At 41.6% G+C, this 288,358-nt stretch overlaps 11 protein-coding genes and 2 long non-coding RNA genes across 26 annotated transcripts; 6 read left to right on the top strand and 7 right to left on the bottom strand.

The window, feature by feature from the left end:
- Window positions 1-16,041: 16,041 nt before the first annotated feature.
- Window positions 16,042-26,705, bottom strand: stx12 (syntaxin 12). Of its 2 annotated transcripts, none has more exons than XM_071500363.1 (10): window positions 26,567-26,705; window positions 25,687-25,827; window positions 21,782-21,851; window positions 21,317-21,416; window positions 19,096-19,233; window positions 18,903-18,946; window positions 17,833-17,938; window positions 17,621-17,693; window positions 16,982-17,064; window positions 16,042-16,901 (listed from the first exon to the last, which is right to left on the bottom strand). In XM_071500363.1, the coding sequence occupies exons 2-10, from the start codon at window positions 25,784-25,786 to the stop codon at window positions 16,809-16,811; spliced, it is 807 nt and encodes a 268-aa protein (XP_071356464.1). In that variant the 5' UTR covers window positions 25,787-25,827; window positions 26,567-26,705; the 3' UTR covers window positions 16,042-16,808. The 2 variants fall into 2 exon arrangements, with proteins under 2 accessions (XP_071356464.1, XP_071356465.1); XM_071500364.1 differs by having other exon boundaries at window positions 26,563-26,694.
- Window positions 26,706-31,445: 4,740 nt separating this feature from the next.
- LOC139634297 (putative tyrosine carboxypeptidase MATCAP2) lies at window positions 31,446-45,881 on the bottom strand. 5 transcript variants are annotated; one of them, XM_071500662.1, is made up of 7 exons: window positions 45,571-45,881; window positions 43,467-44,118; window positions 41,164-41,307; window positions 38,176-38,308; window positions 37,639-37,944; window positions 37,357-37,454; window positions 31,446-34,001 (listed from the first exon to the last, which is right to left on the bottom strand). In XM_071500662.1, exons 2-7 carry the CDS (start codon window positions 44,094-44,096, stop codon window positions 33,843-33,845), a joined length of 1,470 nt encoding a protein of 489 aa, XP_071356763.1. In that variant the 5' UTR covers window positions 44,097-44,118; window positions 45,571-45,881; the 3' UTR covers window positions 31,446-33,842. The 5 variants fall into 5 exon arrangements, with proteins under 5 accessions (XP_071356763.1, XP_071356760.1, XP_071356762.1 ...); XM_071500659.1 differs by having other exon boundaries at window positions 43,467-44,122; window positions 45,571-45,880; XM_071500661.1 differs by having other exon boundaries at window positions 43,467-44,122; window positions 45,726-45,879.
- A 1,025-nt stretch (window positions 45,882-46,906) lies between these two features.
- anln (anillin, actin binding protein) lies at window positions 46,907-61,714 on the top strand. 3 transcript variants are annotated; one of them, XM_071499444.1, is made up of 24 exons: window positions 46,907-47,072; window positions 48,810-48,960; window positions 49,052-49,483; window positions 50,639-50,973; window positions 51,692-52,049; window positions 52,297-52,499; window positions 52,613-52,717; window positions 52,824-52,935; window positions 53,905-54,200; window positions 54,289-54,437; window positions 54,544-54,685; window positions 54,809-54,944; window positions 55,557-55,739; window positions 56,088-56,214; window positions 56,478-56,526; window positions 57,036-57,089; window positions 57,533-57,565; window positions 57,660-57,678; window positions 58,326-58,438; window positions 58,681-58,734; window positions 59,050-59,136; window positions 59,245-59,352; window positions 60,061-60,233; window positions 60,345-60,606. In XM_071499444.1, exons 1-24 carry the CDS (start codon window positions 47,055-47,057, stop codon window positions 60,457-60,459), a joined length of 3,552 nt encoding a protein of 1,183 aa, XP_071355545.1. In that variant the 5' UTR covers window positions 46,907-47,054; the 3' UTR covers window positions 60,460-60,606. The 3 variants fall into 3 exon arrangements, with proteins under 3 accessions (XP_071355545.1, XP_071355544.1, XP_071355547.1); XM_071499443.1 differs by having other exon boundaries at window positions 51,689-52,049; XM_071499446.1 differs by lacking the exon at window positions 58,681-58,734 and having other exon boundaries at window positions 51,689-52,049; window positions 60,345-61,714.
- Window positions 61,715-66,921: 5,207 nt separating this feature from the next.
- asns (asparagine synthetase) lies at window positions 66,922-80,447 on the top strand. 2 transcript variants are annotated; one of them, XM_071499448.1, is made up of 13 exons: window positions 66,958-67,052; window positions 68,068-68,184; window positions 68,427-68,682; window positions 68,998-69,235; window positions 69,341-69,526; window positions 69,607-69,708; window positions 70,563-70,690; window positions 70,876-71,002; window positions 73,356-73,462; window positions 74,772-74,872; window positions 76,280-76,361; window positions 76,458-76,613; window positions 78,159-80,447. In XM_071499448.1, the coding sequence occupies exons 3-13, from the start codon at window positions 68,434-68,436 to the stop codon at window positions 78,366-78,368; spliced, it is 1,686 nt and encodes a 561-aa protein (XP_071355549.1). In that variant the 5' UTR covers window positions 66,958-67,052; window positions 68,068-68,184; window positions 68,427-68,433; the 3' UTR covers window positions 78,369-80,447. The 2 variants fall into 2 exon arrangements, with proteins under 2 accessions (XP_071355548.1, XP_071355549.1); XM_071499447.1 differs by lacking the exon at window positions 68,068-68,184 and having other exon boundaries at window positions 66,922-67,052.
- Window positions 80,448-80,570: 123 nt separating this feature from the next.
- Window positions 80,571-87,094, bottom strand: tac1 (tachykinin precursor 1). The gene is made up of 5 exons (XM_071499449.1): window positions 86,713-87,094; window positions 85,120-85,222; window positions 85,011-85,034; window positions 81,248-81,304; window positions 80,571-81,143 (listed from the first exon to the last, which is right to left on the bottom strand). Exons 1-5 carry the CDS (start codon window positions 86,827-86,829, stop codon window positions 81,097-81,099), a joined length of 348 nt encoding a protein of 115 aa, XP_071355550.1. The 5' UTR covers window positions 86,830-87,094; the 3' UTR covers window positions 80,571-81,096.
- A 56,593-nt stretch (window positions 87,095-143,687) lies between these two features.
- Window positions 143,688-160,229, bottom strand: sdhaf3 (succinate dehydrogenase complex assembly factor 3). Its single transcript, XM_071499664.1, has 2 exons — window positions 159,868-160,229; window positions 143,688-144,183 (listed from the first exon to the last, which is right to left on the bottom strand). The coding sequence occupies exons 1-2, from the start codon at window positions 160,042-160,044 to the stop codon at window positions 143,989-143,991; spliced, it is 372 nt and encodes a 123-aa protein (XP_071355765.1). The 5' UTR covers window positions 160,045-160,229; the 3' UTR covers window positions 143,688-143,988.
- Window positions 160,230-161,620: 1,391 nt separating this feature from the next.
- On the bottom strand, window positions 161,621-163,739 carry LOC139633762 (uncharacterized). Its single transcript, XR_011693816.1, has 2 exons — window positions 162,070-163,739; window positions 161,621-161,961 (listed from the first exon to the last, which is right to left on the bottom strand). It is a non-coding gene; the product is annotated as an uncharacterized lncRNA (long non-coding RNA).
- An 11-nt stretch (window positions 163,740-163,750) lies between these two features.
- On the top strand, window positions 163,751-176,704 carry c1galt1a (core 1 synthase, glycoprotein-N-acetylgalactosamine 3-beta-galactosyltransferase 1a). Its single transcript, XM_071499663.1, has 3 exons — window positions 163,751-163,889; window positions 168,445-169,109; window positions 173,887-176,704. Exons 1-3 carry the CDS (start codon window positions 163,751-163,753, stop codon window positions 174,049-174,051), a joined length of 969 nt encoding a protein of 322 aa, XP_071355764.1. The 3' UTR covers window positions 174,052-176,704.
- col28a1a (collagen, type XXVIII, alpha 1a) lies at window positions 176,663-211,549 on the bottom strand. Of its 3 annotated transcripts, XM_071499661.1 has the most exons (35): window positions 211,382-211,546; window positions 209,498-209,654; window positions 206,920-207,485; window positions 205,170-205,190; window positions 204,371-204,430; window positions 201,110-201,163; window positions 200,968-201,012; window positions 199,531-199,557; window positions 199,302-199,346; window positions 199,155-199,199; window positions 195,760-195,813; window positions 195,587-195,655; window positions 195,400-195,468; window positions 195,067-195,135; window positions 194,772-194,840; window positions 194,596-194,664; window positions 194,433-194,501; window positions 191,659-191,727; window positions 191,490-191,561; window positions 189,977-190,045; window positions 189,550-189,621; window positions 189,115-189,183; window positions 186,032-186,100; window positions 185,251-185,319; window positions 185,075-185,143; window positions 184,810-184,878; window positions 184,612-184,680; window positions 184,067-184,135; window positions 183,871-183,951; window positions 183,618-183,653; window positions 183,494-183,530; window positions 182,682-183,236; window positions 181,147-181,295; window positions 180,619-180,889; window positions 176,663-178,892 (listed from the first exon to the last, which is right to left on the bottom strand). In XM_071499661.1, the coding sequence occupies exons 2-35, from the start codon at window positions 209,625-209,627 to the stop codon at window positions 178,720-178,722; spliced, it is 3,528 nt and encodes a 1,175-aa protein (XP_071355762.1). In that variant the 5' UTR covers window positions 209,628-209,654; window positions 211,382-211,546; the 3' UTR covers window positions 176,663-178,719. The 3 variants fall into 3 exon arrangements, 2 of the variants coding, with proteins under 2 accessions (XP_071355762.1, XP_071355761.1); XM_071499660.1 differs by having other exon boundaries at window positions 184,612-184,878; window positions 211,382-211,548; XR_011693813.1 differs by lacking the exons at window positions 176,663-178,892; window positions 180,619-180,889 and adding an exon at window positions 182,203-182,334 and having other exon boundaries at window positions 181,164-181,295; window positions 184,612-184,878; window positions 211,382-211,549.
- On the top strand, window positions 190,863-192,212 carry LOC139633761 (uncharacterized). 2 transcript variants are annotated; one of them, XR_011693815.1, is made up of 4 exons: window positions 190,863-191,009; window positions 191,186-191,243; window positions 191,495-191,594; window positions 191,703-192,212. It is a non-coding gene; the product is annotated as an uncharacterized lncRNA (long non-coding RNA). The 2 variants fall into 2 exon arrangements; XR_011693814.1 differs by having other exon boundaries at window positions 191,495-192,212.
- Window positions 211,550-221,215: 9,666 nt separating the features above from the next.
- rpa3 (replication protein A3) lies at window positions 221,216-224,445 on the bottom strand. The gene is made up of 4 exons (XM_071499382.1): window positions 224,259-224,445; window positions 224,074-224,148; window positions 221,512-221,623; window positions 221,216-221,431 (listed from the first exon to the last, which is right to left on the bottom strand). The coding sequence occupies exons 1-4, from the start codon at window positions 224,355-224,357 to the stop codon at window positions 221,349-221,351; spliced, it is 369 nt and encodes a 122-aa protein (XP_071355483.1). The 5' UTR covers window positions 224,358-224,445; the 3' UTR covers window positions 221,216-221,348.
- Window positions 224,446-224,455: 10 nt separating this feature from the next.
- Window positions 224,456-237,932, top strand: umad1 (UBAP1-MVB12-associated (UMA) domain containing 1). Of its 3 annotated transcripts, XR_011693790.1 has the most exons (5): window positions 224,456-224,688; window positions 225,265-225,355; window positions 228,314-228,399; window positions 234,046-235,834; window positions 235,867-237,932. XR_011693790.1 is itself a non-coding variant. In XM_071499380.1 (4 exons), the coding sequence occupies exons 1-4, from the start codon at window positions 224,599-224,601 to the stop codon at window positions 234,319-234,321; spliced, it is 543 nt and encodes a 180-aa protein (XP_071355481.1). In that variant the 5' UTR covers window positions 224,456-224,598; the 3' UTR covers window positions 234,322-237,932. The 3 variants fall into 3 exon arrangements, 2 of the variants coding, with proteins under 2 accessions (XP_071355481.1, XP_071355482.1); XM_071499380.1 differs by having other exon boundaries at window positions 234,046-237,932; XM_071499381.1 differs by having other exon boundaries at window positions 224,683-224,932; window positions 234,046-237,932.
- A 973-nt stretch (window positions 237,933-238,905) lies between these two features.
- Window positions 238,906-267,066, top strand: glcci1a (glucocorticoid induced 1a). Its single transcript, XM_071500535.1, is given in 11 exon segments — window positions 238,906-239,930; window positions 252,357-252,487; window positions 252,490-252,507; window positions 258,708-258,794; window positions 262,677-262,819; window positions 262,936-262,954; window positions 263,091-263,138; window positions 263,357-263,509; window positions 263,655-263,865; window positions 265,529-265,649; window positions 265,741-267,066. Coding segments are annotated over 11 exon segments (1,602 nt in total). The 5' UTR covers window positions 238,906-239,575; the 3' UTR covers window positions 266,057-267,066.
- Window positions 267,067-288,358: the final 21,292 nt, after the last annotated feature.

Below are 288,358 nucleotides of genomic sequence, written 5' to 3'. Positions count from 1 at the left end.
AACCCCACTAATTCTGGGAGGGTACTTACTAAACACCAGAGACCCCTCTGAGGACATTCATGCAGGAGCGACTTCAGGAGGAAGAGGTTAAAAAGTTAAACCATGACCTCTTGTAGCTAAATTTACTAGTTCCAAGCAGAGACTGTGTGTAAACCTGGACGTAGACTCTGGGTCTGAACAGTGAGGCCAGTGCTGAAGAGCCTTAAAGCGTCATTCTATCTACTGACCCTCAGGGGGGGCTCCACTGGTTGTAAACAGAAGTCTGATTGTATTGAAGTCCATGTGAAAATGTTTCTACTTCTCACTGATTTATTACCTCAGTAAATGTTTTCCTGACGAGTTTATGGTCTCAGTCTCTGCTGTCTTGCATCTATTGAAGCCCTTTACTTTGGAACTTCAGTTTGTGAACCTTTCAAAGTAAAGGGCTGTTTGACAGCAGATGAAGTGGTGAAAATATTCGAAAGAAACTGAAACACACTTCAACTGATATAACTGTTGACTTTTTTTAAGTGGCTAAAACACATTGTTTGCTGATCACAGCAGCTCATCACTCAGTGTCTGTACCTGTGCTCCTGCTGCTTCTCTAAACTGATCTACTGCAGGTAACACACACACAACCCGAGTCAAATAACCACAACTATCACTCGAACTGAGACAGTTACAGCTTCTGTTTTACACAGCTCAGTGTCTGAACCAGAGCTTTGTGTGTGGTGCACACTGCTGAGTGTCACTGGTCAGTCTTCATGTGAGCTTTGATCGCGGTGTTCAGCCTTGAGCGTCACTCCCACCCTCTGCCACCCGTTTACCGTGGACCAGGCCTCGTTTTCTCAAGACCTGGACCAGCTCTTTGAAGTTCCACTGCAGATTTATGTCAATATTATTCACTTGATTATGAACCAAAAAGGCTGAAAAACTGGACTCGGAGAAATATGTGCAAAACTTGTCACACAGGGATTTAGGTTGTGCTGAGGTAATATAACCTCTTCCCTCTCAAGACATGGTTTCAGCACTTTATTAGATCCTGATATTTATTATTTTGTAGTCTGTAACATGGGACAGCTGGGCTGTTGACTCCCTCCACTCTCAGTCCCCTTCAGTTCTGTCTTCATCTCGTATCATACATCAAAGTCTGGGTCCGGGCACACGGCTTTGCTGCTGTTTTTGTATGATGTAATGAAATAATGAAAACAGGTGTGTCCCCAGTGAGCTGATCCTCTGCTGGGAATCTTTCTGCTGATGGTGCTGATGTAAGCATCTGTTCCCATGTCACACTGTCAGACGCACCTATAACAATTCCAGTTTATACCTTTGGTAATTGTCTGCAGCGTTTTATTCACCAGGTTTAATGCTGAAATATGGAAACACTGTGACACAGCTGGAAACAAATCTAACAAGTGACTCACACCAGCGTCTGATTTGTGATGATCAGTGGATCAAAGTTGAAGCTTGGTGAACTTTTACATGTGAATTTGCAGTGCTGACCTTGATAGACACACTATGAATATCTAAAGATTAAAAAAGGCTACAGGACTGAACCTTGGTGAGCAGCTTCCTCGTACTTCAGTGCCTCACCTACATGAAAATGGGGGTGATAGCGCCACCATGTGGTGACAAATGAGCTAACAAATATGGCAACGTAGGCTATTTTGGGGGAAATTTCAGCTAATGTGAGGCATAGAAGAAAATTTCTGGTGAGTATGGATTCAGTGGAAGATACTGACTTATATAGCCCATAACATTTCTTTCAACCATTTTGAATTTTTGCCAAACTTTTGAATCCCTGTCTTACACCTTTCACCAGCCTTGGTACAAACCCTGTTTGGACGACCCTGACTAATGTCCAGATTTCATTTGAGATGTCATGTATCAGTTTTTTTAGTTAAGTCATTTTCTTGGTGTATTTGCCTTTTTTTATGATTGTTGTGGTATGAGAGAGACAGGCAAGTCAGGGAGAGAGAGAGAGAGAGAGAGGGAGGACTACATGCAGCAAAGGGCCACAGTTTGCTGGATGCTGGACCAGAACATAATCAAAGGAATCTGACAGCAGACTGTTACAGAGTGTCTTGTCTTGCTGTATCTGTTTAGTCACCTGTTCCACCCTTTGGTTAAACTGTGTCATGTATGTGTGGGAGATGCAGAGTGGATAGAAATGAATCAAGAAATGAATGATAAAGTCTCTTTGTTACACACTAGATCGTAACTTATTCTAATAATTGTTTGATAGACTTTCTGAATTATCTATTATTATTATTGCTGGTTTGTTAAGTGAGCAACAGAACCTTTTAAACTTCTGTCAATCTATTTTCAGAATAAAAACTCTCAATTAGCTCAAAATAAAGCATTACAGCAAAGACAGAGATCTATTTGAGCCTGTCACTCACTCTCAACATGCATAAAAGTCTAACAAGCATTGTCCATGTGAGAGTAGATTCTCTGTTTGGTCTTTGTGCTGGACTGTCAGTCTGATAGCGGGAAACTATTGCAACCACAGCAGATGCAGCAATCACACATATATTTCCCAGGAAATGCAGATGTTCTTGTTCCTACTGACTTGTCTTGTTTGCCCAGCTAGAAGAACTATATCCTCTGGTTACTATACGTTCTCTAACATGAGTTAATAACTCAGTAACTCTAACATGAGTTATTTGGCTTGACAGATATATACAGTAATATTTCATTACTGAGAAATTTCCTAGTGATGTCCCACTGTTCCCAGATCTCAGCGTTTACAATGCTACCACAAGTGGAAACAAGATCCAAGTTATTACAAACTGGAATTATTTATTAAAAGTGGACAAACACACATTCGTCTCTGTGTTTTCTCTTAAATCTGTTTTTCATCTGGACAAAAAGAGCTGTCTTTATGATCTCTAACTTCTGTTATACATACCCTGGTCCCACCAAACATCAATGTGCTGTCTCATCGATGCAGGTCTGGACAGTGATTGGCTGAGGGGGCCTGGTTTTGATGGAATTATATTGGGTTTATTTTAATGCTGATTCTCTGCTGGACTGAGTAGACTTCAGTCAAATGTTCAGAAACATGATGAAAAGTGAAGCTTTTTATTATTTGACAGGTTATTATTGCAGAGCTTGCACGGTACCTCAAGAGAAATAACAAAGTATTTCAGCCACTGAGAAAAATGTGAAGAGAGGAAAAGTTTCCTGAGACCAACAGTGACTCGATGCCATTGCATAATTTGTGTTCTGCAAAGACTTAAACTGAAGAGAAATGGAGCTGAGTTTGAGTCCTGGTTCGGCCTGAAGTCTGGGACACCTGCTGGGGTTACAAAAACACCTCGTCTTTAATGAGGTGAGCTGGAGAGCTAAAAATAGCCAGAACTCCCGGACTGAACCACAGTGCTACCTTCCCTCTCTGTTCACTCAGGATGTTGTTTAAGTCTGGAACATTCCTCACACACTCAGCCAGCCTGCATATCTGCCTCCTCCCCTCTGTTTTACTCCATCCACCTTCTCGTGGCCTGAGAACACTTTGTACCAGCTGTGGCTCTGAAGCATCGCCTGATCATGTTTAGAAACAGAGCTGTCTCACACACATACACACACACACACACACACACACACACACACACACGCACACACACACACTGATTGATGTTGTGATTCTATTGAATTGTATTGTGTTTTTATTTAGTGCAGCACCACATGAGGTAAATGGGGTGGACTAAATATTAGGATGTAACAACACAATTCAGCAGCACCACAGCAACAAGACTCAGCTTTGTGTTCATCTCCAGGACGTCTACCGGACGGTGATTTGTTATAGAGCCACAAAACTTTGCAGCTAGGATTTCAAGGTGGAAGAAAGCAACTTTTCATTTCCTGTTTTCCTGTCAGCTTTGGTGTCTCTTGATGACAACAACAATCCATGTCTAACCTTAACCAATGTCCAGGTGTAGTAAGTGGGATTAGTGAGTTAAAGGATGTTAAGACTAAATCAAGGCAGGCAAAGAAGATTTGAGGCTTGTTCAGGAGCCCAACGTGTATGAAGACCAGGACACAAAGGTAAAGAATAAAGAATAAAGAATATATTGTATTTCAACAATATTTAAAAAAAAAAAAAAAAAAAGAAAACACCAAATTGAAGCCATTTCAGTTAATTTTTCCAAGTAGCCAAAGTTCATTTGAGGAAAATAATAACAGAGCAGTTCAGTGCAGCCTTTGTTTGTCATGTACTGTGGAAATCAGTTCACTGAATCCACTCCTGCCACACTGTGGAAGTGAGGTTCAGCCTAATCCAGGGTAGCTGGATTAAACGTGGTGTTTCCCCTCAAAGGGATCTTAAAATAAAACTGACCAGCTGAGTGCAGAAAGACTGACCGGCCAGCACTGAGCCAGAGGAAGACGAGAGAGGAAGTCCCCTGGCCTAACCTGGACGTTTATGAATGTGCAGCTGTGCGGGATTGGCTGGGACAGTACAAGCTGCTAACCATGGGTTACACCTGCTTTCCAGAGGATGAGGATGTATCCTGTGTTTCAGAGTGAATGGTCCTGGCAGCTGGTGAGTTGATTGCCAATGCAGCTGGGTGCCAATATTAATGGTGTTTGTGAACTTTGGTTTGTTCCTGACCTCTAATCTAGCACAGTCGCCAGGTCAGACTGACTCTGCTGGAGACTGTTGGACCTGTGTAACACCAAGCCACAATCCTCTCCTGACCCTGATCAAGTTATTTTTTGTGGAGGATCTGAACACAGACACACAGGCAGGCTGATGCTGTGTAGGAGCTGTTAAGAGGTGAAAACAGGCTCACAGTGAGAGGAGATGGCAAACAGGACTCCAGGTTCAGACAACAGGGAAATAAACACAGGTAGCAGACAAAGGCAGGTATATACAGAGTGGGAACAGGTGCATGAGTGGGAAGAGAAACTTGAAGATGAAGATGGTGCAGCAAGTTTGATGGAGATGATCACTGGAGGTTAGTTGGTCATTGATGTGTTGTTTTCTGTCCTCTGTCTTGACTTGTAGAAGGTGGAGATTTCACTGTCTCTCAACAAGAGGACTCTGTTCTGGTGGATGAGCCTGAGGAAGAGGAGGGTGATCACATGGGCCTGAGCTGTCCAGACAGCAGGAGGACGAGGAAGAGGCAAGAGAAGACCCAGCATGGGAGGGGGTGTGGAGTGGTGTGGGATCCCTAATAGCTCCTCACATGCAAACACTGTCACTAACCAAAGGAGCTGATCTGAGTTTGAGTTAATCACTTCAAGAAACTTGTGAGTATCTATAATATCATGACAACTGGGCAAGTCAACCTGCTGATGAAGCTGATGTGATACGATCAAAACCTCCAGAACAGCCACTGATTGGAGCCTGAGGAGCATTTGTTTTGTCTCTGGAGTTTTAAGTCAGCCCTGTACCTGGGACACTGGGACCAATCTGTGGTTTTACACACAGTCAGATGATCGTGCACCCAGTTCGGTTGTTTAGCCCGGCTTAAGAAAGACTGAGAGCAGACGGCTCTGCTGTGCACTCCGCTGAAAGCTCTCAGAGACACACACCACTGCACCGCATCTTGTTCCCCTTTTGCAATATTGCACTGAAACAAATGTCTGACTGTAGCTCTGTAATTACACAACAACACAGCAGCAGCTCGTCCATGTGCAAACTGAACGTCACTTCACTTTAGCTCCTCTGACAAAAACAGTGCTGGTTGAAAACACAAGGAGAAGATGAGAGGTAGAGAAGAGACGCAGAAAAATCTGCAGGACTTGAAGGAATGTTCTTTACTACAGCCGCGCTTCTTGTTCATGACAGGAAGTGCCAGTCAAACCACAGGAATGCAAATAACTACAGCAGTCCTGGTTTTCCACAGGAGAGGGAGACCTGAAGGGAGGGTCTGTGTCCATCAGGGAGCTGAGGGCGGTGAGAGAGAGTCGGTCTATATAATGACGTCATAAATGCTGCTGCACCACAGTCATTCATTTTTGCATTACTCTGAGCGGCTACAATCATTTATATTTAATATTTGTTTTAAACTAATTTTAGCATGACTAATAACTAATGCATGAGGACTGCAGGAAGAGGGAGTGAGGCAGTGTATGGATGCAGGTGAGAGATGTGAAGCATAACCAGGTTACTCTAGTTTATATTTATAATAATGAGGACAGTGAGGATACAGGAGACGAGCACACATGGATCTACTGAGGAACCTTCACCTCATGGAGGTTCAGAGACTGCTGTCACTGTTAACGTTACAACAACTCACTGCTCCACATTCAAATGTCCGAAAACAACCAGACCTGTGCTCTATATGTCGTTAGGTTGTGTTCTTACACCATCACAAATGTTTCCAAGTGTTGTGGTGCTACAGAGATGCCCCGGCCTATAAATCACATTCTCCAGATAGAACATGAAGGTTTGGTAAAAGCCACAACAAAGTTCACATCAACATCATTTTAATATTTTTTAAGTGAAGATGAAACGCAAAAATTATCATTCAAACTGAGAACGTGACTCATATCACAATATCCACCAAAATAACACCACATCGTGCAGCCATAGCTGCATCAGTGAGCTCAGGCTTTAGTTTGGTACCAGACCTGTCGGCTTCCCTGTGAGGACAAGACTCCAGGAAGCTGCACACAGTCACTGCTTTTCGTAACAATTAATAGGTCCAGCACATAACCCCCCCACCACCAAGTTATTTTTGCATTTCTCTAAAAAGGTGTTTATGGGTGTTTCTTTTTCACATTGGACAGAGCCAGGTTCCCTGTTTCCAATCCAACCTAGGCTAATCACTGATCCTAGCTCTGAGCTGAACACACACAAGACCGGTGTTCTCATCTCACTCTCACACAGCAAGCATCATTTCTGCAGTACATTTTTATGTACTGAAACCGTACTGCTTTCAAAGTGTATCAGGATAAGTTCTGTGCAGTGAAGACACAGAGGCATGGACGTGTCAGCAGAAAGGCACCTTGTCCACACCGGCTGGAGAAGAGGGCTGTTTTGTCTGCTCAGAGCTGGCAGAGGTAGACATGTCCCCTTGGATTTCAGCTGGAGCAGGTCTGAGAGGAAATACCGCTGGCACAGAACGAGGGCAGACATGCCTCACCTCTGACAGTCTGGGTAAAACATTTGAGCAGCGCTGCAGGCTGAAAGCAGATCAAGGAGAAGGCGGCGGCCGACAGCACGGAGCTGTGTGTTTCTGTAAGCTGACAGCCCTCAAGGACAGGAGAGGGGATTTCTGAGAGCAGTCCCAAAGGTTCCTTATACAGTCTGGGGTGGCATATCACATTGCCCTCCTGCCAACCCCATTCTCTGTTTCCTGAGTGCACTCATACACGCCCAGACAGGAGAGGCCCGTGAAGGCCTTTCAGCTTTAACATTTGGCCCATCTGGAAATAATTAAAAAGGGAAAAAAGGTGGACGAGTTTGTCAGACCAATTTTCCCAGAGTCCAAAAGACCCACCCTAACTCTGCACCGTTCGTACTCTAAATTCTTCCCCTACAGTCCCCCTTTAACACCATTCCTCCTGGTTTGGTTCCTCCCTCTGCAGGTAGTTCTGTCCTCACTTACATACTCAGCCGTTATTTGAGAACCAGCTGTTATTTTAGAACTTACAGCCAAAAGAAAAGCCCCTCTTCTTCATGTTCAAGATAGATAGATAGGAACTTTATTCATCTTTATTCATCCCCTAGGGGAAATTCAATCGTCCAGTGGCATGTGCAGTTTATATTGATAGTCAGATCATGATCCACTTCCTTTGTCTGAGGTGTTGAACAGTGTGATGACAGTGAACAAAGGGTTTCCTGAACCTCTCAGTCCTGCAGCAGAGAGATGAGAGGTCGGCTGCTGCTGCAGCTGCTTCTCTGGTCTGCAGGGATGACATGGAGAGAGTGGCTGGTATTGTCCAAGATGGCTGCATCATGTTCTCGTTCAAATCATATAGTCCACTACACTACCAACAAGTCATGCAGTGCTGGCTCCACGGTCAGACTGGGACAGAAATTCATCTTTGGACTGATCCACTGGGCCTGGCCGCACAAATGATGCTGATGGAGGCAACTACTTTATGGATGTTTTGACCGGCTGACCAGGATTTGAGCCAGTAGTCCCCATGTCCAGTCCTCCTGTCCTTCTTCTCTGGTCTCTTCTCTTTCTTTGTTTGAGGCCTTTTTAGCTGAAATTCTGCTGAAATTCTCTTTAATCTGAACACTACGTACTGCACTGTGGGCAGTGTCTGTGGACTCAGAGGGACTCACACCACACTCTCCACCATCCCGGCAACCAAAACAATGAACAGAAAAACTCAGATCACAGCACGCACAGAGAGGGAGGGGCTTCGTCCTCCAGTCAGGACGCCATGACTCCACCATATCTTTACATAAAAAAATAGTTGTTTGCTGCCGTGTTAATGTTTAAAATCTCATCTACAGAACCTTTAACAACAAAACAAGGTCAATGGGCTGCACTGAGGTACAGCAACTCAGGATTCTTGTTGAGCTCCTGTTTTACCTTGAAATTACTTTCCTTATGTGTCTCTTGGTTGTTTTTGTTTTGTTTTGTTTTTATTGTACACTAACACAGTTATACTATATATATACTACTATATACTACTTTAGTCTCATTCATTCCTATCTTCATCATCTCCCATGCTTCCTGATATTGTGCATTCACTGAGGCTAATAACAGAGTAAAAAACTTTTATACTGAACAGAATTATTTCATCCCTGCACTGTTACACTTCATCCAGTACAGCTGAGGACAGTATTCTGAGACTGACTATACAGAACGGACTTTAATATGATCCACCTTTTCCAACAGCTGTTTTTGAGGATAGGAAACAGTTTTCAGTGTCTCTGAGATACCATTAATCCAATGAGAATAGAGGCCTTATCACTGAAGCCTCTTCTCTTGTATAAATGTCTTGAGAGCAAGCAGCCAAGTTCTCAAACCAGAGCCTAATAGTCCATCTATTAATGATACTATCCAGCACTGCAAGAACAGCCAGGATCATCTCAACCATACCTAAGATATTCAGGATCCATCAGTAGCTCTTTTAAAAACAACATTTGCTTTTGCAGTACAAACCAGTCACTTTCCACAATGCACAGAGGATATTTTCACAGTAGTACGTACAGGGAGAGATGGGATCAAGAAATGAATGGGACACTTAAAGTCAAAGGTCACTCTGAGACATTGCATAACAGGGGACTGTTTTCATAGACAGAGCAGCTTGGAAGAAATGAAGAGGTGCGGAATGAGGACCAGAGTCAGGAAGAGGAGAACAAAAAAGGGCCCAGTTGGTTTAAGAACTACCCTCAGATTCTTCCAGGGTGCTCTTTCTTATCCTACAATGTCATCTTACAATGTCATGATGAATGAGATTTCATGGCCGCTCTGAGAACTGCTCGCTCAAGAGAAATTATGGAAGCATGAATTAATTAAAGGTCTCATATTGTATGAAGGGAGGCGTCCATGTGTTTGTGATTATAAAGCAGGTCTAGGTTCTATATTAATACTGTGAAAGTATCAAAGCCTCAGTCCACAGAGAAATGCACGCAGCCTGTATTCAGAAACTGAGCCTTAAAACCAGCCGTCAGGACTTCTGGAAATTTGTGATGTCACAACAAAGCAGTCGCTGCTCTCAGCCATGCCCCAAGCCCCGCCCACCTGGACCAACCAGGAAGCAGGCATTCTTTCAGTTTTTTTCCCCAGGGGATGCTCTGTGTGCTGGACCCATGCCAGGTGTGTTACAACTACTGTTCTTTATGGATCCAAAAACAGACACAGACAAAGAAAGATGGATATTGTTGGTGAGTTTAATGAGAATAATAATTGTAAGATGGAGGTTGATGGCCAGCTGTCCACAAGGTAGTGAAACCCCCATCTAGAATCTGCCAAACACTGAAGGCTGGGTCAATGATCCAGGGGGTCAGATGGGGATTGGCTGCAGGGCATAAGGGGCTGGACGAAACAGGCTTGAGTAGCAACACATGAAAAGTTGAGTGGATTTCCATACAGGAGGGAAGTTTCAACCTGACTGTCGTGGGGTTTAAGATGTTGTCGATCTCAAAAGGCCCATTGTAGCAGGGTGACAAATTTACGGGATTCTACCTGAAGAGGTAAGTCAAGGGAAGAGAGCCACACCGAACAGCTGGCGTCACCACTTCTTCATCCTCTGCTGGGAAAAGGAGTAGCAGAGAGCAAGTGAATTGGGGCATACCTCTGGCAGCACTGGAGAGATCCAGTGAGATCCAGGGCAGCCATGTGCTCCAGGAGGACAGTGACACAATCCAGAGCCAATTGGAGAGCTGGTGGTGGTACCCAGAGCCTGGCAGAAGGCCTTCAAGACTGAGGAGAACTGTGAACTCTCCTTTACTCACCACTCTCTCCTTTCATGTTTATTTTACACCATGTTACACTGTTTTATACATGTGTTCATTTTAGCAGGTCCTAGCACTAGAGGAAAAATCAGAGTCTCACCGAAGTCATTAGGCTACATTATCTGTGGAACATGAATGTCTGTATTCTGTTCATGACCCATCCAATACTTCAGATATTTCTTTTTGCACCAAAGTGGTGCACCAACCAACCACTGCAGGGATAAAACTGGACTTTTTGAGAAGTAAAATGAAATTGTTACTCCATGAAGAATGCACTGTTCCTCTCAGTGTCATACACTGAGGGCAGCCACAGAGGACAGGTACACAGACTGGAATGTAGTTTTCAACAAAAACATTTAGCGAGCGCATCAACAGAAGATGAAGAAACATGTTTTTAGTCATGAATGTTGGGATGTCTGCATGTCGGGGCATCATGTGACCTTGACAGCAGTTGATACGTGGATTAAAGGCCTTGGGCGTCTTTTTAGTCTTGAGCCAAGCTTGGCTTCTGCAATGATTTTAGCTGCCCAGTCTGTCTACACACACACACACAGACATCTGTAACCCATTGCACTTGTTAATTATCCAGGGTTGAACCTTATGGAAAATATTGCACAATACATAGGAATGTAAACAAAACACAATGGGAACTCTGACCTAAGAACAGACTTCATGTTGTATTGGTTCTTATCATCAGGTTAGATCTTACACAGGACAAACTTCATCCACATCACCAGTCACACAACACTTCCCGTGGTACGAAAAAGTCATTGGACTCTTTGGAGTGACCTGGTTTTCTGCATTAACTGCTCAGAAAATGTTATCTGATCTTCATGTCCAGGAGGATGATTGGACCATTCTTCTTCTAGAGCTGCTTTAGCTCAGACAGATTCAGGATGTCTGGTGTGAGGGGCTCTCTGAGTTCCTCTGTAGTGCCCATGGCTCTATTGATTCCTTTAAGCCTTCAGCTGTAACTGAGCTTCTTTGTTTCTGAGCTTCTGTGTTGAGGTGTCAGAGTCTCCCAGCTGGACTTAGTCCTCTTCTAGACCTGAATCATCTCCATCTATAGACAGTTTGTCTGACTGTGGACTGATGAAGACCTAAACCCTGTGACCCTTTCAGCTTCATCATCATCAGCTGATCTTTCTCTAAATGTCTAAGTCTAGAGTCAAAGTGTTTCTAACCCACAACCTCCGGTCTGATTTTACTGACTGACATCCTGACTCTAGTCAGCTTTTGTTGATTGATCATTAGCTGATGGCTTTACATACTTTTCCAACCTACACTCTCCATCTCCCTCTCTCTGTCTCCTTCTCTCTCTCTCTGTTTTTTTTCTTGCCACTGTCACCATGTGCAAGGCTCTGTGATCAATATTATAAAGAATAGACCTGCTCTATATGAAGTGCCCTGAGATAACCTCAGTTGTGATTTTGCAACACATAAACTAGAATTGACCACCAAAATCTAAATAGTTCATCCTTGAGTCCGAGTGCATGTTTGTGCCAAATTTGAAGAAACTCCCTTGAGCAGTTCTCAAGATATTGAGTTCATGAGGCCGAAATTGCGTTTTTTGAGGTCATCATGACCTTTACCTTTGACCTTAGACTACCAAAATCGAATCAGTACATCCTTGAGTCCAAGTGGATATTTATGCCAAATTTGAAAAAGTTTTGTCAAGGCATTACTGAGATATCATGTCCACAAGAATGGGTCAGACAGACGGACAACCAGAAAACAAAACAAAAACTGACTTGACTTGAAAAGGTTCGTCTCCATTTAACCAGCAGCAGGGAGTTTTGTTGGGAGGCCATCATAAAGGCCTTATGGGCGAAACTGTGCAGTTAATGTGCAAATGAAGTCAAACATTAAATGAATAAGCCTAGAAAATAAATGTGGGGCTAGACTGCACCACAATGAAGCCTAGTGTGTAGGGTTATGAATAAACCACCACTGCACACAAACCAATTCAAATCAGATCCAAACTGTCTATAACACTCCAGTGTTCCTAATTCACATCAAGCTGCAGTGAAACCACAAAGCAAACATGCAGGATGCCCCAGGAGCTGTTTGTAAGTTTAGCTAGCATTAGCATTAGCTGCTGTTTACTCACCAGTCTTCCTGTTTACTCATTGTGAGTTCAGCATCAAACTTCATTCCTTTACTCACCGACATCTGTCTCCAGTGGAGAGCAACGCATTAACTCTCATCTCTGTCACGCAGTTTCTTCTAGTGAAGTTAGCATGCTAACCAGCTAGCCCTGTACCATCTTGTCACTTTCCGATAGCGACTCACTGCAGCCTTCAATCTGCCCTGCAGGCGTAGCTGATCAGAGGGTGTGTCTCTCTCAGGTGTGTCTCAGTGCAGGAAGAGAGGCCCAGGTGAGCTTCTCCCCTCTTTTTACAGACCCCGTCCCCTTGCCTAGATCCTAATTCTAGACTCTTGTTTCCTTCCCTTCCACATTTTTGGCTGCATGTTACCCTTTAGTTTCAGCTTTTCCACTGCTACTGAGCCGGTGAAGCAGCTGGATTTAATTCAAGACTGGACATCAGTGGTTGTGGGGGAGTCCTGCCACCCCCTCTGCTCCGAGTCAAATATCCATATCAGTAACTCAGCCAGACAGCAAGTGGGGAATAAAACCCAGAACACCACAAACCTTGTGCCGGTCACAGTCGAGACATGTGAGCTCTCCCAAGTTGTCAAACCTTTTGAGCACCAGCGTTCTTCCTTCTCACGCACCTCTGTGCCACTGAAAGACAGACGGAGGACTGAACCTGGCAGCAGTGAGTGGTGCCAATTACCTGCTCTGCATGGAGGCCAAAAATATTAAAGACACACGAATGTGATACGATTAGAAAAGATTTAGAGCTCTTAGCCTTACATAACTACAGCTCACTGATGCTGTGCAAGAAAGAAATCAGTTTATGTGGTCAGTGCCACATTTGGTAATAAAGGGTAATACAATCAATCAATTACATACAAAAGTAAGAGAACATGGTTTCACAGTAATATAAATCAATGTCCTACAAAGAGACAACTGTACCATTGTGTGGGAGTGTCAGCGTGTAGTTTGATAAGCACTGGGTGATTCATCAAACATGAATTTATATTTCATTTATGAGATTTCGTAGAACAGTTTGTAAACTGGCTCCTGCAGCCACAAACATTTCACTCACACCCCACCACCAGTCTCTTCGGTGAGATCCTCGTGGCATCGTTATGAGCTGCCTGCTGTCTCTGAAAGCTTGCTGCTCTGTAGTTTGACCACAAGAGTGCAGCATAGACTGCAGCACATTATCATCTTCGCTCCATCTGCACTGAACCTGTGTAAGAGATATTTGCTTGAACACACATTGTGCAGCATCGCCTCTGAATATCTTAATCATCTGACATTTGTTCTGCAGGTTAACGTCCAAGACATTAAACTGTTGACATTTGTCCTCTTTATTATAAACTGAATAATTACCCAGAAGGCTCAGCTCAGATAATCATATCAGCTGTGGGAGATTTGTACATGTTTGAAGAAATGTAGAAGCCTGTGTTACAGAGTGGAGGTGTAGACTTACAAAGGCACAGATGTTTTCTGGGTTCTAATAAAAAGATACCAATTGTTGCATTGTGGGAAATGTAGGATCCAGTGTCTATGGGTTTGACTCATATTTCACTAGAGTACTCCTAGAAAGACCTGCATCACTATTGCTGCTTCGCTCTTCAGAAAGAGACACACACACACACACACACACACACACCTCTCTTCAGGAGCAAAAGTACTAAATGCTATCGTCTAATCTTGAATGAACTGAACCCTTGGAATTTGGAGAAGGAAGTTCTCCTAAGACCTGAGTGACCTGCCTGGTTGAAGCCAAAACTCAATTATATTTAGGTCAGCATCAATAATACTCACTGGTTTTCGACTATGATTTCTGTCTTGTCCCTGTTCAGATGCAGGATATTCTGTCACATCCAGAGATTAATATTCTTCCAGCAGCTGAACAGTGAATCCAATGTGTTGATGTTATCAGGAGACAGTGAGATGTACAACACACATTTTTTTGTCCAGGTGCTGAGACCATAAATGTAATTGTGATTTCTGCCTTGCAACACAACCCGACCTGGCTCCTCTTACAGTGGTTTCAGTTAGGTTTGAAACGTTTTGCTCTTACTCCCCAGGAGGGAGTGAGGTTTACTCCTGCAAATGTTCTTCTTCACTACTTCACAGTTTTGACGTGCACTTTTCTCTAGTTCACTCAAAACTCGAAAACATGAAGAAAATCCACAAATCCAGATGTGCAAACCCAAGAAGATTGGAGGCTGTGATCACTGTCTGAATACTTCTGTCACTGTGATATTTCAGGCTTCACCTCACTAATAAATCTGTAATAAAATTCAGTTTTCACTTTGACTGATGAGAGAAACATGTCACTTCGCCTAAAACTGCAACTGTGTCCTCTCTTCAACACACCTGGTAAAGAATCTTTTGACAGCCTGATCCATCCCTGCTCATATGCCCAGCATCCAGGAGAGACGTCTGATCATGTGGATGTGGTCATGAACTTTCCATCTCCATAAGGAGAATTCAAATTCAAAACTCATTGAAAGGACTTGCCTGTCTACTGTATACAGATGGTACTAAGTCACCTGAGTAGGCGCTCAGCTAAAATAGGACTCATCTGTGATTGGTCTGCTCCATGTTCTCTTATTTGTGGTAATTCACAGTGATTTGGGTTTTGAACATACAAATCCAGTTTTTAAAATAGTGTGTAAAAATGTGCAGAATGGATTGTAGGGTTAGGGTTAGTGGTGGAGTTGTGGTGGTTGAGTGGGACAGTGAAATTTGAATGCTGTAATCATCACATACATTTCGTGTCCAGCATTGAAGTGATCCACAGCTTAGTGGACACTGACTGCTGTTGTGCTGACTGAGAAACACGTTGATAAAAAAACAGCAAAATTTACGTTTTTTTAAATATGAGACTGTTTTTTAACAGTGTATTAAGGAAATAACTTCATCAGACTTATTCCTGTTCAGAATGAGAGAAGGAGCGTTGGGCCTGGAGGTTGTGTACTGCACCAACCACCTCTACAGGTTACACATTATTTTTTATAGTTCTTGTGAGGGATACGACTGATCTTAAGTCATTAAATCTCCATTGTTTCCCTTGATTTCCTGTTAAATTAAAAATATGTCCTGTATGCATCCTTTCATTTAATTAATTATGATCAGTTTTACACTGAATTATAGAGGCCCCGAAAAGCAAGTGAATGTTTTTTGGGGTTTTTTTCCCTTTTTTTGCCAGTATCATTTTTTTAAATCTGTGAAAAAAAACCCTGGGAGGCACAATTTTTTTTTTCTTGAATATATTTTTTCACTTGCCTCTCAGGAGTTGTTTTTCACAGATGATAAAGACAAAAAATTATTTCATTTTCATTTTATTTAGAAATATACAAACATCAATTAAACATATCAATATTTTCTAATATGTTATTCTTTCTAACTCTGCAGAATTGTTATCTTTCACAAGATTTGTTGGTAGTCATGCTGGAATCATTTCATTGTGAATTGCTGTGGCTAGTGTGACAGACTGATCAATTTCACTATCGTCAGTGATCATGAAAATAAAGCCCACAACAGACAAACACTGCAGCTCCGTGAGAAGACACTGAGGGAAAAACAAAACTGACGACAAGGTCCAGAGGAGTGTTAAAAGAGTTTAAAACATTTATTATGCATACTGTCAGGAGTCATAGAAATTAACTTAAGACTGGAGTTTTGTGTTTGAGATACTGTCGATAATGTTCTTAGCAGAATATAATGCAGCACTTTGTCATATTTACAGACATGGATTTGATTCATACTGATAATCTGTTCCAACTTTCATTTTACAACATCTATAGTACAACCACGTCTGCCTTCACCACCAGGAGTCAAACAGGCCTTGTGTGATGTTACTGTGAAGACCAGGAGCCTCAGCAGAGCCCGTGGTGCTCCACACACTTCACATCAGCAGGTACCACAACAACAGGTAACAAAGAATCATTTACAACCCCTAAAAACCACAGATTTATTGACTTCAACGAGCTCTGTTGTTTATTTTTATTTTGCCTAATTGGATATCATTCCCAATAACATTTGAAATACAGTGACAGCTAGTGTTAGTGCAGTGAATAAGACAGGAAATTAATGAATGAGGCAAATGAAGGAATCTCAGATCTTGAATCGCTCCCCTACACCACCTCAGTCCTACACCCTCTCCTTTATCTCACTTTTAATGTTTTTCAGCTATTTTACAGAAACAGGCTGGATCAGGTCAGCTGATCACTGACCAGCCCTCTGCAGGAGTTCACACCGCTGACCAATGATCAGCCTCTTCTAGCTGTTTTCATGATTCCAAGGCAGGTACTTGCAGGTGAGAGGGGGCGGAGTAAAATATAGTAGTGACACATTTGGTTGTGCGGAGTCAACTCACTTAGCAGCTTGCCAAATGATGATGCCAAGTATGACGAGAACGATGGAACAAACCATGGCAAGGATGCACATCTTCTTCCGGGACTTTTGCTGTGATAAAGGAGCAGAGTGGGTTACTGGCCTGGACCTCACTGACTGACAGCACTCAGGTGTGACTGCTGCACACTCACCTGGTAGTAGCTGGCTCTCTGGAGCTGCTCTGTTCCTCGTTCTACATGAACTTCAGCATTCTCCACATTTGCCTCAATGCTATCTGCAGAGTAGAACATACACAGCAAGGTGAGCTGGGAACTAATGAAGTCACAGTGAAAACTCTTCAGGTTTGCATCCACTATAAAACAAACTTGTGTCCTCCTTGCTATTTTCTCAGAATCCTTTTTGTCGACACTATTTCCATATTATATGTTTATATTTTCCTAACAAGTGAGATCATGAGCTTGTGTGAATAATGACAGTTGTGTGGAAGAAGCAAAGGCTGAAATAGGGTGCTGTGGCGATAGATCATCATCATCATCATCATCAGCCTTTATTTGGGGGGTAGCTGAGGTTTGTCTAGAAAGTCAACAGATTTGTCACTAAGTGTTTTTTTTTTTTTTGGAAAAAAGTTCCTAAAGGAGTCTGAGAATAAAAATAGTTGTGGCTCAGCTGTAAACGCCCCCTGATGACGTACTGAAAATGTTCGCACCAAATCATTTTCAAAGAGCAACAGCCAATAGGAAACGTCCAACACTTGGCCGCCCGATGACTATCACAAGTTCTACTCTATCACTCAGTCACAGAGGGTCTGCGACCGGTCCACTGCCACTCACCGATCATCTCTCCCTGATCGTGGATCATCACTGCCAGGTCCTTGAAGATCTGGTTCACATCCATGATGTCAGACTGAAACAAACAGACACAGAGCAGGTCTCAGAATTGTGTGCTCCCAGGACGTGACAGCAGGTTTCAGCAGAGGCCAATAGCCACGGTGGGGGGCTGATGGTCTTCCAGTAAGTATTAATATTAGAAAGCCGAGGCTGACCTCCAGCTGCCTGATGTTGGTCTCTCTCTCCTTGATCAGCTCCAGGTCCTCCTCTGTGATGGCCACTTCCTCTGTCTGGGTTGTCATCTGACCCCAGTCATCTTGGCTTTATGTACAGAGTAGGGATAATGTGTGTTAACTGTTACAGTATGACAGTGAACACAGCTCTGAAGTATGATGTCCATAAACTAAGGCTCATCTTCCCTCCTGTTGTGTTTACGGTACATTGTTTTTCTCTTTCTTCGAGTTGTGAGAACAAATCAAACAACTTCCAGAAACTTTACTACAGAATTGCAGAGTGAATGTCCCTAATTGTTCTTTAACACATTCACACATGTAGTCTGCAACAGTGCTGAGTTCATCTATGGCAAGAAATCTTTATATGGAAGGTTTACAATTAAGCAAAGTGACAAACACAAATACAAATACAACACTTCCCTGCTGTACTGTGGTTCCTTCTTATGTGCATGTGCTCTCATAATGTAATGACAACCAGTTGTTAAAAGCAGAATGATTTCTCTTTTTGTTTTTGATAACTGAAAGAATGGTTTTGCTACGAGCCACAGGTGAGGAGCTGTGCTGTGTTTGAGTGTCGTCCAGCAGAGGGCAGCAGAGACCTGTCATTTGTTTACATGAGGAAAAGTTAAGAGTTGAAGAGTTGTTTCCTCTTTGAGATGGAGATGTAGTGTCCATGCCAAAAAATGAAAATGAAAAATTATCAACTGTCCAATCACAGCTCTGATAATATCTCATACACAGATGACAGGTGAAAGGAAAAGCCAACGTCAAGTCTTGTTAAGTTATTGAACATCACCAGAGCAGTTCCAGAGCAGCTCAGCGTAGATTCAGGTCTCTGGACTCTACTGGAGGATCAGCACCATAAGATCCCTCCTCTCTCCTTTGGTGTTTGAATGGTGGTGGTAGATTACAGCCCCTTTATTATTAATTCTTGTCTGCATCTATTTTTTATAAAGTCTAGATTAATTTAACTCATCTCCATTCTACACCTAGCAAAGCTCCATATTCCACAAACTGCCTGATGAAACCCTGAATGACTGACAGTCACTTACTTATCGAAAGAAACAAGCTTTTCATCCCGAGAGCCGTCTTCAGTCTGAAAGAGAGGGACAAACTCACTATTATCAAAGTCCAGTCAGAAACACAGTGCATCAACACACGGCTCTCTTCAATCTGTGTTTCATCACTTCTCTCTCACGACTGCAGCTCTGCTGTGGCGTGAAGCCACCGCTGACTCCCACTTACTGACAGGCGGGATCCAGCCCTCGCTCTGGCTACTGACTCCTTTTCCCTCTCTGCTGCACGCCGCTGGACCGCCTGGAAGTTGTTGAGAGCTGCAGAGAAATCATTCATCAGCCGGTCCCTCTGGATCTTCTGCTGCCTCTGGACACCACAGGGCAGAGAGAGACATACAGTATGAGAAAGTCCATGAGGAATTCATCGAGATACAGAGGGTCACATTTCATGTCAGAGTTTTTATCACGCCAAAAAAATTAATCAAATTTACCACATTAATTAAATCAGACTAATGGAGAAGCTATGGTGGAAAGAATCGAACCACTGACATGTTTTTGTTTTTTTCCAGGACTAAAAACTTTCTGTCCATCAGCTATAACCTTGATTATGAAATTTAACAAGCAGCTGAAATAAAAATGTACTGAGGTTACAGGCAGGAATCTTTCACAATCTCACAACTAACTTCAGAATCGATTTTATACTGAACAAAAATATAAACACAACACTGTTTTTATTCCTATTTTTCATGAGTTCAAATTAAGGATCTAAGATGTTTTCTACACACAGAGGGTTTATTTCTCTTCAGTTTTCTTCACAAATGTGTTTAAATCTGTTAGTGAGCATTTCTTCTTTGCCAAGATCATCCATCCTCCTGACAGGTGTGGCACATCCAGATGCTGATTACACAGCATGATCATAGCACAGGTGGGTCATGGGCTGGTCACAAAAAAACTAAAGTGTTGCATTTATATTTTTGTTCACTATAGATTCAAATCAATTTTTCATTTGATTTTTTGACTACGTCTTTACACTGGGGTGTCTAACTTTTACAATTACATAATCCAGATGCACCTAAAAACTTTTCACCATGCTTTTTGGCCACACAAACTGGACGAGCTGTTCTTTGTGAAAGGCAGATACTTTTGTCTTTTTCTGTGATGTAGGTTCAGGCTGTGACTCAGAGTCAGATGAGGTCATCACCACCGAAGATGTTGGGTCAAGATTACACATTTTACCTAGTAACTAAGTACATTTACTCAAACACTGAGTATTTCATTTCAGAGAGACTCTGCGACATTTATTTCACAGCTTTAGTTACTAGTTACTTTTAAGATGAAGATGTTACACATAACATAATAAGATATTATACTATTGCAATCAGGTTTTTAAAAACCACAAACATGACTTGCTGAGGTAATAAAGGCAGTAAGGTGTGTCTGCTCATGAACCAACAATGACTTTAATTGCAGCCTATTAAGTCACAACCACAGAGGGACTTTGATCTTTGCTGATATGGAAATGACTTTTACTCATTTTTTGAGTTGGCGAGCCATGAGGGCAGTTTGTGGTTCTACTTCAGTGGTGAGGGTGGGTGAGCTCGTTCTAGGGTTGCATGATCTGATCCACAGTCCGATCATCGTCACATCACCCTGTGAAATTACCAATAGCTGTTGCCCTATGAACATTTCACAATTTCTCAATTACTCTGAGTGATCAATCAAAATTAGAAGGAAAAGCTGTGTTGAAATAGGTGTCTATGGCTTTAATCTCTCTCTCTCTCTTTTTGACTGTGCCAAACTTCTTTTCACAACCATGAAAAGCAGCAGCGACATGTTTTGTCTGTCTGTTTAATCACAGCACAGCACCTACACACAACAACAAGCGTGTCAGTGACAGTCAGCTGGTTGTGAGAGTGTATGTGCTTCAGTATTGCAAGCATCAGTTATATGCGGTTACATATGTTAAACTATGACAGGGCAAATAAAATGTGATATAGTTTAATACTACCAATAATAATAGGTTAATACATTCATGAGAAAACAAGCCAATCATTGTCTTGCCTTTGGCTGAGGCAGAAGCTATCAGCGATCACTCTGATGATTGTCCATCACTGAGAACATCGTCCATCGACACAACCCCAGTTTGTCCTCTACTCTTGAAGTCACATTTAAGGTCAAATGTACTTCAGTCCAGCAATTTAAATTTTTACTCCTGTGACACTATGACATCAACAATATGGCTGACAGCACAGCCAATGGGTGACTGGTGCCACCTCTCAGCTACTGGGAGGTGAAATGAACACCACTGACATTACGTTTGGAGGTGAGTTGTGTCATTATCAGTGCTGAGTACAGAGGCTGGAGTGACAGCTGAATGGCAGTCATGATCACTCCATGACACTCATCCGTGCATGCTAGTGATACATTAGCAAATGTAGACTGACACTTACTTGCTCTGAGGGTGATGAGGGAAGAGGGATTGATCCCAACTCTTTCAGGTGCTTGTTGGTTTCTTTTGCCAGCTGGTTAGTGTAGTGTTGTATCTGCTGCCTGTGGAGACACCAGCAGTTTAGAGTAACAGACTGCCAGTCCATCTGATGAGTGAGTATCTCTAGACTACCCATCACCCATCATCCTGCACAAAGAAGTACACCTCTCTGATATATGTGACGATACAGTGTTGTAGTCCATGTGTAGAGGATGGCAATGATGTGTGCTTTAAAGATATTAACCCTAATGTCAGAGGCTCAGTCTTCATAAAGGCATGTGGACAACAGAGATATTGGAGGAGAACTGTTCTGAGAAAGTTGCAACAGTTGCACAGATCAAGGTGACAAACCAAAAGTGACAGAGTGTCTGTGTTTGTGCAGAGAGAAAACAACATGGGAGTTACTGGAGATAAGCTTGATACATACAGACGGTCCTGGAGTTCACTGGTGTCCTGTCTGGTCCCCAGCTGGTTCACCATGCTCTTGATCTGAGCAGCTGCCATGAGAACAATGCACAGAGATAAGTCTCAGTCTGGTGATCACTGTTTGTGAGGGTGGTAAAAAGTAGGTTTAGATACAAGCAGACTTTAAACACGCACGCACGCACGCACGCACGCACGCACGCACGCACGCACGCACGCACGCACGCACACACACACACCTCTCTTCAGGAGCAAAAGTACTAAATGCTATCGTCTAATCTTGAATGAACTGAACCCTTGGAATTTGGAGAAGGAAGTTCTCCTAAGACCTGAGTGACCTGCCTGGTTGAAGCTAAAACTCAATTATATTTAGGTCAGCATCAATAATACTCACTGGTTTTTGACTATGATTTCTGTCTTGTCCCTGTTCAGATGTAGGATATTCTGTCACATCCAGAGATTAATATTCTTCCAGCAGCTGAACAGTGAATCCAATGTGTTGATGTTATCAGGAGACAGTGAGATGTACAAATGAGAATGACTTGAACTGCTATAACTGATTTTGTGTTTGCTGATCAAAGAGCAAAGCTGAAGTATGTACAAAAGGTCCAACAATGGATCCTTGTGAGACTCCATACAGCATGTCAAATCTGTTAGAGGTGAAATGACCAGCTCTCAAAGCTTTTCATTAAAATGTCATGGTTGACGGTATCAAAAGGTGAGCATAACAAGCAAAGAAAGATTATTTGCGTCAGTGGTAATTCTTATGTTATTAATAATCTTGACTAGAGCTGGTTCAGTAGAAGGGAAGGTGCTGAATGGTATTTGTCATAAATGTTATCAACAATAAACAACCTTCTCAACTAGAAAATGTCTGGAGAAATTTCAAGTGTGCCTGCTGCTTGGTGTGTATCAATCAGCTGTCAGATGCTGAGTATTGGTACAAGTGGATGTGAGGGAGCACTGCATGGTAGCCAGACTCTGAAAGTGACAGTAGCTGAAGGACTATGGGTGATATCTGTGGCACTGATAGTCCTACTAGCACCACAGGCAGCGAAATGGGTGCGAATGTGACCAGAAAAAGTACTGATGGCAGGAGCTGAATCATAGACACACACACACACACAGGGGTGAACAGGGGACATCATGGACTTGCTCTCCTGTCCTGCAGACTCATCTTCACTCTGACCACTGTCACTGCAGGTACAGAGGCCTTGTTAATCTCATGAGTGACACCTGTGTTGATCTGCTGCTGTCTGATATGTCCTGCTGGGAGACGACAACACGGCTGACCGTTAAAAGGCTAACAGTTAATAAGTCTAATTAGCTAATCAGAGTCAGGTTAGTCCAATTCTGCCCAGAAACTGCTGAGTCACTCGTGCTAAGACGCTGGTTGCTATGGTGACTGGAGCCCCCACAGACAGAAGGGAAATACAGACAAACCACCATGTATCCCTAGGCAGACAGCAGCTTATACACCAAAACCTCTCATGGAAAATGCCGTCATAGCTCCAATAATACAAATCCTACCAACGCATTCTCTTCACTGTGAGCGTCCCAAGGCTTCAACAAAGACAAAGATACGTGGACCTAATGTATTATATGTGGACCTACTGTTTATGGTTTAGGAGCTGCCGCTTCACAAAACTCCCGTCACCTCTGATTTGAACAAGAACCTCAGTTTAACATGGAAGTCTATGGGGGCTTTGGACGGCACTCTCTGCACTTTGGGGGAATTCTTCAAAAAACACAACTCATATCACAGAGAGAGTAACACTAGGTGAGAGAAGACACATTTCTCTACGTTTCTATATGTCAACTGTCCATGAAGCTGGAAAATTATGGGATTTAAAAGAGGATGAAAGAGTTTTTTGTTTTTTGGGGGGGGGTTCAGGGTTGTCAGTTGGAGTGTGTGTGATGTCACACACTAACTCATAACATTCCTTGCAACGCACACCGGTTATAAAATCTGTCACGCTCTAAAAATGACATAAAACTAAAATTGTGATTTTATAGCTATTACAAGTCTTGTGACCTGTTTAAAGTTTCAGCCATGTTTTTATGTTCAAGTATGTAAAAGCGGAGTGGCTCCAAAGAGGGGTGGGTTTGATCATTTTCATGACATCTTCCTATTTACTATGCAGAAGAGTAATAAGGAGTATGATGAATAACTATATGCCTTCCTCTTTGCACAGCAGACACAGTAGTACTTTACTAAGCACTGTAACGCTTCAAAGTGGTCAGTAGTTGCTTAAAATAGCAGGGTGAAAATTGTTGTACCCACTGACATAAAGCCTTAATGAATGAGGGAAATTCCATTATAGATCGAGCAGTTAGCAAGCATATCATCTGCTTTGTGTCTAGAAGTAAGCAATGGCTTCCTGCCTGCTCTACCAAACATTCCAGACTTGCGCACACTGTGCTTGACTGTGGAGATGTAGACTTTTATTCCATTTGGCTCTAAGGACTTTTGCAGGTCCGCAGCCGTTTGTTTTGGATTCTAATGTAGTTCTGCAGCAGCTCTTTCAGTTATTTTTCTTTGTTTTCCACTCCTTGGTAGAGTCTTAGTGTGTCCATGTGTTTCTTCCATTTCTGGATTATGTTGGTACTGGTATCCCTAAAGGCTTTGAAATATTTTTATATCCCTCACCAGCTTTATGAAAGTTTGCCAGTTTCCTTTTTAGATCTTCTGACAGCTGATCCCATTGTTGCTGTTGCTCTCAGCAAACTGATTGAAACTGCTCTTGGAGATCTACCCCAGTGCAAACATAAAATGCAAGCTTGATTAAAATGCCTGGTGACACTCATCAAGCACTATGTGCCAAAAATGCTTTTTAAAGGTTAGAAACCAGGTTTTAAATATTACAGTTAATTACCTAAAAGGTTTATCAAAGGGGGTGTGAACTTTTGAGCTTGCTATTTAAGATACATTTGGACTTGGACTCAGCTATTTTAACATTGAGGCAATACCATAAAAGATATATAGATAATATATAGATAAATAATTATGGAAGGCTATTTTGAAGATGAACTTCGCAATAGAGGTTTATTTTCAAATTTCACCCAGGGTGTAAGGGGGAAGCCAGCTTTTGCACTAAACTGTATGTGATCAAGTTTTTCCAAATCACACATTTTATCCTGGCACTGAGTAATTTTCTCTTTGTGTGCAACAAAGTGAATGTTTATTCTTAAATGAGACCTGCTTACTGCCCATAGGTGTGGAGTGGATCAATAGAGAAGGAAAGGGAGAGGACAAATATCACCCAAAAGGAGGATGGAGTGTAGTGGAAATCTACAGACTCTATCAAGCTTCCTAGACAAGAAAACTGTAGATAAGTTGATGAAGAATTTTACAATCAGGTTTACAATCAGGGAGATAACCTCATTAAAATATGCAATAATTAAAATCAATATAGTTAATTAAAATTAGTGTATGTGATGGAATAGTGGCATTAGAATGTGCCACCAAATTTGGGGACTGCAGCCAATCCCAGCTGACACTGGGGACAGGCAGGGTACATACTGAACAGGTCACCAGTCTACTGCAGATTGATGTGATGACTGCTGTGAAATGACAGCGCTAACCACTGCACCACTGTATCACTGTTATGCTTGACCTGAGCTAAAACCAGATAGATGTTAAAAAAGTAAATGTGGTATTGCATGGAGCAGAGTTACGGTCAACCACAATCAAACAAATACTACTGACAGCTCAGTAAAATCCTGCACTGATGATGAAAATTGCCTAAAAAACAAACTCGTTCAGCACAGTGGGGGAGACAGCAGGCTGACACAGCATTCTCCAACATCACCCCTCAATCAGTTAAGGAGTGAGTGAATTTGTCTGGCCACAGCCAGTCTGCCTCACACTGTTGCAAAAAGAGCCACTGCTATATGTGAAGCACTTACTGTTCTGTGTGATCTTCTGGATGTTGGAGCTGCATGTTTGTATGAGGGTGTTGAAGTCCCGTGGGACAGGGCGGAAACTCTCTGCTTTGCCGTATGACATGTCTGCCAAAAGGAGCTTTTACCTTTGGAGTTGAGCTTTATCTGCAGACAAAAGGTATTTTTTTAAAATTAGGAACAATTAAAATGTGTTCCTCAGCAACTGCCATGTTTGCTATAGGATGTGAAAAGGCAGACAATGGCAAAGACAGCAGGTGCACAATACTGACCACTTGTACAAAGAGCATCAGTACAGCAGATGTAAACTATCATTCTGACACAAGAAACTGGGAACAAGAGTTTGTTTTTTAACGTTCGGCTAACAAATATAATTTTACATAGTAGCAGAGTAACTCTTGCTACGTGACTTCGCCCGCCCAATGTCCCAGAACAGTGAGGATGCCATCGTATTATTGACGGAGGAGATTGACCTAAATAAGATAACTTGGTCCAATAACAACTGTTAGCTTGCTAACAATTTAGCCTGCTAACGTCGAATCCTTGAAGCTCATAGAAATTAAAGATGATGTAGAACAAATTATATCTGCTGAATCAGAATACGAACGCATTGCCAACGTGGTTTGTATACACATTTGTGGTCAACATATTAAGCGTGTTATCTTCCTCTGTTTATCTACCGAAAGTTACGGGAGGGCGTACAGAATTAATCTATGCTCAGCTGTTAGCTTTCTAGCTAACTGACGTTAACTTGCTGCTTCAAATTGTTTAGGATTAACTGGCTATCTTGAAATAGCTGAGCCTGTTTTTCGCCAACTTAGACTGAGATACAACAACAGACAGTACAACTATTGCGTTTAATTAAATAGAACAATGTAATACTTGCTTATTTGGCAGCAAATGAGCACATAGGCGTGATGTTTCTCGTTCTGCCGTCGAGATTCTGCCCTTCCTGACTTGTGACGACGTCGCGTAACGTTCGGGCCACGCCTGCGCAGAATCGCTCCAGCCGAACGCAGCCGAATACAGCGGCTCAGCAGTTTTTTAATACATTAGCAAAAAATTTCTAAAAACACGTTTATACTTGTGATGGGCAAAAATGTGAATTTCAACCGTTTAAAATTAAATCTACAACACAATTAAGTGAAGGTGTCTCAATACATCCTGAAGCCATCAAAATTAGAAATGATACAATTAATATTTTTGTATATACCGTAAATACCAAATATATATATTTTTTAAAATTGACAATTTTAATGAACAATAAAATATACATGCATAACATTTCATCACATTTTTGGAGTATAAATGTTTATATAAATGAGGTATAGACGTTGCTCCTTATATTAAGTAGACATCCATCCAGAAAAAATATGTTGTTTAGTATGTGCATGTTTTTAAAACTGCATTAGACTGGTTTCATAAATATGATTGAATAAAGATATAATAAATATAATTTAATAAAGGTAATTAGTTTTGCATACCTTAATGTTTATTTAATGTATGATTTAAATCATTCACAAACACATGGTTATCCAAACATCTTCTATAATAAGATCAAACGGGACACTGACACTTTGCATATGAGCTGCATAGTTTTAATTCATGCTATGCACATCTATATTAAGTAATGTATAGTCATATTTTATGTATTTGCAAGGTGTGAACATATTAAAATCACATACGTATATGGATCGTTGCTGTGAATTTTGGACCCAAAGTGCACAACATGAAGAGATATTTAGTAGTTTAAAGGCAGTTTTATTGAAGGCTTGTGGGGTGGCAGAGGCTGGAGCTTGTGTCTGGACTGGTGGAACAGGGCAGGCAGACAGCAGAGGAAACAGCACATTGAACTGGAATTACAAGTGTGGACTGCACTGGATGTGGCAGACAGTTGGAGAGACTGGGATGAACCTGAGGCACAGGCAGACAAAGGACTAGCTGAATTCGGGCAAACACAAGGTCAGTACAGGCAAGACCAAGGAACGTGACTGGAGCGTTTGAGGAGATTGAACAATTTGGTGAAGACTAGAGGGAAGGTTTAAATACTGTATATACTGTACAATGTGACCCATCTGCTCCCTCAGCAGAAATCCAGATTCATCATCAGAAACATTCAAACCAGTCTGTCTGAAATAAACATGTCATGGTCATCTTCATGGTTTACCCTAAGTCTATTTATGTTTGCACCAACCACCAGCATAAATTCCTTGGTAATAAAACTGATTCTGATTCTGATTCTGACATGATTGGCTGATTGGATAATTGTATGAACAAGCAGGTGCACAGGTGTTCCTAATAAAGTGCTCAGTGAGTGTATAGTGCATGCTCATATGTAACTGTGTTACCCTCAGCCCTGTCTCCAGCCCCTGCTCACCTCTCCCAGGCCACGTTCCCCCCTTCATCTTCCCAGAGCTGAACTTCTCCAGCTGTCCACCAGATGTCCTCAGACTTCCCCTCTTTCTCTCATCACCTGACCACTCCACCCATCCACACATCTGTTCCCACTCCTCATCAGTCCTGCAGTCACCTAAGCTCTCTCCACTTGCACCTCATTTTCTAATCAGCCTTGCTACCGCTTCACCTCCCCTGTTCCGGACCAGATCGTCTGCCTCATATCGTTGTGTGTTTACCTTTGTCCCTGCTACCTGTGAGTAGCAACCTGTTGTCTGTACTTCCCTGTTAATCCACCCGTCTGTAAGCCTGGTTTTTCTTCAGTTCTCCAAGTAAAGTTTCCTCACTGAACCTGCCTGTGTGTCTGTGACAGGGTCCAGAAATTAACAAGCTGAGATGAAATCAGACTTTAATTCGTGCTACAGTTCATCCATCGTGAGGTCCTGATAAAAGAATCTGAACTGATTATAGATGCTGCTGCACTTACGCAGTGGGTTCATCATTTCCTGCATGTAACTGGCAGTGATGTCACCAGTTGGACTCGCACGATTTCTCTGGATTGTTCTTGAAGTTGTGAGTCACTTCCCATCTGATCAAAATCTTTATTTTAGCACAACATTCTCCTAGCTAACACCTAAAGACTCAAGTACACTGCATTTCCATCACACTATATTTTTTTCCCATTGTCTCCATCATACCACAGCCAAGAGTGCGCGTGTATGTGTGTGCGCGTGTCTGAAACATTTGTCTGCCATGTCACTGCTTGTAGCTGTCAGTCATCACTCTGGCCCTCAGTGGTTTCCAGTTTCCCAGTGAAACCAGACACTGATGAATGGGAAGTGTGACACCTCCAGGAAGGCCAGCAGTGTGTGTTGTGACAGCTTTGGTTACTGCAGTCACTCAGATTGTGGGTCAACATGTTCAGTTCAGGAAACTCTGACACTGAGAGCCTATATTCTGTTAGCACAATATACGAAGCTTTGCAGCTCAACAATAACACCTAGCAATAGTCAAATCCATTTCTTTATCCATTTGGTATTTTGATTAGATTCAAATGTATTATGTATATTGTTTTCAGGTCCATATGGACGTCCATCCCATCCTCATGGACGTGATATCTCAGTAACGCCTTGATGGTACTTCTTCAAATTTGGCACGAACATTCATTTGGACTCAGGGATGTACTAGATTAGATTTTGGTGGTCAAAGGTCAAGGTAAGTGTGACCTCACATAACACTCTTTAGCCATTACTCAAGACTTCCCACAGCAATTTCACACAAATGGTTATTATTTTATATGACTCTGGATCCAACAGGGATGTAATCTGAAACTAGTTGGAGTGGTGGAGCGATACAACTGCAAGGTGGTGATGCTAGTTGTCAATGTGCAGAGTACAGATACAAACTGCTGCACCAGAAGTGCCCTGTTGGTGCAGCAGGAAAACTGAAGGGGGTCCAAAAAGGATTTCTGATGTTGGCCGGTGTGAACTTCTCATTAGCTTAGCACACAGACTTCAACGTTTCCCCTGTCTTTGTTTACGGTCTTGTTGCTGGACACTTCTGGTTGGGGTGAGTTGTCCATTGTATCCTTTCTAACTCTGGTGATAACACTTTTACATGCACACGACTATTCTTTTTATGTTTTACAGTACTTCCATTTTACCCACGTTGTGAATGTTATAATTGTTAATATTCAGATGTGTATGATCTGTTTCAGAGACATTTCCCATCTAAACTTCTCACATGGTTTTATTTAAAGGTCCTGTTAAGATTGTAAGGTGAAAGTTAGATCAAAAAAAAAACAAAACAGAAAAATTCTGTGGAGTGACCAGATACACAACCACCACAACAACCAGTCTTTGGTTAATTTATTTCTTTTCTTTTCTTCATCTCTAAAGCACAATCATCAGTGTAGGGTGGAATCAGCTCAAACTGTGCTCCAAGTGATGCAGGCTCTAGGCAAGTTCGGGTGTTGAAGAGGAAGAGTTTGCTCAGCTGGGGGAGGAGGATCCTTAAAGACTCTCAGTCTCCAGCTGTTCCTCCTGTCTTTGATGGTGGTCTTTCCTTAAAAGATCACTGCTCTCAGCCACGCAACAAGCCCCACCCACCTCTACCCACCATCCAACCTCGCAGGATTTAGTTTCTCTGAGTGTTTCCTGAAATCTGCTATATTTTTATTAGATCACCGAAGAGAGACTCAGATCCTCTCTTCTGATTGGCTGACTGACCTGTTGTTACTAGAGCTCCAGAGAGAAGCCTGAGAGAGGAGATGTAAAACTACACTGAGATGGTTTTTGGTTCTTAAAACCACAAATATATCTTCTGATGGAGATCAACACTTCAGATAAAACACTGAAGAAGTGTGAAATATGGGACCTTTAAATGACTGAGAGATAAAAGTATCCAATAATTCACAAAAAGATTAGAGAAAAGTCCTAAATAGATTTGTGTAGCAGAACTGACCCTTAAGTTGGGTACCAGTGGACTAAACTACCTAAAATTAGGTAAAGTTGTTAACCTGACCTGTCCTCAGGTTCTTTTCATTTCTGTTAAGCAGCCTGTACCTGGAGGGTGGAGTCTTTTTTGACCACCTTTGTTGGAAGCACCTGGGCCCAGTGCCTGGCCAGGACTCCAGCTCGGCTCCAGCACATTTGTAGTTACATTCATGCACACAAGCACCTGCACCAGTGATTCAACAGATGGCCACATCAAATGGTTTCCTTAGTTCTTTAACTGTTTATTTTCAATAAATGACTTATTTGCCTTCATCCTGCGTTTCCCTCACATTTGTCATGGCTTTAGAGCCAAATCGTGAAAAACATTGGAATCACATGTATGTGAGGCATTTAGGGCACATCTGAAAATCTTCGATGGGCTTCTTTGCATGGGGCCATAGTGCTGAAGCATTGATGGGTAACAATCTAATAATATAACATAAAACAATTTATCAGTCACAAGGGACATTTAACTACAAAACAAGATATTTGGTGATAATACATCTCTACAGTATCAGTACTTTTACTGCTGTGGAATGTAAACATCTGATCCAGGTTTCTGAACATTCTCTGCCATGCTCACAGGAGCATCATCAACTCAAGCTAAGTAGCAACATGCAGATCATTGCATCGTTCGTTGCATTACACATGTAAACATATTCATTGATGTCCATATGAAGTTTATGCTTTTGTAACATTTTTTAAGAAGTTGACTCCTGCTTCTGTTTTTGATTTGGATGGGAGAGGAAAAGAGTTTGGAAAATAATAATAAATAAAACATGGAATCAATATAGCTTCCAAGTAGCGAACAGTGTGGTACTGATAGTTCCCTGACGCACACACACACAACTAATTTGGGAGACACACGCACACAGCTTCTCTTGTGCAGGGAGTCCATTTTATTTGAAGACAAAACTGATCAAGTACAACAGTAAAACCACAAGGCATTTGGTTTGGTTTATAACACACAGATATACGAGTCTGTATGAAGGACACCAGCACAGTAACTGCACACATCAGTGCAGCTGAAAAGGTAGATCCAAAGTAAGAAAGTGCAAATTGTCTAACAGGGCTTCAAGTCAGTGCACTGAGACCACTGGGGCTTTACGTAGGATGATGAGGAACACACCTTCAAAATGTCATAAACAGCATTACCTGTGACTTTCACACCCAAGGAACATTCAGGTTCAGCTAAAATTAGCTCCCACACATCTGTTCATCGCTCCATCTGTCAGGTGAGAGGCAGCACTCTGAGCACCATCGTGCTTTCACCCTCTTCCTCTCGCACAACCACTCTCTGTTTTAATCCCTTTCATGCACTTAAACAATGGTAAACCCTCAGTGGATCTGGAGGAAACAAAGTCTTCATTATAGAGACACATTTAAACAATGCTGTAGGTAAGTACACTTAGATCATAGGTGCACTGACAGACTAAAGAATCTGTATTTTAGTATTAGGTTAATAAGGTTTTGCTAAAACTAATGGATGTTCCATATGTCTAAATATAATATACTCATGCACAAGAGTCCACAAAAACTAAAGCATTCAGGTGTTTCTGAGAGTTTCCTGGTTGTCAGGCTGAAAAAGCTTTGGGAGCAGCATTCAGGTGAAGGCCTGACTCAAACGCTGGCGTTTAGCTCATCACAGATATACTGGTGTTGCAGTTGTGACCTTTTCAAACATTAAGTTTAAACACTTTTAACCTGGCACGTGATTTATTTTGCTTGTATTGATTCAAATGCAGCCCACTTTTGAAATCCTAAAATACCTTGTGAAAATAATATTGTTGTTATTCCAAAATGCTTCCTCACATTACTTCTCACATAGTTTTGTCATGATTGACGGTGTTAGCACCACTTGCTAGCTTTCTCCATTTTGTGTTAGCAAAACAACAGTTTACTAGTGAAGCGACAGGGCACACAGTGGGTCAAACTAGAACAACACACGGCCTGTTGTGCTTTTTAGCACATTTGAGAGATGGTTTGAATTTTATATATAAAGAGAGACCGTCCTTAAAACAAGAAAAGTACAGAAATCTCAAATGTGTTTGAAGTAAATTAGAAACAGTCTTCACATCACACAGTTTGTCCACCACAAAGCTCTTCCAAGTCACACCTGCAGGATCCTAACATTTGTTCATGTGATGTGTTTATGTTAAAAAACAAATGTTGGTTTCCATGCAGTCATCAAATATCAATATAGGCCTAATGTGGGCTCCATACTGTTCCGGACCTGCTTCAGACAAGAGATTAAGACCTGAACTTTCCCTCTTCTTTCACTTTTTACTTAAGTATTTGTGTCAGTTTTACTTTGAGCGAATATGTACAACTTCACTTCACTCTTCACTCTGCCTTCCAGTGTGGCTGTTTGAAACAACTACAAACACTTTTGACTTCTGACAATGTCTTACAAACCATGTCCACACTACTTCATTTTCATTTTAAAACGCCAAACAGAAACAATCTCCAGCAGATGACCTACTCTGCAGTTGATTAGAAAATACTCTGAACGAGGAACAGCAAAGACAGTTGTAGTTAGTTAAAATACAGAATTTAACTGAACAACTGCTTTTAGCAAAGACAACAAGGTCAGTAACACTTGTAATTCATTATCCATGTTGCTTCACCACTGGTAGCTGAGGGTGATTTAGACCAAATCACACAACCCAGGAGTTTGTGTTTCTGAAAGTCTTTGTTTTAGGGGCTGAAAACTCCAGATTAGTGTGGATGAAGGAGTAAATGTAACAAAAGAGATGCGTTTTAAAACTAAATTGTAATAGTGTTGATGTGGCCTAAAAATCCCCAAAAATCTCAGTCAGGCTCTAATTTAGGTCTTCATGGGATCTTAACTTTATTTTTAAAACCATGCTCGTGAAGCTATTGAGATGCTATGAGAGAAAAAATCTTCCCAAAGCAAGCTGAGTATCAGAAACTGTCACATAAAAAAGTTGGCACCAAATGCTTATTAAATGTTGGTAAAGGTAAGGAGGAGTAAAAAGTAATATAATTATTGTACTGGCACTGGTACAGAAACTGTTGTCAAACTTCATCCAGCACCAAACAAAACACACAGAAATGATTCTCAGGTTGAATTACTGTATCAGAGGAGAAATCAAACACAAGTCTGCACTACATGCAATGCAGAGCGCTAACACAAGTCACACACACTGCTGCCATGCACACTGTTGGTGGTGGCGTTGAGGCATAAAGGTCACGGCTGGCAGCAGTGTGAGCGTTTATTCAGGCCTGATCAGGATTGTGTGTGCAGCAGGCTCAGATGATGGTCTTGAGCTCGTCGTCAGTCAGCTGGTTGACCACCATGATCTTTGTCAGCTGCTCAGTGTACCTTCCCTGGTCCTGCATGAAGTGTGGGATGCGGATGTTCTCCATCTGAGCTACAGCTTTCAGGCGGTCCACATCTTCGAATGACACCTGAGCCCACAGAAAAATGACAGCAACAAATTTAGCAACCTTTTGCACTGCAGCACAAAAGTGAAATGATAAAACTACTGTATGTATGATGAACAATTAGAACATTTTTGTGTCTTTTGTGCCTTCAAACCACTGCTGTTGTAAAACTGGGTTGGTGTCATAACAAACACATCAGTTCTTCAGTTCAGTCATGTTCAACATCTGCAGCTGGAACGTTGTTTCATCATCAGCTCCTCTGAAGCGGAAGAACATGGTCTGTTTCCTCCTCACAGAGGTTATGTAAGCTTCATCCAGCCCTGCTCTTCAGTCATTTTACTGGACTGTGTGTCTGAACTTTAATCATCCCTATCCCCCACTAGTAATCAATAGCATTCTGGTGTTACTTTGTGCTACAGTGGTGTTGTTCAAGCACTGACAGAGAGGAAATGCCATTAACATGACAACACACATGGAACAATCCAAAAACAGGGCAGCAGAGAGAGTGCCCAAAAACCAAGGAAAGTAGCTTTTAAAAGAAGCGTAACTGACAGCAGACTAATACTGTGTTCAACTTCCTACAGGGTATGGTCAGCACAACACTGAGGCCTGATATGCTGCTCTGACACACAACAAATATCATCAAAGCTGTATGTTGGAGGCAAGGGCATTCAAAAGAAAGCCGTACAACTACCAGCCACTGGTTGGTAACAAGCGGCAACCTACGGGGCTGAAAACTGAAGCGAACACATAAGTGTCAAAACCTGCAGTTCCTCTAACGACCACTTGAGTCTGGCTCCAACAGTGAGATCACCAGGGCTGTTTTGAGTGACAGGTGGGGTGGGTGCAGTCACAGTTGGCTAGCCATTCGGTGTCTAGCTGCTAGCTGTCTGCTCTGCATTACCCCAGCTAATTTCAGTCACTGAACATGACCTGTCAGTGGAGAGTATCATGGGAGCAAGTGTGCTACAAGCATTTGCCACTTTGAAGCTGTTGTGTGCAATGATGGTGGTAAATTCTCGTCCTGTCTTGTCTAAACCTTGGAAGCCTCTCTCCGCACTGCTCTCTAAATCTAAAATCATGGAATTGGTCAACTGGTCTCTCAACTCAATTGACAGGATCTTCTCGACGAGAGGCCCGGGTTCGGGGGAACCTGTCTGCCCTGGCGGAACGTACGCCGCTGGCTACATGAGGGACTCCTGGGAGCAGTGGAGGGTCGTGTGCCTGGCGATTCTTTCCGTTGAGGACATCGAAGATCTCTATATATTCGGAACTGTGATATCAGGCTTTCTGCTGATTGGATTAGGCATTGCTCTGGTGTATCGGAAAATTCGGAAGACGGTGACAGCAGTCCAAATCCCCACGCTGCCCGAGATAGTTGATGGAGTGAGTAAAGCTGTAAGCACTCAGACTGTGAACCGCAACTTGGGAACCACCTTGGAAGGAGCTGTCAACACTCTGTCTGTGGTAATAGACAGAGCTGTTAACGCTCAGACTGTGGTCATAAATCGCAACATGGGTCACATCTTGGAGAAGCTTGCAGCTTTGGAAAGGAGAATGGATGGAGATGACCAGAATGGACAAACAGAGTAAGCGTGTCTATTGAAATACGACTGCTCGCCCTATCCCAAACAATCATAATCTAATCTGCGTTCCGGCCCCCGCGATCCCCCACGAGATCGCTGCAGTGAGACGCTTCTACCCCCCCCCCCCCTTCCTCCAAGGACACCTGTAGATTGTTGACTCCGTCCGGGACCCGATCAAGGATGTCTCCATGGCAACTTGCTGTGTTATCGCGATGACACCCTGCGAACTGAGGCACTGATTGTGAACTAGACGAAGCGACTCACACGCCTATGCACACACACACATTCACGGACACTCCTAACATGTACATATGCAACTCACCCCAACCCCCAACCCCATCCCACGCCTTCGCCGCTTCCTCCCATCCAGTGCTGCGGCTGGCTGCCTGTCTGCACTGGAATCACCTCCTCCCCCCTTTCCCCCCTCCCCTGGAGCAAATTGTCTTGAGTCACTGTGTTGTAAGATGTGTTTGTTTATATATGCTTATTTTTTTTTTATGTTTTTTTTTTTCCCCGAATCCCACACTGTACCCCCCCACCCCCCCCCCAGGAGTATAGTTTGGGTTCTGTTATTTTTTTCTCCTCTCCTCTCCACTTGTCCCCCCCCCCCCTTTTTTGTGTGTTTTGGTGCGCTCTGCACCAATCACCAGAAAAAATTCCTTGTACGTGAAAACATACTTGGCAATAAACCTGATTCTGATTCTGATTCTGATTCATAAATTTTATTTCAGGAAAAATTTGAGGGGCTGCTCAGGAGTGAGGGTGAGATCAACAGAACAAGCAGTGTGGCGTCAGCAGTTCTGGAGATACTGTTTGAGGATCGTCACAGTGAAGAGGGAACTGAATTTAATCTCCAACCAGTCTATCTATACTCTGACCTGGACCTATGGTCATGAGCTGTGGGTCCTGACAGAAAGACTGACGTCGTGGATACAAGTAGCTGGAATGAGTTTCCTTTGCAGGTTGTCTGGGCTCCACTTTAGGGTCACAGTGAGGACATGTGGAAATCTACAAGGGGCTTCTAACAGAACCTCTGTTCCTTCACACTGAAAGGAGTTGAAGTAGTTCAAGCATTTGATTAGGATGCCACCTGGACACCTCCCTGTGGAGGTATTCCATGCATGTCCAACTGGACGGACTGCAAGGCCACAGACCCTGAATGCAACAAAGGTATTACTTTACATATTCCCATCATTCCATCTGGCCTGGGACCACTTGAGATCACCAGGGCAGAGGATGTGGCACGGAACAGAAGAACTTCTGGGCCACTTTGCTTAGCCTGCTGGCACTGCAACCTGAATCTGGATAATCTGGATCTGTAACAAATTCAACATCAGTTTTGGTCTCACTGGGGCTAGGTACGGGAACTTGCAATGAAGCCAGTGAAACACATGTCTCATTAGGGCAGGCAGCACCAGCTTAGCCCACCAGTCCTCAGTCCTCTGAAGTCCACACCTCTGTAGGCTACCCCATGAGGGAGGGAGGGAGTCTGGACAACACTTGCAGACAGGTAGACTTTTCATAGACTTCCAGGACACACCGTAGAATGTATCACAGAAGTCTGCAAGGACTCAGTCCACAAATCTGAAGGGGGGACATTTAGCAACTATGGAAGTAGTGGAAAGAAGGGCATCTATCTGGTGCCAGTCTGATCAGTCTGCTTGATTCGGGTTGTGAATGACACCAATCTGTCTGATAAGGAAGACTCTCTCACCTGTAGATAATCCAGGCTGCTTGGTGAGCCAGGGAAATGACTAATACCACTTCAGACAGAGATAGTTGAAGTGTCTCACCTTTCCTAGAGCCATCAGCAGTGGGAAGTTGATCTTGTCTCTGTATCTCAGAATCTTCAGGATGCCATCCAGGTAGACCTGGTCTTTGCTGAAACATCCTGCAATGTGAGTGGTCAGAGAGGAGGACCAATAAAAGTTAGACAAGTATGATTTGTAAAAAGCTAATATCAACATTTTTAAGGTTATTTGAACATATCACATGTGATTCACACCCAACATTGGATGGATATACATATATACTGCATATAAACTCTCTTAAATCCTGTCTAGTGACATAGTGACCTGGCTGTGCTGTGTTGGTCTGGCCTCTCTTGGCTCTGACACAGTAGTCCCACCGGGTGTTGGGGTCCTGGACAAAGCGTCCCAGGTTGTGGAAGAGCTGAGAGAAGGACATGTGGCTGGCCTGGTAGACGGTGTAGTAGAGGAGGGCAGCGCGCCACAGAGTGGGGTCCTTCCTGAAAAGGACGCTGTGGATGCTGGCCAGACCCTCCTCTGTGGGGTTCAGGGGCTTCAGGTTGTGTTTCTTCCTGCCTACACTGCTGCTCCACGGCTGGTGGCAGTTGTTTATACCTCGGAAATAATGTGTGCCTGGTGAAACGGTACAAAACTTCATTAGTAGCAATATCAAGTTTATCAAAATATCAATAATAGTCTTAGTAAACACTTGTTGACAGCTAATCAGACCTGTGATCAGAGATGCATCACAGTCAAATATGAATGATTTCCTATTGAGCTGGTGACCTACCAGACCCCCCCACTAAGAAGCCTTACCAACCCTTACAGGGGGGTCCCACTGTACATGACAACCACTGTACCCACCTATTTCATGCCTCAGCATGCCCTCCAGCCAGTGCTCTCGTGCAGTGGAGATGTTGATGGTAAGTGTGGGTCTGCTGTTCACGACCGTCATGGAGGCTCTGGACAGGAGGTCACCTGTCACCTGGACTACTATCTGTCAACACAGCAGCCATAGGACCACTACATTAGAAATCTAGTTTAATTAGTTACCCAGACATGTTGGCCCGGTGTACTGTATATGAGCTTGACAAAGTGTCCAACGGTAACAGATACAGCAGCTTTTGTTACTGTAAAACTCATATGGAAAAACATGACCCATGTACACAAATGCTTAGTGTTGCACTATGAGACTACAATTGTAACTGATGGGTTATACACAGTTAAACAGTGACTTGTTAGTGCACTTGTACTGTTGTTATTGTTTCTGAGTGATGGTATTTCCACCACTGCTCAGCAGAGTGCCAAGCTGCAGTCTACCGAGCCGCTCAGGTTTCCCGGCTGCTTGGGAACTGCCCCGGCGGCTCACCTGGTAGAGCACATGCCACTTAGGCTGAGGCTTTGCCCCAGCGGCCAGAGTTTGAGTCTGGTCTGTGGCCCTCTGCTGCGTGATGTCCTCTCTCTCTCTTTCCAACTTTCCCATCTCTCTCTCTCTCTCTCTGTGTCTCTCTCTCACTATGACTGTAATAAAGGCAAAAGCCTCAAAAAAAACTTAAAGAAAGAAAAATACTCTGTCTCTCCTGACTATCTTTCTGAGTGATCATTTTATATGTGAATACAGCTGCAATCACAGCACAGTCTTCGATTTTCATTTATGTGTTTGGTGATTTTGACGCACCCACCCACATACGAGGTTTAGACCTCCTCTTGTTTTTATCAGCATATGATGTCTCTTAGACTGACACCTAATTGTGTTTAAGGCGCAAAGCACTGATTATATATTGTAAGATCATGTTTATTTACACAAGCCAGTAATTGTGTAAATTGCTTTGTTCCTCTGATGATTTTGTCATGACACTGTTGAATCTGTTGTGTCACACAATAGTACCTTTCTTCAATGAGTGCTGTCATAACATTGGCCCACTGACTAAGTACCCCCCCACCCCTGTGAACCAATGAAAGTCTGTTCTCTAACTGGAGGAGGCTATTTTAAAAAAATTCAAATCATTTTCATTGTTATTGGACGGTGAAGAAGACACAGTACGTGTCGAAACATTGGTCGTTTGCACCTGTTCATTAAGCTACTAAAGTGAATCATGTGCTATAGCATTTCATTTGGGTTCAGTTTTTCTGAACTGGCCCATCAAAATCATCTTGGTGGGCTCTGTAAATCAGCACGTTTGACAGAGTGAGAACAAAACTGAGCACTGTAAGATTAGCAAAAGGTTGATTTATTGCATGACTGTTGTTTTGGTTGCATTAGCTTGTATCGCATGGTGCAGGTGTTGATGTCTGATGGACTGAAGGAACCCTGTGGAGTTTAGTCTGACTCAAACAGTGATGCTCTCCACTGTTCAGCCAATTTGAGATTGACCTCTTGTTCAGGAAATAATTGATTGTTCATACTGGTGTTGATATAACTGCACAACAAATAAACAGCAGAGCAGGAGGGATACAACATGAATGGCAGCAAATAGAGGACACAGTGAAGTATTTTTATAACATGTATTCTTTTCCACTTGTGGGATGTTGTTCCCTGTAACCTCATAGCCCACACTGTTTCCTGTTCTGCCTGCTTTTCAACACGGCATCACTTCATTTTACCTGGTTGATGCTCTTCATATATACAGTGGAGGAAATAATTATTTGATCCCTCACTCATTCTGTAAGTTTGCCCACTGACATAGAAGCGAACAGTCTATAATTTTAAAAGTAGGTTCCTTTTTACAACGAGAGACAGAATATCAAAAAGAAAATTCAGAAAACCACATTATATAAAAGATATAAATTGATTAGCATTTCATTGAGTGAAATACATATTTGATCCCCTGCCAACCATTAACAATTCTGGCTCCCACAGACTGGTTAAATGCTCCTACTCCTTAGACACACTGAAAAAAACTTGTTACCTGCAGCAAAGACACCTGTGTCAATCAGTCATCTGTATAAAAGACACCTGACCATGCAATCAATCAGACTCCAACCTCTCCACCATGGGCAAGACCAAAGAGCTGTCTAAGGACATCAGGGACAAGATTGTAGACCTGCACAAGGCTGGATTGGGCTACAAGACCATAGGCAAGAAGCTGGGTGAGAAAGAGACAACTGTTGGTGCAATTATTCGAAAATGGAAGAAACACAAAATGACCATCAATCGACCTCGTTCTGGGGCTCCACACAAGATCTCACCTCGTGGCGTATCACTGATCATGAGGAAGGTGAGAAATCAGCCAAGGACTACACGGGAGGAGCTTGCTAATGATCTCAAGGCAGCTGGGACCACAGTCACCAAGAAAACCATTGGTAACACACTACGCCGCAATTGATTAAAATCCTGCAGTGCCTGCAAGGTCCCCCTGCTCAAGAAGGCACATGTACAGGCCCATCTGAAGTTTGCCAATGATCACCTGAATGATTCAGAGAACTCTTGGGAGAAAGTGCTGTGGTCGGATGAAACCAAAATCGAGCTCTTTGGCATCAACTGTATTTTCTTTCTGCTGTTTACTATGTTTAAACCCATTAGGAATTTTCCAAGAATGGTGCCAGTATGTGGTCTGACGTGTTCAGTGGAACATTATTAACTGGGTGATGTAACATGGCTGATGGCTACATAAACCACAGAAGCAAACTGGTTTTGATGACCTCAGAAAAGCAGCGACCTTGATGCCCTCCTGTTTGCTGCTCTGTAATGATGACGTACAAATCCATCAGGACACAGGCTCCAATCCATATTATAGCCTCCTAATGACTGTGTGTTTACTGTGTGTGCAGCAGGAACTGTCAGACTGTGTTGTCTTGACAGCACATATCGCCTTCATGGTCAAAATAAGTCAGAGTCATGTGACCTCTCACCTCCCCCATGCAGCCTTCCTTTTCCATGTATTTCTTGACATTGTGCCAGATGCGACTCTTGGTGAGGAGGTTCCCTCCAGTGATCTGCTCAAACTCCTCGTAGCTGCCATATCGCTGCAGGGCGAGCCCCATGATGTGCACTGCCTGTAAGAGATGAGGAGCTCACCATGGAAAAGCTGCCTGTGACTGACAACTGTCTTTGATGTGTAGATAGTGAAGATGACTGAAAAACACATCACTAAAAAGAAGTAAAAGACCAACAATCAGAACAAACCAAAAGTTAGTCAAACTATATATTTTGAAGAGAAAACAAAAGCAAACAATGAAACTATTTTTATGGTTTAACCATTGACTGTAAAGAAGTTGGTACTAACTGGTAAATCCTCATCATCCTATGTGGTCCCCCAAGGTTCTACAGCTGGCCCTGGTCCAGTGCTTTTCTTTTATGTTCATTAAAAAGGAAAAAAACAATGTCTCTTTTCATTGTCACACTGATGTCTGTGTTGTTGGTCTGTATTATCAGTGCAGTACTGTCCTGCCCAGATATTCTGATATTACATCAGATTTTTATAATATAACTATATTATTGTATTTTATGTTTCAGGTATGAGTGATACTGCCACTCAACAGCAGTTCAAAGTTTCATTTGAACTGCTGTTTGATATTCATTCAAATATCACTTAGGGAGGGGAATATCACATTATTTAATAGTATTGATCATCGACCCAAGCCTGAATGGAGACACTGTTTCGTTCTGCACTTTCTCCAAAAAAACAACCAAAACATTAACCAATACCAGTATATCTGCAGAATGATATCAGCCCATGTTTCGGCCCAGCTCTGCTCATAATTACAATAAACTGACCTAATAACTGGCTGACTCCTTTCTCCAGCTTCATATCCATCCACCTTGATTACTGCTGCTCTTTATATATTGAGAGATTATTATTCCAAATAAAGTGGCTTTAAAAATCACAGTCAGGCGTTGGTTTGTTTATAACCTGTCTGATCATCCAACTGCTTGTACAAGTTATTGTCATAACTGATAAGTGATTACCCACAAACTATGCCTATCTTGTCAGTCTGCACTTCACGGAACAATGTCTTCTGCTGGCAGTGGTAAAATAAATAAATAAATAAAATAATGCCTTGCTTTGCACTGGTTCTTGCTGTTTTACTCCTAATTTCTGAATCATCATCTCCACTGTGTAGAGAAGAATTCTTCCCTGTAACCTGCCCTCATGCCAGATTTTCATTTGTTTCTCATGTTTAAGTTTTGGAAGTTGTGCTTCTGTATAACTCAGTTTTGCCTTACATCAAATGAATTCATACTGAATATGAATAAATGTTAGAGGAGCTGCTCCACATTTCTACAAATTATTACTCTATTGAGTATCAGTGTCTGTTTTCCCTGAAAAATGCCACAAATATCAAACTGTAATTCAAAACAAACGTGATTCAAGTGGCCGTCCACTTCCACAGTTCAGCACAAAGAAAACGTGATAAACTAGGGCAGACATCAGGGACAAAAAAACACGAGTGTGCTCCGCAGGATCATTTTACTGTATTTCCTGTTCAGCTCACTCACTTTTCACTTGTTCAACTATCTGAGCACTCGTGTCACATGAACAACAGAACACCACAAGGCTGTTTTCCTGCTCTAGCCTCTATATTTACATATATATATGGATAGGTGCAGCTTAATACATAACATCTGGTGGCAATGAGTCATTCAATGTTATTTTTTATTTTATTGTTTTAAAAGTAATCAAACTGAAGTATATCTATAAATACTGGAATCAGGCTATAAAATATTCACTATTTTCAGTTTTTAATTGTAGCCTGAAAACTTCCTCAAGCCTGGAAAAATTCTCAGAGAAGAAGACAGAGGATGGAGGACATGCAGTCACTGTCCTCAGTGGGAGCTACCACCCTGTCACACAGACATTTACTGTAGGAAAATCGCCACATTGCCTGCACTTTTCCCTTTTTGCTACTTTTCTTTTACAATAAATATCCAGTGTACAAAGAATATTTATATTTATTTGGTGTGAAACCTGTCTGTTTTCCTGGAGGTCAGTGTTAATTATTAGAAATCAGCAAGTTTTATTCAGAAACTTTGTATTCTGATGAGCTTGCTTGCTGTAGTTACTGGGACCTTTTTCGTACCTCAAATAAATCACATACGCAGCTGCTTGCTAAGGTGGACTGCCAAAAAGCCCCAATTAAGGTTATTTGTTGCAGATGGTCTTGCTCTCTCCTGGCCAAGTGAACCAAACCAATGATCTTAACTGTTCCCTTACCTGTGTCAGAAAGCGATCTGAGGCGGTATTATGCCGTGCCAAGACATGTGGAGAGACAGGGTTGCTGTACTCAAACTGCGGATTGTAGTTGAAGTCAGACTTAAAAAACTTGGCCTTCTCTTTCTCCACATTAGTCGGCTTTATGGCTGTGAGGATGCAGAGCTTCTTGGCGTTTTCCACTTCACGTTTGATTGATGCTTTGTGCAATGAGGGAAGTTTCGTGTGAGGAGAATTGACGATCTTCCTGAGCTGTGGAACTGCACGCGGGGTTAGGCCCATTGTGCTGCCTACCACTGCGATGTTCTGTGCTGGTTTAGGGAAACTGGAGTTTGTGTCTGTAAAACTTGTCTGTGCAGGCTTACTGCCACCTTCTTGTGCATGCACCTTTTTAAAAGCCATGCCTGGCTGGTTTCTTTTACCAAGTGTTGCACCACATTTCCCTGATGTTTTTGGCCCCAGAGACTGCTTTGGGGTCTCCCACTCTTCCTCCTCAGCCTGCAGCAGTATGTTGTAGCTGCTGGAGCCAGCACTGAAGAGGTCCTTGAGGACACTGGAAGAAATCTTCTCCAGGTATACTTGGCTTGGGCTCACTGCCTTGTCAGCAGAGTTTAAGATGTACTTTTTGGACATTTCTACTTCTGGCCAGTGAAGTCTTTCTGAAATAAGTAATATGAGACACCATTAAGGGAGGATAGTGAATGTGACTGCTGATTACTTCAGAATCACCTTCACATGCAGACCTTTTATAGACAGCTAGATAGACTAATCCTCTTATCACGCCAGGATAAAATTAGATCTATCCGAGTGCCAAGTTTATAAAAAAAAATACAAGGTAATAAATATAGTTTATTACTATATTATACTACTTGCAATCAGTGTGATGAACAGTGTTTTTACATCTCTGGAAGTAAACAAACAACAACTTTTGTCCTTACTACAATCACAATAACGTGATCTGACTCAAACAGATCTAAGTTGACTTGTCCTGGACGACTGTTATGTCAGCAATCTGTGGCTATGCACCAAACAGTTTCATGAGTCAGTATCCTGCTCGCACAGAGGAAATTATTCTCATCATGTCTCCAGAGACTGGCAGTACAGCACAGGAGTCAGAGTGCGGGGCTGTGCGATTTCTAGTGAGACAACCTGGAGCATCATCATCCTAGGAGCATACTCCCTGTTCGGACAGGAGCACTGAGTCGGAAGCCGTGCAGCCACAGACAGCACAAACTAATGACCTCAGCAGCACAGTAATGACTGGGAGAGGGAAAAGCACAAATTGGAGCTTCATTGGCTTGCTATGTGCTTAGCAATCGAATCAAATACTATTACCTAATACATCAGCTTGGTACCTCATCATTCAGTTTTATCTGATGAGACAGGCTACTATCACATCATACTGTAGGCAAATAAGTAATCATATCTAGTAAATACATGGATGTGTGAAAGTTTTACAAAGTTCACACTTATGTCTTAATTTTAAGACATTTCCAAGCCGGTTAGTTTATATGGCATTTTATTTATGACAGTAAATACAGCCCTGAACCTGGAGCTACTTCAACTGCAAATAAAATGAATCACTGCTCAAACATCTCCATCTCATCCATCACCATTAATCTAAATATCAAAGCACTATTAATAATTTAAAGCATATGGTTAGCTGTAATCAGCATGATTCAGCACTGAAAAGCCAAACAGAAATCAGCTTTTCACACAGCTGTGAGTCTTTATTACACAAATGGGATACAGTGAGCATTGCAAAATACAATGGAGATAGACTAGGTTATATATAAGACAATATAAACGGAGAATATTGAATAAAATACCGTTTTCTTAAAATATTAAAACGTTTTGTTTAGGTTCATTACTTCTTTATGTCTCCCTAGTAATTATACATTGATTAATAGCTAGCTGGAGCTCATATTCTAACTTACCTCCCTTTAACTAAGCTGCCACTTGGTATAAGTGATGCTACATCAGAAGTTGAAACAAACTATGATTACAATATTACATGTAGTAATTGCTGTTAACGTTCCTGATCTGTTAATGTCAAGCTCCAAACTACAGTCACAGGAAAATAAGAGAAGGACAAATTCATCATTACCTGTTACTTTTATTGACTCCAGCATCCTCTGTAGAGGTATCTAGCTAAAACTAAAATACCACAGAGCTGTTCGAGCAATACCAGCGTTACTTAACCTAGCTAAATTAGCTGGCTAATGTTGTCCAAATAGAAACTCAACAATAAGAGCGAGTTACCTGTCGTGACTGCGTATTTCGACACGTAGAAATAACTGTTTAAAACATTTTAGTGGCTATCAACTGAGCTGACATCGACCAACCCGCCTACACCGAATCCCTGCCAGAATGACAGCAAGGGCGAGCTGTCTCCGCATTTACTGAGCTGTTTCCATGGTTTCGTTGTAGCTACGCAACACGCGGACACTATAGATTGCTGGGAAATGAAGTCTCTCTGAAAATAGGTTTAGACAAAATATCAGTATTTGGTCTGAAATGGCCGGAGGTACGTGCATTCTTTAGAATTCAGTCTTATCTATTTTCTGTGTTTTAAATTTAATGTGATTATTAATCAAACTCGGACGTGTGTTGCTACGTTAGACGCCACGATTGTAGTTTCCTGTGAGATGGTTGCTCCTCGCCCACTCGTAAACATTAAAGAAACAATTCAGTATAATTTTAACATTAAACTAAAAATCTGGCCAGTGGCTTTATCCTCCCGGCATTTGTATAAAGTACTTGTGTTAATCCAAATCACTCACTTTATTTATTTGAATGTAATGTATGTAAAAATTGAATGTAGCATCAAACAATGGGAATTATTGTTTTAGAACAAAGAAATGGGTATCACAGGTTGATGAATGTCATAGGAAAAGTGGGCTAATGAGATCTTTGCCACAACTAACTGACAAAACAACAATGACTCCTTAAAAAATCTATAATAAAAGGCTATTATATCTCATAGTTTACACTGCTGGGTCGAGCAAAGGACTAAATTCATTCTTACATTCAATGTAGGTGACAATTTAAATGGGAAATCTCCTAGCCTGACTTAATTACCCACTATCCATTTTTAAATAGAAAATAAGTTTTTTATCTGACCACCATTCAGAATTAAGAATAAAAAAAAATATATTGCATGTTTATATATTTATATAATGATAATAATCATCTGTTTATTACATCAATCGAAATTTAATCTGTGTATTTAGTCAGCATACAACCTAAATGTTGGTTTCTGCATTTGATTCCAAAGTGCTTGACAAACGGTGACATCTTTTTTTCCACCCAGGCTGTGATTGGCTGACAAGTACAGCTCGCCTCGTTCATTCTGATTGGTCCTCAAGCGATTCGTTCAACGGTTGGAGTCTGCGCAGTAGGCGCAGCGCTGAAATTCAAATTTGAACAGAAGTTGTTTTGTGCGAGAAAGAGAAGAGGAACTGAGAGGAGAGAAGAGAAGCTGGGTGTCGCTTAGCTCGCCTCGCTTTGTATGTGTACACATAGTGGTGTACAAGACTTTTGAAATACCCAGTAATTGAAATATCGCTCGAGTAGGATAAATCGCCCAAAATGGATCCATTTACTGAGGTGAGTCAAGAGTTATCTGAAGTAATCGTAGATGTCTAGCTAACACAACGTTGATATAGCTGCGTTTATGTTACCGGCTAATGCCAATATTTCCTATTTTTTTACACTCTTATTAGATACAAGTTAGTTACGGTAAGACACCAACTTCTTAATTTCGATAGCTCATAAACGTAAGCCAACGTTACCATACAAAAAGAGATGGTAATACGTGGACAGAATGGCAATGAAAACATGTCACGTGTTGATTCTTTGTCTTGTCTATGTGGCCAAGTGCTGCTGAATATGTAGCTCTGTAGAAGTCAGGCGGCTGATCGACTGATTTCTGATATAGCATTGTAATATGACATCCATATCCATATACTCATTAGTTCACTCAACCAAAAGCATACCACAGTCATCGTTACTCAAATGAAATGAGTCTGTCTCCATGTAAGGCGATGGAATGTGTCACGCTGGAAACCACCCAACACTTGGCCCTCTTTGCTCGATTTTCTGTTTTTGTCTGATGCAAGCTAAAACTAGAAATTAGTCAGGAGTGACTATCTGCTAACAACTGTTGCTACTCGGGTGTCCTGGCCAGTAGAGTTTGAAATTTCAAATCTAGGAAGCAGGAGTGGCTCATTCCTGAGGAATGCTGCAAAATGTGACTTCAGCTTTTCCACAGTGCCTGGAGAAAGTGTATAGGCGGTGCAGCTACAAGAATGTGTTGAGGCTTGCACAGTTAAGGTACAGCACAGTAAATCAGACTGTGACAGACTCTGTATGAGGCCAAGGGAAAGGAATGTCATATGAACAACGAGGGCACGCAAACAGAGGCCTTTTTATCTCTGGTGGAGAAGGACTGTTTTGTGTGAAATGCTGCTTGTTAAAGTAGCCCATCTGGCTCCAGCTCTTTACTTAAGGGGGATTTATGGTTGTGCATGAAGATTACAGCGAATGAAAGGCGCCTGTATGGGACTAGTCTTCTATTCTGTCATTACTTGGATTTAACTCCAATTCTGAAAGTGTCAACATGACCTGTGTACTACAATATGATTTGTAGGCTGTGGTGTCTCTGTAGCATCACAACACTTATGGTGCTAAGAATGCACTACAATGTTCAGATACATTTTAACTTAATCAAAAAAAAAATTGCAGCTCCTGCGATTTGGCTATTGCACTTGACCATATTGTGATTTCGATTATATTTCAATTAATTGTGCAGTTCTAGTTATGATATAATTAGGAATCCATACTTGAGTCAAGTGTTGCAGAAGATATTGGTGTGTATGACTGCCGTTAACCATTTGCATTAAGTATAAATCCAGCTTTAACATATACACGAGACTGGTGTTGACCTTGTAAATGAATAATCATATTTAACAAAATGCTGAACTATCATTCAAGGACACGCAGAGCAACTAAATTTATGAACACTTACAAGTTGTTGCTTTGAACCTCGAAGTTTCAGTAACACCCATGGAACAATATAAAGCAAACCAATACAATAACCCAGCTATAGATAATATCTTTGTAAAAGTTATAATGGAACATGTTAAGACAATCTGTAAATTCTGTGGTAATTTTTGAGGCTGTAGCTTGTGGTGGTGATGATGTTGTATTGTACTTATAAAATACAATAAATAAAACACTGAACAAGTGGTGGTTCTTTCCATCCTCTGAGTATAAAGTGGCTGTGGGAGTAAAAAATGTTTTTGTTTTTTCTTGTTGTTGTTGTTGTTGTTGTTGTCCAAACAGAAACTGTTGGAGCGGACCAGGGCTCGCAGAGAAAACCTGCAGAAGAAAATGGCTGAGAGACCAAATGCAACAAACAGACAGATGGTCAAAAGACCCAGAGAGCCACTGGCTGACACCAATAGTGTGATTAGTGAGCCAGTTGTTGATAAAGGTATGACCATGTATGTTGTATTGCACTGCTCTGAGACTTGTCCTTTTAGTTTGAGTATCTTTGCTTATATTTCTCCACCACTTCCTTCCAGTGCCACAAGTGTCCTCCAAGCCTTCTCCCTCAAAGCGCCGCTGCTCAGGGGAAAACGTCCAGCTTGCAGTTGGTGAGGAGAACCAAGAGCCGACACGCCCTGTGGCCCCTGTGCCTTCGGATCCTCCAACAGACAAGAAGCCTCCAATGGGGCCAGGCAGCAGACATTCCTCCTCCCTGGAGAAGACTGCTGCCCGCTCTGCTGTCCAGTCTCAGCCAGGGCAGCTGAAAACTGAACAGCCAGAGCCAGAGAAGATGGCTGTCACCCCTGCTCCTGATAATCTGAGCAGCACAGAAGCAGAGATGGCACCTGCCAGTGCAGCTCTCCAGAGGACCAAGGAGGACCTGGTGGAAGATCCAGCTCCATGTGCTGCTGGCATGAAGTCACGTCTACACAGGCTAGCTGAACAAAGAAAATGTTGGGATGGCGATGGTAAGAATATGTTATGAGCTTTTTTAGATAATTTATATTGATTTCATTTAGCTTTGATAAAATTATTTTATTTTAATGAAACAGTCAGTATTTAAAGATAGAATCCAAGATCAAGGTGTGAATAAACCAAAACTAGAGACCATCTTCTCACAGATCAAACCAGCTGTGATGTCCATCAGTGTGTTGACATGTGTACTCAATGGTCATTACATTATCACATTAGTACTGTTCTTCATGTTCAATTCGTTTACAAAGTCACTTTCTTCACATTTCGCTATGTTGCAGCAATTTTCCCCTCATCAAGCCTCACTCAGTTCCCTGTAATGACAGAGCAAGAACATTTTGCAAATTTTTAAAAAAGGAGAAACTCAAATATCACATTGACATAAGTATTCAATTTTCTATTACACTAAATGTAGCTCAGGTTCCTCTCATTTCTCTGGGTCATCTTTGAGATGTTTCTGCAGCTTGATAGGAGTCCACCTGTGGTAAACTCAGCTGATTGGACATGATGTGGAAAGGCATGAGTTTGTCTATATAAGATCTCAAAGCTGACGATGCAGATCAGAGCAGAAACCATGAGGAGGAAGGAGCTGCTGCAGACCTCAGAGGCAGGATTCTGTTGAGGATCAGATCTGGGGAAGGATACAAAAAAATCCTGCTGCATTGAAGATTCTCAACAGCACAGTGGCCTGCATCAGTCTTACATGGAAGAAGTTTTGAACAACCAGGACTCTTCCTCGAGCTGAACGACCGGACTAACTGAGCATCTGAGAGAGGGTCTTGGTAAGAAAGATGACAAAGAACGTGATGGTCCTGAGTGGAGATGTGGAAGCTCAACTCGAGGAAGAGTCCTGATTGTTCCAAACTTCTTCCATTTAAGAGTTATGGGGGGGCACTGTGCTCTTGTGAATCTCACACCTGCCAGTTTTCAGTTGGGCCATTACTGTTAAGAGAGCCAGTAAACATCAGGTGGGTAGGAAGAAAAGGCCACAGTGTCAAGAGAAAAATGCTCCACCTCTGATTTTTCAGTTGTTTTTTTTTTTTAGCACAAAAGGTTTGTGATTTCACCACATTTGAGGGTTTGCAAATGCTAATTGTCAACAGTCATATAATTTGTCCCCTCCCAAATTAATCATATTACTACATTTTCAGACACTTCTGATGCAGCTCCTCACTGTACCCCCCTGTCCCTGTTGAAGAGGCAAGTTGAGGTCCCACCAGCTGCCGTCCCCTCCGTGTCCTCAGAAACACCACTGGGGAGGAGAGGCAGGTTGGCCAATCTCGCTGCCACCATTGGATCCTGGGAAGACGACCTGAGCCACGCTAATATCCCCAGAGAGGATGTAAAAGAGAAGCCTGTTAAAGCTGTTCCCAAGTTAGCCGTCAGAAATGCCACTGTGGCTGCCAGCACTAAGCCAAGTGCTGCTGAAGGCCACGTGGTGGCCAGTTCAACAACAAGCAGCAAGCCCACCTCCATCTCTAATCAGGTGGGTGCACCTGCTGGCATTGTCTCATTCTTTAGTTATGTCTGCCTGCTCTATGAGCCGCCTGCTTCAGTGAATTTGGCTGCTTTTTAAATTTTTATGAGTATAGTAAATTTAATTAGTATAAGACTCTGTGACTCTGCCAGATCTGCTCTGAAGACCCTGAACAGCAGTGATGGTGCTTCATTCATTTGCTCAAAAGAACACACAATGCTTCTGACTGCATTATGTGAATATGGTAGATACTCATTCTGAGAATGTCTGTGAATATTTGTATTTATGACACTTACTTTTCTTATCCTTACTTTTTTTAAATAGTAAAATATTTCTTTAAGAATTAAATCTCATTCTTCCTGTTGCCCACCGAGGACACAGCAGTGGCCCCAGTGCAGAAGGCTCTGGTAAATGTAGTGTCATCTGACAACACTGCATCTGCCAATCAGACACATGCAAATGTGTATTCTTTTCAGATTAATCAGTATGGTGAATAGTGTTACTGTTATGTTTTACTCGATAAGGGATAAAGTGGATGATTCCAGAGTTGATCCTTATTTTATTATAAACCACTGGGCAATGTTGATAAGCATCAAATTTACAAATGTGTTATTCAGACTGTACTTCCTGGATTGTATTCCACTGCACGTGAACCACTAGGCCACCAGGATGATGTTTTGGAATATGACTTCTAGAGACCTGACCTGACTGGTTTTATTTTCAGCAGGCTGTGTATTCCCCTGTCAAGTCCAGCCAAGCTGTTCTCCCAAGCCCTCAGAAGACTGATACCCCAGCACCCAGACCAGCACTTCAGTCAGTAACCAGTCCTCAGAAGAGATCCAACCAGGGCACAACGTTCACCTGTAGTCCTCAGAAGAGCATCAGCCATGGAAAGGTGCTCCCATCCAGTCCCCAGAAGGCTGGCCCCTCCTCCTCAACATCTGTGCCTCAAAGCCCCATGAAGAATCAGGTCCTCTCCAGGGGTCTTAACCCCACAGCCAGCCCCCAGAAGCCAGAGCTCTGTGCCAAGCCTGCCATTGTTGCCCCCTCTGTCCACCAGGAAAAGGCAAATGCTGGAGGTCCTGGTGAGTCATTTTGCAATTCATGTGAACAGTAACAAAACAAACTCCAGCTGCATTTTTATCAGTTTCTTAAATTATCTTTTGATCATGTTCTGGCTGCCACCTAATGGATTAGGAAAAACTTGCAGACCTCTATCTTATATTTATCTAAGTCCTTATATTTTTTAAATCATTTACACAAATGTTTAACAGATAGATTGTAGTTTCCTCCACTTGTTTGAGAGAAAATGCTGCTTTCCTTCTCCAACAGGTGTAAAGTCTTTCCTGGAGCGCTTTGGAGAGAGGTGCCAGGAGCGTACCACCCACAGTCCTCCAGTAGGGGGCGCGATCCAGGCGAAGACTTCCACTGTAACCCCAGCAGTCACACCAAACACCAGACTGGTACAGGAGAGACTCAGAGCTGCCCAGGCTGCAAACACAACCACTGCTGATCTCGCCCAAAGACAGAAGATGGTAGGTTAATGCTCCAGATACTATAGTATATCTTCTTATTGTTGTGATCATTTTGTTTGACATTATCATAACAAAATGAGACGATGATAATTAAAAAACCTTCTGCACTTCAGGAGCGTGAGTCTGAGCTGGCTCAGATTCGCTCTCGCTTCCAGAAGGGGAACAACATGTGGAAGAAAGAAGAAGCAACTGAAACCAAGAAAAGCTCAGACATCAAGGTTGACTGACAAACATTTATCTGACAGACAAGTATCACTCAGAACAGTTTTCTGTTCACAATGGGGCTCAGAAAACATGATATTTAACAGATACCATGCTTCTCAGGAACAGCTAGTCCAGCCTGTGGAGAGTGGAGTTGCCCCATGTGAACCACAGGATGAACCTACAGCACAGCTGACTAAGAAAACAGACACGCCCACCATGGTCACTCCTCCAGGTACTCTGTGATGTTTCAGACTGGTGACTGAACACTTGTATTTGATATTGTCCAGATGTTTGAGGGGTCATGTCTTAGAATTGGCTATTGTTCTTTTATCCATGAAGCTTGTTGTCACCGGGGCAAAATTCAGTCAAACTGGAAAAAGTTTGGGCTTCTCAAAGCCAAGCCTCGTTGTTATGCTTTCAAGTTGTCTGTCTGTCCGTCTACCTCATTCCTGTCAACACAATATCTCAGTAACAAGTTTGAACTGATCAAAGGTCACTGTGACCTCACAAAACACGTTTTTGGCCATAACTCACAAAGCATTCACTAATTATGACTCAATTTAACTCGAATATCTGTCAGGATAAAATGAAGTGATGACATTTCATATCCAAAAGATCAAAGGTCAACTTCACTGTGACATCATAATGTTTTGCAAAAACACATCTGGATATTATTCAATGCTATAACTCAGGAAGGAGAGATGTGACCATAGTTCATGTAACTTGGCTGGTTGGTGGAGGAAACAACCACACAGCAGTGGTTCTAGTTCATCATACAGTCATTATATCAATTCCAAAAGTGTACTGCCTTCTGCATTATTTGAATTGCAGAATAATATGCATTTTACTAGTGGAGTGATTGTGATAGTAGAGTCTGATGCAAAACCATTATTAAGAATACAATGTTGACCACCACACTACCACTTAAGGCAAAAAAACAATGCAGCATTTATCAAATATACCTTTATCAAACTGCACTTGGCCACACTGCGATTTCAATATTTTCACTCAGATCTCTCTCACTCTTGCTCTCTCGCTCTCTTCATCTCTGACATTTGGCAGTAATTTTCCCAATACTGTGTTTGCAGTACATCCATTTAGCTTGAAGCAAAAAGATGGTTTTGAATGACACAGCAGGATTGAGAATCAACAAGTGTAAGAGTTGAGATCTGTTTGTAACATAGATTATGTTAAATACCAGGTCATGGGTTGGTGGTCTCGCCTCCAGCACCGACATCCAGTCCCCCGAGGGAGGCTGTCCATACTGATGAGAGACCAGAAGACGAGGAGGTGGTCACTGAGAGAGAGATGAACGTGGACCAGTCCATCAACTCAGCAGTTATCAACGAGCTGTTTGATGGAGTCCTGGAGCAGAGTGACGATGAGGAGGGGGAGGATGAGGAGGAAGATGCTTTGAATATCTCTTCCATGTCCCTCCTCGCTCCACTGGCAGAGACTGTGGCTGCTGTTGTGAAGAGTCCAGAGAGGAGGATGATGGTAGGCACCAACATCACCAGTGTTACTACATCAGAGAACAGTTAAAGAGCTTCACAATAAACAGCATGTTCTTCATGTCTTTGTGCAGACATCAACTCCAGCCAGTTCATTCATTGTGAAGAACAAGACTCCAGACAGTGTTTCCAGTCCCAGCAAGTTCCAGAGGACTGAGATGATACGGACCGCCTCCTCAGACAGCATCGATGCCTCAGATGAAGACCACAAACTGCTGTACAGGTGAATTCTCCCATGTAGCACTCAGGCAGATGTTTGTTTAAGTTTCCTGTCCTAACTGTTACAGTAAATATGAATCTCATATATACATATGTTTTGTGTGTGTTAGCATTGATGCATACAGGTCCACCAGAGTGAAGGAGACTGAGAGACCCAGTGTGAAGCAGGTTATTGTGAGAAAAGAGGATGTTTCTCACAGAGCAGAGGAGCCCAGAGGATCCAGCCTCTTCAGCATCAAACAGAAGACGAAGGTTTGGAACCAAGACTTTATAAATGAAGAAGAGAAAAGGCTCAACTGTGGCAGTAGAATGTGTCAGAAACAAGTTTCACTTTCCCTCTGTGGGATGGACGATAACTCTGTTTTGTTTCCGTAGATTCTGACCAATGAGATGAACCTGCAGCAGACAGTTATCCATCAGGCCAGTCAGGCTCTCAACTGCTGCACTGATGAGGAGCATGGAAAAGGATCCCAGGTGGAGGCTGAAGCAGAGAGGCTGCTGCTAGTGGCAAGTGAGTTCATCCAGACACCAGACGAGCACATGACTTATTCTGTGCACATTTGCACAGCTCTCACACATCATGGAAAATTTTGGAACGCTGAATTTGGCAGTGTAGAATCACTTACTCTACCTCTACTAGATACTGAATAAATATGAAGCAGATTTCAGATAAACATTTCAAATTCTACAGTGTGGGCTGTGGTGGGGGCGTGGCTGAGAGCAGTGACTGCTTTGTTGTGACAACTATATCTGAATACAGGCTATGTGCATTTCTCTGGACTGAGGCTTTGATACCTTCACAGTATTAATATAGAACCTAGACCTGCTTTGTGACCAAAACACACATGGACATCTACCTTTAGACTGTATGGAGCTTTAATCACTCAGCTCACTTTGAGGTCTTACGCTTCACTAACCTGTATGACCAACAAGCTGCATTTGGAATCAGAAGAACAACAAATGCTAATACACTCAATTAGCTGCCTTGTATAAATAATGAAGTCACACTTCCACAGCGCCACCATAACAGTCAGTCAGTATATGTTATACATACCCAATGTGTACCCTTTGGTGACACCTAGTGGTAGTCTCAAAGCTTGACTTTGTTTTCTTTTTGACCCAGTGGAGAGGAGGGAGGCACTGAAGGCAGAGCTGGACCAGCTGAGAGGAGGACCAGCAGGACAGAAAAAGACCCCTGCGGCCCCAGAACCCACCAGCATGTTGGCCTCCAAGGGCTCTATCACCCTGCAGGAGTTACGCCTGCCTCTGAAGGCAGACTTTGTTTGCTCCACTGCCAACAAGCCAGGTAGATCCAAGACGCGTGTTTACCTCAGTTCTGTAATTTAAAGTAAGACTCTCCTGTTGTTCAACATTTGCTCCTGGCTTCAGCTGTCTCTGACTAATGCTCAGTATTGTACGTCACCATCTCTGTGTGTGGCTGTGTCTTAATGGTCGGCTGTAATAGACTGATTCTGATCTTCATGTTAGAAACTACTACTTTCTCTTGATTCATGGTCACACCTTCAGTATGGTTAGTTTTAAAGTTTCTTCTAGTCCTAGTCCTGAGGTTGATCTTTCATGGGAGCTTTATCTGGGTTTAGTCTCTGTTTGTACTGATGGTTATCAGCATTATTCTTTCTTTTCATTATTTCAGACTCGACCAAACATTCCTTCTTCATCATGCTCCGGGCCGGAGCAGAGAACACTGTGGCCACGCCGCTGGCCAGCACACACCGTGGCCTCAGTGGAGACACCCTCACCTTCCCCACCAAGTTCACCATGTAAGTCAAACACTCCTGCTCATAGAGAAGAATACACACCATGTGATTTGATAATGACTGATTATTATTGGTGTTGTGACAATTAGTTTGGTTGTTTGGCTAAATTGAATGTGTTAAAGAAGAAGTTAGTAATTATCAGAATCAACACTCTGATCTGTTCCTGTTCAATGCTGATTGATAAACATTTTAACTTTATGCTTTTGCACATTGAATATGGTTGTGTTGATCATGATTGTTGAATATTGCACCCCCTTCACTTTCAGATCTGATGTCTCCAGTGACTTTGTGATTGATATTGAGGTCTATGGGCTGGTGAGTGTCTCCACCATTGTTATGCTCTGATCACATATGTTCTGTATTTTCTAGTTTCATTTGGAGTCTTTTATTTTGTAAACACGACCCATAAACCTCTTTTTAACACAGCTTTGACATTCATCTCCTTTGTTTGCCACATCTAAGAATTTCATAGCAAATCTGTCGGTCTCAGGATTTTTGAATAAAGGCATTTGCAGAAGTGTAATGCAACAAATCATCAACCAGTGGAATTTGGCTGCCTCAGTACAAATGTTTCAATTTCAATACAGATGCTGCATCAAGGAGTGTCTGCAAATACTGACACATATCTGTTTTTCCCCTTTGTGTCTGCTTGTTTGTTCATGTGCACTTGAAAAGATATTTCAACGGTGAAAAACATAAATCTGATTTCAATGCACTGTTAACAGTGGAGGGTCTTAGCGGCAATATAGCAGAATCTCTGTTTAAAAGGGGCAACTGATTTCTGACACATGACCATCATGTGCTTTGACCAATGACACCTTCAGGTGCAGAAACGTGAGGTCTGCAGTGACAAGAAGAAGAAACCCAGCAAATCAAAGGTAAATCCCCTCTGTTGTGTTTTACCAGATGGAAACACACTGACAGATGAATGGAACAACCTCAAAAGAGTGTGTGTGTGTGTGTGTGTGTGTGTGTGTGTGTGTGTGTGTGTGTGTGTGTGTGTGTGTGTGTGTGTGTGTGTGTGTGTGTGTGTGTGTGTGTGTGTGTGTGTGTGTGTGTGTGTGTGTGTGAGTGAGAGAGATCTGGAGACAGGTTCATGAAGCACATGATTTGTGTATGTCGGTATGAATAGTTTCTGTATTATACCCCTTACTTGTTGGTGGGTGAGCACTCTGTGTTAAAATGTCACTTTCCCTGCACTCTGCTCTCTGTAGTTGTTTAATTCAGTGGAAAATAATATAAACAAGACGCGCATCCTCTGTCAGATCATATACTGTCACATTTGAAGAAACCATTTTTTGCTTTACTTTTCTCTCCATAGGCTATCACTCCAAAGAGATTCCTCGGCATCACTGTAAGATTTTCAAACCTATTTTCTGCTGCAGCTTGTTTCCCTCAAGAATTTCAAAATTGAATTAATTTGTTCCTTTGTCTCTTTTGTCTTGCAGAAAAGTGGACAGACACCAGGTGCGTCTCTAAGTGTAAAATCAGACGAAACAAAAGTTTGTACTAACAAGTCAAATGTAATAAATAATTTTGCATCTTAGGATGAGGGTAGGTAGAAGCCACGAGGTGTGGGCACGTGTTAACGCTGGGAGACTTGGAGAGCTGTATATAAAATGAGAAGTGTCAAAAAAAGTAGCAGAAGCAGACTCTTAATTTTTATGCCTCCACACCAGCAACTGCCAGCACTGGAGGCAGATTGTTTTTGGGTTGTCTGTCTTTACATTACTGTCCCATTCTCGTGGACACAATAACACAATGACCTGACAAACATCTCCAAGTCCCCAAGAGAAACCCTTCAAGTTCAGCACAAATGTCCACTTGGACTCAGCATAAAATTCTAGTTATTTCCTAGTATGGGTCAAGCACCTTGATCCTACACTTCCCATAATGCATAACTCGGTAACATCTTAGTCAGGCCCTCCCTCCCTGGTAAACAGCCTTGTATTTGTAACATTAGGCACATGCACATAAGGAAGGCTTACTCATGAATTTGTAGTTAAGTTCTCAGACAAAGAAGATGCTCCACAGCTGTTATCTGTTTTACTCCTGAGAACACACTAATCCTCATGGTGTTGGCTTCATATGTGGTTATCCCTCTGCTCCTGTAGTTGTGGCCAGTCCAGGAGGCCCCAATGCTGTTCGCACCAGTAACTTCGTCCTGGTTGGATCACACAAGCTCACTCTGTCCTCTATTGGGAAAAACAAATTCGCTCTGGAGAAGGTACAGAAGATGTTAATGTCTCTTTCAGATTCTCTCTGTGTCTTTCCATATTCACACTCTCAGAGCACTTTAGTTTTCTTCTTATTCTGCATTTTTCATATGTGGCTGGTCTAATATCCACACCAACAAATGGCTCACTTGGATTCTAGTCCTACGTCTGTGTACAGGCTTTACAGAGACTGTCAGAGGGCGGTATGTCGTGCCTGTGCAATCATTCACCTGCCTTGATATCTTTCTTTTAGATCAAATATGAAGGATGTGAAAGGGAACTACTCAGTGGCATGTTTCATACCAAGGTTACTATCAGCCCTTTGTCTGTTGTTTCTTCTGTTGTGCTTGTGTGGGGAAGGGTGGACGCACTATAACAAGGGACACTCTGAGCTGCATGATATCATCCTAACATTATCAACCTCATCTGCTCTCACTGGGGGATGTAAACAGCTGCTCACCTGTCTGTGGTCATCAGGTGCTTGTAAACAACCCAGGTTAACCATCTCAGAATAAGACCTGCATTTGAATCTTTGTTTAACCACATCATGTTTCTTAAACATTTCTAAATTGTGACCATGATGTGGAATCTTTTCATCAAGTGTCTCTACTGTAAATTCAAGGTGCCGTTCTTGTGCCCCCTGGAGGGCCACATCTACCTCAAGATGCAGTGTGAAGTTGGCTCAAAGGTGGAAGAGAGGGGCTTCCTGGTGAGTGGGAGCGGGTCAACTCATCACCACACATGGACTAATGCTGAGGTGTTGGTTTACTGATGTGTTGCAATTGTAATCCTTTTTTTTTTTTTTTTTTTAAACCAGACGATGTTTGAGGATGTAAGTGGATTTGGAGCCTGGCACAGGAGGTGGTGTGTCCTGTCAGGGTACTACATCTCCTACTGGACCTACCCAGACGATGAGAAGCGCAAGGTAACTTCCATTAAACAGCATCTTTGTTTTATTAATCATGGAGCAGCTGTTCCTGCCTTTTGTATGGATACTTTTTTTTTTAAATACTCAACACTAGATGAAACTCTCTCTACCTTTGTTGTTAGAGATTCAGAGAAACAACATGAGAGTGAGCTCTAGCTTAAATGAACATGATTTTTACATGAACCTGAGGTCTGTACTACAAAGCAGGATGTGAGGTCATCAAGGCACCTTCAAGGTTAACTCTGGGTTTTCAGTCCTACAACTGGTTCACTTGTTAACATCATACCAATCATTGGAAACTATTTCTAGTGTTTCCTTTTACTTCTGCTTTGTTTACACTTCACCTTGTTGAATATCACTATACCTGAATTTACCTAACACATTAATACTTTATTCATGGTTCTGATGTTGCTTATATTAACAACGGCACCACTTTCATATGAACACATAGCTAACAGGGCCAGTTGATAACCAGCTTTGTAGTACATGTGATCAGCACAGACAATGTTGGGCTCAGTGAAGCCAGACAATGAAAAGATATCCTGGACCTGTTGAACCTGTGTCGCAGCACAGACCACTGTCAATGTTTTTTTTCTGAGTTTGGCCCAAAGTAAATTCAGGAAGTAGCCTGGAGCAGCGAGCCTGATACAGGCACACCCTGTGTTTCTGCACTGACCCTGTTTTTTCTGCTGCTTCCTCTGGCAGAATCCCATCGGTCGCATCAACCTGGCTAACTGCACAAGTCAGAAAGTGGAACCAGCCAACAGAGAGTTTTGTGCCAGACCAAACACATTTGAGCTCATCACAGTCAGACCACAAAGAGATGATGACAAAGAGACACTAGTCAGTCAGTGCATGAATACCATGTGTGTCACCAAGTAAGTACCTGTTGTTAATGCACACAGACCCGAACATGTCACTTTGAATGAGTTTGTCTGTAGATCACAGTGACGTTGCCGTTGCTGAGCACTGATTGTTTTTCTGTGCAGGAACTGGCTCAGTGCTGACACCAAGGACGAGAGGAATCTGTGGATGAAGAAACTGAACCAGATTCTGGTGGATCTGCGTATGTGGCAGCCAGATGCTTGTTACAGGCCACTGTAATCACTGCACTTTGTCACAACCCCTTTATCTTTTGGACTGTCAATATCTGTGACACATGCAATTACTAAGTGCAATACAGTATGAGAATTGTTTTAAATATTTTTACTTATATTGATATTTTACAGGAGACAAGTAAAGAAACACAGACGTTGTAGCTCAGAGGAAAGTGGACAAAGCCATAGATATGAAACATTTCAGTACAGTATTTTGTGCAGGAGTCTGGGTTGCTACTATATTGTATACATTTCCACACTGATTTGATACTTTGGTTTTAGGTGTTGTTGAGCTGCCACCTCTTTATGTTAATGCCAGCACTCGGTGTGCTTGATGCATGGTGTATGACTTTAACTTATTTGGTTTCATTGCTGAGATCAATATATAAATGGTGCTGAAGATGCAGATGAATATTAATTGAAGCACCACAGTTTTATCACTGAATGAATACTCTATATTTTATCCTGCATGGCAGCACAGAACATTGCTGATGCTTTTGATAAGGTTTCACTTTATATATTAGCTTTTATAACTTGTGGCAGCACATGCAGATGTTTTTTTTTTTTCATTGCCATGCAGATTTTTGATACCTTTTATACTCAGCTTTCATTCTATTTGCACTGTTTCATTAATGTTAATGTAATGTTGCAGTGTGGAAGTTGAACTTTTGGATAAGTGGGGGTAAGGTCTGTTACATACTCTTCACCACAGCCCTACCAACACTAATTTAAGGCTAAAACCAATACTGATATTTGACAGTTTCAAAAATCTGATATATATTGGTCGATATAATTTTTTATTCCTTAAATTTGTATATTAGAGATGTACCCTCACGGTTTACTACTTGTCGGCTATATTTGTTATTGGACTTTGTCATGTCTAATGTAAAAAAAAAAAAAAAATGTAAATGCAACAGCAAATGATGCTGTCAGACATTCTCAACTCCAGGTTTTGCTTGTGTTGCTTATGCAGAGTATGTAACAGACTTTACAGCGAGCCTGCAGCTGTGTGGCAATGTGTTATCCTTGTTTAGGTAAAAGATGATGCTTTATCAGCATGCTGATAATGAATACAGATCTACATAACTACACTGCTTTGTTTCTTTATACCTTGTACAAACATTTTCATCATGAAGAACATGAATGAGCAGGAAATGAGAGCTTTCATTATTTACTTTAAGTTGCTCCTTTATCTCAAGTCTTTAATTGACCAGGTTTATGTGGATCAGTGAGACTTCAATAAATTCCTGCTCCGACTAAAATGGATCCTGTTACTAAAGGTTCTTTCTGAAAATCTAATTTTATTGATGAACAATATTAAATGGAATCTTTAACTGTTAATTTTGCTTTTGAAATATTTTAATGTCATGTTGTCGTTCATGCACAAGAACAAGAAAATGATTTTTGTGAGCTGGTGAAAGCTCTAAAGACACTGAGGCTGCTGCAGCAGGAGGCAGCTGTCTTCACTGAAAAGGTTCTGATAAACCCACTGTAGACTAAAGACACGGCACCAACACACAAAGTGAAGTTAAAACAGTGGAGCGCTAAGCAGCTAAAACAAAATTGGTGGAGACCAAAGTGGAGTTAAAATTAGTGGACACACAAGTCCAAATCAATGCTGATTTTCTCTGCTGGATGTGGAAGTAGACCATCGTTTGCGAACATGTTCTCCACAACAACTGTATAAGGTGATGGTTTGACAGCTTGCTCTACTTGCCTGAAGCAGCCAAAAAATGCAGCTTTAATTTACTCTTGAGAGCTTGTAAATGGCCAGAAGAGTCAGCATGATGATAAATCTTTGAGTTTAGTTTAATTATAAAGTTGGTCCTGAATATTGTTTGACCATTCATGGACCATTTCGAAGTCCAAACAGGATTTAAAACATTTAATGGATTATATCAGTCCATGTCCAAGTCTCTTGGTCTCTTATGGACAGATGAACACAGTTCTTCCTAAAGACAATGCCCTTTTTCAGTAACTAGCAGTGTAAGGGATTATAATTTCACTTTCTAAATATAAATGAAGGATTTTTTTTTTTGTAATTCACTTTTCTTGAGAACTGTTCATCTGCCAACTTTAAACTTGGTGGATGTATTGCTGAGGACCTGAGGGAGAGCAGTGGTGACTGTGATGTGTTTTTTTTTTTAAATAAGCGGCTCTCAAGAAAGCTTCAAAGTGCTGCAGGAATGAGTCCTAAAACCTAAAAATACAGCAAGTAGTTTTGAACCTCTGGCTCACATGTCCCAAAATCAACAGGTTTAAATGGATTTTTGATTAGATGCCTGAAACGTGGTCTGTGGTTATCACAAGCTCAAACTATTTCACCTTTTACTCTACAACGTAGTTTTCTGTTTCTGGGCTAAAATCATGAGCATTTCCCAACTGTCCCAACAATGTTGGCTATAATTTGATTAGTTCATCCGCTACAGGCATAATATGTGGCAAGTGGCAGCATGTGTGGTGTGATGAATGTGAACCTTGCACTTACTCAGGTGAGTTTGCTTGAGTTTTTTTTCTCCAACTTACCACTTTAATCTTGAAAATTCTGTATTTCATCTTAGAATATCACCCCGCTCTCCTGGCTCTGTATTTTATTTTTTTTTAATCAATAATGGCCTTAATACACCATCATAGTAAATACCCAAGTGTGGTGTTTTAAGCTGTTATTAGTATTCCTAACAGTAGTCCTAACAAGTCGCTACATGATACTGCAGAGGTTGTTAAATGTAACAGACACACAAAACCCGATCTACTCACCAGTCTACCTTTACAGCCTCATTGTGTTAATACTTGCACCCTTGCAAACTATTACTGACTTTATAAGAGGAAGGGCTTTTGTAGAAGAGGTATGAGCTACACATTTACTCATAGAACTGGAGTTATATCCAACAATAATTTTGTACATGCTCCGCCCTCTAACAGGCTTTGCTGTTAGTTAACATAGAGGGCAAATGCCATTAGGGATTCAGACAGTGCCCCAAGCACCAATCAGCAGTCATGTCTCTGAAGTATGAATGCACAAGAAGTGGACGACCAAGTTGCAGAAAAGCAGATATCCTCCACTGACTGGGGATGTCACGAGAACTGATACTGTGGTACCAAAATTCTTAAAATGTGATGGTGAGGGTTTCTACAATACCCACGGTACAAAAGATACCGTAGGTGTCCTAGATTGCCCACTGGAGATGTGATGATGAGGGCAGCATAATAACCTAGTCTCACATCAAAAGTGATGGAAAGAAGAAGAGGAAGGAAGGCAGATGGTAAACAATAGCACCAACATGTGGAACAGCAGCAGCAAGTATGGGTGCAGCAACAGGTCCTCTGTGTCTTGTGGGAAAAAAACAATGTCAAGAGTCGTTTATTGAACATAGACTGTGTATAAAAGAGGACATAGACTCTGAAAAGTGAAGCCAGTGCTGAAGAGCCTTAAAGCTGCATTCTATCTACTGACCATCAGGGGCCGACTCCACTGGTTGTAAACAGAAGTCTGATTGTATTGATGTCCATGTGAAAACGTCTCTACTTCTCACTGATTTATTACCTCAGTAAACGTTTTCCTGATTAGTTCATGGTCTCAGTCTCTAGTTTCAAGTCTTCTTCAATACAACATGATGTTCAGTTTTTACATTATGGTCCATTTAGAGGAAAATAGACCATAAAGCAGGGGCTGCATTAGGGCGGGGCTACCATGTGATTGACAGACTGTACTACACATTTTGACAGGTGGCATCTGTTGTAGCAATTCTCCACACACAATGTCCACAAATGCTAATGTTATGTTGTTTAGGCTAACATAGCGACAGCTCACATCGGGAGCTGGGTACCCACAACTTTAGTTGGCTCCCCCCAGTATCATTTAGTCTGTCAAACATAATGCTGACTTTTTAATGAATATTTTTCATACCATTGGTCTATCACTCTGTTCTCTTCTTACCATGATGTTCCCGTGACAAGGCTGTGGGGGGAACCTCATTTCTTAGTTCCTTCCTAAGGAACTAAGAAATATGGGGAGAAAAACCTTTCGGCATCTCTAACAGGGGAACTGTCATGATAGCTCCCTTCCTCTGGAGTGAGGCTATTCCCTCCTCCAACGCAGCTGCTCTGACACCTTCCTCTGTCTCCAGGTGGTCAGTCGTCACTTGCAGGTGAGGTGCACAGAGCCTGCAGCACTGTCTGCAAGATCTCCTCCACCAACGGCTCAGTGCACTGGTGAGTGAGCTAATCAAGAGAGCCACCATGAAAAGCCATGATGCTACCCAGTGCCACCATCTGAGCAGCGCTGGAGTAGCAGTGCTCAAACATGGCTGCTGTGGTTCTGTCCCTCTCAGATGGAAACAAGGGCTGAGGGAAGAAGGCAGACCTTGACTGCGTACTCAATGGAGGGAACACCCTTGTTCCACTCTAAGATGGCAATAGTGCAGTACAGCCCGTATGTTACTGCTGGTGGCTCGGCTAACACAAGTGTCTTCCATTCCCGCCTGGCATAATCCACGATGGCTGCCATATGGGACAGGAAACCCTCGGTCTCTCCCGGTGCGCTGCTGGGCGACAAGGCCAGTGGTGAAGCCCTCTTGCAGAGGCTTTGGTGGTAGTGGTGGTGGGGGGTTGCTGATACAAAGAGGCCACAGAGGTCATCGATAGGGCAGCAGTGGGTCCCCCGCCTTATACACATAGCAGTCGTCCTCCTTGCCATACTCATCCCATGACTTGGACCTGTGTTTGGCGGGAGCTGGGCCGGTGTGGAGGGAGCGGGCAAACTCAGCAAATAGTCAGTGCTGTTCATGCTTCTCCCGGGTGGAGAAGGAGACAATCAGAGCAGGAATTGTCTCACTACAAGTTTCCTACCAACTGTCCATATCCATACCCTTCAGGGCAAAGCAGAGGCTACAGACTGTGGGAATCTAGCGGGACAACAGGTTTACTGTGGAACACCTGATTAAATTACTTGATTTTATATACAGAGCTAAATTATGTTTCTCTTCACCTCCACTAAAGACCATCTTTATGTTTATAACAGTGCACTTTGCTTCACCAGAGAGGATCATTTCCTCACTCACCATTAGATCTTACATGGAAAGGTATTACAGTTTTTCTGGTACACCGATCTATTCTGAAACAACATATTGATCTTAGTGGGACTTCCTGATTAAATAAAGTATTAACTTACTAAGATATTACCATGGCAACATTAATTCTTTAATTATTTTGGTAGTAAAAAACAAGCACTTCACAAATTTTATGTAAAGACCCTTCACCACAAACTTATTCCCACTTTGCCATTAACAGGATTGGCACTGTTCTGTGGATGTAGAAATATGGCGAGCAGTATCCTGACACATTATACCAACTGTATATGTAATCCAACACCAGAAAAATACCATTCAACTAAAGTCTGTTGCCAATGTTCAGTTGACACCAGCACATTACTTTTACATGAACCTGCAGGGTTTAGACCAGACCATGTAAAACTGCTGTCAGACCAAATGTACTGTGAGGTTTTGTTTCAAACATCTGCCTGAATTATTTCTGAATCTGTAGTAAAATAGTAGTAAAATATGATTAAAGCTGTGTTTTCCATATGTCTTTCCTAATATGCATATACATTTCCTTTCCATTTCCATGCCAACCTCTATGTGACAATGTACATTATCTCTGTTCAGCTTATGGTGTTAAGGATGTTTATTTCAACCACAATGCAACCTTGTAGGTGGGGGCTGCAGGGTCAAGTTGGCAGGGAATGAGGCACCCTCCAAAATTAGTGGAGTAAACATGTAATAAATAGTTTAATGCAGTTTTGTAGAAAATGAAAAGAAAATAGCTCTTCAATTGATCACATCCACAGACTTTCAATGTAGTTTTAAGGCACCTGCTGATATATTTGGCTGAGACAAAAGTCTCCAGGCACACAGCTCTCACTGGTAAATGGTTGTACTATTGCTGCAGCTATTTCTACATCAAACTCAAGTGTATTGTGTGACGCCACCACAGACCATAGATTGTTGCATCATATATGATGCAACGGGACGCACTGTTACAGGCAGACATGAGGCCGCACTGTCTAGTTGGCAAAATTAAGGTCGCTACCTATACAGCCTTCAAAATAAAATATTGTTAATCAAATGATATCAAGCTTTTTGGAATTAAAATAAAATGTGAAGCTTCATAAATATTCATGTAAATGTGTATATAGTCATAGCAGGCTTTGCGACATGTTCTCATTGTTTTTGTAAACATGCGTAGCACATTTAGCTGAAATTATCACAAAATTCAACAAACTACCACTACCATCATTACCGGTACCATTACTATTACAACTACTAACACTACTGTATGCCTCTCAAGCAGGCTATGTGTTTAACAGCTGTAGGTTTAACATGATCTATAGATTTTCTGACGAATTTGAATGTAAATTTTAGCTTTAACCGAATTTTAGCTCCTTTATTGTCGTTTGCAGGTGGGCTCTTATTTTGAAGATACAGTCACCGGTTCCGGTTACATGTGGACGGACTCACCTCACGACAGCGCATCAGAGCCAGCTCCCAGCACACCGTGGGGTGACGGCTCCAGCAGCAGGCCGACGGCGCGGACACGAGCAAGGTGAGTGGCTCGGCTCGGCTCGGCTCGGCTCGGCTCGGACTGAATGCGATGTGAACCCGCCTGCATTCCCGCGGAGCGGACCGCAGCGGTGACTTTCATATGAATGGGTTTATAGCAGAACTCCCTCTGATCGCTTACCGTGAAGACGTACACGCACGCGTTGAGCATGCCTGTGGACGCACTGTGGGGCTGGAAACTCGTCCTGCGCGTCGTCCACCAGCAGGACGTTTCATTCAGTCCGCCGGGAAACACCGCCAAGAGGAGGGGGGCGGGAATAAAGGATGAGCTCCAATATTATATCATAATAAGTGATGATCAGTCGAAGAATATAACGATAATGTAATGAATTTATGAGAGCCTCGCAACGATGCGTTGTTAGCTGTCTAGGTTTTCCCAGAGCGAAGCACACTAAATTTGTACTATTTTAAATGGAGATTGGCGTACTTCGGTAAAGTTGGAAAGATATTCACAGATCCGAACTTCCCGATTCAGTAACTCAGAACTAACGCGTTAGGGTTAGGGTTAGGGTTGTCGTGGTGAGGTAGACATAAGCTGCAAACCGGGTTCAATGAGAACGAGGTGGGGAAAGAGCGAGGCTGGCCTGCAGGCGGCGGTGAGCCGGGGGCAGCTCGGAGCAGCGAGGCTTCCCTGAAGTCTGCCTTAAGCTGCTGAAGCAGAAGCTTCTTCCTAAACGGCTCTTTTAAGCTACTATATGTAACTTTTCCACATTAAAGTGTCTAAAAACATCTAGAACTATGTTATATATTTTGTTAAATTGTGTTTTGATATTATCCCAAAATATTTCCATCACTTTTCAAACGTTGAGAAATGTGATTTTGTCTGACAGTTTGCACCACACTTTCACAATACACTTTTTTAGATCTTGAGGTCTGAAAATTGCTGGAAACATTTCGTAAAGTAAGTAGACCAGTTGACAAAAAATATAACAAAAGCCTAATTGTTTTTAGACGTTTTAATGTGGAAAATATTCTATCTTTAATCCTATGACTTGAAGGCTGATTGTGGTGGTGGGAAATAAATCCTGCAGCAGTCTGCCTGAGGACAGGGCGTCTGCAGAACGGCGTGGTTCAGTGTGTAACTGATCCTCTGTTATTCGCCAGCTGTAGAACAGGTAACACAGCCTCTCTACTGAACACTTTACAACAGCTCTTTGGTGTAAGTGTCTCTGGAATGTCTTAATATTCTGATTTGATTTACAGCAGATTTGAGAAAACCTTAATAATCACATATATTCTTTACAAACTTAGTTTCGTTTGTGTGCCAGTTGAACATTACATGTCAGATTATTACTCTGTTGCTGTATGTGAATAAACTGCATGTCTGCCTCTCTTCTCTTTGATCCCTCTCCCACAGCTGTGAAATGTGTGGTATCTGGGCTTTGTTTGGCAGCGATGAGTGCCTGTCGGCTCAGTGCACTAGTGCCATGAAGATCGCTCACAGGGGCCCTGACGCCTTCCGCTTTGAGAATGTCAACGGCTACACCAACTGCTGCTTTGGCTTCCACCGGCTGGCCATTGTGGACCAGCTGTATGGCATGCAGCCCTTACGCATCAAGAAGTTTCCTTTCCTGTGGCTCTGCTACAATGGAGAAATTTACAACCACCACACGGTAAGGACGCTGGCTGCTTCCCTGGAGACATTTGTTGGTGGTAGTTCCAGAAACTCCACCATGGTTAACCCTGACTTTTTCTCTGGTGATGTCATCAGGTTAAAATTTGAATTTTCCCTGGGCTTGAAACTAAAGATGTTCCCAGTTTAATGTTGATTAGCAAATGTTAGCGTGCCAACACACTAAAGTCAGAGGGTGAAGCTGGTAAACCTGCCAAGCGTCAGTGTAATTACATTTGGAGTGGGACTTTCATGTGAAGACACTAGATGACCTAAATTAACCCCTGTGTGTGCTGTCTCTCCACCGTTCACTCAGCTGAGGAAGCAGTTTGAGTTTGATCACCAGACCAGGGTGGACGGTGAGATTTTGCTCCACCTGTACAACCGCTTCGGCATCCAGAAGATGGCTTCTCTCCTGGATGGGGTGTTTGCTTTCGTTCTGCTGGACACTGCCAACAGAAAGGTCTTCTTGGGAAGGGATACGTACGGTGTCCGGCCTTTGTTCAAACTCCTGACAAACAATGGCTTCCTTGCAGTCTGCTCAGAGGCTAAAGGTAACGGGATAGTTTATCATCTTTCTTGAGTCTGGCTCTTTTATACTCCTCTGAGAAGTGTTTTGTGCCTTTTCAGCACTGCTGAACTTGTTATTCTGATCACAGGGCTGACAGACATTACCCACGCGATGGCCACCCCAGCCAACATTGTCCCTTTTCTCCCTGGGCACTTTGAGGTCTTTGATTTGAAGCAGAATGGCAAAGTTCAGTCCATTCAGATGGAGCAGTTTCACTGCTGCACACAAGAGCCTGCTCATGCCATCTATGACACTTTGGAGAGACTACCCACACGTATGTAGCTGTTCACTGTTAACTAACATTTAGTTCTCTGACTTCTTGTTTAGCCTTTTTAAAATCTGACGTCTCCACAGAGTTTGATGAGGAATCGGTGAAAAGCAACATCAGGACCCTGTTTGAGAACGCTGTAAGGAAACGTCTGATGGCTCAGAGGAGGATCGGTTGTCTTCTCTCAGGTAATTTACGATTCTGCCATCTATGTACTGAAACAGCTTTGTGGCTGCTTGATACATGAAACAAAGGATGATGTAGAAGTAAACTACTTAGATAGAAATATAAAAGTATCACCTGCAAACTGGACGCCCCCTCCATGCTTGGCACGCACACAAATACCTCAAATGAAGAGTTTTCCTTAGTTTTGTCACTGAAAAGATGCCGTGACAAATTTACTTGGTCTGCTCTGCCGGTGGCAGAACCACAAACAACCCAGAGTTCCCTCCTTCCGACTGCTTGGCAGTGGGTACACTCGTTCTGCGGCTCTGGTCAAGCTCGTGAAGGTGGATCAGGTCTGTCGTGTTCTTGTTCAGGATTGGACTCTGGCTTGAACTGATGAGGCAGAACTGAAGCCACTGTGAGAGCCACAAGCGTTTGTTTACTTCTGTGTGAGAAAGTAAGACATGAGCAGAACCAGAGCCATGGCTCAGGGCAGAGCGTGTAGTTGCCAGCAGCATGCTGACCAATCAGGGCACACTGGGCTCTGTGTTACCTGTAGTTGGTCTGGCTGTACGACACTGACCCCCCTGTTGTTGCTAGAGCTCCAGAGAGAAGCCTGAGAGAGGAGATCACCATCAAGAGGTTTGCCAATGGTGCAAATTCACGAGTCAGAGTTCACATACACTGAACTCATGTGAAAAGTCGTCCAGAATTGACTTTGGCTCCCCAAGCAAATCCACTGATTGTAGCATTTCCATTGAAACAAATGTGTTTTGGACCAAAGTTTCACATGTGAAAATGCTGGTGGGACCAGACCTAGTGGTCTGTGGTTTGTGGTTTGTGTCAATGATCCACCTTCATGTTGTCTGTTCTTCAGGGGGTCTGGACTCCAGCTTGGTTGCTGCTACACTGGTGAAACTGGCCAAAGAGGAGAAGCTGCAGTATCCCATCCAGACATTTTCCATCGGCTCAGAGGACAGTCCAGACATCATCGCTGCTCGCAAGGTCGGTTCCTCAGATAGAAGACCCTCAGACCCCAGAACATCCCCCGGCAGCAGTGTTAGAGCTCCGTACTGTGAACTCCATGTTAGCTTCTTTACACAGTGAAAGAGCCAAACACTTGCGTGTGGTTAGTGGTGTTTGTGGTTGGAGTCTGGAGTCTGATGTGTTAGTTGTTTTGTGTTGGTCAGGTTGCAGCTCACATCAGCAGTGAGCACCACGAGGTGAACTTCACTGTAGAGGAAGGCATCCAGGCAGTAGAGGACGTCATCTTCCACCTGGAGACCTATGACATCACCACCATCCGTGCCTCTGTTGGTGAGTGCAACATGAAGCGAAACAGAACGAGCTACTTTATGTGTGAGACTGTAATGTGTCTGTGGTGCAGTGTTTTTTTTTTTTTCTTTGATGTTGTGCAGTTGTGTTTTCTTATATTTGGGTGCAGTGGAAAACAGGGCCCCAGCTGCAGCCTTATAAATATCAGTGTATTGTTTACTCTTATTTAAATTAAATAAGAAGAATCAAAGAAGAAGAATCAGAGAAAATGAAAATGATTCAGTATTATTCAGTGTAATATAATACAACCAGCAATGGCCTTTCTGATAAAGTCAACAAAAACTGAGCAGGATGCAAGATGCAGACCAGTGGTTCCCAACCTTTCCCGCCTCATATCCCACTTGAAAATCTCAACAATGTTGGCGGTCCACATACGAGCCCGTAACACTACGGAGGCCAAGTAACATCTTCTCAAAGCATTTTTTAAAAACATTATTTAAATTTCTATTTTTATATTATATAATTACATCTTTTCACCACGATTGTACTGTTTGTCTACCCACTTGCAATACCTTCACGGCCCAGCAGTGGGTCCCAGGCCACAGGTTGGGAACCACTGATGTCGGCTGCTGCAGATCTGTTATATTGGACTAATAAACACTGAACAGGTTTTGGGTGGTGAGTGTAGGACATAAACCTCATCATCTGAGCGCTGGAGTCGACCTTCTCCTGCATATTAAAGAATGTTACACTGGTGGTTTATGTATTTCAGACCTTTTAGCACTTTACTGTATGTTGCAGAAATAATCCACATTATTCACACTGAACTCCAGGAGGATTCACAGAAGGTCAGCCCTGTTTCTGTCAGAACAGGAGCAGGCCAGTGATCAGTACATATGAAACAGCACACAGCAGTCTCTTTGTGAGATAATCAGTGATGTTTGTACGTTTCTGCCCTGAAATCATTATGTGGGTTGGACCGCCACCTTTCAGCTGATCACAGTGCTCACTGATGCTGAATCACTGCATTCCTTTTCCTCCTGATTTCCCTCAGTGAATCACAGTGGGATCCAGTGGGATTAGTTCAGTGGGGGGCAATGTACGCAGTGTTTCCCATACTTCATTTATTTGTGGCAGTTAGCTACAATATCAACACTGGCCGCCTCATATTGATTTCCTTTTCTTTTTTTTTTCTAATTTAGATGGATAAAAGCTTATAGTTGATTTACTCAGCCGCCCCTTGCCTCTCTCTCTCTCTCTCTCTCTCTCTCTCTCTCTCTCTCTCAAACACATTAACAACAGACCCTAGTCACTGCATCCGCGGGCAGTTCAAAAATCCATAAAGTTTTAAAATATTTTTTCGTTATTTAATCAGGACATCACGTTGATCTGATTTAAAGATGTGATTTGACCCTGTCTGTCTGCTCCTCTGTGCAGTGTGTGTGAGCTGTGACTAGGCTCACTGCTGCCCCCCCCCCCCCCCCCCAAATGTGCCACAACCCACTGATCACATGTAATAATGAGTACAATCTACATATAAAAATGACCCACAATGCACCTCTGATATGACCCCACCCTGACCGAGAACAGGAGGCAGTAATTTAAGGTGTGGGTGCATCATTAAAACCAAAATGACCCAAACAAAAAAAACAAATGACACCATCTAACTATGAAACAACAACACACAACATGCATCGTATCCAAACTGGACTCAGACAGCATCTGCAAAACAAAGTGTAATTTATTACCTGTGTATCAATTATGTGATTCTTACTTTGGTTTTATTATTTGATCAGTTCATCAAAATATTATCAAAATCACAATATGACCCAGTGCAGCATCCAAACCACAGGAACCGCTGCTATTAGAGGCAAAGTGGGTCCCATCAGACTGTAAATGAAACGCTGAGGTGCTACACAGACGCCTGGCCTGTTATTTCATACGGTCGTTGTTGATTAGAAAATTTGAAGTTGGTATCACTGCATTATGTTATTGATTGTTGAATTTTGGCACAGAAAAAAAAATCTTGAAAAATTGTAATATATTTATATTATTGTATTTTATGTTTCAGGTGTTTTTAGAATTACATGATCGTATGTGATGTTTCATGTTTTGATGCTGCCACTGAACAGCAGTTCAAAGTTTTATTTAGCACGTGCCAAGGTACAGCGTACACTAAGAAAAGCAGTGAAGTGATGGTCGGACTCGGCAGCAGAGCAAAAAACAAAAAAAAACAAACAAAAAAAATATCACGTGCATTCCTGCATAGTATAGACTACTGGCCTTTTTCGGGGCTTAGCTTTGTGTTGTGTCAACGTTCTTCATTCACTCATACGAGCAGCGTTGTAATGGGGTCAGTGAGTGTAACGCAGCACCTCTGTCTGTTCCTCTGCAGGGATGTACTTGGTCTCAAAGCACATCAGGGAGAAGACCGACAGTGTGGTGATCTTCTCTGGAGAGGGTTCGGATGAACTGACTCAGGGATACATCTACTTCCACAAGGCAAGTCCTCCAGTAACCAATCACAGCAGCCGGGTCAGACAAACTAAGGTTTGACTCGTGATTTTTAAAGAGAAAGATAAAAAATACTTTATTGATCCCTCTATATCCAAATTCTCCATTAGCTTATTTGTGTATTTAGTAAAGATTGAGTCTGTGTCATGATCCACTGTCTCTGTCTGAGGCGTTGAACAGTGTGATGACAGTGAACAGAGGATTTCCAGAACCTTTCAGTCCTGCAGCAGAGGGATGAGACGTTGGCTGCTGCTGTGGCCTGTGGTTGTTTTGCAAGAAAATGATTCTGTTTTAATTATCAGGCCTCAGAATCAGAGGGAGTCAAATGTACAATGAAGAGACGCAGATCAGTTCACCTGTGTTTAGGCTCAGGAGACAGAAGCAGGATAAACAGGAGGTGAAGTCGGGGGAGGGTGGTGGCTGGCAACAGACAAAAAAAAGTGGCAGAGAGACAGTGGAGATGATCTGCTGGTATATACCAGGAAGGGGAGAACTCAGGGCTGGAAGGCGGGAAAGACTGGGGTTACTGCAGGGATATCGGCATAGTGCCACATTATAAAAATCAACAGCTTCCATCCTTTCAGAGTCAAGTGACAGAATCACAAGAGTCAAGTTCAGTTCTGTGGCACAGACACATGTTTGATTTCCACTGTGCAGCGCAGCAATTCAGATAAAGAACCCCTGCTTCAGTTCAGCAGAGGGGTCGCCATACAGCAGGAGGAGGAACTGAACCATGTGACCAACTGAAGTATGCTGAAGCCCTGGATAACAGCCGACTTATGGAAGGTGGTTGACACTCACCTCCTGAGACATCAGTCTCATCATTTAACACAGTGTGAGAGCAGATTCTTTTATAATTGTACAATATCCAACAGTGCACAGGCTCAACGAGGTCGTGCAGGAAGATCTTGGCTGTATATACAACTGAAAACTTAGAAGACAGGATGAGTGTTGTCAGACAATGTGACGCCAGTCTGACCTCATACGAGCAGAGTCTCCTCAACATAAACTGGCTCTCTCAGTGTTTCACAGTTTGTTCAACTGACTGTATTATTTTCTTTGTTGATAGTAGATGATGATGTTTGAAGTTGTACATTTCACGCTGTGATCTTAGAGGGTGGAAAAAGATGCTGTGGTCTTTACGTGACCCTGACTGCAGTCACTTCAGACTGGTACTGTGTAAGATCTGCTGTCATCACTGTTTGGTCAATTCAGAGAGGACGATGTGGTTCAGTTTCCGTCACATGAACATGAAGGGCTGAATGTCTGAACTAAGTGTGTGTTCCTGCTCCTCCAGGCTCCGAATCCCAAAGCAGCAGCAGAGGACAGCGTTCGACTGATGAAGGAGCTCTACCTGTTTGATGTTCTCCGTGCTGATCGCACCACTGCTGCACATGGGTAGCACCTTTCACTTCATCTCCCAGCACTGCCATCGCTAGAGAACTAAGGCTAGGAGCACTCCTTAAAGGTCCACACAGTCTAAAGGGAGATGTCCATGTGTTTTTTGAAAAATATAAAAATCTAGCAGATTTCAGGTAAACACTGAGAGAAACCAAATCCTGAAGGTTGGATGGAGGGTCCAGGTGGGCGGGGCTTGGGGCATGGCTGAGGGCTGTGACTGCTTTGTTGTGACATCACAAAGTTCCAGAAGTCCTGACGGCTGGTTTTAAGGCTCAGTATCTGAATACAGGCTGTGTGCATTTCTCTGTGGACTGAGGCTTTGATACTTTCACAGTATTAATATAGAACCTAGACCTGCTTTATAATCACAAACACATGGACATCTGCCTTTAGACTGTATGGAACCTTTCAAAAAAAAGCAACTGAAACATAAAATACAACAACTCCCCATGATAATATCATGTATCGTGATATTTGGGCTGCACTGTATCGAGATATTACATTTTGGATATAGGCCAAGCCTAATGGCACAGTGGTGTCATTCACAGAATTTACAAACAGTCTAAAACCCAGAGATATTTAGTTTACAATGTTCCACAGTAAAGAAAAGTAAATATCAAACAGCAATTTAGCATTTTTTCATGATTAAACAACTTAAACCATTCATTGATTATCACAGTATTACAGCCTGTTCATTTTCTGTCAATCTCCTAATTGATGTACAAATTATTTCAGCCCCGTTGAACTGTGGGATACTCTCTGTGTATGAATGCTGGTGGCAGCTCTTAAAACATTTAATTCACTTTGTGTTGTTTCAATGAAAAATATAATTAGTCATCCCTGTATGAAGCATCAGTGCAATTTCAGTTTTTTGGTGCTTTTATTCAGGAAGTCATTTATGAATTGGGCAGAAAAACAGACTTTATGGATTGATGTCAGACATTGTGCTAATTAATATTGTGCAGCAGCTTTTAGGAGCGTTAATGTTCAGTTCTGTGATGGTTTTAATGATCTTGCTTTCAATTTAACCACAAAAAGGTAAATCCTCCATGGACGGAAACAGCAGCAGCATGATTGAGGCACATCACCAGTAAAATTAATCATGCATTGTAATTACAGCAAAATGTGATTCATTAAACCTCAATAATAAGCCACAGGATCCAAATCCATCATGATCAATAAGGTAAAAAAATTTTGAGTCATGAAAATGAATAAAAAATGATGACCACTGATAAATGATAGTGATCAACCATTTTCTACCAGCTGAGGTTGAAGGTTTGAGGGAATCACTTGTGTGCAACACTCATCCTTGTGCTCAGAGGTCATATAATGAATCACTGACTTTTCAAATGTTTTTTTTATTTTTTATGTCTCAACTCACCGGTTGAACTTGTTACTTCTCAGTCTGGAGCTCAGAGTGCCTTTCCTGGACCACAGATTCACGGCGTACTACCTCTCCCTGCCCGAGGAGATGAGGATTCCTAAGGTCAGTCGATCTTCGCAGTCAAACCAGATGTCTGACGGCGAAAACAGGAACCGAGGCAGTGACACCTGTGTTATGTTGTGTGTCCTGTGCAAGCAGAATGGAGTGGAGAAGCACCTTCTGAGGGAATCTTTCAAGGGTATCAACTTGATCCCTGATGAGATCCTGTGGAGGCGCAAAGAAGCCTTCAGCGACGGTATGATGTCTGTGAAGAAGTCATGGTACACCTGCCTGCAGGAACATCTGGAGTCGATGGTACGTGCTGCTGTAGGACCGACCAATCACGCGGTGACTGATACCATGATCAAGCTGATCAGTTTGATCAGTTTCATGTCCAAAGAAGAAGGAACAATGAAATGTAGATCAGTCCAGTGAGAGAGTATTAATGGCCTCCATGATGAAGAAATATTTTATGCAAAGCCGTTTTTGATGGTAAAAATAACAAAACTCATTTAAAACAGGTCCCACAGGGAGTCACTGGTCCCACTTCCTGTGGCTGATGCTGTGGCTGAAGGCAAAGAGCAGATTAAGGTTGATGCACAGTTAAACTACTGAAGTCAAGTATTATGAGTAGTGGTCAGTTATGATTGTTCCTCTCTTTACATGGTCTTATCCATGCTGATGTGGGTAACAGGTAGCCTGAGGGAAGTCTAGACTCCAGAGCTCTGCAGAAGCAGCACCTGAGGCTCCTGAGGCCTCCGAGGCCCCCTGTAGACTCAATGTATGGACCCCTTTCCCAGCAGACATTTTGACTTGACAAGGCAGGAAAAGCACATGAGTAAATAATACTTGAAGGATGGCCGCAGTCCATTTACAGTAGGTGAGGCAAATCCAGGGTCCTGACACGCCAGATTATTTTGATAATTTGATAATCTGATTTTTTAGATCTTACAATATCGAACTGAGTCTCACATTAAGATGTAGCTAATGTTGAAACAGAGCCCCCCACCTGAAGATGCTTATTATACTGTCATAGCAGTAACAGTTCCCCACAGAATCACTTCTTCTTCTGTCAACAAAATAAAAGCACAAGAATGTTCCTGCAATTCTATAGTTCAAACAAGCTTTTAGCTTTTATAATGAAAAGTTCTGACAGAAGGTTCCAAAGGTTCTGTCACTTGCTTTACAGCAGCTATATGATGTGATATGAAAAAACCATTTCAATGAATCAGCCAAACAATGAAGTAAATTTAAGTTGCGTATTTATTCATCAGTTTCTTAAAATTAGCCTTTGATTATGTTCTGGCCCAACATGTAATGGGTTAGAAAAAATTTGCCGAGGCCAAACTTACTTGCCGACCCCGACCTACATGCTTGAACTGTGCAGGAAATCAGGATGATGATGACATTTAGCTCAGTTTATTTATCTTTGGACAAAACAATCAGACTTAATGGTGCAACTGTTCTGGAGCTTTCAGTCATATCACATGATCTTCAGTGGCTGGAGTTGTCATTGAGTTGTCTAAATTTCCATATGTGGGTCACATTAAGACTTCAATCCTGACTTGGAAACAGTATCAACTTACAGGTTCACAGAGGAGCTGTTCTGGAGTTTTTGATCACATCACAGGGTCTTCATCAGCAGATGAGGTTTTACAGAATTTCATTTTTTTTGTCACAGTGTTTACAGGGGTGAATCTTAAAGGAAACAGCACTGAAGCTGAGAAAACAGTCAGACTGTATCATTTTCAGTTCGAAATGGGAACACGTGCTTGCAGTCAATAGTGTGTGCAGATTTGATCATGTGTAAATGATGGAGCCCCTTCCCCCATGTCTGAGCGGCTCTCTGTCCTCTCTCAGGTGAACGACGACCAGATGGAGAAGGCTCGCAAGACGTTCCCTCACAACCCCCCGTACACCAAAGAGGCCTACTACTTCAGGCAGGTGTTTGAGAAGCACTACCCCGGCCGCGCCGAGTGGCTCTCCCATTACTGGATGCCGCGCTGGATCAACGCCTCTGACCCATCAGCCCGGACCCTGTCCATCTACAAACCTGATAAAGACCAGTGATTGGCTGGAGCAGCTGCGTGCCTGTGTCCGTCACTCAGTTATATGTTAGTCCTCTCTGTAAACTCTGCTGTGCTATACTGAGCTTTACCTTGCTGATCAAATTTAACGCACTAGGAATTAGTCTGTTACACTGTACATGACGTGTGTCACACTGGGATGTGCTTTAGTCTTTTGGGGCTCAGATCCAGCCGTATGTTTCTCAGACCTCCTGTTCAGGCAGTCCCACTTATTCATAAACTGACGGGACTCAGCTTTGAGACCGTGTGAAAGCAGCAGGGCTGATGTGTGTGCTCCAGCATCCTGTCATCCACTGTGCGCACTTAGCACAACCTGCTACAGACTCTTTCAAAAGAAGTTTGTGAAGGTCTCCTGTGTTTCCCGTGCATCACAGAAATCACACCTTGAAGATCAGCAGCGTCAGCCCTCAGCCGCCGCTCTGAGCAGCCTCAGCGCTGCTGTGCAGACGCCATGTGCTGCAGGAACACAAGTGAATTATGAGCTGTTAAAGGCCCTGTGTTAGTAGATGTACTGATTAAAATTCAAATGAATCTGTTTAGTTAGATGCCCATGAAATAGAAGATGGGAGAAGAGAGACATGTCACAGCTTGTCAGACATTGACAGACGGTGCACAAAATAACAGATGTTGAAGCACGTCCAAAGTCATTTCTGAGGCTGCAGTTTGTCTCGTTGATAAACATCCCTTTAATGCACCATTAATGTACAGCGCACTCAAGTGTTACGTATTAGAAGATGCTGAAATGCATCTGGCCACACACACATCAAACACTGTCAGCTGGCTGCGCTGTGCCATCTGCCTGCGCGGGAACCAGAAGAATTCATCCCAGCCGAAAACCTTAGGGGCTGCATGTCTTTGTTTTACTGAGTGACAAAGTCCAGCCAAGAGTTGGACCTGATTAATTCAATCTAATTAGCAAATATAAGTGCTGTGCTTATGAGACGTGCATTTTATTAGTTAAATATTCATTAGAAGTTGTCGTGCTTCAGTTTTCTAACAGTTGTTGCTCCTCTTTAGATCCGAGCTGTAGAAGCACAGGTGCGTTCAGCGCCTCTTGCCATGTGCTGACGCGTGTTCTGTGCATGTGGTTTGTGGTAGAACTCCTAAGAGTCAGTCATTCTTTAACAGGTAGATCTGACCAACTCTGTCAGAGTCCAAGTTAATCCTCCAGTCGCTGGATGTTGAGATGTCTGAGATGAAAAGGACCCTGCAGAGACATAATGAGGCTGAACAGGTGATGACTCCCAGCGAACACTGGTCGTCTGCAGCTGCAGTCTGTGAGGTCTGCTGACCCAACTACAACATTCTGAGTCTGAGCTTCAGCTGTGATCAGGGTTCATGAACGCAACATCAGTCTCATCCTGATTACATGAGAAAACATTTTACACAGCTCGCCTACTGAAAGGTTACTTTGAGAGAGCCTCATAAATCACATTTGACATAATAGTAAATGTATTTTAATAACTTCAGACTGTTGCTTGACCTCACGTTGATCATTAGAAGGACCTCAGTTGTTTCTAAGATGTATATGTTGGTTTTGGCTTTAACCTCACATGAATTATGCAGAGCTGCTAACACTGCTGCTGCAGCTCGTTGATTGGTTCTGTGTATATGCAACGTGTCAGTTATGTACAGGTGAGTCATGACTTCTCACACTGGTTGATGACGAGTCTCCGGTTTGAGGTGACTATGCAGACGTGTGTTTCAGACTAGTGTGTGTTACTTTATGTTCGTGATAGAAATGTGTCAACCCATGTGATGTGACATGAGTGCCATGATTTGTCAGGTTTCATTAGATTTGCTTATATCATGATAAAAAAATACATGTACCACAGTATCACTTGTTTGATGGTTGAGAAGTGAACTGATGACTGTAAACTTCAGGCAGTGGACAAAATACAGCCTGCTATGACCTCCAGTTTGAACATTAGTTTATTGCACCATGTTGTCACTTGTATACTTTTGTCCACTCCCTGACGTATTCATTACCAGCATCTTTTTTCCTAGTAATTGTTTCTGTGTCATTCTGACTGCTACTAAAATAAATTCCTCTGGCTCTGCAGTGTGATGAGTTTGTGTGCAGCACCTCCTTCCCCCACCAGAGTGTCCCCTTATCCCACTCAACCAGCAGGGTTCATCACAGTCAGTTATGCATCACAAGGAGTTCACAACTTGCAAGCTGACGTTGAACCAGTAAAGAAAATAATTTTAATATTTGTCAGATCACTATAACACACAGGTATCCTGTCACATCGGACAGTCCAGCCAGAACACAACGGCTCCTCTGAAGTCAGTTGAAGCCAAAATGAGAACCTGTCCCAGTGTGTTGTATTTATAGAACAATCAGTTGCAATTAAACAGTTATGAGGCACTATACAGTGACTTTGGCAGTGCAATTTTCAGCATACCCTGGGGTACAGCTTTGCTCTGATGGTCCACAACAACATTTAGTCTTTGTGATATGGCAGATAGTGGAAAATGCTCACAGAAAGCACAAACATTAACAATGATGCCCCCCCCCCCCTCCAATCTACCTTCTGCTGGGACAAATTAAACTGGCACAGGTACAGCACTGCTACTTCACTACAATGTGGAAACAGAATCATTTTATTTGACTAACAGCTATACACAGTGAGGAGAAACTGAGGCATCCCGCCTCCCACGGATGAGGAACGGCTCGATGAGAAGCAGGCGGCTGCAGAGACGACCCTTTAGCGGCGCTTGTTGTACGTCTGTATTGTGCTCCACTCGTAGGACTCTGCAGAGGGAGAGAGCTCGTTAGCGTCACACTTCACTGTCTCTGGTCCTTCAATCACTTCGTAACATAAAGTCAGAGCTGAAGGAGGACTGAACTGAACTCACCTGGCTCCTCTTGGCTTCTTTTCCCCATCAGTCCAACAAAAGAGTTGACTTTATGCCCTTCACAGAAAAAGATATTTCAGTTTGAAACACTTCATGTAGATCAGTGTGTGACCAACTTAACACCACAACTGCAGCCAGGGCCATGACCAAGACTTTAGAAATACTGAAGTTCCCCCAGCACAACCCCACCCACAACAGCTACAGGAAAAATCTGATCGTTTAGATTTTATTTTATAGATAGACATTTCATTATGTAGCTTAATGTTTCTCTATTTATTCATTAAGTTAAATCTTTCATTATATTTTCTGTGACATCTGTCTTCCTGGATGTCACAAGGTACTTCTGTACCAAGTTGAAGCCAAAACACTTCTTCTACAGAACTCCAGGTACAGAAGCTGTAGATGTCGAAGGGACTGGAGACAGAATAATAAACTAGTGTCCTTGTCTGACTGTTTATGTAAAGGGAGGAAGAGGAAAGAAAGCACAGTTAATAACAACATGTCTAATGGCAGCAGCCTCAATGATTTGTGGGGAAAAAAAACATGTTAAGAATCGTACATGGAGATAGTTAGGAGACAGTAAGAGACAAGTTAGACCAAAGGCCAGAAAATGGTGTCACAGAGCTCTTAGAACAAAAACACCTCAAACTGATCCGAGCAGCTCAAAGCCAGTCTTCCAGGACATGTCCTCAACATGTTCATGTCCTGAAATGTTACCATTGTGTCTGAATCAAATTTGGTATCGAGAACTGTGGAATTTAATAGTTTTTGTTCATCAGCTGTTCATCAGCAGTAGCCGTATTTCCGTTGCAGTTTGTGCAAAACAGAAGTGATTTTAGAAAAGTTTAGAAACCTCAGTTGTGAGTGGTTTGAGTTTCCACTGTGTGATGTTATGTGAATAAAGCTGTTTTCTCCTCTTGTGATATCACTCAAATTACACATGATGGCAGATTTCCAGCATCTGCCTCGGCCTGAAACAACACACACCATGACTTGAATGTGAGATAAGTGTTTCCATTTTACTTCTGCGAAACATTGGTTTGTCCAATAGTCTGAAGAACAACCTCATATGAAAAATTAATTTCAAGATGTTTAGTCAGTTGTTCCAAACTGTTCTGTCAGGTTCTGTTGGGTTCTGTCAGGTTCTGTCTGTTGGGTTCTGTTGAGTTCTGTCTGTCAGGTTCTGTCTGACAGGTTGTGTTGAGTTCTGTCAGGTTCTATAGGGTTCTGTCAGGTTCTGGCTGTCATGTTATGTCTGTTGGGTTCTGTTGGGATCTGTCAGTCAGGTTCTGTCGCGTTCAGTTAGGTTCTGTCTGTCAGGTTCTGTCTGTCAAGTTCTGCCTGTTGGGTTCTAAAAGGTTCTGTCTGTCAGGTTCTGTTGAGTTCTGTTATTTTCTGTCTGTCTGGTTCTATAAGGATCTGTCTTTCAGGTTCTGTTAGGTTCTATAGGGTTCTGTCTGTCAGGTTCTGTTGAGTTCTGTCAGGTTCTGTCTGTCAGGTTCTGTCGGGTTCTGTCTGTCAGGTTCTGTGACGGACAGCTGCAGACTGACTGTGGCTCCAGTCAGTCACAGTAATGGGCTGTAAACTGAGGATGAGGATGAGGGGGGTGGTGCAGAGCCCTGAGGGAATATCCTACATTACAAACATCAATATTTGCATTACACTGATGAGAGTCGACTGTGAACGTATAAAATATGCCTCTCACTGAACACTGAACCCTGAACGTACTGGAGACATAATATGGTGCTGCCTTGTATTAGTGTGTGAGTCTGATATTTTGTGTAAGAAAACAGTGTAGGTACATCAGGGTAGAAAGCATCCTGGGTATAAGTGAAGGGTAAAATGCACAGCTCCTTCCATCCATCACAAGCGTAAACAATCCAATTTAACTCTCAGATGTCCTTGAGGCATTGATCCCAGAACCCCATCCCCACCCCCTAATGATGAGTGACTTATAGTCCAGCCTGCATCAGAGGAATAAATTAAATGTATACTTATTTATGCTGTGCTGGGTTGCATCACTGAGTGGGTGACTAATTTAGACAAAAACCCCTCACAGAGAGAAGAGGAAAATCCCCTCCTCCTCATTCCCTTTTTCCTCTGTGTCTTTATCTCTCTCCTCTGTCCCACACAGACGTCTGCTCTGTGCTGCCATATTCATGACGCACCGACGTTCAAAACAACAGCCATGGTGCAACAATCTGTGGCGGCTATCAGTTAATTAAATCCTGTGAAATTGTTTGCTCCCTCCAATTTATGCACTCTTTCTTAACCAGGGACACAAATATAAATATTCTACTCAATTAGTGATGTTTGCAAAATCTGGGAGGATTCAGTTATTCAATAGGTTGATTTTATTTTAACACTGATGCCACGTTCTGTATGATGGAAAACAAATATAGTAATACACAATGATTTACTACAGGACTTTTTTTTTTACAGTATTTTTACTGTGCAGTAGTTTGCCAGCAGAACCCACATCACTAAATCTGAGTGACCTGAACCTGAACCTGAGTTTCTGAACGACAGTGCAGATGATGTTCTGTCCATTTCAGATTGAATTTAAGAACACACCCAGAACAGTCAGCTGGCTAATAGTTACTTTTCATCATTAACTCATGTTGATATAATTTAATTAACTCTGCGTGTGGGCTCCAGGCTGCTCGCACACAAAACACACTTGGACCAACGACAGCTGAACTACATGGTTTGATGGACTTTCACGAGATTTTTCGACAAATCGCGCGTGTTTCTGGACTCACATGAAAAACACTTCGCCACACTTTGAACATTTAGTTCTCTCCTTTGTCACTAAGAGGAGGGTCTCTGTGTTCGTGTGTGCGCTGCACAGTGCGAGAGAGAGAGAGAGAGAGAGAGAGAGAGAGAGAGAGAGAGAGAGAGAGAGAGAGAGAGAGAGAGAGAGAGAGAGAGAGAGAGAGAGAGAGAGAGAGATGTCTCTCTTCTGTGTTGGGAACAGTGAAAATAAAACAGAGTTGGTGAGATGAGAAATGAAGTTAATTCTTATGGCAATAATAAACAAGAAATCTTTTTTCTTCATTTCTCCAGTACCAAGAGCAGAACCGTTAAAATTGGAGCTTATTGATACTATGGTCTTTCAAATTTAGCCCTGAGCCGTGTTTAATTCAACGTTTCAGTACCCATCCCTACTGGTGGGAGTTTTTATTGCTTGTTTATATCATACACATTATATTTAGGCTGATTTTTATAGACTTAATCTGTTTAAATGTACTTACTTTTAGGCCAAGAATAGCATGAATGAAGTGTGGAGAAGGCTTTGAGACAGCATTTAAAACATGTTGGGAAATAAAACTTGCAGAGACTGATAACTGAATCAGTGAAATATGAAAGATCCAAATAAAATATTTTTTTGAGTTTCTTTTTGGTGGGGGGGGGACATAACCACAGTACATCTAAAATCCTGACTATGACCCTGCACAGCATCATTTCTCCAACCTATTAAATCCTTCAGGTTATTAGAAAACACTCAAAAATCACCTCATATGGAGACAGGTGTTTTTAACAGACACGACCATATGACCAGAACTGAGGGAATGAGGACAGATGTTTCCAGCAGACACTAATAAATGATCACACTGAGTCATCAGCTGGAGCTCCACTAAATCTTACTGATTTCATCCTGACTGTGCAAGATCAGATGGACATGCAGCACAGAACTGACATAACATAGATTCTAAATTATATAATAACAAGTGAGTGAATGTGATTTGTGTGTAGTACTTACTTTTGCGGGTGATCTGTGCATTTGCTGTGTGAGGAGAGACAGGACAAAGTTTAGAGACAGGTCTACAGAAGCAAACAAAAACTGCACAGTGCTGAGAAGCAGCTCTCACCCATGGAGCGCTTCCCCATCAGACCGATGAACTGATGTGGCCGCGGCTTTCTCGTCATCCTCAGGAGGATTTCTCTGAATGGGTTGCTGGAAAGCCAGCCATCCTGAGGAGGGAAAATCTCAATGAGTGTGACATGGAGACATAGTGTCACTGTGCTGTTCCTATGTGTTGAAACCTCTGTGTGAAGACAAAAGACTTTGGGGACAAATGAAGCCATAACTGCGAACTGAAACGTAGGAAGGAATGATATGCAAAGAATATTATACCGCGATAATTTTTGGCAGAAATTTGCAATTACGACATGATTTCTGCATTTCATGACAAAAATTTGAAAATGCTATATGGAGAATATGATTTGGAGGCTCTGTAGCACCACAATACTTCATTTATGTTGTAACACATTTCACCTTTATCAAAAAAATTTGTAGCTCTGGAAAATTAGATATTGCACTTAACCATAATGCAATTTCAATAATATTTCTAGTAATTGATCAACGCTACTGAAAAGGTATTTTATCTTTATTTTATCTGGTATTTGCACATTTTTTCTCTTAATTACTACTCTTCTGCTGATGAATTTAAAAAAAAGCCAAATACCTGACTTGGACATTTGATTATCATTATCTTGAAAAATTTTATCTGACCCACCCACCCCCACTCGCACCACACCCCTCCCACACCACCACCTCCACCACATAATCCACATAAGCCTTGAATTGTGCACTTTCATTAAGTGTTTCTATTTCTATCTTAGGATATATTTCAGAAGCATACATTAGTCTGCTGAGATGTGGTCCTGGGAGCCACTAATGTCCAGTTTTAGTGATTTATTGTGGGGCTCATTGGTCTGCAGAATGCCCAACAGTTTAAGGAATTAGCTGAGGAGCTTGGCTCGTGTCCAGCTCGCAATGTCAAACACAGGATGTGTTTCACATCAGTGGAGATCTTCTGGGTTTCGGCTGTGCACTTAGGGCTTTATTTAATTTCCCATTGGCTGGCTGTTCTTCAACAATCCTCATCTTCATCTTTCTGAGGCTGTTCAACATATTTATGGTGCAAAATCAAAATTCTTATTTCAAAATTCATTATTTTATCTTCTGATGCATTCATTTGCTGTATCCTGTGCTTCTCCAAATATTGACAGTATTTGGGAAAATTCATAAATTAACTTAATTAAACTGGACCTAGAAAAGACAGATTTGTGGTCTACTGGCAGCAGATATGTTTCTAGTTTTAGTAGTTTCCACACTGTGCATGTCTGCATCTACTCTTAAGTCTAATAAGTTAGAAATAATCAGTCAGCTCAAAATTATGGCTGATGGAGACCAAAGAGTGAGTAAAACATCAGACCTCATTATAAAACATCTGGATCAGTGTAGCTAATATTATCACCTACAGGTATTATCAAAAAAGGTTTTTGTAGCAAATACCCTCCTGCGTGATTGGATGCTGGTTAACTGACCTTCCTGAGTAAAACAAGCTGAACATCCAGTTTGATCTCACTGGCTCACCTTCTGTCACATTTTTACAGTAGACACAGGTTCCTCAAAGCAAATGAGAAACAAGTGTCATTTACGTGTAAGTGGAAACTACCTGTATCTGGTTGCTGCTCGCCCAGTAGTCCGCCTCTTCCTTTGCCTCGTTTTCCTCGCAAAAAACTTGGACGACGGCGAAAAAAGCCATTAAAACCGGTAAAAGCAACAACTTCATGGCGCCAAACCTCTTTTCTTTCCGCGACGCAATAAAATTCAGTCAGATTTACTGTGAAAAATATTACGAAAATAACCCGTTGACAACAAGTACAAAACAAAACAAAACTAAAGTAGAGAGGCGTTCAGGCAGGAGCAGCGGCTCAGCTGTGCGCACCGTGTCTTCCCTCAGAGATCAGTAGTCCATCGCGCATGCGTGCGTCGAAGCGCCGTCCCGCCGCTGTCTCCGAAGCTCGTGCACTCGGTCTCGTGCGTCCTGCACCTGTGCGGAGCCGCTTTCCCGCGCGCCTTTATAGCAGCCAGGGCACCGTTGCCTAGAAACGCCGCCACAGCCGTGAGAGAGTTCCGATACTTTTTTAGTTGAGTTACCGGTCGCAGGACTTCAGTCGTCAGCGGCTGTACATGCTGTGCGTCACCGGGCAGTTCCCCGCCTCACACCGCTTTTATTATCAACATCCAGTAATTGATCGTAACACAGCTGCGATCACTCACACTGATAAGAAAGTTTGTCCAATAACGGTGTAGTAATTTCTCACATTCAGGAAGGCGCCGGCAGCAGCCTCGCGGTGGACGGGCTTCACATTTCACAGCACAGTGAAAGTTGCAGCTCTAAACGTGTAACAAATCATGATTGTAAACAGCATTTTCTGCTTCTGTTGACATCTTAAAAGCTAATATGACCCGTATATGAAGTGAAAACTTGTATCTACATTTATACAATAACGTAACACACACGGAAGTCTGTGATGACGCACTTGGCCTTACACAGCTATTACGCTTAACTTCATTAAAGTCTGTACATTTAGCCTATATTTGAAGACCATATTATCCAACTGTAATTGTACCGTTTTTATCTTGAATTTTTTAATCTTTTTATCTTTTCTATACATATATATTTATGCATTTATGTTTTGGTCACATACGTCCTCCTCCTGCAGCTCAGAGAAAACACGGTGCTAACCTCTCATATCAAAGCCTGAATGGGAAGGAGAAGGGCGTGTGACCCGAGGGTGCCACTGATTTCCATTAGAAAAGCTGTTTTTTTAAAGTGTGGGATGTTCGGGATGAATAGAGAACTGCACTGCCACACCAAGTTCAGTGTTCATGCACCTCAACAAGTGCTTGATTTGCCAAGTGCCTTTATTCTATTAACAATAAGTTGATCTTATTTACCCATGTGCTATTGGCGAATGCAAATATTTCCCCTGCACTGGGAATGGACTTCAGTCTGTCTTCTATAGCAAGTGTTATTCATCTGTTTGTTTCATTAATCCAAGGTGCAGCACAAATTTACATAAGCAGAAGTATTTTTGAGGGATGCTGTATTTGACCTTGATATTGTTTATATTTTGTTATTATAGCTTCTGAGAGCCAGCGGCATCAAATCCAAACTCTGAACATGAGCATATTTCCTTTTCTAAACCTGTCATCATGCCTGGTTGTTGGACTTGAAGTGAACAAGTCCTGCTGAACTTTGTGTGCAGGTGAGGAGACTGTGGATAGGTCTACACTAACATTCATTACTTATCCTTACTAGGCGGGGCTCCACGGTCACAGAGCCACTCTGGACTGGAATTTAATCATCCTCACAACTGTGACAGCTCATCCGATTAACAGATGAAAGGGGGGAGGTGAGGAGAGAGGGAGGTGACGGAGCTGTTGGAACTCTGAGAGGGAGTCACCACAAAGGAGGAGGACTGAGGAGGAAGACATAGGAGGTAAAGTGAGCAGGGCGGCGTGTTAAGTTGGGCCACAGAGATAAACAGATATGCAGATGAAGGGACATCGGTCCACTGAGGCCGAGAGGCGTGTGCAGTCGTCACCACTGTGTGGGTAATACAATCAGCTGGATTGCGCAGTTGGTCACAGTGGACGCTCTAACTTTGATAAGGCATCCAGCAGCAAATGGGACTCCGACATGCTGATATAATGCATGAATACATTAGAGCAGAAGTCGATTATGTGCATGGAATGAATCCAAAGCAGATCATTTGTTGGAAGAGAAGGCTGAGTCAAAGCAACGCCGTGCCAACAGTTAATGCATGTGCTTGAATTAGAAAAACCTTGGGGGGGGGGGTTGAACAGAGATCCCACCAAACATTCAATTTATATTTCAATTCAAGCAGCACAGGAGATGCTAAATAAAAGCAGAGATGTTAAAATATTAATTATTAGTTAAACTGCAATACTTTACCATGTTCTGTATGTAACATAATATACGACACTGCCAAATCAGAGGGGAAGGTAATTAATTTCACTGTAATTACACTGTCTGGCTATTAATGTGGAAATAATTTATTGATGTTCAAATGTGGTATCGTCACCATCTCTGTGAGCCCTGATAAAAAAGTACACCATAATGTTTTCATGCCTTCAAATTAAAGATGCTGTGATAATTCACCATGTTAATTTTCTCTGTGGGTGTAACCTGCTCACCAGATATTACACTACAGGAGCTCATGCAGTTCATTTTCCAGCTCAAGAACCTGATGGCAGCGATCGATATGAACTGAAACCAGACCTGCTGGATAAAAACTAAAACACTCGAACACATCAAACAGACTGAACCAACCAGGTGGTTGGTCATCACCTCCCAGAACAACCCAACTGAGCTTTTACATATCTGGCCCCGCTGCCTCTGGATCATCAGAGCCTTCCAAACTGCATCAGACCAGAACAGCAATGAGTCACATGATGGGCTTCTGATCTGATCTGCCTCCTCTGTGGTTCAGGTTTAGTTTAGTAAAAAACTATGTGGGTTAAAGTTAGGGAAACATCAGTCACCTGAAACCAGCGGTGGAAAGTAACTAAGTACATTTACTTAATTTACTCAGGTACTGTACTTTACTTTAGTATTTCTATTTTGTGCTATATCTGCAGTTTAGATTGAATTATTTTATTTCTCTTTACTCCATTTCTTGGTTTCTACTGCACTACATTTGTTCAACAGCAGTACTTCACTGCTGCTTCACCAACAGACAGTTCAAGTCAAGTCATATTTTATTTGCCCAATATCAGTCAGGGGGCTGAAAGGTCTCGTATTTTACACTTCACCTGTGTTCTATCTGAAGTGTTGATCTCCATCAGAAGATATATTTGTGGTTTTAAGAACCAAAAACCATCTCTGTGTAGCTTCTCTCTGGAGCTCTAGTAACAACAGGTCGGTGAGCCAATCAGAAGAGAGGATCTGAGCTCTGAGACTGTCTTCTGTAAACATCTGGGAATTGTCGAGCAACTTCCTGGTGCCACTCGACCTTCTCTCCACCATGAAGACCTGGACCACACAAACACCCAAGAGACCAAAACCAAACACATCATTCACACAACCAGGAGAGAGAGAGAGAGAGACATAGGCGCCTTTGCAAATAGCCCCGGATGTAAAAGATTTCTTGATTTATTATTATTATTTCATTTTTTGGCATGTGTTGGCATGAGCACAATTCAGCGCAAGAGAGAGAGCGGGAGAGAGAGCATTAGCACAAAGCAGTTAGAGGGCTGTTGTTGGCACCTGGTGGTGCACTTGCATCCAGTAATGGTGTAACTTTCTGACTTAATAATAATTGAATAAATTATATGTATTTAAGATCCTAACAATGCCTTTGGAGAAAGATGAGAAATAGGAAAACAATGATACATAGTCGTGAAGTGTGGGGTCCATTAGCCAGCTGAAACCTGTAGCGAAGCAGAGCTCCCAGTCTGGGTCCAGGATCAGAGCCTTCAGCTGTCAGGCTCCTCTCCTGTGGACCCAGCTCCCAGTCTGGGTTCAGGAGGCAGACCTCCTCTCTACCTTTAAGATCAGGCTTAAAACTCTGCTCTCTGATAAAGCTTATAGTTAGGGGCCAGGTACGTCCTGAACCCAGTGTGATGTGGCTGTGCTGAATGTTATCGAGCTGATTTATTGCTCACTAAAACTACCTTCAAGCCTCACGTGGCTCCATAAAGGCCAAAATATTATTGTCACATATTTAATAAGTTTGCTGAGCACACAGGCTGTGCTCCAACATCATCATCTTTATTTTACATTCATAAAATGTGTATGTCCACGTTTTGCTGTCTGTCTCCTGCTGGCGGCCACTCACTACTTTGATTAAAATAAGTGAAGTCAACAATATTTTTACAGCACCGGAGGACAGAGAACATAGCACAATGCAAGTTCTACAAAGAGATGCATAAATAACTATAATAGTAATAATAATCATAATTATTATTATGATTATTATGATCATTGTAACAGTGGGTGTTGAGCCTGAAGTGAACTTCTTTAGTCCTGTGGTTCACACACTGGTGTCCAGGGGTCGCCAGGCCATTAATAAATGTCCCAGCAAAAGACTAATTAAATCTCTGCAATTTAATTCCCTAGATGTTTGATTAAATTACATCCAGAGGGACCAAATATCAGATAAATGCCAGATAAGACCCGGTTCAGGAGCACAAAGTGAGAACGAGTATGATTCAGTGGGTTGGACTGATTGAATTTGGGCCCCGCTGCTGGTGTGGCCTCTCAACTCTCTCCGGTCCAGATATCTGGTCCAGCTACTGGCCAGTCTGTCATGAGATTTGCTGTGGATATTAATGGTCCTCAGTGGATGATTCACTATGTTTCTGGTGAGACCCTAAGCCCAGATGGCTGTGAAGCCCTACAATGTCTGTACCAAGAAAATCTGCACAACCTTCATCTACTTCCAAGGTGCATGGAGAAGGGAAAAAAGTCAAAGTGTGCTCACATAATAAAGATTTCAATATATTTAGAATACATTTAAAATATAAATTCTGTATTTCACTTTTCTCAACAACCACTCATCTGATGTACTTCAGACTTACATCATTTCTTTGTGAGTCTGTAAATAGAGCCCATCGGCTCATACAGACACATTTTGAACGGGCACTTAATTGTGATTAGTGGGAGTAAATGAAGATGATCCTTATGCTGCAGATATTTAATATTCTGCTGTGGGGTTTGGTTGCAAATAGACAGGAATTTGTGGAGGTTTTTAAAGATTAACCAGGGGTATTGTGTGTCCAGGAAACTGGTGCCAGGGTTGGAAAGTATCAGACAAGATCAAAATGAGAAAGCACGAGGAGGCTGTGCAACATGTGTAACACCTCATGTGCTGTATCAGAAGGTGAAACTTGCATCTCTGCTTGAGTATGTGGTAATAATTCAATTCAGTTCAATTTAATTCAATTTTATTTGTATAGCGCCAAATCATAATATACATTATCTCAAGGCACTTTACAGGGTAAGGTCAAGACCTTACTTTGTTACAGAGAAAAACCCAACAGTTCCCACAAAGAGCAAGCGCTTGGTGACAGGGGGGAGGAAAAACTCCCTTTTAACAGGAAGAAACCTAATAATAAATAAATGAACATCAAGGAGCTGGAGGAGGTTATGGAGCGAAGAGGAGCACCATTTATTTGGGTAGGTGACTTTAATGCATACACACCCTTTAGGGCAGTACAATAAATGATAATAAGGGAGTCACTGTGGAGGAAGTTGGGTCAGTATGTCTGAATGGCAGAGAACCAGCAAGGTTTGATATTAGAGCAGGTACAGTTTCATGCATAAACTTAGCTTTAGCATCCAGTGAACTGGCAAGGAACTGAGCATTCAGGGCAGTGAGAATGTGGCCAACAGTGAAGCCAGAGAAGTGATTAAGTTTACAAAGAAAGAGAGCTGCAGAAAATACTGTTGAAAACTAGGTGTGATTAGGTGTGGAGATATGAGTTGGAGAAATATGGTCAGTAGTTCACCACCTGTCACAAGTGTCAAGAGAAGGTGTCAGAGAAAGAGGGAGCTTTAGAGAAGGCAAAAGTAAGTTTAAGGCTGTTCGCAGTGGAGCGAACCTTGGTGAGACGTGGAGGCAACACGTATGAAGTCGATAACGATAAATGAAGATAATGATGCCCTTAACCCGAATTGTTTATTGGAAAAATTGTGCCGTGCCGTGAAAAAGACGGGAGAACAGCTCCTGGACAAGATGGAGCTAGCTATGAGATCTTTAAGAGATTAGATGAATGTGTGTTGCATTAATTACTTGCTCTTATAAACAGTACATGGAAAGAAGGAACTCTGTCCACCTCATGGAAGCAAGCAGTGAGGGGTCCTGAACCTGGAGACAGATGCACGCTCATACAGACTTGTCCTACTGACAGTGCTGTTGTGTAAAAAAAATGGAAAGAATGGTCACTGACAGGCTGGTGATTGGTTTGTTCCAGTGCAAACTGGATTTCACAGATGGAGGAGCACCATGGATTCTGTGCTCGCCTTTGATCCTGAAATAAAGGAGGTTATAGCAAAGAAAGAGGGGCTAGTGCTGGTATGACATAAAGCTGGGGTTAGGAGGTGCCTCTGTCATAGGTTGCCTGCCTAGTTCTCAAATATGTTTTTCATTTCTCTTGTTTTTTGCGTTTTTTGGGTAAATAAACCCATTTCTTCATCTAAACTCCTGTTTCTTCATTGCCTCTCTGCTTGGTCCCTAACGAGTAATTTGAAATGGCATTATAGTTTTGAAACAACACAAAAACTGTGCTGTATCACCAGCTATGATGCTGGTTCAGAAATGCTGCAATAATTCAGGAAGTTCCCAGTTGTACTTTTGAAAAACAGGCTGCAATCAAGTTTGGATTCTCACCAAAACCTGCTCTTTTCATTTGTGGCTGAATTGCTCCCTATGCCGAGAGTTTGGTTGCACGAACAATGCTGTGACCTTCTGATGGAGTTGGCCCCCTGGGCTCCATCTAGATAATGGATACTCACTCGTGGGTGAATTGCTGATGTGAAAGGAATATTGATATCTGACTGTCTAAGGTACAGAGGAAACAAGCTTCACCACAGACACTGACATTGGTGCACAGGACACGTATCAGGTAACCCGCTTTGTTAGAACGTGACTTCAAGATGCCTTGTGGTATTTTAAGATGGGAAGTGACAAGGTGAAGATAGGTTAAAGAGGTTTCTGCTCACTTGGTACACGTGGTACACCCTCACTCCAACCATGGCTCATCAACATTTGTAACAAAAGAATTTGGTCCAAATTGTTGTGGGATAGTGCAGCCCGAAGGAAGTGTTTACAAGGAAGTCTTTGCTCAGAGGGCAGAGAGCTCCCACTCTCATTTACACATCCTGTAGATCCCAAGAAGCAGTAGTCGAACTGCTTTTGCAGGAAGCATGAGGCATTCTTGCGGTTGAACTGAAGAGTAGTCTATTTCCAGCTGCTGGAACCACTTAGTATGTCCAATTACTTTTGCAAATCTCATTTAAATCCAAACATTTTCCACCACTTACCCTGGTGTGGGTAACAGTGGCAGCAGACTAAGTCAGGTAGACATGCCTCTCCCCAGCCATGTCCTTCAAGCTCTTCCTTAGGGATCCCAATGCTTTCCCAGGCCAGATAATGTGTAATGCCTCAAGTGTGTTTGGGTCTGACTCTAGGTCTCCTCCCAGATGGACAAGCCTGGAAATCCTCCAGAGGAGGGACAGGTGGGCTTCCTGGTCAGGAAATACAAACCTCTTGAATGTCTGAACTCCTTACCCTGTCTCTAAGGGTGAGAGAAACTCATTCCAGCTACTTGACTTCGCAATCACATTCTTTCAGTTAGTAGTCAGTACTTAGGGCTGGAACATACAACACCAATTGAGGGCTTCACCCTCCGACTCAGCTCTCTCTGCACCATGACAGTCCAGCACTAGAGCTACATTTCTGCTGACACTGCACCAATTCACTTGTCTTTATTTGCCTTTTAATTGTAGCAGAGGGGTCTGCATGTCCCTGTGGCCCTGTATCAGCAAAGGCAAGACAAACGGAACTCACACATTATGCTTCAAATAAAATGCTTGTCTTTGAACAGTATCTGAAACCCTACCCCGTCATGATTCTGATGTTGGGATTAGGAGATCTGTGTCCAACAATTTTCATAATGGTAGAGAATTTACAATTCAATAGGCATGCCCATGTTATGAAGTAATCGTCCAGGTGTGTGGAGGTGAGAAGTATTCACTAAAAATGACGGAAGTATGGGTCAATATAACACTGATGAACAACTGGGCCTGAAAGTGTCAGCCATTAGCTGTATGTGTGCAGTCATATCTTGCCCTTCTCTATGACACCAGCTTTTTTCCCTGACTTCAAGTCGTACAACCTGGTTTCTTTTGAGCATCTAAACCCTTCACAGTGATTCAGGAACCTCTGTAAATCTGGATTGCTGAGCCAGGCCTGGGAGGAGACCTTGATGTCAAGTGGAAACTGGATGGCAGGCTTGCTAATTCCTGGCTGCAAAAACATGTGTTTTGAACCTTCAACTGACTTAAAAATGTGCACCCACAGATTTAGATTCAGCTTCACAACTCTCCACAGACACTTGCAGATGATTTAACCACAATTGAATATTGTTCCTCAAAAACCCCCAAAACTCCCACAAGTCATCACTGTTGTTTCAGTTAAGTGAAGCAAATTGAAGTGGCTGTGTTTGGCCATCAAGCACCTGGAGCGCTAGGAGTGGGGTTTGCCTCCAGTGTGAGAGGAGTCTGAACAAATCGATGAGCAGTTGTCATCTGCACTTGAAAACATCAACTTCAGTTTGCTATTGTTATTTGCTAAATGTCAAGTACTAGAAGCAGTGGGATGAATCCAGTGGGGGAATGACATTGTGTGGGTCCCACTGGAGTGGATAAATAATAGCAGTTTTTAGTTAATGTTTGAAGGTTGTGTGGACAACTATGGCAGTTTATGGTCACGTTACCACGGCAATGAATTGTTACCACCATGATTCAAATTGTTTGGTCAGTTTCTAATTATAATGTCAAAAGAATATTATTATATTTCTTTTTTAAAACACATTTTATTATAATTTATTTATTCAATATTAAACATATGGAATTTTCTGACTGATCTTTCCATAAGTACAAAACTATACTGGACACATTTTTCATCGTCATGGTAGCAATAATATGACCTGAAGGACTGTACCAACAGCAGGTGGCCGGATCTTCGTCGTCATGGTTACAATAATGTGTATGTAGGAATGTAGGTTAGAGGACCTTTGTCATGGTTACAACAATAAACACAGGGTTGGTTGTTGAAAGGTCATAGACAAAAGACACAATATCAGAATTAGTACGACCACTAAACAACAACAATAAGCTCAACAATAAAACCTAACTTTGACATTTTTTACAGGAGGACATTTCTAAATTTCTTTCTTCTTGTGTTGTTTTGTAGTTCATTTTAAAAGCCTGTTATGCTGATTTGTACCTTACTTTTCAGTACATTAAACTTGTAATGCAAGTACTGTTATCTTTTTTATCACTAGTGGTAATATTAAAGAACATGCACAGCATGGCAGGTGGAGGAGACTGCTTCTGCCTCAGGTCCCAGGAGGCCTTGGACTTTGCCCTGACAGTACAGGTGTGTTATTAGTAAGCTCAAAAGTATTGTGGTGGAGCTCCTCCAATTAACTATGTATTTAGCAGCAGATTCACTTGGAAGACTGTAAGCAATTGTAGGCTTTTTTAAAATGATAATAATAGTATTAAAAATAATGTGTATTGATTCTTTTTTGAAAACTTCCCAAATGTGAAGAAAACATGTAAAAGTGGTTTATATCCTTCGAATCAGAGAAAGACATGAATACATTACCAATATCTGATGATGTATAAAATCCAGAAGTTGACCAGATATTTTGACCAGATGTATCAGCATAATTCTTGTATAAATCAACATTACACATCAAGTTAACATGACTCAGAGTCTTCCTTTCATTTTCCAGCCAGTTTGAATGACTGCACCTTTGATGAAAACACTCTTGTTTCAGAGCAATGACGAAGAGGACAAAGCCCAGACACTATCAATCACACTCAGACAGGGAAACACGCAGGAGCTCCCCTGGCACTACTACCACTACAGTGAGGAGACAGAGGGTGTGGTCCTCATTCAGCACTTTGCTGCCGCAGTCTTTAACTCAATTGACAAAAACTCTCCTGCGTCAGAATATCGAAGTGTTCCTGTAGCAGCATTTGACAACCACTGTCTGTATTTTGGTTCTTTACACTTCACGGAAGCCAGAGAATACTGTTTTACCTCGGGGCACTTTCGCAGTATTGAACCCTGTCACGTCAGGATGAAACACAGACTGCATACCAACAACACTGTGTCCAATCTGGATAATGAATTCAGTACTGCTGCTGTTGGCTACAGGCCTACTCAAGATGAATGGCCTTCCTCAGCGATGCCAGTGCATTTTCTAATATTGTCATGTAGGATTTGAATGGGCTTGTTCATTCAGTAAGTCATCATTTTTAGTGCAGCCGCTCCCTAGTGGCGGTTAAGAGTCATGGCAGACAGAATATGCAATGTTCCCGCATCAATGACTCATCCTCTCATCAATACTCATAAACCTGAGATGCTGTGTGTCTGTAAAACTTAAGATGATATACAGGTACTATCATAAGACCCAAACCAAATCCATGAAGTAAAAGTGATGCTTTTAATATTAATTCATGTCCCGATTCAAATCTACCAAAGCATAAAGATGTATCTTGTGTCATTGTATTGGATTACATCAACAACACAGGGGCTTATTTTGTCCACCTCATTTTAAGGATAATGTGCACTAACCCTAATTGTTATTTATCATTTCAATCTTTTAAAACTCCCTTTGTCAATAACACTAAATATAAAAAACTAAATAAGCATAAATCAAAGTTAAAAAGTCAGTCTGCTTAGACGCAGCTTTGAGCTGAATCCATATTCAGCATGCTAATATGTATAATGTTTACCATGTTCACCATGTTAGGCTAGTGTGTTAGTGCATTTGACACAAACACACAAGTACAGCCGAGGGTGATGGGAGCTTACATTTTGACCCAGTGATGGCGATGATGGTATTCCTTCCAGCTGATGTTGAGCTGTGGTTAAAGTCATAACCATACAGTGTGTGGGAACCACGTCTGTCCCAGATTCTGTGTCAGTCCAATAGTTGGCTATTTCACAGGAGAAGTGAGGACTTGAACCATGAATGTTCATTAAAAAATTTCAATCCATCTAAGAGTTCAGAAAATTCAGTCTGGATCAAAGTGGTGGACAGACCAACACTGCTAATCCTATAGCCACATCATTAACATGGTTGAAAACATCTTTAATTATTATTTAATTATCACTGGCACAAACCCAGCTAATCTCCTTCACCAGGACTCTGAGGGTTTGGTGCTGATTGGTCCAAGGAAGTACATGACATCAGTTTTCCCCCACTGAGCTCCACCCACTTCAAACTAGTGAGAAGAACTTCCAATAAAATACAAATACAGAAAAATGTTGGACAGGTGGTCTCACTGAAAACAGCTGCATGTTGCTGCTGGGAACGTTGCAGGTGAGAATCATGAAACTGAACCAGAACAGTAAAACTGTCAAGTCCTTGTTCACGAGTGGGGGTAAAGTCTAAGTGTACCATGTCACATTCTTGATGTGAAAGAGGTGGACATTGAGGACTCTTTTCAGGTTCCACATGTTGTTGGATTTATAAGATTCTATCTGTGTTCTGAGTGGTTTTGAAATATTGATGCTTTAAAGTAGTTGCCTTCAAAATAACAAATCTAGAACCTTTTTGTTTTCTACATACAGGAGTTCAAAAATACATTCAACTTAATAAACTAGACTGCCTCGTGTGCGTCTGCCACTCAGACTAGTGTTAGATTACATTTTAAATTTGCCTATTTATCCAGAGTCAGATTACAAAATTTCACACAAATTTTGTCATAATTGCTACATGAAGACACTAAAAAGTGTTTGTGTAGCCACACTGACCTTTGACCTTTGAACACCAAAATCTAATCATTTTTTTCTCTGAGTCCAAGTAAATTAAATTTGAAGAAATTGCTTCAAGGTTTTACTGAGATATAACATTCATGAGAATGGGATGGACGTATGTACATTATATACAGATTAATATTGTGCAACATAAAGTGAGAAACAGAGAAAACAAAAAGACAGAGGACATTGCGACCATAGAACATAACAGACATAAGTGTACAAGTGTACATAATATAAGATTTAGGTAAATGTGTGTGTGTGTGTGTGTCTGTCTGTGTGTGTGTGTGTGTGTGTGTGTGTGTGTGTGTGTGTGGTAGAATAGTGGAAGTTAGATGTGTATCCTAATAATAGTAATTACAATAATAATGATAGCCGTATTATAATAGTTTTACATCTCCTCTCTCAGGCTTCTCTCTGGAGCTCTAGTAACAACAGGTCAGTCAGCCAATCAGAGGAGAGGATCTGAGCCTCTCTTCTGATTGGCTGACTGTTTTCTGAGTGATCAAATAAAAATATAGCAGATTTCAGGTAAACACTCAGAGAAACCAAATCGTGCAAGGTTGGATGGTGGTCCAGGTGGGCGGGGTTGAGGCGGTGACTGCTTTGTTGTGACATCACAGAACAGATTCTGTTATAATTATACAATATCTAAGTGCACAGGCTCTGAATGACAGGAGGTTCAACGGAGACTCATTTGATTCTTAGTTTCAGTTAACACTTGAAATAGTGAATGTATATGATGAGGTTGTGCAGGAAGATCTTGGCTGTATATACAACTGAAAACTTAGAAGACAGGATGAGTGTTGTCAGACAATGTGACGCCAGTCTGACCTCATACGAGCAGAGTCTCCTCAACATAAACTGGCTCTCTCAGTGTTTCACAGTTTGTTCAACTGACTGTATTATTTTCTTTGTTGATAGTAGATGATGATGTTTGAAGTTGTACATTTCACGCTGTGATCTTAGAGGGTGGAAAAAGATGCTGTGGTCTTTACGTGACCCTGACTGCAGTCACTTCAGACTGGTACTGTGTAAGATCTGCTGTCATCACTGTTTGGTCAATTCAGAGAGGACGATGTGGTTCAGTTTCCGTCACATGAACATGAAGGGCTGAATGTCTGAACTAAGTGTGTGTTCCTGCTCCTCCAGGCTCCGAATCCCAAAGCAGCAGCAGAGGACAGCGTTCGACTGATGAAGGAGCTCTACCTGTTTGATGTTCTCCGTGCTGATCGCACCACTGCTGCACATGGGTAGCACCTTTCACTTCATCTCCCAGCACTGCCATCGCTAGAGAACTAAGGCTAGGAGCACTCCTTAAAGGTCCACACAGTCTAAAGGGAGATGTCCATGTGTTTTTTGAAAAATATAAAAATCTAGCAGATTTCAGGTAAACACTGAGAGAAACCAAATCCTGAAGGTTGGATGGAGGGTCCAGGTGGGCGGGGCTTTGGGCGTGGCTGAGGGCAGTGACTGCTTTGTTGTGACATCACAAAGTTCCAGAAGTCCTGACGGCTGGTTTTAAGGCTCAGTATCTGAATACAGGCTGTGTGCATTTCTCTGTGGACTGAGGCTTTGATACTTTCACAGTATTAATATAGAACCTAGACCTGCTTTATAATCACAAACACATGGACATCTGCCTTTAGACTGGATGGCGCTTTAAATGTGAGCAGCTAAATTAATGCGTCTAAAACAGGATCTTTAGATTGTCACAGGGAACTCAGCCATGTCTTTACAGTCTCTGGATGGCAGGTGACAAACAAGTATCCTGTTCCCCCATTTCTGTCTGTATTCGGTTAAGATTCATATTTTGCCAGAATTTAAACTCTCTGTCTTTATGATTTATAATAAATATTGATCACTCCTGTTTGAAACATCTGTTATGATTTCTCTTGTTTACCCTCAGATTTGCTGTTTTGCTGCTTCTGACAGAGTCAGTGAGTTTTCAGGTTTAAGATAAATGGGCATGAATAAAATGATTTAACGAATATGTAGATGACACAATTAAAGGAACTAAGACATTTTGGGAAATATGCCTGTTACATTCATGCTCAGAGTCAGATCAGGAGGTTGATATCAGTTTCATTTCACTGTGTCCAGTAGCTGCAGATGTCCAGGCAAAGTATAGACAGAAAGGAAAGGAATGAAATGGTGAGACGATGAGTGAGGCAATGCTTTCATTTCTGCTTTTTTTGTTCATTTATGTTGGAAATTTGTTTTGGTTTACAAGATAAACCAATAAGAAATAACTAAACACATCAGTTCACTCAAATAACTTTTAGTGGCTTTGTGTTGTAGACATTAGTGGAATTAAGTGCCACACAGAACACAGCACATTTGTGCAGCACAGAGCTTAACAAAATACAGCAGAAAGCTTTGGCAAATGATAAAACACATAATAAGACCAAATACACAGGTAACCATTGCCTCACAAAAATCACCTGGCTCAGCAGGTAGAACAGGTTGTCCACTAATCAGAAGGTTGGTGGTTCAGTTCTGACTCTTCCTTTCTGCATATTAAAGTGTCCTTGGGCAATATGCTGCACCCCTCATCACTGTATCATTGGTGTGTGTTTGTGTGTGTGTGTGTGTGTGTCGCTGTGGAATCGCTCAAGCTTGAGAGATCCATGTGGAGCGATGAGGAGACTGTTCCTCAGATTAATACATCAAACAAACACCAATGCCATAGTTCATCATGGTTTCTACATTGTTTTCTATTGTAAGAGGTTTGATGGGAGCGCTTTTAATTGCATCACCTTGTTGCACCTTCTTCTTCTGCAGTGGCACCTGCCTGGAGAAGTCTCTCCACCATCTGTTATTTGCAGAGCAGTAGGGGATGGAAAGACACATTAATAAACATTTCATTTTCAATCGCCAATTTATTTTGGAAATGTGAATAAAATCTGCCCTACATTTGGAAACATGGCTAATGAAATAAAGTCCAAACCAACCAGCCCTCCAACCTGAGCAACCACACAGGTCTTTTTCCTCCACCCTCTGACACAATCCAGAGGAGTGTCTCCTGAAAAAAAGTGACCCTATGGCAGCAGGCGTACTGGGCCTTGGTTGTCATGGTTGCAGTAATAAACATGCAGCCTGTACCGTGAGTGGCATAGTGGGATTGTCTGCCATGGTTATAGTAACGGTCATGGCTTGGTTAAGTTTAGGGCAAGATGGTGATTTGGGTTAAAATAAGTTCTTCCTCAACATTAAACGATCTTTGTTGTCATGGTTACAATAATAACAACAACGGTCATGGATAATAGAAACAGCATAAACTGCTACTTTCACATGGGAATCGAACACCACTCTCCTGTGTCATATTCATCCATCCACCCCAACCTCCTCCTGACGTGGACTTTGTCGCTCTATAAACTATGTCACTGCACTTTTCCCTTTGCTCCTGTCATCATTACTACGACCACTAGGTGTTGCCTAGCAACAAAACCTAACTATGGCTCATAATAACCTGCTGACAGATGACCTGTGGGCTCGTTCATCCTATGAGTCCAGTATCAGATGTGTAATTGGGAGGTCTTCTAGGACACCAGAACACTGCATGATGTCGTAATGTTATCAGGGATTCTACATTTCCAGGTTAACAATAGAAATATGATGTTCATGTTACAAGTTAACCGCTAGGAGTGGCTGCTGGCTTGCTTGGTCACCACAGCTGGACAGGCTCCATTCAGATGACTAAAGTCAGTCTGAACGCAGCTTTAAAGCTTCCTGATGTTAGAGTTCAGTTTTTATTTACAGGATGAAGTGGATTAGCTGCATGTGTCCAGCTCTCTGTACGTTTGCAATCAATGAAAGGAGAGTTTCTGGAGAGTTCTCGTATTACCTATAACAATTAAGTCTTTGGTAAGGTGACCTCAAGGCTTCAGCTATTCTACAGTATCAATAGGAAATGGGTTTTCAGTAGGTAAAGTGATTGTCGTGGGTGAGTGGAATAAAGAGTGGCACTTCAGTGGAAGCCCCAGACACACAGTCTGATCTGCTGTTGGCTCCAGGGGTATTTCCTCCTGTATGTTGACATAGGAAACTTCATTTCCTGGTTGGATGATGAATCGGAGCAGAAGGCAGCAGCACAGGTCTGCTAAACAAATAAAGCTACCTGAGTTTATATTTAGTCTGGAACCTGCAGAGTGACTTCTAAAGGAGATGACAGGAGGCATGGGGAGTAAAGTAGACTTATGACCATGATGAGGACTTCTATTACCCATAAAAGTTTATCTCTTCACAACGGAAATTACTGTCCTTGTTCAATTATGTAACTATCATTTGGTGGGTCATTGCGATGGCCATTAGATCTTAGATTTACCATCCACCTGGTCTGTGTGACGTTGTGTTCCATCTCCTTACAAATAAACCTACCTGTTTAGGTAGCAATCACAATAAAAAGCAACACTTCCACTCTTTTCTTCAAATATCAAAATACGTATTATTTATAATCAGCCCCTGCATCTCTTTAAAATGCAGGATCAATACCACTGGCTGCACCACACTGATCATGATTGATGATCACAATCAAACCAAGAAAAGAAAAAAGCAGTAAAAGCTGCTGGTGTGGTCGTCTTGTTTTCATTAAAGACATCTACAATGTATTTACCATCTGCAGTCATAGAAGTGGTGTCAGGAAAAGAATTTACAACGTCAAGTAAAGTGCTCATGCTTCCATTTAGCAAACCAGTGAGCTTCGATTCAGCACATGAAATATTGGCCAGTAATTGACTCTGTGCATGTAAAAATAAAAGACAAGAGTGAGATAAAAAAGTGGCTGACAGCCAGTGAAATGGCACCTCTGGTAATCTCACTGATCTTTGAGAGGTCTAAATCAGTCACATTGCATGAATATTCATGGTATCAGCAGGTTAGTATCGTGTCACACAAATGCTGCTGATCCTGATCTTGATGTGGCCTCTTCTGTTTCACTAATGAAAGGCCTCAGTGTCAGTCTGATGGAGACTATAATATGGAAAGTTCCCTCTAAAATAACACTTTTCTAAAGGACTGCGTGTGTCGTGCGGATGTAGTTTTATAGTCTCAATCTGGTTTGCAGACAAATGTGAACTAAGAGTAGATACTGCATACAGGAGGAGAAAGGTCATGCTGTCATGCCTATTGTTCGTGACAACACAACAATAAGCTATCAGCATGTTGGATTAACCCAACGGGGACCCCAAGATTCCTATTGCCCCCCATTCCTCCCATTTTCATAGGCAGTATACAGACAGAGGTATGGATGTGGATTTAAAAGTAGATTTTGACACAAGACTTTAATGTTTTATGGTAATCAAATAACCATAAACCATGAATATTAATGGTTGTTCAACACATCATTGGCACGATTCTTGCTCGAAGGTTGACCCAAGGCTAATTAATGCTGACTAATTAGCTAGTTAACGAGCTAAGCTAACAAGCCAGAAATGGTGAGGGCACACACTGATATCTGCTAATTAGTGCTCACATATAAATAAAATAATACTAGAATTTCACTCACCTCTGAAAACAGGAGCACAGACTTCCTCATGTTCTGTTAGTCAAACAACAAGTCAAATTATCTGTCTGATACCTGCATGAAAAATCCTCCAAAAGGCTCCAACACCACAAACATGGCTGAGAGGTCACGTTCAGTGACTTGCCAAGCAGACAGCTTGTCAACTGTGATTGCACCCACCTGTCACTCAAAGCAGCCACACCCTCAATTATACAGAACTTTAGCTCTTAATAAAATGTAAACAGGTGAGTTCAATAAAGATTCACCTCGTATAGTTGTCAGGAAGGAGGAGACCAAAAAGGTTTTGGTACCAGGCTGTAAACTGTTTATTTCTGCTGTAAAGTTGGACATTTGAACATGGGAGTCTATGGGGACTGACTCACTGTTGGAGCCAGACTCTGGTGATCGTTAGAGAAACTGCAGGTTTTGGTACATCTCAACCCAAAAGGGTAAACCTCATCCAAACAAAACTCCACTGACAGATATAACCTAAACTTTATTTTTAAAGAAAAGCCAATTTCAAGAAAGGTGTTTTCACGCTGAAGTGGCTTTTCACTGCTGTAGCAGCACTGTGATGTGCAACTTTCCGTAAAAGTAGTCAACAGACGACAGCTCTGTCAGTCTCAAGGTGTGTGCGTGCTTTTCAAAATACATCATGCATGTGTGCATTGTAGTGGCTACTCCCTCCAGATTCACACCAGCCTGTAACACAGACGTCGCTCTACAATGAAAATATGGCAGAATGTAGCCTATATATCCGTTTTTTGTAACAAAAAAACATATGTATGTATGTATGTATGTATCTACAGTATGTAGAATCAGTGTTGATCTGGTTTGAAACTTTGCTTCAAAAAAACATCTTCACTTGCAGTTTTCAAGTCAAACAGTTTTGGAGGCAAGTTAAATGGAAATAAGATAGAATGGTTGTTAAGTTAACCTGCATAAGGGACAGTCACTCCATGATTAAGGGGAAATATGAGGTTAAAGCTGTTGGACACCACTGGCCTATTGGCTGGTTACATGTATACCAAGAACAATTTTTCAACAAATATTGTTGAAGATATTGTAGATACAAATATGTATCTATCTAGCTATCTATCCTATTTTGTTCTATTCTATTCTATTCTATTCTATTCTATTCTATTCTATTCTACCTGAGCCTAATTCAGTTTATGGCCCTTTTACCTTAAATCCACATCCCTCTGTCCTCTGAAAACATTTAACCCTCCACATTATGTCAGAGATGAATGCTGACCATGTTAATCATGACTGCCATGTAGGATCCCATAATCTCAGCCATTTGAGAATTCATCACTTAATGCTGTACACACCTCTGCACACCAGCCGGTGACCCAGTGGTCTTTGTAGCGCACCTCAGTCTCTGTTGTAATTTCTAGTAAAGAGGTTGCTTTTATGCAACCCATCATGCTCTTCTTTCGAATCACACACTCGTGCAGAAATTACATGCAAATATTTACTCTGGTTTTTCACATTAAAATAAGGGACTACTGCTAAAGACAAAAGTCTCTGAATGTGTTTTCACTGCCGTAAAAGACAAACAGATCGCTGGCACCTTCCGATCAGATTCACTGTGTAGATACTGTAATTTCTGCAGCTGAGCTCCACTAAATTTGTTCCAATTACATCCCTTATAGAGCAGCACATTGTGTACTGACAGTAAAAGAGCTGTTAAGAGCTGCGCTCTCTCCACAACAGGATAATTACTGTGACAAGAAAACATACAGAGTGCCCTGATATTTTTGGCCCTATTGTCCACAAAACCATTCACAGGGATGTCTAAAGCATCAAACCCCACAGAAAAACACTCAGTTCTCTGGTAATTTCTGAGAGTATTGATACCTTTAAATTAGTAAACAGTTGGGTTGCATAGTAAAAAAAACAAAACACAGAATAATCAGTTTTTTTGTTGAATTATCAAACAATATTATTAAGACAGAGAAACAGCTTTTCATTCATTATAAAAAAATCTTTCTTTAATTCAGTTACAAATCTGCTGCTGCAGTGATGCACTTTCCCTCCAAAGACCATTATAGGCTGATGCCATTTAATCTAAAGAAGCGTTTTTATCAAAGTGTAAAACGTTTAATTCAAACACTCACACAACCAAACATGTTTCCCCCTGACTGTCACTGGGAGTGATACCAAGTCATTCAGATGGTTTGAACTGCAGCTTTCACATGTGCAACTAACCCAGTGCAATGGAGGTAAATGGAATTGAATTTGTTGTAATTTGACATGTTCAGACCTGATTACCTGAAACTGTGACTTTGAGAATGTTTAGATGCTTTAGTACACCAAATTTTACAATAAATACAACAGTGGTGTCTGAGCTAGTGTCTGTAAGTGACAAAAACTAAAAAAAAAACTACTACAGGTAACTGCTACAGGTATCGGCTGTGTAACTGCAGGTGTTGTTTGAGCATATACATAAGTAGTGGGCAGAGAGGAACCCTTCTAATCAGTGGCAAAGCTTGGCAATGACTTCCCCTCACACTAGTGGGTGGTTGCTGTCACAGGGGTGTGGAGAATGGAGTGGAATGGAAATGTTTTCAACATCATTTAGAAAACAGTAGCTTTTCTTCTGGCGAGCCAGCCTCGCACACCATCTCTTTTTAAACATCTCAATATTGTCAGTCCACGGCCAAGGCTGTGCTCCTTACATCAGCATCACCTTGAAGCATGCTACACACTGAGAGAATTAAACCCTTCCACAGTGGCATTCTACAAAGCCATGCAGCCTTGATCCAAGCTTTTGCAAATCAAAAAAAGGTGTTGTATCTGGAAGAAAGACGAATCATCCAGATGACTTCTCAGGGTTGGCTGATATTTTTCAAACCGAAATAAATCACATTCTGTTGTGAGTGTGTGCAGAAATAAGCTATAGTCATACAACAAAACCATTTGGTGAAAAATGGAAAATCGACCTGTGGTTCAAAATAATCTAGCTCATGGCCAAACACGAACATTGTGTACCTTAGAACAGTTATTCCTGTGTTGAACAGTTCTGAAAAGAATTTCTAAAATAAATGAATATTGATAATCATCTCTGATAATTAATCAGGGATGTGACTCATAAGACTGATCAGTCAGAGACAGTGTCTGTCAAATTCTTCCTACATTTGACTGGACATTTATATTTGTGCAAAACAAGATCAGACAACTGAATATCATTGTTTAGGAAGTGTGACATGAGTTCTCATATTTATCTATATGCCAAGCAAATGTAAAACATACAAATATGTATTTGTTGGACTGCTTTTAGCTACACGACCGGTATGGTTGCAGGGATGGCAATATCGGTCTGCTGGTCCACCACTTTGGTTCAGACTTAAACATCTTACCATTGAATTTTGTACAGACATTCATGACACCCCAACTTTTCCTCTAGCACCTCCATAAGTTTTTACTTTTTACTTATCCTGTGAAATATCTCAAAATCTAATGGATCCATCATACCAGCAACCCCTAGAAATGACTTTCCTATACAACGGCAAATACATTTTGTTGGTTGGGTTATGCTCAGAGGTAAAGTATGTCTTAAATGAATTAAGTACTACATTTTGCTTGGAGTTCAGGGATGGTGGTATGTTTTATCGAAACATATTAACTATTGCAGTTCAGCTGCCTGGAATCACCATTTCTAGAAGACAGGGTTGGGCATGGTTAAAGCCATAATCACAGCCACAGCAGCAACCAAAGAAAAACAACCACAGTCGTAACACAGCTCAGAGATGTATGGAGTCTCCACTGGTTATCTTAGTACTATATGTGCAATGCTACAGACTTGCAGCTAAGCAGCCACCACAAAGGATGCATGCTTCCAAATGATTGATAATGTTGCTCCATAACTGCTGCAGGTGTTTACTAACGTGTTCACCATTGCCCTGGTGGCGTAAAGGTTTAGGTGGTGACCATGACCTTCAAGTTTGGCAATGGACCTTTGTTACATGTTATTCCCCTAATTTCCTGTCATTTCCTTAACTTGATAAGAACTACATTAAATGCCATCAACCAACCAACCCAAAATAATAAACCAACCAACCAACCAACCAACCAACCGACCAACCAACCGACCAACCCAAAATAATAAACCAAAAAACCAACCAACCAACCAACCAACCAACCAACCAACCAACCAACCAACCAACCAACCAACCTAAAATCATAAACCAACCAACCAACTTAAATGTAAAAGGGGTTTCCAGTGTTAATGTGGCGACACTAAACTGAGTAGTCATGAGTGACATATCTTTTAGCATCACAGAAACAAACACACAGCCATTCTCAGGTACCTCGTGCAACACCCCCCAAAATAAATTAAACAAGGACAAGAGAAATAGCAGCCCACCCAACAGACAAGACTTGTATGGGACATGGTGGATTGTCCAAATAACAACTCTACAAATTCAAGTGATGGGATTAAGCGGTTTCTGGGGACAGAATGTACCCATTATATTGCAACACAGTTTTAAGTCATGCTGCTCTCATTAAAAGCAGTGGAGAGGAGTCCCTGTCAAACTTGAATCATATTGGTGGACACTTCTTTTATTCCCCAAAAAGTTTAAAACTGACTTAAAATGTAAGGATTGCCCTTTTAGATTTCCGCCATGACGAGTGATGTGTTAAAGTGACATTTCAAAATTCTGCCTGTTACAGATTACAGGTTACAGGTTTTAGAGGTAATTATCAGCTGCGAAATTTCAAACCTGTCAGCACCAAAGCATCATTTGAATGAAAGACATGACAGTAATCCACAGAGAACGTTCATAGAGAAAAGACAAAAACTCGTCAGACACCAGTCCAACTAATGTGTGTTTAATTGCCCTTCAAACCTTAAACCTTTTTAGCAGCATGTGTTAAGCTGCAAAGAGACCAAGAGAGCTGTTTTTCAGAGTGAGAAAAAAATATCACACCAAGGTCAAGAACTGGTGAACAAACTGATGAAGCAGAGGGAGGCCGTGTTCCTCTATTGTATGTTGCCTGTTGCTACATGTTCTGTTCAAATAGTTCATAGATGATTATGAATCATGCCAGCAGATCCAAACAGCAGACTCACATCTCAGTTCAGTCATTTCACACAGATTTCAAGACGATACCTTTGGTAACGCTTTAGAATATGAATATATATATATGATATAATGATATACATCAGCTTCTGTGAGGACTGCTGTATCCCATCACGCACCAGGGTGAGTTATAACAATGACAAACCCTGGTTCACAGCTAAGCTCAGTCAGCTCAGGAGGCAAAAGGAGGAAGCTTTCAGGAGCGGGGACAGGGACAGGTTTAAAGAGTCCAAGTACAGGTTTAGCAAAGCGGTGAGAGAAGCTAAACGACTGTACTCTGAGAAACTTCAGCTCCAGTTCTCAGCCAATGACTCTGCTTCTGTCTGGAAAGGGCTCAGACAGATCACTAACTACAAACCTAAACCCCCCCACTCCATTAATGACTTCCGTCTGGCCAACGATCTGAATGAGTTCTACTGCCGCTTTGAAAGACAGTGGGACAAGCCTGACACTAACCTCCACATCAGAGCCACATCAGAACCCCCCTCCTCCCCTACCAAAGGAACGTCTCTCTCTATCCTGGAGAGAGATGTCAACAGGCTTTTTAAGAAGCAGAACCCCCGCAAAGCAGCCGGTCCTGACTCTGTCTCTCCATCATCCCTGAAGCACTGTGCTGATCAGCTGTCTCCAGTGTTCACGGACATCTTCAACACCTCACTGGAGACCTGCCACGTGCCAGCCTGCTTCAAATCCTCCACCATCATCCCTGTCCCCAAAAAACCAAGGCCCACAGGACTAAATGACTATAGACCCATTGCCCTGACCTCTGTGGTCATGAAATCATTTGAGCGTCTTGTCCTGTCCCATCTCAAATCCATCACTGACCCACTCCTGGACCCCCTGCAGTTCGCCTACAGAGCCAACAGGTCTGTAGATGACGCCGTCAACATGGCTCTCCACTTCATCCTCCAGCACCTGGACTCCTCAGGGACCTATGCCAGGATCCTGTTTGTGGACTTCAGCTCTGCCTTCAACACCATCATCCCGGCTCTGCTGCAGGACAAGCTCTCCCAGCTGAGCGTGCCTGACTCCACCTGCAGGTGGATCACCGACTTCCTGTCTGACAGGAGGCAGCACGTGAAGCTAGGAAAGCACGTGTCTGACTCCCAGACCATCAGCACTGGATCCCCGCAAGGCTGCGTTCTTTCTCCTCTGCTCTTCTCCCTGTACACCAACACCTGCACCTCCAGCCATCAGTCTGTCAAGCTCCTGAAGTTTGCAGACGACACCACTCTCATTGGACTCATCTCTGATGGCGATGAGTCTGCCTACAGGTGGGAGACTGAGCGTCTGGTGACCTGGTGCAGGCAGAACAACCTAGAGCTAAACGCTCTGAAGACAGTGGAGATGATAGTGGACTTCAGGAAGAGCCCAGCCCCACCCACCCCCATCACCCTGTGTGACTCCCCCGTGGCTACCGTGGAGCATTTTCGCTTCTTGGGAACCACCATCACACAGGATCTCAAATGGGAGCTAAACATCAGCTCCCTCATCAAAAAAGCTCAGCAGAGGATGTATTTCCTGAGGCAATTGAAGAAGTTCAACCTGCCAAGGACTATGATGGTGAACTTCTACACCTCCATCATCGAGTCCATCCTCACCTCCTCCATCACCATCTGGTACGCTGCTGCCACGGAGAGGGACAATAACAGACTGCAGCGTATCATCCACTCTGCTGAGAAGGTGATTGGCTGCAATCTTCCGTCCCTCCAGGACCTGTACGCCTCCAGGACTCTGAGGCGTGCAGGGAAGATTGGAGCTGACTCCTCCCACCCTGGACACAAACTCTTTGTGACACTCCCCTCTGGCAGGAGGCTGCGGTCCTTCAGGACCAAAACCTCTCGCCACAAAAACAGCTTCTTCCCGTCTGCTATCAGCCTCATCAACAAGGCTAGAGAGCCCCACTGTTGCTGATCAATTGCACCAATCACCAGAAAAAATTCCTTGTATGTGAAAACATACTTGGCAATAAAACTGATTCTGATTCTGATTCTGATTCTGATTCTGATATTAATGTTAATATGCATCATAGTAGGTACAAGTGAACAAGATATAAAGAGGAAAAAAAAGGTGACTTGCTGGGAAATGGAAACAAATTCACACCGTAGGTATTTTTGAAGAGGTACCTGTTCTGTCAGTATGAGCTGTTACTCATTCCTTCATATTTTCATAAAATATTGTGGAATGAATTTCAACAATTTCAAGTTTTTCAGTGACTTCACTGTTGTGTGTCCTTCTACAACTGCCTTGGCAGGGCAGGTGAAGGTGGGATGAAGACTGTGAGGTGGGCAGGCGATTTATAGAGGAGTGGAGAATCTGAGAGGAGGGAAACGGAGCAGGGCGGAGAGAGATTGGTCCAGTTGAGCAGGCGGCATGCCCACTCTGGTTCTGTGTGGTATAACCTCTCTCTCCATGGCTACTAACCTACACAGAGGAAAGTGAAAAAAGAAATTCATTCATCCTCTGTTTGCTACATGATTCTTGTACAGAGAGCATGATGATTTAATGGATATTTAAATCTTAATATCCCCGTCTTTGTGTATCATTTATTATTATTATTATTATTATTATTATTATTATTATTATTATTCATTAGATCCTTCTCTTTCTATTCTCTTATGTACTTTAGACAAATGTCCCAAAACCCCCTTGAGGGGCCTCTGGTGACATATGCTTTAGCTTGTGTCTACTGATAGTCTAGACATGAGGTATTTAGTGGACATCTATAAATTGTAGTGGTCTGCAGGGAGGGGGTGGAGGGGTGGGGGATATGTGGTCTTCGGTGGGCTTCTTTGGATCGCTGCTGTGTTTCTATTGGATCTGATTATTTAGCTCACTTCTCTATAACTCAAAAATGATGTCATTTGTGTCACATTCGGGTCTTCTTAAGCTTTTGATGATGTTTTGCATTAATAAAAGTCAAAGATCAATAAATGTGTCTTTAAGCACACTGGCTAATCAGAGGTGGTCTGTCTATAGGGCAGAAGAAAGGTTGAATGTCAATGTGGGACATTGGTCAAAACAGATGTCACCAAACCCTGTATGTTCAGAGCTTTGGAGAGACACAGCTGTGGTGTCCCCTTTGCTTTTCAGAGGTCAGTGTCATCAAACACTGATCGCAAGTTCAAACAAGCTTTAACAGCAAATTACCAGTCCAGGGCAAGTCACATCCTGACTGCTGGGAGAAAGCTTATTGTAATGATTAGACAGCAGAAGGTGCAAATCCCATCACTGGTGATACATCCCCTGAGGAAGCTGCTGCACATAAAGAAGCAGCACGCCCATGTGCACAACGTTTGTCACCAAAGATTGAATGAACTGCTGCTGAGCACAAAAGCCGACGCTGCAACTGTTAGAGCAGACGATGTGTTTGTTTTCCACCAGAGTATCTGATCTTGAAGAACAATTTCCACTTGTAGTGACTCCAGCATCATTGAACTGCTGGTTGTGTTCAGACTCTCACAGGGAACGATTCTGGTCTGGTTTGATACAGAGAAAGTTCCTGAGACACAACCAGTTTATTTACACTTAACCAAAACCACCAAAGAGCTGTTGTTGTCTAAACCACAGATGTGTGGATGTGAACCCTGCTCTCTGCTGTGACGTCCTCCATCCAGCTTTTGTGGTGGGGATCATTCTCTGCTTTATGATAGATCAGAGTTGTTTGCATACAAAGTAGCCCTGAGCCAGACCTCTTCCATGGTCAGGAAACCCAGACACACATTTATAAAAGGTGTTATCAGAAACACAAACTCAGCAGAAGGAAAGCAATCTTTATTTAACAATTTAAGGAATAAATAAGTGAATAAATTCACTTCAGGCTAAAGTAACACAAAGAACAGCTTACTTTAATTAGTTTTTTTAGGATGTCTAAACAGAAATTGCCACTTCTGTTCTCTGAGTGTTTCCTGTGTCTGTTTTCTTGAGTAATGTCGAGTGATCCTAGAGGTTTTTCTGACATGTTTCTCTGTGCTCCAGTTCTTGCCTGCTCCAGTGCTGCTGGAGTCATCTACCACCAGTAACAAAGTACATTTACTTGAGTACTGTACAAAGTATTTGTAATTTTCTTCTGTATTATTTGTTTTGTAAATTTTTGACTTCTCCTCCACTACACTTAAAGACAAATACTGTACTTTTGAGTCCACAAGATTTCTATGAATTACTCTTACTTTGTGTTTGTGTGTTTGTCGCGGGAGAAACCAATCACAGCCAACTTCTCAGTCAGTTTGAACCTGTCAGTATCCTAACGATGCTATGTTAGATAAAGATGAGCCCACAGCCTGCTCTTCAGTCCATGTTTGAAGTTTTAGATATAAAGAAAGTTTCCTTTAGTTTTAATGTGTGTTTAATTACAGACTTTTAAACTGACAGCTTGTAGTAGTTGGCTGTTCTTTAGTTGATTCAATTGTGTTTTTATGGCCATTTCTATCGGCTTTCTGTCATATCCTACAGTCTTTTATTCTCCAGGTTCTACACTCAGTTTATTCTCCAGGTTCCACAGTCTTTTATTCTCCAGGTTCTACACTCAGTTTATTCTCCAGGTTCCACAGTCTTTTATTCTCCAGGTTCTACACTCAGTTTATTCTCCAGGTTCTACAGTCTTTTATTCTCCAGCTTCTACACTCAGTTTATTCTCCAGGTTCTACAGTCTTTTATTCTCCAGCTTCTACACTCAGTTTATTCTCCAGGTTCTACACTCAGTTTATTCTCCAGGTTCTACACTCAGTTTATTCTCCAGGTTCCACAGTCTTTTATTCTCCAGGTTCTACACTCAGTTTATTCTCCAGGTTCTACAGTCTTTTATTCTCCAGGTTCTACAGTCTTTTATTCTCCAGCTTCTACACTCAGTTTATTCTCCAGGTTCCACAGTCTTTTATTCTCCAGGTTCTACAGTCTTTTATTCTCCAGCTTCTACACTCAGTTTATTCTCCAGGTTCTACACTCAGTTTATTCTCCAGGTTCTACAGTCTTTTATTCTCCAGGTTCTACAGTCTTTTATTCTCCAGGTTCTACACCCAGTTTATTCTCCTGGTTCTACAGTCTTTTATTCTCCAGGTTCTACAGTCTTTTATTCTCCAGGTTCTACACCCAGTTTATTCTCCTGGTTCTACAGTCTTTTATTCTCCAGGTTCTACAGTCTTTTATTCTCCAGGTTCTACACCCAGTTTATTCTCCAGGTTCTACAGTCTTTTATCCTCCAGGTTCTACAGTCTTTTATTCTCCAGGTTCTACACTCAGTTTATTCTCCAGGTTCGACAGTCTTTTATTCTCCAGGTTCTACACTCAGTTTATTCTCCAGGTTCTACACTCAGTTTATTCTCCAGGTTCTACAGTCTTTTATTCTCCAGGTTCTACACCCAGTTTATTCTCCAGGTTCCACAGTCTTTTATTCTCCAGGTTCTACACTCAGTTTATTCTCCAGGTTCTACAGTCTTTTATTCTCCAGGTTCTACACTCAGTTTATTCTCCAGGTTCTACACTCAGTTTATTCTCCAGGTTCTACAGTCAGTTTATTCTCCAGGTTCTACACTCAGTTTATTCTCCAGGTTCTACACTCAGTTTATTCTCCAGGTTCTACAGTCTTTTATTCTCCAGGTTCTACAGTCTTTTATTCTCCAGGTTTTACAGTCTTTTATTTCCAGGTTCTACACTCAGTTTATTCTCCAGGTTCTACAGTCTTTTATTCTCCAGGTTCCATAGTCAGTTTATGTTGTTTCTTTTATCCATGACTGTTCATTGTTTTTATTGTAACCATGACAACAAAGATCGTCTAATGTTGAGGAAATGCTTATTTTAACCTAAATCATCATCTTTTCCTGAACGTAGCCAAGCCATGACCATTATAATCGTAACCATAGTGACAAAGGTAGGTATGCCACTGTTTGTATAGTCTGCATGTTTATTAATGTATCCATGACAACCAAGGTCCGTCTGCCTGCTTCCATAGAGGTGCTGTTTCAGGAGACGCTCCCCGGGGTCGTATCAGCTTGCTGGTTGTTCAGGTTGGAGGACTGGTTGTTTTTAAAACAGTCACATCAGCTGTGTACAGTGAGAATATGTCAACGTTCATGTGAAAATGTGAAGAGGAAATTGTCTCTCTGTAGACTGACAAAAACATTTCATCTACATCTCACTGTCAGTGAGTGTATCCTGAACAATAACATGTACGAGACAGTGTCGTGAGCACAGCAAACACAGGCAGAGGTGAATGTAAACTAATGAAAATTCTGTTCTGTCTTTTCAGCAGCATTCAAAAACACCCTCGTTTTTTAGGCTTTGATTCAGGCACTCACAGGTCTAAGGACGTCTATGGTGTTGATTCACAGGATGCTCACTCTGTTGTTTAGTCACATTGTATCACACAGAGAAGGTGACAGTATAATTACAGCTAAATGGCATTGAGTGGGCGAACACTTAGAAAGTTTCTCTTCTCTGTGTCCTTTGTGTCGAAGCGTGCATTTAGCATCTCTGCTCCCCTACTGCACGCCACACTGAAATGAAGTGAGTCGGTGAGAGATGCTGTGAGGACCCTCCTGGTGTCCCCTGATCCCCTGCATGCTGTGATGCTGGAAATATTCTTCAGCTCAGCTCAGTCTGTTGAGAAGCTGAAATAAGCCAAAGAACAAATGCAAGCCATTCTCAGACATGTCTCAATGCCCGTGCAGATGAATGTTAATCATCAGAAACAGAAATAGTGAGAACACAGTGGGAATACATGATGGTCGCCCAGAATAACAATGTGCAGATCTGCAAAGACTGTGCAGTCCAAAGATCTCAGTCTGTTGCAGAATTTGTGCCTCCTGCCTTACCAAGAACTGAATGCAAATCAGATTATGGCACAAACCAGCTTTCTAAAAGAGCACCTTGCAAGTAAATGGCTCCTTAATCATTTACACTGCTAAGTGGAAACTCGAAGCCCTCCAAGGCTATCCTCTCATTCCAAGTGCTGTTTAAAACTGGAGCTTTGGAGATCTGCTCTGAGAGTTCGAGGTGGAGAACTTCCTGAGCAGAACAGCCCAGCTGTGGAGGACTTGTAGCTGTTCACAGTTTAGTTTTTCTGAGCATTTGAGGACTCATCCATGTTTCCTTGAAGGCTGCGTCCAGTCACTTCATCCATCACTCATTCACTGCTCCCTTCAGCTCAGACGGGTAATCAGAAAGATATTTGCAGCAACGTGCATTTAATTTGGTGCTGCTCTGCTCATGTGATGCTCTGGAAGACCAGCGTTGGTGTACTGAGATGAATGTTGATATGGACCACCTGTGGACAGAGTCAGGTCATGGACACATGATTGGAGGGTGTATGTAAATGACCACCATGCCTGTCTGACCTACCACAGGCTCCATTAGTGAGCACTTCACCGACATTTCAGACACTTCGTCGTCTCTCACAGTCCGATATCTCCACAGTGCTGTGTCAGGAATGGTCCCTGCTGCAACAGTGTCATATTCTCCTGGAGGGGGACAAATGTTCAGGCTTGTTTGAATTTCTTTGAACCAATCATCTTGAATCGTCTGAGACCAGGATATTGCGACAGTGTCATTACTTTAACATTAATGCATCTGCAATAACAATTTAATGCAGTGGTACATAATAGTGTTACACTACAGGGTTTATACTTTTACTTTTGATGTTTTGTTCAGAATACTTAGATACCACATGAGCGGATGCTCTTGGCAGGCAGTTGCTGGTTGGACTCCTGACCCGTCCGACTCCTTCCTGCATGTCATTCCTCTCTCTCTACCCCCTTTCCTGTCAGTCTCCACTTGTCTATAATAAAGGCATAAAAAGCCCAAAAAAATAATTAAAGAAAAAAAAAAAAGAATACCTAGATACTCTTTTTTTTTTTTTTTTTTTAAGATATTTTTTGGGCATTTTTTGTCTTTATTGACAGGACAGTAGAGAGTGACAGGAGGGGGGCAGAGAGAGGGGGAATGACATGCAGGAAAGAGTCGGACTGGTCGGGAGTCAAACCAGCGCTCAGTTGCTAAGAGCATCCGCTCATGTGGTACGCGCCCGAACCACTCCGCCATCGGGCCGCCCCATTTTCCTGTCCAAATGTAACAAATACACTGTCGCCCATGTGATGTGTTGGTCTTAAAATGAGGTGTGGTGTGTTGCTATCTTAAGACAGGGGAAAGTGACTGACCAACAAAAACTGCTCTGAAGTCAGTGGTGCAGTATTTCACTGTTATTTTAAAGACAAGAGAGTAATATGTGGACAACGTGCCTGTTACGCACAAGCAGAGCGGGCCACTGTGTTTGAAAATGTTTTGTTATGTTTGTAAATTTGTCCACAGTTTCATCATCAAGTGAAAATGAAGCCGCAAACGAAGATAAAACAGCTGCTGATTTATTCATATGACCCAAAGCTGGTATAAAATGATTGATTTGCAGCTTAAAAATATTAGATTTTATTCATGAACTCTGTTTGGTAGCAAAGACTAATAGTCTTAAAGGTTGTGAGTGAGGAGAGCAGTCGGCTCATCTACTGTACAGCCAAAATGCAACGAAGCAAACCTCTGTGGAATCTTCAGACGACAGTAAAGTGAATATTGTTACCTAAACTGTTAACTGTTGAACCGAAGACAGGTTTAGAGTGGTTTGATTTGTCTGACTGCTGCTCTCCATGCACTGTGCATTTCCCTGATACACACATTCCATGATGAAAAAACCGAATTAGTCTGAGCCCATATTTTGTCGCACTGCTGGGGCTGTAAATCAGTGTAAACACAGTGAAAAACGCACATATCACTGACCTCAAAGACTCACATTAACAGGACCTCCTGTGAGAGCCAGAGCAGTAACACGGGGCTTTTTATCTGCACTTCAAGCCTTTGTTTGTGGGTTAGCGGATCGAATCTGACCTTTGTGTAGATCCCATCCTGTGTCTTGTACTAATCCATTGTGTGAAACCATAGCACCTGTGGGAATTGAGTAATTATCAAGGCAATAGGAAGGGGGTCTCCGTCCTGTCACAGATCTGAATGTGTTAACTCTGGTGAAATACAGAACACAGATCAATAAGGAGATGCTGCTCTGCATCCTGGACTGGTTATTATTCCAGATCAGAGAGAAGAAAAACATTTATCTGTAACTTCTCCACATTCAAATGTCTGAAAACAACCAGACCTCTGGTCTACATGTTGTTGAGGTGTGTTCTCATATCATCACAAATGTTTCCATCAATTTTCAAATCAGAGAAATCTGTGATTTTAATCATGATAATGCTCGTAACACACTTTTCATTGGTCGCCTGTCAATGACGTCATATCCTCTATAATCATGTGTCAGTCTTGTTTTTGTTTGACAGAAGCTCAAATGAACTTTGATCCAGTTTCATGTCTCATGTTTCAGATTCACTTTCTCCACCTTGGTGGTTTTCAGCTCTGTATTTGAACCAGATGAAGGATTTTAGTCGGCGGACGTCTGGATTAAATGTGAAACAGTTTGAGTCAGTGTTTTTACTGGTTCTGATCAGCTGCCCTGTTTGTTGTGGAGAGACTCTGTGGAGAATTCAGCTCCAGGTCAAAACCTCCTGAACCACTGACACTGAAGGATCCAGACCAGGAGAAGCTGATGGCGATGGTGGTAAAGAAAGCAACTCCCATGATCCCATGCTACTTCATGACATCATCCAATGCCATCTTTTATTATTGTTTTGATTGAGAGCAGAAGTTAGAGACTGTGTGTTTAAAAAATGCATTTATTCTAAGCTTTGATGAACTATCTGCCCTGTAAAGATAAAGACCGATAATATTAGCAATTAGCTTCTGAACATGTTAGCGCGTTTAGCAGACCTGGATATTTCCTTCAGCAGTTAAAAAGTTATTGTCTTCAGGCTAAAGATTGAGTCCTAACAGCTAAAAAAACCCCAGCAAAACCTGCTTTCCTAAATATTAAACAGATATTAAAGTAATTATGGTTCTGGCCAAAGCATGAAACACTCCATGAGAGTGCCGGGGTCTCGTGCTTCGGGTGGAACTTCCCTATCAACAGTCATATCAGCCATACCTTAGAACACACATTTTTTCACATCATCTTTAGGCAGTAAAAAAGATATTATTAAAAGTTTTTGTGCAATTTATAACAGGAGAGACTTATAATAGAAATGAAAGGGAAGACCTCAGCAGTACATCACCATGGGAAATGATCCCGTGTATTATGTGCTTCCAATTTGAAGGAGGTATACCAACCTGATTATGCACCAAATACCAAAAGTAAAAGCATGATAAGAGAAAATATAACCAGCTGAGGGAAGAAGAGAGCAAAAACCAAGAGAGGTCAGCTTTCATAAAGAGGTTAAACAGAATGATGCATGGGAATGAGGAACAGTAGCGATGCCAAGGAAACAGGTAATGATTCAGGGGAAATAGTCAGTAACGGAGGGGAATCGGCCAGCAGTGATGACAAGGGAAAAAGACGAGCAATGACGGAGGGGGAAAAAAACCATTAATGAGGTAGGGGATATGGCTTGTTGTCAAGAAATGAATACGATAATGAAAAGGCCCAAATGCACGACTCAAAACACAGGCGAGGGTTTGCAAAATCAAAGCCCCTTTATAGCAAAAAGTTGTCATGCAGGAGAGAAAAACACACAAGGCAGACTGGTCCAAAGAGAAAAGGCTGAGTTATGTCAAAACTGAGCAAAAGTCCTGCACTAAAGGCAGGAAATAAAGCTTGAACTCTTGTCGCAGAGGAAGAATATGCTAGGAGAGGGGGGAGTAAGACACAGGGCGAACAATCTCAGTGGCGGGAAACACACTAGGGCAGGAAGTGAATCTGAAATGAGAGGGAGAGTTAATGAAGTCAAAATAAAACAGGAAGTGTAAAAAAAGACAAGACATGGATCAGGAGTGAGAACAAGAGACCACCACCATATGCGTGACTTGCGTGACATGCATCAGAGTTGGCTGCATCTGTTCTAAATGAGTGACCTGAATACTGCTGAGGGGATGGAGATCTTCCTCACTGAACTTTCACTCAGCTTCTTTTGACTTAATTTTCAAAATGGGAAGCAGTTTTTCCTTTTTTGCCCAGGGTCCTGCTCCCCCCTCTGCTTTACTAACCTCAGCCTTTGTCAACAGGACACAGCCACACCCACGCCCACGAAAATGACAGAAACCATAGATACAACGGCTGGTAATCAAGCTAGCTTCCACAGACTATAGCCTGGTGGAGCCATAAGTGGGAAGTATATTACATCATGGATTCAAGCAGGCAATATCAGATCCATTATGGGACAGGACGCTGGTCTGAGATCAGATGGAAGCTTCTACTTTGATATTGTTCTTTTGCTTAAACTGGTCAAGCACTGCTTGCCTTGACTACCCTGATGCCAGGTCACTGAGTTATCAATAAATCAATTCTAGACCTGACCTGGCCTGACACATTAATATCAGACCCATGATCTAACCAGTGGTCTAATCTAATATCCTCTGGGCTGCTGCTGCACAGTAATTGCAAAAACTATAGGGGCACACAGCAGGAAATTAGTGAAATGTTAAAAAAAGATAAATTAAAAAAGAGAAGTACCCTCCACTGTGTTAGTAAATTATTTTCAGTTGTGTTTCCTCCTGCTTAGACCAACCTGATGGCACAGACACACACTCACATCTCTCCAAAGGCGTGTGTTATGCACGCACAGCTGGCACAGCATGGATACCTTCAGTGATTATTTATATCCTCTGACACACACCTGGCTTTATGCTGTTCTGACATATTCACAACAAAGATTTGTTGACTTCTAAATGACATAATTATGTCCCGGTCAGTGTGTATCTACCACATGATGCTGTGTCATGGCTGACAGGGTGGGGACGGCTGCATAAAGTTATTCTAACTGTCACCAAGCTAAGCCCCCAGTCAAAACAGACCACACAACATATATGCAGCTAATTTTGTCCTGTAGCACAACAGATGCAACAATAACTGCTCATTATAACACATAAGAGAAGACAAAGAGTATATGGAGGATTATTTTGTTAGGCTCTAATAGTTTTATAACATACTTGCCTGTTCTGTTAATCAAAAGCATTAAAATAGAAAAATAATAGCCTATTTTAAAGTTAGGCTGATGATCTATGCAAAACAAAACTCAATAAATGTTCTAAATAAATAAACTAAATAATCAATACTTCAATATTGTTGTATAAAAAATGCTACAATAGCATTGTGAGTACTATGCTTATCGGAAAATTGCAATAGTTAATTAGTGAAATTTTATGTATTTTCAATACATCGCAACCGTCCAAGATCTGTGTTGCAACTGTTGCAACATCTGAATTCTTCCATTCAAATATTTGTGATATGTCATATGTAATCATCTCTAAATGGTGTGGGGAAATTAGACAGGTGTAAGTTTGATATATATGTTTCTCTTAGTAACTGAGAGCAATGCAGAAAATGTTTTCCCCTGTTTTGCACACTCTCCTTGCCTCCAGTTAGGACAGTGCTCGGTGGAGAAGCTTTGCCGACAGCTGACTCCGCTCCTCTTGTCTCATTTTCATTTGCCCAGGTTTTTCAATCAAATCTTCCAGTCATAATGATTGTCTCCGAGTAAAAAGCTGTTGCCTGACGTGCTGCCTGTCAACTTGACTGAAAGCCATCAGAAGCGCTTTTGCCAGTCAATTTTTGGTGATGATGAGTGGGCGCTGCTTGTGTCTGGTGTCTGCAGCCCCCCTTCCACCCCTGTTCTCTGAGATCTTCATAAATCAAAAAGATTGAACGTGAACTGGAAGAAAAGCCATCAATTCACTGACGATAATCAGTTCCTCCAGAGCACTTACAGAATAACGCCTCAGTGAGTCTCACTGTGCAGATGAAAGGTTGTCTATTTCTGGACACTACATCAGAGTTTATTCTGAGTTTGTGAACGATGACAATGCAATGACAGACATGTATCTATTTATGTGACAGTGATTCCTTATGTAAGATGGTTCAAACTGTATACTTTCCTCCAGCTCAGTTTCCACACTTTTAATTTTTTCCTGGGGGGTGGGGGGTGGGATGGGGGGTAAATGGTGGCAGGTGCTCTTGAATGGGTTTCTCTCATGACATTTGTCAAACTAAAGAGGGATCAGAAAGCTGCCTGGTGTCTATGAGTTAATTAGTCCGGGGTGAATCTCTTTGATGGGCTCAGCTCCGACTGAGACCTGACCTTTGACTCGGCTTCAGTCTACATTTGGTGGAACAATTAGTCCTCAGCTCCTGCAAGCTGTTTTATCTGTCATTGTCCATTGATGAGAGGAATAATGGATTTTCTCCTTATTATATTACAATATTTTATACTTTATTAATTAATCAATTGATTCATTAATCAATTATTCTCTCAGATTAATACAATCAAATGGCTCCATTCTCTGGGGAGCATAAATTTACATAGCAAATCATAGAAGGCTGACGACACAACAAATCCTCCAACCTGAACAACCTCACAAGTCGTTTTTTCTGTTTTTCCTCTGATACAACTAATAGCAGTATCTCCCCTATTGTGGCAGGCGTACCGGACTTTGGTTGTCATGGTTACAATAATAAACACAGGGACTAGTTACTATAATTACAGTCATGGCTTGGTTAGGTTTTGGAGAAGATGGTGATTTGGGTTAAAATAAGTACTTCCTCAACATTAGATGATCTTTGTTATTATGGTTACAATAGTGACAATAACTGAATAATAGAAACAACATAAGCTGCTACTGTCACATGGGAATCGAACACCACTCTCCTGTGTCATATTCATCCATCCACCCCAACCTCCTCCTGACGTGGACTTTATCGCTCTATAAACTACGTCACCGCACTTTTCCCTTTGCTCCTGTCATCATTACTACAACCACTAGATGTCACCTAGCAACAAAACCTAACTATGGGTCATAGTAACCTGCTGACAGACGACCTGTGGGCTTGTTTTTCACAGGACGGTATCATTCGATAATAAACATTTGGTTAAGCTTAGGGCTTGTGGGTGTGAAAAAGACAGAAAACAGTGCAGACTGTCAGCTGGAAACAGGAAACAAACAGAGCTCCTCCCACCCACCCCGACCCCATCCCTCTGTAGTCTTTGTCACTACAGTAAACATCACATGACTTCCTCCTTTGCTCCTGTCATAATGCCACTTCAGGGACTTATTGCTACAATGTACTCACGCTGGCTTTGCTCACAACCATGCATTGAATAATTTGATCACTGAGATAAACCAGGAAAAATCATCCTTCCTCACTGTTCATCTCAACACCTCATAAGTGCTCATAATATAAACTAAAACAGCTAACAGGTCTGATGTAGCACCTGTGAATGAAGTGGGCAGTCACCACCATCCAACCTACCCCTCTTTGTAAAAGTCAGCCAAAGGGCAAAGCATTACTAGACTTCCTGCCCTCATCTTCATAATCATACATTTCATTTATGTAATTAAATGTAATAATAAATATCTTTAGTAGAGTAATAAGAGAGAAAGGTAAATTGTGCAAATTATAAGGTGTAGGTTATGAGCAATGTGAACTTGACCAAGTACCTTGACCCAGTATCCATAAAAGTCATCACTTTCCCCTGCAGAAATGTTAAGGACCTGACTGCGGTAGGGCAACAGGGTTTCATCTGAGCCACATTAATGATGCTCAGATCTTAACCAGACTCTTCCAAAGCCACCTCATATGTCAGCAGACTAACTTTGCTGACTATAAACCTTTTCATCTCGGGACAATCGTGGCAGTGACCAGGGTCTTCAGTATCAGAGTCTTCAGGTTCCAGCTGATTCATTCTGGTTTGTGGATGGTAAGCAGCTGTCTCCCTGTGGCTCATGCTCCATAGTTTGCAGGGGTTTTAAAATGCACAGGAAATGAACTCAGTACTTTCATCTGACAGGATAAGGTGTGGGCCTCCCCACATGTCAGCATTTCTCCACAGGATTTTGGTCACTGCTGCAGATGTCGCTTTGCATAGAAGGAAGAAGGAAGAACTCCACAAACACTGGGTGCGTTTCCCACACGGTTTTCAATTTACAGGCTTCTTTACTTTACATAGTGCACAGCATCATGTGGGAAATTAACATATCAATAACCCTAATTTTATGGAGCACTTCTCAAAAACAAGCTTACAAAGTGCTTTAGAAACATAAAAATTGAGGATATGCAGCACAATTTATAAAAATGAGTTTTAAAGGAGGACACTGACACATTATCAGCGAGCAAGGCAACATTAGACATTAATTTGTTTGTGCAGTTACATTAAGTGAGTACATAATACATTAATTAGTCATTAATCATGAAAATGTAAATGATCCTGGAGAGCATGTATGATCATTGATCCTTTATCTGACTGAGGTTTGTGTCAGTCAGAATCTCTGGACTCTGTAGAGAAATCCATGGCGCTGTCCGTGGTGCTGATGTAGCAGATGGAGTTGTGACTGTGCCTTTTTCTCCCAGTACCTCCCATCTGTCAGCTTTGGATCTAATGTTCACTAAACTATAGAGCAGAGTCACCCTCATGATCAAAGTGACAGGTAGCAATTTGAAGCTTGCTCTTTCTTTGTGGCTTATTTTTGTTTTATCTTTCTTTTAGCCTAAAATCGGCTGGATGAAACCTCATTAGAAAGCAGTTTGCTGACATTTGGATAAAACACTCAGTCTGGGTCTTGACTAAAACAAGGTATGTTTTTCTTTGAGACAAAAATATCCAGCATCAAAAACTGACTAAAATTAACATGGAGTCTTGATCTCAGGACTAAGATTAAATTGAAATGTTTTATGTCCCAGACCACCTGAGAGGGATCAGGATCACAACCACTGTTAAGTGAACGAACCACATACAATTCATCTAATCGCAGGTTCACATTATGTGTTTACTGAAGAGTTTTAGGGACTGTACAAAAATTATTTGGGGGTGAGAGGGGGTCATTTTTTTCTTGTCTAAACTTTTAACTTTTTGTCATTCCATTAATGTAATTAATGTAATTGCACAAATTGCTTTGATTTGACTGTGTGCCATTTGGGAGCTGAGGAAACATCTCCAGCATGCCTGATCATGTGACTCACACATCATGCAATTGATCTGATCTATAGCATCATCAGATTATATTCACATATATATTTATAATAAGTCGTATCATCAGGAATTCAACTGTTCACCATTTTATTATGATTTCCATAAATATTTAATCTGAAATATGAGGGGCTGGGGGCATTGAATGTTTGACTAAGTCCAGAGAAGCCTCCGAAGAAAATACTGATACAGTGAGGAGTGTAAGTTTCAGCTTCCTTCCCCACCTCAAGATATTTGTACAGTCCCTTAACATTTATAGAGGATATAATGTGTAAATGTGTAAAACAGTAAACCAATCCAAAAACGACTTAAATAACTAAATAAGCAAACACAAATCACTAAAACAAAACTGTTACATACATATTCCACAGACAGTTTCCTTCCACAGTGACCTCCTTCACTATCAAACCAGCCACAGCTGTCCTCACATGTGCCTGGTCTGATGTTTTCTTGAAGATCTTTCCGCTGGTAATTTGTTATGAAACTCTCTGTACTCATCCTCAGCTCTGACCAGTGGTGTGAGGGAGTAAGAGATGTGTGATAACTCAGACCAGAGCCATCATTCTGACTGGAAGGAGAGAACAGCCGAAGCTAACTCATTATGTCACATTCATTGTGTGTCTCTGAAGCTTGAGAATGGTGTGATGTGGTGTGTGTGTGTGTGTGTGTGACTGTGTGAAGTGGTATGGAGCTCCTTGCTCACGGGCGCTCTGCTGCAGTGCGTCACTGTGCTAAGCTGGCGGAAACATGCCCAGATGAAATGTCATGCCTTTTCACGGAGGTGTCACTCAGAGGACTGACTCTATTCTCTGTGCTGCCTCTTCGCATTAGGTTCCTGATTACTGTTACACTGATTGACTCTTCTTGCTGTAGCTACCAATCTCTGTGCACAAGCACAACATCACAGCACCTCTCACCCCAGGGAGAAGAGGTCATCCATAAATCAATAACAATGAGACTCTGAGTCTTCTGTGGTTGTACGATGACAGGTTTTATTATCTGTCCAGTATCGTCCTGATGGCAGCACAGAGGTCCTGGTAAAGCTGGTGGTAAAGGCAACAAAGCTAGATAAAAATAATGAGTTGTATGGGTTATAACCACCACCAGGGCTAATCACATAGTTGGTCAGATCAGCAAAGTTTCATCTTAGGAATGAGCTCCATCAGTGTGACTCAAATATGACAAATCACATTTGCCTGAGCTCTGGACTGTAGCTCCTGTGATCTGAAGGAAACGAATCAGTGCAATGTGATAAAAATAAGAAAATGTCCCTGACTCACAAATTGGCTTATTTACAGTATAAATTACATTTTCTAGTGCATAAGATATAACACAATGTGAAGTGGAATTAATAATAGATTATTAATTTATGTTTTATGGAGGCAGAAAGTCTTTGGCTTTATTATTCAGCAAGGCTGCATGAAAATGTCATTTGCCACCATGCTGACTATTAATTAGACTGAATCTATCCAAGATTGTACAGATGCGTTTATAGGAACATAATATGAGGTTATACTTAAGAATTATAATGTGTAGCATGATGCTTTGGTTTGTGTGTTTACAGACAAGCGTTATGTTGGTAGGAGAACATAACAGATGTGTATTTACTCAGCCAGCACACAATACTGATTTGTCTGAAAAATGTCCTTTTAGTATCACAATATTCTGAAGATCTGTGGCGTGTGATAAATGACTCCAGTGTTTTTTTCAGTAACTATGGGGCGAAAGAATTGGTCATGATCTGTGATCACATTCACTTCTCCCATTGGAATGAATAGACCTGTCACCATTCTCCTAAGGGGGCGGGGCAATGATGAAACAGGTACAGGAAATGAGTGCACCGTCTCCTTTCTTAACTGGCTCTATCTTTGATGCTTGAAGGCTATTCTCTCTTTTCAGAAGATAATGCATTACAGGTGGTATGAAATGTTACACTTCCTGTCTCCTAAGTGATGATCACTTGTTCATGTCAAAACATAACAATACAAAACAACACTAGATACAGTTTGAATTTGCACCTGATTTAGCTGCTCGTTATTATCTACAAGATCACATCAGTCTGATAACACTCTCTGTTTCCCTCCAAAAACAGTTAAATGATAATAATAGTAATAATTTTATTTAGCAAAGAAATACAAGTGTTATTTCACCTTAAACTTTTAATTCATAGTTTGACATATAAGTCCCTCTAAACTTGGAAAGTGACATCTGCACTGCAGCAGTGGAGCCAGACCAGAACCAACAGAGAGAAGAGATCTGTATATGAGATGGAGACAGGTGTGAATAAAGTTCATTTTCTCCTGATCTGTTGTGAAAAATTGATCCAATTATAATCTGTGATTATGTGAACAGACTCAGACCTGCAGCTGGGCCTCCTAAAGGGCAGGGAGGTGGAGAAAGCCACATGACACAGTTACAGGAAGTAATCAAAAATGAACCATCTCACTTCTTCACGGTTCTCTGCTGGCATGCACGGAAGTCTCCAACCCAACTCTTTGCCATTTTTGGATTAACTGGGAGTTAGGCGGAGTCAGGCACTGCCAAGATGTTGACAGTGGAGCAGCCCACTCTCAGCTTCAAAACCGCTCCTCAGGAACCTGTGGGTGACGTCACGGAGGTTACGTCCATCACTAAAGACAGTTTATGCTTTAAACTCATCCATTTTAATTGAACATCCACTGGGTGGTTTGTATGGCACATCCAGAGGGATTCATCCAGGTGTGTGAGTTGACACATCCCAGTCACGTTTTCTCTCAAGTCAATCGCAGCTAATTTGTAGAAAATGTATTTGTAATCCCACCAAACACAAACATGCAAAGCAAAAGCAAAGAAGAACTTGAAGTTTGCAGGTGCCATCCTTGTTCTGCTGGGATCCTGCCTCATGATGTGCTGTTCCCAGTTACCCTCTGGAAGAGACTAACACACACAGAGACAGGGGCTGCTTGTTATGGCTGTGACCTTGTGAGCACCTTCACAGCTCCCCTAGAAACAGTGAACTATTGTGCGACATGTGAGTGACCTGCACAGATTTTCACTGAATAAGAGGATACAAACTATATAAAAGAAAATTCCCTCACAGAACGGTCAAACCCACTGATTGATGTGGATTTACTGCTAAAATAAAAGCACTAAAGCACTAGAATTAATATTGAATACAAAGAAAGGACAGCGTGTTCCTATAAGTGGTGTACTGTAGGTCAGTCCAGGGTTTGACACCTTATGGATACAAGCATCACGCTCTTCTTCAGTGTGAGTGTCTCTGCTTCCGTCTCAGCCTGGTTGGACTGTTTGCTTGGAGGGACATGCATGAGACATGTTCAGATATGTCAAAATAATAAAAATGTTAGTTTGAAAATATGCTTTTTTTCACAGAAGAGATGCCATCTATGATAAAAATTATTCCAGTCCTTGAGGCATCAGATATCAAAGCTGAGATTGGAACTTTGAGAGTCTCTGGTTCTTCTTTTGCCAGATGCTGTTGGAGGCTTAACCAGCATGTTTTACTTGCTTAGGTACAAAGTGCTTTCTATTGAAAAACAAAGAGATCATGTCTCAAACGGTAAGTAGTATTAATACACAAGCAATGTTAGAACAAAAGCACTGGAGATGACAAACAAAAGTGTATAATAGATTCATGTGACTGTCATGAGGCACCAACATGTCAAACCCTAAAAATAACTCTGGAGCAGGCTGCAGACATCATCCACTGTGTCCCATAGAAAAAAAAGCCCTGCTGAGTAATTGACTTTGAATAATTGATGCTCTCCCCAGCTCCCTATTCATTTTCATGAAGGCTGAGGTGAATGTTCAGGAGGGAAGAGATTAAGAGAGGAGGACGGTTTTTATCACTGTGTAGCCTGAGGAAGAAGCAGGGCAGTGATTATGAGGATTTAACTGCAAATCTATAACATTTCCCAGCGTATGGTGTCAGAGCAGCTGGGAAACGGTGAAACAGAATATACCTCACAATTTTATTTTTAAAACAGCCATGATGGAGCAGTAATTGTTCTATAGGCTGAAGGAGAGAAAGTGGATTTTAAATTGGACACGTGGATGTCATCAAAATAGCCTTTTGTCATCGCTGTCACTGAGTCAACAGTAAATGACAAAAAACACAGCCTAAAACCAGTTAGTAATTGCACAACAAACTCAAAAGATGGAGATTGGATGGAAAGTCGTGTTCCCCTCCACTTAGAGGTCAGATAAAGAAGAATACATTCCTCCAGGTGGATTCCAGCAAAGACAGTATTTAGTTTCATCAATAAGGCTCTTAAACAGGGTCTTAAATGTGTGTGGGTGCAGAAGGAGAAGTGTCTCATATTGTGTTATGTTGAGCTGTGGCCCTGAGCGCTCAACGCACTGCAACTTAAAACACATGCAAACAGACTGAAATTCGAAACACATGAGCTGCAAATACTCACAACACAACAGACGTGTTTCCAGGGGACACTAAAAAAGTGATGAACCTGCTGGGACATAGTTGCTGTTCACTGATTTGTGATATTTAAAGGTAAAAGCACTGAACAAAAAGTGTACATGGATGTATTATGGTGCATGTATTGTAATACATGTATGCAAGTGTTTCCAGTGCGGGTTCATCACTTTTAAAAAAAAAAAAAATTATTCCGATAGCAACAGGAAAGTCAGGGAGAGAGAAGATGACCTGCAGGAAAGAGCCATGGGTCAGACTCAAAAACGCAGCTGCTACAGTTAGAAACACGCCTTGATGGCACGTGCTCTAGCCCTGTTCCCTTCCATTGTTGAATTGATGAAGATATTTTCTGAACTGAAGTTTTCTTAAGTAGCAGTGCGTTGTCTGGTGTTGCATTAATTAGGTGTGTGTGATTAGATGGTCACAACATGTCTGCCCAGGTTATGAATCATGAAGACTCTGGGGAAGCAGGCGGACGTAAACAAGCCATGTTTACTAAGTGGTGAAAGAGGGCTTCAGAGCCTTTACTGGAGCAGAGGATGTATGTTCAAGCACTTATTGGTCTTTCAGCAGGAAAAAAAGAGCTGTTTTTGTTGTCAGAATTAAAAAAACAAGAACATCAAATTTGAAGAAACCATCCAATTCTGGTGTTCTTTTTTTCCTTTTTTTTTTCTTCCTTTTTTAAATTTTTTTATTCATTTTTCTATGTTGAATTGAAGAATGAAGAAAGGTAGCCAGGTGCCATGAAAGTAAAAGTAAATATTTCAAAATAAAAGCAAAGAGGATAGAATGTTCATTATATAAAGTCTAACACAGAGGCTATATCATCTTCACACAGGTAAATGTGACCGACATTGCAGTTTTATCACCAAATTTCTGATGCATTCATTCATAGATATATTTTGTAGTCAGAAACAAGGTCATTACAACATAGACATTCTAACCTTATGTTTGCTACAAGGACACTCATGGATGTAATGCCCCCCCAACCTGAATCTAAACCTAACTGTAACCCTAAAACCAGGTCTTACCCCTCAAAAAACCCTTTGAAGATGTGAGGTCCTCACAACAATGGTTTAAAACAATGTCCTCACAACCATAGGAAGGCATGTACACACACACACACACACACACACACACACACACACACACACACACACACATACACACACACAAGCACAGCTGTTGAGCCCACATCATTTTTGTTGTTCTGAGCAGGTAGGCGCAGTGAATCACTGTTGACCATATTGACCTGTGATGCTTCAAGTCAACATGGGCTACATTAAAAACAGTGTTGGTCTGTGCTACAGCAGAATGGGCCAATTACTACAGGTAATTGGAACACTCTATTTATTCAGCGTTGGCTTTTCAAAGTGGTGTGAAGAGTTTCAAACAAAGCCAGCGCTGAGGGCAGGAAGCCACCATTCTCCATCAACTCCTCTGCTGACACCTCAGTTTTGTGCATTTTGAATCAAAACTAGGTTGGGATACGTTTGTAAGTGCTGCCTCATTATCACTAACAAAATGTACATGTAGTAATAATGGACTACACTTTAACAGTGTGCAATGGTATGGTAATATGTTGAAATGTGGAGTTTGGACTGCAGGTAATAGATGAGTTGTAAACGTGTTCCCTGGAATTCAATGCATTTTACATTACATTTACATTTCATATAAACACATGTGTTCATGCATGATTTATCAGCAGCTCTCTATTTAGTATTTAAGACAGTGAAGTATATTGTAACTAAGATTTAGATACAATAAAAGGTGATGGCATTCCGCTGAGATATCTCATTACTTTTTTACATTATTATTGTGAATAAAGCTGGGACTGAATTAAAAGGGTTTTTAGTGCATTTGGTTTTTTATAGCCAAATACACAAATCATATCTTAGGTTAATTCAGCACAGATCGTCAGCTGCAAGCTTTACATGCCCATGACTGTCCCTGTTATGAATTATCCTGGTATCACTCTTACTCTATGATTGTGGATGGCTATCACATGGAACACAAGGAACCTGCTTATTCAGCTCCTCGTATTTTTATATTCGTATATTCTATGTGCTATTTGGGTCTTTGACATTAGACTGTCATTTATTTCTGCATTGACCTTTATCTACTTGATTGCTTTTAATTGAAGTATTTGATTCTGTTGTGTAAATTTTATTTTTCAAATGTGTTTATTATAAAATAACAGATAATATAGTCTGTGATCATAAAGCAAAGTATTGGATAAATTGGACTTGTGATGTGATGACGATGCCAGAGGAAAAGTCATAGGATCTCCAAAGTTGTGTTCATTCTGAGAAAGGCTTGAATGTGAGAGGCAAATTTTATGGTAATCCCTCCAACAGAACCAAAATGGTTAACAGACTAACTAACCAAGCAACCAACCAAACAAACAAACAAACGAAACCAACCAACCACCCAAACCAATCAACCAATCAACCAACTAACCAAACAAACAACCAAACAAACAACCAAACAAACAACCAAACAAACAAACAAACAAACAAACAAACAAACAAACAAACAAAATCAAGCAACCACCCAACCAATCAACCAACCACCAACCAACCAACTAATCAACCAACCAAACAACCAACCAAACAAACAAACAAACAAACAAACAAACAAAACCAACCAACCAACCAACCAACCAACCAACCAACCAACCAACCAAAAAAACAAACAAACGAAACCAACCAACCACCCAACCAATCAACCAACCAAACCAACCAACCAACTGACCAACCAGCAAGCCGAAACTGCCATCCCAAGAGGTATTGATAGAAATCTGTCTCAATAATGGTGACAAATGCAAATACAAACAAGACTTTTGGGTAATTTTTAAATATTTGTTATTAAGCTGGAGAACACACAATATGTTATGTAAATGCTCATTTTCATTCATATGTAAAAAATATAGAAACGTATTTGTGTCAATTCAGAAAAAAAAAAGAAATGATTACACTGAATAAATCTTACAATAGGAACATAACTTTTATCTTCTGCTTCTCTCCTTCTTATCTTCTCCTGTTTTCATGTTTCCCTCCCTTCTCTCACTCATTTGCTCATTAAATAAAATTACAGTATACAAGCATACGTTACATATAGTATATGAGGCGTTGCCAAATCATATTATATTGTGGGAGTCTGCCACCAGTCTGTACTGGTTGGATCCCATGAACTTTGGAGCCATTGCTGATGAGGGAGTAAGAGAGGAATTGTTGTTGGACTGGGTTGAATCTTCTTAATGCTTCAGATATTCAAGAATAATTAATAAAGGTTCAGTATTTTATACTTATTCAACTTCAAATCTCCTTATTCTTTATTATAGTCGAATTTATCCCTGTCTTTCATATTGTAATATAGTTTGGGCGAGTTCTTTTTCTACTGCTCTTCACAAAGTCTTGGTCCTCCAGAAACGTTTTGTTAGGATTGCAACCCAATCAGAATCACATATTTCATCTGCTCCTTTATTTCAGAAACTACAGATTCTTACTATTTATGATATCAATATTTTTCAAATATATGTTTTTATTTATAACATATATTCAGTCATGGGGAATATTCCCAAGCATTTAAGACTTATTTAAAAGGCAACTCACAGGTGAATTCTTACTCAACTCATCAATCTTCTGATCTTCATCCTCCTAAATTTCTCACTGATAGAGGTCAAATTTTAATAAGATTTATGGGTCTCAAATTATGGAATGGATTTCTCCATTTGGCAAAGAACTGCTCTTCTATAAAATGTTACAAAAGATGCTTAAAAGACCATTTTACTGCTGTTCTATAATTGTTTTCCCCCATGCATTACTGCTTTATGTATATTTTAAATTGTGCAAAACAATAAAAAAAAAAAAGTACAAAAAAAAAAAAAAAAGTTCAGAGATCTGTTAACATTTGCTTTTGAAAAGCTACTGTGCTTATAAATCTCCTGGAAAGTCCTGGAAAGTTGCATTTATTTACAGATTGTATGTGTACACAGATCAGCTGACAAATGCAGATGAGGTTATATTTGTGTGTGAAGTTTTGAGACTCAAAAATTGGGAAAGGTGCTTGCACATGGTGTACATGGATTATTTGAATTATGAACTAACATTACATGATCAATATTTAACATTAGTTATGTCTGCTAGTTAGATGTTATATATATTCACCCTATATATAGTTAGTTGAAACAGTAACAGTCAACTTGAAGTTATGTAAAATAATGATATTTATTGAAGTATTTATTAGTAAAATTGTTTTACAACTCTCGATTTCTGATTACTAGGAAGAGCCCTAGCTGTTCCAAACTTCTTCCTTTTAAAGGGACAGTATCTTTTCTCTGTTGCTGAATGTGGTTTCTTATCAGAAGCAGGACGTGGTGACTGTCACCTGACAAGAGCTTCGGCCATTGTTGTGTTTATAAGACAAGAGGTTACAGTGCATCCTCTGAGCAGCGCTTCATCTTCAGGGAATCTGCAGAGAGTCGTTGTTGGAAAGTGAGAAGACAGGCTAGCTGGTTGGCTTCAGTATAAGAAAATATGTGATAAAGATGAGAGTTAACATTGCGTTGCTTTCCACCTCTGGAGACAGATGTTGGTGAGTAAAGGAATGAAGCTTGATGCTGAACTCACAATGTTTCCTCTAGACTGGTAAGTAAGCAGCTGCTAATGCTAACGCTAGCAATTGCACAACTTACAAATAGCTCCATTTCAGAATGATGGAGGCCACTGTGCCCTTGGGAGCCCTCAGTCCCCAGATCTGAGCCTCGACACAATCCTACCTCTGAGCTCTGCAGGCAGCTCCTTCCTCCTCATGGTTTCTGCTCTGATCTGCATCGTCAGTTGTGAGACCTTATAAAAACAGGTGTGTTTCCACATCACATCCAATCAGCTGAATTTACCACAGTGGCCTCCATTGAAGGTGTTAGAAATATGTCAAAGGTGATCAAGAGAAATGGGAGGAATCTGAGCTAAATTCCAAGTGTCAAGTGTCTGAACGCTTATGTATGTCAATGTCATATTTCAATTTCTCCTTCTTAAAAATATTGCAATTGGGATATTGAGTTTAGAATGATAAGGAATTTTATCATAAGGCTGCAACATATCAAAATGTGAAAAAAGTGAAGGGGTGTGTAGACTTTCTGAATGCTCTGTATAACACAACCCACATGCATTTTATCATGAGAGAAAAACTTCAATGAAGGGTAATATCTTATTGCTTTGATTGCTGTTGCACATAATTCAATCACGTCTCTTTGTCCTGTCACACTATCGAGTGTCTTCAGCAGTGTTTGTTCTCCAACACTCTAATTTCACACTAATAACACACAGTGTTTGCCAATAATAATTGATTTATAGCAGCTCCTGGCAGTGGACCTGGTCCTCTTTAGATAACCCTGCTGGGAACCTGCTGGGCCTGATATCTCTCCATTTAACAACTATATAATATTCTGTTGTAATTTCAATATTTATAGTGTATGACTCATACTGTACACTGGAACATTCATAAGTGATAGTGATTTATTATTGTCTGCATAAGTTCTTTCATTACCTGTAACAATAAAACTTAAAATTCTTTATACCTAATAACTAATAGAGGTTTTTCCTCAGAAACTTGTTGATCTTAAGACACTAAAACTTGAAGTCTATTTTATGTTAAAGCTGCACTTAATGAATTACGATGTTGGGTTCCATTTTCTTTTAATCCCATCCTGATATATTTCTGTAGTTAGTTCCATTTATTCATTTATTTATTTATTTATTTATCTCATTGAGGGCAGGGCCCTCATTTACCATGACATCGTGCAAATCCAAATAATAAAAAGAGAAACAATCAATTAAAACTAACAAATAAAGTTAATAAATAATGTACAGGAAATCAGTTAAAACAGGTACAAACAGAAGTTAAAAGGTTAGAAATTATGGATTTTAAATGACCAAAAGTTACCAATACATTCATTTTTAAAGTGTTTTGTAGTGAGTTCCAAATGGTTGGTGCAGAAAAGTTAAAACCAGATCTTCCAAGTAAAATATCAACTCGACGGACATGGAGACTAAGCCAGTCACTGGTCCTAGTGTAATGTGGTCCAGTGGACCAAGCTAGCATGGATGTAATATATGAAGGCAGCTTTCCAATAAGGGCCTTGTAAATTAACAAATGCATATGCAAGTCACGTCTCTGAGAGAGAGAAGACCACCCAACCTTTTTGTACAGGACGCAATGGTGAGTGTTGTAAGCACCATCAGTAATGAACCTGAGTGCAGAAAGGTAGACAGCATGGAGGGGCCTTAGAGTCACAGCTGAAGCATGTCTGTACAAGATATCACCATAATCCAAGACTGATAAAATAAATGCCTCAACAAGGGTTTTTCTACAATGTAAAGGAAAGCATAATTTATTCCTCAAGAAAAAGCTGATCTTTTGTCTTAGTTTACTCACCAAATTTGATACATAAAGGAAATTTTCTCATCAACCCAAATGCCAAGATATTTGTATACCAAGACTCTTTCAATATTGGTACCATTTTTTGTGGTGATGATGAAGTTATCCAAATTAGTGTTTTTGGCTCTGGAGAAGATCATAAGTTCAGTTTTATCAGCATTTTGCACACTGCTGTCTGTCCATGAGACAACTCTGGAACCAGTTGTATGCAACTTTCATTTATGTTGAAAGAAAGTTCTGGAGCAGAACCAATGGTCAAAGCAGGGCAGCAGGCCCACAGCAGAAAGAGGGCCTGTGTAATCTCCAATATGGCTTTCCAGGGCCATTAGTAGTCACATGTTAATCCAGACTTCTACCTCCTCCAAGAGGCCTTTGTCTTTAAATTAAAAAAAACTGAGTGGCAAATGCCCTCTCAACTAATATACAGCTGTGGGAAAAGTATTGGTCCTTGGCGTTTAAAGGAGGGTTTGAGGTAGCCTGGAATGCATCACAGGAATATCTCAGTGTGATGTTCAGCTCAGAAATATGCTACAGCCATCTATGTTAAAATAAAACCATCCCTCAACAGAGGAAGAGGTCTCCGACACCATTTTCCCCCCTGCCCACAATGGTGTCCTTCTATCACTTCCCAGGAGATTTAACAGCCATTCACACTTTGCCTCATGTGACCTGGCTGGGACTCCCAACCAGAACTGAACAAGTGTCTTGGATGGTATGTGAAATGTCTCTGAGGCCCTGGCCAGACCTGGTATTATCATCCATCCTGAGTGATCCCATCACAAGAGGGCAGCTCTAAGTTCGTCTGTTCACACCTGCTTCAAAATGTGTCTCCAGTGACCACATCAGATCAGATCTCACTTTCCTGCTTCATATGCAAATAAACAGTTTTGCTGTGTTGTTTTTAGCCAATCCGACAGACTGGGTCTGTTGTCATTGTGCTTCTGTGTATGTGTGTGTGTGTGTGTGTGTGTGTGTGTGTGTGTGTGTGTGTGTGTGTGTATGTGAGTGAGAGAGAGAGAGAGCGAGAGAGAGAGAGCGGTTGAGTGAATCAATGCCCTGCTCACAGCTCTACAGTGAAATAAGGGTTTAGCCATTAGAAATCGTAAAATATTTTCATTTCATCATGAAACTGTGTTGGGACTAATTAAACTGTGTTAGAGGCCACATGTGGTCCAAACCACCTCTGATTGGATCTCAAATGCATCCTGAACAACCAAGTCCAGTTGGCCACAATTCAACCCTTCTTGTTGAATCTTCAGACAAATACTGTTATCATAAGAGGCCTATAAAGCCACCTTTAGTGAAACAATGTTCATCATTTTACACTAATTCTTGACTGAGGAGGTTGAAACAGAAGATATCAACTCAGATGCACTCATCAACCTAAATCTAGTGCTTAATGCAAGCTAACTAAGTTCATGCTTTCTTCTCAAGAGCAAGAGATATTGATTTTAACAGTCTCAACCCACCCACACTGTTTGGAAGGAATTTTGACAGAGTCACAGAAAATAAATATCCAGGTATTTGAAAGCTTCATGCATCATTGACATTTAAGTATTGTATTTAAAATCTTATTGCAAAAAAACCTCAGATTTTTGGACCGAGACAGGTGCAGCTTCCCTTTGAGTTTTAGGAGTAGAATCACCACCTTGGGTTGTCTCCTCTGCCTCCGCCACTCAAACTAGTTCCATATTACATCCCTGTTTATGCAGTCATATAAAATATTAAGCATTTGTGTGAAATTTTGTCATGAAGTCTAGAGTAATGGCTAAAAAGTATTTTTGTGAAGTCACACTGACCTTGACCTTTGACCTTTGACCACCAACATCTAATCAGTTCATCCTTGAATCCAAGTGAACATTTGTGCCAAATTTGAAGAAGTTCGGTCAAGGTGTTACTGAGATATCACATCCACAAGAATGGGACGGATGGACATACAGACGGACGGACAACCTGAAACCAATATGCCTCCCGCCCGGATGCATCTCTTCTACTCTGTTTCCTCCTCCGTCCACTCTCCTCCAGAGTCTTCAGCCTCTAAAACAGAGACTCTCAGAAACGCTGCTGGACCCGTGTTAGTCTAAAACTCCAGGTTGTGTTGTAGTCTGGACGGACACAAACAGAGACCTTTGGAAACGATGACGTAGACACCCACGGTGGCTCCTGATTGGCTCTTATCAGCTTGGACTACCAGTGGTGAAACAACATGGAAAATGAATTAAAGTGTCACTGACCTTGTTGTCTTTGCAGCAGCTGTTGTTCAATTCAGTTCTGGATTTGAACTCTACAACTGTCTTTGCTTTTCCTCCTTCACAGGATTTACTGGAACTAACCAACTGAAAGGAGACAACCTGCTTCCTGTTTACACCAGCTCGCACATGCTCAGTGTGATGTGATGGTCATGTATGTATGTGTGTTCAGGTGTGATTGTAGAGATATATGGATACGGAGCTAAAACGCTTGTCTTGACACAGATTAAAATGAAAATGTAGGGCCGTGGACGTAGCCTGGGTTTATCGTTCTGGCCTCAGATTCATTACTTGTGATCCCTCTAACACTTGCCTCTGCATTCTGCATAACAAAGCTGGTTGTTCCTCTCCATTGCAGAGGTGTGGTAGATACTTGTAGTTTGTCATCTATGAGGCCTTTTTATAACATCTGTACTAGACTGGACCACAGGAACCAACAAAACTCACTTGACTAACATTTGCTTCAAGTCCTTCAACACATGGAAAGATCTACAACACACTCATGATGGACACGCTCACTACCCCTGGGCAACTAAAGGTGATGATCTCAAGCACTTCAGTGAGTGTGTTAGTGCTTTCACTGAGGATTGGCCTCTTTGGAAGCTTTAACTCAGTGTATTTCTCCTTGCAATTGAGGGAAATTGGGTTTAAATAAATAAATAAATGGAAAATATCTGCAGAGATTCCACTTGAGCCTTTATGTAAAATTTGATGCAATTTCCATAACTTCCATATCTAAGTAGGACTGTCTAAAATATGAATTCCTGGCTGATTTGTTAATGGATTTCTGAAGAGTTAAGCAGTCTGGTACCACTGACCACTCTGAAAATTCACTCATATCCTCATATTTCCCTGGAGAAATGATTAAAGCTTTTGTGATTATCAAATTATTCAAAGACCTTTATGATCTTCCAGGAGTTAGTCTTTGTATTTACTTGATTTGAAAGAAATTAACCCAGAATGAACTGCTTTTATTTTGAAGTACCACTTATTTTCATAGCCGCCACACACTTTTGCTTTACTCTCGGTCAACTTTATGAGTTCCCTGCACTTCAGCCCGGTGCTTCATTTGTAAATCAGGAGGTGCCAGAACACAGAGAGGTTCAGCTGCAGGTCCGGGTGGTGCTGGATGTTAACAAAGCTGCCCTCACAAACAAAGCATTATTTGTGTATATTTATTAATCAGAGCATTCACACTCATCAGGGGAGGTGCAGCTCTGTCTTCCTCTGTCATTGACTTCTCTGTCATTTCCCTTCCTTCTTGGCTACAACTGGAGGAAAATGAAATTAGTTTTATTTACAGCCCTGAAAAGGAAGCAGCCTGTGAACCCAAATTAAGGGACACGTTCTGTCTGTTGATCTCCTCCACTCAGTTGTCACAGCTCTTGTCGCCACCTTGCTGATCCCCAAAAATGACTTTGACCTCCTAAGGCTCTGAGTCACCTGCTAGTTTGAAGAAATTCAATAAATTTGTCTTTTATCTCCTTGTTGTTCAAGTCGCAGTAACATCAGCTGATGTGAAAACTCTGCATGCTTCAGGCGTCACTGAGAGACCCGAGTGATTGATTTAAAATGCATCCGAAAGGTGTAAACGAGCAGTTTACAAGTAATGGAAAGTAAAAGAATCACAGAACAGATAACACAAAGTTTATTACCGGATTCTGATAGTGACAGAGGTGGTGCAGCAACAAATTAAATCAGTCCCAGTAACAATCTGAGAGGTCCTGCATCCTGTTCCAGCAGGATGAAGCCCTGCTGCTGCCTCAGTACCATCACTGCTCAGCACTGCGGTCAACAAGACCTCCACATCCTCACACTGATTCCAGCTGATCAACAGGTTAACACTTTGGGGAATTTTCCTGCTGGTGAATTCAGCTCACATAATCCTGCAAATGAAGCTGTTGGAGGACTGACCCCCCACACCTCTAGACACAGCACAAGTTCATGTTGAAGGAATGCTGAGGCTTAATGACCAGTCCAGAGCCTCAGCATGGAAACACACTTTTCTTTCACCTTTTAATTACAGGTGAGACCACTGGACAGGAGATGGAGAGTTATGGAGTCTCCTAACCACACAGCCTGGGAGCTGTTTTCAGTCTCATTCCAACTGTGATCCAGAATAACTTTAATGTAGAGCATGTGCAGAGAACTACCACCACCTCTGCAGTTCCCTCAGCTCCACCAAGCTTTTTAGCCTCTTTTAGCTCACTGTTTTGATTTTTCAGCCCAGAACTTCTCTGTTTTGGTTCAGCTGCTCCAGCATATGGTTACAGTAAACCCACTGTACACTCCCTGCTCAGGACACTGAGTTATCAGCTAGTGGGTGAACATTATGCAGCATGAGCATGTTGTTCTCACTGTCTTTTACACCTTATGTATGCAGATGATTTGTGATTTCCATTGTTATTTTCACACCTGTGTTTTATCTGAAGTGTTGATCTCCATCAGAAGATATATTTGTGGTTTTAAGAACCAAAAACCATCTCAGTGTAGTTTTACATCCCCTCTCTCAGGCTTCTCTCTGGAGCTCTAGTAACAACAGGTCAGTCAGCCAATCAGAAGACAGCCTTTCTTCTGATTGGCTTACAGTTTTCTGAGTGATCCAATTAAAATATAGCAGATATCAGGTAAACACTCAACACACCAAATCCTGCAAGGTCGGATGGTGGGTCCAGGTGGACGGGGCTTCGGGCATGGTTGAGGGCGGTTACTGCTTTGTTGTGACATCACATAGTTCCAGAAGTTTATGTGTTTTCCAACAAAAAGAAAATTTGAGTTCATATATTTAGTCCTGCTGGCCCAAAAATATAGTGCAGTTCAGTTGTCAGTTCAGGTAGAACCAGAAAAGTAAATCCTGATTGCCGCAACCTTAAATGTGAGTGTTTCTAACTTTAACACCTCTACCATGACTGTCCATATTGTCATATATTCAGTACGTCATGGCCGTCAGTGTCAGAAATACAACAAATCTTTACAGTTTTAGCTCCACTAGTGCTCTGATTATGACACCAACAATTAAATAAATAAATCATCAGAATCTTTCTTATTCTTTCCAGCTCTATAGTATTGAGGGCTGTAATTAAGACTGTTGTCCCTTGGGCCCTGAGGCAGGGCTGTCAGTTCCCTCCAATAGTCTTTCATCAAGTCCTCATTAACTTCCTCCCTGAGTGAAACCCTGTCACTGTCATAAAAGACACCTTCATGAGACTCATCCTTCATGAGTCATGGGAAACAGATGAACAGCAACGAGCACTCGACAAAGGAGTTTCACCATTTAACAAACACAAAACTTCACTTTAGTCTATTAATGCTGGAGGTGCACTCTTACCCAGAATGCACTGTAATTTGTGCTTATGTCCTCTGGATAGAGAACACTTGAAGCTCAAGTAGAGTAGTAAATACTTGTGCGAGCAGTATAGTGTTTTCTTCTTTGTTCCTCTGCTCCCTGCCCCCCCCCCCCCCCCCCCCCCCCCCCCCCCCAGCAGCCACTTAGTGACGTATGGTGCTGCTCATTACCAAGTGCCATAGAGGAGTGATGGAGGTCATATTACACAATTACAGCAAGAATCACCTCGCTTATCATCCCTCAATCAATTACAGTCAGGGCCTATCACAGCTCATATTAATCACTGATTTCATTAAGAGATTGGACTGGATGTCCTGTGTCAGATTTACATATCATACCATGACATACAGCATCTCACAAACAGTAATTCAAAGTTGCTCCTTTTGTATCTCTGCACTAAAACTGAAGGTTTTTACCTATTTGTTTGGTTTGGTTGACTAAATAAGATGACTGATGCAGGATGCAGCTTTCAGTACATGTATGATGTCCTGTGTGTTCAGCCCAGTGGACTGACAGTCTGGTCAGGTCTGTCCTTTAACTTGCCACCTGTGTGAAGGTGTCTGTTACTTAAAGTTCATTATGGCTTCAATCCGACATGGCAGGACCGGAGCGGAGAGAGCCACATGATGCACACAAAAAGAGGAAGTATATTCTGTTGCTTGTTTCACAAAGTATTTTTCTTTCAGTATTTTAAATTGTGTATTGTTTACACCCATGTTTAGCAGCTTGCTGTCTTCTTGAAGCTGGTAAATATGTTGGTGCATCAGAACACTTCTCTGCCAACAGCAGACTTCTATTGTTGCTTATGGGCGCTTTGCTCTCAGAGCAGCATGGCTCAGTTGAACAGTGTCAGTGACGTCCAACATATACAGATACACAGGCAGACAGAAGCAATGACTAGTATCACAGATGTTTACAGTATTTACATACATGGCAGAGGAGATTTAGCAGCGGGTACCTCTGACACTGCTGAAGTCGCATTGGGAGAAGCGAGACTTTTCCAGTGGGGTGCTACACCTACACCTGTGGCTCAGTGGGGAAGAAATGAACCATCAGAGAGAGACAGGTAGGGAGAGAGACAGATGTGTCTGTGTTGAGGTCATCGGCCCAGTGGAGTCTCTGGTTCTACGATGACGTCATGTCCCTCATGTCTTTTTCTCTCTGCAGCCAACTACGTTCTGTCCGGTCCCGCAGCTCCGCCCACACACTTACTGTCTGTGTTTGTATTTTTACCAAGGTTTAAACACTGGATGATAAAGTTACCTTTGGAGACAATGACATAGACACCCACAGTCGCTCGCTGATTGGGTCTCATCAGCCTCGACTACCAGTCTATCAGCAACGTGGATAATGAAGTGTTACTGACCTTGTTATCATTGATAGCAGCTGTTGTTCAGTTAAATTCTACATTTCAGTCTGCTTCCTGTTTACACCGGCTCGCCTATCAGTTTGGACGGAGATGGACTGATTTAAAATGAAAACATAGCAGTGTGGACGTAACATAAAGAGTTTCATTATTCAGCTGCTAACAAACAGAACAAATAATGTGAAAAGTGGACAAAAAGGACTGAAATTAGAATTTTAAGAGGAGACCATTCAGTTTTCTCTAGAAAAAACTAAAACATCATCTACAAAGCAGAAAGTGAGAAGACAGGCGTCCAAAGCAGCCTTTTATTTGGAACAAATGCAGGACTCTGGGTCGCCGGTGGTGCACGACTGATTACTGTTCACTTCTGGAGAAATGAATGGGAAATGGTGAAACCATGAGTTGACTTTTATAACAGCTCCAACACCCTCGGCTCTCCCCTTCTACACACAGCTCAGGACTTTTGTGTCCGCGTGGATTCAACTGTTCATATTTCTACATGGATAATGAGGCTTCACCCCCAACAATGGCCACACCACCACTGAGGCTGAACTACTGCTGCAAAGGAGACACACTGCAGAGCCTTCCCTCCACAACCACGAGCTCACAACTTTATTCATATGAACAAAAAGATGACAAAAGTAAGTAATTAGTGACAACTTAATGCACCCGCCGAGGAGCATGACGAGCCGCTTTTTATTCAAACAGTAAATGAGACAAGCACAGGAACACAGCGATATTACATAGCACTTTAATACAGTCAAATGTTCTTAAAAGCCTCGACTGGCTTTGAGTAGCACTCTTCATCTGAAGCTCTCAGAGGTAATATCAGTGGCACATCACAGCAGCTTGGGTTATTTGGTGTCGCAGCACACCTCTGCGGCCGGCGGCCTCACTTGCCATCCTCCTGGATGTCAAACTGTCTGTTGGGTTTGGTGGACTCCAGCATGAGTTCGTACAGTTGGCCGATCTGTTCTTCCTGAAAGTCACTGAGTTTCCCCTCTGACAGGTTGGCTCCAAACTTCACTGAGCGGAGTTGATCCCCCGCCGACTCCAGAACCTGAGTCTGCAGGGTGTCTTTGTATAGCTGTGGGGGTGGGGGGGTCAGAAAGACAAGAATAGCAGCAGCATTTAGCACCTGGTCTTCCATCCCATCGCCACTTTCAGATTCATTGAACACATCACACAGTGAGAGTGGTGCAACTTCAGGTTCAAAATGGATTTGCATTGCAGTTTTTTTTTCCTGTGAACAAGTGAAGACAACATGTGCAATGCAATCAAACAATGAGTAACATGTACTGTCTGTGTATCAAAGCCTGATATACCATATTCTTCTGAGCCATACAGTTCCATTGTTTCCAATAACTATTAAAAACACATCAGTGAGCTACACTGCATGACAGGTCCCTTCATTAACACAAACACACACACTGTCATTAATTCTGACCCAGCCACACACACTGTCCTGCTGCCCTCACTACAGCACCAAATGTGAATTAAAATGAAAATAGTCCCCAACAGATGTACCGTTTCTTCCTGTTTGAGTAACGTTTGTACATTCTCTCCTTCCTGAGTTACAGCATTTACTAATGTGCAGAGGTGTTTTTGCAGAACATGATGATGTCACAGTGAAGTTGACCTTTGACCATTTGGTCACTTTATTGTTATAGACATTTGAGTTAAACTGTATCATAATTAGTGTATGAATTTGTGAGTAATGGCCAAAAAATGTTTGTGAGATCATCACGACTTTGACCTTTGACCACCAAAGATCTAATCAGTTCATCCATGAGTCAAAATTTCCCTCAAGGCGTTACAGAGACGTCGCTTTCATGAAAATCGGAAAAACAAAAGAAGGGAGGGACAGACAACCCGAACACATAACTGGCAACATATGACTCTGGCTATGGCTGTCGGCGGCATGGAAGCATAACAACACCTTCTCCTTTCAATAGACATTAACTTAGCCACTGACCTAGGTCAAAAGTCAGCTTTAAATAACAACACCTATAACCTGAAAACCATGAAATTTACATCAAAGCCTGAAAAACTGACTTCTAAATCATTCAGACTATTTAATTATTAATAATTTCCTGTTGAAAAGTCTGCCTCACCAGGACTAGTCAAACACTATCAAACCACATCTCATCAGAGACTGATTCAAATATTTCTAAATCCTGATTGGTTCACTTGAGTATGTGTATCACTTTTTTTCTAACAGGGCCCCATCTCCTTCAACCAATGAGAGGAGCTCCTGGACAGCACAGCACAGAAAGAAATCTCTAATGTGAAAGAACCACAATCATCCATTTTTTTTTCATATAGCATCTCATCACTCCCTGAAAATATAGGTATAGGTACACATGGTGGGTCAAAACGGAAGCAGGAAGTGGTCGTGTAAACTGTGATGGTATGAGTAATAATTCTTCTGTTCACCTTCATTTTCTTTTAAGTGGAGTCAAGGACCTAAAAATGATCTTTGTCTTTTTACTGCACTTGTTCCTTTCAGACCAGACAGATGCTGTTAGAATAACAAGCACAGTGATAAAGCAAAGTGTAGCTCTTAGTGTACAGTAAAGTCAAGATGATGTTCTTCAATTTACAACACTGACATCACTCAGACCCGATCTCTTCTTCCCTGAGAATGAACTGTCCAGTTCATCTCAGCCCATAGTGACGTGTCACAGCTGTCAGTGGTACGTATGAATCATCCCGAGCAGCTCAACGGCCACCTCCATACATTTCACTTGTGAGGAGCCGTCCATCATCTGAAGAGAGAGCACGCAGTTGCTGTCTGGTGTTTTCCCATTCACAAAGCATCTTGTGTTTTTGGCACGCTCTCACTGCGAGCAATAACGAGCCATTTATCTGAGAGGCTTTTTCCTGCACATAATGTAATTATGTTGAACATTTGCCAAGGGAGAAACATCCTCCATGAAGCAGGAGGTTACAGCTCAAAGGAATACTCCAACACTTTGGTACAGTTGTGCTCGTACATTTTACTTTACCATTCAGGGACCTGTTGGAAAATTCTGGGTGAATAAAGGTGTGTGTGTCTCTCTGTGTCTGTCATCATGGCTGGTTTCAGTACGCTGGCAGGTGTCTGTGTGTCTGTGGACAGACGGGTGTGGTCTGACCCATGACCTCTGAGTACTCATGACCTCTGAGTACTCATGTCATAATGTAGTAAAGACCTCTGAGTACTCATGTCATAATGTAGTAAAGACCTCTGAGTACTCATGACCTCTGAGTACTCATGTCATAATGTAGTAAAGACCTCTGAGTACTCATGTCATAATGTAGTAAAGACTGCTGAGTACTCTGTAATAATGTGGTAAAACCACTGAGTACTCTGTAATATTGCGGTAATAACCACTGAGTACTGATGTAATATTGCAGTAATAACCACTGAGTACTCTGTAATATTGCAGTAATAACCACAGAGTACTGATGTACTACTGCAGTAATAACCACTGATTACTGATGTAATAATGCAGTAATAACCACTGAGTACTCTGTAATATTGCAGTAATAACCACTGAGTACTGATGTACTACTGCAGTAATAACCACTGATTACTGATGTAATAATGCAGTAATAACCACTGAGTACTCTGTAATATTGCAGTATTAACCACCAAGTACTGATGTAATAATACAGTAATAACCACCAAGTACTGATGTAATATTGCAGTAATGACCACTGAGTACTCTGTAATATTGCAGTAATGACCACTGAGTGCTGATTGGTCAGAGGTGCTGATGGGCATCACAGCTGATGAGATCCCATCACAGGATGGTCTCTGGTCTCATTCAGTTGTATCTGTTAAAATAAAGCCAATCGTGACGTCTCTCCACATTCCCCCCTCAGTGCACAGAGCCTGGCTCACCTGCACCACACACCCCCACTGCCTCTGAGGCAGGATCCAGTCCACTGTGGCACCAGGACATGTAAGGTCTCAGAAAAACTACCAACCCTACTGGAATCCAGATCTGCGGACTTTATGGGACAGTTTAAGAACAGCAGAAAAAAAACAAAAATCTGAGAGAAGGGCTAACCACAATATTTAAGACAAGACTCTTAATCCCCAGCAGTTTTGGACTGAAATTAATAGACTGGGTCCCAGAAAGTTTTGGGAAATACCCATGAAGGTAAAACTAGAGAATGGTGACCGGTGCTCTTCTTTAGAGATTGTGCTGCAAAAGAGCATACAAGTGCAGATTTGTTGTTCATTTGATGATGTTTTTTAAAAGAGGTACTGGAATCTGAAATAAAAGCTGAAAAAAAAGTTTTTGAATGTACATTTTTCTATAGAACAGATTAAAAGAGTAACAGATAGAAACTGAAAAAAGCTCCTGGAAGTCTTGAAGTAGCAGAAGTTGTTTACTGTGTTATATGAACTGTCTCAGCCTGGTTTTGACAGTTGTGTTATTCCTACACAGTGACACATGACCGTTATTAAACCTGCTCCTAAATCTTCAAGAAATGATCCCAAGCCACCACCCAGTTCCAGGGGCGGAAGTCACTTATTATCATTATTATTATTATTATTATTATTATTATTAATAGTAATTGGTGCTGCAATTGAAAATAACGTTAAGTAAGGGATGAACTTTTAGTAAAATGTCCTGTATTTATGTTCTTTTCTTCTGGCAGGAAAAACTTTTGCAAAACTTTTTGGAGCAGATTATATATTTTTTTTCAAGCTCGAGCGAGAAGGCAGCAGATCAGCTGTGAAATATTTGACCACTGCAAGTGTAGTTTTGGTTTCTCATAAACCCAGGAGGGTTTGGCACTTTGTGTGGATGGCATGGAAATAAAACAATAGATAGATATTCCAATAAGTGACCTTTCTGCTGTAAATGAAGCAGTCTGTCTCACTTCGACTCAAACAGCGACTGACTGGCTGTCATTCATTTAATAAGCTACAGCACATGAAATAATGTAGCTGTCTGGTTAGCATTAGCATCTCTGACTCATTCTGGTGTCTCTGTTTAGAATATACATTTTCCATTACACTGTAATTTTCTGGCAAACAAAGTGAACGTTCTCTGAGAGATTCAAGTTTTTACAGCCTGTCTCTGTGTAACTGGTAAATCAGGTAAATCACAGGTTGTTTCATAAATGACTCAACAGATATTTAACAAAACAGAGAGCTGACTTTAGCTGCGACACTTTCTGCAGCCCATCACATTTTTTTCAGCTCAGGATCAAAATTGAAATGGATTCTCTCGGCCTGGACACAGAGTCCATTAAAACAAAACCATTTTCTGTCTGCACTGGGCCATCAGTCCAGCTCAGGTACCCATTCAGAGACCAAAGGTGGTTTTTACACCAACATAGCACAGACAGCTTTGGCTTTTTGTTGTTTTGCTTTGGCCAGATGATGCAGCAATTAGACAGAAACGAAGTTTCCCTACAAATGCTCTCATTTGAAATACAGCCAGAGGAATGGGGAAATATGACAAAAGCCCCTCAGTCCCTGATTGGGACCAATTCAGATGGACTCTGGGTTTGAAAACAATGCATACAGAGTGAGGCGTAATCAAAGTAACTGCCTCCTCTCCTGTGGCTTCACAGCTACTGCAATGACAAAGAGACCTCTCAGGATTTCAGCAATCACCATCTACTTCATTAGAGAAATTACCTGCAGATGGGTGATTTAAAATCCCCCCTGCACTGTTTCATTGTGCTGGAAAACATTGGCTCTCCCCAATACTGACAAAAAAACAACCTGACACTCTCATTAATGATTATTTTGGAAACTAGAAGATGAGTTGCCAAAGTACTGATCCCCTGTCAGCACATGAATATTAATTATATTAATGACTATGTTACTGTGGTCCAACTCTTACATTCAGTACATCTTACATCAGGCCTATTTTACCTCCAAGTACATAGCAGGAGGTCCTGGGTGCACGGACTGTGTGGGCGTGTCCAGGCATGTTTTGGTGGATGTAGGTGCAGCGGTGTAAGTGCAACAGGACAAATCAATGGCAGAGTGTGTAGATTATTAAACTAACTCCTACCCACACACACTGCTGGTCTCACGGCTCTGAAACAGCTGTGCCAATCAGTGACGAGTGACAGCTCAACAAATGAGAGGAGGCTGGATGATGCAGAGCGACACAACCTGGACACACAAGCACCTCGTGGATGCAACCACATCAGTCCAACGCTATTCCAGCTTCATTCCTACTCTATCTCATAAATGCTCACATCATGTAATCTCCCACTTGAACTACAGGGCACAGAGCGCCTCATGTGTAGCATTGTATGGGGCTACTCTGCAGAGCCTGGTGTCATTTGCACATGATTTAATAAAGCTGAACCTAGTGGATAGCTGTGTAAGAGCACGGCTCTCTGGTGCCTGTCCAATCAGAGGCTGTAGATTCTACATCATGGATTTAATCAACTCCCAGAAATCTGCTCGTCAGGACCAATACCAGTTAAATTCCATGATTCTCGATACCAAATTCAATACCACTGCAAAGAGCAGAAAACAACAGAGGCTGCTGCACACATGCGCACACACACACACACACCCACACCTTCATATAGTCAGTGTGTGAGCAGTAGTTTAAACTGACTAACATGGTGACAGATCTGTGGTGTGAAAATATTCATTTCAACAGTTCTCCATCCACTCTCCTACAGAGTCTTCAGCCTCTAAAACAGAGACGTTCAGAAACTGGACCCGTGTTAGTCTAAAACTCCAGGGATGCGAAGTCTGGACGGACAGAAACAGAGACCTTTGGAAACGATGACGTAGACACCCACGGTGGCTCCTGATTGGCTCTTATCAGCCTGGACTACCAGTGGTGAAACAACATGGATAATGAATGAAAGTGTTACTGACCTTGTTGTCTTTGCAGCAGCTGTTGTTCAATTCAGTTCTGGATTTGAACTCTACAACTGTCTTTGCTTTTCCTCCTTCACAGGATTTACTGGAACTAACCAACTGAGAGGAGACATCTCCTTCCTGTTTACACCAGCTCGCACATGCTCAGTGTAGGTGATGGTCATGTATGTATGTGTTTTCAGGTGTGTCAGTGTTACTCTGACAGACTAAGCAGAGATGACTGTAGCCTGCTAATGTAGCGCACTCACTATATAAGCTGCATTCTGGTCGTCTGTAACTTTGGTGAGAGTGAACGATGCTCACATACTACAAAGTGGCCGTAAAGAACCAAAAAGCTGTTTGCCAACCGCCAAAAATCCCCAGAAGAAGAACTGTGATTTGGGTTTATGGCACCCAGCATACATCTGCTGTGTTGTCTATTGCTGGAAACACAAACCGCAGCTACGGGTGCTGCTGAAGTCAGTTTGTACGAACATTTGAAAACTTTATAAACAAATCAGTGCAGATTCCAATGGGAAAAAATTCACCGCCTGGTCCGAATAAACAGCTACAAACAGCAACGAATGTGAAAGGACACATCGAGTTGAAGCATCTGACCAGTCTTTAGAAATACCTGCGAGCGAATGATCATCACAAGAAAGAGTCAGACCATGAACCAGCAGCCACAGAGTTCAAGCTCACAACATGTACACATTCAACACATACTCACACTGGCTTCTCCTCTTTTAAAAGGGATCTCTGTCTGTGAGTGTGTAGGAGTAAACAGTGATTCATGTAGTTTGAGAAGTGGCTGTGATCTGAGGCTGGGATGGATGAGTAGGAGGAGGTTGTACTGAAGAATTTAAAATAAAAATCTGAGGATATGAACGTGAACTAGTTCATTTTAACCTCAGTGAAATGAACTTTGAGCGAGCTCTGAGGAAGTGCGAACTTGCATGACGCTGAATGCGGGTGGTGTTGGGTGAAGTTGCTGGAGAAGGCTGAGTGGGTGTGGTCTCCACCCGTCGTGTTTAGCACACAAACACTATAACTTGGTGATATATGCAGAGTATTAGAGGACACTGTTAAAAATGACTGACGCTCTGTTTTAGAATTTTTTCATGCTATTAGATTTCGTCTTCGATGACGTTCATTTCATCAGTTGGCCGTGTGAGCATGGTTGAGGTGAGAAGGACTCGGTGTATTCAGTTTAATGTCAGGGGAAGGCGGAAGCCAGACTTTCCTGAATCCGGCCACCTGCCACATCCCGGCATCACAGCCACTGAGCAGAGTGTTGACTGATGACTGTAAATGTAGTCAAGTGTGGAACTTTCAGTAACTCTCAGTAAAGCAACAGCGCTGTGTGTGATGTGTGTGGGACGGCTGTGAGGTGCTGTGGCAGCTCCACAAACCTTGTTAAGCATCTGAGATTTAATCACAGTACAGAATGTGATGAGGTTATGCAGCGGCGGTCTGAAGAGGAGGAGAGGTGCTGAGGCTTTAGACAGTGGTAGCGTTGTCCAGGTACAGAGAAAGTGTTGCTACTGACGACGTTTATCACCGACTGTGGAGAAGTGATTCCCATCCGTCCCGGCTTCAGTTTGTGTTGATGTTTAACAACTGGAGCTCCCCAAACTCCTAAAACCACGTCACACTGTTTCATCAAACTGATATGATAACTGATAATAAATATGGTTACGTAGTAAGAAATGAAATAAATAATGCTAGAATAAATAGCTTTATGAAGATCAGGTCTGCCCCGGGATCAGCTCACAGTTAAAGATTTCTCAGTTGCATGATTATTTTCAAAGCTCAGGATGCTGAAATGTTTTCTTGCCAATACTATTTTAATGACACTTGTGTGTCCATTCTAAATGTTGAACTCTACCATGCTAAATGTAGGCTGATGACCTATGACCCAGTCTCATTTGTTTTCGCTGACAGCTGACAGATTATTTCAAAATGTAACTACTGACTCATTTATGCATTTATTTATTTATTATGTATTTCATTGGCATTTTTTATTTCAATATGAATAAAATGGATCTATATTTAACAGCCAGCCTATGTCTCCTGTTGATACCTCTCCTCTCAGTGTAGTTTATAAAATATCACTATCGTATTGGTATCAGTGATACCAGCCTTGGTTCTACTTGGTATCGGATCAGAAAGGAAATAAATAGCATCGCACACCATGACTGACCACGCCTCTATGACCCTGCTTGAGCCTGGTGGCTCCAGCCTACATTAGCTTCTACTGGCAGACTGACTGAGTGTCAGCCCTGGAATCATAGAAGGATATACAATGTATGGCAACAACCACATCGTTGATAATAAGATGATGAAAAAGTTAAATCAAACACCAACCTTCAAAACCCATTCAACTGTTTTCCTAAAAAATCCCTTTCCAACACTGCAACTGAGTCTCTGAACCTGAACCGTTACACGTCTACGAATCAAGCTGTGCAACAACCATATCATCGAGCATATGCTTATAATGAACCACTGACGCAAACCTGTCTAATTTCAATATATCTTGTAAGTTGTTCCATTTGTTTGGTGTGAATAAGCTAAAAGACAATTTACCAACTTTAGTATTTATCTGAGGAGTTTTAAGGGATAAAAATCTCAGGGAGCGTTTGATGACAAATGGTTTGGAGTCTCATTAGAGGCGAGGTAGAAGGGGTACTGACTGACTGAAGTAGTGTCTTCCCTTCAGTGAGAGAAGTCCATCCCACATTCTGCTGTAGTTCACAGTGAAGAGTGAACCATCCCCAGTGAGAAAATGGAACAAACTGTAAACTGTATCTATTAATTTCAGTGTGGTTGTGGCTGCAGGCACATACACATCACCAGAATTTAATTATAGTTGACTCACCAACTGTCACCTACAGGGAAGCACCCAGTTTAAGCTGGTCAGAGCGTGTGTGTGTGTGTGTTTGTGTGTGTGTGTGTGCGTGTGTGCGTGTTTGTGTCTGCCAATGCGAACATGTCGCAAGCTAACACTAATGGGAAAACAAGCCAAACATCATTGTGGCATTGGCAAAGGCTTAAACTATCAGCGATCGCTCTGGTGACCCGATGATTCTACACTCTCTAAATGGACAGTTGTGGTTGTTTGACGTGAGCTTGTGTGAGGTGGTCATACACAGTCAGTGTGTTACCTGCAGTGGGTTCAGATCAAAACCTCTCCTCTCCTTTGGTACTACATCTTTCTCAACTGCTGAACCACTGTACTCCTACAGCGCTCACTGTATTCTGCCGCAGCCGCAGGTTGGCTGAATGAATAAGACACAACCCCACATCATATAACCACAACTATCTCTTCAGCCCAATTTATGATGAAGTTTAAAACCGAATAAAACTAATTTAACTGTTGCCAATCAAGTTGCATTGTAGTATAAAAAAAGATGAAAGATGATATCTCTGGTTCTGCTGCCTCAAATCTGTTCACCCTGAGCCTTACAGTGCTACAGGAGCGTAACGTTAAACTGGCGTGTAGGCGTTCAACACCATGTTACAGAATCGGAATCTAGTAACAAATCCACCATCAAATCTGAATCTTCTTGAACCTCTGATCAAATCCTATTACGTTTTGCTTTCATCATTTGCAAGTAACTAAACTTTAAATAACCACAGGTCAAAGATTCAGTTTAGTTCTGTGATTAGCTGTAGGTGGGTGAGAAGGCAGAGATACTTCAGTTCTTAGAGGTATGTCATGTACTGATGCTGATTATCATGACACACACTGGAGGTCCTGATTCATAACTAGGAGCCTACTGAGCCGCAGATATTGGCTTGATCTGCACAGAAAGTTGAACTGGGACTCTCCTGTGTTTAATGTGCTGCAATCAGCTGATCAGTTCTCTGGTGAGGAGCCTTTTCACATTTCACATTAGCCAACAGACGGATGTTTCAGTGCAGCTGTTACAGAATTAATATTCATTAGCTACAGCTGACAGAATCTACTGGGAATTGGACAAAATATTGATACTTAAATGTATAGTATTCCCTCCTCTTGTGATATGTTATTGATACACTGGCATTAGATTATTGATATTTTTATTATAAGATGCGGGTGCTCTAATTTGACTCTGCTTCATGACTCCCTGTGGTGGTGCTCATCAAATGAAACTCTGGAAGAAGAAACTCACAGGGTGGAATGAGGCGGAAATATCAGAGAGTTACCTTCATCTCTTAAGTCAAACGTCTGGTCCCACTTTGGCTTTTACAGTGCTCAGGGGACAAACACAATAAATAAACACAATGCAGCATTAACACACGCACACACACACCGACACAGGCAGACCACAGACACTGCCTGCACACAAACACACACTCATACACTTTAACTACTCAGCACTGTGTCAGCAGCCAGGCTCTATCACCTCTGATGGAGAGAGCAGGTCTTTCACTCTCACACACCGAGGCGTGCGTGCGTGCGTGCGTACACACACACACACACACACACACACACACACACACACACACACACACACACACACACACACACACACACACACACACACTGGGTCATCTGAATTATGAATTTGACTGAGACAGAGAAGAGACTGTAGTCTGCATGTCTGGATACTCATGTGTGATAGAGGCAAGGTGGGAAGTGAGACAGCAGACATCCAGTAAAACCAGCTCTGTTTAGCAGCAACTTGATCGAGACAATAAAAGCAGGTTGTATATAGGCTGTGCTACCACTGCTGAGCCACACTCAGCAAACCAATATGACAGCGTTTAGCTGCAGGTGCTGTCAGGCAGCTCTGACCATTTTCTGGCTGTTTTCTTACTGTTAGATTAGTTGAGTGACCTAAACTGAATTTTGGTTTAATCAACAGGGAAACTGGACGTTAGGAACGCTAGTACTTCACTTACTTTGTGTACAAAACTAGGCTCCAAATATTTAATTTGCAAATTGATTCAGATGGTAGTGTACAACGTATTATATACACTTAGAGTAGAACACAATCCAGTACAACATTACCACTGAGGCCTACAAAACTACGGAACTGAATCAACACAGTCCTGGCAAAACTGAACATTAGTAGTGAGGGATTTATTGCTGGGATGTTGTATAAAGCCTCTTTTTGATTGTGAGGGGTTTTCATTTTTCTGAACATTTTCTAATTGACTCATACTTCAAGAGTTAGACCACATTGAATTTGGTAATGTTGTTGCATATTTGTTTAATTTAAAGCTCCATACAGTCTAAAGGTAGCTGTCCATGTGTTTGTGATTATAAAGCGGGTCTAGGTTCTATATTAATACTGTGAAAGTATCAAAGCCTCAGTCCACAGAGAAATGCACACAGCCTGTATTCAGAAACTGAGCCTTAAAACCAGCCATCAGGACTTCTGGAACTTTGTGATGTCACAACAAAGCAGTCACTGCCCTCAGCCCTGCCCAAGCCCCGCCCACTTGGACCCACCATCCAACCTGGCAGGATTTGATTTCTCTGAGTGTTTACCTGAAACTGGTGTATTTCTATTCAATCACTCAGAAAACAGTCAGCCAATCAGAAGAGAGGCTCAGATTCTCTCTTCTGATTGGCTGACTGACCTGTTGTTACTAAAGCGGCAGACAGAAGAGATGTAAAACTACACTAAGATAGTTTCTGGTTCTTAAGACCACAGATATAGCTTCTGATGGAGCTCAACACTTCAGATAAAACACTGTGAGTGTGAAATATGGACCTTTAACTGTTAAAATCAGTTGGATGAAATCTTTCATTCTTGGTCTTGACTCAAATAAGACTAAACTGCCCTGGGTTTCGTTGACTAAAACTGACATGAATTGTTTTTTAAATCTCAGGATCAAGAGTAAGACTAAACCAAAAGATAGCTGCTAAAATGAACTCTACTTCACAGTGAACATCAGTCAAAGTCACATGATCAGTTTGTGCTTGTGTAGATGACTTATTAGAAATGTCTGCACTATGTTACAATGCAACAAACTTAAAACATCAAGTAAAGCAAGCGTGATGTTCATTATGATAGATCATCAATCTCTCCCAGGTTGATCTTCTTGCTCTGCTCACAGTTGGACAGAGTTGAGCATTACATTAATGATGAAAAAGCAGCACCTGCTGGGCAAACATGATCATATCACGTAGATCAGAACCAGCTGTAGGCTCAGTCCTCTGTCCATTTCAAAGTGAACTATCCTGACAGCCATCTGATCAGTGAGGAGCCCTGGAATCAGTTACAGGTGGGGCTTGGACAAATTTCAGGTCTCCGTTTCCAGTTAAATTTGAGAGATGAGTCTCACCTTTACCTCCAGGTGAAAACATCTGAAAGTGTTTCACTCTCCCACAAACCTTTGCCCCAGAGTCTGAGCATGACAAACACTTCTGCATCTAGGTTTAAACTTGAAGAGTCACCTCTACACTTCCTCTGGTCTGACAGTAACAACTATAACAGCAGTTACAACAGTTACACACACAGTGACCTTGTACAGTACAACCCACACCCACCTCCATCCATTTCTAAACATTCCCTTGCTGTTTACTGAGGCTGCTCTGCCACCATATGGTGATGGACTGATATTACACTAGAGAGGCATAAGCCCTGAAAGATAACTTTACTGACAACCGGGTAAGCCAAAGTATATATGCTGGGTGCAGACAGTGGGATTCTCTGCCATGTTTTATAGCAAGGTGGGACACCATTTCTGGAAAACAGACCACCCCCACTAATATCCTAAAAATGAATACACCTTTAAGAAATAAAACATCAGCCTTAAGGGAGAGGGAGGTGGATTTATTGTTTAAGGCGTTCACCTCCTAAACTAATCATGGAACAATGTGCTTCAGGATCTGGGTGGTTTCTTCTAAAACACTGACAACAGGGAGACCCTGGACACTCAACCAGGACCGAATCTATCACTGGATGGGCTGCGCCACTTGTAGTTTGGATGTGGTCCGTTAAAATATAGGCTAACATGATGGGGCTGTTGTTTGGCTAGGTTTTTTGTTATCAAGTGTTTTAAAAATAAGTCAGTGGATGTAGAGTCGTAGAATCATGAGTTCACGACCCACAACTAAACCAAACCTAATAAGATTCAAAATAGAAAAACAGTGAAGGAACAGACCCTCCCCAGGACCCGTGGAACAGTTAATGTACACCTTTTAGATGGGGTAAGGATGATGGACTTGATGTGGGTCTTCAGCTGCTCACAGCCACATGTTCACATTCACCTCTGGAGCCCCATCTACATGAGCCGTTGATACCGCCATGTAAATAACACAGAGAAATGTGCCTGAACAACTCCACTCTGTTTAAATAATGACTACATTAAGGCCAATAAATAAAGCGGTATAGTGTTTCTCCACCTACATGTTATTCCTGACGCATGCAGACCTTTGTTAAGAACTGTTTATTTTACAGGTCTGTAACTTTCTCATTATTTCCTAACACTTGTCCTGTAATCATTGTTATACTGGCTATGGGGAAATCCAGACAAACCTGTGAGCCGGTTATTTAGTCAGTTTAGTTGTAGTGAATTTATAAGCAGTAAAATGTAACTTAATATAGACTGAACAGAAATATTAGTGCAACACTGTTTCATTCCCATTTTTAATGTGTTGAAATAAAAGATGTATGATTTTTTGTCTACAGACAGAGGGTTTACTTCTCTTCAGCTGTGTTCATGAATACGTTGAAACCCATGCACTAACTGGGAAGTGTTCAGGACTGCTTCCAACAGTCTGGATGAGTTCACAGAAGCTGTGACGTCATACATCAGCTTCTGTGAGGACTGCTGTATCCCATCACGCACCAGGGTGAGTTATAACAATGACAAACCTTGGTTCACAGCTAAGCTCAGTCAGCTCAGGAGGCAAAAGGAGGAAGCTTTCAGGAGTGGGGACAGGGACAGGTTTAAAGAGTCCAAGTACAGGTTTAGCAAAGCGGTGAGAGAAGCTAAACGTCTGTACTCTGAGAAACTTCAGCTCCAGTTCTCAGCCAACGACTCTGCTTCTGTCTGGAAAGGGCTCAGAAAGATCACAAACTACAAACCTAAACCCCCCCACTCCATTAATGACTTCCATCTGGCCAACGATCTGAATGAGTTCTACTGCCGCTTTGAAAGACAGTGGGACAAGCCTGATACTAACCTCCACATCAGAGCCACATCAGAACCCCCCTCCTCCTCCCCTACCAAAGGAACATCTCTCTCTATCCTGGAGAGAGATGTCAACAGGCTTTTTAAGAAGCAGAACCCCCGCAAAGCAGCCGGTCCTGACTCTGTCTCTCCATCATCCCTGAAGCACTGTGCTGATCAGCTGTCTCCAGTGTTCACAGACATCTTCAACACCTCACTGGAGACCTGCCACGTGCCAGCCTGCTTCAAATCCTCCACCATCATCCCTGTCCCCAAAAAACCAAGGCCCACAGGTCTAAATGACTATAGACCCATTGCCCTGACCTCTGTGGTCATGAAATCATTTGAGCGCCTTGTCCTGTCCCATCTCAAATCCATCACTGACCCACTCCTGGACCCCCTGCAGTTCGCCTACAGAGCCAACAGGTCTGTAGATGACGCCGTCAACATGGCTCTCCACTTCATCCTCCAGCACCTGGACTCCTCAGGGACCTATGCCAGGATCCTGTTTGTGGACTTCAGCTCTGCCTTCAACACCATCATCCCGGCTCTGCTGCAGGACAAGCTCTCCCAGCTGAGCGTGCCTGACTCCACCTGCAGGTGGATCACCGACTTCCTGTCTGACAGGAGGCAGCACGTGAAGCTAGGAAAGCACGTGTCTGACTCCCAGACCATCAGCACTGGATCCCCGCAAGGCTGCGTTCTTTCTCCTCTGCTCTTCTCCCTGTACACCAACACCTGCACCTCCAGCCATCAGTCTGTCAAGCTCCTGAAGTTTGCAGACGACACCACTCTCATTGGACTCATCTCTGATGGCGATGAGTCTGCCTACAGGTGGGAGACTGAGCGTCTGGTGACCTGGTGCAGGCAGAACAACCTAGAGCTAAACGCTCTGAAGACAGTGGAAATGATAGTGGACTTCAGGAAGAGCCCAGCCCCACCCACCCCCATCACCCTGTGTGACTCCCCCGTGGCTACCGTGGAGCATTTTCGCTTCTTGGGAACCACCATCACACAGGATCTCAAATGGGAGCTAAACATCAGCTCCCTCATCAAAAAAGCTCAGCAGAGGATGTATTTCCTGAGGCAGCTGAAGAAGTTCAACCTGCCAAGGACTATGATGGTGAACTTCTACACCTCCATCATTGAGTCCATCCTCACCTCCTCCATCACCATCTGGTACGCTGCTGCCACGGAGAGGGACAATAACAGACTGCAGCGTATCATCCACTCTGCTGAGAAGGTGATTGGCTGCAATCTTCCGTCCCTCCAGGACCTGTACGCCTCAAGGACTCTGAGGCGTGCAGGGAAGATTGTAGCTGACTCCTCCCACCCTGGACACAAACTCTTTGTGACACTCCCCTCTGGCAGGAGGCTGCGGTCCTTCAGGACCAAAACCTCTCGCCACAAAAATAGCTTCTTCCCATCTGCTATCAGCCTCATCAACAAGGCTAGAGAGCCCCACTGTTGCTGATCAATTGCACCAATCACCAGAAAAAATTCCTTGTATGTGAAAACATACTTGGCAATAAAACTGATTCTGATTCTGATTCTGATTCTGATGTTAGTCAAGATCATCCATCCACCTGACAGGTGTGGCATTTCCAGGTGTTGATGTGATTATTGGACAGGTGAAGCTCAGGCTGGTCTCAATAAAAGGCCATGTTAAAATGTGCAGTTTTATCACTGTGTCACATGCAGAGTGTCACTGAGCTGTGTCATTTTGGTCACACCAAATACTGACTGGTTTTCTGATGGCGGCAGGAGAAGCGCTCAAACATCAGGATTGTATGGGATTGGTGTGGTGAAAATGTTTACCTGCCACTCTGTCATGAAGCCCTTCACTTCCTCGGGTGATGCACTCTTATGTCTCCTGAACTCGTCTTTCACATACTGGTCACCGAGGGCTCTTAAATCTATCGGGAGGAACCGGTGCAGGACCAGAATCCGCTTGTACAACGAGCGGACTTTAGAGACGTGAGCCGCGGCCGCCATGAAGTAAAACCTCCGGGTTCTCGGTTCTGACAGAGAACGTTTGAAACGGATAACTTTTGTCTTAATTCTCAAACACAGCAGCAGACATGACGGCGTGTAAAGCTAATGACAGGAACCAACGTCCCCAAGGATAGTTATTTAACACACGTCCTTGTTTATCCCGGAAGTTAACCTTCTTCTTCTGTGGTATACTAGCCAAGAACTGTAACACCGCCACCTACTGCACTGCTGCAGTAGCGCGGCAGAAAAAACTACATTTTCTCTGCTAAACATTTTTCTTCTGCCAAACTTTATGTTTAAATGTTTTCAGTGTCACAGATGTTAGCTCTTCACCTGACAAATGATCGTCTGATGGTATTACATTTGAATTTCAGTGATGAAGTGTTCAATAATTTGGCAGGTGCAAGTGAGACATCAGGTGCTTTTTTAAAGAATAAAGTGTAAGTAACAGTACATAATCTGTACGCTTGAGCCCATTTGAAGATGCTTTGATAAACCCACAGAGAGACAGATCCTCGACATTGTTCTTTATTCCACAGATCTGCACCACAGATGTCCAGCATGTAACCTAGATACAAGATGCAACGTGTTAAACAGAGGCGTGAAGAAGAGTGGGCCGCTGGTTCCAGAGGTGTTCATCGCCATGATCTTAATGTTATTTAACACAGAAACATGGGATTCCCCCAGATGATATAACAAAGCTGCAAGCCACAACCCATATGATGGGATAGCCAACAGTTTTAATTACTTAAACTTGAATATGAGAAATCATGTTGACATAGTGGCCACATCTAAATACTATAACAATGAGCCTGAAGCAGCTATGGAGAGTCTGAGGTGAGAATCTGAATGGTAAGGAATTCAAGACGCAGCCAAGCTCACCACTTTCATACAGCGGACACTGGTCCAATGGTATAAGCGTTTGTATCTAAATCTCAGCAAGAAAGCAAATTTGTATTTGTATTTAAACTCTTCCTTTAAATCTGCGGTGGCACATCCCATGAGTCACCTTCTCTGGGGATACCAAGGTCAGGGGTTTGAAACCCCAGATGGCCTCAGTCCCGCTTCAGCAAAACTTCAATAGCACTTGTCACATGTGGTAATGTAATCCTCAGAACCTGGTTAGACCCTGACAATGGCATTTACCTGCTCTCTTGATGACACTCCCCAAACCACTAGAACGGTGTGGGATTTTTTTCAGGACTTTCACACTAACTTTTTGACCATTTTAAATGTTTAAGATGAAACAGTATCCCGGTTTTGCACAATATGATGTCATTGCCATGATTTGTGTGAATGTGTGGATAGCACATGGTTAACTGGTGGTGTCTGGAGATACCAAGGTCAGAGAAACCCCAGACAGCCAAAACTCTACCCCAGCCTTGTGTTTGGCCAAGCAAAATTTCAATAATAATTGATGTATATGTTATTAAAATACTTGCTCAGACCCTTATAATTGCTTATATATATATATATATATATATATATATATATATATATATATATATATATATATACTGTATATATATATATATTTTTTTTTTTAATTTATTTTTTAGGGCTGTCAAAGGATTACAATTTTTAATCTGATTAATCACAGGATAGCTGTGGATTAATTACGATCAATCAACACTCCTAAAAATGACTGAAAAATTCACATTTTCTCTGTATATTGTTGTTGAAATGGAAAGATAAATGACAGGAGGCGGATATATAACATTTAACATTTGTTTTATATTTATGACAAATCCAAATGATGGTATTATTAAGACTGAAAAATAACCAACTAAATCGTACCACACCATAAGTCAATTTGGCTATCTCCTATGCCTATTTGCAAATATAGGATTCGTTATTCAGAGCATTTTTTTTTAAATCAAACTAAAAGATAACCTTAATTCTAAACAATTTGGGTATCTTAGCCATTGCTCTTTTATTTATTTATTTATTTTTTTTTAGCAAATATAGGATGGATGGATGAAACTTTTTTCTTTTCTTTTTGAACAAACAACTGCACTTTCACACGATTAAATGTGGCCCTCTTACCTATTCTTCTTTTAGCCAGTTGCTCAGGAAAACTAACTGGTTAACATTTTCTGAATGTGAAGCTGACCGTTTCTTGTGAACAGCTGGCCTGCAACTGAGAAGAGACTTTCACATGGAACCGTGGAAGCAGGAGAGGCTGGATATACCCTGCTGCTGTCAAAGGGTCGCTTGCTGTGCTTGAAGCTGTGTCTGAAGTGGCCATTGGACAATTTTGTGACACTTGGCCAATACATTCACAAATCCACTGTCAGGAAGGCTCTCTGTGAGGCTCACTGTGAGGCTCACTGTGACCCTCACAGGAAGGCTCTCTGTGAGAGTTGCAACTTTCAAAACTTCAGTGAAGCCCTTGTCCTCGACAATATTGATCGGTCTACAGTCCTTAACAATCCATTTGGCAATTGTGTCAGTCAACTTGTCAGAGGTGGACTTACTTAATGCCCTGCGTTCGGTGAGGGTGGTCTGACGCAAGCCGGGCGTTACACCTGCGGTTGACGCCCCGACAAATACGTGCTTGGCGCTTCCTTCCTGCAGTGTGTGCAAATGACAACGTGTTTATCGATTGCTCCAGCTTTGGTTTTTTTTAATGTAGTCGAAAATCGCATCCAGAGCGCCGGGAGGTTCCTCTCTCTCGCTCGGGTCACAATCAGCCATAACGTTAGAGCGACGACGAGTGAGCGGAATGGGTCATTCTGCGCATGCGTTATATATTTAAAATATTTTTAGTTTTATTACTATAAAAAGGACAACAAAATGTCAATTTTATGTGTCGTTTGTATATCACCTTTATCCATAGGCACTGTATCAAAGACAGTGAAATGTCTCCTCAGCAGACTAAACGGATTGTTTATCACGTCACGCAAGGCTTCATGGGCTGAGGAATAAAGTGATTTATGTGAAATTATCACATTTTATCATAGCAATTTTCAATCTTTTACTGGCATTACATTTTCATCTCTCTTATATTTATAACATTTCTCTACATACTAGTAATGTCTTGTATGTGCTCTGTGTATTTTGTCATTGTTCTTATTTGCTCTGTCAGGCTGTCCTTGTGGTGTGACCCTCTCACATCACTGCTTCATATGAAGAGAAGGAATACATTCTGTCATGATACATATGAAGTGTCATCTTGTCGTCTGGCTGGACCGGTTCCTCAGCAGCGCAGCAACCTGTGGGCAGGTCCTCTCATTTCCTCAGTGGGTGGGAAATGCAGGTGCTGCGTGTCCCTCGCCCCCCCGCCCTCTACCCGTGCCTCTCCGTTGGCAGACCTTGGTGACGTGTGGGGGACGCGTTTATTCCAGCTCCGCCCGGACCGGCACTGAAGAGATGAAATCAGTGGCATCGGGAGCACTTGTGAGCGGGGAGTCGCAGTCTGACTGTGAACCCTTGTTCCTTAAACACCTGCGGCTCTGGGTTTATCCCTGACCTGGTAAACAATTACGTTTCTGACAAATAGGCTAATCAGTGATGGAAAATATTCATTAAGCTCATTTACAGTTATTCAAGCCTTTAAGGTTTTATTGTAATGTTATCAATTTAACGTCTGTCCTGGAAAATGACTGTTTGATTTTAGAGCAAATTACTGGAGAGCACCGCCACATGTAATCCGTGTGATCCAACTGTTTAACTCCACATTGTGTCCGACAGGTAAATCGGGAGGATGAGGAACATTCAGTCAAATTTAATCTTCACCACTGGGCTGATGATGGGATTTTTCTGTCTTCGGTTTATGTTTGACCCGAACTTTTCACTCCAGCGGCGTGATGTGCAGCCCGGTGTTCAGCAGCCTCTCCACACAGGTAGGCTCTCTGCCCTCTGCCCTCTGCCCTCAGACCCTCTGCCCTCAGACCCTCAGACCCTCTGCCCTCAGACCCTCTGCCCTCTGCCCTCAGACCCTCTGCCCTCTGCCCTCAGACCCTCAGACCCTCTGCCCTCAGACCCTCTGCCCTCTGCCCTCAGACCCTCTGCCCTCTGCCCTCTGCCCTCTGCCCTCTGCCCTCAGACCTCAGCCCACCTGCTGGTGGTCACATGCTTTCTGAGCTTTGCCTCACCTGTTAAATTGTCGCGAAATCTACATGTTGCGTTTATGCCGTTAAAGGTGACACAGACTTGTCATGTTTCGATGCCAGTGAGTCTCGGGAGATGAATCACTCTACTGCTGTCACTGTGCCAGTGTGACTGACTGAAGTGTCATGTTCAGATTTCGCCCTTGCTGTTTAAACTGCACACAGGCGTGGTGCCACCACATGCAGTGCACCGTAGCATTTCCTTTCTCGAATCCTTGTTTGTGTAATCTGTGCGTCTGTACACTGGCGGACTTCAGACAGTGGTGCTGTTAAAAATACATCAGAAATTAATTAAAAACTAGAACTGCAAGCAGTTATGAACGGGGTCCAAGCCCCCCACGTAAAGTCGGGCCCACAGCACGAGCTGCAGGTGTCACTGTGGGGGGTGGGGGGGGGGCTCCCGGCCGTCACCTTTCCTGACGCACTGTCTGTGACGCTGCTACAACCGCCCCCGCTCTGCCCCTGCCCCCGCCCTGCCCCCGCTCTGCCCCTGCCCCCGCCCTGCCCCCGCCCCTGCCCCGCTCCGCCCCTGCGGTCCTCTGTGGGAGGTCCTTCCTGTAAATCGATACTTTGATGTTGAAAGTAACGGCAACATTTCACCAAGTTCAGCTCCAAACAACATTAAAGTGGTGTGAATTTTGTAAGGTCACTTCGTTTTAACACACCTTATTTGTCTTATTTACTTTGCTTGTACATAGACACTCATCGCCTGCTTTCATGGCAACACAACCAACCACTACAGCACATTTAGATGTGACAGGAAAATGTGATTTGATTGGTCAAAGTCTCCCATCACAGGGTAGATTTTTTTTCTTTTTTAGTATCTGAGAAAGGAGCTATGGGAGGGGTCTACTCCAGACAGCTGAACTCTGAGCTGATGAACCCTGAGATGGAAAGTCCAGGTTTTTGGTTTGAGAGCAGCTGGTCTGAACTCTGAGTATGTTCACTCTGAATTAACTGAGTGCATGAGGAATATAAGAAGCCATCATCAATGGAGCTCTGATTGCAGGATTCATCATGGTAACGGGTAAATAAAGAGCAGAGCCTCCACTGTAATCCACTAGTGTGACACTAAAGCAGATTCATCTTTAAAAAACCAACAGCAGCGGTGAATTAATCTGAGCTGGAGAAAAGAGCCAATTAATTCAAACTATTACATTTTACTCAGCATTGTCCACCAGACCACAATCATCAGCAGATTTCTATTTCTGTAATGGATATGGTGCTGGAATCTATTGTTTGCTAGATTCAATGTTTAAATCTATTTATTCAGCTGCGACCTGATGGAGACAAAGTTCTGCTGCAGGAGAATCAGAATCAGATTTGTCATTTCCATAACGTACACTCTGCATACATGAGAGCAAGATATTGTTCCCCACCGGTCAGGAGAGCATGACAGGAGCATGTTTTTTTAAAAGAAAGGGAAAAAAAAGATGCATATTAAAAATAGTTGCATATTTAAAAAACGTATCATTTGTCGTGTGTAATGTATAATATAGTAGTTTAGGCACTAGTGCAATCATGGCGCACTCGTCTGTGGTGTCAGGTGTCTGGCAGACTTTGTCCAGATGCTCTGGAGCCTCCTTCTGGAAGGCACAAGTGCAAAGAGGTGGTGGGAGGAGTCAGTCATTATCTTTGTGGCCTTTCTAACACACCGGTCTGTATAGATTTCAGGTATGGTGGGGAGAGAAGCACGGTAGCCCCCAGTTCCTGTAGCAGACAGTGATGCAGTGTGTTAGGATGCTCTCGGTGTCGGCATTAACGGCGGTGGGGTTTGTGATACTTTTGTCAGTCATTGCAGGATATTTTGGCTTTTTTGGTGACAACCATGGTGTTGGTGGACCAGTTGAGGTCAGCTGTGATGTGCACCCCCAGAAGATTAAGGAGAAGTTCAACTGCTCATTAACACAGATGTCTATTCAGCCAATCACATGGCAGAAACTCAATGCATTTAGACAGATAGACAAAGTCAAGACGACCTGCTGAAGTTCAAACCAAGCATCAGAATGAGGAAGAAAGGTGATTTAAGTGACTTTGTACGTGGCATGGTTGATGGTGTCAGACGGGCTGGTCTATGCCACCAGGAATTAAGGCAGTTCTGAAGGCAAAAGGGGTCCATCCAACGTAGTAGCAAGGTGTACCTAATAAAGTGGCCAGTGAGTGTATATGAAATCCATGAAGTACAATTTGTATTTTTATTTTTATTTTTACAGAGCTATGATTGTAACCTCAGATTCTGACGCAGAAACAGCCCCATGGTTTTGGCCCCATGCCTCGAGGTTAAAGATGAGTGTACATTTTCAGATGTCTACATTTTAAAATCTAGCTAGCTTGACTCTCTGCAGCCTGTACTCAAACGTTCACTTTTAAACTACAGTAGTCCGATTAGTCCAATTTTTAAATGTGTAAGTAATTACAGCTGCACTACTGTCATCCTCACTCAGAAATATCACATCTACAATACAACATAACAGCTATGATGGGACTGTTCTTCAGTGAAACCAACATGAGATATGATTATTTGTTGATCAGTCTTGTGTGTCTAAAGCCTCATACAGATTTTTTTTTATTTACAGATGAATGTAAAGTAAATGTTTCAGTGCAGTGGAGCTGATTTACAAACTGACAGGTGTCTTACTGTCAGTCTCAGTTAGAGAGACAGTGATACACCTGAATGTCAGATCTGTCTCTGCCTCACACTGACTGATCATAAAAGAGGTCATGTTAGTAAAGACAGGTCTTTGGGTAACAAACTAATGTCTAATTGGGATTTTCATCTTCTCCCAATGTAAACTTCTTTAAATGAACGCTCTCCAATCTGCACTTTGATACAGACATTTTGAATGAGGAAATGACGCACAGCATCAAACAGCTTCTTCAGGCTCGACAGGAGGGAGGAAGCGGAGGAACTCCGGGTTTGTTTGAGAGGGGTCTGTAATCACAGCAACTGACTCAGAGCTTCAGTTTCTGGATGAGGAAACTCGGTTTTCACAAAGCCACTTTTTGGATTACCCACCAGGTGCAGTGGACAAGTTTGCTCAGGCAACTTGAATGACAACATGCTAAAAGGATGTTTTGTTTGTCTGAGCTGAACTATGCATCCTGCTTTCACATAAGCAAGCCTATTGTGTCTTGCATATTGAACAAGAAGTACTGCTGCCACACCCTTCCAGTCATATCTAAATCCCAATCACAGTGACATTTACAATTACTACAGGTATCTGGTTTGGCAGGTGCACCGGGGCAGATGTAACTTCAGACTCCCTCTTCTTGTCATTGTGTAGTGGGGGGAAAGGTAAGATAAGTGATTTAATGTGTGTGAAGACGATGAAAATGAAAGGCTGTGATGCGTTGTATGGACAGGTGTTTCATTTATTTTGTCCATCTCATTGACATCTGTGAAGGTACGCTTAAATAACAAACGCAACTGCATTCCCCAGAATGATCACACTGTTGAATCAACACTTCTCTAAAGTGGTTTCAATAACATCAGGACCTTTTTCAGGAGGAATTATTGCACTAGACTGCTTTAGCTTTAGCAAGGCATTGCTAATAAACTGCCAACTGAATATCTATAGTGCAATACATTTACCCTCCAACATTTTGAGTGTCAGCATTCTGAGTGTGTAAATGTAGCTGTTCTATAAGCTGTGTCCCAATTCAGGGGAGGACGTGGACCTGGCCCTTCGTAGCGCCATAGACCGCAAAGGCCGAACCGAAATGAGACGGTCTGGTCTTTTCACATTGTCACCAGCTGTTCCCGCCCTTACTGTTGTGTGCAACTCCTGTTGCCTAGCAACTTTAACAACATGTACCTTTTTTTTTTTTTTTCACAAAACCCAGTTTTAAGGCCCCTGGTTTAAACAGTTGTACTGTTAGCTGTTGAACTGAGCTGAAACCTAATACCTCCATTTAAAAGTGTGACCCTCAGGCTCTGTGTCACTGTTGTTTTGCATGTGACATATTTGGCTGTAATGAACTTGAAGCTGTGAGTTGTCTCTGTCACTTGAAATGTCTCTCACCTAAAGTCACCACTCAGCATTCATAAAGATGCCATGCCTAAGTAGGCTGACGAGTTAATGTTGGCATAACAAGCTATCAAAATCAAACTGCTAATCAAGATGGGAGCATCCTGCTGAAATTATTGCTACCAAGTATTGCTACCATCAGGATGTTTCACCACAGTGTAGTGGTGGAACTGAATGAACTTGTAACCAGAGATGACTTAGTTTGTTAAGCTATGTCCATGCAACACCTTTGTGATACATTGTGTTTGTTATACCTCCAGATGAGAACCAGAGCTCAGAAGCTACGTCTTCTCACACAACACGGGTCTTATGTTGGATCATGACGGGACCCAAGTACTTGGAATCCCGAACCAAGCACATCAGAGAAACGTGGGCCAAGCGCTGCAACAAAGTGCTGTACATGAGCTCTGTCAAGACTGACTTTCCCACTGTGGAGCTGAACGTGAGCGAGGGGAGGGACAACCTGTACTGGAAGACCATTCGAGCTTTTCAGTACATCCACCAACACCACTTGGATGAAGCAGACTGGTTCCTGAAAGCGGATGATGACACGTTCGTGGTCGTAGAGAATCTCCGCTACATCTTGTCCAAATATGATCCAGAGAAGCCGTTGTACCTGGGCAGAAGATTCACCCCTTTCATCAGTCAAGGCTACATGAGTGGAGGAGCAGGTTACGTCCTCAGTAAGGAAGCGCTGAGGAGATTTGTAAAAGGCTTCAGCTCCGGGGAATGTGACCACTTCTCCACCATAGAGGACATGGCGCTGGGGAAATGTATGGAGACAATGAAGGTGGAGCCAGCAGACTCCAGGGACGTGAAGGGGAGACAAACGTTTCATCCTTACCCACCAGACCATTACCTGGTCAGACAGCCCCCAAGACCACGGCCTTGGTTTCTGCTTTATGACCACTACTCTCCAGTAGAGGTAAGCAACTCTATACACACAAACCTACTTGTAGTCAGACTAAAGCCAGATTCTAAGTTGATGTTTAGTGGTGGTGACGTTGAAGTCATGTGACCGTGGTGTAGTTGGTTTGTAGCCTAGTATTAGCTTTTGCTGATTGTATTTAGGCTTCAAACATCCTGAAGTGGTGGATGCACACCAAACAAACAAACAAAGGCAGTATACCTGCTTTAGAACTTCAGACTCAGAAAAAAACCCTGAACAGGATCTTCTGCACTACACTGGGAAGGCAGAGCATACCACTCTGAGAGAGGAGGGGCAGAAAAGACCAAGTGACTCTGTCTTTGTTAACATAATAAAATATTAACACTAACTCTGACTCGCACTAACTTTTCAACATATCAACTACAGACTTGATGACTTAAGAGAAAGTGAGTCACTGATTAAAAAATGTGTCATGGCAAAGCTGTTTCTGGCCACTTTACTGCCCTAACCAGCCATCCACTGTACTGTAAGTACTTTGTAGAGGGAAACATAATACAAATAAAATAATATTTGAATTATTTATATTGAATTAAAATAATGTTTAAAAAAAGGAAGAGCTAGGAAGCTGACTGCCAAACCCATACACCTCAACATCATCAATTGCCCAAACCTGGCCTTTATCAGCCTCACAGTTGGATGGAGGCCAATATATGACCATAAGTGTATTGGCTTATATTGGAGAGCTTTTAAAGTAATGCCACGCGAATGATTTCTGCTAGAAAGAAACACCTGCTGTGCTAAGGCTGCTGTTTACAAGTGACATATTTAACAACATATAGTTAAGGCCATCACTTTAAAAGAATGTCATCTCCTAAAGGTTCTCAGGAGATAAAACATTAACCAAAGACTTTTTGGAAAGGGACAAATTATACTTTTACAGCAGGTTCAAACAGGAAGTAAAGAAATTCAGACTGAAGGGAGAATCAAAAGCACTGTTAACTTTATTGGGTGTAGTTATGTGCGTAGGCCTGCCTGAGCCTATGGAATCTTAAGCAGCGCTGAACCAGTAAACACCTATGCATCAACTTATTTTCAATTAAAGACTTTACATAATTTCAATCAAGTATTCTCTGAGTTCGGTTTATTTCTTTACTGTTACTGAGTATATGTCTCTCACAGGACATTTTTCAGATTGCACTGTGTAAGAGCTGGGTCTCACATGATAAATGTACACAGGAGGGTGGACTCTGACCTGTGAGGACTGAATGTAGAAATGCTGAACCAGGGAAGATTGTATTGTTGTCAGTGCTCTTTTGAGCTGTGACATTGTGCTGTTCTCATGTAAAGATGTTTTTGGGCTCAGTGTATGCAAGGTGCTGCTCAAGTGCAAACATGTTTTCCTGTCAACGGCTATCGTAGTTTGCATACCTGCAAACCCTCTTGTTTTTCCTGTACTTCAAGGAAATATTCTGGCACCAAAGAAGCAGTTTGTGAACAGGCAAAGCAAGCAACTGCTTGGGGCCGGCAAACCTTACTCCACAGCAATGTCTCAAAACGCAGCTCCATCCCCTTTAAATGAATAATGGACGATTTGTAGTGACACATCAGTAGGAAACCTCCCTAAAGGAGCCCCATGTCATTCCATTCCCATCTAAAGAGAAATTAAACTTAACTGGCTATAGCCACCCATATAATTAGCTATTTGTTTCAGCAGCTCTTGAACATTCATCTAAATCTAAAACTCATTTTAAAAAACCTTTTCTGCAGGTTGTTGCTCAAACTGTAACTGAAGCATCACAAACAGAGCAGTGGAATAAATTCACTACTGAGTAAAGTGAAGTCATGGTCGTCAGGTACGCCTGTTCACGTCTCTGTCACACTTCTGATTGGTCGACTGAATGTGCTGCTGCTCTGTTCAGCCCACTGAACACCGTCAGTCCAGAGCCTCATCAGAGTTTCTTCACTGGGACAGAGAGGAGCTGAGGTCTGGTCAGAAGGTCTACAGATATGTAGCTAACTGCTCTAATGAAGGAAAGTAGTTAAAAGGTTTTAACAGAGTGAATCAATGTGCTGCTCACAGTTCTACAGTGGAATACAATTTTATCCATTAAAAATAGTGAAATATTTTCTGTTCATCATGAAACTGTGTTGGGACTAATCAGACTATGGCAGAGGACGTCCGTGGTGTACACAGTCCTTCAATGTGGCCAGAAAGCATTCATGTTCACACTGCTAACAGAATGTGGCCGCATGTGGTCCAGACCACCTCAGAATGTGGTCTGAGTGATCAGATCTCAAATACATCCTCAATGCGTCCTGGGTGTGTTCACACCTGAACTTAGAGCTGTCCACTTGTGGTCGCATCACCCGAAACAGATGTTAATACCTGGTCTGAACAGGGCCTAAGCTAGCAGCACAGCTCAGTAGGAAACGTCCTTAAAGGGGCTTTATGGGTTGATGAGCACTGGTTTTATGAAGTGGGTTATTTATAATGTGGGTTATTTACAATTTGATGAGTTACTTAGTAAAATTTTTATTGTTCTTAATAATCTGTATTTTGAAAATTACAAGGTTTTTGACATATACGAGGAACATATGACAGCTCGGGACAGGAAGCTGTTGCCCGGCTGAACATCCAGCTCTGTGTTTGTCCCTGCTCCTTCTCGGGTTTGTCCTCCCATTGCAACTACAACATATTTACTTGAATGTTACTATTTGAAAAACAGAAAAGGAGGGCAACAGTAATATGTTGCGCAAATTATAAGAAATGTGATTTTTCTATCGTTACCTCACACATCCATGAATGTGCTTTAGCATGCACAATGGAGGGAAATGGACACATGTTGAACCAGTCTTGCAACTCTGCACAGTGACCCACAACCCTCTGCAGATATGGGGAGTATTTGCAGACCTCATTGGAGCAAAAGAAATGTACAGTCTGTCAGCTGTTTCTGTAGATATGAAGGAGAGCACATTTCTCCATGGAACATATTCAGTCCTAAAGCTAAAACCCATGGCGACAGATAAGCAACCTCAGTGCATTCCTCATCTGCTATGCATACAGACTCTAATCTGCATCTCCCTTTCCCAGGATTCTAAATGCAGACATGCAGAGTTAAACAGTACAAATGAATCTGTAATTATTGATAATGTTTGTAATACATAACAGAAGAACACTTTGCACCTCTATTAATGAGACTGTTGGTGCATTTACCAAAGGTCTCGCACTAAATCACTGCAAGTTAGAGTGTGTGCAGGATTTTTGTTTGCTATCCCATAACCCATAAATTTGGAAATATGTGTTGTAAAATATGGAGAAATGTAAACTGACATTACAATGGGGCAGCTGTGGCTCTGGGAGTAGAGCGGATCATTCACTAAAGGAAGCATGATCAGTAAAAACATTTAGCAATGGAAGAATCTTTTTTATTTTATTTTTTTATAGTATAAATAAAAAACAAATCAACTAAAATTTCACATAGCACATTTTTTGGCTTTAACCAACTTTACTAGCTTTAGTACACAATATAAAATGGCCTATATGATTTGTAACCTGAAAGTACCTTTTTCATGGTAGAATTTCTTCCCTCATCTTCCTTGATGCATGTGGATGGTAGCAGTAGGGTGACCAGGCGTCCCGCTTTAGGCCGGACAGTCCGGATTTTCAATGCCCTGTCCGGCCGCTGTATGTTTGTGTAGCCTATTCAGCTACACAAACATCATCTTTAAACCACTCACAATTGTACCATAAATGAGAGTATACCAGAGTCCTATGTACACCATAGTAATTTATTGATATGCCGCATAATGTCCTCCTTTTTGGTGTTATGGAAGTGGTCACCCTAGGTAGCAGTGGCCTGACACAGATATGAAGCATGAGTAAATCTAGCTAAAGTTTATCACTACATAATAAGTGATGAAACAAGAAATAAAGTGTAGGGTGAAAAAAAGTGGGCCCTTCCGTGCCTCATCAAGCCAAACAAATCACCCTGTCCCTTCTGCTGTCTGTTTTCTCCTCGAATAAACAATTAAGATCCAGAACTTACCGGTGTTACACTGTGGTACTGTGGTGTGGTAGATCAAGACATCCACTGATGCATTTAAAGTTAAAGCATTCACAAAGTTTTCCGATCATAAACCATCCTCCTTAATGTGTGTAGATGTAATTTATTGTTTGATCATGTTTTCAAACATACCCTCCTGTTAGCATTGTTAACTGGTCTTGCTCGAAGGGCTAACCTAAGGCTACTTGATTTACTGGCCTCATTAGCTAGTTAACGAGCTAAGCTAACAAGCCAGGTATGGTGCACACAGACAAGATACCTGTTAACTAGTGCTGACATATAAAATATTACTAGATTTTCACTCACCTCTGACAACAGGAGCACAGACTTCCTCACATTCTGTTAGTCAGTCAACCAACAAGTCAAATTATCTGTCTGATACCTGCATGAAAAATCCAGCCATTAGCTGAGGTGACGCCGAGCAGACAGCTAGCAGCTAGTCGACGATGACAACACGCTTGTGTCACTCTCAAAGCAGCCACACCCTCCATTACACATAACTTTAAGTCTCAATCAAATGTAAACAGGTGAGTTCTATAAAATTCAGTACAGTTGTCATGAAGGAGGAAATGATCTCTAGAGACCAGAACAGTTTTGGTTGTAGGCTGTAAACATGTTTCTTTCTGCTGTAAAGTTGGACATCAGTTTTCAGCCCAGGAGATTGCTGTTTGATTATTTTTTCTTTTTTTTCCTGTTGTGCTGACCTCTAATTTCTGTCTCTCTCTCCCTCTCTCTCTCCCTCCCTCCAGGGTCCAGGTTGCTGCTCAGATTTCATTGTGTCCTTTCATTACATTTACTCTGCCCAGCTGTATGTTTTGAATTACCTGACGTACCATCTGCGGCCCTATGGATACAAATACAGATTTAATCCTGATGAACAGACTGAACTTAACGCCACAACTAACTTCATATGACATGTGGATGTCTGTGTGACAACCTGTGTACAAACTGAAGCAGAGGTCCAGGGTATGAGCCTGTTTCATTATTATTATTATTATTATTATTTAGCATAATATATTAAATCTGTTGATAACCCTCCACCTGCTGAACTGTGAAACCCTTGCTCATGATGTTTGGGGATGTTAGTGGGTTTGTATTACTAAGCGGCCATGTTGTGTGTATGAGGAAATGTAATTAATAATACCTTCAGTCAGTCTTCCTTATTTCTGTGTTTTATGACCTCACTTGAACAAGTGTCTCTTACAAACACTTGTGTGTATTTGGTGTTGAAGCTACATGACTTCAATTATTGGGGAGGTGTCTCAGACATAGAAGACAGGAAAAATCTAAAAATAAAGGCCACTGAAAATGGATTTTATGAGGTGATACCTGCTTCCCCTGCAGATGAGTTTATTTTGTACTGGCTACCAAAATAAAAAAAAACAAACTGCCAGCACTGGAACTTACTTTACACATACCTCATATATGGTTTGGCTCTCATCTCACTGGCAGAGTAGAAAACTTTGTCCTCATAACTACATGATGAATCAAGTATTTCATATATAAGTATTTTGGGCTGAAAACAAATATTTTTCCAGGATGTCAGTCTCCTACTGAGTTGTCACATTATCCCCTGGTGAAGTTGACACTGTGAATGACAAAGCACAGGAGTAATTGAGCAGTTATGATCAACACTGAAAAGACTAGTTTGACATGTTGGGAAATGTGCTTAGTCACTGTCTTTCCAAGGGTTGGACAAGATCAACATTGTTCTTATGTTTGTACGATAAAAATGAAGCAACTACTTGTCATAAATACTGGACATGGGGAGGCAGCTTGCTTGGCTCTGTCCAGAGGTCATAAAACCAGCCTACCAGTGGCTCTAAAGCTCACGAATGTTTTTTCCTAATTTTTACAAAGACAGTGTAAAACTCTCAGGTTCTGGTATTTCAGGGGTTATGTGTCAGACCATTTCTTGTCTTCTTTAGTTTTTGTATGGCTGCTGGGTGTAGCTGTATATTTACAGGATGTGACAGTATCAACCTACTCATCTAATTCCTATCACACACTAGAAGACTTGGGAAGATTGAAGTCTGACAGTGATAAGTCGGTTTTTAGTAAAGATTGGGGCTCTTGCAGGGTCACATGCTCCTGGTGGAAATTTACAGGAAGAAAAACTCTTAAGACTTTTTTGCTCTTTGGAATTCTACACTATTTAAATTATTATTATTATTTTTATTATTATTACTACTACTGTTTGGACTTTGTATTCATGGTTTCCTGGTCTATTTATTTCTTGACGCTGGCCTTACACCACACAACTCCATGTTGACTATGAGCTCAGTTTGCTGCTTCCTGTTTGGTGCTGGAAAAAGCATCATTGAATGGCATTATCTCCATAAGCCAGGACTAAAAAAATACTATAATATTAAACATATTTGATTTTAACAGAACGTCAAGCTGAAAAAGAAACTGACTTAGACCTTACACTAAATGATAAACTCTCATGATTTTATTCTGACATTGTGAATTTGTCTGTGACAGTGATAGGGCTTGTAAAGTCGTTTGGCGTGAGGCCAGCATGAGTCTCTGCAGGAAAGCAAAGGAGCAAGTTTTCCAAAATGTCGAACTACTGCTACAAACTACTACACACCAGTTGGTGGTGTCTTTGGGGGACCAGGGGTTTCACTACCTCCACGGTGTGATTCTGACTGGGCCTTTCTTTTCACTCAACTTTCACTGAAACAGTCTGAACTGAGACACAGGCTTCAGCTCATTCACCAGCTCTGAGTCAAATCTCTCCGTGTTATTGAAATGGGCAATTTCTAAGAAATTATATCTTATTTATTGAAAGAAAAATTTTGGTTTAACATGTTTAACTACTCCTTCTGGTACTTTTACAGCGTTGAACAATAAAAAAATACATGTTTTACAATCAAGTGTCTCTATTCATACAACATTCATCATAATGGAGGTTAAAGGATGTTGTTAAGGTTAACTAAAAAAAACCTATTAAGTAAACACTGAAGTAGCTATAACATCAGAAACAGGTTAAGAACAGTCTGTTTAGTTATCCGAAAGCCCTAAAGGCACCACAAACACTGACCCACAACAACAATATATAACAAAAGACAAATCCCAGAATTTAATACCCTAAAATAAAAACTTTTATACACTGTTGGCTCCATAAACTACATCTGTAACAGTATAATGACTATATTCACATTGCAGGTGAAATTGCCTCAATTCAGATTTTCTACTCTGTCCTTTTTTTACATACAAGTCTGGTCATGACACATTTCATTATGTACTCAAACTGACCAGATTTAGAGATGGTAACTGTTTGAAACCGGTTGTCATAGTAACTGACAGAGACCTGTATGTCCTGCAACAAGTTGCATGGACCAGATGAAATTTGCAGATGGTGATGTAGAGTTTGAATAAACCTTTGTTCGTCTGTTGTACTGAAACACGACACGTTGTCTCCTGGTAATCTGAAGCTGCCTCTGCCCTGTGTTCGCTCGCTGTTTTTTCACTGTGACATTAAATAAATCCTGTCCACACGCAAAGTGACAGAGGGCCTTCCTCCCTGTGGCCGTCCACAGGTACAAGTCCTGACAATCAGTACCTTGGTCTTAATTTACTGTTGACCCACATTCAAATTTTCATTCATTTAACTTTGCACATCACAGTTAATTTACTGTTAATTTGCAGTTTATCTACTTTCTTATTCTACCTTGCACATTACTTTTTGCACATTTGCTTTTGCACATTTTTCTTTTCACTTCCTGTGCATTTATTATCATCATTATTCAGGGTTCTAACACCAAAGCGGTGTTTGCAAAGTGTGAAAAACAGTAAAATGTAAAAGTAAAGTAAAAGTATAAAGTATTTAGGGACTGAGAAACAAATTTCTATTATAAATGAGTAGGATCGGTTGAAAAACATGGCCGCCATCAACCAAAACATCCTTTCAGAGCAGGGCAGCTCCTTCCTCTTTATGGGTTTTGATCTGATCTGCATTGTCAGTTCTGAGACCTTATAAAAACAGGTGTGTGTCTTTCCGCATCATGTCCAACCTGCTGAGTTTACCACAGGTGGACTCCAGTCAAGGTGTGGAAACATCTCAACAGATGATCAAGAGAAACGGGAGAAACCTGAGCTACATTTACAGTGTGGTAGTAGTTTTTGCCTTTTAATAAATTTGCAAACATTTTTAAATTAATGTGGGAAAAATGACTTTTTTGATTTTTGCATGAGGCTGCACCATAACAACATGAATGAACACGTGAGGTGTCCTGGGGTCTGTATCATGAAGTGAACTCAGCAGCTGTCTTTGGGCTTAACTCAGGTTGTCTGGTACTATGAAGCTGGCTCTCTTTAACCTGGTTAGATCACCATGGTAACATATGCTACAGAGCAGGTTAGCTGATCAGGATGCCAACAGCCTGACTGCTGAACAAACAGATGTTGTGGATGAACAGAATCACACTCACAGACTAATAAACTGTGATTATAGCTGTATATTAATCATACACACTGTTAACTAGCAGTAAGTTTAGTACATTTTTTGTCAGGCATGAATTTCTTTTTACTTTGGGTTGTAAGTGGATCGGTTTGTTTAGCTATTTAGTTATTTAGCTATTAATCAAAATGTAACTAGAAAGTAATTGAACAATCAATTCATGGATGGTCACTTTACTTTCCACACTCAGTCTTAACTAAAGTTTAAAAGGTCAACCATATTTAAAGAGGTGAATTTAATTATTCCCACACTTATAGCCTGTGTCATGTTTCTCATGTCCTATTATAGTAAGTATACTATTCATGGTATCGAAGTTGAATGTGATGGCTTGTAATTAGGAGCTTTGAAACGTAGGTCATAAAACTCAGAGCTAACTGAGCCAGCTTGAATCAGCTGTCCAGGATCTCCACTGTTGGTGACAGAAAGCAACCTGAAGAGCGTCAGACTGATGCCGTGTCTACACAGCAGGCATTTCAGAGGCGTTTCTACACAGCTGGCTGCACAGGTACAGTTGTACTGTTTGCATGTACACATGTCCCAAAGCACCTAGTCTACTTTCCTATGTAATGCACATGTAACTACAGTGATTGTGCTTCCACTACTGTGGACTGAACACCTCCTGTGTAGACAAACAGAGTATCGGAGCTGCTAACGTGCTGCTAACGTGCTGCTGCTAACATGCTGCTCGCACCACGCCTTCTGTGTAGACACGGTGTGAGTTCCTCTGGCTTTACGATACGGGCCCTGGTCATTCAGGTCTAGAACTGGACAAGACGGTCCTGTTAGCTTGTACTGGCTTTTACTGGGGTTGCAACCTCTGCAGATAGAAGTATTTTCCCTAATGAGTAGACAGCTAAGGTTGTGTGCAGCAGTTCAGAATTGAAAAGGAGCACCTGCAGTGTGAACGTAGCCTGAGAGACAACGGGGAGGTCCACGTCAGCTCTCCATCATCTCCTTCACCTGCAGCAGTCCACAGAGTGTGACCACAGCAGCAGCAGCTGCTAGCCTGAGCTCTGGTCAAACAGTAAACCCTGCGTCATCAGTCCATTCTGTTTCTCAGTGACGCGGATGGAGCATGTTAGCTTTGCACACACCCTTTTCTCCAAACACTTGTCTTTTACGTGTAGACACAGGAACTCCTGCAGCTGGCTTCAGTCTCAAAGTTGTTTGTGTTGCCCTGACAGCCTCCGTACCAGAACTGGGCACAGGCGTTGGCCTCAGGGTCGTAGTACCACTTGACTACATACTGCCGACAGGGACCCGGGTCCAGAGGCTGACTGCAGCCTTCATCTGAAAGGACAGAGAGGTGCAATGAGTGAATTGTTTTGCTTGGATTCATAAATCAATACGTGCCGACACACAGTCTGGAGGTAAAAATCAAACATTTGAAAAACAGTGTTGTTGTATCCTGCATGATTTCACCTGTGAATCATGACACCATGCTCAGGGGTCCCCAAACGTTCTGACCTCTTGCTGTGGCTCTAAGTCTGCTTGTCAATGTGTTTATTGGTTCCCTCAGTCCTTTTACAGTCAAAGTTGTAGAGTTTAGCCCATTATAATCTGTTCAAAAACTGTTCAGATCCTTTCCTTATGAAAAACAGAAATTCTACAATAGAAAAAAATCCTGTATTTAAAAACTGTACTGAAGTAAATGTACAGGCATATTATGAGTAAAATAGATAAGAGTACTTTATTGCAGCCAAAAGGAAAATTCTAATTAAAGTATGAAAAGCAGAACTACTCTTTGCACATGAAAATGGCTCCTATTAGTGTTATATTACTGTAGGCAATATAATTTGATCAGTATGACTGATGTATTAATGTGTAAGTAGCTTTTATACTTTTATAATTGGACAAGATGACGCTCATACTTTATACACTGTCAGGTGGTTCAAATTGGTGGTTTAAATTCATATGAAGATGAGCTTTGTATGTTTTTTAAGTTATTTTTGTGGTATTTGTTGATTTATGTATTTATAGGACAGTGAAGAGTGACAGGAAATGGGACAGAGAGTGGAATGACATGCAGGGAAGAGTCTCCCAGCCGGGAGTGGGCCGCACTGCCTGCTCAGCACTAGTGCCCACATGTTATGCCCCCTAATCAGGTCGCCTTGAGCTTTGTATGTGTAATCCAAATGGTAATTAGATTTAACACACCAACCCTCCCCTCCACCAAGTTCAGTGCAGATCAGTTCAGTTTTTTTGTGTGATCCTGCTGACAAACAAACAAACGTGGGAGAAAACAGAACCTCTTTGGTGGAGGTCATGAATAAAGAGTAAAAGGCCACCCCCAGGTGAGGAACAGCTGCATCTCCATCATAAAACAACACAGGCCTGTGGCCCTTTGAACAGCTGGTAGTACTGCACACATTGTGTATGAGCTTGATTTGTTAAAAAACATTATTTCCACTCCAAACCCAGAAATCACTGAAATTCACATTCACATTTTGGATTAGATCTGAATGTTCTTGGGTCCCTTTCAGATCAAACCTCTCTGCTTCTCTCAGTGTTGTCATTGGATCATTGTTACACTAACATGTTTGCAGGATTATAAGGCTGTTGCTGGCAAAGGTGGAGCTGATTTCCACTGCTTTATACTCTTTTGAATATTTTTCATCTATGAAAATGCATCATATTTCATGCATTCATAGTATGTTGTACAAGCTACAGCTGTCAGGTGAAGGGTGTGGAGAAACATACAAACATTATATGTAGTAGCATTTGTTTAATTGACTCCCTCTCTACAAAAATGTTCATTTTATAGGTGTTAAATCTTTTTTTTTAAAGGGTATGCTTGTTTTCTCTCTCACTGCTCTGCTCATTGTCCCGGCCAACAAAAGGAAATTACTTGTTAAAGGGAGGTGGAAAGATTTCTTAAGCAAAACAAACACAGGATGTGATAAGCAGACTTATGATGTGTTGCACAACTCGAGATTTCCCATATGTGGCTGTAGAACAGGGGGGCCAATCACTTACCAGAAGAATTAAATGATGATATGCAGATGTGCTGGTTTACCTGGCACTGACGAGTCTGTTGGGGGTGGAGGAGGAGGGCTGACAGGAGCCTGTGTGCTCTTTGCCTCATGCAGCCACTCGCTCGGAGTCTGAGGGCCCACTAGGGAGGTCACCCCAGGGCCCTGCTTCCCTCTGCCACCAGGAGAGGCCAGCGTGATGTCTGGAAGCCTGTTCCAGGGCTCCAGCAACAGTTTAGTGTCCACCAGGTTCTCCTCAGGCCACCCTGACTCCGACTGCAGAGTCGGGGCTGGTACTGTTACTGTGAGTTCATCCTGTGAAGTAGAGGATGAGACACGTTATATCTTGATGTTCTTCAGTGTAATCTTAGAGAGACATGACCAGATGAACACCATGTAGGCCTTCTGTAGTAATGCATCTGTCCAGACTCAGTTACCTCAGTCACCATGACATTTGGCATTAGTCACGGTCCCCAGAGTCGCCACATGTAGCAGTGTATTTTAAATGTGAGGTTAAATGTGTACCATATTAAATCTATCAGTGTTTCCATATGAGATAAAAGCAGCGTTACTTCTACGTTCTCTTCCTCTGGGAACTCAATGGAGTGGCTGTCCTCTGGAACTTCTGGGTGGATCTCCACAGATGGAAAGACTGAATTTGGCTGAAAGGCCATCGTGTCATCCTGCTCACAGATCTGGCTCAGGATTTTGCTTTCCAGGGCTGAAACAAACAAAGCCAGACGTAACTGCATTATAGAAGTTACCGTTAGAGGTTGTACTCATCACATAAGATCATAGACATAAGACTTATAATAGGTGACATGATGAATGATAAATGTTGCCGTTGGCCTTTTTGTGGGTTGTTGATCCACATGTCATGACACTGTTCATAACATGTTTCATGCCAGTTATGTCCCCCATGGTTAATGTCACACTGCAGTGAGATAGTGGTTTATTTTTTACTTGTTTATCAATTAATTCATAAGTGACCCTATCAAGTAAATATCACGTCATGACAGACATAAATGTCACCTTGTCACCTCTCAAAAGGTTCTGACCCAGAACCTTCTCTCTGTGAGGGGGCAGCGCTAACCACTGGACCACCATGCTGCCAATTAGCAAACATACAACATGTAAATGAGCTTTTATTTTTGACGAAGCAGTTTCCAGAAACACATCTCAGATACCCATACTGGACAAATGGACCAGGTTTGACAGCAAAAAACTATATTCACAAAAATCCTGGATCCTTTAAATAAGGGCTTTGTACAAGCTGAGCTGTACAAGCTTTTGGCACAACATCACAAATATCATTCTGTCTGTGGAAGGATGGAGAAGAGTCAGTGAATGTAAGGTCTTGGGACATTCTATCAGTCGTCTCACATGAAATGCATCAGGTTCATTTAGAATACATTATGTGTTGATACTTTGTGTCTAGTCTCTGACCTCATCATTCCCCACAAGGAGACACCGAGCTCAGTAGAGCAGACCCTACTCACACATTTTTCAGACACTTTAGCATATTTACTAGCAGTAGCAGTAAATAGCTAAAACATACTCTCTCCCACCACTGACCAGTTTCTTACACACTTCATTTTACCTGTTCTTTTGTTCCACATTGCATTTACCTGTGTCAGCAGTTAGTAGTTAATACACTTCTTCATTTAGACTCAGTTGTTTTCCTCTTGTGTCTCTTTGAAGCAGAGATCAGAGATCCACTGAACCAAGAAGTCACAGCCTCTGATGGCTGATTGGACTCACTGTATAAATAAATAAATAAATGAAATGCTCCCTATTTAAATTTAAAGTGTGTGTTTCTAAAGTGTGGCCTTTGTTATGCTACAGTGGTGTTGTAGAAGAGATGTACATCACCATGATTAAAAGGTTGCCTTCTACAGTATGTTGCAATGAGAAGAATGCACCATAGCCTGGTGACTGCTCAAAAGCTTAGCTTCATTAATGTCAAAACGATAGAAACCCTTGAAGAAGCCCTTCAAACCTAATTAATTGTACTTAGCTTATTATAGAAATGCGTATTCATCAGTTCTTGTATAGATCTGTCAGCGAGTGTGGTTGTAAATGATGGTGGTGATGTGTGTTTGCTTACTGGAAAGTGTCCTGAAGTCATCTATAAGGTAGACGTGCTCTTCGTCGGGATCAGAGGCGATAGCATTCATCTCAGCCCGAAACTCTTCAAACTGAGGGTCGGTCTTGTTCACGACTCCGATAACAAACATCTCGATCCCCTCAGCATGGGCCTCTGTGGCTGTTGCTTCAAACTGCATGATATCACGGGGGTCAGCCTGCCCGTCTGTCAACACCACAGCCACTTTCCTCACACCGGGGCGTGAGGCCTGGAACAGCTGGTTGGCTCTGTGGATGGCGCTGCCAGTGAAGGTGCCCTCACCTAGGTAGGGCATCTTCCTGACAGCGGCCTTGATGTCGTCCTGGCTGGACTGCTGCTGCAGACTGACCACCACAATGTCCACGTGGCTGTAGAGCACCACGCCAATCTGGCCAGCTTCTTGGCTCACGGACACCCGGTCAATAAGAGCATTCACAAAGTCCTTCACCAGCTCAAAGTTTTCTGGTCCCACGCTCTCAGAGCTGTCGATCACAAACACCAGCTCCAGAGGGCTCTCTCTGCACTTCAGACCACAGCCTGGGCAACAAATGGAACAGACACATTTACAACTATGAGATAAGTGCAGGAGCAGATACAAAAACATGACAAACAAAGCTTTGCAATAAGCATTACTGTAGCTGTGTCCAAATTCAGGGGCCGCATCCTACAGCGGCTGCGTTTGAGACTTATTATGTCACAGTGGCAACATAACTTAAATTACACTTAATTTACATTTATTACATTAGATTTGAAGTGATTGCTGTAAAATTTTGTAAAAAAAAATTGTAATTTACCACAGATTTCCCTTATTATTCTGATGACCTCTTCTCTCTGTGCACAAACAAGAAATTAAAAATTAGGTCTTAATGTTTAATATTATAAAATACAACTGTCATTTGTGCCAGTCCCTTTACTCACCGTTAATCCTGGTTCACCCTTTTCTCCAGGTCTCCCCTGTAATTAAACTCACATTAGGAGGTAGAATGACAACGTTGTTTTCGGATAATCTCCACAGGACAAGTACATGGTGATGCTCTGATCGCTGTCAACTGAATTTTATCCTAATGGTTTCCACAAAAGTAGGAGCAAATTTATTCAGGAGATTTGTTCCCCCCTTGTTCTGCTTAGGAGATCCTTACATAAACCAAGAACATGGGACATGTTGTGTTACCATTGGTCCAGTAGATCCAGGTTCTCCATAGTCTCCCTTGTCTCCTTTCTTTCCCCGGTCTCCAGGAATGCCTCTGTCACCCTGTGTGTGTATGAAATCACACTTTATTTCAGCAGATGTTGGACACTGATAATCTGATGCGATATGTGACAGTCCATGCTACTGCTGGCACGTGTGGAAGCTGTATTGTTTGTACCTTCTCTCCTGGAAGCCCGTCCCCTGGCGCTCCCCGAGGGCCCACTGGCCCCTGAAACCCGGGCTCTCCCTAAGAATAAAGACTGATGAATTGGTGAGAGTGACAAGGGTATCATCAGCATATAAACACATCTGTAAGTCCTCTTCACTGAGCGAAACACTGCTGACTGATCCTTGCAAGACAACATGATGGTAAGTAGACTGCACTTCTATAGCATCTTTTTACTGTGAGGGTTTTTGCAAAATGCTTCACAGTTTTGCCTCTGAGTCACTCATTCACACTCACACATCAGTGGTGATAGGCCTGCAATGTGAGGCACTGGCCTGCACACAGAGACAAACTTAGTGGTCAGTGCATAGGAGGAGCCAGGGACTGAACCACCAACTTTCAAATTTGTGGTTGATCCATTACTGGGGCAGCTGTGGTAGAGCTGGGTGCTGAATCATCCAAAAGAAGTACCTTGCTCCTCCTTGTGGTGTGAATTTGTGATCTCATTGTCTTAACTTATGCTATCTTAGCATTGTAAAGTGTTTTCTCTTGCCTACCTTTGGTCCCTGGATGCCTTCTCCTGGAGGCCCCGGGGGGCCTGGTGGACCAGGCTGCCCCGTAGAGCCCTGGGAATACAATACATTATGGCAATTGTCCACATGTAAGGCTGATATCATTATTATATGCAGAGGAAATGGCTTATAAAGACAACAGAGAGTGTTCATTTCCCTCATAGTGTATGTAGACTCACTAACCTTTGGTCCATAAAGTCCGATTCCGGGAGGACCTGATGGGCCCGGGATCCCTGGTAAGCCTCTGTCACCCTGACACACATTATAAACAGAACAAACTGACGGACTAAAATTTCTTTCTGCTGATGATCCATCACATGCAGCCCAACCATTTCTGCTTTTGTCAAGTCAGCAGGCACAGCCAAACAAATGAGGGGACAAATCTGTAAACTTAACTCCACTTCACGAATTCATGATGTGTTCATGATAATGAACACTTGTGCCTCACCTTAGGTCCAGGTTGTCCTTTTCCCTCAGGTCCTGTCTCTCCTTGCACTCCTGGTAATCCAGGCAGTCCCTAATGATCAAGGACCAGATGTTCATTTGTCATCCTTTCTTTCTTATGCATTGAATACAAGCATAATTCAGTTGTACCCTTAATATTTGTTAACTGTTCCCTCCTACCTGTGGTCCTGGGAAGCCATCTCCCTTCATCCCTGGTGGCCCCACAGGCCCAGGATTTCCTTTATTACCCTGAAAAGGCAACATGAGGATGGTAAAAATATGAGCACATATGATGAACACAGTAAGAAAAGAAATACAGGTAGGTGACAGATGAAAGGAGTCTTAGTAAGGCGCTATTCTATCACGTGCTGCCAGAACAGCTTCAATGTGCCTTGGCATTGATTCTTGAAGTCTCTGCACTCTACTGGAGGGATGAACACCATAATCAAGCTATTCCCTCAGCTGGTGTTTTGATGATGGTGGTGGAGAGCGCTGTCTAACATGTTGCTCCAAAATCTCCCACAGGTGCTGATACCTGCTGTATGCTCATGTTATAGAGGCCTGGTGATTCTACTGTGCACATTCTGTGCATGTTTTGTGTTCACTGACTGTGAAGTCATTATTATTACTATTTTACAATAGTTTTTTACCTTTTTACTGATTTACTTCCTCTCTACTAACTGTGTGATGTGCAATTGTAACAAAGAAATTTCTCAGCAGGGATCATTAAGTTTTGTTGATTCTGATTCTTCATGTCTTCAATAAGGAAGAAATATCTGACATCAGCACAATAGCACTGCTACACAGTTGATACAATGATTTAATTGTATCAATTTACTTTCTCTGTAACAAAGTAAGGTCTTGACCTTGCCCTGTAAAGTGCCTTGAGATAATGTATATTATGATTTGGCGCTATACAAATAAAGTCGGATTGAACTGAATTGAATTGTGTTTGCGTTACCTTAGGCCCGATGATTCCTATTCCAGGTTCTCCCACTGGTCCAACTGGTCCTACAGGCCCAGGATCTCCCTGTTATTTATTAGAGAACAACAACTCTACTTAGAATTATTCATATTAAATGATACTGAGACAGAGTGGTCCCAGTGACCCTTTGTGGTCCATGAGGAAATTTATTAAAATGTCATGTTTTTAATTAAGTGTTTCTCAGACTGCCTGTGAGTGACCACAAAGCCTATCGAGTAGTAGTAGAGTAGTAGCAGTAGTAGTAGTAGTAGTAGTAGTAGTAGTAGTAGAGTAGTATCAAGCGAGTAGTGTATATGTGTTGTTTTTAATATAAAATCAACTCATATTTAAATTCTAGGGCTATCAAAATTAACGCGTTAATCATTGCGATTAATTTCAAAATACTTAATGCGTTTAAATAAATGAATGCAATTAACGCCACCGCAGTTTTGTTTGCTTCCTGTGTGGGCCCTGAGCTATGACACGGAAGCCGCAAGACTCATCCCTGCAGCCAGAGACGAGCTGAAGATGGAGACAAGCCGTGAGGGAGTTTTAGGTGGAAAATTTCCATTTAAAAAGCTGCTCGACCGAACTATTTTTAAAACAAAAGTAATGTGCACTATTTGCAAAGCCAAATTTAGCAGGAGCAAATCATCATTAATATCACTTTAATGCAAAACATGCGATGGAAACCTGGTTAGTTTTTGTTTCTATGGACACATTCTCAGACACAACCTAGATCATACATTTATCTTGGCGCATACAAGATGGTGATTATCTAAGCTGAGCCTTGATTTTGAAATCAAGTTGCACTTTATGAGCCTGAGAACTACATAGTTGTGTGTGTAGTTTTGTGTTAAGGTGCTATTAAACATTAGTGTTTGAAATATACACCCTTTGTGATTACTCATTAATCTGATGATTTATTTTAGATTTAAATATGCCCTAGAAGAAGCTTTAGTCTTTAGAGGAAAAATAAACTTTTAATCACGATTAATTGTGATTAATTCATTTCAAAATATGCAATTAATTAGTTTTTTTTTTTTATCGATTGACAGCCCTAGTAAATTCAAACATTATTATTAGAATTGGCTGTTTTACAGTGTTGAACCATGTTGACGTCAGTGTAACCAACTGTCTTGTGACACCGTCTTCTCATGCAGCTATGCCAGTTTACAGTTAATGCTTCGTAATTTACGTCAGAAATGATCAGCGTGACATTTGAAATGTGGATGAAGGTCATAGTTAGCCTGCCCTGGGATTGTGCTAAATGTCAGTAGTCTACAGTAGTCTGCAGCAGGAACGAGTCCTAAAGCCCGGAAATAAGTTGCACGTTATCACTTCCTGTTCCTTTGTCCTGAAGTCTCTGGGTTTTTGGTTGATGACTGAAATCAAGTCAAGTGTTTAACACCAGCTCAAGACATTTTTGTGTTTTATTCTACAACATAAAATCTGTCAGTAAATACCCCAGTACCCCAGATTTCTTGAAGCTTTTACGTCTGTTAAAAAAGGGCTGTCACACCGCGGTGAGGTCATGTTGGTTTTTTTTGTCCTGTCTCCATGTCTTGTCTTGTCATTTCCTGTTTTATTTTGAAAGATTAATTCTCCTCTCGTTTCAGGTCACTTGCCCTCCCTTGCGTGTCTTGGTTTGATTGTTTGATTGTTTCCACCTGTCCCCTATTACCATGTGTTTAAGAGTCTGCGTCTCCCCTTGTCTGGTGCCAGTGTGTCGTTTATGTCGACATTCATTCACGACGATCTAGCCTTCCACAGCGCCGAATCCAATCGGTATCTTGTTCCTTTTGGTTTTAGTTCCTTGATTTTAGTCCCTCCAGTTTTCAGGAGAGTTTTTTGTTTGCGGAGCCTGATTTAAAAATAAAGATTTTTTGAAACCATCCTGCACCTGCGTCCAGAGTCCTTGCCCGGTTGTGACAAGGGCGGTTGCTAACAAGTGTCTAATTGAGACTACAGAGGTTGTCTGCAACATTAAGTCAGTCCCAACAGGAAAAACAAAAGTGGCTTAAAAGACACTTATTTAAATGAAAATCTTTGAGATAGCCACTTGAACTGAAGTTTTTAGATGGCAGCAATCTAAAAAGTAACTTTAGAAGAGCAGATGGATGAAGTGTCCTTTGAGCCACACTTGCAGTCTCTTTGTGTGAGCTGTAGCTTCTTTGTGTGGACAAGTAATTGTTGTTTAACTTGACTGTAATCACAAGTCTCACTTCCTTATATAAACTGTTCCTGTGTCTTAGATTATGCAAAATAACTTGCTAATTGAGAACATACTTATTTTTTCCAGGACAGATACTTTACTTAACGGCCGCCCACCACAAAGTGTGTTATAGGTAGGTATGATGACAAAAACAGTACAGAAATAAAAATATGACATATTCAGTACACAACTCTACCACTGGTTTCACATGAATCACCAAAACCAAAAAATAGCAATGCCCCAACAACGGCAATGAAGAAGAGTGCAAGCTATCAAATGTTCATAACGCCCTTTTAAGTTCGTCACATTAAAAAAAATGAACAGCGGTGATAACATAATCCTGCTGAACTTGACAGGTAACCATGAAATAAAGTGAAACTGAGCAGGAAAGAAAAGCTTTAGAGACTTTTGCAACGACAATTTTGCAGAGATGACCCGGATGATTTTGCCTCAGCCATCTGTTTGTGGTTAAAACAACATAGAAATGAAATGAACGTGCAGGTGCATGTTTAACTGTGTACATAAAGGAAAAGAAGTTTTAAGTCCTATTTTTAACAGTTATGGCCACCATTCAATTTCCCACTAACTTAAAACTCAACGGGAGTGACAGCAGGAACATTTTCCTCATCTGGTTTACACTGTTCCACACATGATATTAAAAGTGAGCACATCCACAGCTGATCATAATCTACCATTGTATAGAAGAACCTTGTGCACACAACGACAGTGAGTACAAAGGTCAAACAAAGTGAGTCAGAAATGTCCACAGCATATCCATATCCATACTTAACTTTAACTGGTGAACACAAATGAGCATTGTGTGTGTGTGTGCGTGTGTGTATGTGTGTTTTTTGGGAGTTATCACCTTTGGTCCTGGTAAGCCACGCCCAGCAGGACCAGGCATTCCCATCAATCCTGGGCTGCCAGGCTCTCCCTGAACAAAAGAGCCAGTGAAACATCAGACATTAAGCAGCCAGCAGATGAACCTTCCTGTCATGATTCCATATATGAAGGTGTAAGTTTATAACATATCTGAAGTTGTTAGAGAAAAATATGTATTTGTAGTAAATTATCTTGTGATGACGAGACAATAACTTGTGCACAAAAGATAAAAAATATCACCTTTCGGTGGGCTCCTTGAAGCAAGACCCTACATCACTAACAATTCACCCACTGAACAAGATCTGCTCTTAAACCTCTGTTAGTGTACCAACTATCTGAACTTGACCTGAAGTGCTGGATTTCCCTCCTACAGCAAGCAGACATATGACCTGACATGAGTAAACTGTATTTAACAGACCTTAGCTCCAGCAGGGCCAACTGCGCCTGGAGAGCCTGACAGTCCCCTGGGCCCACGGTCACCTCTATCTCCCTGTGGAAGAACACGCACATGACATCACTCATCCGAACACCTCTGGGACTGTAACAGGAAGGTGCAGTATGATTCATTTACAAGGCTCACTGACACCTCTGCTCTGAAAGGTAAATACAGCTCAATGCCATGATCCCCTTGTCAATAAACCCACTGTCAGTGACAGGTATGTAAATATGTACCTTCACCATTTGAATCTAATGATTTTGCATATGTGCCTGTGTTTTCATACCGTGTGTGTTCAGAAAAACCTAATGTGAGGGCTGTGAAGACAAATGTGTGTGTGTTGAACATACAGCAAACAGGAGACTGGAATACATGGGCAGCAGCTGCACTGTGAGTGATTAAAGATTACCTTTTCTCCAGGGATACCTTTACCCGGTGCTCCCTCCTGGCCTCGCAGACCTGGCAACCCCATCTCTCCCTTGATTAAGCAACACATAAAACAGCATCACAGCATGAAACAAAATGGCGTTTTCCACTGGTTCACAAGCAGGTTAATCATTGAATATGAATGTTCGAATGAATATGAAAGATAAACTGTGAGCTGATATGGCATATTCCCATCAGGAAGGGGTTGCAGGAGGGTGGGTGCATTTTCAACTTATGGCATTTTTTTAGATTAAATGTTTTATCTGAAGTGTTGATCTCCATCAGAAGATATATTTGTGGTTTTAAGAACCAAAAACCATCTCAGTGTAGTTTTACATCCCCTCTGTCTGGCTTCTCTCTGGAGCTCTAGTAACAACAGGTCAGTCAGCCAATCAGAAGAGAGGATCTGAGCCTCTCTGACTGTTTTCTGATTATTCAAATAAAAGTATAGTGGAACACTCAGAGAAGCCGCATGTCTGAGGGCGGTGACTGCTTTGTTGTGACATCACAAAGTTCCCTAAGTCCTGACGGCTGGTTTTAAGGCTCAGTTTCTGAATACAGGCTGTGTGCATTTCTCTGTGGACTGAGGCTTTGATACTTTCACAGTATTAATATAGAACCTAGACCTGCTTTATAATCACAAACACATGGACATCTACCTTTAGACTGGATGGAACCTTTAACATATCAGTGTGATTAATGCAAGTAATTAAGTTGTTTTTAAAAATATTTGTTTCTTTCAGTGTAACTAATCAAATGAGTCTCCACTGAGTACTGAAATGAGCAGTGGCATGTCATGTTGATACATAGCTGCAGTTAAGGCTTCCATGTAATAAAAAAGCAGTGTCTAACATATAATTGACCTGTGGCATTTAGAAAATCATTCAGGTTGTGTAAAATCACTCATCATTGTTCTGAACATATTTCCAGAATCCTCAGAGACGTTTCTAACCTGTTTAACCTGATTTCCTGTGGTGCAAATGAAAACTGTTGCTGGAGGAAAGACAGGTGGAGTGGTGAGTGATTTTCAACAACCTACTGGCTTTTCTGTTGTAATTATTTATAAGAAGCTGATTGTTACCTGAGTGAGACAGACATGTGGTAATATGATGGTAATATAATAAGATATCATATCACTTATTATATTATACACATACTAAAAACAAAATAACAGTTCCTCATTGTCTTCCAGCTCTGTCAGTCCTCCAACTCTGTTATATGAAACTCGTCAGCCACTTGATAAAATGTAGGTGAGTTGATAACTAGTTAAAAGATGGAGCAGTTCCTTGTTGCTGAAACACATGAGGCCAATACAGATTAACTGTTTTCCAGCAATTTCATTTACTCATGTCTTCAAAAAGTTTCATGTCTTCCCATTCAAACTATAGGAAAGACTTACAGCTACAGTTTAGTAACTCTGTGTGTTCAGTCTCTCAACTGCAAATTGAAGCTTTATTTTATAAAATGTAACAACTGACCTCCAGTCCCTGACTCACCTTAGGCCCAGCAGCTCCATCCTCACCAGGGATACCAGGTATCCCAGCAGCCCCATCAGGTCCTGGGTCCCCCTGGAAAACCACACATACATAAACTGAAAACATGTATGGTGCTCCATTTGATGCCACTGTGATCATGCTTTATACATAAGGAGTTCAGTTGTCTTGCCTTTGGTCCTGGCTCACCAACACCTCTCTCTCCCTGAGGTCCAGGTTCGCCAGGGAAACCCTGGTCGCCCTGGGAAACGACACAGATCGCTTACTGAAAGTGAGATCAGGTAACAAACAACTGAAGGATGCTAAAGGTGGCGGGCTGAGCTGATACTTCTAACGTCTACCACTGGAAGGGAAAATGACCAGACTGACTGTAAAGACAGGTGAACTTGTGTGGAAATCTATGTTGTTCACATCCATCATCAACTGCAGACCGACTTGCTGGTTCACCTTTTTTGACCTCCTTTACTTGCTGTAGTTGTGTGTGTGAACAGGCAAGTTTTACTGTGCAGTCAGGGATTATTACTCACACCTGGAGGAACTCATTATTTCAGTTCCACCTCAAAATGAAGTTTGAAGCTTTTTGCCACGCCTATTTCACCATGTTCCCAGATCTCAGCAATTACACTAATAAGGAGTACAATGTTATCATAACCAGAACAAATGATGACCATGTATACAAAAATAAAAAAACCGTACAAGTAGCAATACATTGAATATTGAATTTCCCCTAGGAGATAAATAAAGTATAAATATCTATTTGTCTATAAAAATGAATAGTTTTCATTTGAAGGGACTGGATGCCGTATGCTAAGTGTTGCAGTGGCAGAGAGGTATACTAAAAAACTGAAATGTTATATATATAAGATGGGAAAAAATGGGAAGATAGGAAGTTTAGAGTACTGCTCCTGTTTAGTACCATGTACACACTATGGTCAGTATGTTTCTCCTTCTATGTTAGGAATTTCGGAGGGCACTGTACAGTGCAGTTATTACTATATGGTATGGACAGTCTGATAAAATGAAAATAAATTTTATATAAAACAACATTTATTTTCAGTCTAATTTTGATGAACCATGTCAATGAACTGTTTCCAGAACCCGCTCATTGCTTCATGAAAAAACACAGATGAAAGTATCAGTACTTTTGGTTGTGTTGATGTGCAGAAGGCTCTTTACCCTTTAGTGATAACTACAGTGATGTAGTGAACAGTGGTGGAAAGTAACCAAGTATTTTTAGACAAGTACTATACACAAGTACCATTTTTTGAGGTATTTGTACTTTACTGGGTGTTTCCATTTTATGTTACTTTACATATCTACTCCAGTACATTCAATACATACAATACTGTACTTTGTACTCTACTACTTTTATCTAACAGCTATAGTTGATGTTACATGTAAAGCCTATGATCATGTTATATGGATGGTTATAGATGAAAAGCCCTGTATAACCATACAGGCGTGAAGAGTTATGTGGCAGATCAGACTGGCTCAGGTTGGGTTGTGTTGGAATTTGCATGAGCTTACTGTGTAAATTATTCTGCAACCAAACCAGGGGAAACCAGGGGAGCCCCTGAAATGCAGTGTTTTTATCTTCCCCCACGAAGAATCTAAACGTTGGGCCTATACAGGTACACATTCTGAGCTCTTTTACTTTTGATACTTTAAGTACATTTTGTTGATATGTCTGCGCTTTTACTCAAGTAAAATTTTGAATGCAGGACTTGTAGCAGAGTATCTTTACATTGTGGAGTTGTATTTTTTACATAAATGCACGATATGTAATTTTCTGCTACTAGGGGTCTCTTAATCAAAACCATAACAAGAGAGTTTGGTGACATTGTGAACTAGCGTGGAACCATGGGGGTTCTTGTCTTCACCACCATTGCCATCACTGCAATCAGCTACTCCTGGTTAAGATTCCTTCAGTTCGGAGCTACATTTTGTTAACTGAACTACTGTTTTCCTACGTACACCTTTGGTGAACACCGTATTACTCTGCAGATCAGTTGTTTGAGGCAGACACAGCTAAGCGTTGGCACAATTGTGCATAGGAATACAGTGATGCTGTTCCAAAGTGAATGGCTGATTGACGGCAGATAAAGAGGTGAAAATATTCAAAATAAAGTGAACACTTCAACTGATATTTGCTGTTTTCTGTTTTCTTAAAGTGGCTAAAATACGTGTTCTCTGCTGACACAGCAGCAGCTCATCACTCAGCTCCTGCTGCTTCTCTAAACTAGGCTGATCTGAATCTACTGCAGGTAACACAGTGACTGTAGATAGAACCTCACACAAACCCATGTCAAATAACCTCAACTATCACTTTAAGATCCAAATTTCCGATAACTAAAATCTTTCATCCAGTTAAAATACATAGTTGAAAACGACCAAGATCTAAAAAGTGTTTCATACCAATGTGGCTTAAGACTGGATGAAAAGTCAATTTTGATGCATGTGCAAAGGAGATATGATGCCAGTGATAAGCAACTGAGTGAAGTGAACTGTTACCATTATTGAATTGATGAAATATCTGGAGACATTTGTGATAAGGTCCAGTCATCTGCACTGACTGTAAAAGCTAAAATGTGGAAGTGAATCATCAAACACACTCAGCTGCACATTATTTATGTAAACCGTGCTCACTTTAGGTAACATCAGCCAACACAAAGTATTGATCACGACAGATCAAGCATGGCTGGAGCAGAAAAAGTGTATTGAATTGAGTAAGAATGTCTTTGTTGCTTAGGAATTCAATTTTAAATTCATCCAAGACAATGGTCACACAGTCTTGCTTTAAGTTAAGTTATATATTGTACTGTGTATTCTCTGTATATTTCTCATGAATGTCAAATACATTTTAGATTACTAGGCGCCTGTTTAACAAATCAAATATAATTCATATAAGCCACACTGTCAGTTCTCCAGTGACCCTATGCTACTAACCTTGGGTCCGACTATACCCAATCCAGGAGGTCCCCTGGGACCGGAGGGCCCAGCAGGCCCTTGGTCCCCCTAAAGCCATGGAGCAAAATCAGAATTTAAGTTGATGTAGTTACACAAGTAAAGGATAAATATGAAAAAAACTTTGTCATTTCATTGGCCTTGCCTTTTCTCCTTGGATGCCTGCCCCTGGAAACCCCACCAAACCTGGTAGCCCGGGTGCTCCGGTGTTTCCCTGAGGGTCAGACATGTGAGAGGTCAGACAGGTCATCCTTTACAGCACCACAGGTTTGCAGTATACGTGTGTCTGTAATAACAACCACCTCAAGGTGTTAACCATACCTTATCACCTTTGTACCCTAATCCTGGAGGTCCACGGCTGCCCTTAGGACCCTCATACCCCCTGTCACCCTGTAAGAAACACACTGGCAGTGGTCAGAGCAGAGCAAGGCCTGGAAGAGTTAAGAATAAAACAATACTACAATAATCATACCTTCACTCTTTAAAATCTAATATTGATGAGTCACAGGACACCAGAGCAGTGAAGTTATATCAGTGAGACTTTTATTAAGTAAAGAAAGAAATAAAACATGCCAGTTGTAGTGAAGGTCAGTCCTGTGAATACTGTGGAACTTACCTTGGGTCCTGGGAGACCCTCACCTGGAAACCCTGGAGATCCCTGCATCCCCGGTGGCCCTGATGGTCCCTTAACACAACAACACAGATATAGTGAATGTTGACTAGTGAATTAATAGAAGATATTACATTGGCTGTCACTTTGCTACTGTGTTGTTTCCTGCACACACTAATCCATTTCTGTAGTGTGCATTTGTATGACAGCATATATATATATATATATATATATATATATATATATATATATATATATATATATATATATATATATTATATATATATATATGTATACAGCTATCAGCTTTAAGAGCAGAGCTTAGTTTTGTGAACTCACCATTGTCCCTGGTTCACCCATACCCATTGGTCCAGGTGGACCTGATCGTCCGTGGTTCCCCTTGTCACCCTGAAAAATAAAGTGTGAGTATCAGTGATACATCATGAGGAGTACACAGGATATACATTGGCTTCCTACAGATAAGTAAGAAGAAGAATTTCTTTATTTAATCCAACACTAAACTCACCTTGGGACCAGGGAACCCAACGCCAGTATCTCCCGGAGGTCCAGGTGTGCCCCTTGGTCCTCGCTCGCCCTTTAAAGGAATAAAAAATGTATTTACAAACATGTCTGCACCTTTAACCTGTGAACATGGTGAATCACTTCATGAATCTAAAACCTGATTCCCAGTGTTCTTACTTTAGAGCCAGTTGGCCCCTCTAGACCCTGGTCTCCAGGTCCTCCCATGGGTCCCTGACACAGGAGCAAACAGGACAGGATACATAAATACTTCTGGCATATTTAGCAGCATTGGCCTTTATTGGAATTAAAACAAAGGTAATGCATTGGTTGTACTGTTTCTTCAGTTGGAAAGGACAGTTTCCTCACTGACCCTGGTGGCCCTCTGGTTATTGGGAGTTTATTAACTGCACCACATTCCAAGGATTTTAATGGTTGGGGTTAGGTTAAAGACAATAAATGAGTTTATTATGGGTTACTAATTGTGCTTAGTCACCTCGGAATCAATACAATGATTTTATTATACCTGGAGATTAATAAGAGATTATACATTAATGCAGAAGTGAACACTGAGGACATAAAAACTGATGGCATTCTAAAAAATCACACCATGGTCTTGCATCTGAGTTTATTTACTACAAATGACTTGAATTGCTTTGCATTGTTGTGTTAGGAGAGAAGTTTACTGCCATAACATCAGACTCAAGATAGACAGAAAAGAAAACGTCAAATTAAATGCAGCACACCCATCTTTCCACTCCAAACATGAATCTTCCTTGTCAACCTTGTCACCTTGCGCCTCCGTTACCCACAATGCAACTCACCAGTTTGGTCAGGGATTCAGGTGTGTTATACTGGTGGCAGGTTATGTAGCCAGGGACCTCTAGCCTCTAGCCAGCAGAGATGTGGAGCGGTCCAACTCAACACCTCTAGATTTATTTTATTTCCAGATCCTATGAATACTCAAGTCACATCACTTGAGGACATTTATCAGACCTCACACAGCTCTCTCCGCAGACAGTAGAGGCTTTCTACAACTTTTTTCACATATGCATTAGTGTGTCCAAACACCTGGAAACACAAATTGATGTGTAAATGTGAACATGGTTATTCTAACATCCAGACAGACAGTAATCATTCATTCAAATCACCTGAGAGAGTGTTGAAACCATCATTGAACTGATGAATCACACATGCCGGACATATTTGAATTTCTGGGACATTGCGATTCCGCCGGTGAGCTATGACTGCCCTCTGCTGGAAGCTAAGAGGAGTGTCACCTGATTATCATCTGATTCACATGAAAAAGGGTTTTGGTCCTCAGACATCAGAAATCCAAAGAACTTCAACACGATATCACAAAAAAGCAACCAAAACTAAACCACACTTATGAATCATGTAACTTTAATATTATTTTGTCAAAACTAGCAGGGCTTTTATCAAATGACCTATCTGATGGATTACTATGTATTACTTACAATAATATACCCTGAGCAGACAGACTGCAAACTGTGATAGATCAGCTGACTGAAGCAAGTATCGCACCTCTCTTAAGGTTCTGGGAAATAGATTCCATTTCTATTATAATCCTGCCCTGTGCTCAGGACTAACCCGGGCTCCTGTTCTGTTACTCCAGGTAAAAATTGGACTTGGAAAATATAAAGTATATAAATGTGATTTGTTGCAAATGGGTCCTTTAAGTTGATCTGAGGTTAAACTGATACCAAGTATAAATGAGATTTGTTGGAAGCGTTGAAGGCCTGGTGCATCCTGATACTTTGATGGTGAACGCTTCGGTTTAAAAAAAGTGAATGAACAAACCTTTGACCGTGTAGAACATTTCATGGGAACAGAAGACAAATCAGATGGACGTAAAACCTAATGGCACTCCAATGATGGCTGCTGTTGTTTTACCGATGCTGAAGGGGGCAACAAGTATTTAAGAAGAGAGGGAATGGATAACATGTGCCCAAATCCTAATCCACTGGGACAACGTCTGCTAAAAGACTACAACTAAACATTGCAAGCTTGAATTCCCTGCTTTAGAAAGGCTACATTAGGAGTGGGATAAGACCTAATCCACAACTCACATTCCACAAGTGCAGAGCAGGAGATGGACTCTGAGTGTGTGGCTCTCACTGGAGCACTGGGGGTGGGGGGGTTCAGGAATCTTTCAAATTGACCACACACCCATTCAGACATGAAGGCTCATACGTATAGAGTTATCTTCTATTCTTACACTAAACATATCTGTTTCATTGGTGTGCTGCAGGATGGTGACATCAGGCTTTTGAAATGAACATTAAAGGCTGCTGTTAGCTGGAAATGGCCACACACACCTGCTCAAACAACAACTCCCCATGGAAATCTAGACCTTTGATCTAGACTGTTTTACGTTTTTCCAAGGATTTAGTGAAATGACCCTTTTGTATATAGTATTATGTTAGGATGATATTGTTAAGCAGAAATCTGGACTGATTTGAAAGAGAATAAATCTATATTCATGGATTTGGAGCTCAGCCAATCAGACAATGATTTGTATAAGTTTTGGATCATTTCACAAACATAAAACAGCTGCTCTCATGTTTCTACATTGATATGTCTGTCCTGGTAAAACTATAATGGGTGCGTTGCTTTAAATGTTGCTGTGGCAAGGAATTGTGGGACAGCACTTTCTCCTTTCCTTTAAGGGAATGTCCAATGTTTCCTACACTAAAGGAGATAAGATAGGAAGCACTGAGGCTCCTTTCCTTATCATCTAGAGAACTGGACCAGCTCTCATCATGGCTCATTTTACTCAGTTTGGAACCTTTCTAACAAAAAAAAAAGACTTGTCTCTCTCAGGAGGTTCTTCTAGAGGCTTCTTTCAGGAGGTCTAGTAACAACAGATTGGTGAACCAATCAGAAGAGAGGCTCTGGACCTGGTTGATTATTTTCAGAGTGATTGGATTAAAAATATAGCAGATTTCAGGTAAACACTCAGAGAAACCAAATTCTCAAGGCTGGACACTGGATCTGGATGGACCCGGCTTGGGACATGGCTGAGAGTGGTGACTGTTTTGTTGTGACATCACAAAGTTCCAGAAGTCCTGACGGCTGGTTTTAAGGCTCAGTTTCTGAATACAGGCTGTGTGCATTTCTCTGTGGACTGAGGCTTTGACACTTTCACAGTATTAATATAGAACCTAGACCTGCTTTATAATCACAAACACATGGACATCTACCTTTAGACTGGATGGACCTTTAAACAATTCACTAACAGAAATGTTAATACACTTATTTGTGGTTATAAGCAGAAACATGCTGAAACAATTTCCATTCATTCAATATTCTCCACAGAAATGTTAGTACAGCATAGCTATTATAGTGACAGTAACACTATATGAATGATAAAGATTTACTTCTTGTTCATTCATTATAGCAAAACTGAATTCTTGCTGGCCACGGTGATGTGTTCAGTGTGAGAAGATGTGTGATTGGTTGTAGTGCAAAACAACCTTTAACTGAGGCTGGAATATCAACATACAGCCCAGACATTCAAATATCCTCTATATGGAAAAAATGACGAGCTTTACCTGCTCTCCTCTGGAGCCTCTGGGGCCAGGAGCTCCATCTGCACCCTACAGAAAAACCTTAATACATTATCACTACATTTATACACGTGACCTGGTCACAGCAAAACCCATCATGGCAATTAAATAAATTTAATATAAGAAACTCACTTGTTCTCCCTTTTTACCGGGGGCACCGCATTCACCCTGTTCTCCCTGGAAAACATGAGTGATGAGGATACAGGTGAAACTTACAGCAACATCTTTGCACACTGAACCAAATCAAACTGTCTGACACTGACGTTCTGCACTGAAACTATGACTTGTCTTTATGAGATCTGCACACAGTGGTTAGCAATCACTGAAAAACCAGAGGAATAAAGTTAATAACAACACATACCTTTTCCCCTTTGCTCCCAGGTTTTCCCTGTTAAAAGGGAAACGTTCAATGAAACTTTTCCAAAGTTTAGATCACATCACACAGCTGCCTGTCAACCAAAGGTCATGAAAAAAAGACACCCTCAACCAATCAACATCCACACTGGAGATGTGAAATGAGCCCCCAATTGTTGAGTCAATGTAATAATAATTCTGAATAGTTCTATATGAATCTCTCACAAAAACAAAGGAGAAAACAGGGAAACAGTGGGGAACAGTTATTGGTTAATAGGTGCAAATTCCCCATTCGCTCAGTGTTTCTGTCTGACTGATGATTGGTCGGCTTTCCTCCACTCACTGACACACTGACTGGCACAGTCAGTGCAGAGATCCACAGTCGCATGAGAGCACACTCGCTGAGGAATATTAGCAGCTCTTTTCTAGCTAGAGGAGTTCAGGTCTGCCCAAAGATCAGAAGAAGGCTCAATAAAATCAGTTTGGAGCTCCCACCATCCTTCTCAAAATACACCCCGTTTCCAAAACAGTTGGGACACTGTGTAAAATATAAATAAAAACAGAATGTGATGATGTGTAAATCATGTAAACTCATATTTAATCGAAAATAGAACATATCAAATGTTAAAATACTGAAATGTTATTGTTTAATGAAAATATCTGCTCAGTTTGAATTTGATGCAGCAAAGTTGGGATAGGGGCAACAAAAGACTGGAAAAGCTGTGTTATCCTAAAAAAAAACAAAAAACAAACAAAAAAAACACCTGGTTGAATATCTCACAACTAATGAGGTTAATTGTCAACAGGTCAGTAGATGATTGGGTATAAAAAGAGGCTCCAGAGAGGCAGAGGCTCTGTGCAGTGAAGATGGGGAGAGGTTCACCACTCTGTGAAAGACTGTGTGGATAAATAGTGCAACAGTTTAAGAAAAATGTTCCTCAATGTTAAACTGCAAAGAATTTGTGAATTTCAGCCTCTACGGTTCATAATATCATTAAAAGATTCAGAGAATCCAGAGAAACCTCTGTAGGCAAATGGACAAGGTCCCTGTCACACACTGAAAACATCTGGAGCATCATGAAATGAAAAATATGTGAAAGGAGACCCTGAAGTGTTGAGCAGTTGAAATCCTATATCAGACAAGAACGGGACATTTCACTTTCAAAACTCACCTCTTCTGCTGTTAAAAGAAGAGGTGATGAACACAGTGGTAAACATGACCCTGTCCCAACTTTATTGAAACGTGTTGCTGCATCAAATTCAAACTGAGAAGATATTTTTTCAGTTAAATATGTGTTTACATGATTTGCACATCATTGGATTCAGTTTTTATTTATAATTTACACAGTGTCCCAAGTCTTTTGGAGACGGGGTTGTACAGCGTGGCAGTGTAACATACTCTAAACCATGTAACCCCAGCAAGAGAAAAACATTTGATAATTACCTCAAGGCCCCCAATTCCCGGACGTCCGTTAATACCAGGTTCCCCCTACAATGACCAAGCCCAGACAAAACAGGACATCAAACGGCACTTCATGGATTCTTTCAGTTACCAGCACTGGATTATGAAGACAATAGAGACTTACACGAGATCCCTTTGGGCCTGGCACTCCATCAGACCCCAGCTCCCCTGGTTTCCCCTAGATGATAATAAAGGGAGACATTGTGCAGAATGAGAATATTTGGGCCCCTTTTTAGCTTGTGTATGTATAGGCAAAGGTGGGATGGGGCATTCCCAGTGTGACCTGTCTGTAACCCCTGTCCAACGTAAACCACCATCTGGGTGTAGCAGATTCTCAGATCATTGCAGCCTGTGTGTTTGCTCATGCTTAATCTTCCATCCTTGACCTTTGCTTTTTTCCAAGGGCCTCTCTTCAGAAGCGCTGTCAGTGAAAACAGCCTTTGCAGCTGGCCCTCTCACCACCTGCTACACTTGCACTGTGGGAAACATTTCCTACTCTTTCACATTTTTTTCACTGTAGTGCTTTGGATTCAGTCCAAGACACACCTGCTGGCACAGGCTGCCAGTCTGGGTGACAGACCTGAAGAATACCCGTCCAACAAGCCACTGTGTGCGGCTGAGGAAGGGACTGTCAACCTGGAGCCAGCGGACACTGCAACAGCTGGGCAGTCAGCTGGTACAGATGTGGACACAGTGTGCACTGTTATTACTGCAGACTGTAGAAATCCTGCATCAAAAAGTTAATAGAACACTGGCAGCAAAATGTAGTTCAAGCATCAAAGTAAAAGTACTGGTTTGGTCTGTCTGACTCATATATTATTACATAATCGAAGCATCATCAGTGTGTCATAGGGCTGCACAATTAAAACAAAATTGCAATATGGTGTCATGCAGCCCTAGTGGGTCAGCAGCAGTTCAAAGTACTTTATACACAGTTTTATACACAGAGGCTGCAGATACATCTGAGAGCGATGAGCTGATTAATGGCTCTGATTCACAAATCTCTTTCAGTTTATGGACTTGAGTATTTGGTGAGATGCTGGGTCATTAGAACATTCAAATGAAACCATGCGAGAAGTTCAGATGTTTGATGGATCTGAAATGTGTCCCTGACCACACACTGCTCTTTGTAAGATGTCAGGGGCCAAAAAGGTTTGAAAGCACTGGTTTAATCTTTAACATTGTGTTGCATTTTAAAAACTTGTTATATTCTGGATTGAGTCAAATCTTTATCTTAAAAGTAATCAATAACTTAAGCTGTCAAATAAATGTAGTGGAGTCCACACTACAATATCTCCCTCTGAGATGAGATGAGAGGAAGTATAAAGTAGCATGAAATGGAAATACTAAAGTACAGTACAAGTACCTCAAAACTGTACTTAACCTGTGCAGACAAATGTGCTATCGTTGGCTGGGTAGGTAACACGTCAGTTTATCTCAGTAAGTATCACTGTTCTGACGAGTGCAAACATCTCACTATAACATGCTGAAGGTCAGTGTGCTTCTTGGCCTGGGCCCTCAGAGTCTCCGATCACCCCCCATCGCTCTTTCTGGCCAACGTTTGCATTCATGTTCTGAGCAGAATCATCTGTGCCATAAAACCAAGGAGGTGGCCCCGCACATATACTAACAAAGGTTGGTGCACAAACTGGTTAGCAGCCATTGATCTGAGGCAGTAGAATACTGAAACAGTAAACACACTCAGAGCTTCATGACAACATCTACTCACTTCAAAACAAGCATCCAGAGGCGCGCTACATGACTGGGGAGGACTTCAGCCATGCCAACCTGACAGACATTTCACCAACATTTCACCCCTCTGCCCCCACACTCCTAACCCCCCCCCCCCCCCCCATCAGGTGAGCTTCCCCTCAGTGTGACCGCAGATGTGTGGACGTCAGCCTCCACAGGGCTGCAGGCCCAGACAACGTCCCAGGCCAGGTCCTTAGGGACTGTGCATACCAACTCTCAGAGGTGCTGACAGACATCTTTCCCAGGCAACTGTCCCAACATGCCTCAAGACTGCGACTGTTATCCCTGTCATGCCTGATGTATCGCTTAGTAGCACTCATCCCAATAATCATGAAGTGCTTTGAGCGGGTGGTCATGAAGAAGACCATTGTTGTTACAGTGGACTCCCACCTGTACTCCCACCTCCACTGCAGGTGCCATCTCATCTGTGGTTCACCTGGCCCTCACTCACCTGGAGAGCAAGGATTCCTATGTTAGACCACAGTTCTTGGACTTCAGTTCTGCCTTTTACACCATCATCCCATAAACCCTGATAGACGAACTGAGACCACTTGGACTGAGCTCAACTGGACTTTTTAACAAATAGGCCCCAGGCCATTAGAATCCACGTCTCATTCTTCCATGACACGGCAGTGAGTCCAAGTAAAGAAAGCAGGTGATCTCTTGCAATACATGCACATCTCTAATAACCTCACCTGGAGCAGCAACACAACCACTATAGTGAAGAAGACCCACCACCACCTCTACTTCTTGAGGAGGCTGATAACCTCTCTGCACACAGCCTACAGGTGCAGCAGCAAGGCCTCCTGAGGGACTCTACCCACCCTGTCTCTCACACGCTGCTCACTTTACACTTATATTTCTATATCTATTTACTTTCTATGTTTTGTATGCCTCTTGTTGATTTCATTACTGCTGTTACCTGAACTGGGACCTCAGTACCTTATTTCATTCCCTTGCACAGGAAAACACCCTTATCCCTGAATTGATGAAATTTTCTGCTTAGATTTCACTGGTTGTTTGTAGCTATTTTCAGTTTGTGGATGTTTCTGAAAGTTTAGGTTTGCAGAATTTCATAATGTTAATTAATCTGGTTTATTGTCCTTAACTAGATGATACTTGTTTTTGGTCAGGCTCTGGCCTTACCTCCAACGGCACCATTGGGTAAGAAAATCTTGATTATACACAACATACTGCATTTCAATATCTCTCAGCCATAACCCCCATGAATCATCAGGACAAAGATCACATTCTTTCATCCCAGTGGTGGTCACATCCAAACAATGACAAAATTATCTGTAACTCTGTGGCACATTCACATGGTGCCATGAATTATTGCAGCCTCTAGTGGCAACTAAAGGGTTTCAAGACTTAAGACTCAAATAAGGTGGGTTAAGTTTGGTTTACTCATACAACAGTAAGAAGTGGCCATCTGGTTCCATTTATAATTTCAGGTAGTAAGAGAAACAGAAGATGTGCAATAATAATGGTCATTATGGGAGTGGTGTTTAAATGAATAATATAAGAACATACAGTGTCTGAGAGTCTGACACCTCAGTGTGTATAGAAGGAAGAACAGCAGAGAGCACTGAGATGTAAACAGAGTGATTCAGATCACCAGTATATTACTCACAGGAGATCCAGGGTGACCTCTTTCCCCCTTCTCACACAGGCAGCTCTTTGGGTGCGGGCACTAAAATAAGACAGATATGATCCAAAGACAACAGTGTACATTATCATACATAAAGGAAAAAAAACCCAAACCAGCATTATTGCAGCAAGTGGAAATTTTCTAACCCCTACAAGAGAGAGATCTGCCATGAAGGTGGCCTCGGCCATTACAGAGGCTTTTCAGAGTGAAGAGGACTGACAGCGTGTTGGGGGCAGCCTTTCATAGTTTTTGACCCTTAATTATAGGGATTAAGATAATTTTTTTTGTGAAGCTTTTGCAAATCAGTTGTAGTTGTATGGTGCCAGTTTTCATGTCTCTGGCATGTTTGAGCTCACTGCAAATTAAGGGAAGGCTGAAGATGGCAGATAGTGATGAATAAACCATGCCCACTTTCATCAGTTAATATGGCGCTTCAGTTTTTGGTTAAAACTACCCCAGAAGATGTGTATCAAATTTGGTAAAGGTACACATTTTTGGTGTTTGTGGTGCTCTCTATGGGTCAGGATGAAAATGCTGTAGTAGCTGTGTTTCCTTTCATGGCATGAAAATATCAGCAAAGTTTTATGATGACAAATGGTTAATTAGTTATGGCCAATATTCCCTAAGCCCCGCCTTTCACAAAGATATTTTTGTGGACAGCCATGTTTTTTAACCAATCTTGCTCATTTATAATATAAATTAGCATCAACATAGAGACTCTATAATCAAGTAGATGAATCATCAGAGGGATGATGTTCTTGATAAACCTCATGTTACTTACCCCGGTTTTCACAACTGTGCTCTAAAAGAAACAAAGAAAGATAGAATTACTCAGCTATTATGTCTGAAACGAAACACTCAATACTGTAGCACTGAAGAGTCATAATTACTCATTTATACTGTATACAGCAGACATTTTGACTGGTCCTAGCAGGAAAAGCACAAGTGTTCAGCTGTGCTCTATTCAAGTGTCCACGTAAGCCATGAGAGCAAGGCAGCATGAACACCAGGATCCTGAAACTGAAGCAGCAAACTGGAATCCAGCCAACATTCATGTTGCTATTTACACCTGTCTGCTGCCATCAAAACACACTGTGGTTATTCTTAAAGAAATAATTCTCCATTTTGGGAAACAGGCTTATTTGCTCTTCTGATGGAGAGTTAGACGAGAAGATTGAAACTGCTCTCATGTGCGCCTATTAAATATAAGGCCTCAGCCAGCAGCCAGTTAGTTTAACACAAAGACTGAAAACAGGAGCAAACAGCTCGTCTGATTCTGCTATAGTCACAAAATCCACCTCCCAGCACCTCTGAAGCTATAACCCGTTGTAACGAAGCAACAACCTCAACACTGAAGTGTCTAAAGGCTGCAGTTCCTCTAATGACCACTAGAGTCTGGCTCCAGCAGTGAGTCAGTCCCCACAGACTCCCATGTTCAAATGTCCAACTTTACAGCAGAAACAAACATGTTTACAGCCTGGTACAAAAACTGTTCTGGTCTCTAGAGCTAATTTCCTCCTTCATGACAACTGTACGGCTGAATTTTTAAGGCGTAATTAATAAATGAGGGAATGACTGCTTTGACTAGCAGGTGGGTGAGCCAGAAAACAGCATGCATCCAAGTCTCGGCTCCAAACACCCCACCTCTCTGCCTATGTTTGGGTTACCCAGGAGTTAGATGGAGTCAGGCACTATCAAGATGGTGACGGCGGAGCAGCTCACTCTGAGCTTCAAAACTTCTGTCACTCTTCAGAAACCTGTGGCTGAGGTCACGAAGGCTACGTCCATCTTTATTAACACTCTGTGGTTATAACTGATTTGTTTTATTGGTACAAAAACTGTTTTTTACACTGTTTTTGTAACAATGAGTGCATTCAGCATTAAACCTGACTCCAGTTACCGGTCAAAGCCAAGAAATAGTCTGACAAATATATGGTAATAATATTAAAACATGTACAAGCAAAAATGGTAAGTTTACCCATTAACAATTAAATCTACAACACAGAGCATGTTAACAGTGAAGGGGTGTGAATACTTTCTGAAGCTGTTGTACATATCAAGTTCACCAGTGAACTTTGGAGGTGCTGATAGGCTGATTTAGTTTAGTTTGTTGGACACAGCCAGGCTAGCTATTAGGCTAACCAAGCTAACCAGCTGCTGGCTGTAACAGACAGATACTGTATGAAAGTGGTGTCAGTCTCATCTAACTCATATTTCCCCAAACACCCGAAATATTTAACCCCATGCAAACATGTTAATGGTTTTTTCCTACTTTATAAAGTCTTTTTTCTGTTTTGAATGCATTGTTTATGTCTGGGTCTTGTGGTTGCTCTTTGTGGGAACTGTTAGGTTTTCTCTCTAATAAAGTAAAGTCTTGACCTTCGAGTGTGAAGTTCCTTGAGATAATTTATAATATGATTTGGTGCTACAAAATTGAATTGAACTGAATTGAATTCTGTCACATAAGGTTTGCTGAATATTCTCACTACTGTGAGTCTGGCACACGAACAGACCTTACACATTCAACTGACCAGTTCATTGAAGAGTCTGTCCTCCAGCTGGCTGTCAGTGAGGCTGAAGACATGCTGCTGTGGGGGGGCGCTGGCAATAGAGCGCAGCTTTGCACCCATGGGACCATCCTTCGTGAGGCCCGACAGCCTGATGGTGAACACCCTGATGTTGTGTTGCTTGGCCTCAGCGGCAGCTGTCACAGCGCTGGGGCTGCGAGGGTGGTCCGTTCCATCTGTCATCAACAGTGCCACCCTCAGGCTGCTGGGAGATGTCTCGCGGCTGAACACCTGGGTGGCGTTGGTGATGGCGTAGGCAGAGTAGGTACCATGTCCGATGAAGGTCATGGCAGCCACCCGACTCTGGAATACGTCCAGATCCTGCCAGTCTCTAAAGTTGTGCTCCACTGAGACGGTGCTGCTGTACTGCAGAGCAGCGAGGCGCAGCCGCAGCCGCCAGCCAGCAGAGTGGAGCTTCATGAGCCTGGTGCTGAAGCGCAGGACGAACTCCTTCTCTCGCTCAAACAGCAGAGCCTTGGCTTTCTCCGAACTGTCCACAATGAACATGATCTCCACTGGACAGATCAGGGCTAGGCAGCAAGCAAAAAACAAAAGGAAGTGTTAGGCTACTTAGTTCCACCATCACTGGTGCTCAACTGGTGCTGGTCCTTCCACCCAGTCAACACCTAAGTCAACAAGTTATCTTGAAAACTACTGGAAAGATTGATATTACATTGGTGCGAATTATAATGGTGAGCAGAGAATGCTTCCTAATACTTTTAGTAAACCTCCTGATCTTTTATCAAATGCTACCACCAGGCTCTTTCTGTTCCTGGACAATCACTTCACCACCAGACTGGTCCTGCTAATAATGTTGGATCTGTTCAGTTTATTACAGATCTGTTGGTATACAGCACAAATCTCAACTGATATACTGAATCTTTTTTTTTTCTGTCAAATATTGTTCTTGAACTCAAAATTTCACCATTGGAAGAGCTCTGATTTCAACAATTTAAGATGGATAGTAATGATAATGGTAATCGCTGAGCAATCAAATATAAAATTCTTTTGATTGCATTGTTCATCTGCTGTTGCACAAATTCAGATTAAAGGCACAGTATGTAACTTCTGCCACAAGGGGTCTCTCCATCAGAACAATAGGGATGGCATGACGTGTATGATGTAGGTTCTATCTAGACACTTCCCACTATTGTCTACTATGGGAGAATGGCTGGTTTGCTGTTGTACACCCTGTAACGGTAGGAAGTGTCGAGACAGAATCTACGTCATACACGTCATGCCATAGCCGTCCCTTGAACCGTCACTGCTTACATTTCTTCAGTGTCAGTAGTTCGGGAGGTTTTTACCTGGAGCTGAAATATCTGCAGCATTAAGCGATTATAAACGTTGAAAGCACTGAAAGCAGTTTCACATTTAAAGCCAGTGCCGTACAGTGGACACAGGACATCTGGGAAAGGTTGGAAGCTTCGCCTGCTAATATAACTAACTGCTAATTTATGAACCAGACATTCAGGAGGTTTTTACTGGCAGCCAAATTATCCCCTCTGCATCAAACAGACCAGGGGTCAATGGACCGGTAGAACTGGTAGAAACACCAAATGTGTTGCTCTAAAAATCAATGATTCGCTGACACTTCTCAGTGGACACAACTTCTTGGAATGGCTGGAAATTGAGACTCCTTACCTTTGTTTTTTTGATAACTTATGAACTAGATGTTCAGGATGTTTTTACAGGCACACCACGTAGCCTCTAATCCACCTAGCAGGCAAGTCCCGGCCAGGACTCTTTACTGCACGTTATTCTCCTTCTCTCTGTCAGTCTTCACAGGTTTTTACCAGCAGCCGATCAGCAGAGGTGTCCTCCTCTCCATAACAAACAGACCGAGGATAATCTGATAATTTGAATCCAGATGTCCAATGGCTAAAATTCTTCATCCGGTTAAAATATATAGTTAAAAACCACCAAGGTGTAAAAAGTGTATCATAAAATTTGGCTTAAAACAGGATAAAAGTCAATTTTGAGCTTCTGGCAAGCAACCGCAATGTTTTGTTTTTTTCTAATCTTTATTGAAAAACCTTCAGGGGGACCACGATGCTGATGCATGCACATAGGGGATATGACATCATTGACAGGCAACCAATGAAACGGAGCATTACCACGATTAAAATCACTATTTCTCTGATTTGGGAATTGCTAGAAACATTTGGGATAATGTAAGTACATAACTCAAAAAAATATCAAACATAGTTCTAGTCGTTTGTAGACAATTGAATGTGGAAAACTTTAAATAGGCAAAAGAGACACAAAAGATTGCCTTGCTTAAAATTGTATGTTAATGAAGCTTGCAAATGTACTGGGGTTAAGCACAATAATAATGAAACTGTCATTAGGGCTGTCATTAGGATAAGGTTCTGTGTCCCAGCTTGTGTCAACTCCTCTTAAGCTCTGCATTCAATCATTCATACAGTTCAGTTCAAAGTGTTGCAGTACGAACCAACTGTTGTTAAGCCATTACACGCTGACGCTTCACACTCACAACAGGACACATGCTTGCAACTCGGATGGCTTTTAAAACACTTACTTTTGGCCTCATTAACAATGATCTGGTTGTCATCCCTCTGTCCTTTCCTCCGTCTTTTTTGGCACCTGGTTGAGCTTGACAGAGTCAAAATAACAATCAAAACCTTCAGCCCTAACTGTAACCACTGCATGGTCGTTCTCCAGTCCAGCCGCTCAGCCTGTCGGAATAAGGAGAGGATAACAGAGGTAAATTACTCTTCTGTTAATGAATACCATCAGTCCTTTGACATCTGCCACACAGCATCCCTTCAATCCACACTGGATGTTCCACATCAACAAGAACAGGGTGACGACTGCTTAGTTGAATTCCCTCAGCATCCTGTGGCAATGGTAATAACCTCCGCGCTCTGTGGGTCTCACACCTCAACTGACCTCAGCAATCTGTTAGAGCTGAGGTCATATTTTTACAATCACAGCTGCTGTTTGACGTTATCACTGTCACCTCTACTGCTCTTCCGTTAGCAGCTGCTGCTGCACTAACTATGTGCCACTGCTAATACTGGTGCTGCTCCACATCACATCTTCCTTCTAATGTTGCATCTGATGATATGATGATCTGATGATACTACTATAGTTGCGTTTGTATATCAGAACTGGACAATATGATGAGGTAAACTATGAATGTGTCAACTATTAAACATTTTAGATCATTTGAATTTTGAGATTATTTACTTCACTGCTTTAGTCATAAACAAACACTCCGGTCTGCTTATTTTGTCTATTAACAATTTCTCAATTTATTGTCTAGAAAATGTGTTAGATAAAAATACATATCAATATCATGATATAGAATTACATACACTGTAATGTAATAAAGTATTTTATCCACATCACTCATCTGTAATTCGGGGAGACTGGTGATGGTTGCAACAAGGGATGGTTGCAACAAGTCCTATTTCTCCAATCAGAAACATGTTAGAGTGATGACACTAATGCTGCATGTGCTGAGTTAGAAAGAAAATTAGGCAAAATATGCAGCTAATTTTGTCCCAGCAGAACAGATGCAACAAATATATTTGCCTGTTCTGTTTATCAAAAGAAATAAAATAAATATACTGTGTCTATTTGACTCAAGTTAGGCCTATGATCTATGCAAAACAAAACTCATAACTGTTCTTTCATATTGACTATAACAAACAATATACTATCACAAAATAATAAATAATACTATAATATTATTGTATAAATAAACAATGCTATATTATCATTGTAAAACAATGCATATTTTCAGAGTACTACGCTTATTTAGAAAAAAAACAAAAGTTAATTAGTTAAATTTAATGTATTTTTCATATGTTGCAACCACCCCTGATGCTGTTGCAACTGTCCCTAGGGCTGGGGTCAGCTGCAACATCTAGATTCTTACATTCAGATAAATATTGTGAATGATGTCATATGTAATCTTTACCTGGTCAGCGTAATTAGTAGACAGATGTAAGTTTAATATCTAAAGGTTTACGTGATCTAGTCCAAATAGTCTGAGTAACTGAGAGAAATGCAAAAAAGTGTTGCAACCTTCCCCGGTCTCCCGTACCACTACTACTACTGCAGTTACAACTGATACATCTACATACTACATCTATTATGATTATGATTATGATTATGATGATTATTATTATTGTTATTATTATGATTATTATTATTATACGGGACTGGTCTTGCATGATTGTTATGTTGTCATATTCAATGAACCCATAAACTGCTAATTACTTTTCTGCGTTAATTTTCCCGGTCTCCTGAAGGACTTATCAAACTACAACATATGAACAATGTCATAATAAATTCAAATAAGGCAAAAAGTTTGAGTAATTACAGCCTGAATCCACATTATCATGTCACTGACAGTTTGACTTATTATCATACACAGTGTAAATTGGTCACGTACCTGCTGATGAATAAAACCGGGTTAATTCATCAGTGAGATGGGCCGGCGCTGCCGTGCTGTTCCCGGGCTGCTGCCACTGTAGAGGCGCAGAGAGCGGCAGTGCTCTCCGCTCACCGGTGACAAGTCAGCCACACCACAGCAAGTACTGCATCCTGTTATCCCCTTCATAATAAAGCTTTACTGTAGAAAGAAAGCAATTTTTTTTTGTTGTTTTTTTTGTGTTTTTTTTTTTTTTACAGTTATAGTTTTTTATTATATATTTCGTGTAGTACTAGGAGTACATTTTGAAACGCTATGTGTAGTCTATCTGCACTGCTCCAACACTTTTTCATGAATGACAGCTTTTCTGCTTTTACTTTGAAGAGAAATCGTTTTCTGAAATTTACAAACTGATGCATCTGGGTGAGGGTTATTAGGGTGATTGTGAATACACCCATAATACCAGACACAGATTTTCTGCATGTGAACGCCTATGAATATCATATATATATTGTAGGGGAGCCCATGGATGGTTGTACCTTTTCTGAGATTTCTGTCTGTATTTTGGAGCTCTTTTGAGCCACTGTGCTCAAAATGTAACACAAACTAGTTACATGTGTTTGCTAGTAAGTGGTGTAAGTGTTATCTCTGCAACACAAACAGAAAATGCAGGTTTAGTCTCAACAACAAGGAGTGAAGTGTTAGAATTTACCACAGTCTGGGTCAGTTGTAACATATTCTGGGGATAGATATAACATTATGGTGTGTGTGCGTGTGCGTGCGTTTGTGTGTGTGTAAGCCAAGTATCTTACTTACTGTCAATCATAGCAGTGATGAGACATTTGAACATGATAATAAAACTGAACAAAATGTGCATAGGTACACCAGCTTCAATAATTCAATGTGTGTGTGTGTGTGTGTGTGTGTGTGTGCGTGTGTGTGTCCATGTATGTATATTGTTGTTACAACAAGCCCAGACTTGTAGCCATGTAGCTTACCTCACAGCTAACAGCTAAAACATTAGTACAGCATTAGCACTGAACACTAAAATGAAAGATATCTACACAGATAAAATAAACATGGTTTAAGTGTGAAGAGTTTAGCTCTGAGGCTGTCACAAAAATAAATAATAATAAGTAAAAGAATAAAAATTATAATTCTTACATCAAAATGAGTTTTTTCCTTCTAAAACAGCCACAGGGTGCTGCTTCCTCACATGTAGAATAGGGTCTTAATTGAACCTGTATGGAGTGAATCAGGTGATTTTTAACTTGCTCCTGATTGGAAAAATTATTTACAAGTGACCCATGTTACAACCATCACCAGCCTCACCTAAGATGTATTTAAATTATTATCATTGATCGCCGAATGTTTAATCTATAACAACATATCACACATCATATTTTATAAGCATCATTTTCTGAATGAAAAGTAACTATACTACAAGCTGGAAAATTCATGTAGTGGAATGAAATGTACAAAGTTTCCTTGTTTTGTTGAAGTAGAAAGCAGCATAAATAAAAAGTTGTCCTGGCTGCCATGTCAGCAAACAGTTAGCTTAGAATTCATTTGGAGTATGGTTCTGCCACTTCATTGGTGTCGGTCCAATATCCACTCTGCTTGTTACTCTGGTTTGGTCTCCACCAACTCCTGAGAAAAATATTTGGCTCTTTAGCTGCTCAGTGCTCCACTAGGTTGACCAGCAAGTTGCTAACGTTGCCTGTGTGAGGTTTCCTGCTGGGCAAAGCTGATGAGCACTGTGACTGAACTACAACAGCTGTGTGTGGTAAAAACAAACCTGAGGGGCACTGAAGAGTTGGTGATCATTTTCTGTGGCTATGTCACTTTTTTACATCGCATGAAGTCATTTTATCTATCTTTAATATGAGCATTTAAATTCTTGACTTAGTTTCTTTCCACCACTTTCAAAACTATATTTGTTTGATTATTATTTTGTCCATTCTGCACTCAGTGCAACTTTAAAAAAGTGCTGAAGAAGTAGGCTAATGCTGCAAAATGCTCTTAACCTACATACTGTAGAACAAGGAGGACTGGTGTTAATCCAGAAAATGTTATTGCATCTATCTCTCACTGAAGAAAGCAAAACAGTCCAATTTAAAACAAGTATATGCTAAAAAATGACTCATATGGTGAGGAAGACAGTCCATGGATTTAGAAGTAGGCCAGTGTCTGGGGTTAGACTGAAATATGGTCCGTCCAGGATGTGGGGGAGAAAAAGTCATATTTAGGATGTTTTACATCTAATCTTTATAGAGTCATAAGCTGAGTGGCAACTTAAGAATGTTGAATGACTGTGAGAAATTGTACCTGGAGGATGTTGCTATGAGAAACTATTAGCTGCTCCCATAATTCATATAGACAGGCTCAGATAAGTCCACATGCCCAGCTCCTTACATAAATCATTAATATGTCTGAGACCTGCCACTGTTCTCTGTGAAAAGTTACCAGTCATTTGATAAATATCACCTGGAAACCCTGAAGAAAGCATCGCTTCAAAGAACTGCTCCTTAAAACATCCATTTGCTACTGCTGAGAATACAATCTGCTCTGAACTGACCTCATATAGATTAAACTGTCTCCATATTAAGTGGCCACATGTCTATGGCGGTACATTAAAGGGTTAGCAGGCTAATGTAGGTTGACATCCAGGGCTGGTTTCTTGTGACTTTAAATAATAGTGAATCATTTTGGCGAAACCTTCACAATAAAATCCTGGAAACTAAACAATGGAAATCAAACAAGATATTCTGTTTTTGTAAATGCAAGCCACAACAGCCCCTGCACATGTGACACTTAAAACTGCATCAATACACTCTTTTGTGCACTCAGGGGCAGCGGGAAGCCGTAACCAACACTGATATATTTTCATCTCAGACTTGTCTCATAACAGTTGCCTATTTACACATTCAGCAGCCACAGAGCATCATTAAGATTCATGTAGAGTCAGTGTACAGAGCTTTGTCCCAGCAACCATCACTCATATGAGCTGTACTAACACTGTATAGAAACAGTGTTTAATTCATTTCTTTATTATTTCATTAATCTTGAGCACATGGCGTTGTCTGTTCTGTGTGTTAAATGTGTACGTTGAACACAGAAGACTCTTTTTACTGTTAATCAAATTTACCTACAGGTACAAATAAAGTAACCTAACCTCAGTACACGTGGCCATACAACAACATTCAGTCTTCTTTTATCTCTGTGTTGGTTTCCACCAACTTCTGAGAAAAGTCTCTGTCTCTTTAGCAGCTAAATGAGCAACTGCCTTCATCAACTAGTTGCTAACTTTGTCTGTCCTCTGTTTGGTGCTGGGAAGACAGCATACAGTGGATTTATTGGAGATTTATGGGCTGGACCGACTGTGGGCCAGCTTTACATCTGTGAGTGTCTGTAATGGACTGACTGAGTGATAGATCTGAGTGAGTGATTAAGTTTACCTTACCTGCAGAAGGTAGCAGGTCTTTATCTAAAGGAGGTTTTTATTTCCCCCTGTTTGATATGTAGAATTGGTCAAAGTGGTAATTTAGTGTGGTGCCTCATTTCGATCCACTCCCGTTTGCCCTGTTCAAGTTATCGCATTATGTGTTAATATAAACTTAACACTTCCTGTATCAATTTCAAATTAAAAGCCCCCTAGCATTTCAGTGGACAGAAACCCTTTATTTCTTAACAGGGCTTATTGCTGCAGTAAGTGTATTGTCTCATTATTGAGATCTGCTAGTTTCTTTAGCGGTTACCAATGGCCTCTCTCCCTCCCTCTCTCCTGCTGGTTTTGTCTTATTTTAGTTATTCCTCCGCCTCCATGAGGGATAATGGTACATGTAATAAATGTAGTTTATTTGCTGTAATGGAGGCCAGGCTTAGTGAACTAGAGGTGTGACAGATACACGGATGGCTGGTGAAAACTGTATGGATTATTTGACCAGCCCACTGATGTGGCAGCCCACCAGGATTTGGAACAGTCTATAATCATGCAAAAATCCACACATGGCTCAGCCATATACTAGGTTTATACTGTCTGCTGTTCACACAAGCAGCAGCTGCCTGCCACGGCTGATGTTAACGAGTGAGCCTGACCCAAAAGTTAAAAGAGTTAAGTTGATGGTACAACCAAAACAATGTGATGAAAGTGGCTAAAACGTTCTGAAGAGCTGAAGGGAACTGCAGAAGTGCGTGATAATTATCTATGGGTTGGCCAATTAGAGCAACACCTTTCATGTTAGTCAGTTGATCTATTGTTAATGTATAAATGTTCTGTATATATTATGCCTATGGAGAGACAGTGGACAGGATTTGTGTGGAGAAAACCGGCCTGGCTGCCTGATGCTGCTCGGTGTATGGGAAGAGACTGGTGGTAATGCTGGCTGTGGCACACTGTCTGCACACAGCTCTGTGCTAAGACAACACAGCCAGACAGCAACAACACCAGTAACAGACTGGGAGTTTAGAGAGCGCTTCCTGCTGCAGTTCAACATATTTTGATAAGGCCAACAGGCTTTTTTTCAGCACAAGGGTGCACGCCCAGACACTCGCTGCTAGTGGTGGGCAGGAAATGTGCCACAGCCTCACAGCCCCTATGTGGGAACAAATGACCCAAAAACTAAATGAAACTGAACCTGAGAAAGCTCCATAATGAATGTTAAATGAGAGCTGCAATAGTCTGTCGAGTTTGTTAGAAGGAACAAAGCAGATAAGTTGTCCTTGAATAAGTTTGTTCTGTCTTTAAAAAGTATTAAATGACCACTGTGACATTTTGGGAAACAGGTCCTCATCAGCAAAGTGTTTTTGGCTGTGCCACATACTAAACACTATTTTTCCTGCCACTGTTTGTGCTACAGTGACCTACTGCAATCATCCCTGAGCCGTGATGCGTTCACTTACTGATGTATGTCCTTGAGTGCATTTGAGCGGTGCCTGAGGTACAAACTCAAACAGACTTTGACTTCAAAGTGCCACATACAGCTATCTGCACTGCACCACCAGGCTGCAGACACAGTTTCAGGGCCTGTGAGTGCCTCCATTAGGTGCTTGCAGGTATGAAGTGTTCTTGAACTTGCCATGCTTGGATCATTTGTTAAAGCTCCCTGTGGCAGTTCAGACTTTGGCAGTCCTGACAGCTTCATACAGTCGGTCCAGAAGCCCCACTCAGGGGCCCTGATAGGCATGTGATAGATATGCAGAGGTTGTTTTAGACATGTTGGCTCACATTGCATCAAGAGGAGCTGCTGCATTCATGGCCAGCCTCGGTGTAAAATAGTCAGTGTCCACCTTGGTATGTGGGACATGAACTAGTGACCTTTTGAGGTATGATAATGGTTTTAAACATAAAGAACTTTACAAGATGCACAGCTCAGTCCAGCAGTTACTGTGGTCATTTCAGGGTTAATGGGCAGAACAGAATGGCATCATAAACATCCAGCCCTCCAAAAAAAAAAGGCTGATATGGATTCATCTCAGGATGGGAATTTACATTACCATGACTGATGATGACTTCAACTACCTGACAAAGGCAAACAGAGCAGCAGAGACAGGCTTAGACTGATGTACAAGTGTGATGATGAATTGGGTAGATAATTGCTTTTTTAAATAAACAAGCTGTGGTCAGTGTGGACCCACCAGCAGGATCAAGAGGATCATTTTATTTGACAGTTTCAGGAGTGTCAGTCTATAAAACCTGCACTGAAACCTGCCTCATTCTGCCTATGGAGCCATTCACTCATTCAAAGAATTTCTCTGTCAGTGTCCCATCGAACCACTGAATACCTGTCATTTTAAAACATTTCAACTTAAAATGATCCATCCATTTTAATGATGTGAAATACCAACTGAGAACTGCACTAATTCATATTTTGGCCATGAATAATGTGAAAGGGGTCACTCATTGTGACAACCCCAGGATTATTTCTTTTTTTAGCTCATTCTTTTGTTTTTCTTCACTGCTTGTGAGAATATTGGACTTACAACCATCAGGTGGACACAAACAGGACTCCAAATGAATGCTAACATTTGGAGAATTATTAGGCTAACTGTTTGCTAACATGCTAGCTATGACAACTTTTTATTTTATGTTGCTTTCGACTTCAACTTAAATCCATTTCAGAACGAAACATTGCGCAACATGCATTACTTTGTAGAATTTTTTCATTCATAAAATACTAACAGTGATAACAGTCTGTCCCTGTTGAGTTTACTGTTGCGCTTCCCAGCAAGTTGCCCCCCTCCTCAGAAGAAAAAAAAACCAAAACAAACAATTAATGCAGGTTTAAAATGTTAAAATACGACATAAAACTGCACAATTGTACATTAGTAATACATTAAATGAGGATGTGTGTTATGTTTTTGTGTTCAGCTTGTTCAGTTGCCCCAAAGCAGCAAAAAGGATGAGTTAAAGCTGTTTTAAATGATCAGCTTTTGAAATTAGTATTGGTATTAGTTTCCAGATAATCAGTTTCAGATATACTTTATTTAATTATCAGTTAATCTGCAGTTTTATTTTAATTAATTAATTAATTGTTCAGTATATAAAATGTTACAAAACTGAAAAAAATGCAGATCACTATTGCCCAGTCTTCAGATTATAGCCTGAATGATACTGGACTTTAGATGCCTAAACTGATTTTAATACAAGAGTGTAAAGAATCCAACAATGATATTACAATGATATTACGTATGGAACAACATTAATTTTTACCAGGTGGGACATTTTACAGTCACAAAATAAACATGTCAGCACTCCCTAGTGGACAAAGTATGCAATGGAGACACTTCTTTTTTTTTTACATCACTTCAAACATGTCCTTGGCATTCAGGTGATGAAATGTCATGTTACTTATTAGCTGACTAATATGCTAATACTTCACTGGTTGGGATTTAAAGTTTCACAATGATTTCAAATGCAGAAAAGCAGCCTCACATTTAAGATGCTCATGAATTAATTTTTTTGTTGATTGACTAAACATTTAATCAACTAAAGTGTGTCAGGACTGTAGTTTCTTTATGGGTTAAAGGAGCAAAAAAGAATTGATGACCGTGTGTGTGTGTGTGTGTGTGCTGGATTTGACAGAGATAAGCAGTGGCAGAAAATGAAGATGTTCCCATGACAAAGTGTGAGAGATGGAGGCGATAGTGTCTGTGAATGGAAGCAGATGGAGCAGATCCTGCAGCATTAACTGCAGTGTCTCAACTTGCTGGAGCTCGGCAGCTGCTTTCCTCCAGGCTACTCCTCCTCCAGCCATCAACAGATGACTGTGGCAGGGATATACTTACTTTTACAGCAGTTGACATTATCACCCCGCCTCTTTGCTAATGATACACACATCCATACTTTGGTTTGCCATAAAGCTATATTTTACAGTCATGATTTCCTCCTTGATCACATTCAGTGTCACTATTCTGAAGTGGTGGGCATCCATCATTCTGTGGAAAGATGAGACTTGAAATACTTTCAACACACTTCAAGCCCAGGGCTCTGGAAAAACTGGATCAGCTCACATATGATAACATATGATTCATGACAAGATCCAATGGAAATGAATCTAATGACACAAACAGAGAGTACCGAAGGACTCTGAAACAATGCTGCAAAACTGCCAAAACAGGGACATAAGTTATCTTCTCTTTTCAGATGTAACAATAAACCAGATATTTCACTCTAATTGTCACTCTAATTTCACTCTAATATATATATATATATATATATATATATATATATATACACACATAATTCTTTGCCATAGTTTTCAGGGGAAATACTGCACTTTTTAATTGTATTTTTCTTTTTTGTAATTTTTGTAAATTAAATGTAACAGTATCTAACAATTGGATTTGTTCTGCCTTGACCCACAGTAACTTTAAAATGGTACTTATTGACCCCTCTTATTACTTATTACATCTCCATTCCACACACACACACACACACAGTTAAAAACCAAAGGTGATGAGCATGTTCAGTTGTTGACCCTGAAATGTGGAATAGTTTGCCACTAACAGATACTGATATTGCTGTTATTCATTTACTTATATCCTCTGATTTATGTCTGAGTTTTTATTTCATCATTCCAAATAATCCCATAATTTCATCTCTGCAAAACACTTTGGTCAAAGTTTGTTGTTTTTAAATGTGTAAACTGACTTGACAGCAGGATGCATTAGTAATAACGGTCTTTTCTGACAATTTGACAAAGAGTAGTTCAATATTTAGGAAAATACAAACTTACCACTCTTATGTCTTCATGGTGAATATCAAGCTCCAGCCAGCAGCTGATCAGCTTATCTCCACAGAAAGACTGAGAGCAGAGGGAAACAGCTGTTTACACCTGGCATGCTAACTAGCTTTCAAGGCTCAGACTGCGGCTTGTTGTGTTGTTGTCATGTGTCTATCATCATGACTCAGTCAGCACTGTCTTACTACATCATGGGTCTCACTTTAACTCCAATATAAATATTAACAACAGAAAGACCAACATTTAGACTTTTTTCCTGCACACTGTCAATGCAGTTCATACATTTAATATTACTCTGAGAATTTATTGATCCTTTTGCCTAAAATCTACTTTTTCTTGGTAATGGACACCGTTGAATCTTACATTTAATTCAAGGAAACAAATTAGTTTGTTGGTGTGAATGTCATTTTTATCCTTGGCTTTGTGGGTCTGAGGAGAGCATCTGTGGTCATACTGCCCCCTGCTGCCCAACGTAATTCATGTTCACAGTAGCAGGTAGTAATCCAGATTGCTCTGTGGAGAGAGGAGAGAGGAGAACCTTCCAGAAGGACAACCATTTCTGCAGCACTCCACCAATCAGGTGTGTATGGTAGAGCGGCCAGACGGAAGCCACTCCTCAGTAAAAGGCACATGACAGCCGCCTGGAGTTTGCCAAAAGGCACCTGAAGGGCTCTCAGACCATGAGAAACAAGATTCTCTGGTCTGATGAAACAAAGATTGAACTCTTTGGCCTGAATGCCAAGCGTCATGTCTGGAGGAAACCAGGCACCGCTCATCACTTGGCCAATACCATCCCTACAGTGAAGCATGGTGGTAGTAGCATTATGCTGTGGGGATGTTTTTCGGCAGCAGGAACTGAGAGACTAGTCAGGGTCGAGGGAAAGATGAATGCAGCAATGTACAGAGACGTCCTTGATGATAACCTGCTCCAGAGCACTCTGGACCTCGGACTGGGGCGAAGGTTCATCTACCAACAGGACAACGACCCTAAGCACACAGCCAAGATAACAAAGGAGTGGCCTTGGGACAACTCTGTGAATGTCCTGTGCACCGACGCTCCCCATCCAACCTGATGGAGCTTGAGAGGTTCTGTAAAGAAGAATGGGAGAACCTGCCCAAACATAGGTGTGCCAAGCTTGTAGCATCATACTCAAAAAGACTTGAGGCTGTGATTGCTGCCAAAGGTGCTTCAACAAAGTACTGAGCAAAGGTGAATGTGAATAGTTAAAACTTATGTACATGTTATATTTGTTTATTATTTGTAATACATTTTCAGAAATTTAAAACAAACTTTTTTCACTTTGTCATTATGGGGTATTGTGTGTAGAATTTTGAGGTAAAAAATGAATTTCATCCATTTTGGAATAAGGCTGTAACATAACAAAATGTGGAAAAAGTGAAGCGCTGTGAATACTTTCCGGATGCACTGTACTATAACAATGACCTCAGCTCACTGCAGCCCTGCTTCATATACAGGATTACGTTTCTTAGATCGATCATGTTTGGTTTTTATTTCTGCCTTTTTAAAGACACTGAAAAAGTTGCATTTAGCAAAAAAAATATAGATTTTTTTGCTGAACATTTTAGGTGAGGAAAACAAGATTCTACCGACTTCATTCTCTACAGGTTTTAATTTTATTGCAAAAATTAACTTGACATTACAAATTTGTGCAAATCTATTCTTACAACAGAAATTAGGCACAAAAACAAAACAACTTCAGTGAACAATGTTCAGATGTGAGCGCTCATCCACTTGAAGCCACTTCAAAGGGGTAGTGCTGGGGGAAATCGTGGATGACCTTCAGGGCTTCGTTGTACAGCTCTAAATCTGTGGGACACACAGAGAGGACAGCCTTGTGAATGCTGCTGTTTCACTGCCACTTCACCCGTTAATGAAATGAGACCTACCAAAAAGGATGCCCTTGTCCTCTCGTAGCATGTTGTATGTTGTGGCCATTATTCCCCCTTTGTTGGACACCATACCGATCACCTCCACCACGCCGCTCAGCTCTTCTTCAAGCTGGGGAAAAACATAACTGGATTGAAATGCCTTTAAACTGTTGGCGGTGGTGTGTGCTCCATGTTTCATGTGTGCACAGTGCATCATATTTCACAAACTGATGATTGGTTCATAAAATCTGTATTTCATTTTGATTTTTTCTGGCTTGTTGCCTTTATTATTTATAGTCACAGTGAGAGAGAGACAGGAACGACAGGAAAGCATCTGAAACTCCAGACGTCTTCAGGAAGTTTTTAGCTTCACTGTGCGATGGCCAATAAGAACAGAGAACAATCAAGCTTGATGTCTGTTGAGTGTACATCGCTATGACAACACCTACACCTAATACCAAGTGACAGTGAAACAAAAGTAACTGACTAACTCAGTGGATCTCATTCTCCAGTCACATGTCACTGTAACTCCTGAAGCTACAACCTTCCTTAAAGTTAAAACACCTGCGGCCACAGTGGCCGATGCTCCTCAGCTACACCCATCAGGTACATTAGCGTATTTATTCATCATTTTACTGTGACAAGTTGCACGGTAACATCTATGTTTAACGCAGCACCTCTGGACTCAAGTATTACAGATTTCATAAGACTTTTCTCACATACAGAAAATCAGTGATGACTTGGTGTCTTTCACCCCAGTCTTGAAGAGCAGCTGTAAGTTCTGCAAACCACTAGATGTTGCTGTTTGACGCCCTGAAGCTACAAATCTGTTTTCAGCATAGAGAGGAAACTTCAGGCTTCATCTGCCCATCACTACACAAAATATAAAAGACATTGGAAATGTACAACTCTGTGTAGCGCTCCTCAGTTTGATTTTCCACAAAAAAGAAAACAACGACAGGAACATTGAATTCAATTTTCTAAAATTTTCCTTCTTTTGTCAGATTGATGTATATTGAGATTTTGGAGTCATGTTCTCAATTTTCTGTCTGTGGACTGTTGATATAAAAAAAATTCTACAGTGGCAAGAAAAAGTAAGTGAAACCTCTGGAATAACCTCTATGTGTAAATGTATCTGAAGATATGGTCTGATCTTCACTAAAGTCACAATAATGAACCAACACAACCTGTTTTAACTAATAACACAAATTAATGCATTGTTTTTGTTGGTATTGAATACACCATTCAAACATTCACAGTGTAAGTTGGAAAAGTGAGTGAACAAGACTTGAAATAGAAGAACTGGGACAATGTGGGTCTTATTCTTACTTTCCTTTGTATAAGTTTGTAGCTATAAGAGTCAGATATAAGAGTTCAGACTGGACAGTGCAGCAGTAAATTCAACAACAGACACATTTTTCTGCCTTCACTGGATCTTTCTGTGATAAAATTCAGTAGATCAGAGCTGATCACACAGACACTGAGAACTTTAATTAGCTCATTAGCAGAAACCAAAGCCATACAACACGATCCTGATAAATAAACTCAGACTAAATTCCTGTTGTCTTCTGCCTACTGCTTATTGTGTACAACTGGACTCACTGGGAGCTGTGGTCCTGAACCCACTCTGCTTTTGTTCTATTGTCATTGGGACGACGGCACAATAATCATTTATCAATCAATTATCCTGTTTTCATAATTGTTGGAAACCAACCAAAATCGGAATTGAAAATAAAATGATATTAATTGCCCAGCCCTATAAAAATGAAAAGAAAAATGACCATTCCAACTGATATCATGAACTGCAATACCTGCAAAGAAAATCACAATATGATTGTTTTGCATGTTGTTCAGCTCTACCGAGAAAGCAGGCGGCAATAATGTGGTCATGAATACTGAAGGGAGTCACAGCTGGTGTGATCCTATTGCAAGATGGTCTCTAGCATCATTATTGTTTGAATAAATTCTTGTATGTCCCAAGTTCATCCTCAGTCCTGTTAAAGTCTTCTAGAAAAGCATCTGCCTACCCCATGTTTAACAGTTCTGCATACTGTTAAAACCTTGTTAAGAAAAGTGCTAAATACAATTATTATTATTACACTGTTCTGGCCATGACTCTGTTGAATGAAAAATAAGATGTCTTTTTTTCTTTGTTCTAATTTAGGAAAATGTATTAACAACTTCATGCCCTTTCCCATCAGTGCTGCCCTCTAGCTGCAGTTTGTGTTGATCTCAGAAAAACCCTGAAGCTTCAACAACACTTTGTGCAGTTCTTAAATAGTTCCAGACCCAAGAAAGACTTATTTAATATCTGCACACAGTAGCTGCTGCATTTCCTGTTCGGGTATGTGGAATGAAGTATCTCCTCCTTGTTCATTTCATACAACACTTTAATATCAATATATAAAACAGCTAATAAAACATTTATTTATTTCATTTCACATGGTACTGAAAAACAAGGCGGTTCACATGACTTCCTGTTTACATCACACTCCTGTTCTCCTGATCGACTACCCAGGGTCAGGGAATCAACTGTCACGCCGGTGAAGGGAAACTCAACCCGTCGGTGAATGTACTCACAGGTTCGTTCAGTTCAACTGTTGCAATCTTTCCCTCTCCGTCCGACACAGTGAACGTCTTTCCTGTGGGGTGAACCTGACAACGCAGAGAAAGGCCACCTTCTGTTACTGCCACTCACAGTGCAAGTGGACACGTTTACAACCGTGAAAGCATCTGAATTGAAGCTAGCTGCGAATCACACGAACCTTTTCAACGCGCCCAACGAAGCACACCGGCCTGTTAATGTGCTGCGGCAGCACAGAGCAGTTGACTCTCGGCTTCGGGACGTCCATTAGACCTGCCATTCCACCGCTGTGACACGACGGCGTTTCTGAGCTTGGGACGATGCAGACTAGCGCGGGAAATATTTCGCTGTGTGCTTTTGTATGACAAGGCAGCCCAAGCGGGTGGAGTATCTAAAATTACGTTGAAATCCGCACTGTCTTGTAGCTCCGGTAAACCCAGGCATAAAAATCGAACGCCCTCAGCTTTTACTACGACACATCCGCTGTGCTCTGACATTTTATTCCCCAGAAACCTCAATGAATGGTTCCGCCAGATGTTGCGTACGGCTTGGTTCGCAGCAGAACCCAAGTACTCGTCTTTAGTTTCGACACGACCACAAGCCACATTGAGGTCAGTGACGTCAACGTTTTAACAACAACACCGACGATCTTGCGCGGAGGAAGACAGTAAATTCATCGGGTTATATTCAGTGGTTTGCAGTATTTTGGCGAAAGTAAACTAACACTTAACGGCGCCATAGATTACTGAGTCGAAACTAACCGAATGAGACTAAACTAACTGAAACTAAAACATCACGGGACCATGAACTGACTTCATGGTCGTATTCTGAACTTCTGGACAAGACACCCTCACAGTAAGAGCGTCACCTCATCGCTTCAGCGTGGTCTCGGGGGACAGCTTCGACTGATAGAGTCGAATAAAGGCTTTTTGCTCGATCGAATATTTGATTATTTATTTTTAAAGAAGGCGCTTGTGTTTTTCCTTCAATCCAATTTTGCTCAAATGTAAAAGTGCTTTCAAATTTTATTGTCGGCTCTGAGAACAAACCTATAAATTAAGTCATATTACAGCGAGATAATAATTTCCAGTGTTTGTTTCTAACACTGTAAATGTGACAAGTTTAACAGTGGCAGCTCACACGATGTAATGGCTGGTGGTCTAACATTTCATTTCCTGTGTTGACAGACGACAATCATGTTCAATTTCCTTGGGCTGCGTAAAGACTCAAAGAAGTCAACATCCGACAAGGAAGTCGATGGAGGCTTTGTTATCATCGGTGAGAAACACAAAGTAGTGATTATTCCTGTAATAGTAAATGAGCAGGGATAGAGTGGTAGGATAGTAACATTTCTTAAAGTTTAGTAAGTTGGATGGCTGGCTTGATGTGGTGAATTTTACAGACTGACTTCTAATTATCTGAGCATGTCTGTAGATGTAATATTTAATCTACCTTTCCCTATACGCAGGGCATTGTAAAACCGATAGACTTTGGTGTGATGTTCCCATCATTCTTATGGTACATTGATTGTATTAGAAAGTGGTCAGTCACATCATGTCAGAGTCACTTAAAAGTTCAATAATGAAAGATAGAATATGTATAGATAGAATAATCATTCATCATAATTAGGTCAATTACTAGGCTGTCTTTTCCTGAACCCTTTCAAAGTCAAAGTTCAATGACTTTAAAAAGATTAATACAGAATATTATTTATATATTATTAATACTTAATAAATCAAATTCAGATAGACAGCTTACATTGCTATTCCTCAGTCACAGTGAGTTTAGCTGACTGAGGTGCTGAGCTTTGACGAGATGTGATGTGATTGTGAACTGAATCATACTAAAGGAGATGTTAGTAGAGGAAGGTTGGGCTGGTTCTTTGTTGTACTCTGTGTCTCATGATCATCCTTCACTGTGTGACAAAATCTGACCTTAGATTTCACAGTTTCCTCAGATAGTTTGACTTTGTTTTTGACACAGTGAACACAAATTTTTGTTGCCCTTGGAAACAATAGTCTGACTAAAAATCTTGATATTACCCCCATATAATTTTTTACAACTCCTGGAATAAAATTTTGTTTGCAGTTAGCTTATGTACTGCTGCTCATAACAGGCCTGCCACTGCATGACAAAGGAAAAGAATGTGTATATAAGGGATTTCATTTGATATTTGTGCAGTAGAGATGATATATATCCTGCTTCTTTGGTGTGTCTATGCCCTCCGTTTCCACCTAAAGTCACAAATGTCCACATGGATCAAGGTAAATCCTAAATAAAGCCTAATTTTACTTCACTCCCAGAGAAGTGCAGTATTATTTGCTGTTAATCCTTCTCATGGCTTTATTTGGAAGAGCTGGTGGAGCCGACACAGATGGTCGGGAGCTGCATGTTATTTTTGGCAGAACGGAGCAAGTGCGGGAGCCAGGCTTTCTCTTTCAGACTGAGGTAACCAACTGAGCTCACAGACACTCGCTACCTTCTATAAAAGATGGCCTCACAGTGCAGGCAGCAGCGGGCTGGTGAACGCTTTGCATAAAATCTAACATGGCGTCCCAAATACAGCTCCATCAAATCTGCTCACCTCAGGTTAAGAGTATGAGGAGACCTTCTATGTATCTGCTGGTGGATTTTCCTCTGATCAGTGCAGCTCGGCTGACTTTACCATGCAGGACTGAATAACAGGTGCATGGCTCCTCACTGTATCAGACAGGCTGTGGAGAAGTCTGAGCAGGGCGGGGCTGCTGCTCACTTCTGCCATGTAGTGTCTCCTCCCTTCCATCTGTGTGTAGCTGTTCAGGCACAGGGGTTTATAACACACACTGGTTGAATAATCTTAACATCTGTTCATCATGATAATCTGTATTTGTAAAGAACTGTTCATAAACAGGTTTACAAAGTGCTGAACAAAGAGAGTGAATGAAAAATAGCAATAAAATCAAAGTGATTGAAACACCTTCAAATCAAATAAGATAGGCTCAAGAAGGGTTTAGTAATTTCTCTTTAATCCTGCTGACAAACAGTCAGAGGTGACAACATAACCTCCTTGGCTGAGGTCATTAATGGAGAAAATAATGAACATATGGGCCATTATTTTGATCTGAAATAAAAGGGATTTTACCATTTATTTTGTTGATATTTATTTTGAAAGGGTTTACATTTGCGGGACAGGAACCTTGTAGACATTTTTCTTTTATTCAGATACCTGAGGGTAAAGACATAGTTGTGAGTACTTCACTGCTAACTGAATCACCTTTGAAAATAGTAGTTACTTTAACGCCACAGTAACCATTTCATGTTGAAAAAAACACATCTGCAACCATAACGAAACATTATCTGAGTCAGATGACTGTGGAGATGATCTGGCTTTGGGCCTTGCTGAGTCCCCGAGGAAAAGATTTGTCCTCCAGTGACATCAGTGTGAATGATTTCATTCTGTGGACACAGTCAACTTGCCCTGGAGAGGAAGAGGAGGATAACAGCAGCACCTTCTCACTTTTTCCTCCCATCAGCACCTCTATTCACTCAGTGTTTGAGCCACTTGACGAGGGAGATCTAATTAATTGGCTCAGTGACAGCAGCCTCCTGCCAGGCCCCCAGCATAACCTTAAAATAGGGACGGGGACATGGGCTAGTCCAGAAGATTGTATTTCCATGGTCTGTAGCTTATTTTGACAATGTTGTTATTCACAGTATATTCAGTCAATACTGAATCATTGAGCACTTTATTAGGAACACTGTAGTGACACTGGGTAGAGCCTGTAAACCTTCCTCTGGGACTCTGCTTCATGTCGTGGTTTGTGGTTGTTTCTGACTGGATGTGCTGACAGACCCACTGGGGTGCTTCTGCTTGTCCTGGTCGATTTAACAGTGTCTGTCCTGATCTCAGTTCTCTTGATTGGTAAAGCTAATGTATGTGTTAATGTGCTGGATGAATCTTTAAATGTTGGATTGAAGCAGTTTGGTACAAGTGTCACCAAATATAGATGTCTATTCAGAAATGAGAGACACTGACTGTCCACATCTGTCTACACACATCTGTCTGTTATGGACACATCTGCAGTCTAGAGACAAGAAGACTTTGTCAGGAGAGACCTGGAATTACTAGCATTTGCTGGTCTTATCACTTTGGTGCTCTTTGGTATAAACTGTTTGACATTTTGTCTTCTTTGCAGTTGTAGCTGTTGTTTTGTATTTTTAGTAAATCGTTTTATATCTTCCATATCTGCTCTGCAGGAGAGACGTTTGAAGAGCAGAGGAGGAAGATGCAGAACATGAACATTGCACACCCGTCAACAAACGTCATCGTGCAGCCATCGAAGGTGAGTTGTTGATGCATACTCATGATGTAACATTTGAAGAAGAAAACATGCTGTTTTCACAAGAGGAGAGGAACTGGAAGTGTTTTATTCCTGCACCAAGTAATTTTCCTTTGAGGCCTGTTATGGCTCCTGTCAGCACAATGCAAAACAAGGGATTTCAGAAAATCACACACATTGTAGACGAGTGGGACTCACTGCCCCTGCACAAGTAGTTTTAAATGTTGTGCTGCCTGTCAACAGTCTGCAGTGTGTCCCTGCAGGCCATGTTTGTCCCTGGGGATCACCCAGGGACCGGACCTGAGGAGGGTCGTACTGGTGTTTGTAACAATTGATCCAACACTGGGGAACTGGACATGGCTTCAGAGCCAGACAGTATTCATAGAGGTGGTCAGGCAGAGGCACAGAGTGAGAGTCCTGCTGTCCTTGTCTGTGTGGTGTGGTGCTGTACAGAGGTCAGATTATGACGACAGTTTACGGGCAAAGTGTGTTTATCAAAAATGAGCCTGTGTAGACAACAAGAGAGAAACACTAACATTTTATTTAGGATTATTTTTTATCTTATCAGCAGCACTCAGGCCTTTGTAGCTTTTACCAGAATCTGTGCTGTCAGGAGTTTTGTTCACATTTTAGCATCGTTATTTACAGACCCCTCCTGAGGAAAATAATAATAATGAACAATTGTTCATATTGGACAGCAGTGCAGGAAGTTGTTTCAGGCAGGTCTGACAGGATAATGAGTCAGTTATTCAGTCGTGGGTAAACAGACCTAACAGAACGTAAACTTCCACCAGGTTCAGGCTATAGGTGAGCTATTTGTTAATCACTTTCATCTATTTACATTCTCATTTTTATAAAATGAATATGTATGTGCATAACATTATGTTTTTATTATTATGCCTCTACGCTGACGACCGTCAGAGCCTGAAATATTATGTTATCGTCTGTCTGTCCCATTCTCATGAAGGTAGGGGTGAGCAGAAATTATGTTACAGTAATTACATCAATGAAATACGTAATTATGACACACTAAACTCAAATGTCTAAAAGGATAAAATGAGATGATGACATTTTATATCCAAAAGGTCAAAGGTCAACTTCACTGTGACATCATAATGTTCTGTGAAAACACATCTGGCCTTTATTCAATACTGTAACTCAGGAAGGAGAGATGTGACCATACTTCCTGTAACTTGACTGGTTGGTGGAGGAAACAACCACAAGGAGGCTATTGTAGTTTTGGATATGGTTCCACACAGCCCCTGGAATGGGTAGTGAATGCTCCACATAAATAGAATAAATTGGTGTCACCGGTTGATATGACACAGATACTTTCCCTCTGGAGAACGTAAGTAAAGACAAACTGACTGTGCTCTGGGCTTATGCAAAGAGCCCGTCGGCTACTTCAGCAACAGGCAATGAGCTGCCTGAACATAAGCTTTAGGTAGAGTGGCCTGCAAGATGGGGATCAAACCAAACCATGGTCCTGAGGATACCTAAGCACCAACCGGCTGTTTCACATCTTCTCTCCTCTGATCAGAAGGCGTGCCATTTGATTCCCACGTGGCAGGACACAGAATCCCCCCTCAGGGGAGCAGTACAGTATGTTCACATCTCTGTGAATCCACGTCCCCCAAACATCTACTCTGGTGGTGCAGGAAGATCCCACCGCACTTGGCTCTCCTTAGCTGAGGGAGGTACTTAAGGTTGTTACACAGAATCTCTTTAAGGGTTTCCTTAGTTAAGGAAAGAAGTGAATGCAGTGATGAGAGAGATTTTACTGCGGTAAAATTCTACAGTTTCGATGGAGACCATTTGTTTGCTGGAATTAGCGCTTGTGACACCGGTTATCATCTCACCTGTTATTGTCTCCCAAAGTTGGCCTGTAGAAAAAGATGGGTAAAAGGATAAGGTAAAAGCGTTTGATACTTGGTGAATGACACGGAACACTGTTGATCGATGGACATGAAATACTTTACCAATAACTGGCTGGAAAGATCCCGTTGCATAAAACCTCAGAAGAATCATTAACTGCAAAGGAGCTGGAAAGTTGTGGAAAGAGTGATCCAGCTCTAGACGGTCGGACAAATCATAAACTGACTGCTGATCAAATCTGTAGTGCAAAACATAGACTGTATATAAACCTGGATGTAGACTCTGGGTCTGAAAAGTGAAGCCGATGCTGAAGAGCCTTAAAGATTCATTCTATCTACTGACCATCGGGGGGGGGGCTCCACTGGTTGTAAACAGAAGTCTGATTGTATTGAAGTCTATGTGAAAATGTCTCTACTTCTCACTGATTTATTACCTCAGTAAACGTTTTCCTGATGAGTTTATATCGCAGTCTCTAGTTTCAAGTCTTCTTCAATACAACATGATGTTCATTTTTTACATTATGGTCCATTTAGAGGAAAATAGACCATAAAGCAGGTGCGGGGGCTACTGTGTGATTGACGGACTGTACTTGACAATCAGCATAGAGTACAGAGCAGGTCAGCTTCACCCCTCACTCCTCCTCAGCTCCACCTTCTCATCCAAATATGGTTTCTTCTGGTTCAAAAAACCAAGATGGCGACGGCCAAATTGCAAACTGCGGTTGAAAAGTCTTTTCATAGGAAGGTTCCTAACTGAATGAAATGACCCCAATGTATCCAAGCAGCAGCCTGATAAGAGCTGTTTGGATTCTTTAGGAGGATTTATCGTCCATGTGTTATAATAAATTAATGTTGCAGTTGCCCTTATGAATTTCTTTTACATCTTTCCGTGACCTCATGACGTTTTCCATCGAGGTCAAGGAAAAGTGGTTAGGAAATGAGATTATTTTGACTTTTTTGGCCGCAGTCAAGGCTTCAAAACTGGAGTTCACAAACCAATGGGTGACGTCACTGTCGGTTACCACTTGGTGCAAAATCAATTCCTCGTTGTTGAGGTCGTTATCAGGTTCTTGCGGTTGCAGAAAGCTCTTCTTGGGATGTGTTCATCATACTTTTATCATCATAAACTCGGCCATGTTATGGATAAGATACACCTTAAGTTTTTTTCCTGACTTTACTGTAAGTGATTCCTTCTTACAGATCTTACGAATTGCGGTTTCGTATTTGGTGAACCTGGGTGCTACTGTTGACGTGTAAATGAACCGAATTGGTTTTATGTCTATAAAAAAACTGAAAACAGATGGTGGGGCTTGTGGCCAAGTTATGTAATTGGTGTGTGTCTGAACATGAGTAATACATGTGTAATACTGGTTACACCGACTACAGCAGCTGCCCTACTGGAGGGAACACAAGGGTCTATATCCCAAGCTGAAGCAGCTGTGTATTCCTGCTGCAAGTCTCTTCAGACAGTGTGCTCAGCACTGAGGGCAGTGGAGTAATGTGACGCTGCTCCTGTTATTAGTGTTTAAAAATCTTGAAGCAATCTTTTAGCTGCCTAAAAATGTTCTAGGTTTGCAAAGGGCTTAGTCTGCATTGTCATGTTAGACCATACAGTGTATGATGTTTGGTTTGCATTGGTGGTTGATGGGTTGTGCAGCTGAAGTTAGTTAAGGCCAGTTTTGTTCATGACGAACTGGATAAGAAGAGGAAAGCATGACCATTCACCTACACTGACCATTTGCAAGCCACTGTTGACAGGAAGCAGATTGTCTACTCTGAAGTTGATTAGTTGCACAAAATACCACAAACGAGGAACAACAAAGACAGTTGTAGCGTTAAAAATGCAGAATTTAACTGAACAGATGCTGCGAAGACAGCAAGGTCAGCAATTCTTTAATTCATTATCCGTTGTTTCACCACTGGTAGTCCAGGCTGATAAGAGCCAATCAAGAGCCACCGTGGGTAACTACATCATCGTTTCCAAAGGTCTCTGTTTCTGTCCATCCAGACTCCAGCACAACCCTGTAGTTTAAGAGTTTTAGACTAAAACGGGTCCAGCAGTGTTTCTGAAAGTCTCTGTTTAAGGGCCTGAAGACTCTGGAGGAGAGTGGATGGAGGAGGAAATCTAGATGTGTGAGATGCGTTTTAAAACTAACCATTTGGCAGAGCAGGGTTATGTAAAATTGGACAGTTGTGACATGATAGCTTCCGCCTCCTTTCTGGTCATCTTTGTTCCCTCAAAGGTCAGCAATGTCAAGACAGTTTGTAAAATTTCCACGTCAGTGTTCACTAGCCGCTAACTCTTGGTGAAAGCAAGGCACAAACAAACTTGCCTCCTGTGTGAGCCAATCCGGTGATTGCAGAAATTCCATAGAAATGAACAGACGTTGGTCAGTTGTGAGATACTGAGATACTGAGATATTTTCTTTCCTGATGTCTTTGCTGTTCGTTGCTTCTTTAGTGAAGAAAATACATATTTCAGCTTCATAGACTGTGCTTGTAACCATGGGCAACCACTGCGACATGCATCATTACAGCCATAATGAATTATAGTATGGTTCACCAACATACTTTCACTACTCGACAGCATTTAAACTTTGTTTTGGGAAACTGCAACAAATTAAATAAATAGTGTAGTTTTGGTAAAATATTGTTGTCCAGGTAACCCTGTCACCATGACTGAATCTACAAAAATAATCATCTAAAGCTCTGCTAACCACCTACAGGGACTGCCTACGTCACTACACCGACAGTAGAATGAAAAAAGTTGGACCTGAAACTACACATTGATGATGTAGCTTTTCTCAGAGCCTTGTCGGTAGTGGAGTAAACATGTGAAGGTGTCCTCAGGATGATATGGAGCTGGTCAAGGAGGCACTGAATTAAAACTGATTCTCCCTCTGGAGACCAGAAGATACGTGGTCACAGCACTCAGGACCTCACATGTGTAGTATGAAAATGGAAATATGCCGCATCATCAACAGAGTGTGCAAAACTGACACCTGGACCAGAGGATGGCATGATGGAGTGGTTCAAAACGGAGGTCCATCCTCTGGTGAGCATGAATGTGCTTAATATTTTTTATAACAATGTAAATGGTATATTTTAACAGAACCTTGTGGTAGTTCAGGCAGGCAGTCACAGGTTCCATACTTCCTCCAACCATCCGACCATGCTCCAGAGCATCGCATGAACAGGGTCACGCCACCAAACTAAGAGGCATGTTGTTGCAATCAGTGGTGAAAACCTTGACGTGATTGTCCAAACTGAAATATTTCCTTAGTCCAGGTTTTGGCCCAGCTACTAATTCTAGTGAGTTCAAACTACAAAACAGACAAAATGAAATACACTCTGATACTGATGTGTTCTCTAGATGTACACTATTAATACCTGATGCAGAAAGCAATTCAGGTACAACTCCCGGCTGCAATAAATCCAAACTAATTGTGGATGTTGCTTCATCAGTTCCTGGAAGATCTTTAGAGAATAATGAGAACTTTGGAAAAATATTTTTCTTCATCTTGAAAAAGGTTTGTTTAGTTGGAAGTGGCTTTAACATCCCTCATTTTTGTAACATTTTCTGTTGGTACAAAATGGTGAGGTGCACAAGTTTCCTTTTAGACATCCTAACAAATACTGACAAGGCCATCCTGAACACGCCCCCCCCCCCCTTGTGGGGTAGAAGAAGTTGAACCCCTGTGAAAAGAGAAGTAATTTCTGACTCTGTTTCAACACTGTACACTGACACTAAACCTGTATCTCCTTGTGCTCACAGTCGGCCTACACAGCTCCAGCTCAGCCTGCCGACAGAAAGCTCCCCGCAGCTTTACCCACCCCGGGGCCAGTGGAGGGGCCCTCAGCAGTGGAAGCTGCTTCAGCTCTCCCGGATGTCCTCGGGGATGTCCCCTTCACTTTGGCTCCTCACGTCCTCACCATGCAGGCTGGATTCCCCCTCATTCCTGATGTGCTGCTGTCCCGGGACATTAACTACAACCTGGCTAATTTTCAGTATGACTTCACGTTAGAGAACTCTGTGCTCCACAGCGCCTAGTTTGTTTGAATTGTAATATCATGGCTGTCATCAGGAGTTCACACTGTGAGGAACTTGGCAGATTATGTGAGAAGCTCCACAACATATTGAACAAGTAAAAGTGAACTCATGAAAATTACATTAAACATGAAAAAGTTGCAGAGCTGCAAAGTTTAGAATTTCTGAAATTAACTTCAGGCTCGTTTAATTTCAAAGCAGAACTATGGAAATGAAAAGCAAACCAGGAGGCCTGGAGATCTGACTCACTGTAGCACTGATGACGATGAAAAGTTTGAACTTGAATGAACTTGTGGTTGAGTTGTTCCTTGTTGTGCTGCTCTCAGTTTGAATATAGTTGGGAAGTATGGTGTGTTATAATGAGGTTGTGTAACTGTGACCAGGATAATTATGGTTTATTATAACTTGGGTTTGTGTCAGTCATTTGCTGAGAGCTGCGAACACTGCTGCACAGAAGTCAGCGAGTTAAAGCCAATGTTGTAGCCGTTAGCTTGGCTAGCTAACAGTTAAGCATATGTAAATAAATTTCGGGTCTAGGGTTGGCAGTAGCAGTGAGGTTCAGATGCGTTGGGTTGTTGGGACGTGTTTACAGGCTGGGTTAAGGTCTCAGCGTTAGGTTTGTACAAAGCTCTTCTGATGGCTGCTGCCTCTTGTCCCACCAGACTTTAAGCAATGCCTCCATTTTTCCAGATCTCCACATTTAACCTGGAGAGCACAGTGGTTTTATTACAGATATATACTGTACGCTGACTGAAACTACAAACATAAGACCCAAGTTGTAATAAATCAGATTCTCTTTCAGGGGAAGGTTGATATTTTATTGCTTATGGTTCCATAGTCCTTGTGCTGTGAGCTGTCTCTTGTTTCTAACAGGTTGTCATTACAAACACTTTGAAGATATGGTACCTGGATGTTGAAGCAGTAACTTGTATTCAAAGTGTAGGACTTGGACAAGGAATCACACAGAAAACACCAGGTCAAAACCTGGTCTCCAGCTGGACTGTTAGTGGTCAGTCTGAGAAACTGAGGCCAGGGCGACCAGAGAGCTGAGTGGTTAGGGCGCGTACCACATGAGCACGGATGCTCTTAGCAGGCGAGGTGCCAGTTCGACTCCCGACTGGTCTGACTCTTTCTTGCATGTCATTCCCCCTTTCTCTGCCCCTTTCCTGTTACTCTCTACTGTCCTAACGAATAAAAAAGGCACAAATGCCTAAAAATATATTTTAAAAAGAAATTGAGGCCATATTTGAAAACTCTTGTGGAGCCACTGTAAAAAAAACTGTCAGTGGAAAGTGGCTGAATTTTGCAAGATGTTGTAATACGCTAATTAGCATATTCATGACATCATTGTGTCCTACTTGCTCTCAGTCTAGTGTCAGCTGGTTTCAGCTCGTCATCTATTTGCTTCTCTCCTCTCTGTGTGCTCACATACACAGCATTTAATTAAGCTGAATTCACAGTAAAGCTGTTCTCATTGATGTGTCTTTCTGTTTCTGTTGTCGTGACAACAGAACAAGTGTGAAACTGACTGAAACGTGGTCCATTAAGACGACATGTTAACCAGCAGTTACTTCAAGCTGCCACTAAAATCTTGTTTTTTTTTTTACAACCACAACATCATCTTACAACATCACCAAACACATTGAAGACACAGTCAGAGCTGTGACTTCAGCCGGATTAACTGCAATGAGAGGAAGTTAGAAGAGACACAGTATCCTTCTTATCTTGTTCTCTCACACAGAGCACAGCCCCTGTCCGGGTAACAAACTGCTGCTTGACCCTCTGCCCCTCACTGGACAGTGTAGGCACAGAGAGCCTCCGATGACGTAATAGATAATGTCTGTGCCAAATCAAATGAAAGAGCCACAGCCAATAGGAAAAGCCCAACACTCAGCTGACCAATGGTATAACTTCATCACAATTTCAACTCCGTCCCTCACTCACAGTCACAGGTATGCGAGGCTGTAAAACGCAAGTCTTCATAGAATCACTGGACAGAAAGTATCATCAGTCTCTGTCGGCGCTGTAACGTGTAAAGACTGTTTGAAGGATAAAGTGAAAATATTTTTACCAAGTACAGCTCTTATATGATTTCATTTTTATATTTGACATTATCTGCAGCAACATGTCCAGCAACAATTAATTTTCAATATTCTACAACTGTTATGTTCCTGTATTCAGCCTTCCTTATGATCCAGTGTGTTTTTCTGCAATCATTAACGAATTCATTATGTGAATTATGCCGTCTGTGTTTTCCATTAGTCTTTGCTTTCTCCTGTGGATGTATACGTACAGTAGTTCTGACTTTGCTTGGTGTATAGTTTGTGCACTTTTTAGTTCAACACAAATTGTGTCAAGTTACGACAGCATGCACTGTACACAGTGTATACCTAAAAGGTTAAGCTGTTACCTGTGTTACATTTGTAAACACTGAATGTTGTAAAGTGCATGGAACATATCTATTTTGTTCCACAGAATGGGAAACCAGTTGCTGTTGTTTGTGTTTTAAATATTACACAAACTGTATTGGCTTGAGAGCTGCGAGCTGTTACAGTACAGATGTTACAGGTGTTTCTTTCCTGAGGCACTGTTTGTTCCTGGCCTTGATTTTTTTTTTTTGTGCTGGTTAATATTTTAGTCTCAGCAATTATTTAAATATCAGCTTTTATTTGAGAATTGATGTACTTGCATAAATCGTAGTTATCTCTTTTCTTTGTTGCTGTTAAACACTGTAAAAAAAGGCCATTCATCTGTGTCGCTTGTTTCCAGTACTGTTATAAGATTGATGTGTGCATCCTAGTTTGAATCATTTTCTCATTACATGACATTAAGTTTGCTGGACTGATGTATTTATTTTGATAAATATGAGCTTTTCAATGAAATATGAGAGTAAGTATGAATATGAATTATGAGTTCATACAACCACTGAATCTTTTGTAGCTACACACACAAAGACACACACACTGTTGTGATCTCAGTCAGCAGGTCTGCAGGTTGATGGCCATGGAGGAGCCAGGGGGGAGAAGAAGGAGCAGCTCTAATAATAGAACATTTTATCTCAAAAAGTCTCAAAACCAAGTTAAGTTTTGTTTGTTGCGATTGCTGCACAGCAGCTGACCTTAGAGTCAGAGGACCAGCAGCACGTGATCAGTTGACAGCGTAGGGTGTTTTAATTGGTGCCTTCTACTATATTTTGAATCCTGGTGCCTGAAAGTTGTATTTTCCTTTACATACATTAAAACATATTCACCATAAAATGAAGCTGCAAAGCCACAAATCTGTGTACAAATTTCACAAGAATGCAGGAAACAGAACATCCTGGAGGATGACCCCCAAATCCCCCTGATTACTGCCCCCTGTACCTTTATAATATATCTTAGAAACAGATGCTCATCCTGTTTCTCCCTCTCGCTTAAATCTTTTTTCCATGAATCATCCTGTTCCCTGAGTTGAAGTTGATTGATGCAGGTATTGTGTAATCTTGGTTCTGACTGTGGACATCAACTTTAGAAATAAGTTTGAAGAACATTGTTTAACATGTGACTGTTGACTCTGTTTGTGAAAGAAATGTTTTATCATCAGTTATGATCACATTAAATCATTCTGTGACTTTATTAGTTTGATTGATGAGCAGAAATAATATTGACAAAGAGCTAGGAAATAGAAATATATTAGTGTTATACTCATACTATACTGATACATTCAATAATCATTTCTTCAGGACTCAAACACAAAGTGTTGGTCTTGGACTTGACTTGGGACTTGTTCTTGATCTGAGACTTGTTAGCCTGGACTTATGATTTGGTGTTAACCTGAGACTTGTGGGCGACATGGTGGCGCTGTGGTTAGCATTTTCGGCTCACAGGCCCAGGGTTGGATGTGCAGTTTGCATGTTCTCCCTCTGTCTGCATGGGTTCCCTCTGGGTTCTCTGGCTTCCTCCCACAGTCCAAAGACATGCACATTAGGTTAACTGGTGGCTCTAAATTACCCATGAGTGTGTTTGTCTCTAAAAGTCAGCCCTGTGACAGACTGGCGTCCTGTCCAGGATGTACCCTGCCCTCTCACAATGTCAGCTGGGATTGGCTCCAGCGCCCCCACGACCCTGTATGGATAAGCGATGGATGTGAGACTTGCTGTTCTTGACTTGGGACTTCCTGCTCAACACTCAGGTTTTGACTTGGGACGCACCCTTTTTGACCTAGGACATGTCAGCCTTAATTTGTGACTCGATGGTCTTAATGTGAGACTCATTCTTGTGACGCCTCTGTCTTCACCTGAGACTGTGTCTGTCCGGGACTTGTTGCTCATGATTTGGGACTTCACATGAGACTGTATAGCAAAGCCTTGAGACTTACTCGTGACTTGCAAAACAATGACTTCATCCATTGTCTGAAATGTGACTACTCACATATGCACTGTTTGTTTATTTTCTCATTTTTATTTATTTATTTTGAGGCGACAAAAATGATTTCCAGTAATCTTAAAGGACAATGTCGAGATGTAGACCTCAGATCTCACGCAGTGTTGGCAGGTGAAAATGTATTATAATTTAATGTATGAATAATGTATAATTAATTCCCATAGTATTACTCTCACTCTCTTTTACTCACTCACGTCATACACTTCAGTGTTGCCTTTAAATGAGAAACACATTTGACGCGAGCCATAATGTAATGTCCTGCTCAAGGATATGTCCATCAGAGAAGTGCGTCGTAGGGCCCTGCAGCGGTGCTGCCAGCCGCATGTCCTGATATCGCTCCTGGTTAACCTGCCGCTCATGTACAGCCTCCATACATCCTTCAACAACCCACTGAATTGCTAGGAAGTGGTCCAGGGCCAATCAGAAAGTACCCTTTATGATTTGGTCCCACCCAAGTTCCAACCTCTTGTGTCAGTGCTTTGAACTGACTGAAACTAGAGGAGCTGCGAGAAAGGCGACGACCTGCTCGACTAACGCGATAACAACGATGTTTAGGCAGAAAGTTAGTAAACAACGCGAACGTGCTGTTTCTGCTCGTGCTCGGCCGGCGGAGGAAGCGTTCCCTCTGCAGCTGGTCGCATCGCAGGAATGTAGCGCGGACGCTGCGGAACTTCGGGGAACTTTGGTAACGGAGCCTGCAAAGTTTGTTAAAAATGAATAGCGTGTAGCGTTTGCCGAAAAACAAAACCTCAAAGTTGTGATATATTTAACAGAACATTGTATTTTACCTCTCATGTTATCACATAAACAACTTCATCAAGTGACGGCGGCAGATCATGTCAGCATCAACCGCCGCTGACAGCTCATCCCATCAGCGGGTTAAACACCGCCGCTCCCCTGCAGCGTCCTGCGCTTCTTGTGGCAACAACACCACCACGGTCCGGCTGCAGCCTATCCGCGCCACGGTGCAGTACCAGCTTTTGCGTGGAAAACAGCACAGCCCAACCCGCTGCGCTTCCTCCTCCTCCTCAGTAGCCGGGAGCAACATAGGACCGACGAAGTCCCGTTGCTCCAGTTCCGCCAACCCGAGTGCAAGCGGCACGGACGGTAGGCTGGTCCCCGGCCAGAGACTTTCACTGCCGGACAGCAAAAGCCAACCAGAACGCTCTCCCTATTCGTCTGTTTCCAAAGGTAATAACATCCTTTTAAGTGGTTGGAGTTTATCTCTAATGTACCCATCGTCGTTCAGATAGCTTGGTGCTATGCTAAGTGTCGTTCCTGTCTCGTATGTTGCGATCGTCACGCCGAACTAGCTTAAAAAAACAGGTAAATAAATGGTTTCGGAGATGAATGGAGAAGATACAGGAATTTTGAAATAAGAACCCATAACTTTCAACAGTTACATTCATCTCCTCTATTCGGCTTGGAGTATAGTCAACCATCCAACATAAAACTTAAGTAAAATCTCAACTTTATTCATTGTTCCCACCATTGGCCATCAAGCGTCACGTTGTGTTTTGGTGCGAGAAGCTAGTGGAAGTGATAGTCAAAGCAGCGAAAAAAGTAACGTTTTTGCTCAAACGAGCACAGTTTTGTAGATGAGATGTATACCGAATTGTAAAGGGGACTGTTATTATTCAGGTAAAGGTTAAGAATGCATTTTAAAGCTCATATTACATTCACAATAAGCCAGACGATCTAATATTATCAAGTTTTCCAATGCTAATTCAACTTAGCGAACCGTTATCTCTGTAGCTTCGCTTGAACTGCCCATATCAGGGCATATGCATATGCTAGGCTAGTTGTCTAGCTTTCTAATTGGGTTATGATACAGAGGAGATTTGATGTTTGACGCGTAAATCATAGAGAAGGTATATCTAATCGCCATATTTTCGCGATTGGTCCCGCAATCAATGGTCCAATTTCCATCATAATATCAGTAATAATTTAAACGCAACACATTTAAGGCTGTTATAGTATGTTATTCGCGTGTTACGATGGCGTTTTGAACGGAGTAATTTGATATGAGCCAAAACGATTGTTATTACATTACAGTGGCATTACCCTTGCTGAGGTAAATACGTTAGGATATGGATGCCTGTGTAGTGATGATACAGCTACTCTGTCGAAGATTAAAAGGACTCTCTGGTCTACATGACACGGATGATTAGCCGGATTTCCAGAAAATGTTGTGAACACTGAATGCCTGCTATTAATTCGTTACTTTGAGGTTGTTTACCATCATTGAAAGGGGAAAAAATACGTTGTCAGCTGGTAGGTCTATGGCTCCTATGGCAACACTGGGGCCTAGCAGTCTGCGAGATATAAACAGAGCCCTCTGGGCAAGCAGACCAACCTCTGCAAATACATGCATATAAAAATATATTTAGCAAACGTGACCAAACGAGAATACACATGTGTCTACAGAGAAGAATACAATGTCCTTGCAAATGCACTGAATTATTGCTGGTGTTTTGTAGTTTAGCCGGTGTGCAGCTTGTGTCATGGCTACTACATGGTCTCTATATTTGTGCGAAGACCTTAATGTTTTCTTCCCTGGATTCAGATATTACAGACTATTAGACTTTCGTGAGCACTTTATTAGGAACACCTGTATACCTGCCTGTTCATGTACTTATCCAATCAGCCAATCATGTGGCAGCATAAACTCCTTCAGTTCATGTTCACATCAAACATCAGAATGAGAAAAAGTGTGATCTCAGTATTGTTGACTGTGACAGGATTGTTGGTGTCAGAGGGCTGGTCTGAGTGTCTCTGAAGCTGCTGATCCCCTGGATTTTCACTCACAACAGACTTGAGTTTTTACTCAGAATGAAGCCAACAACAAAACCATCAGTGAGCAGCAGCTCTGTGTTGATGAGAGAGGTCAGAGGTCAGAGGAGGATGGACAGACTGGCTGACAGAAAGGCTACGGTCACTCAGATAACCACTCATTAAGACTGAGCTGAGCAGAAAAGCTTCAGAGTGAACAACACGTCCAACCTGGAGGTGGATGGACTGCAACAGCAGAGACCACGTCAGGATCCACTTCCTGTCACCAAGACCAGAAACCTGAGGCTGCAGTGGACACAGACTCACCACACTGGACAGGTGAAGACCTGGTCTGATGGATCTGGATTTCTGCTGAGGCAGCAGATGGTAGGGTCAGAGTCTGAATCCATGGACCCACCCTGCCTTGTGCTATCAAGGGATGGGAATTGAGAAGGGCTTCCAGTTGAGAACCAGTTTCAAAATGGTCCAAACCATCAGAATCGTGTGTCCCAGAGCTTGTCAATTTCTGTTACAGATGCTGGCATGTTTGCATGTTGTTTTCAGAGCCGGGCGGCCCTATATGCTCACTTGCAAAAGGCTTTGCACGTTACACAATGGCCCCATCTCCCTTTCGTGTCAGGGTGGGTGTCAGTGTTTACAACTTTGATGAGAGGATGAAGTGGAAATATCTTTTTGGTCACTAAGAGAGAAAAAAACAGCAAGTGAGAAGAATCAGGTAAACTTGTGCTCTCTCCTTCACAAGTTTGATGTCAGAAAATAATAGCAATGCTAAGTTGATGTGCATCTGTCTCTAGTCAGTGTCTCGCTAACCCAGCTGGGCAGTGCCTCTCTTGCTCTGTCTGTTTCTTGCTGTTCTGGACTGTTCTGTGACTTTGTGACCAGAGTGATGGTGAAGTACAACTTGTTGTGGAGAAGATAACCAGGTCGAGGGTGAACACATGTCCACATGCAGCAAAAGAAACTCGGCCTTCCCAGCAGCCACCTCTGTGGGGACCAGTCCAGACAAAATGTAGCTGAAACGATCTGCAGGCCCCGACAACACTGCGTTGTGTTCTGGTGCACAGTCAGACACTGAAACTAGCGTAACTGGTCGAACTCAGGTTTACTCCTGCAGTGAATTCACAGAGAGCAAAGCATGGTCAGCCGGGATAAATCTTGACAATAATGCACCTGACAAGAGAAAACAGCTTCATGTGCATCCTGTGTGAAGATAAAATGGCGGCTGCTAACAGACACATAGCAAACGTTAAAAAATTTGATTGCCCTGCTGACACTTTAAAAGAACAAACTACTCTGCACACTTGAATCGACATATTAATGTACATTTTTCAATTTACAATCGTGCTGCTAAAAAACAAACAAAAAAAACCTACCTCTCACAGTCAAGCTCATTGCAGACTGACGAGACGTACACTAACAACCACTAGAGGGCTTCAAAACACAGGCTAATAGAGTTCTCTGAGGAACAACTATGGGAACCTTGGAAACAATAGAACAAATAAGGGATTTTGGCAAAATTAACACAAATTAAATCACATGATGAAAAACAAATTGCAAAAAAAAGTGTATATTCCTTCCATCTGCTACAAATACAAATATGTGATGTCTGTCCTTATAGGTGCACATAATTTTAAAATAAGACTATGATTATCTAGTCTCCTGGTCAAGGATTTGTTACCATTTGTAACCTTGACATTAACTGTTTCTCACTGTGCTCTTCTCTGTACTTGTGTTTTCATTGACCTGAGTACTGCTCCAATTCAGAGTCCGCATCAAGCCAAGTGCAGATATAATATCTGGAAGTGTTCTCACTCCGCCCGTTTTGTTGAGGATGCATCGGGATGTGACTTGTTGGGACTCAGAATGCATTTCACACCAAACAGTGGCAATGGCGGATGGTGACTGCTTTGTTGTGACATCACAAAGTTCCAGAAGTCCTGACGGCTGGTTTTAAGGCTCAGTTTCTGAATACAGGCTGTGTGCATTTCTCTGTGGACTGAGGCTTTGATACTTTCACAGTATTAATATAGAACCTAGACCTGCTTTATAAAAACACATTGGCCTCTACCTTTATACAGGACCTTTAACAACAGTGCTGGCTCTGTGGACTTTTCAAAAAAAAAAAAAAAAAGTCTTTTTGTAGACCTTTTAGTTGAGATTATTTGTGTCACAGTAGAGTTGGGCACAGTTGTGTTGAGGTGTGATCAGCAGTGTCGAGTGGAGCTGTTGATATTAGGAAGAATGCTGCTGTTCCAGTTGTAAATCGTCCTCCTGTCCTCAGGGGTCTGGACCTCTGGGTTGAACTTGTCAGGTTCAAACTGTATGGTACTGTCTACTGAGAAACAGCCATTGACTGGTGATTAAATATTGAATTAAAATGTTGATTAGCTCGGGCCATATGGATGCACATCTCTTAGTAAATTATAACACTAAGTATTCAGACAAGCCATATTGTAAATAGTATTTTATATTTGAATATGTAGAAAAGGAAATGTGGGGGACCCTCTTTGAATTGGGCTGATACAGCTGATAAAATTATTAATAAAAATGCAGCCATAGCCTATAGGCTTCTGTTTACGTTGAGTAGCCAAAGCTTACTGTGTAATATTGTAAGGAATGGACTAATTATAAGGCAGCAGAGCCAAGGCCCAGTGTTACGTTAATTATTTTCTCATGTTATATTTTCTACAATTTCTTGATGTTATGGTTATGAATAATACTTAAAATTTTATAGAAAATATTCTATTCAAAAAATATTGGTTGTTTATGCCTCATTCTGCTCTGCACAGGTCGATTTATTCTTAGATCAACAGATGGAGCAAACTGTTTTAAAGGAGGGAGGGTTGCAGTGGGAGCACTGGGGTGCCAAGTGTGACTGTGTGGCAAAAACCTGTGTACACAGAAAATTGATCAGGAATTGTTAAGGGAACTGATATAGAATCGGACCAATTGATAAAGGCAATGCTATCAATAAAATTTTATCAGTACCCTTCCCTAGAGTCAGCAGTCCAGGCTGGTGGAGGCGGAGGTGGTGTAACGGTGTGGGGAATGTTTTCTTGACTCACTTTGGGCCTGAAGACCAATCAGTCATGGTCTGAATGTCACAGTCTGAGTTCTGTTGCTGACCATGTCCATCCCTTCATGGCCACAGTTCACCATCTTCTAATGGCTACTGCCAGCAGGATAATAAGTCATCTCAAACTGGTTTCATCACATGACAGTGAGTTCAGTGAACTTCAGTGGCCCCCCCAGTCTCCAGACCTGGATTAGGTAGACCACCTTTGGGATGTGATAGAACAGGAGACTGGCGGCATGAATGTGCAGCTGATAAATCTGCAGAAATGATGTGATGGATCGTGTCAACATGGAGCAGAGTCTCAGAGGAAAGGTTCCAGCATGGGGTGGAATCCATGACATGACGAACTGAGGCTGTTTGAGAGCAAAGGAAGGCCCAGCCCAGTGTCAGTATGGTGTTTTTAAGAAAGTGCTGAGTGAGTTTATTTACTTGATTTTGCATCTTTCCTCTTTCTTCGATATGCTTGCTGGTAGTGGTGGTGTGTGCAGGGCACTTTGATCGGGTTGGCCAAGGTGGGGCATGCATCAGCGTGTTGTGGCACTGAGCGTCGCATTCACCCTGCCAACAATGATTAAACAGACACAGATGTGACTCTTTCATTTAATTACCTGATGGAAGGCAGATTTTACCATTACTGTCTAACATATTCAGTAGATAGGTGAACTAACATTAATGACTTATTTTATATATATGGTCATGTTGCCTGGTGACATTTTAGTGTGTGTTGGTAGTTTTGTAGCACTTAGTAACTTCAAGGTCCCATACAGTCTAAAGGTAGCTGTCCATGTGTTTGTGATTATAAAGCAGGTCTAGGTTCTATATTAATACTGTGAAAGTATCAAAGCCTCAGTCCACAGAGAAATGCACACAGCCTGTATTCAGAAACTGAGCCTTAAAACCAGCCGTCAGGACTTCTGGAACTTTGTGATGTCACAACAAAGTGTTTTCAGGAGAGAGGCTCAGATCCTCTCTTCTGAAAACACAAGAGAGGTGTAAAATATGGGACCTTTTTAAGGAATTTTAAAACCTTTTAGTCAAAGCTGCAATAATTATTATTTTGTATGTTTACGAGGAATGGAGTTACTGTGTGTAATGTCAAAGATTCTTTGTAGTGATGAACCCACAGAGAATTATCTCCAGTGCTGCTGTTTCCCTCAGCTCCACACATGTAGACTAAAAACAGGATTTAAGGCACTGAGGAAAACTGAGACGTGTGGAACTCCGGTTCACAGCAGGTGATTGTGATTCCACTAATCGGGGAAAGTACCTGCTGTCTTAATGACGTGGATTCACTTGGCACATGGTTGGCCCTGAACAACTGAACAGATGAGACTGACATCCAAGTTTGTGCAGTAATATTTGTTTTTATTTTCCCTTAAGGTGACAGGTCGCCTGATCCAAATTTGAAGCAGTGGCAGAACTCACTTCTTCCACTGGCCTCAGTGTCTCTAATGTCCAGTGAGGAGGAGCATCTGAAAATCTAGTGTGAAATCATATAAAAACACATTCTATACACCAGCCTTTCTCAAAGACCGATCCACAGACCACCACTGGTCCTGCTAGTGAGTAGTATATATGTTGTTTTCAATATTAAATCAACTCTTATGTAAATTCAAAAAATATTGTTTGAACTGGCTGCTGTACAGTGTTGTTGGACTTCACTGTAACTGACTGTTGTGCGACACTGTCCACTCACACAGCTACGCCAGTTTACAGTTTGTTTTATGATTTACGTCAAAATGATCAATTCAATTCAGTTCAGTTTTATTTATATAGCACCAAATCACATTATCTGAAGCCACTTTACAGGGTCAGGTCGAGACCTTACTTTATTAAAGAGAAAAACCCAACAAAGATCAGCGTGACATTTGAAAGGAAATGTGGATACAATTACCTACGGTAATTACCTACGGATACAGTAATTTTACCAGTTATCAGCAGCCTATTAACTATTAAACACAGACATCAGACAAGATGGTAGACTCATCAAATCAAATGAAAACTCCGACATAATGGACACTTAGAATATTTTCAGCGCTTCATCTTCCCGTCAAAACAAAGTGAAGTTTAGCTCTTTCTGATTCACTCAGCTGACCTGCAGCAGCTGGTAGATGCTCTCGTGCGTAGGAATATGGTAGTTCAGTGTTTCAGGAAAATGTAGTACCGAAAGAAAGTGCTGCTTTGGGGACGATAAAGCGCTGAAAATATTCAAAGGGATGTGCACTTAAATGGATATTGGATCATTTCAGTCTGCGTCTTTGAAAAGTGTCTAAAACACATTTTTTCTTTTTTTCTTTTTTTTTCAGCAGCACATAGCTCAGCTAGTGTGCTGTGTTCTCTGCTGCCTCTCCTAGCAGGCAGCGCGCTGATCTGAAACTACTGCAGATAACACACTGACTATGCATGACTACCTCACTCAACCCCATGTCAAATACTGTCCCCTCAAGTTTTACTGGCTGCGATGTGGACCAACACTGAGACTCGTAGTGCCTTTGATAACATCCGGCCGGTGTATTATGTGTGTGATATTTTTGATGCTACATGAATAGCACCACAACCGGGCAACCCGATAGCTGGGTGATTAGTGTGCATACCACATGGGTGTCAATGCCCTGAGATACTCTACTTTCCATCAGTTTGTTGTGTCTCCTCACTGTCGTATCCAATAAAGGCATTAAAATGCCTGAATCTCCAATGAAGAACAACTGCTAACTCAGCGTGACTTTGTGGTGCAGATTTGCCAAAATGTAAACAAATATTGATAAGTCCCACAGTGGGGAAATTCACAGTGTTACAGCAGCAAAGTGGCAGTGCAGAGAACAGGAAAGCTGCAAGAAACTGCAATAACAAATATTTAGAATGATAAATAATAACAATAGAATAATGTACTAAATATACAGATACAAAAAATTACATATTTACAACAACAGTAGCTAATGCATGAGGTTGTTACGGTGGTGAGTTGTCTGTTTCTGGTGTGTGTGCGGTTACTGGCTTAAAAAACAGGTGTAAATGGTGTTGAGTGCAATATTCAGACGACTAATTAATCCTCCTGAACCTTTGAATAAGATCTTCAGTTTTTATCAGGATGATTATATCATTATTACATGAGATGTAAGATTCACTTTTTCATACCTCAAATAGAAAAACATGTAAGAACAGCTTCATTGTGAATTCAGCTGTATTAAATACTGTTTGAGCACAGAGAGGAGGAGAGAAGCAAACAGAAAAGAGCTGAAACCAGCTGAAGTGCTAAAGTGCTAACTAATTTTCTGGTTTTAGGACTCATTCCTGCGTCACTGTTTGGGTATACAAGCTCTCACTCATAGTGCTCAATCTCTGAATGTCATCTGTCCTACACCTTTCGCTCCAGCGCAGCCCCATAGCAGCACATTGGCATCTCCATGTGTCATGGTAGGCAAGGTGCTGTGACTGTGGTGGTCCTGGCCAGGTACCCACCAAACATGCCTGATGCCATCTGATCCAAACACACTCACCAAAGAATGTGCTGCCAGTATGCACCAGGCCTCTTTTCATGTTTTGTGAGTAATGATTTTGTGCTTGGATGATGTCCGTAGAGGCCAACTCCATACAGTGTCCTTCACGCTGTCTGATCAGTCAGAGACACCAGTTTCCACAGATTCACTGAAGGCAGAAGCATTTACCTGTTCTCTAGGTGCAAGCTTGTTTAAACTGTGAGGCGTCACTTTTTGAGGACGGTCACTGTGACCTCTGTTATTGGTAGTGTGGCTCTTGGTGGTATCTGTTAACCACTGCTGCAGCTGTGTTGCACCTTATGTTCAGTATGCTCTAGTACCCCTGTCCGTCTTCATGAAGTCTCTCAGTCTGATTTCTTACTTGTTCAGGCAGTTTCTTCACATGGTGCCATGTAACTTTGAAATGAGCTTTGAAATGTGTCCCAACTTTGGTAGCTTGGCTGCTGTAAAGCCCAGGAAGTGGCACATCACAGTTGATCGTCATGTCCTCGGAAAATTGCTGGTGCTCAGAGCTTGTTAATACAGTGACTTCTTGCACAGCTAGTTGTCAGACTACTGTAGCTGTTTAGTTAATGGCTAATGCATTAGCAAGCGGGGAAGGTGCTAGCACTATTTCATGACAACTCTCCCAGCTAGCAAGCTTGTCAAACTGTCAGCAGTTTGGCATTGGTTAGTCAAAGTCAAAGTCAAAGTTTACCAAAACTGGACTGGATATGAAAGAGCTGTGCTGAGGTAATTTGCCTCTGTGAGATAATCAGTACAGTAACTGACTTCCTTGTGAAATTTAGCTGTTTAAAATGCTGGTATGTTTTGTGTGCATACAGTATCCATAATATGTGTATGTTTAAAATAACACAACCCACCTCACTTAAAATCTTTCACTGCCATTCAGTGCCACTGTAATATCACATGACATACAATGACAAAGTCTGTACTTAGAAATGAGATGCAAAACTGTGAACAGTGAAATGTTCCAGTAAGTAGAGCCTTCTGAATAATGTATGAGCCCCTACTGGGAGTGTTTCTACTGTGGTTTGAGATGGTCATGTGACTCAAAGTCATGCTGGATGACCTTGTTATCCAACAGAGGTTTTCAACATTGAGCCTCTGAGTAACTGCAACTAGCACACCAACACTAACACACCATGGTTGTGAAAATCGCACAAGGCCTGTGGCTCTGCTGATTCACTGGAAGTACTGTGGTATCAGTCATGAAAATTGGACACCACTGACAGTATCTGCTTAAATCACCTGCAACATCTGTCATAGGCTTGCATCTCTGAAAACGAATATTATACTGGAAGCCCAAACTTGTTATCAGTACAATGCCCAGTGCCCACTTGTCCACTGCTATGTCATTGAAAGTTTCCAACAGCAAAAACTAGGGATGTGTTACATGTAGTCTCATTTCTGGTTAACTTTTTTTTTTTGAACAGAAATTCCACTCTTAAGTTTTTATTAATTCAAGTATTATACTTTGCTACATATAAAGTTGGAATTGTTAGAGTGTGTATGGGGTATTGAGCTCAATTTGGTGAAATATGGCATTACTCAGAATTATCAGGCAGAAGCAGAAATGATTCCACCAGCAATATATTCAGTACAATAAAACTAATAACTGTTTCTGTTGTTGATCAGTCCAGAGTGTTCATAATGCACAAACTAACTACGTGAAGTTAATTTCACAGTTAACACAGGCGACAAGCGAAAAGAATGGATGAATGTAACGTTTGACAGGGGAGATGCAGTAGGTGAGTAAACCAGTACAGTTGAAACCAAAATTATAAGCCCCTCATATGACATTAGACAAAACTCGTGATTTCTCCATAGAAGTGACCAGCAAGCACAAGTCTTTATAGTGTATTTGTTTCCAAATAACAAAGACAAAATGCCCACTAAGTTTGATAAGGATATTTTAATGATATACTGAGTTGAAACAAGAAATGGCAAAAATGAGACGTCCAAAACAATTAGCCCCCTGGCCATTAATAGTCAATAGTGTACCCTTTCTGAGCCACAACTGACAACAACCTCTTAGAGTAGTTCTTTACTAGGTTGGCACAGGTTTCCTGAGGGATTTTGGCCCATTCTTCCATTGCAAATTGTTCCAGCTGCTCCAAATTGCATGGTTTCCGAGCATGGACATTCACCTTGAGCGCTCGCCACAGATTCTCAATAGGATTGAGATCTGGGCTCTGAGCGGGCCACTCCAGGACTTCGGTTTTGGTGTCCTTTAGGAACTGTTGGACCAATTTTGATGTATGCTTTGGGTCATTGTCTTGTTGGAAGACCCAGCAACGACCTAAACCTAGACTAAGAGCAGATTTCTTCATATTATCCCTCAAAATTTCAACATAATTTTCTTTTTTCATGATGCCATGAACCCGAACAAGGCTCCCTGTGCCTGAGGCTGCAAAACAACCCCACAGCATGATGCTTCCACCACCATGTTTAACTGTGGGAACTGTCAAACATAAGCAACATCCATGTCCCCAAACAGTTCCAGTTTAGTCTCATCAGACCAAAGCACAGACTTCCAAAAGTCGTCTTTACCTTTTAAATGTTCAGGGGCAAAGCTCAGTCTGGCTCTGATGTGCTGCTCTTTGAGTAAAGGGGTTCTTCTGGGACGATGGCCCTGAAGCCCACCACGATGAAGAGCCCTCAAAACTGTGTTCTTTGGAACTCCAGAAGAGGCCAGGTCAGCAACAGTCATCTTGGCAGATGTCCAGGGATTCTTGCTGACGTCTCTGACTATTTTCCTCTCCAGATTTCTTGAAATCTTGCACTTTCGACCACGTCCCGGTTTGTTTCTTACAGAGTCTGTCTCCTTGAACTTAGCAATGATGCAACATACAGCTGTTCTAAACACTGTGAAACGCTTGGAAATGGCAGTACAGCCCCCCCCCCCTCTTATTATGAGCCTCCACTGTCTTCTTTCTGAGCTCAAGACTGATTTCCTTTGTCTTTGGCATGGTGAGTAAGAGTAGTCCCTCACAATAATGTGCTCAAGTGCCCTGTTGGAGTCCTTTTATGCTGATTGACTGCACAGGTGTTGTTAGGGAGCTGATTAATTGATTAGGTGTGTTTTTAAAAGCAAAAAATTCACAGGGGGGCTAACATTCTTGACCACCCCATTTTTCACTATATTTGATATAAAGCTAGAAAATATATTTTAATTCCAAAATGTACCGAAAGATACTAGATGTAAGATACTGGTGTATGTTTTATTAGATCAAGTTTTATCAATGCCGCAAACGTTGGACAGAATTTTAGGAAAATGTTCCAAAATTCCTGGGGGGCTAATAATTTTGGCCTCAACTGTATATGTGGCCTTTACTTGGAATCCATCTGGTAAAAGCTGTAATTAAATTTCGAATCATGTTTGTATGGAGACAGCAGTTGTAATTTTTTAATTCACCTGGTTAGCAGAAAAGTATAGGAAGGTATATGTTACTCTGTGGAACAGATGAGTCAGCGCGGAGGTGTACAGTGTGAGTGAGGACATGAAGATGACGAAGTGGAGGTGAAGATGAAGATTCTGATCAAGTTGAGATTAGTGGAGCAACGTGGAGACAGAAAAGGACACCAACAGCTAGAAACTCAGAAGGATGCTCAGTCTGTCAGATCATTTTGAAAGATGCGATCCATGGTGTTGTGTTTCTATTATTTTGTCCACCACATTCAAATCAATGACAGGAAACTAAACAACAGACACACCTGTGTGCAGACCTCCAAAATAAAATAGTTGAACTAACAACTTTATAACACAGTTTCAACAAAAAGTTTTAGCTAGATGTTCCTAATAAACTGATAACTGTAATGAGTGTATGCATTTCTATAAACTTTAATCAACATAGCTACAGTATTTAGTAAAGTAATTCAGAGACTATTAAGGTACTGCAGTAATGAGGACACATAAGGAAATACTATTCCCTGCACTGTTTAACACTAACACTGATCTGTATTCCTGATGTGCTCATTGGTGTTGACACAGATATGGGTCCATAAAGATGGACACACTGTCAGGGAGTACACAAGCCCTGCTGCAGCTCCTCAGGTCTCAGGGGATGGTATGTTAGTGAGACATTTTCAACAGGTTCAGGGCAAACAACAGAAGATATTCAACTGTATTCACCAGCGAGATGGTTCATCAGAGCTTTTATTCTGAAAATAATGTTGGCTGCAGATTCAGCTGATAGCTCTGACACTACAGGTGTTTGAACTGATATTATTCTGTCTCTCTCTTGAAAGGACAAAGTCACAGGAAGTACACTGTTTGGGGGCCACTGAGCAGACTTCCTCCTTGGGCACTACCACTTGGTCCTACCTCGCTGGACACTGGCCTCGTGCCCCCCCCCCCCATGTGCTCTACCCATCTTGTATGAAAGATAAATCCACACAGGTAAGCACATCCCACACACTGCCTATTCCCGCCATGACAGGCTGTGTCTGTTCCCCTATAGAGATGAAGTCATGTGACATTGTGCTGGCAGAGAAAAGTGAAGCAGGTGAACCCATTTATTGCAGGTCTGAACAGGAATGTTGATCCAATATGTGGCCTTTTATTTAAGGATCATAGTGAAATATTGGTTTGGTTTGTTGTATGTGAGCATTAAACATGATGTGATGTGGATGATATGGGTTTGTCTTGATTGTTATCAAGCATCAACCTCCAGGCTGAAACATGAAGCATCAATAGTGAGGAGCTAAAAGCTGCAGTTCCTCTAATGACCACTAGAGTCTGGCTCCAACATTGAGTCAGTCCCCATAGACTCCCATGTTCAAATGTCCAACTTTACAGCAGAAAGAAACATGTTTACAGCCTGGTACAAAAACTGTTCTGGTCTTTAGAGCTAATTTCCTCCTTCATGACAACTGTACGGGCTGAATTTGATATAACTCACCTGTTTACATTTTCATTAAAGTTTAAAGTTATGTATAACTGAAGGTATGGCGTTTTTGAATGACAGGTGGGTGAGTGTATGCTTACTACAAACCATCATCCACAGAAGTCTCAGCTCCACACACACCCCATCTCCTATTTTTTAAATTAGCTGAGAGTTAGGGGTGGCTGGCTAATCATTGGCGATAGGGTTGTTCCGATGGACGATGATCTCGGTGATAGACGAGCATCAGAGCGATCACCGATTGCGTCTGCCTTTGCTAGTGTTAAGATGATACTTGGCTTGTTTTCCCATTGATGTATTAACTTATTGTTATCATGATTTGTAGTATCAAATTAATATTAAGTTTAATTTGCCCTGCCACAGTTTAATGTGTGTGTGTGTGTGTGTGTGTGTGTGTGTGTGTGTGTGTGTATGTATATATATATATATATATATATATATACATACAAATAACTGATGCTCGCACACACACACTCCGACCAGCTTGCTGCTTGACGTGTTTTGGGGGCGACTCCACTGGTTGTAAACAGAAGTCTGATAGTATTGAAGTCTATGTGAAAACGTCTCTACTTCTCACCTGATTTATTACCTCAGTAAACGTTTTCCTGATGAGTTTATGTCTCAGTCTCTAGTTTCAAGTCTTCTTCAATACAACATGATGTTCAGTTTTTACATTATGGTCCATTTAGAGGAATAGACCATAAAGCAGGGGATGCATTAGGGCGGGGCTACTGTGTGATTGACAGACTGTATACACAATCAGGATAGAGTACAGAGCAGGTCAGCTCCACCCCTCACTCCTCCTCAGCTCTACCTTCTCCTCCAAATATGGTTTCTTCTGGTTTCAAAAAACCAAGATGGTGACGGCCAAACTGCAAACTGAGGCTTCAAAACAGCAGCTCACAAAGCAGTGGGTGACGTCACAGTGGGTTGCCACTTGGGTTAAACAGAGTGGACGATCTGTAAACAGACAGAACATGTCACGTAGTTCAGTTTCTGAGCCTGCTGCTTTTTAAGGCTGCTGGCAGTTCAACAGGGTGACGAATGGACGATCTGACTGTGGATCTTATTGTGAAAGCCTTGTGGGTTGTCAACTTAGGCCTGGGGAACCTGATGATGGCACTAGATGAAAAGTCAGGACATCTTTTACACAATATTAGCAGTAGGTTTTCTTTTTGTGTTAAATTTGGCAGTTGATTTATTGGTCTAATAAAATGAAAAAACATTTATAAAATAGTTACATAAATGTACATGCTCAAATTCTGCCAGAACCCTCCCCTCCACCTTGTTTGGAGCTCTGCTGTTAAGAGAGGTGAAGATGAAGGAGAACTGCAGACATTTTACACATCAAAGTCTGTTTACATATGTTAGTGAGTACAACTGCATATGATCCAGAGGGAGCCGTATGAAGTCGGACAAACGTCCTCAAGTGATGTCATGTGAGTCGGCTTCAGTTGGGGTTGAAGACAACAAGTTTAAAAATGAATTAAATCTGGGGGGGTTTAGAAAAGTGGAGAGAAAGGAGCTCACCTCTGTAAACCACTCCTCAGCTGTGCTTATAGACGCTTGAGGGCACATTAGCTGCTACTAGCATGACACACCCCAGTCTGTGACCCAACTGTTGGTAAAATGTGGGAATTAATAGTAATTAATAGAAGTGTATGACTCATAGAAACATTTTTTTAGGTGTAGTTATTTCTAAAGTTTCCAGTAGTGTTCATTGTTTCACTTACATTAGACTGGAGATCTGTACTCCTGGGGGGTGCCACTAGCGGAGGATCTTCAGTTTCACCATCTGCAACCTGAGTGAGGACTCTGAGTCTCAGTCTCTATAGGTCACACCGGTGCTGGACTTGTGGAGGATTAAGAACGTTTGCAGAGGATAAAGTAAAGTCCACTTCACGTTGGTGGCTTTGGTTCAGTGGGAGCTCGGATTGTGAAATATTGGTATCATTTTACTTCTCTGACCATGTGTAATGTTCTGTGTCATTCTGGATGTTAATTCATGCCCACACCTCTCTGCTCTGTGATCCTCTCAAGACACAAGACAGATCAGTTTCACATGCACTTATTCCAGTACCAGTTCACAAAAACAGCTACGGCCAGAGATCATTTTTTAAAAAACATACTAAAATCTGGAACAGGGGTCACGCTGATCAAATATTTTCCATCATTGACTGAATTTCTTTTAAGATTGACAGAAAATTCTGAACTTCAAAACTCTGTGTGAAGTGGTGCTGGTAATTGTAATCTCCACTGTGGCAGTGTGAGCTCAGCCTTCAGAACAAAATTACAGCCATGAGAAGTGTCTGTCCGAGGCAAAGACGCAAAACCTGATGACAGTCACCTCTGCAGCAAGCAAGCACCCAGTTTAAATCCATGGAGGAAGGTCTGAGTTCAGGTCACTTGAGTTTGATTTACTGTCAGTGGTTTGTTCATGTTTTAATTGTACTTCTGTAAATGTTGTCCTTCATATTTACTGTGTTTTAGTGCCCTCTGCTGTCGCTGCAGAAAGAAAACCATTCATCTGCTTCGAGTGGTGTTGACATGGAAAGTGACACACAATCTTTTCTCTCTTAGCCTTCATACAGGCATAGTCTGAGTTGTTTTTTAAAATTAAATGCTATTCAATAGGATATGTATCTTTATCATTAAAAATGAAAATTAAATGAAGGGTAGTAATAGATTATAACAGAACCTCAGATGCCCCCCAACCCCCGCCCCCAAACCACACACATTCCACTCTATACATCCTGTTTCTCCCAGGGTGTGTGACATTTACCACCTACGCATCTCTGGAACTTCAAAAGCCAGATGACCTCTTTGCTCTTAGTCTCCAGTTTATTATTAACTCAAAGGCATCATTGTGAGACTTTTATAGTTGGTCAGTCATCAACCTGCCTGTAGTGCCATCTCTAAACCCGCCCCCTAACCTAACAAATTACCACATTACTGTGTTTTCATGTGTCATCTCAGACTACTGTGATTAATGTCAGTGTCCAAAAAAATGTTTCATGACTTAGTCATTTTACACCCAAATGACCGAAGCAGTAAAGTTATCAAAGCTCAAATATTGTATGTACAGTCTCATAGTCATTTTTGTGGGCGTGACCGTGTCCCATTGAAGTGGACTGGGCTTTGTCAAGCTGTCCTTGATTCAGCTTCTGCCGTTTTGAGATGTTCCAGCATCCTGCGCAAGCGCAGACATGTGTGGAAACTAGACTTGTGCATTATGCGTTGAGAGAGAGAGACAGAGAGAGAGAGAAAGAAAGAAAGAAAGAGAGAGCTGCTGCAGTGATGCTTTTAAAGGCAGCACAAAGACAACGGTGGTCATAGGGTGTACAGTTTTTCTTCAGGGCATCACGGCCTGTGAAATTCCCACCTTGCTTGCAGATTAAGTCCACACACCTGTGCTTCAGTCGAGTGGCCAGTTTCTGACACAGCACTTCTACTACATGTCTTCTGTCCCACCTCTTTTCACTTAACTTATTTACAGCATCTGGGTACTAGTGTGGGTGAACAGTTTCTGTGCACAGACTCTTGTCTACTGACCTTCATCTTCAACATCTCTTTGAAAGTTTTCTGGGATCCTGCCACATCTTCTACTCATTATATCACAACACTGCAGTTGCTGAGCCCTGTGTAAAACAAACAACAATACCACAATGTGATCATGATTCCACTCAGAGATGACAATGGTAATTTTATATTATTATACATTAATAATTTACAATAATTACAAAATCTTAAAGAATATTGGCCAAGAACTGAAATAAAGGTTCAGCATTCAAAACACTTTATAAGCTGTGTCTTTGGGTCAGGGATTATCAGAATTAAGTGACGTGTGAACACACAGACGTCATTCACACACTCGTGTCAGTGCAAATGATCCAGTGATCGTGGAGATAAATCCACACAGAAATTGTACATAAAGATATTCATCGTGATTTAACAGTCCTGCTGTTGAAAAGTTAGTGATGGCCTTTCAGAATCCAGATCTCAGCTCAGTCAGTGACTGTGTGGAGAGTGTCTCTCAACATCTGTGCTGTCAGCTCCGGATGCCTTCGTCATCCTCATCCTCACCAAGACGGAGTGACAGAGTAAGAGAGGAGGCTCCAGTATCTGACTTGCTGCTGAAAATAAACAAGTGGCCCTTTGAGTTGGACCAATTAACATGAGCAAGATGGCAGCTGAGTTTCCTCTGTGTGTGAGAGAGGATGAGGAGGCTGAATACATGTGTGTTTGCTTGGATAAGTTCACAGTAGTGCTCTCTGTGTCATAGAGCTCAGCTCCACTTTCACTGAGGGATGGGTCCGTGTGTGTGTGCATGAGTCTCTCCACACTGCTTCTCGATGACAATCCATTACTGAAAAACACGACAGACTTTAGTGAGAGCAGTGTAATCATGAAGAATGTAGAAATGGCCAAATGACAGACATAAATCAGAATGATCCTTTAAGGGTTGTGCTTGTACATTGTTAAATGTCCCATATAGTATGAAGGTAGGTCCATGTGTTTTTTGATTATAAATCAGGTCTAGGTTCCAGGCATGGGGTGATATGAAAATATCATGTCAGGATTATCCTGGCCAAAATAATTGTGAATCACAATATTATGATAATCATGAAATGTGCTTCAAACTCTTAAAATGCTCTAAAAAATACGGTACTGATGCTGTGTATTGTTGATTGTAAGTTTTTCTTTCACTGAGCCCATTCTAACAAATTGTGGCAATTCAAAATAAAAAAACATTAGCCTGTGCGTTGGCGAGCTAGGCAGCATTTTCAAGTCACTCGTGTGAGGATATTAACAATTATCCCCAATCACCATTATCCTGATGGTGGAAATTCATCACGATTCACTTATTTTAAGTGTTTTTTATCGTGATGTACGATAAAATTGGATATTGTCCCATCCCTACTAGGTTCTATATTCATACTGTGAAAGTATCAAAGCCTCAGTCCACAGAGAAATGCACACAGCCTGTATTCAGACACTGAGCCTTAAAACCAGCCATCAGGACTTCTGGAACTTTGTGATGTCACAACAAAGCAGTCACCGCTCTCAGCTCTGAGCCTCTCTTCTGATTTGTTGGCTCTCGTGTCCAGACAGGATTCAGTAAAACGTATTCATGCCTTCATCTCCAGCAGGGTGGACTGTTGTAACAGTCCCTTGTCTGGTCTTCTATTAGACAACATCAGCTCAGACTGCTGCAGAACCAGGAGAATGGAGTACATCACTCCCATTCTTAAATTTTTAAAATGGGTATCAATTACCCACAGAATAGATCTGTGCTGCTGCAGGTTTATACCTATCACTAATAACATCGGCCCAAAATACATTTCTGATCTGTTTGAAGAATATAGGTCTTCAATCAGGCCTGGAGTCAGAGCAGAGCCAAACGAGTGAAGCTGCTTTTAGCTGCACACACATGATGATAAATGTGCTGTTCTCTTGTGCCTGCGAGTCACTGGGGTTTCTACTGCACTTTTACACCTTTGTTGTGTTTGGGGCAGCTTACAACTTGTAACTGAACTGAGACTGAGACTCTTTTTATTAGATTTTATTCTGTCTTAATTGATTTTATCCAGATTTTTATTCTTAAATTCTTTTTTTTTTGCCTTTATGAAGCTGCCTTGCCTCGTGTAGAGTAGCAGGTGCTGTCAGTAATGTGTAGCTGTGATCTTCTTTTCAGACTTGATGTCGGAGTGATAAAGCAGGAGGGAGGAGGAGCACCGAGCAGCGCTCTGCGTCCTGGGGCAGTGCCGACCGGCTCAAAGAGGCATGGCGCTAACATGAACACAAATACACACACATCCTGGCCAAACCTCTTGTTAGATACACAGGGCTGTAAAACTGCACATGGGGCTGTGTGCTCTGTGTAAATTACATGTTCAGGAGCTCAACTCAGACAATTTAAACTGGGACTTGGCAATATGGCCTGTAAACATTATGCCTTATTTTTAGGCTATATTATGATACACAGCATATATCTGGATGTTTTGAAATCTCTAAAGCACTTCATGAACACACAAAAAAATCATACCAGCATGATGATTCTAGTCCCTGCAGCATGTGTCTGCATTAATCAGTGGAGAACTCCTGTAGAAGTGATATTAATTACATGCATTACACACAATTACAATTACAATTCACATTCTTTCCAAAAAATTTTCAGTTACGCATTTGTAGCAGTACCCCAAAATGTTTGACTAGTTGAACTATAATGAAAGGTCCATGTTTTAATAATAATAATAATAATGATAATAATGATAAAGTTAAAACAGGGAAATCATTTTGACCTCATGAACACGATACCTCAGAAACACAAACCTCTTCAAATCTGGCACAAACAGTCACTTGGACTCAAGGATGAAGTGATTTAGTTTGGTGGTTTTACCTCCTAACTGCTGTGTGTGTCCACGGCATCTTTTATAACCTTGTTCATACAACTGACCTTAACTGGTTTTGTTGCAGTCATCACTGGTGTACTCGCTTTTATTGTGCTGAGGTTGGACCATATTTTCAATAAGGTCGTCTAATCTGTTTGTTTTTAAGTGTATATGACATCACACTTCAACCTAAAAATAATACATTTATTGTAAGATGGTGCAAATTTCAATCATTTAACTTTTAAGTGATGTTAAACCAAAAGAAATTCCTCATATGTGAAAACCTACTCTGCAACAAAACAGACTCAGACAGAGGTGTGCTACTTTTGTTGCATACTGTCTATTTACTTAAAGGTGCGCTAGGATTTGTCGGTTTGTAATCACACCATTTACAGTTGGCTCCTCCTCCCAGCTCAACCAATGAGAGAGACAGAGCAGCAGTGGTCGAGCGAGAGAGTGAATGAAGAGAGGGAGCAGTGTTAGCATCTATAAAGCAGTGAATCAGAAATAAAATGTTATTTTCTAATTGTTTCACCTCGATTATGCTGTAAAGCAAAAATAAACACACCCACACCTCGGCACAGCCGTGTGGGACGGTGCTACGTTGCCGGATTGTGTGTGAATGCAACTCAATCAAACAGACACACAGACCTGCAGCTCTTTATACATCCATGAAACGGACAGAGCAGAGGAGAGAGATGAAGACTGGGAGTCCCACCCTCACACCCTGTGTGCTGTGGTTGGCTGGGGGCTACACACCCACTGCCCACAGGTTGCAGCACAGAAACATCCCGAACACAGCAAAAATAAGAAGGCAGTAAGGACATGCAGGCAGAGGGCAGGTTCTCTGCAGATACACTGCCACACACTCCCATTGGGTCACCAGTGATGACTGAGAGGGATCAGAGTCTGTACATTGTTCTTAAGAATATCCTGCTGCCACAATCCAGTAGAGCACAATAAAGATTGGATACGATCCAGTTAAAGTCTTAGCGTACTGTTCTCATCTTTTAGTGGCGTCATTGATAATGACATGACAACTGTCTTGAGGAATCTTGGTGAATTTCTTTAAGAGGCGTCACACTGACAAGTTTTCCATGTAGTGATGGATCAGGCGCAGCTGCTGTTATTGACATGTTCTTCAGGCTGTGTGGCTTCCTGTGTGACATCACAGGTGTGGGATATGTGGCTTTAAGGTAGTGATGGTGTATGGCAGTGACACACTCACATCCTCTGACGCTGCACTCTACATGGCACTCTCAGCTCCACCCTCCGGATACACAGCAGCAGCAGGGAGGTGGCAGATAACGCTATCTCACTTTAAACTACCCACTTCCTTTCTTTGCAATGGCCATAACCCGCTGCAATTTATGGTCAGCAGAACCCCAGCTGGCTCGTCTCCGTCTCCTGCAGCAAAGAGGACTATCAGGGCTGGGTGGATGACAGCTCAGCCGTCATTAATGTGTGCACAGGCACCTTACTGAGTTACACGGCTGCAGGGGAGGAGCAGCACTGACACAGATTCCACAGATGTCAACACAAGGTGCAGGGAGGAAAAGGAGAGGGGACACACCTGAGCAGTGCAGCTGCTTCGAAAAGCCACACCAGAAGTCAGCTGGAACATTAGTCTGCATAATCATCTGTCTTATCCTGTCTGTATGTGACTGACAGTCGCTATGACAGAGATGTGTCGTTGAACTATGAAATAGGATGGGGTTACCATCCTACCTCTTCAGGCTTTTTCACCGTGCCAGTCATCTTTTTCATGTTCTTTTCAAACCCATTTGACCCACAGTCATCGAATAATGTGAAATAATAAATATCAATACTTAACTACAAATAACAATATATTTTATTGAGGACAACAGAAATCTCACCAAGCATCAACCTTCAGGTCTGAAACCTGAAGCTAGAAGCTGCAGTTCCTCTAACGACCACTAGAGTCTGGCTCCAGCAGTGAGTCAGTCCCCATAGACTCCCATGTTCAAATGTCCAACTTTACAGCAGAAATAAACGTGTTTACAGGCTGGTACAGAAACTGTTCTGGTCTCTAGAGCTAATTTCCTCCTTCATGACAACTGTATGGAGTAAATTTTATAGAACTCAGCTGTTTACATTTTATTGAGGGCTAAATGTATGGAGAATTGAGGGTGTGGCATAACGTGGGTTAACGTGTTTGCCACAAACCATCATTCACCGAAGTCTCAGTTCCACACATGCCCCACCTCTTTGCCCATTTTTGGATTAGCTGGGAGTTAGGGGGCGGAGTCAGGCACTGCCATGATGAAAAGATGCTCATTTTGAGCTTCAAAACCTGTGGGTGATGTCACAGAGGCTGCATCCATCTTTATTTACAGTCTATGAATCTAACTTACTATAAACAAAAAGGAAGCTGATCTACATTCAGATTGTAAACAACTGACACCAAACTAATCTGAAAACAAACACTATAATCACCCTCCATCCAAAGGTGGTCTGTGGACCGGTGGTGGTCTGTGGACCGGTGGTGGTTTGAGGACCAGCGGTGGTCTGAGGACCACTCTCGGTGGGGTAGACTGATGAGGGAAAACATGATTTTCAAAGCTTTTAGCATAAAACTGCAAAATAACACGATGTGAAAAAAGCGAAGCGGTCTGAAGACTTTCTGTGTAAAGTGTGTGTAGGTGTAAAGCTGCAGTTTTCATTCATCACTATCTTGTAACTGTGACTTTAAATTTACTGCCCCTGTCTGAACAGATGCAGTGAGTGCACAACATACTGTTGAATAAGTGAACTCTGTAACTTCAGAGAGTTGAGTCAGTTCCCACAGTCCAGCTGCCACGATCACAGTGTTCCTGGTTTTATTCTGATTGTGATTCAAACCGTTACTGTTATTAGTATTTTTTTAGAGTGTGAAGCAAAGTCTTACTCTAAGCTCAACTACCTTATAAAACTTCTCGTCAGATCCCATGGTCTTCAGCCGATGTATTGAACTGTCTCAAGAGTCATCACATGACCCATGTGGATCAGAGAAAAATCCTGAACATGAAATAACAAAGTAAATGACGATTTAAGCTAATGGTCATTTTTGTTATTTATCAATCTGTCAGTTAATTTTTAATTAATCCATTGATTGTTAAATGTCAAAGGGGGAAAATGTCCACTGAAACTTCTGTCAGGTCTGACAGGTACTCAACAGAATAGAATTACAGTAGAGTACTGACTGTAATAACTTAGTACTGAGTAATAACTTCCTGGCCCACTTACCTGCTTCATGTTTCCTGCTCCTCCAGCAGATTACACAGATCCAGTGCAGTGAACAAAGAAGACGCCACAGTGAAGACAAAGAGCGACTGTCCCCCCTCCAGTACAACACCATCACCCACACCACCCTCACCAGCACTACCAACACACCTCCACAGCCAGCCACGTTCAGGTAGCGTACTGCCTGAAGGTCTTTATCATTGTCACTGACCTGAAATCACCAGAGAGGAGACTGACTAGATAACATGCTATGAGTGAGCTGAGGGTATATTACTCTACGTCTGGTAGAATTCACCCTGTGGCCAGGGTTTGTAAAAGCACCATTCTTCTGTTCCAGTGGGCACAGCACTGTGGCTTCACCTTCTGGTTGGAATGGAGTCATCAGCTTGAGCACTAACACTAAGCTTGTGATCATCTTGTATTGTTACTGTATTGTTCTGTAGGGGGCCATGCACAGGGGCCCATCTCCTCAAGTGAAGTGTCTCAAGAGAGTTAGAAGAGCTGATGAGGCAGAGCATCCAAATATAGACTGAGACACAGACTGAACCACACTAAATGGAAGTCAATGTAAAGTAATAAGGATAGCTGCACAAACTGTGTGTGTGTGTGTGTGTGTGTGTGTGTGTGTGTGTGTGTGTGTGTGTGTGTGTGTGTGTGTGTGTGTGTGTGTGTGTGTGTGCGCGTGTATGCGCGTGCGCGTGCACTGCAGCACTTTTCCATGTCGAAGTCGGCCCAGATGCCGCTGTCCAACATCACAGTGCCAAAGCCCTCCATCTCGAGGGTGCCCAGCAGCATGGAGGGCATCAACCACGAGCTGGAGAAGGTCTTCATCAAGGACAATGGAGAGAAGGAAGAGCTCAAGGTGCGGCTGTTTGTTCCACGTTCATACTGAGACGGATTGTGATCAACAGTGAACCTGTTTCTCAGTCGTTCTCTTGCACTAACTTGCCTGTGATCAGTTTTCTGTGCTCACCCCCCTCCTGTTGGTCCCCTCTCGGACTCTGCAGTCCCTGGAGGTTCCTGACGGGAGACGAGCACCCTTCCCTCCCCAGCAGCGCAGCAGCAGCACCCGCAGCATGGACACCCAGACTCCCTCTGCCCCCGGCCGGTCCAGCAGCTGCTCCAGCCTGTCACCTTGCCCCTCACCAGCTTGCCCCCCAGGATCACATGACGGCAGCCCCTACTCTACAGAAGATCTACTGTACGACCGTGATAAAGGTAAAGAACATCAAGCTGTTATTAACTTTTATAATCTGCATTCTGTTCATAGGTTACACTTGAAAACATATATTTCAATCTTGAAGAAGAATTTGAGTTTCCCTTAAATCAAGCAAACTTGTACTAGCATGCTACTTTTGGCTGCAGAAGTTTCTACTAAAGGTTTTCTCCTAAATCCCCTTCACAAAGCTGCTGAGACCAACTTTTACTGAGGACTCACTCTAAGCTTAAGAGCTTAGAGTGAGTCCTCAGTAAAAGTTGTCATATTAGTCATAGACTGTGTTTCTATTATTTCCCATGGATGAGCTACAGTTCAATTTGTATTTGTATAGCACCAAATCATAATATACATTGTCAAGGCACTTAACAGGTTAACCTCTTGATGCATGCCTTGTATTAAAGCCCTCATGGCCAGAAGTTAGAAGCTACTTTTAGCCTGAAGATGCTTTGTGAATATGGGTTACACAAACAGCCTCACCTCCATGATCTTTGTCAATCCAAAGGGCTTCCTCACATTAATGCTTAGATTTTTTTTTTTTTTTTTTGGGTGGGGGGCATCATCATCATATGTTCATCACCATTTGCTACTTTCTTTCAGTTTGCATCAACAAACGAAACAGCGAAAGCCAGTTGACTGAGGATTGTTGGGCAGATTGTCACATTTTAAGAACGCACAAGGCACAGCATTTTGATCTTCTACAGATCAGATCATTCTGATTTTACCCATGTTGAGCGACTAAGAAGTGACATCATGTTTCACTGGGCTCTAAAAGTATAAACAACACTTCTTACACTCAACCCTAACCTCAGTTAGCAAATGATGATTTCAAGTTTTTTAATACATTTCTAAAATTCTGTTTTCATTTTGTCATTATGGGGCACGGAGTGTAGAGTGATGAGGGGAAAAATTAATTTGAAGACAACTCCCATGATCCCATGCTACTTCACAACGTCACCAAATACCATCTGTTGTTATTGTGTTGCATGAGAGACCTGTAGAGGCAGAAATGACACACTGTACATTTAGAGGTCCCATATTTTACACTTCTCCTGTGTTTTATCTGAAGTGTTGATCTCCATCAGAAGTTATGTTTGTGGTTCCGCTCTCAGGCTTCTCTCTGGAGCTCTAGTAACAACAGGTCAGTCAGCCAATCAGAAGAGAGGGTCTGAGTAGGGCTGAAACGATTCCTCAAGAACCTTTTCACGCAAAAGTTAGGGAGTCTGAAAGAGTTGTTTTTTTTAAGTGAGAAAACCCACTGAAAAAGGAGAATGTCTCCTTTTACACTGTCAGACGAGTTTGTCTTTCTGTGATTTCATGTGATGTCATCACATGCACACAGAACACACACAGATGCAGATGCGATAACATTGTAGCAATTTAAGCAATAAAAATGTGGGATTTCATTTTACTCTTTTTAAGAGACTTGTGTGCTTTTTTCTTTTTTCTATTTTCTATATTCTACATATTTTTATATGTTCTATTGTTTTCTTATATCTTAATCTTAAATATGACAAAAGTAGTTATTCTCGATTAATGGAATAATTGGTAAATACTCAATTACTAAAATAATCGATAGCTGCAGCCCCAGCTCTGAGCCTCTGATTGAGTAATCCAACACTGATGACTCTGAAGCCTGTGCCCCCCCCGTTCCTGTGTTCACAGACAGTGGAAGCAGCTCACCACTCCCCAAGTTCGCCTCCTCACCCAAACCCAACAACAGCTACATGTTCAAGCGAGAGCCACCGGAGGGCTGCGAGAAGATTAAAGCTTTTGAGGAGATGAGGTATAGACTGATACTTGTGTTGAATTTACACCCCTCCCTGCTGCCTCAGCAATGTGTGATCTTCACTGACACTACTTCTGTTTCTCTGCAGCTCCAGACAGTCAACATCGGCATCAGTCCCCCTCTTCTCCTGCCCCGACAAAAACAAGGTCAACTTCATCCCGACAGGTTCAGCTTTCTGCCCCGTCAAACTCCCCGGCTCCCTGCACCTCATTCCGGCCTCAGAGCCCGAAGAGGATGAGGACAACGCGGAGGCGGGCCCCGGCTCAGAGCCCCAGGGGGCTACGCTGCTCTATGGCGCCCCCTCTCAGGTCTCCACGAGCACCAGCACAGACGACCCTCCGGAGGAGCCCAACTCGCCCTCAGAGACTGCAGACGCCCAGACAGACAGCCCAGTCATCAGCTAGACCTGAGCAGAGCTGGCCTCTGGCTTCGGGATCCATGCTAGCGACTACCAACCATCACCACTAACTGTCCCACCAACACCTCCCTCTGCTCTGCCAGGGGGGGTCTCCAACTCTCTGTGCTGACCCCCTCATTCCCTTCTATCTCTGCATGACGTAACAACAATGTCCCAATGAACCACCACCATTAAGACTTGCCACCTTAATGTCCTGTCCTGCATCATGTCTGAGCTGTTGTTGGTAGAGAAGGATCTGATGGTTAAAGGTTTTCATATGCAGGCACCTGAGGGAGGAATGGAGCACTTTGGATGGTGGGTGGGGGGGTTTAAACCTGTAGTATATTTCTGATTAAATTATGTGTTGTTTTCTGTTTCAACAATCACAGTATGAATAAGCTCTCTCTCTCTGCGCCTCACTCTCCCTATATATATATTATATATATTATATATTAGGGCTGTAAAGTGATTAAGAAGATTAATCGAATTAATTCCGTGCTCTGTGATTAATTAATCTAAATTAATCGCGTCAATATTTGCCGTGAGAAGCAAGTAGAATAGTGCACCAAATAATAAATTGACAAATGTAAACAGAAGGTCTGTGGCGCTGTAGCTCCCTCAGTGCATCTGTGCCTGCACAGTTTCTGCTTCATGCTGTTGTCATCCTTTACCAGTGTAAAGGTTGTTCAACTTTTCAGTCAAGTCGACAAACGTAGTTTTGGGCCACAGCGGGAGCAGGCGTTCCTTTCTTTGCAGTATCTCAGCCACATGAGCTGCATGAGCCGTTCCTGCTGGAAACACGAGATCAGCTGCTTCAGTTGTTGTTGTGTTGTCACAAAAGGGCCGAGCGAGAGTGAGAGTATTAACCAAGACGACACGGACGACCCCACATCCCATACAAGGGGCAGAGTGTGATAATCTGTATACATTAGTTTTTTTGATGCATTATTTTAACATGTTAGTTAAACAACCCATATATATATATATATATATATATATATATATATATATATATATATATATATATATATATATATATATATATATATGTATATATATATATATATATATATATATATGTATATATATATATATATATATATATGTGTATATATATATATATATATATGTATATATGTATATATATATATGTATATATGTATATATATATGTATATATGTATATATGTATATATATATATATATATATATATATATGTATGTATATATATATATATATATATATATATATGTATGTATATATATATATGTATGTATATATGTATGTATGTATGTATGTATATATATATATATATATATGTATATGTGTATATATATATACACACACACAAAATATATATAAGACAGAAAAGTGCTTGTTTTCAAAGGAGTACAGAACTGTGTATTGCTGTGTTACGTTCGGATGAAGAAAAACAGGTGTACTATCCAGGATTATGTTTACACTATCCAGGTGACATTATCAAACCCTGTCAAAAAAAAGGCAAAGAGCAAATAATTTGGGCAAAGACTAAAAAATAGACAATGGCCACAAATTGGTTGCACAGTGTCTGCATCTGGCCTCGCTTCAGGTATTTCACAATCAGAGTCTATACTCAGGTAATTTGGAATGTATGTCCATTCAAATATCTGCAGCTTGACAAAGCAAAGCAGGTTCACTGTCACTTTTTCCTGGTTTTCCTCATTCCCAGACAAATCATTACTTTCTCCTCCAGAGTCCAGTCTGAGACTCGACCTGTAAAAGCAGCTGCAGAGGGTAGAGGGCTGTCTTGTCGACTGGTGGTGGGATACTGTCTGGACCACATACACTGTGACTGATGGCATATTTGGCTGTGTGCATACTGATGGAAGCACACTGGACGGAAACTTGGAAGACATACAGTGGTAGTCTGATGACAATGTGTGACTGGCTCTCCCGAGCCTGTTGACAAATGGTCAAGTCTGCAGCACCATCACAGGAGAATACAATCACGCTGAAGCATTTGGTTCTGTATATGTGCAGATTGGAGGTGGAGTTGTATGAACATTTTACAAAGGCAGAAATGAGTTGAACCCCAATTTTATTCTGACTTAATCAAGACGAGACCCCATCTGATACTGGATCTCTCAGGTCCATGTCAATATTTCCAGTCTCTGCAAGTGTATGTAACATTTGCTGAACAGTGGCCATTGTGGGCACAAGTACCAGTAACACAATCAGAAATTCTTACACAGTAGCACAAGTGGATCCAAATCATAAAGTCAGCAAACGCATTAATGTCACTAATGGCAGCAGGAGGATGTTTCAGTCTTCATGAATTCAGATTTTCAGTTGGAAGAAGGAGGATGTTTTATTTCCTCTTTCAGAAGTCACAGTCTCACTGTAAACTGTAGCAGCAGTCAAAGTGTCAAACAGCAGCACAGTCTGAACAAGGGAAAACTCAAACACAACCTCTTCAGCCTGACTCTCAAACACATTGTACTGATGTTCTGTTTTACATGCAGAGTGTCTGTTGCTTTTCTTGAGTTAAGCTAATGGGTCACTTGGATTTGTTGTCACAGTAATGCTGCTGTTGCCTTAGCAGTGAGAATTTTGAATAAAGTGTCAACCCTATCACATACCGGTCTCTAATTAAGACTACCATACCCCAGCCCCTGTGGGTAATGGTAGTCTTTATTAGAAACTACCATACCCCTGACTTCCTATCCTTTTTAAGCAAATTGGGTTTTTTTCCAGCCAAAAAAATGCTCCCCTCTTAATCAACCTTACTTCCACCCTATTCTCAACAAAGAAGCTCTGATAAATCCACTGTCCCTCACCACAAAACAGCAGACAGACAGGGTCGCTGAGTAGCTGATGTAGCAGCTAAAGAGACAGATATTTTTCTCCAAGTTTGATGGAAACCAAAACAGAGCTTGAACTACACAAAATATTTATTTCACTTTAAATAAATGCCAGTGAGTGCTGGATGTGTAAGTACAGTACCAGTCAAAGGCGTGGACGGCTGTCAGAGGTTGTGTTTTGTGTGGCCCCCAGGTGGCAAAAACCCAATTAATGCAGCTTTAGATTTGAGCAAAGATTCCAAATTTGGCCTTTGTACAAACAGGTTTGTACTAGTACCAAAAAGTAATCAGGTTCCATACCCAACAACAACAGCAGTGGATGTAGCCACACAGCCGTCTAGCCATACACGATGTTTGTACAACTGATCTCCAGTCTGCATTCAGCTCATATCCAAACTAGACTGATCATTCAGATAATTGCTTTTCCATTTAATGCATTCCGTGAGATTTTGGCATCCAAGACATAAATAGACTCATGATGATTCATTCCTAAAATATCTCTCAGCCTTTTGATTTGATTGCTATTAGAGACTAGCTACAGTACTAGAGATAGTTTGGTTGCAGATACAATAGCATCGTCACCTGTTTGATGCATAGATAAAAGGCTCACACCTGCCTGCCTCCCTCTCACTGTCTGTCTGTTATTACTGAGTGTTGTAGGCATCCTGATGCTACCACCAAGCAACAAAACCTTCTGAACGTCTCGTGCACTGTGCAAAGCACCGTACTCTAGGCTGTTAGATGAGCATAGCCATGCCCAAGTGTAAATGATTCACCACTTTCATTTGCAAGAGTGAAGCATAATCCACATTTATTTTGATATCTGGTGTGCTTGTGGAATCCCTGCATTGATGTCCCATTCATATTTTGCATATATGTGGCTTTTAAAGAGGCTCAATGCAGTGTTGTGGTTTCTAAAGACATTTCAGCACCTTACCAAGAGCTATAGCTTTCCCAGTGTCCCACATATACTCGACATTGGTAAACTAGATGTGTGCAATAATAGGAAAAAAACAAACAAACAAACAGTGTTGTCCTCCAGGATGATGTCCATTCTTTGACTCGAGCGTCTCATCTTGCATTCCTTGGTTTTGAGCATGGGGGCTGGATCAGCAAGGAGTTCTTTGCTAAAGCCATCAACCGATACAAAACCAGCACTGAGAGTGACCAGAGCACATCACTGGCAGGTCAGAGTGGTCATAAACTCACTACATGATACTCCTTGTGTAATCTGCATTGTCAAAGTTCATGCACAATGGCAATAAAAAAAACGATTGGTTGTTTTGTCCACGTTTTTAGTGTGTGTGCATCAGTAAAGGGGGAGTCTGTGAGCATCGCTACTGACAACGGCACCACCGAGGTGACCGTCCATGTTCTTGACATCTACAGTTTGTCTTTTCTGTACAGACGTCCTGATGGTGTGAAACAACATTTTTCATCTCTGTTAGAATTGTTCCACTAAAATAACAAAAAGTTTTTAAAAGGATAAAAGTATGTCCTCATCCATAGGCAGAGTGTAGCTTAAAGATCCAGGAACTGGAGTGGGTGATTAAAAATAAGAATGAAAAAAGAAAAACTTTAATGAAACTAAACTAAAAGTCTGTGCTTTGCAAGCAGCGCTGTTAGGCTGTGCTTTGAACTAAATGCTAATATCACCATGCTAACATGCTGATGTTTAAGATAAGATGTACTCCCTGTAGAGGAAACTCAGACTGACGCAGCAGCACAAGGGGAAAACACGATAAGAGATAAAATAAGAACAGAAATAGAACTAAAATAAATAATATAAAATGAAACCACTAAATACACAATAAGATAAAATAGAACTACTATATACAATAACAATATATAATGTCATGTAGGCTGTTTAGCAGGTATAATATTTACCATGTCATAGGTAGGTAGGTAGTTTATTTGTACCCACAGGTAAATTTGGTTTATAGTCAAAAGTCAGTCAGTCTTACACAAACACATTCAACACACAGCAAAGACAACAAAATTAAATAAATTATATATTACATTTATAAAATAAACATAATTAAATTATATATTGCTTCTATGCAGTCTAACTACGACTTATTCATATGAGTGACGGCTGCTGGAGCAAAGCTCTCTTTATATCGTTTTGTTCTGCACTTTGGGAAACTTCATCCCGGAGGAAGAAACTGAAGTTCACTGTTCAAAGTGTGTGAGTCATGGTTTCAAATCCAGCCAACTATCCTCTGGAACTGTCTGGTGAACGGGGACGCTCGGTTAAGCTGCGACTCACCAATCAACTTACTGGACCATTTAACAAGTTGACTGAGAGACAAGCTACATTTGCTATTATTGATGATGATGGATTATTGTAATTACTGTTGCTGGAATTTGGTCATAAATCTAGGTGTCGGACAGGTTAACATGTTGAACTCATGGTGGCATCAGATAAAAAGTCGGGATCACGAAAGTTATTACAATTTTTCTTGAATGTGTTTAATGTCACAGTAATCCACTCAGCTGCTGGAAAAGCCCAAAATGTTACAGTTGTGCTGTGGGAAAGATGTCTGGGATGACCAGAGTCATTAGGAAACATCCTCTGGGAACCATGAACATCTGTTTAATATTCTGTGCTTAGGATGGGCAAAAATAAAAAGCCTTAAAAATAAAGTGAGGATATTGACATGCATACTTTTTATTCCTCAATTAACTGCACAAAGTCCCCAAAGCAGAACAAGTTTGATTTCATTGCTTGATATTTGCAGTGACCACCTTTAAACCTGCACCAGGCGCAGGCAGGATTATATTTCATAGTACATACAAGAACCGCAGGTCCACTTGTAGGCTCCCACACACACACACATACTCTATTATACTCTAGTAGCTACATAAACAAAATCATTAAAAAAAAAAGTTTTTTTAATGTATAAATAGTATGTACAGGATTACAGCTGCCAGTGCCACTGTCCTCGTACACTTACACACATCTCCTCAGGTTCTTAGCAGGTACACAGACACACACACACACACACACACACACACACACGTCTGCACTGTTGTTAGAATTTTGAATAAAGTGTATTAAGTGTCAGCCCTATCATGTACCGGTAGGGCTCTAATAAAGACTAAAGGATTCCAGTAAAAAATATAACAAAATACTCATGACAGCAACAGATTTTACCACAGGGGCTGGGTATGGTAAGAATTTTTTCAGGAGTAGTGTTTTAAAGCTGCACTAATTAAAATTTTTGTGTTATGTGTAACGTGAAAGACACAACCAAAGAGAATTATCACTCTGCAGTTCTGTTGACTTCTTATCCTTTTATAAGTGAATTGTTTTGGTTTTCCAACCAAAAAACTCTCAATCAATACAGTATACAACAGAAGTACACCCTGGTCAGTATCAGTATGTTCAAATATTAGCACACTTTTATGTGTTTTGTGTTTTTAGCCCAAGAAGAATGAAGCCAATTAATATGGAAAACAGAAATGTTTGACTAATTCAACTTTAAAGGTCCATATTTAAGAACCAGCTGAGTGCCCCCTTCATTACAGAGACTCCATTCTTTCATTTTTTAAATATTCTTTATGTCTGCCTTTGTTTCTGATGACAGATTCAGTCCTGCTGATGGATGATAGCAGTCTGACACAGATGTGTGGAGAGATGCTCTACAGATGATTCTGATCAGCTGGGGGGCTTTTGTTACTCTATCTTCTGCTTTAAAATCCTCCAAAGGTTTTCTATTGGATTAAAGGCATATCAGCTCACCCCCACCTCCATGTTTCACAGTCGGTGTTATGCTGTCACTGTGGTCCGGGCCAGGTCCACAGCAAACAGGCTGGACCCCATCTGATCTGGTTTCATTCGACCAAAGAATGTGCCGCCAATATTCATCAGGCTTCTTTTCGTGTTCTTTGCTTGTTCTTAATCTGCACTTTTCTGCTTGGATTCTGTCCATAGAGGCTGACTTCATGCAAGATCCATCACACTGTCTGATCACCAGTTTCCACAGATAGTTCTTGTGCCAAGTCAGAAGCATTTACCTGTCTGTTTTTTCTGTGCACGTTTGGGTGATGTGCTCCTTCTGATCCTTCTGTTACTGGTCGTGTGGCTCTCCCTGTACCTGCTACAGCTGTTTTTCACTACCTGTAGCTGTGGTGTTCACAAACTCATTCATAACCCTGAGCCTACAATTGACTTTAGCAGGAAATCACATGTGTAATCACATTTGTTGCATTGATCACAGGGAAACTGACTCTCAGACATAGTCACTTCTGTTACATTGATGTTGTAGTCTCTGTAGAAGGTTTTTTTAATGTAGTCTGTCTCATCTGTTTGTTTTCTCCCTCAATAATAACACATTGTCATTTTTGCATTTCTCTTTGTGTACAAATTAAATCAGATATAACACATGAATCACTCATCTTCACAGGTGCTGGTAGGTGCATTTTTGAACTGTTGGCCCCTGCTTCCAGTCTTTATGCTGACCTAGGCTAACAATATCCTGACTCCAGCTCTATTCTTCACACACAGATCCTCATCTTACTGCTAAGTAAGAAAAGCAAATACGAGCATTTCCAAGAATGTTGAACAAGTAAAAAGGAAAAAAAACCAACTTTTTTTTTCTTTTAGATCTTTTCATATTTTGGCTTTAAACCACATGATGTTTCTCAGCCTACTTTAAGCACAAATCATTTTTATTACCGTTTTAACATCACACAAGACATTTTTTGTTGATTGTTCAACTGGTCATTTTGACCTATGATATAGCATATATGGTTTCCCATCACAGTATGAGTAAAATCCTTTCCTCCAGCTGTGTCACATCATGATAAATGATTTTGAAAAAATCCTGCACATCTGTAACTGAGACACCACATTCAGATTTATTGTTCTGTGTCCATGTGGTTGAATATTTTGTATATTCCAACATAGGAATCCTGGGTCTTACTTGAATAAAACTGTTAGCAGAACCACAGAGACCCTCTGAAATGTGAGTGCTGCAGACTGCTGCTGACAGATTCTCCAGGTAGGTGTGTGCTGATGAAAGATGAGGGACCTGACACTGGAAATGATCATGTTTTCAAGATGTGACGAATGTGCCCTCTATTGGTCGCAGTCTGCAACAGTAACACCCAGGTACCTGCTGCCATATCAAGTAATAAGACGGCACAGGTAATGACAATAGGTTTTTCCCATTTCCTTCTCAAAAGGGCATTGAAAACAACTCTCCGACCTAAACAGCTGTTAAGCTCATGATAAGTTGACATGTGGTCCTGACAGGACAGTGAAGCTTCTATACATGATCATCACAATATGATAAACTGGTTTAAGCTGTATATGACATATAAGTATATCTAGCCTTCAGGAGTTCAACTCTTAGATGCACTTAAATAAGACAGATTAAGTCACATATTAACATCGTGATAATACTTGACACACAAATGAGGAACAATCCAGAAATGTCCTGAAAGCTGATGAGTCATTAATAAGTAGTTACCTAATGAGTCCTGAATATTATGAAGTAGATAATGATGAGTTATGATAAAGACATACAGCACCTTGCCCATGTGACTAGAAGGTGTTATTTTATCACTGGCTGTCACTTCAGTACGGACTGAGTCACTCAGTGCTTCAAACTGTCCAGAATCCACTTCAGACCAGAGGCTGTTTTTGTTTCAAAGAGTGATCATTAGTGTTTGAATTCATAATCATTTTTCTGTATTTCAAAAATAACAAAAGAAATTCCCAATTCCATTGCAAATGTGCTGACTGACATGTCATTCAAATCAATTCTGCTCACCGTAGGAGTGGGGCTGGTTCACTGGGAGGGGGCAGTGATGGGCAGCCAGGGCTGCAGCTGTCGGGCCTGGCAGCAGCAGGGGCAGGGACAGCTGATTTAGTATGAACAGCTGCTAAAGGTTTGCCTGTATTGATTAAATGTCGGCTACAAGAGGAGCAGGATGTAAACACTGAGTTTTCTGGGAAGATATTAAGTAACTGATGTTAGGGAGCGAAAGTAGCCGGTTTCACTATGGACAAAGCGAACAGATTAATTTACACCACTTATGGACCACTCCCACCTCTTTTTGGGTGATATACTGTTGGCCCCAGTTTTCTCTCTCTTATCTTCCTTTTCTTTTCTTCTGTTTTTGGAAACCTGACTTCTCTTTGGGAGACATGACGCTCCAGCCTCCACCATTCGCTGCCAGCCTGGTTGGAGGCAGAACCGAATCATTTCATGTAAAAAGAGGAAAAAATGAAATCTCTCTGTGTAAATGTTTCCAGTGCTGTTAGGACTGGTGAGTATGTAGATTTCAGTCTCTGCTAGTTTCTAATTGATTCCATTTCAAATCATATGAGCTCCAACAAATCGATGAAAAATGTATTCAATGAGACTTAACACTGACACAATATGGGATAAAATATTTAAATGTCATCTTTTGTACAATGTAATATTTCAATCCACCTAAAGTTCATTTTTATTTTTATTTTTTTAATTATTTGTCTATTTATTGATTGATTTTTTTTCTTTTTGTAATAATCCAAATCATTGGAACTGGTAAAAATAATTTATTTAAAACTGTAAAGATTAACTGGTTCAGTTCCTGCAGGTTTCAAAATGCCTCAACTTGTAGCTACCTCACACTATTTGCGGTGCAAGAACTGAAATGTTCAACAATTTTTAAGGATGACACACCAGAAAGGATGAATTATGTTAATACCAGTGCTATTTATAATTTGTAAATATTTAAATTCACACCACAAAATATAAAATTTCAATGTCCTCCACTAATATACAACAAGGAGTCCAATGTCAGCTTTGATTTGTCCTGTTTGCACTTCAAACCAGAGAGTATTCTATTGGTCGTCTAGTTGTATTTTCATTATATATTCAAACCCAGGAACACAATGGTAATGTGTACAATAAATATAAATATTATAATACTTACAGTCAAAACTAAACTCTGAGTACAAACCTGCAGAGGTCCAGCAGCAGACTGAGGAATAGATACAGTGCTCCTCTACTATAAATGTTTTTCAATCCTTCACTTCTATTAATTTTTTTAATTAATATTTTCTCAACAATTACAATAAGCGCTGTGTTCCAATATTTATGTATTTGAAGATCAAAATAGTTTTTAGCTGATCTCTATAAAATAAACCAAGATGTTTTACCTAGTAAATAATTATCTATTTATCCATCTATCTATTTTCTGAAGCTTTTTCAACTTCTGGTCTAAATGAAATTTATGGAAAATATTTTCCTCCTTAATAAACAATTTCTGTCACAATTTTTTGTCCAAATACAATAAGAGAGACAGGACAGAGCGTTGAAAGCAGAGAGATCAAAGATCCATAAAAATAGATGGAGCAGACTGTTTTCAACATGAAACCAATCACGGTTAGCAACCACTGAACTCTGCAACTGATTGTTTTACCAAAATTTTGATAAATCCAAAAATTTGATTGAGCAGGACAGAATTAGTGGGATAGAAAGACAGCAAAGTCAAAATTAGACAAGAGTTTGGTAGAAACACACACAGACATATACAATCATCTTGTCCCAACTCTCTAACCTTAACCCTAACTTCTAGCAGCCTTAACCCTTACCTCCTTACTTTAGCCTTAAAACATGTCTTCACCTTCACATTGAATGATTTACCTTATGGAGACTTGTTTTTTGTCTCCATAAGGAAGAAAAATGACAATAAATCTGTATAAACAGACTTAGGTTCCCACAACATGACTAATACCTGGACACACACAGTTTCAGTCTTTTTTTTTTGTAGTCAACAACTAAACTGGTGTCTGCTCTGGGATTATTACAGAACAACCTTATTGGTACAATCAGCAACATTTATTCTGTTACTCTGTAGTTTTACAACTTCCATTTAACCAGCTTAATTAAATAACTAGTTTAATTTGATTTCATTAGTTTTGTGTCTACACCAGTGTGTGTCCTGAGCCTGCAGTGAATGTATGGAGAGATGCAGCATCTGAACTGTAGGAGCGTATCAATCCAGCAGGTGGCAGTATGTAACCACCGTGCAGCTGAAGCTGGAGCTGACTTCCCTCTGATGGAGCCAAAATGTCCTCAGTATGTAGCCAAGTGTAGAAATGTAAAAATGTATAAACTGATCAACTAACTGTTGTTTCGTGTTAAGATGTGTCTAAAACTCAATCTGTCTTCTTATGAGAGCTACAGTGAATATACAGTATGTTACAGCCGCAGTGCATTATAGTGAGACACAATACTATATCATTCACATTTTGCCATAACATTGGAGCAGGAAATAGAAACATTTCCTTTCTTGATGGGAGAAATTTGACTCTAAAATGCAGATTTTTCTAACAAGAAAACCATTGTTGGCCCTGTTTCAACTGCTAATCAGCTTTGTCACAAATTCGATTTTATGTGCTAATCTCAACCTCCCAGCACATCAGAACTGGGCACACAGAACAAAGGTAAGACTCTTTTAAAATCAAATTACAGAGCATAAAGCCTCTTGTAATCCTCTGTATTCCAGCCTTCTTAGCAATGCTCCTTTTTCTCCGTTCAGATGCAGCTCCGTGCAGAATGCTAATCCCTATTTATCAAAGACAAAAAGATAATGGAACACAACACATCAGCGTCCAACCGCTGCAACACACACGTGTGACATGTGGCTGCAAGAAGACGTTCACCACGTCACACAGGGTTGGTTTGCCCTTCAATCTGGATTCACACTCTGACCAATCAAGCCTTCAAATTAGCAGGTAGTTAGGGAGAGTTGTCCCCAGTCAGAGCCCTCTCATCCAGCCAATCAGCCCCGCTGACATGGAGGCAGAGCTCGGAGGTTAAACACACTTCCACACAGCTTCTCTGGCTGGATCTGAATGTGAGCTTTTTGTTGTTGCAGATGTTCACACACTCATGAAAACAGGTTGGAGGCTGAGATGTTTTCTTGAAGGTGGGCAACACAATACATGTTAGATCAGTCATTATATCCTCAGCCCTCTTTCCCTGCTTTAACTAAGAATCTCTCATGCAAATTTTGGGGCTTTTTGTGCCTTTATGATAGATCAGTGGAGACTGACAGGAAAGGGTGTAGAGAGAGGGGAATAACATGCAGGAAAGAGTTGGACCCGTTGGGAATCGAACCCGTGACTCCCTGTTAAGAGCGTCTGGCGCTCACACACAGTATAAGCACTCGACTACCGGGCCGCCCGAGCTGACCATTTAACAAATGCTACTCTGGCAAACTGAAATGCAAAGGAAGATACAGTACGCTGATACTAACTGGACAGTAAACCGCAATTTAATGGTCCACACACAACAGCACAAAGATAATTCAATTTTTTTTTATCAACAATTGCTTATGAACTCAGTAGTTTTTTGTATAACAGACAGAAAAATGTTATTTCCCAACATAAATATCTGTTTTAAAACCTCCTCTGCACTGGTGAACACACACTGAATCTTTAACTATATCGAGTCTAAAAAGGCTGAAATCAGCTTCAGACGTGTAGGTTTAGTAATTGTAAACTCCTCCCATGTTGAACCTCCAGGTTCCCTCCTAATGCTTCTCAGTTCAGCTGAAGCTAAGCTGGCCTCCTCAGAACAACAGTAAGTAATATCAGTTGTAAAGAAATACTAGACTTTTATCTAATGATGATTTGAAAATAATGTTAGATGTTTAATGTAACACTTCATGTGAATCACATTTTAAGCCTCAGTGATATTGGGAATTAAATACAGTGGCCTCTCTCAGTTTTACTCGTATATGATTTGAAGAGTTTGAAGATTCACTGTTCTTCACAATGTTTCTTTGACAATGAATTTAAAAATGTATCATTATCATAGATTTGTCACTGAAGGAGCAAGATGCAAACTTTTTGGCGCCATATTTAAAAACTACATTAGGGAGTATTTGATACTGAAAACACAATTTTTACTGTATTCCTGTAACCGGACCTTTGTGATCAATTAAAGTAGCTTGACAACTTTTAAATGGCAGTTTGTTTTTAATGACCAGGTTTTTGAAGTATAAAATATACCTTTAGAGCAGTGGTCTGGAACCTGGGGTCCGGACCCTCTAGGCCGCAAAGGATTTGTAAGTTGTCCAACAAATCATTTGCAAGACAGTGAAGTACAGTTTTGGTGAAAAGATGTAATATTGTTTTATATGTGATGTTTTTTAATGTCTTAAATTGAACTGATCTTTAAAAACATTTAAATGTTTTTTTTTGTTTTGTTTTTTTAAAATCTTGTATGAAGGTCTATCACTGTGATAAGCCAATGAGAGGAACTTCTATGTTGTTGCCGCTGGACCACATTATAAACTTGTCTGCTATCTCAGTCTGATTGTGCACTAAAAGATCAAAACATCAGTTGCAAATCAGGAGAATCATTTTGGGGAGCTGGTGAGTAACAGGAAGGGTTAAAAGGAAAGAGACAGGTGGTGAACTGACAAGTGAGTTGGAAAAAGGTTGGAACTAAGTTGGATCTAAGGGGTCCCATGTTAAATCTCAAGATGATCAATAATAACGATGCTTTCCATTTAACAATAAACCCTTCCTCTCAATTTTCTGTAATCTCTCAGAAGAAACCATCTGCTTGGTTGAACTGCTCACAGCTCATATTCTCACTCAGGCCAATCTGTGAGGAAGCATCACAAATATATAGCTGCATTTAAAGGGTTGGGAACTGCTGCTTTACAGAGACCACGTGTGCTCTTAAAAAGTGTGTCATTATGAAGCTGGAGCTGACTGTGGTCACTGTCTCTTCTATTTCTGTCTCTTTGAAGACATCTTAGTCAAACAGTAATTCAACTTGCCCCACTCTCCCCTCCATCTCATGTTCATCAGTCGTTTTTAGCTGCCTATAAATACATCTATAATGTGCTCATCTGGTCCACTTTCTGGCTCATTCCTCATCATAGTTAAAGCTTGTTCCTATAACCACAGAGAACAGACACAAGATAATGCTTTCTCTGCTCAGCCTGCTGCTTCTCCTGCAGGTCGGTCTGTCTGTTTGTCCAGCAGCTGTTAAAAAGACAGTGCACAGGCTGTGGCGCCATTTCAGCACGGCTGCATATGGAAACTAGACCAGACAGACATGAACATACAGTAAAGTTTGATCCCCTTCCTATTCAAATCAGTTTATTCCCTGTGTGGCCGTAGCTCTTTGAACTGAGTCTAATGTGTCAAATCTGTCAAACAGTCAGTACAATGCTGAAGGAGGCTTTTGTGACGGTGGAGGAGCCAGTGGCCAGCTCATCATCTCTGGAGACGGGAGCCAGCAGAGTGGACGGACTGTCACATTCAACTCTTTTGTGTGTCCGTCTCGCGGGTCCATTGTGGAGGCTGGACAGGCTGGTCCCACCTCAAGAATCCAGCCATCCTCCCTGCCTTGTATGCATGTCAGCCTTCCCCTTCTCCCTGGGAGGGATTTCACTGCCCCTCCGCCTTCCACCCCCCGCAACCTTTTATAAATCAGACGCCTTGAATGCTACACTGATCAAGGAAAAATAATCAACTGCCCTTTTGTTTTAGCAGCCGCTTCAACGGGAGAAAATAAACTTATGATAATGAAGCCTTATCGTGTGCGGTTCAGACAGTGGGTGTGATGTGATTTGCCTTCCAGTGGAGTGGAGCTGTCCAGCTGAGGCTCCCCGCTGTGAGCCCAGGCCTGCAGCCAGCTGACAGAGCTCCAACACATTCTAATGCTCACGTGCTGCCGCTGCTGCTGCTGCGGCTGCGGCTGTTTTCAAGCCCTACACATCTCCTACTTTCACCACCTGCCGAGTAATAACGCACGGATGAGGGGGGAACAAAGTTGGTCATCCATTTCATTCTCGGGGTTAGAATATTGTGTTTGCAGTTTTGATATCAGCCCTTTTTTTTCCACTTTTCTAGCATCAACAGATGTGGTGGTCCATGATGCCATATGCTGCGCCTTTGCTGTGGATCAACAAATAATTTCTTATTAAAACTACACTTTGTAACTTTGTAATTATTTTTTAGTTGAAATAATATTATAAATACATATCTTAGTGCTGAAAGGTTCTGTGACCCCGACCAGTTGGCAGAGTGAGCCTCACCCTTCAAACCAAGAGGGGGCCAAGAGCGCCAAAGTCAGGGGCGGGGCTCATGGCAGTCCATCAGTATGAACACACCCCTGGTCCACTCCTCCTCTTAAACCAAGGCAGCTAGCTAGTGTTAGCTGCTGGAAAATGTCACTATGGCTGACAGAAAGCTCCAGGATCTCAAGGTCCGTGAACTTGATAGACATTTTCAAATTTTTGAGACCACAATCAGAGACTAGCAGACGGATCAGAACCGTTAGCGTAGTTAGCATCTTTTATTTGTTTATGTTGTTTGTTAGCTTGTAACTGGCAGTGGCTGACACAGTGTTAGTGGTTGTGCTAATGCTGACTCTGCCTCTCTGTACTGACAAGGTTTCAGGTGTATTAAGCCCCGCCCCTCTGTCCCCACAAATTGACAGGATTGGTTCCTTAGATTCTATGACGTATGAATCCCTGGCTGTCTGAGTCTGTTTTTATGAGACTGTCATTGGTTCACTGCAGTTCAAGGTGGAAACACTCAGTCATGGTGTTGACTCATTATTTCACTCACCATGTGTCTTTATTATAGAAAAAACACCATGTGGATGTGAACCCGGTGAAACAGCTGATATTCATTGCGGGGGGTATGAAGGATAATTCTGGTGTGTTCAATGTTTCTGGTGAAACATTAAAGGAAGGTGCACAACAAATATGAAAACACATGCAAAAAGAATAGCTACACCCACAGTGCTCTGGGACAGAGGTTGATGACTGATTAGAAATAAGTCTGTAACATTACTGCTTAAACAGATTTTAGTAAAATCAGTAAAATAACATAAAAAAAAAAGTATTTACTTTGAGTAAATAAAAATTAGACCTACTATCCAATCTTAAAAAATAAAGCTAAATTTAATATAGACAGTAAATGTTAATTTATTTTTATTGAAATGTGGTGACATAAGTTCATTGTCTAACTGTCCTATAAAACATATACTCACTGTGCACTCAGTTTTACCGTGAGACAAACTGGCAGCAACAAATATTGTATTTCAGCCCTGAGATCAAATTTTATCTTTCAAAAGGAATTTGAGCATATTTCAGAGTGCTGTGGACATCAGAGCCAGTGGCAAATTACCAAAAGGGCTCGCTGAGATTAGACTGTTCTCCCTGAGATGACAGCGCAGATGACAGTGAGTCATCACATCTCTGGAAACGTCTGAGCACATTTCCAGACAGACATTATTTGGATAAATGGACTCATATTTGAAATCTTAATGATTTCTGAAAAACCATGTTAAACTTAAAACATTGGTTTGGGTACAGAAAACCTGATAGGCTGTTAGAAACATTGCTGCTTATCCAAGCTGAGCCCATCAGTCCCTTTAGCATCTGTGTAGAAATTATTTTCGCATGTTTTGCCTGTTTGTGTGCATATTTGCATTTGTGGCATTTCTGGATTTGGAGATTCTTTAATGTTTGTACTTTCTCTCTTCTATGTGCTTTGTCCTTAAGGGCCACCATGCGAACCTGATATATTACATTCCTTTATGTCATAGAGCTCCATTGTTGTCCAAGTGTAAATGGTGGCAATAAAAATGCAGAATGTTGTTGTATCGGAGACTGAATCCAATTCTTCTCCAGAATCCTATAAATACACATGGTACGTTCTCAGCACTGGGTGTGTGAGCGGTGTGTAACGGCTGGTGTAGGTTGCAGCCCTGAGTCACTCTGTGGAGGGGGTGTGTTTGAACGAGAGTGCGGGTGACGACCCTGAGAAAGGCTCATTTAAATGAGGCTGCTCCACAATGTGAGATTACACTCCTGGGTGTGTGTAGGACACACGCCACTCGTACAGCGCCAAACCAGCCAGGAAGATAAAGATGAGAAAACATAGGAAAATTACAGCACGCCTTGGTGCTATCACCACTCTGCAGAGCTGGAGGTGAGAGATATAACTGTACTAAAAATGCTGGGCAAAGAAGAATGACCTCTCTCTGTCCTACCACAGGCTGAGCATCAGCATCTGTCTTCAGCCCTGCACTCTGCTTAAATGGCTGTTTTTCCTCAGTGTCAGCTCGGTGTGTTTGGAGGTGGCAGTCTTACCCCCTCTACCCTGATGCGGCTCATGTTTTCTTTCTTCCTGGTGTTCTTTGTTTGCCCCGTTTGTCTGTCTCTTTGTCCGTGCGTGTACGTCTTCATCAGGGCGTGGTGACCTAGTTTTCCTGTTTCCGCCAAATCACCTGTACACCTGCTGCCGCTCCCTTCATCAATCAGCTCAGGAGTCAGCAGCACTTAAACCCTGGCCCCTTACTGCCACAGTGGCATCTCGTTCAGCCGCCTCCAGTTGTTTCTGTAAATTTCTAGTTCTGTCTTTGAACTGGCTGGTACTGCATCTACAGCCTCAGTGATATTATTTCAGTCAGTCAAATAAAACTAACGGCTGTTTCTCCTGGTTATCAGTCTGTAAAGCACAAACTAACTTTAAGAGGAAACAATAATGATCGGATACGTTCAATGACTGAAAGTAAGTTACAGGAAACACAGACAACGACTTCACACTGACTGAACACACTACTGAAAACAGACACAACACATGCTACAGTGAAGGAATAGATGAGTGTAATACCAGAGGTTGACAGTGAAAATAGGCAACAGCTGAATAAACCAATACATGGCCTCTCCTGGAAAACAGCTCATAAAAGTGATGGTAAACTTTTAATCCTGTTTGAATATAAGAGCCAGTTTTAATTTCTGAATTCACCTGGTTAGCAGAAAAGGAGAGATATGCTGCTCTGTGGAACAGTTGATTCAGTGCATCAGCATCCGGTGTGACTGAGGAGATGATGATGATGATGCAGCAGGTGGTGAAGATTCTGATGAAGTTGAAATTAGCAGAGCACAATGGAGGCAGCTGTCTAACTCATGTCCTGCTGTGAGACAGGGACTAGTGGTGAAGGGTTGGCATCACACCTCAGGTGTGTCTGTCTTATGTTCTGTGAAAATCTGCATCCGTTTGGTCACCTTGAACATTATTAAAGCCCTCATGCTCAGTGGCCCTGAAGAAGAACACATTTTCTGATTTTAATATTTCACAAACCAGACAGTGTGTTTCATTGGATCCACACTGTTTTTGACACAGATGCAATATTATTTCTGTTCTCCTGGATATTCCTAGAGTTTTTGTTATTATCCTGTTAGTTCCTGAATTTTGGTAAATGGACTTATAACTCTTATCAACCACTTAATGTGCTTTACACTACGAGTCACACTCACCCATTCACACACACAGTCATGTAACATTGTATGTCTGCACCTACTGGTTTTGTGGTCTGCATCCAGGTCCTCTATCCTGCTTCCCTTCAACCCTGACATGTAAGTCCATTTACCATTTACCGGTCAGCTCTCAGCCTGGTACCATCTTTATCCAGGAACTGGAGCACTACCACTGCACTGTACACTCTGGGGATGAATGGAAGGAGCTGGGATATTCTTCACCTGTGGGTTGATGAGCTGATTGCAAGCAGGTGGAGTGAAGCCACACCCATGGCACGTAAACACACACACAGAGAGAGACAAGGGAGGTGGAGACACAAGGGATGCAGGGAAACAACAGCAGCCGCAGCAGAGTGTCATCCAGGGTGAAGCTGTGAGGAATTCAGGAGCGTTTCTCAGAACCATGCTGGCTTTTTAGGTTGCAGTAATTAAAGCCTACTCTCCTCTTTATTTCTAAAACCCTTGAAAAAGTTGTGATTCTAGATGAAACTAATCAGGTAACTTCAGGCCCACATGGGCAGCATTCTTTTACCTCTAAAGACAGAACTGAAGGTATTGTACTTGGCCCTAAACACCTCAGGAAGACATGATCTGATTATACAGTTGGTGTGGATGGTATGACCCTGGGCTCCAGTGCTACAGGGAGAAACCTCAGAGTTTTTTTTAACTAGGACTTGCAGAAACTGAACTGTAAGTGTTCATTATCAGGATGTCCCAATAACCATCTAACCCACTTGACTGCATTTTTGGGTAATTCATGTGTGCATCAGATGCCTCATTCACATGCTGAATTTTTTTTAGCTTTTATCGTTTGCTCATAGAAATACAGAATTAAACACAGCGACAAGTGCTCAGATGAATGTGAGCATGCAGTAAGAGCATGGTAGGTGTACAATGGGTTGTACATGATAATGATGTAAAATCATCAGTACGTGCCAGCTGGGCCTCATCTTGAAATAGATATTAGCAGAATGTAATCGGCTGTCAGCAGCGATTCAGAGTGGAACCTGTGGCCTTCAGCACCTCACACATTAACGCATCACTATCACAACTCCTGGCTGAGATGTGTAGCTATGTGTGTACCTGTATGTACAGGCAGTGGGACAGTGTAAGACCTCTATCACTCTAATTAGCCAAAGATGACAGCCTTGGCTAATCAGTTAATACAATAATAGCTTGTGGCTGCACCTGAATCAATGCAGCAGTGGTTTGGTGGAACTGTCACAGTCTTTCTAATTCAGTGATGAATCGGAGCAGTTGTGTAGTTTCTGTCAGTTGAAATGAGCAGTGTGGTTGGAGAGGAGCAGAGCGCTCGTAAACAAGCCCTCAGTGACAGATCAGCCAATTCGTGGAAATGTAGGAATGCCATTACCTCCACTTGTAAAACCACTGGTGACCTTTAAATATGTGCAGAGATGGAGATACAGACTCTGCCTCCTGGAAGATTATTATAGATCTCTCAGCTTTTTCCCTACAAACTGTTTTATCTGCAGTGCTGGAAAGGTTCTGCACTTCACAGGGCATTTTCTTCCACCTGTCATTTCTAATGCTGCTTCTTGCTTTCTAAACAGAAAGAGACTGTCATTGGCAACCATGTTAAAATTCATCCATCCATCCATTACCAACACCAATTGTGCTCTGAGGGTCGTGGAGGGACTGGAAGCAATCCCAGCTGATGTTGGGCGAGGGCGGGGTACACCCTGGACGGGTCGCCAGCCATTCACATTCACATTCACATATGCGGGCAGTTTAGAGTCAGTTAACCCAACCTGCATGTCTTTGGACTGAGAGGAAACTGGAACACCTGGAGGAAACCCACACAGGCACAAGGAGATCATGCAAATTCCACAGAGAAAGGCCCCGGCTGGACCAGGGTTCAAACTAAGAACCATCTTTTTGTGAGGCAATGGTGCTCACCACTGCATCACCATGTTTAAATTCAGGAGGACACAAGGACACATGTATCTCTGAAATCGTTGCCAATTGTCATATTCATGGTCCCCAGAGGATGAATCCATTTTAGAGCCCAACCCCCTGATCCTGTAATCACAAACTCAAGGCCAAAGACATGTGTAGCAGCCTGATCCAGATGACCTGTCTTTACCTGACTACTCCTCTTTGTCAGTGCGCCCAGGATCTGTGATCTAGCTGCTGTTTGTTCTAAAAAGTTTAACTGCCACTGAAATCAGGGCTTCGGAAAAGGACCAGCTGATTGGAAAACTTTCGCAGATGTGAGGATGTCGGGCAGGTCTGACCAGCACCTTCTGGCTGAAACCTAGTCTAAAACCAAAGGTGAGCCTTGCTTTAAAGTTGTGGCCCCCTCCCTCTGGAACTGTTTTCCCTTAAGTTATAAAGAATGTCAGAGTCAGTCAACAGTTTTAAGAAGCACTGTATCTTGAGATGCTCTTTACCCTTTAATGTAAAATTGCCCCTCTGTAGCTGTTACTGTGTTTATTGTTTTTATGTTGTTACCTCCTGTTTTTTTATCTATATGCACTTTTCCTCAGTGATTGCACTGCACAGCACCTTCTAGATAAAGTTTACTTACTACTTAGACTACAACAAGACTACAGTCTTTTTGTTAAAACCCCACACAGTACCACCAACATGATAAAGTTAGCACACTTCTGCAGTATAATAATTATAGCCCGTGTCAGTTTCATGGTGGTCATCTGAGGGAGAGCCTCAGTGTAAGCTGATAAAAGAACATTTTTAATGTTCAATAAAACTTAAGTTGTCAACTCTGTGTCGTTATTTGGCCTCTGTGTGACCTGAATACAAACGCACCAGTTTCAGTAGACATTCAGCAGAACTGTGAACTGACTTGTGTCTAACGTTAAATTATGGGAGATAAAAACAGCCTTAAGTCAAAAACAGACTCATGAACAAGTGTTTAGGGGTTTCGGGCTGATGTGGACCCCCCGCCTTCTCAAGAGCCAATCAGGAGGTCTATTTTTAGAGGTTGTGAGCGCAGCGCTGTTTGGGCAGCAGATGGTATTTTAGAGGGAGTGGTGTGCAATTTACAGTAAACAGATTTTTTATTCTTGGCAGGTCATGGAGAGAGCTCCAACAGTATGCCGATTTAATAAGAGTGCTCAAACAAACTCAGACAGGACAAGACTTAAGTGAGACAGAGTAACCTCAGCATGACTCTGGAACAAGCCCTGAAGCCACTGACTTGTTTACTCTGGCAGATTGTGTATCTTTGGATGCACAAGGTGGATTGAAAAACTCTTCAGCCTGTTATATTTTCAAAGAGCAAAGACAGAAGGAATACAGTCTGTTGACGGACAGCTGATGTTCTGGAAAGACAGGAAATACAATGACTGGACACTGATTTCTTTGGAAAGGTGCTTATGTGAAAACATTTAAGAGCATTTACCCGTGGAGAGGTGAGACATTAAATGTACCTATACACAGTTCATAAACCTTTCAACCTCATGGTACCTGTAGTGTTGCCATGGTAACATAAATCAGGCTACACTTAGGAATAACATCACCTCAGGTTTGTGAAGTGAAACCACTTTATCCAGTTAAATTATCTTAAATTCATACTTATGATATAAGACATAAAAAGCCTTTTGGATGATGTAATGTACCATGTGAAGGCTGCAGTAAAGTACCAGGATGCTGTGACAGAATTCAGTGTAGTTAACAGTCAGAGCATAAACAATTATTTTAAAAGGACAGCTGAAATACAACAGTAACCAGTCAGTGGACTTGATTTACATGCCACAGTACTGACATCTTAAAGGGCGGTGTAATGTAGCACAGTTGGATTATGATGACATTAGAGCCATGTTGTAGCAAGTGCAGGTGAAGACTCAAGTAATTAAAGATGAGTTCAAAGTGTGTGTTGTATTTTGTTAATTTGCACATTGATCAACATAAATGTGCCGGTGTCCAACAGGCCGACTTTCAACTCCAGTCCCCAGTGCTGCCAACTACATTCAGTGGAAAGTAGCTAAACCTGCTTGAAAAGTCGCTAAATGTCACTAGATGACATAACAGGCTGATTAGCATATTCATGACATCATCACTGGGTATTTGCATCTGGCCGAGTTTCAGCCCTTTAACATTTGCTTCTCTCATGCTGTACTGTATTTTAATTCAGCTGAATTCACAATAAAGCTGGTCTCACTGACATTTTTTTCCATTGTCATGACAAC

The sequence above is a fragment of the Trachinotus anak genome, unplaced genomic scaffold (assembly GCF_046630095.1).
Source record: "Trachinotus anak isolate AG129_WGS33_773 ecotype Australia unplaced genomic scaffold, CSIRO_AGI_Tana_v1 ptg000016l, whole genome shotgun sequence".
NCBI lineage: Eukaryota > Metazoa > Chordata > Actinopteri > Carangiformes > Carangidae > Trachinotus > Trachinotus anak.
The sequence above is the reverse complement of the archived record's forward strand: the minus strand, read 5'-3'. Positions and strand labels throughout refer to the sequence as shown.

Excerpts from the sequence above, each read along its gene's own strand:
- umad1 (XM_071499380.1), top strand. The coding sequence starts at position 224,599 with ATGGTTCCGCCAGATGTTGCGTACGGCTTGGTTCGCAGCAGAACCCAA. Across the intron at positions 225,356-228,313 it reads TGGAGGCTTTGTTATCATCG|GAGAGACGTTTGAAGAGCAG; the intron begins GTGAGAAACACA and ends TCTGCTCTGCAG. Across the intron at positions 228,400-234,045 it reads TCATCGTGCAGCCATCGAAG|TCGGCCTACACAGCTCCAGC; the intron begins GTGAGTTGTTGA and ends TTGTGCTCACAG.
- c1galt1a (XM_071499663.1), top strand. The coding sequence starts at position 163,751 with ATGAGGAACATTCAGTCAAATTTAATCTTCACCACTGGGCTGATGATG. Across the intron at positions 163,890-168,444 it reads TCAGCAGCCTCTCCACACAG|ATGAGAACCAGAGCTCAGAA; the intron begins GTAGGCTCTCTG and ends TTATACCTCCAG. Across the intron at positions 169,110-173,886 it reads ACCACTACTCTCCAGTAGAG|GGTCCAGGTTGCTGCTCAGA; the intron begins GTAAGCAACTCT and ends CCCTCCCTCCAG.
- col28a1a (XM_071499660.1), bottom strand. The coding sequence starts at position 209,627 with ATGCAGTGGTTACAGTTAGGGCTGAAGGTTTTGATTGTTATTTTGACT. Across the intron at positions 201,164-204,370 it reads GAGGTCACCCTGGATCTCCT|GGGAAACCAGGGGAGCTGGG; the intron begins GTGAGTAATATA and ends ATTATCATCTAG. Across the intron at positions 201,013-201,109 it reads CAGGCCCAAAGGGATCTCGT|GGGGAACCTGGTATTAACGG; the intron begins GTAAGTCTCTAT and ends TGGTCATTGTAG.
- rpa3 (XM_071499382.1), bottom strand. The coding sequence starts at position 224,357 with ATGGCAGGTCTAATGGACGTCCCGAAGCCGAGAGTCAACTGCTCTGTG. Across the intron at positions 224,149-224,258 it reads TCGTTGGGCGCGTTGAAAAG|GTTCACCCCACAGGAAAGAC; the intron begins GTTCGTGTGATT and ends CTGCGTTGTCAG. Across the intron at positions 221,432-221,511 it reads GGACAAGGGCATCCTTTTTG|ATTTAGAGCTGTACAACGAA; the intron begins GTAGGTCTCATT and ends TGTGTCCCACAG.
- stx12 (XM_071500363.1), bottom strand. The coding sequence starts at position 25,786 with ATGTCATACGGCAAAGCAGAGAGTTTCCGCCCTGTCCCACGGGACTTC. Across the intron at positions 17,694-17,832 it reads CCAACATCAGGCAGCTGGAG|TCTGACATCATGGATGTGAA; the intron begins GTCAGCCTCGGC and ends TGTTTGTTTCAG. Across the intron at positions 16,902-16,981 it reads AGAGAGCCAGCTACTACCAG|CAAAAGTCCCGGAAGAAGAT; the intron begins GTGAGTGTGCAG and ends CCTTTATCACAG.
- sdhaf3 (XM_071499664.1), bottom strand. The coding sequence starts at position 160,044 with ATGGCGGCCGCGGCTCACGTCTCTAAAGTCCGCTCGTTGTACAAGCGG. Across the intron at positions 144,184-159,867 it reads GCTTCATGACAGAGTGGCAG|CTATACAAAGACACCCTGCA; the intron begins GTAAACATTTTC and ends CCACCCCCACAG.
- tac1 (XM_071499449.1), bottom strand. The coding sequence starts at position 86,829 with ATGAAGTTGTTGCTTTTACCGGTTTTAATGGCTTTTTTCGCCGTCGTC. Across the intron at positions 85,035-85,119 it reads GATGGGGAAGCGCTCCATGG|CAAATGCACAGATCACCCGC; the intron begins GTGAGAGCTGCT and ends CTCCTCACACAG. Across the intron at positions 81,305-85,010 it reads TGCACAGATCACCCGCAAAA|GGCATAAAGTCAACTCTTTT; the intron begins GTAAGTACTACA and ends TTTTCTGTGAAG.
- LOC139634297 (XM_071500659.1), bottom strand. The coding sequence starts at position 45,595 with ATGCTGGAGTCAATAAAAGTAACAG. Across the intron at positions 37,945-38,175 it reads CATGCTGAGGCATGAAATAG|GCACACATTATTTCCGAGGT; the intron begins GTGGGTACAGTG and ends CCGTTTCACCAG. Across the intron at positions 34,002-37,356 it reads TGCTGATGGCTCTAGGAAAG|GTGTCATTCGAAGATGTGGA; the intron begins GTGAGACACTTC and ends CTGTGGGCTCAG.
- anln (XM_071499443.1), top strand. Across the intron at positions 52,936-53,904 it reads CACCATGGTCACTCCTCCAG|GTCATGGGTTGGTGGTCTCG; the intron begins GTACTCTGTGAT and ends GTTAAATACCAG. Across the intron at positions 54,438-54,543 it reads GACCACAAACTGCTGTACAG|CATTGATGCATACAGGTCCA; the intron begins GTGAATTCTCCC and ends TGTGTGTGTTAG.
- asns (XM_071499447.1), top strand. The coding sequence starts at position 66,952 with ATGTGGACGGACTCACCTCACGACAGCGCATCAGAGCCAGCTCCCAGC. Across the intron at positions 67,053-68,426 it reads ACGGCGCGGACACGAGCAAG|CTGTGAAATGTGTGGTATCT; the intron begins GTGAGTGGCTCG and ends CCTCTCCCACAG. Across the intron at positions 76,362-76,457 it reads AGGAGATGAGGATTCCTAAG|AATGGAGTGGAGAAGCACCT; the intron begins GTCAGTCGATCT and ends CTGTGCAAGCAG.